Genomic DNA, 288,358 nt, shown 5'->3' with positions numbered 1-288,358 from the left:
TATGTATCTGTATTGGTGTATACCTCTGTAAAGGACTCCGTTATGTATCTGTATTGGTGTACGCCTCTGTAAAGCACTCTGTTATGTATCTGTATTGGTGTATACCTTTGTAAAGCGCTCTGTTATGTATCTGTATTGGTGTAAAGCACTCTGTTATGTATCTGTATTGGTCTATGCCTCTGTAAAGGACTCCGTTATGTATCTGTATTGGTGTATACCTCTGTAAAGCACTCCATTATGCATCTGCAATCCTGTACACCTCTGTAAAGCACTACGTTATGTATATGTATTGGTGTAAAGCACTCTGTTATGTATCTGTATTGGTGTATACCTCTGTAAAGCACTCTGTTATGTATCTGTAATGGTGTAAAGCACTCTGATATGTATCTGTATTGGTGTATACCTCTGTAAAGCACTCCGTTATGTATCTGTATTGGTGTAAAGCACTCTGTTATGTATCTACATTGGTGTATACCTCTGTAAAGCAGTCTGTTATGTATCTGTATTGATGTAAAGCACTCTGTTATGTATCTGTATTGGTGTATACCTCTGTAAAGGACTCCGTTATGTATCTGTATTGGTGTAAAGCACTCTGTTATGTATCTGCATTGGTGTATACCTCTGTAAAGCAGTCTGTTATGTATCTGTATTGATGTAAAGCACTCTGATATGTATCTCTATTGGTGTATACCTCTGTAAAGCACTCCGTTATGTATCTGTATTGGTGTAAAGCACTCTGTTATGTATCTGCATTGGTGTATACCTCTGTAAAGCAGTCTGTTATGTTTCTGTATTGATGTAAAGCACTCTGTTATGTATCTGTATTGGTGTATACCTCTGTAAAGCACTCTGCTATGTATCTGTATTGGTGTATACCTCTGTAAAGCGCTCCGTTATGTATCTGTATTGGTGTAAAGCACTCTGTTATGTATCTGTATTGGTGTATACCTCTGTAAAGGACTCCGTTATGTATCTGTATTGGTGTACACCTCTGTAAAGCACTCTGTTATGTATCTGTATTGGTGTATACCTCTGTAAAGCGCTCCGTTATGTATCTGTATTGGTGTAAAGCACTGTGTTATGTATCTGTATTGGTGTATACCTCTGTAAAGCGCTCCATTATGCATCTGTATTGGTGTAAAGCACTTTGTTATATTTCTGTATTGGTGTATACCTCTGTAAAGTGCTATGTTATGTACCTGTAGTGGTGTACACCTCTGTAAAGCGCTCGTTATGTATCTGTATTGGTATATACCTCTGTAAAAGGACTCTGTTATGTATCCGTATTGGTGTACGCCTCTGTAAAGCACTCTGTTATGTATCTGTATTGGTGTATACCTCTGTAAAGCGCTATGTTATGTACCTGTAGTGGTGTACACCTCTGTAAAGCGCTCGTTATGTATCTGTATTGGTATATACCTCTGTAAAAGGACTCTGTTATGTATCCGTATTGGTGTACGCCTCTGTAAAGCACTCTGTTATGTATCTGTATTGGTGTATACCTCTGTAAAGCGCTCCGTTATGTATCTGTATTGGTGTAAAGCACTCTGTTATGTATCTGTATTGGTGTATACCTCTGTAAAGCACTCCGTTATGTATCTGTATTGGTGTAAAGCACTCTGTTATGTATTTGTATTGGTGTATACTTCTGTAAAGGACTCCGTTATGTATCTGTATTGGTGTTTACCTCTGTAATGCACTCCATTATGCATCAGCAATCCTGTACACCTCTGTAAAGCACTACGTTATGTATCTGTATTGGTGTAAAGCACTCTGTTATGTATCTGTATTGGTGTATACCTCTGTAAAGCACTCTATTATCTATCTGTAATGGTGTAAAGCACTCTGTTATGTATCTGTATTGGTGTATACCTCTGTAAAGCACTCTGCTATGTATCTGTATTGGTGTATACCTCTGTAAAGCGCTCCGTTATGTATCTGTATTGGTGTAAAGCACTCTGTTATGTATCTGTATTGGTGTATACCTCTGTAAAGGACTCCGTTATGCATCTGTATTGGTGTACGCCTCTGTAAAGCACTCTATTATCTATCTGTAATGGTGTAAAGCACTTTGTTATGTATCTGTATTGGTGTATACCTCTGTAAAGCACTCTGCTATGTATCTGTATTGGTGTATACCTCTGTAAAGCGCTCCGTTATGTATCTGTATTGGTGTAAAGCACTCTGTTATGTATCTGTATTGGTGTATACCTCTGTAAAGGACTCCGTTATGCATCTGTATTGGTGTACGCCTCTGTAAAGCACTCTGTTATGTATCTGTATTGGTGTATACCTCTGTAAAGCGCTCCGTTATGTATCTGTATTGGTGTAAAGCACTCTGTTATGTACCTGTATTGGTGTATACCTCTGTAAAGGACTCCGTTATGTATCTGTATTGGTGTTTACCTCTGTAAAGCACTCCATTATGCATCTGCAATCCTGTACACCTCTGTAAAGCACTCTGTTATGTATCTGTATTGGTGTAAAGCACTCTGTTATGTATCTGTATTGGTGTATACCTCTGTAAAGCACTCTGTTATGTATCTGTAATGGTGTAAAGCACTCTGTTATGTATCTGTATTGGTGTAAAGCACTCTGTTATGTATCTGTATTGGTGTATACCTCTGTAAAGCACTCCGTTATGTATCTGTATTGGTGTAAAGCACTTTGTTATATATCTGTATTGGTGTATACCTCTGTAAAGCACTCTGTTATGTATCTGTATTGGTGTATACCTCTGTAAAGCACTCCATTATGCATCTGCAATCCTGTACACCTCTGTAAAGCACTCTGTTATGTATCTGTATTGGTGTAAAGCACTCTGTTATGTATCTGTGTTGGTGTATACCTCTGTAAAGCACTCTGTTATGTATCTGTAATGGTGTAAAGCACTCTGTTATGTATCTGTATTGGTGTAAAGCACTTTGTTATATATCTGTATTGGTGTATACCTCTGTAAAGCACTCTGTTATGTATCTGTATTGGTGTATACCTCTGTAAAGGACTCCGTTATGTATTTGTATTGGTGTACACCTCTGTAAAGCACTCTGTTATGTATCTGTATTGGTGTATACCTCTGTAAAGCGCTATGTTATGTATCTGTAGTGGTGTACACCTCTGTAAAGCGCTCAGTTATGTATCTGTATTGGTGTATACCTCTGTAAAGTGCTCCGTTATGTATCTGTATTGGTGTAAAGCACTCTGTTATGTATCTGTATTGGTGTATACCTCTGTAAAGGACTCCGTTATGTATCTGTATTGGTGTAAAGCACTTTGTTATGTGTCTGTAGTGGTGTACACCTCTGTAAAGCGCTCAGTTATGTATCTGTACTGGTGTATACCTCTGTAAAGTGCTACATTATGTATCTGTATTGGTGTATACCTCTGTAAAGTGCTCCGTTATGTATCTGTATTGGTGTACACCTCTGTAAAGCGCTCTGTTGTGTATCTGTATTGGTGTAAAGCGCTCCGTTATCTATCTGTATTGGTGTACACCTCTGTAAAGCGCTCTGTTGTGTATCTGTATTGGTGTAAAGCGCTCCGTTATGTATCTGTATTGGTGTACACCTCTGTAAAGTGCTCTGTTGTGTATCTGTATTGGTGTAAAGCGCTCCGTTATGTATCTGTATTGGTTTATACCCCTGTAAAGCGCTCTGCTGCTTCTCGAAGCTGGGTTCCCGCTCTATAAATACCATCAAAGTGATAATAATAATAAAAATAACAATGAAGTGTATTTCAGATTGGAAGCACTTCACAGATAGTGGGAAGATACTTGTGAATCGAGCTCCGTAGTAGGCGTTGGGTGGTAACTGATAGATACTTAATGCCAGCGGCTGAGCACCTTTTCCTGGTTTTCTTCAGCCGCATCCTCCACTTTGTGATGGGGGCCATTGAGAAATCAGAGTGAAAGTCCACCTGCCCTCAAACTCTGGTGGCTGAAGAGGACAGCACGTGCCTATGAATGGGGGCCGCCTCATTGGACAGCCCGGAAGAGAAGGCGGACATACCGCCAAGGAGCCTGCTTTGTTTGTCACAGGCCACTGATACTCTGCTTTTCAGGTTAAATTAATACTTTACTTTGTATCTTCATCTGGAAGTCGGCTGCAGTCAGGCAGTCAGAATCATGTGTCACCAGTTCCGGTTCCTTCACGGTGTCCTCCCTGAATCAGGAACAGCCGGGTCGAATTATAAAAACTCAGTCCGTGTGCAAACAAAGAATACATTCCTACCAAACAAATCATCCAGCACACAATAAGGTTTGAGATTAAAACCAACCCACACATCACTAAAAGGAAATATTTCACCATATGAGTAAAAAAGTACAAAAAGAAACGATCCAACAACGACATAACAGTAAAGACAGCAACAGTTATTTTTTATGATAAACTTGTTAATACAGGATAAGTTATGCAATATAAATTAAGAAATGCAAGACTTTGGAAACATTCACATTACAGAAGAAATCTAATAAATTAAAGAATGTAAACAGGAAGTGGTATACCCGTACCTTGCAGAAGATTACACCACTAGATCCTGTAAGGGAATCCGGAGAGGCAACGAGAACTAGAAAGAGGCCCACATTATCAGAGTCACCTGGATCAGGGACACCGGTCAAGAGCAGAACATACACCCAGAACTAGTCACTAAGCAAGAGGGAGGTAGTAATTCCACCGGTCAGCCATGCCATCTAAAGGACTGTGCTTGGCACTCGCTCAGACTATTACTGCCCGTTATATGGAGATGAAGCTCCGATTGAGGGTCTACCTCTCTGAACACCAATCTGTTCCTACACAGGAAGTTACCGGCTTGAGCAGTAAGTGCCCTTGCGTTCCCCCAGATGTAACTATGCCACAAGAAGTTATTGAGGAACTCGCTTACCTCTATTTAAAGGACACAGTAAATGAAGCCCAGGGTCAGAATGGGAAACAAGGCTGGATTATGCAGATTAACTCCCAGAAGAGTCCGGCCTTAGTACAAGAGGAATCCTGCCTCTCACACAATCATAGCTTTCCTCGTGAAGCTTCCAAATCTGCAGGAACCACAGTCTAGGGCTTTGTTTCCAGGGGGACCACAGTTCAAATCCCACCCTCATTTTAAAAGTGCCTGTACTTCCTCCAAGCTTTCCTGTCTATTTAGTACCTGGATGTTTGGGCCCTAGTGTCAAGAATCAAGAGGAGAGCTCCTGGGTGGGCTATACCTCCATCCCCAGGCATGAGTGAGAGAGCGAATACAGACTCCCCAACCAGTTATTGAGGTCACAGGTGAGAACTGGAACTGCAGCAGCTGATCCCCAAGCAACTAGAGAAAAACAAAAGGCCATGGTCAATCCCCACTCTAGAACAGGGTATTAAGTGACAGTGAGCTAGAGGAATGAACCTACCTAGAGAGAGTACCAGCTGTAGACAAGATGATGAAGTGCCCTCCTACGAAAGGAGGAGAAGCATTGAAGGCCAGAGTTCCATACATGCCAACATTCTGTGACAAAAAATCTGTAGGAATCTTAAAGTTTCAAAAATAGTAATTAGCATAAGGAGGACATCATAGGAAATTATGTCACATTAATGTGACCCAATGAAGTGGCAGGGCGTAACATCACAGAAAAAGTCACGTGAATTTTGACCTTATGACATCACAGGAAATTGCCTCAAGTGACATATGGCCTTGTAGAGATCATAGGAAAGTTCAACATAATGGTTATGAGGAGATGGCCAGCCAGCTGGGAGCTGAAACAGGAAACACCCACTGAAAATCTGTAAATCCTTCTATGTCAGAAAATGTCTGCTGTGGAGGAATGGGTGTGAAAAGCGAGGTGATAACACTTCTATACCCCAAGGGAAGTGACCGCTGCAAGGGCTCCTGCAAATTACGCTTCTAAGACAATCCCTAGAACAAACGTAATATAGAGACAAATATATTGCTGTACCCTTTAGTCCATAACCCAGATGGAGTACATACTGGATGATCCGATGTGAAGCAAAAAATAGATCATTGCCTTAACCTGCCGCAAAGTTGTTACACAGAAAATGTGAATGTTTCAAGTTGCTAAATGAGTGCTATAAATATAGGCGGGTCTCTAATGGGATGGCTCTGCCTTTCATATCACATGTAACTATTCAGAAAGCAGTTTCTCAGGCACATTTCCCCTTGGCCAGAGGAGCAGGAGCGAAGAACCTAGTGATTGAGTGTAGTGCCCCTCACCACAACCGGCCCTCATGTATAGCATGAGTGCCTGCACTTTGCAAGTTCGAATCTAACTCAGCCGTTCGTTAACAACACTTTATTGCTTTTGAAAACAGCTCTCACCCTCATCCCGAGAAGCAGCCTGTGACAGTACCAAACAATTGATCATCACAAGTAGCTTCCTCTACCACATGTCTCAAGGTATTTATTTGGCGTGATGATTGGCCTGTGAAAAGAAAGCCGTAAATGTCCCACAATTCAGAGAAGGGACCCCCAGATTACCATTTTCCAGAGCCTTTACCACCTCCTTATACAAAGGTGGAGCCTCTTGAATCCGTAAATTGTAATATTTTCCTTTACTTCACAGAGCACACAACACTCTTATTGCAGGGGAAAGGCAATTAGCAGAACGTATTCCGCACCAATAAAATCTCAATGGTTGCAAACGCTCAGCTAATTTTCCAAAGCGGGAGTGTCTGTCCACCACAAACATGTGTGTAAAATATCGAAGATAACCTCCAAAGGTGTGATGCGCGGTAGCATCGACGTGAATGTATTTCTTCAGGTTTCTTGTACGTGTCAAGCCAGGCATCTGCCTCCACTCCAGCTGTAAGCAGCAGCTCAGTAGCTCCCTCCATTTGCTGCCCCTCCCTTGCATAGACAGAGTATATAATGTGACCTGCACATGGGCCTCTAAAGAAAACGAAAGGTGATGGGTGGACGATTTCTAATCAACCAGAACCATGCGCATTGCTCTGGGTTTGATGCAGAACAATGCCCTGCAGCACACAGCAAGCATTGCCAGGTCGAAGTGGACAAGAGGTGGTTCTTCTCTCCTGCTAGGTGAATGGGGGATAGGGGTTCGAGGGAAGTGCACATATGATGACAGGGGAAGGGGACCCATGTTGGCTTGGTCCCAGGAGGTGGGCTCCCCTTTTCAAAGTGTTTATTGCAGAGCTTAATACTGCTGTGTCTGACTGAGGGCTGACTATTTTTTTCAGAGTGGTGATCCGTGGCCTCACAGTAGCCTTACGGGACAGACTTCGCCAGACACATGTCACAAGTGACAACAACCAAAGTTTAAAAGTATAATGATGTTACCTTTGAATTTGGACATGAACCGGCGTTACAGCAGAGGCAGAGCTCATCTGGCTGGCAGCTGAGAGGCGCAGGACTTCACAGGCAGCACCGTCACCACGCTCTGACACTAGGACTGTCTGCAATGCGCAGGGCAGAGCGTGTCTGTTTCACACCGGCATGGGCAGGCACGCACTCACTCTCTGTCTTCAATCAAAATGATGATATGATGGGCCATTAACACACCCCTTGGAGATGCTGCAGTGCTCTGCAGCTCTCTGGGCCTCAGACAGAGGCAGCCAGGCCTGTCAATCCATAGTTGTTACATGAAAATCGGTAGGCGGTAGGACTGCTTAAAAAGCGGTATCCTACCGCCTAAATCGGTAGGGTTGGCAAATATGGAGTTCCTTGGTGGAGTCAATCCCAGTGGTAGATAGCAACAGCAGAAGTTCAGAGTCAATGCCCCCAGGTAAGAACAGTTCCAAGAGCAATATCCAGGAAAACATCCAATACAAGTCTCAAAAATAAACCCAGTTCAATGTTTTCCAAATAGTTCCGGGAAAAAGTTCCAAAAAATGCCAAACAGAAGGGTAATCCAAGCCAAAATCCAGTGAAGCAGAAGCTGGGGGTCGAGAACCAAAAGAAGAAAAAGTCACTACATGAATTCTCCAAAAGCCAAGGGTAATCCAAAGGAACCCAGTAGAGCACAGCCAGAGGTCAAAGACACAGAGTAACAAGGCGAATGCCGGAACTAGCCACTCACAGAAACGTTCAGAAGCACACTACTGCAGTCTGGCAAGGCTTTTCTAGATTGCTTCCTGGTTGAGGTCATGTGACCGGAGCGGTGGAACGTCCTCACGCTCTGCGCCGAGGAAATGCCATGGCAACCTCCAAGCACGTAGAGAGTCCCGAGCAGGGAAGTGGAGGAAAAGCCTGTTGCCGTGGGTGAGTGGAGCAGGGGTTCCATGGCAACACTGCAATGACAGCGGGCATCGTGTGAGGGAAGCAGATGAACCCCTGGCCTAGAGGAGGCGTGAGAGAGAAGCACGGCCGGGGCGCCAAAGGTATGACACCTAGGGAGCAAGTAGAAGGGTTAGTGTTTCCCTGTTCCCCTCTGCATGGTTTCAACAGACCCAGGCTCTAATGAACACCATAGTATTTAGAGAAAGCTTCAAAGCCGACCACTCATGCAGTGCACTCATGCATATGCAAAGACATATTTGGCGCGGTATAAATGCCATATCACATCATATCATATCCAGCCTCCTGCGTCTTTCCTTCACTAGTCCCTGGGCCTCTCATCCAGCCTCCTATCCACTCCTTACCGCAGCCTCTTTTTTAAAAAAAAAATGTTTTTATTAGTTTAAAACGCAGTACATGGGATAAGAAAATAAATAAACACTAAGTAAAAGTACGCCCAGATGGTGGTAAGTGCAAGGGTAAGTGCCAACATCAGGTGTCATGTGCGGGTGGTGGGACTGTAGGGATACAGAAAAACAGTCCCCAAGTGTGGAGGTAGCCAGGAAGGCAGTGCAGGAGTGCGACTGGGGGAGGAGACCTAGGCCCGAGATCAGAGGGTGGCCAGGTAACCAGTGCAGTTTCAGTGTCAGCCAGGAAGCCAGCAAGGGAGAGGAGGAGGAAGAAAAGCAGAAGCAAGGAGAAAGGTTCTGAGGTGCTTCCGGAACCGAAGATGACTCTCCTCAAGTTTCAGGGAGGCGGGGAGGCTGTTCCAGAGGGAGGCCCCAGCCAAAGAAAGAGATCTACCACCAACTCGTTGCTTGGAGAAGCGACTGATCCTGAGGGAGTTTGAGGCAGATGAGCGAAGAGCTCGAGAAGGAAGGTATTTAGGAAGAGAGAGTTGAAGGTATTGAGGCCCCAGGCCCCGGAAGGCCTTGTGGACGATGCAGACGGTTTTGAACTTAATCCTCGCAGCCACTGGGAGCCACTGCATATATTTCAGTCTTGGAGGGATACGATCCCTGGGCTTGAGGCCAAGGACAAGTCTCGCAGTCCTGTTCTGGATAAGTTGCAGAGGGCGGAGAGTAGAAGCAGGCAGATTTAGAAAGAGGCTGTTGCAGTAGTCCAGCCTAGAGAGAACCAGAGCTCTGGAGACAGTGAGCTTCTGGGGGAAGGAGAGGAAAGGAAGAATACCTCCGAGGAGTTGTATCTGGTAGATGAGATGTGCAGAGACTGGAGAAGGAAAGACGCAGGAGGTTGGATGAGAGGCCCAGGGACTGGAGAAGGAAAGGCGCAGGAGGCTGGATGAGAAGTACAGGGACTGGAGAAGGAATGATGCAGGAGGTTGGATGAGAGGCCCAGAGACTGGAGAAGGAAAGATGCAGGAGGCTGGATGAGAGGCCCAGAGACTGGAGAAGGAAAGGCGCAGGGGGCTGGATGAGAGGCCCAGAGACTGGAGAAGGAAAGACGCAGGAGGCTGGATGAGAGGCCCAGAGACTGGAGAAGGAAAGATGCAGGAGGTTGGATGAGAGGCCCAGGGACTGGAGAAGGAAAGATGCAGGAGGCTGGATGAGAGGCCCAGAGACTGGAGAATGAAAGGTGCAGGAGGCTGGATGAGAGGCCCAGGTACTGGAGAAGGAAAGGCGCAGGAGGCTGGATGAGAAGTACAGGGACTGGAGAAGGAATGATGCAGGAGGTTGGATGAGAGGCCCAGAGACTGGAGAAGGAAAGATGCAGGAGGCTGGATGAGAGGCCCAGAGACTGGAGAAGGAAAGGCGCAGGAGGCTGGATGAGAGGCCCAGAGACTGGAGAAGGAAAGACGCAGGAGGCTGGATGAGAGGCCCAGGGACTGGAGAAGGAAAGGCGCAGGAGGCTGGATGAGAGGAGACTGGAGAAGGAAAGGCGCAAGAGGCTGGATGAGAGGAGACTGGAGAATGAAAGGCGCAGGAGGCTGGATGAGAGGCCCAGAGACTGGAGAATGAAAGGCGCAGGAGGTTGGATGAGAGGCCCAGAGACTGGAGAATGAAAGGCGCAGGAGGTTGGATGAGAGGCCCAGAGACTGGAGAATGAAAGGCGCAGGAGGCTGGATGAGAGGCCCAGGGACTGGAGAATGAAAGGCGCAGGAGGCTGGAGGAGAGGCCCAGAGACTGGAGAAGGAAAGATGCAGGAGGCTGGATGAGAGGCCCAGAGACTGGAGAAGGAAAGATTTAGGAGGCTGGATGAGAGGCCCAGGGACTGGAGAATGAAAGGCGCAGGAGGCTGGATGAGAGGCCCAGAGACTGGAGAAGGAAAGATGCAGGAGGCTGGATGAGAGGCCCAGAGACTGGAGAAGGAAAGGCGCAGGAGGCTGGATGAGAGGCCCAGGGACTGGAGAATGAAAGTCAGAGGAGGCTGGATGAGAGGCCCAGGGACTGGAGAAGGAAAGACGCAGGAGGCTGGATGAGAGGCCCAGGGACTGGAGAATGAAAGGCGCAGGAGGCTGGATGAGAGGCCCAGGGACTGGAGAATGAAAGGCGCAGGAGGCTGGATGAGAGGCCCAGAGACTGGAGAATGAAAGGCAGAGGAGGCTGGATGAGAGGCCCAGGGACTGGAGAAGGAAAGACGCAGGAGGCTGGATGAGAGGAGACTCGAGAAGGAAAGACGCAGGAGGCTGGATGAGAGGCCCAGAGACTGGAGAATGAAAGGCGCAGGAGGCTGGATGAGAGGCCCAGAGACTGGAGAAGGAAAGATGCAGGAGGCTGGATGAGAGGCCCAGGGACTGGAGAAGGAAAGATGCAGGAGGCTGGATGAGAGGCCCAGAGACTGGAGAAGGAAAGACGCAGGAGGCTGGATGAGAGGTACAGGGACTGGAGAAGGAAAGGCGCAGGAGGCTGGATGAGAGGCCCAGGTACTGGAGAAGGAAAGACGAAGGAGGCTGGATGAGAGGCCCAGAGACTGGAGAATGAAAGGCGCAGGAGGCTGGATGAGAGGCCCAGGTACTGGAGAATGAAAGGCGCAGGAGGCTGGATGAGAGGCCCAGGGATTGGAGAAGGAAAGATGCAGGAGGCTGGATGAGAGGAGACTGGAGAAGGAAAGGCGCAGGAGGCTGGATGAGAGGCCCAGAGACTGGAGAAGGAAAGGCGCAGGAGGCTGGATGAGAGGCCTAGAGACTGGAGAATGAAAGATGCAGGAGGCTGGATGAGAGGCCCAGGTACTGGAGAAGGAAAGACGAAGGAGGCTGGATGAGAGGCCCAGAGACTGGAGAATGAAAGGCGCAGGAGGCTGGATGAGAGGAGACTGGAGAAGGAAAGGCGCAGGAGGCTGGATGAGAGGCCCAGGTACTGGAGAAGGAAAGACGAAGGAGGCTGGATGAGAGGCCCAGAGACTGGAGAATGAAAGGCGCAGGAGGCTGGATGAGAGGCCCAGGTACTGGAGAAGGAAAGACGAAGGAGGCTGGATGAGAGGCCCAGAGACTGGAGAATGAAAAGCGCAGGAGGCTGGATGAGAGGCCCAGGTACTGGAGAATGAAAGGCGCAGGAGGCTGGATGAGAGGCCCAGGGACTGGAGAATGAAAGGCGCAGGAGGCTGGATGAGAGGCCCAGGGACTGGAGAAGGAAAGATGCAGGAGGCTGGATGAGAGGCCCAGAGACTGGAGAATGAAAGTCAGAGGAGGCTGGATGAGAGGCCCAGTGACTGGAGAAGGTAAGATGCAGGAGGCTGGATGAGAGGCCCAGGGACTGGAGAATGAAAGTCGCAGGAGGCTGGATGAGAGGCACAGGGACTGGAGAATGAAAGTCAGAGGAGGCTGGATGAGAGGCACAGGGACTGGAGAAGGAAAGACGAAGGAGGCTGGACCAACAGAGGCACCCACGAAGCCACGGAGTCAGAAGCGGAACTGTCAATATATTTTATTCAGAGTTATTTGTGTTTTGTTTGGGTCAGCTAGAATTCATTTATCACATCTGTTGCGTTGTAGGAAGCACCCGGAAGAGATCAGGACCAGCAGCCGGAAGAGATCAGGACCCGGGTTTATCAAGAACTGAAGAACCAACCCATTTGAAGCTAAGTGAGACAGCCTGAGTGTGGGGACTTCCGGTCACGAGATCTCTGCCAGGTAGATGCAGGCAGGAGGGCTGCCCCCGCTCCTCCTGAGCATTGGAGTCAGCAGGCTCACAGGCCTGCATACTCAGCACACTGACATCAGAGCGTAACACCATGGCGGGGGGCAGCCTCCTGGGGGCTCTGGTGTAATTGGTGTGCCTCACATGAAGGGACCTGATAGCACCAGAGAATCCACTACTGCAATAAAGACCACAGGACTGTGAGTACAGTTATACCCCTGCCCTTGGACACTTCAATCCCTAGTTGATCCCTTCACCTCAAGTGTTCAATAAATCCCACAGTTACCTCATCAGGTGTCCTGTCTTCATTAAGGCCACCACACTGAGCACACCCAGATGAATGACTATCCTGAGACTGATTAAGTTATTTTGTGTATATTCTCAGCACTGATGGAGATGATTTGCGTTTCGCCTGTAAGATACCCCTAACATAAAAGGGTGCAGGCAATTCATTTGGATCTGGTCTGTGGTTACTCGTGAGCATCACGTTTGAAGGAACCTGGGGTGAGGATGTCTGGCTATTTACTGGAGAAGGGAAAGCTAAAGGGTCTTGATGGGTCGCACACTGAAAGTGGGCACCGTCTCACACTGAAGCTTGTTTACGAGGGGTCTACTCTTTGAGAGTAAAACTCAAGAATGGAGCTCTCAAAGAATATTCCTCTTTACTATTTCTCGTGGGCAAGATGTGGTCGGCAAGTCCTACAGTGTGGCCCGGCCTCTCTCAGGCCCCCGTGAGCCCCCCCCCCTGTCAATAAGCACACACACAGAGTTGTGCGTACAGTCCGGGCTCAACGGTCGCCCCCTTTATTTAAAGCACACTCGGCAGAGTTGCGTCACTCTGCCACGTTTGCATGCCCTTAAAGGGGCCGCACCACACTCTTCATTTTTCATAACAAAACAGCTAAACAGGTAAACTACACACAGCTCACAACAATACATTGCACCAAAATGAACACCTTTTTAATCACATACCACCCCAGACCCATCAGTCACTTCCCAGTCCATGGGCTGGGCCCAACAGTTCAGGGGTCCAAAACATAGTCATTGAGATGGGCAGGCTTCCCCCTCCCGACCCTTTGGGGATACCTCCTGCCCTCCTCCCGGATCGGGCCCTCCTCACCTGTGTCCCCCCGACCTGGGGAAATCAGCGGATGGGCCTAGACTCTGCCCTCGTCTGGTACATCACCATAGTCCCTTCTTTGTACCGCCTCTGGCCTGGTCTCTCCAATCTTCTTGAAGAAGCTGGCATAGCGGGTGACGATGACTGCTTCAGACGGAACTGCCACTATCGAGCTGTGTACCGCCACCACGTCCATTGGACCAGGCTCGTATGTTAACGACAGCTTGCCTTGAGGATGTTGGTTCTTTACAAGCACTTCATCTCCAGGATCTAGCTGCTGGGGCTGTAGTCCTCTCCTGATGTTCTCGCCCTCCGGCCTGAGACTCCTCTCCCGTTCCACCTGAGCATTGTCGATGACTGCCGGTTCTTTTTCTCTCACTTTCAGAATCACCCCCCTCGGACATTGCCAAAACATGGCTTCTGCTAGGGCAAATCCCAGTGGACGTGTGCGGGGTGGCCGTATACTCACTTAAAAACGGATATAGAGCTTTCTGCAGGCAATGACCTTGGCCGTGGGCAATGCGTAACACCTTATTTAACGTCCTCATGAATCTTTCTGCTTCGTCATTCGCCCAAGGCCAGACAGGTGTGATCTTGCGATGTTGTATACCATATTACTTGATCAGCTGGGCAAAACTGTCCCCCTCTCCCCCTGGAACGGTGGTCCGTTGTCGGAACACAAGGTCTGAGGCAGGCCGCGGGTGGCAAAGATCTTCTCTAGGGCCATAGCCACCTTGTCAAATGATACTGAGTAAAGAAATTCGACCTCCGGATTTCGGGAACATTCGTCAATGTTCACCAGGAAATGAGTGTCAAGGCCTGTGGACCTGAAATCGGCATGGACGATTTCCCAGGGCCTTGCTCCTCTGGGCATGGTCTCGATCAGAGGCTCCTTCTGTGCTGGGACCCCACCTGGCACCGCACACAGACAGCAACCAACTCCTCCACCCGTCTCTCAAAGTCTGGGAACCATACCTTCTTTTGCAGGCAGGCCTTTGTCTTTGCAATGCCCTGGTGGCCCTGCTGTTCCAACTCAATGACTTGGGGAACCTTGCACCGTGGTATTACTATACGGTCCCCCCCCGGAGTAACAGTCCCAACTCCACAAAAGCCAGTTCGTCCTTGACCCTCCACAGCTGTTCCAACGCTGATCTTGCCTCTTGGGTCCACTGAGCCAGCGTGTCCACAACCGATCTCCATGAATCCTGTTGAAGGGGCCCCTTCAAGATGTTGAAGCACTCATCATCAGCTGCCGCCTGTTCCAGTCCATGGATGGGCACTGATTTGGGGTTGCCGCCTCCACCACCAGCCTCACATGTTCATCGGCTTCCTCTGCACTGATGTTTTCTTGTCCATTTGGCTTTCACCTGGGATGTCTGAACAAGTAGTTGGCTGTGTTAATTCTGCCGGGTCGGTACACCAAAGAGACCCCATATCCCAGTAGCACCACCATTGACCTCTCAATGCGGCGGGAGGCTTGGATGACGAACCGGCCATGAGCGGCAGCAGGGGCTTGAGGTCCGTTACCACGGTCACCAGCTGTTCCAGCACATACAGATGAAAATGGCGACATCCCCACAGGACTGTCAAGGCCTCTCTCTGAATTTGGGAATATCGCTGTACCATTTCCGATAGTGCCTTGCTCGCATATGCGATCGGCCGGTCCTCACAGTTTGTGTCCGTCTGGGTAAGGACTGCCCCCAGACCAAACGGGCTGGGATCCAGCACAATTTCTGAGGACAGGGCCGGGTCGAAGGCCATTGTATCATCTGCCGTCAGCACCCCCTTCATGTCCTCGAACACAGCCTGACCAAGGGGTCCCCACTGTCACATGGCGTCCTTCTTGGTTAAGGGCAGCAGAGGTTCTGACCGGGATGTAAGATTTCTGATGAACTGGCCACAGTATGTAACCATCCCCAGGAAGCTTTGGACCTTGGACACATTCTCTGGGGACCGTGTCTCCAAGCTGTCCTTGCGCTTACGAGGATCTGGTGACACACCCCCTTCTTTGAACACAAATCCGAAGAATTCAATGGTCTTCTTGAGGAACTCTAACTTGTCCTTATGCAGAGTTAAACCAAGTGCATGCAGCTGTTCCAAGGTCTTCACCAGTCTGTCCAGGTGCTCTTCCTCCGTTCTCACAAACACCAGATGTTGTTACTAATATTTAGGATGCCATCCAAGTCAGCCAGGGCCCCACTGATAATATTCTGAAACACCTCTGCCGCAGATGACGCACCATAACTCAGGCATTTGTACTTATAGAGGTCACGGTCTGTAGTGAAGGTAGTTATGTACTGAGAATCCAGATGTAACACCACTTGTTGATGCCCAGCCCGAAGAATCAGTTTTGAGAAAAGGCACGCCTCCTGCAGTTCTGTAATGATGTCATTAATCGTGGGGGTGATATGTCTTTCTCGCTTAATCGCTTTGTGTGGGAGCCTCATGTCCACACAAATCTGTGCAGTCAGGTTCTTTGGGTTTCCTTGCAATGACAATCAGTGATACTCAGGGGGTCAGGCCATCAACTTTCTCGATTATGTCTAGCTCCACCAGACTGTCCAGCTCTTTATCCACAAAATCCCGCAGATGAAATGGGACTCAGTAGTGTTTCAGCGCAATGGGTTGTATCGACCCGTCGATGTGCAGCCTCACCTTAGAATAGCTGGCTGTATTTTGCCTGGGGCCCCTGAACATCCTCCACATACACTGAGTACGCACAACTCAGTAGGGTGTTGCTGCCGGTGGTTGTTATGCAGAACCGGGCCTTGATGGATGACCCTCCGTGCTCTACGTTGGCTACAAACGCCCCAGCCAGCGGGATCGGGTGTTCGCTGCCAAAGGTGAAAATGCACGCCCTCGGCTTCTGTAGTTTGGGCGGCATCACCATGGCGTCGTTGTGCACCCTATCCATAACATTAACAGACGCCATTGTGTCCACCGGCAACGGCACCATTGATTCATTCACTCTCAACAGACACCATGGCTGTCTCCTGTTGGTGGTACGCAGCGCACTGACGCTCGAGATGAAAAAGATGTTTTCTTCCTCCTCTTTGTCATCCTCCTCATGAGGGGCACCGTCCTCTGATATGAATAGCATGCTGCTCCATCTTCACTAGTATTAGCCTCTGATATGAATGGAATGCTGCTCCATCTTCACTAGTGTTAGCCTCTGATATGAATGGAATGCTGCTCCATCTTCACTAGTGTTAGCCTCTGATATGAATGGAATGCTGCTCCATCTTCACTAGTGTTAGCCTCTGATATGAATGGAATGCTGCTCCATCTTCACTAGTGTTAGCCTCTGATATGAATGGAATGCTGTTCCCTATTCACTAGTGTCAGCCTCTGATATGAATAGCATGCTGCTCCATCTTCACTAGTGTCAGCCTCTGATATGAATGGAATGCTGCTCCATCTTCACTAGTGTTAGCCTCTGATATGAATAGCATGCTGCTCCATCTTCACTAGTGTCAGCCTCTGATATGAATGGAATCCTGTTCCCTCTTCACTAGTGTTAGCCTCTGATATGAATGGAATGCTGCTCCATCTTCACTAGTGTCAGCCTCTAATATGAATGGAATCCTGTTCCCTCTTCACTAATGTTAGCCTCTGATATGAATAGAATGCTGTTCCCTATTCACTAGTGTTAGCCTCTGATATGAATAGCATGCTGCTCCATCTTCACTAGTGTTAGCCTCTGATATGAATAGAATGCTCTTCCATCTTCACTAGTGTCAGCCTCTGATATGAATAGAATGCTGCTCCATCTTCACTAGTGTTAGCCTCTGATATCAATAGAATGCTGCTCGATCTTCACTAGTGTCAGACTCTGATATGAAAGGAATGCTGTTCCATCTTCACTAGTGTTAGTCTCTGATATGAATGGAATGCTGTTCCATCTTACTAGTGTTAGCCTCTGATATGAATAGAATGCTGTTCCCTATTCACTAGTGTCAGCCTCTGATATGAATGGAATAATGTTCCCTCTTCACTAGTGTTAGTTTCTGATATGAATGGAATGCTTTTCCATCCTCACTAGTGTTAGCCTCTGATATGAATGGAATGCTGTTCCATCTTACTAGTGTTAGCCTCTGATATGAATAGAATGCTGTTCCCTATTCACTAGTGTCAGCCTCTGATATGAATGGAATCATGTTCCCTCTTCACTAGTGTTAGTTTCTGATATTAATGGAATGCTTTTCCATCCTCACTAGTGTTAGCCTCTAATATGAATGGAATGCTGTTCCATCCTCACTAGTGTTAGCCTCTGATATGAATAGAATGAGGTTCCATCCTCATTAGTGTTAGCCTCTGATATGAATGGAATGCTGTTCCATCCTCACTAGTGTTAGCCTCTGATATGAATAGAATGCTCTTCCATCTTCACTAGTGTCAGCCTCTGATATGAATAGAATGCTGGTCCAGCTTCACTAGTGTTAGCCTCTGATATCAATAGAATGCTGCTCGATCTTCACTAGTGTCAGCCTCTGATATGAAAGGAATGCTGTTCCATCTTCACTAGTGTTAGCCTCTGATATGAATGGAATCATGTTCCCTCTTCACTAGTGTTAGCCTCTGATATGAATAGAATGATGTTCCCTATTCACTAGTGTCAGCCTCTGATATGAATGGAATCGTGTTCCCTCTTCACTAGTGTTAGTTTCTGATATGAATGGAATGCTTTTCCATCCTCACTAGTGTTAGCCTCTGATATGAATGGAATGCTGTTCCATCCTCACTAGTGTTAGCCTCTGATATGAATGGAATGCTGTTCCATCCTCACTAGCGTTAGCCTCTGATATGAATGGAATGCTGTTCCATCTTCACTAGTGTTAGCCTCTGATATGAATGGAATGCTGTTCCATCCTCACTAGCGTTAGCCTCTGATATGAATGGAATGCTGTTCCATCTTCACTAGTGTTAGCCTCTGATATGAATAGAATGTTGTTCCATCTTCATTAGTGTTAGCCTCTGATATGAATAGAATGCTGCTCCATCTTCACTAGAGTTTGCCTCTGATATGAATGGAATGCTGTTCCATCTTCACTAGTGTTAGCCTCTGATATGAATGGAATGCTGTTCCATCCTAACTAGTGTTAGCCTCTGATATGAATAGAATGCTGCTCCATCCTCACTAGTGTTAGCCTCTGATATGAATGGAATGCTGTTCCATCCTCACTAGTGTTAGTCTCTGATATGAATGGAATGATGTTCCATCTTCATTAGTGTTAGCCTCTGATATGAATGGAATGCTCTTCCATCTTCACTAGTGTTAGCCTCTGATATGAATGGAATGCTGTTCCATCCTCACTAGTGTTAGCCTCTGATATGAATGGAATGCTGTTCCATCTTCACTAGTGTTAGCCTCTGATATGAATAGAATGTTGTTCCATCTTCATTAGTGTTAGCCTCTGATATGAATAGAATGCTGCTCCATCTTCACTAGAGTTTGCCTCTGATATGAATGGAATGCTGTTCCATCTTCACTAGTGTTAGCCTCTGATATGAATAGAATGTTGTTCCATCTTCATTAGTGTTAGCCTCTGATATGAATAGAATGCTGCTCCATCTTCACTAGAGTTTGCCTCTGATATGAATGGAATGCTTTTCCATCCTCACTAGTGTTAGCCTCTGATATGAATGGAATGCTGTTCCATCCTCACTAGTGTTAGCCTCTGATATGAATAGAATGTTGTTCCATCTTCATTAGTGTTAGCCTCTGATATGAATAGAATGCTGCTCCATCTTCACTAGAGTTTGCCTCTGATATGAATGGAATGCTGTTCCATCTTCACTAGTGTTACCCTCTGATATGAATGGAATGCTTTTCCATCCTCACTAGTGTTAGCCTCTGATATGAATGGAATGCTGTTCCATCCTCACTAGTGTTAGCCTCTGATATGAATAGAATGTTGTTCCATCTTCATTAGTGTTAGCCTCTGATATGAATAGAATGCTGCTCCATCTTCACTAGAGTTTGCCTCTGATATGAATGGAATGCTGTTCCATCTTCACTAGTGTTACCCTCTGATATGAATGGAATGCTGTTCCATCCTCACTAGTGTTAGCCTCTGATATGAATAGAATGCTGCTCCATCCTCACTAGTGTTAGCCTCTGATATGAATGGAATGCTGTTCCATCCTCACTAGTGTTAGTCTCTGATATGAATGGAATGCTGTTCCATCCTCACTAGTGTTAGCCTCTGATATGAATGGAATGCTGTTCCATCTTCATTAGTGTTAGCCTCTGATATGAATGGAATGCTCTTCCATCTTCACTAGAGTTTGCCTGTGATATGAATGGAATGCTGTTCCATCTTCACTAGTGTTAGCCTCTGATATGAAGAGAATGTTGTTCCATCTTCATTAGTGTTAGCCTCTGATATGAATAGAATGCTGCTCCATCTTCACTAGAGTTTGCCTCTGATATGAATGGAATGCTCTTCCATCTTCATTAGTGTTAGCCTCTGATATGAATAGAATGTTGTTCCATCTTCATTAGTGTTAGCCTCTGATATGAATAGAATGCTGTTCCATCCTCACTAGTGTTAGCCTCTGATATGAATGGAATGCTGTTCCATCCTCACTAGTGTTAGCCTCTGATATGAATAGAATGTTGTTCCATCCTCACTAGTGTTAGCCTCTGATATGAATGGAATGCTTTTCCATCCTCAGTAGTGTTAGCCTCTGATATGAATGGCGCTCAGCACCTAACAGTGTTAAATCCCTGCTTCACACATGTCAGTTGCCATCATAAGCCCAAACGTTCTGCATGCCTCTTAGAATACATATTTATTTTTTCAACATTTGTGTAGTGATTTTATTAGTGAACATAGTATCCAATGGCCACTTTCTTTGCAACATGTTACACACACCAATTCAACATTTAATGACAAAAAGTACAAAGGGAAAAGAGAAAAGAAAGACATACCCACATGCAGTAAATGGAATTCATAGCAGGCAGTTGACACACAGAACACACTACCAGAAAAGAAAACGCACAACATATGGCTGCACCAAAAAGCTCTCACCATGTACAGAAAACAAACACCGCCCGGCCAACGAAAAGAGCAACCAATCCCACACCGGCGATAAGTCAGTGATTAAACCGGCATTCTTATCTCGCGGCGGCGGCAGAAGCTGCCGCTAAGTGTTTGCGGCTTCTTCTTCGTGGTTCTTGTTAATGCTGCTTAGATCTCTTCCTGCTCTTGCCCAACGTATCCTCCGGCTCTTCCACCATTCCTCCACCGACAACAAGGAGCCATTCTTCCCTTCTTGAGCAATATGGCGCGTCCACGTCACCATCTGGAGCATGACAAACTTAAATGCCAATGTTTTCTTTTTTATAAGGTGGCAGCCTGGAAAGTCACAATGCAAAAGAAGGTGGACAGCTGATCTATGCATCTAAGGTATCTATCATCTCAATCTATGCATCTCAGGTATCAATCATGTCGATCTCTGCATCCCAGGTATCAATCGTCTTGATCTCTGTATCTCAGGTATCGATCATGTCGATCTCTGCATCCCAGGTATCAATCGTCTCGATCTCTGCATCCCAGGTATCAATCGTCTTGATCTCTGTATCTCAGGTATCAATCATGTCGATCTCTGCATCCCAGGTATCAATCGTCTCGATCTCTGTATCTCAGGTATCAATTGTCTCGATCTGTGCATCTCAGGTATCAATCGTCTCGATCTCTGCATCCCAGGTATCAATCGTCTTGATCTCTGTATCTCAGGTATCAATCATGTCGATCTCTGAATCCCAGGTATCAATCGTCTACATTTCAATGGATTTTCTTGGGGAAATGGATCCACTTTAGGAATTTAATAGGTATCAATTTAAAGGGAATATTCCGAGATCTCTTGCTTGGTATAGCGCATGTTCTCTGACATTCGACATTGGCATCCCCTGGCATGCGTGCCAGTGATTGATTGGAGTTTCTTATGAGTAGTACTGCACTCCTGTTCTGTACCCAGTAAAATAATAGCAGTAATCTCACCTGGGAACAAGGGGCCGTTCTTTCTGCTTGGAAGTCAAACCCACTAATGTGCCTATTTGGGGGTCCACGCAAGCAGTACAGCTCTTCTTTTGCAATTCTACGACGTTGGTGGTTGGCGTGGCGACTATAAAGACACTGGGAAGACACGCGAGGTGCTGCTGTTGTTGCACTTGCGTCGGGTATAACATCGTGGCGCCTCGGTTACCCGACACGAGGCGCTACGGAACCACGTTCTAGACTTCTGTGTTTCCTACAAGGAAGGCACTGCATCCCTTAGACGCCGGGGCTTCTGATCAAAGCGAGTGCCCAGGGGTTTGTATGCTTCCTTGTACTCCTGCTGAGTTCTCCTGCGACCCTGGATTTGCCTCTTGATCACCTCTTTTGGGATTTTCGACTGCTCACACGGTAACAACCTTTTGCATCGGCTCCGGATTGAATTTGAAATTCCCCTTTGTTTGGCAGCTTGATTTGCTTTCTGGTTAAAGACCGTTGGACCTTGGGTTCCATAGAGTTTGTACCTAGGGATTAGAGGTGTGCTCTTGACTTTGGATGCTATGCAGTATTTGTGCACAGAAAATGATTGTTAGTTTTCTCCTCGTGCCACCCGGAGTACCGCCCTACTAACCAAACCAACTCCCCTTCCCTTTTTGCACCCAGGCCCTTTTTCTTTGGATTGTTTTCCTTTTCTTAACGTCCTTAGACACTTAAAGAGAGTTAAAAAGCGTTTTTTTTGTTGCCACCAGACAATACCCTGGAATTACAGCGTAGCGTCCACATTATCAGGTTAGTGTCGCCTTCCTTACACACATATATTAGTGTTTCTCCTGCTACTATTTGATACGCATACTGTCCCTTATTGTTTTACAGCCTGGCGCATACCTGGTGGTATTTGTTCTGTTCTTTCATTTAAATTGAAGCTCAGCCTGTGCTACTTCAAGGGAAAGATCACCCTAAAATAGGAGACCCCTTCTCATGGTTTGGGGTTCCGGCTATCATTGAGAAGACTGACCTTCCACTCTGCTGTCCTGTTCGTGAGTACCACCAACAGACCCAGAAGCCTACTTATTGGAGACCGAGGACACATTGGCTGCGCTGATTCAGGTAGTGGTCGAGCTCCGTAACGACACGACTACTGCCCATGGTGCCATCCATCACAGGATACAGGATACAGGATACGGCACAAGCTCGTCACAGGGATGATCAGGCAGGAGACGCGGCTGCCGGCCCGGACTTTCATACTCCGAGGCAAAGCCCTGAGCCAGTGTTAATGTCTACCCAATTTCCATTGGCACCGCCTGAGAGGTTCAACGTGATCCGAAGTCTTTTATGACCTTTATTCATCAATGTAAGTTGCATTCCTTGTGCCGACACGCACCGTTTCCTGACTCTACCACAAAGGCTGCTTTTATCCTCTCATATCTTGGGGGTACTGCTGCTGCTTGGGCTAAGCCTCTACATGAGACTAACAGCTATATGTTGTATGATTGTGATGCTCTGATCTTGGCCATGAATTGCATCTTTGATGGTAGATACAAGACGCAAGCTACTGATTTGGAATTCCTCAACCTTAAACAAGGCATTGCCCCGCTACTCTCCTACTTAGCCAGATGTAATCATTTTGTTGCTGAAACCGGATGGCTGGAAGACAAAAAGGCCTCTGTTTTTTTTGTAAGGGTCTTTCTGAGGATTTAAAGGATACTCTTCCCATGGTTCCAGTGGTGCCTGTAGGGTTTCCCGAATTATTAGATTTAGTGCCTCATTACGACCCTGGCGCTAAGGGGTTAACGGCGCCGTAAAAGGCTGCGGCACCGTTAACCCCTTAGTGCCTAATTAAGAGGTCCCTTTGTGGCTCCCGACCTTAACGGCTGGTCTGGACCAGCCGTTAAAGTAGGGACCCGCAAAGGGACATTGGAGGTAATTACGGTACCGCAATTTGTGGTACCGTAATTACCGCCTTCCCCATTCCCATTGAGCCCTATGGGGCAAAAATGGGAATGGGGAAGGGCCAATGGTGCATGGGGAATTACCGCCCCACCAACCTTGGAATGGGCTGGTAATTCCCCATTGCACCATGGCATACTTGTTACAATACCGGCAGCAACCATGGTGCTAATAGCGCCATTGGTTACCGCCGGTGTTGTAATGAGGGCCTTAGTCCTGCAAATAGATGCCCAACGGGCTGAAAGAAAGGGTGAACAAACAGCAGTGCCAGCAGTAACCATAAGGACCGAACCAGGAGTTGAAAACCTTACTGATGCTGAGCCTATGCAAATAGGGGCTGTTCATGGCCCTTTATCTACCGCAGAAAGAGAGCATGGATGCAAGGCTAATCTTTATCTGTTTTGCGGTTCTGCAGATCATTTTTTACGCAATTTCCCCAAACAACCTGTCCCGAAGCAGAGAAACTACAAAACTCGGCCGTAGAAGGAGTCCCTCAGTCGAGTGGTTGACCTCTGGACTCCCAGTCCCTACCTATCTTATATCTGGAGTATTTGTCTATAACATTTTCTTTACTCAACGTTCTTCCCTTACATACCTGTGCAGCCATAGACTCAGTTGCTAAGGGGAACTATATGGATATACAATATGCCCGACAAGCAGGAATTCTGATCATCCCTAAGAAAAACCCTGAAGTGGTCAGCGCCGTTGATGCCACGGCGCTCGTCTCTGTATTTATTTATTCATTGGTCATTTATATAGCACCTATACACTTAACAAGCTTTTCAAAGCGCTCCAACGCAGGGAGGGAGTGAAGTTAAGCAAACAGAAATAGGTAATTGACATTCTTAATAGGCATTGGAGCATTCAGAATGGACAAGTGCTATGCATTTAAAAGGTACAACATAATACAAAATGTTTACAACATAAAACAAAAAAACTATTGTACGTGCCTGATGGTGGTTTCAATAGTGCAAGAGCTATACATAAAGAAAGGAGAGGGGGGAAACGGAAGGTAGGTAAAGACGAACAGAACAATAAGACTATTGTACGTGCCTGACAGCGTTCCTGCTAGTGAAGTGCATGAGACATGGAGTAGGAAGCAGGGAGGGGGTAGCTTAGGAGGGAGAGGGAGAAGCAGATCGGTGAGGTGCATGATGGGAACACCCCATGAATTGCCTGATGGTGCGCAAACAGCACAGTGAAGTGGCCAGATGCAATATGCATGGATAACAAAAAGAATCAGTCAGAAGAAAGAGAGTGCACAGATGGTAGTGCAATTCTGCTTCAGGATCACGGCATAACAGTTAACATATGGTTCAGTATGTGGCAGCGTGACAGAGCCTGAGAGGGAAGAGTAGGAGGAAGAGGAGGCCAGCAGCACTCACTGGATTGTAGTTCTTACCGGGGCAGCGTGAGTTGAAGTAGCATGAGTAGGGTCTGAGTACGGCAGTGAAGAATATCAGAAGGGTGCCTTCCATTGCCAGACAGGGGCCTTTGAGCGGGCCTTTGGGTCGAGGGTGACATTGCTTGCCGGCTTTATATTGGCAGAGAAGAATGAATGGCAGGTCAATCAGATGGCGGGCAGGACTTTGAACGCAGCACTCCGATGCAGAGGAAAAAAAAATGCTGCCATGTTGTGGGTGCCGGTCTCAATGAACCGCGTGTGAGCCAGAGGCAAATGGTGGTGGCGGCATGAGGACTCTGTTATGGTAAGCAGACCCATGCTGCCTCGTGGAGTGGAGCAACCAGGTCGGCTGAAGATGAGCAGGAGAGTGAGGACAGAACAGACTGAACGCATACAGATGTCTACTGAATCCGGACATCACAAGTATATATCCTTTGATCTCATAGCTGCACCTAAGTATGGAGTCATACTGGGATTGCCTTGGCTACAGGCCACAACCCACAGATTAACTGGGAAAAACATGAAGTATCCTTCCCGTCAGATTACTGCAATGTTCATTGTATCGATCTTGATACCCCTCATCCTCGATCCCCCTGTATAGCCATACTTGAGCACATACCCTCAGTACAATCCTCAGTGGGAACTGTCACTAAACACTAACAGCGTGATTCCTGAAGTATATTGTTCTTATGCCGATGTCTTTGATAAGAAAGAACAATTGCTGCCTCATAGGCTGTATGACTCCCAATAGAATTGATACCAGGCTCCAAAATACCTAATGGTAGGGTGTATTCACTTAAGGTCAAGGAAGACAAAGGGGGTCATTACGACCCTGGTGCTAAGGGATTACCGGTACCAGTAAGGGTACTGCTACCGGTAATCCCTTAGCGCCCAATTCCCATAACGGCGGCTCGAACCAGCCGTTATTGCAGGGACCCGCAAAGGGACCCTGGCGATAATTACCTACCACAATTTGCGGTACCGTAATTATCGTCTTTCCCCATTCCCATTATGCCCTATGGGGCAAAAATTGGAATGGGGAAGGGCCATGTTGAAATGGGGAAGTACCGCCCCGCCAACCTTGGAATGGGGCGGTACTTCCCCATTTCACCATGGCGGACTCGTTACAATACCGGCAGCGACCATGGTGCTAATAGCGCCATGGTTTAGCGCTGGTGTTGTAATGAGGGCCAACATCTTAAAGGAATATCTGGATTATTCATTAGCAACCAGAATCATTCGCCCCTCCAAGTCACTAGCCACGTCACCATTGTTCTTTGTATCCAAAAAAGAAGGTGACTTAAGAGCCTGTATAGACGACAGGGCTCTCAACGCCATCACTGTAAGAAATCAATTCCCTCTACCAGTTATCTCAGTCCTCTTGGATCAGTTGGGTTCCTCTGTAATATTCACTAAACTTGATTTGAGGGGTGCATACAATCTGGTCCATATACGAGAGTGGGATGAATGGAAAAATGGCTTTTAAGACTTGTTACAGATTATATGAATACTTGGTAATGCCCTTCGGGCTTTGGAACGCCCCTGCCACTTTCCAATTTCTTTTTTTTAAAATAATTTTTATTTTTGTTCAGAGAGAGTTACATCAAGACTGAACTGGCTGGCAGTCGGCGTATCACATCAAAGTACAACAACATTAGCGGACATTTACATTATAGGTTATACATTTTCATATTGTTTGACAGTACTTAGGAGGGTGATGACATATTATCGTCTTCATCGGGTATCATATTGCATAGATATAGGGCCTCATCACGACCTTGGCGGTAACGCCGGCGGTAATAGCGCGGGGGCTATTAGTGCGACCGCCATAGCCCCTGGCGCTAATAGCGCGGGATCACGAGTTGGGCTGAGCCCATTCGGGAATGCCCCATTCCCCATTGGGCTCAATGGGGAAATTTCACGCTCATACCGCCGGCCGATTTCCCGCCGGCGGTATGAGCGCGAATTCTCGGTGGATTTCACACCAGCTCAGAGCTGGGTTGAAATCCGCCGAGGCCCTGATTCGGCAGACTCTTAAATCCGGCGGTAATAGCGCTACCGCCGGATTTAAGGGTTACCGCCGAGGTCGTGATGAGGCCCATAGTCTGAACAGTGCCCATATGTCCTTGCGGTGGCATCTCGATGGCAATGTTATAATAAATTGTTCCTCAAACTCATTTACCATTGATAGGTCTTTCAGAAAGTCCAGTCGCCTGGCAGGTTCTACGGATTTTCAGCATTTTAGTATATTTAATTTCACAACCACACATGCCAAATTGATCAATAGTCTAGTGGTAACTGCAGCCTTACCAATATCCCCAAATAGGTATTTACGTGGGGAAGGTGTAGCAGGTATTGCCGTAATGTCTTCTATCATCTCAGCCACTTCCTCCCAGAATCTAGTTACGGGTGGGCAAGCCCAATACATATGCAGTCTGCATTAGGGGCATCACATTTGGGGCATTTTCCTGTGTGGTTTTGTACAAACTTAGCTAGCTTGGCCGGGGTATAGTGTAGTTGGTTTCGAACTTTAAACTGAATAAGACGCAGCCCTGAGTTCATGGAAACGTGTTTGGTCAATTGGCAGTATCTCAACCATGTGGGCTCGCATAGCTCCAGACCCAAATCCCGTTCCCAGGCTTCTTTAATATTATTGCATGGCTTGGAGTGTGTTTGAACAAGGTTATATGACGCGGACAGACTTTTCCTCTGTCCTCCTGGGTCCGTCATGGCTGCAATACATTCATGTGTGGGCGGTTCTTCTGGGAACGAGGGCCATTTAGCGGCAAAGGCGGATTTAATCGTTTGAAATTGGAATCGCTTGAGGTGATCTCCGCCACCCTAAAGAAATCGTCTAGTTCACAGAACTTCCCTTCCAGGAACAAGTCCAGCATTCTAAACTGCTTCTGTGGATCCCATGTCCCCCTGGAGTGCTTTATCGAATGTGGGGCTTATACCCGGGAAGTTCCACAGTGGTACCTCCGGATCATATGCGGTTGTGAGTGCGATTATCTTATATAGCATAAACCATGCTCGTGTGGTGGTGCTCACGGGGTCATATTCGCATGTGTCTTTCCGACTGGGGTCGAACATTACTGCTCGTAGGTCTGAGGGGGATGCCGCATATCTTTCCAGGGGGATGGATATGTGCTGCTGTGTCTTTGTGGTGAAGTTTGCACTCTGGTCCCTTCCTCCCCTTCTAACACACTCTCCTCACCTGAGCTGCTGGAGTTGTCGGTCTCTTGTAGGCGTCGCCGTGCAAGGTAGTCTCTCCCCTTTTTTAGATGAACTTGCTTGTCACAGAGGGAAGCCACAGTGACCGCTGGAAAAACAGCTGTCCCGTGACTTCCCTTCCGGAATCAAGCCGGAATAAGGGAATAACCCAAATCGGGAAAAAACCCTTGGCGGAGTGTAGACTCTTTTTCAATCCTGATGACAAGGCGTACCGCTGGGTGGAGGGCTATGTTGAAGATGCAGGTAGCCAAGTAGAAAGTTCAACAGAGCGGATGCGAAGGAGTCACAGTACTGTAGGAAGTCGATACCACCTTGCAAGTGGAGACGAGGTCATTCAAAAGTGGATGCTGAATCCAAGGCGGGCCGAACAGGAGGAGGTAGAAGGTAAGTTGGGTGCATGGATCCGGACGAAACAGAAGGAAAAATAGGAGGAGGAAGATAAGAGAGAGAAAGAGAGACAAGCGGTGTCCGAAGGAACGAAGCCACCAAGAGAGTGGAAACTGAAGCGAACCGAAAATTAAGGAGAAGGTAGGCTTTGTATGAAATACTAACACAGGAGCACAAGGAACCTCTGACCGAACTGAAGAGGGAAGGCAGAAGTTGGGAGCGAGGAAACCCGGAACAGGAAACATCCAAGAGGGGGTTGCAACGCAACGTCCAGTCGGGGGGAGGAGGATTAAATACTCCCAGCGGCACTGCGCTACATCAATGGAGCCGCAAGCAATAACACAGAGAAGGGACTAAAACACCCTACCTCTGCGTCGCCAACTCCAACGCGGAAGTATCCGCCAATCTCGGCTACTGCCGTGGTGGCGGATGACAGTCTTCCGGGTGGAACCAGCGTCTCGCAAAATGTGCCTGCGATGCTAGGTAATAAAGTTCGAAGTCTGGTGCTGTGATCCCACCCTTTTCAAAAGGTTCTGTCATTTTGGAACATTTCATCCTGGCCGTCTTCCCTCCCCATACAAATGTAGTGGCTAGCGTGTTGAGTTTGGTAAAGAATGTTCTGCCTGGCCAAATCGGTATGTTGCAAAAGAGGTATAAGAGCTTGGGTAACACAACCATCTTAAGCAGCGATATTCGCCCATAGAGGGATAGAGGGAGCTTGTTCCAGAGTTGTAATTTAACTGTGAGGGATTGTAGTAATTCGCCATGGTTTTCTGTGTACAGTGTACTCTTGTCTCTCGATATCTTAATCCCCAAATAACGGATGTGTATAGGAAATCATTTGAATCCATGTGTGTCTGACATGTCTCTAGTTTTAGGAGTAAGCGGGAACAGCTCTGACTTAGAAATGTTGATCTTGTACCCTGAGTATTCAGAGAACTTCTCAATCTCTGCCATGATTGGTGCTAAATTTTCCTCAGGGTTCCTGATATATAGTAGGGTATCATCTGCATATAGGGAGACAATTTGTGGCTTTCCGGTCATACGAAGACCTCTGCGTGCATGATTTTCTCGGACGTATTCGGCCATGGGCTCTATTGTGAGTGCAAATAGAATTGGGGAGAAGGGGCAGCCCTGCTTTGTGCCTCTACCTAGGTGAAATAAGGATGACATAGTTTGATTAGATAGTATTTTTGCTCCCGGACATGTGTATAGTAGCTGAACACAATTCACAAAGTATCGTCCTAACCCGAATCTTTCGAGGACCAGGAATAGATAGTCCCAGGAGACCGAGTCGAAAGCTTTCTCTGCATCTAGGGATGCCACCACCGCGTCTGCTGCTGGATCTATTTGTGCCATCACTCCAAAGAGTCTGCGTAGATTAAGGGCAGTGGACCTTGTTGGTATAAAGCCAGCCTGGTCGGGGTGTACCAGTATGGGCATATAGGGCAGTAGCCTGGTCGACAGGATTTTTGTGAAAATCTTCGTGTCAGTGTTAATGAGTGAGAGGGGTCTATACGAACCCATGTCTTGAGGGGTCTTCGGGGGTTAAGGAGAACCGTTATTACTGCCTCTCGCATTGTGTCTGGCAGTACGCCACGTTCCATTGCCTCTTCCCAAACTTTCAGCAAGACAGGGCTAGTATGTCACAGAATTCTTTGTATATTTCGGCACCTAGACCGTCAGATCCGGGGGCTCTACCTGAGTTAATGCTTTAATTGCCTCTGTAATTTCCTCAAGTGATATGGGGGTATCTAGTAGCAGATGTTTTTCTGGGGTCAGAGTTGGGAGATCAAGTACTTGCAGATACTCCGTTATTTCTTCCTTGGTTTTGGTGTCCTGATTGGAATACAGCGATTTGTAAAACGCGGCAAACATGTAATTTATTTCTTGTTCACCGTTTACTATGTCGCCACCAGACGTCTGGATTGCCTTAATGGGGGAGGGTGGCCGTTCTCAGCCTTGAGCATCTGGGCTAGGAACCTCCCAGCTTTATTGCTTTCCCCGTATCTACGAGCTCGGACCGGGGCGGCCATGTATTGGACGACCTCCCTTACAGCAAGTTTATTAAATTCTACCAGTGTTGTGTGGATGTCTGAAAGGGCTTCTTTGCTAGGAGTGGAGGTATATTCAAACTCGAGGAGCTCAAGTTTGGCTTCCATGGTGTCCAATTCCTGTCTAACAGCTTTCAATAGTCCTGTAGTCTTGGCCATGATTGCACCTCGCACCCATACTTTAAATGTTTCCCATACTGTAGCGCACCAGTCTACCGAACCCCCATTTAGTTGAAAAAAGTATTCTATTTCAATGTGTAATGATTCGCAAACGTTTGGGTCTCTGAGTAGGGCAGGGGGCATTCTCCAGCGTCTGGCCCGCGGGGTAGCATCGCTGACACCCAGAGTGATTGATACTGGGGAGTGATCTGAGAGGGTGCAGGGGTACATTTCGCATTGCAGGACCATGTTTGTGAGTGTTGAACTAATAAGCCAGTAATCTATTCGGGATTCGTAGTCATGAACTGATGAATAGAAAGTAAAACGCTTTTCTTGGGGATGTAATTCTCGCCAGATGTCAACCATGGGCATTTGTTGCATTATCTGTCGTATGGCTAGTGTGGTTTTAGTTAAGGTTCTGTGTGAGGTTGTGGACCTCACACAGAAGGGCTGCGTCGAGTATCGTATTAAAATCTCCCCCCCAAATCACTGCTGTATCTTCAACTTCAGTTAACATGTTATGCATAGTGTTGTAGAATTCAGGGTCTTCTATGTTGGGGCCATATGTATTAACTATAACCATCTTCCGTCCCGCCAACTCTCCCCAGACCACAACATATCTTCCTTGCATATCAATTTAGCATCATGGAGACAGAAGCCCAATTTCGGATGTATTAGAGTAAGAACCCCCCTAGATTGGGAGGAGTATTCAGTGTAGTATCGTAGTGTGCCCCATCTTGGAAGGAAATTGGTACAGACCTGTTCCAGTGCATGCATCTCCTGCAATAGTATGATCTGGGGATTATGTCTGGTTATGTATGCTGCGGTTTTTCTGGCCTTAAACGGGTTATTTAGCCCCCGAATGTTCCATGAAAGGAGTCTACCGGTTATGCCCTTGTCACCCAGTACCATAGTGTCCCTTTAATGCCAATATGTGTATTGATTTGCGAGTGCCGCTGACCTTAACAACTGTCCTTGATGCAACCTGTCTTTCCATTTTTAAACTGTTGCCATTTGTGGCAAAACTTTGTGCCCTCCCTACACCCCCTCCCACACCATCAACCCCAACCCGATGATGTAACCCTTCCCCCATAACCTGTGCAACTTTCCTGAGGGTCGCTAGTTGCAGTCGCAGGCCTCCATCAGCAGAGGCTCTCAATCCCAGCCATTTCAATAGATATAAATTGGAGCCGTTGTTCTCGAATGGATAGGCTTCACGGCCCAAGTGAGGATATCTCCGTTAATCCATTTCAGTCAGCTGGGTGTGGGTCAATATTGCCCGGTTGCGGTGGCCTGTTCTGGTCTCGTACATGATCTTTGGGAGGAATGGGGATGGACACCTCTATGTACGATATGGCTTCAGCAGGGTTCTTGAAGAAATGCGACCTGCCTCTATGTTGGATTTGTAGCTTCGCCGGGAAGATAAGGCGTATGGGACATGGCGCAATCTTAATAGCTATTTGGCATAATTTTGCATATGGGGCCCTCACAGTGGCAGATATTATCGGGGCAGCACCATCAATCATCCACATCCGGGGATTCCAAGTGGGATATAGTTAACGGGCCACTCCGCGGGTAAATTGTGTCCTCCCACATTCTTTAATGTGTCTGGGTGCCGGCCGGTATATACGGGATATTGTCCCTTCTTCCCCCTATTTCGTGCCTTATGAGTCTCCCTGTGGTGCTGGGGCCGCACACCTTCCACTTCCCTCACCAGCTTTCGCAGCGCCGGCCAGCGGACCCGTTCGGCGGCAGGTCCTTAGCCAGAGCCAGCTGGGGCCCTGTGTGGGAGACGTTGAGTACTCCCAGCTGCTGGTCGGGGGCCTGGTAGGCGCCGCAGCTAATCTTCAATCCGGCCTGGGGTTTCTGTGTCGGCTCACACGGACTGCTTCCAAGCCTGCGTCGCGAGGCCGCAACGCGGGGATCAGCGCTCCTCCCCCACACGGCCTTGCGTTGTTGCTCAGCCGTGGTCTGGCGCGAGTTTCTCCTGGATCTCCGTAGCAGACCGCAGTCTGCTGGGCAGGCCATCAGTCTTGAAGGAGCTGCGAACTCTGCAGTGTTTCCGCGTTTCCAGGCCACATTTGCACAAAATGTGCTGTCTGTATTGAGGCATCAGCTGGATAAGGCGTTTCTTCTTGTCACAGCTCCAAATAGGATTCATTTGAATTCAGGATGTTCGTGGGATCAGAGCACTCCGATCAGGCGGTCATCTTAGTTGCGCGCAACAGTGCCACTCCCCACTTTCCAATTTCTTATGAACGATGTATTCCAGGAAATGTTAGATCAGTATGTCGTCATCTACTTGGACGATATTCTTATTTACTTTGACTCATATGATCACCATCTACAACATGTCCGCTCCATTCTACAGAGATTGGGGGACAAACATCTGTTTGCGAAAGCTGAAAAATGTGTTTTCAACATGGCTGAAGATGAGTTCTTTGGTTACGATCTTAGCGACAGGGGAGTTTAAATGAACCAAGCCAATATAAAGGCCGTATTGGACTGGCCCATTCCAATTACAGTAAAGTAATTACAATTCTTCCTTGGTTTTGCCAATTTTTATAGATTGGTGCATTTTTTTTCTTCTATCGCATCTCCCCTAACTAGTCTCACTAGTTCAAAATTGCCATTTGTATGGAACCTGGCTGCTCAGACAGCATTTTGTAACACGAAAAATTAGGGCAAAACACATCTGTGGTGTGATTTGGTTATAGCCTAATATGTCTGATTTCCCAAAAACACAGGAGAAAAAAACAAGATAAGGTCTTATGGGACATGGCGCAATTTTAATAGCCTTTTGGCATAAATTTGCATATGGGGCCCTCACAGTGGCAGATATTATCGGGGCAGCACCATCAATCATCCACATCCGGGGATTCCAAGTGGGATATAGTTAACGGGCCACTCCGCGGGTGAATTGTGTCCTCCCACATTCTTTAATGTGTCTGGGTGCCGGCCGGTATATACGGGATATTGTCCCTTCTTCCCCCTATTTCGTGCCTTATGAGTCTCCCTGTGGTGCTGGGGCCGCACACCTTCCACTTCCCTCACCAGCTTTCGCAGCGCCGGTCAGCGGGCCCGTTCGGCGGCAGGTCCTCAGCTAGAGCCAGCTGGGGCCCCGTGTGGGAGACGGTGCGTACTCCCAGCTGCTGGTCGGGGGGAAGGTAGGCGCCGCAGCTAATCTTCAATCCGGCCTGGGGTTTCTGTGTCGGCTCACACGGACTGCTTCCAAGCCTGCGTCGCGAGGCCGCAACGCGGGGATCAGCGTTCCTCCCCCACACGGCCTTGCGTTGTTGCTCAGCCGTGGTCTGGCGCGAGTTTCTCCTGGATCTCCGTAACAGACCGCAGTCTGCTGGGCAGGCCATCAGTCTTGAAGGAGCTGCAAACTCTGCAGTGTTTCCGCGTTTCCAGGCCACATTTGCACAAAATGTGCTGTATGTATTGAGGCATCAGCTGGATGCCTCAATACATATTCAATGTTGATGTTCTTTTTGTTAGTGTACAAACATTGCATTGGCCACATGCAGTATGCCCAGATGCCGGTGCCGAATTCCAAAGTGTGGTTTGTGTGTTGGCATCATGGAGTGGAATATAGGAGTGTATGAGGGTATCTCTCAAATTTTTCCTCTTCTTGATGGCAAACCATGGCATAGGGATGGTTACTGTACTTGTCTTGGGTACTAGCATGGGAACACAAACACGTGGGGTAAAGCCTGTGACACAAGCAGGGGCTAGATGGGTGGGGGCCTGGCAAGCAAAACATGCACTGAGAAACTGTTAGTAGGAACACATTCTTATGGGCTTGTTTTCCCATCCACTTCCTGTACCCTCAACATGGATGCTTAGGGACATCCAGGAAATGTGAGAAACTGTAAAGCACGCTCTAGTGTTTGGGTGTGGCTGCCTTTATAAGCCACACCCAAGAATTGGTCCATGCTTCGTGTGCCTTCTGTTGCCTTGTGCACCGTTCACCGACGCCTGGATTCCGGCCTGCTTCAGCCGCTCATCAATTTGGAACGAACTTACCTGTTTTCTTCCTTCATTGCTCGGATATCCTGGGATCACCGACAGCTGTTTTACCTACGCGATCAGGTGAACTGACTCTATCTACACTTCAGTACCCGATCTCCAGTTCTCCTGCTCTCCCGACCCGGTCTCCTGTTCTCCAGCGCTCCGGATCCGCTTATCAGTCCTTCCGTGCTCCTGGCGCGATCTGCAGAAGAAAGAAGAGAACTAGTCAAACAAGAACAAATAAGCGCGCGCATGCAAAATAAACCCTGATCTCCCGCGCGACCACCAAACTTACCTTTCGAGGCGAGGCTAGCCGAACTCTCCTCTCCAACGCCCGCAACCGGCTGGCAGCCCGCTCTGAAACCTGTAAAGACAATAAACATTACTACAGCGCTCAGTTTTTGCCCGATCAACCGCCCACCTAAATCCAGTGAAGTAACTGGTTGGACTTGCCACTCAAAGTTTGGACTTACCTGCTGGTTCTTCTTTCGCCTGAATTCACGGACATACCCAGTGCAGAAACTGAGCGAACTCCAGAAAGGGCACAAGCATCACTGCCTGAACACAGTGAGCTTTCTGCTCCAAATCCCACACTTCAGCACCCCTGCGGATGCAGGATGGAGGGCGCGCCATTCTAATACAAAAGGTGAGCCACACCTCCACTTAGAGAAGACACACCACAGGGACACAGGGAGGGCGGAGGGAGGTTTAGAAAGCTAATTCACAAAACCCCTCTAAACACCAAATCACTCTTGGCAGGTCTACTTCTCAACCTCGGGGTACGAGTGGAGGGATCCGGAGGACTCCATTGCTCCCGCAGAGACCCAGGTAAGCATGACAGAACACGAAGCCAACCGTAAACCACTCTGCCTGAGCAATGGTAACCTCGGAAGTGGATCAGTTGTCCCAGCTCTTGGGGGAGTTGCGAGCTGAAGTGCATGCAGCCCACGATGAGACAAATGCCTTGAGGCGCGAGTTGATAATCAACAGAGACAAGACTGATGAGATAGCTCGGCAACTGCTCAAACCCAGGCAGGGCAGTCACCATTACCCGGTGGAGCTGCTGCTTCCTCAATCCCACAGACTCAACCCGTAACCCCTGTACAGGTGGTACTTTCAGGTAATATTCCATTAGCACCACCAGAAAGATTTGCGGGAGAACCGAAGAAATTTGGAACCTTTATGAACCAGTGCTGTTTGCATTTCTTGTGCAAACCCGGGTTGTTCCCCAATGACCAGTCCAAGGTGGCCTTTGTGCTATCATATCTAGGGGGTCATGCAGAGGACTGGTCTGTCCCGTTAGTAAGTAGGGACGATCCCTTGTTACGAGATTACGCCGGTTTTCATCATGAAATGGAAAAGCTCTTTTTTTGTCGCACGCAAGGTCAGGCCCTAGACGACGAGCTGTTATCACTCCGACAGGGCAACCAAGATCTTCTAGCTTACGTGGCCACGTTCAATCGGCTGGTTGCTGAGAAAAATTGGCCGGAAGAAAAATGAGTTACTCTGTTTTACAGGGGCTTACGTGGGGGAATTAAAAGACGTACTTGCACAGGTGGTAAACCCCCCTGAAGGTTGCGCTGAGTACATAGATCTAGCTCTCCAGCTTGATCATCGGCTACAAAACCGGAAGACTGAACGTGCCCGTTCCGAGAGTAGAACATTCTATCTCCGACCTAAGGAGTCTGCCCGGCCCTCTGCAGAGATGCACCCTGAACCCATGCAACTAGGCGTAGTACGGGGCTCACTCACTAAGTCGGAACGGCACAGGAGGCGACAAGAACAGCTATGCCTATACTGTGGTCAATCAGGCCATTTTCTTCACAATTGCTCAGGAAAACCACCTCGGAAGACAGTAGGTGCCATGGATGGAAACAAAAACACAGAGGAGGTGGAAAACTCCAACGCCCGGCAAACATAGAGGTCTGTTTGTCGAGCATGGTAAAGACCCCTCAGACCTCCCACTTTGCCATTCCAGTCATCCTGAATCCACCACACTCGCCCAAGATGCATGCAATCGAGGCCTTCATCGACAGTGGGGCTGCAGGCAATTACATGGACCTGTAGACGGCCGACAGGATGGGGTTATCAGTTAGCCCAAAGACCATAGCTGACAACGTAACCGCGTTAGATGGTTCCCAATTGCTTTCTGGCCTGGTAACTCATCGCACCACAGATGTCACACTCCTCTTCCAAGATGGTCACAGGGAAATAATCTCCTTTGATTTCATTAAGGCCCTACAATTCCAAGTGATTCTCGGAATGCCTTGGTTGGAGACTCAAAACCCCCGTATAGACTGGCGAGCAAGAACGCTGACCTTCTCAGAGGAGTGCAGATGCTGTTATGGGACCTCCAAATGCCCAGAATACCCACTACTTGCGTCCCCTAAATCAGTGCCAGTGCTAGGGATAATTGGAGTCCTACCACCCGAATACTAGGAATTCCAAGACGTATTCGCCAAAGAACAAGCTAACACTCTTCCACCTCATCGTTCATATGACTGCCAAATTGATTTACTACCTGAAGTCCAAGTACCATGTAGTCGAATCTACGCCCTGACTGAAGAAGAGAACTCCCACCTAAGGAAGTATCTGGATCAATATCTAGCAAACGGATTCATCCGTCCTTCAAAGTCACCTGCAGCTTCACCACTATTCTTCGTCCCCAAGAACGAAGGTGACCTCTGCACATGTATTGACTACTGCGCATTGAATCAAGTCACCATAAAAAATAGGTACCCACTGCCATTAATACCAATCCTGTTAGACCAGGTACGACAAGCGCAAGTTTTTACGAAATTAGATCTACGAGGAGCCTATCACCTGGCGCGTGTTAAAAAACGTGATGAATGGATGACCGCGTTCCGCACCAGGTACGGCTTATATGAGTACCAAGTAATGCCGTTTGGGCTATTTAATGCTCCAGCGGCATTTCAACATTTCATGAATGATGTTTTGCGGGAGTTACTTGACGTGTGTGCGGTAGTGTATATCGACAATATTCTCATCTTTTTTTTTTTTGGTTTATTAACCCAATTTGGGTTTTTTACAAAATCGAAGTGCCATGGCGAACTGTATTTCATCTTATCGAGGCTACTCAGGACACCACTCAAAGGTCCGCAGGTCCGGTTTAACGTTCAGGTTCGGGCGTCAGCTTTGACGAAATGGAAGAAGCGGGGCCAAGAGCACTTGCTTTCGCAAGGGCGACTTCGAGAATTTTGGCTGCCGCTCTAGACCATCTCGTAGAATCGCCCGCAATCAGTCGAAACCATATTGTTTCTTCATCAAGTGTCGTAGGGCAGGTGACGAGTGGTGCCAGGTGAGCCCGCCTTTCTGCCGCGAGTCCTGCACAGGAGGTGAGGAGATGTCGGACTGACTCTATTTGGTCAGCTAGGCCACAAACCCGGCAGTTTGATGTTTCTGCAAGGTCTCTGGTGGCCAGGATTTCTCTAGTGTGAAGTAGGTGTAAGCGGGCCTGCATAAGTAATTTTCTCAGCTTTTTCTCAGGGAATTTTTCACAGTATCTCAGCGGGACCTTTGGCCGGTTGTGAGTTGGTGGCAGATCTTTTAGAGATTTATACTGGAGTATTTTTTCGTTGGTATGTATCCAGTCTTGTTGTGAAAGTTTTAAGTTAACTCGTCCAGGGTTTGAGATGAGGAGGTCTTCACTGCAGAGGACTTCATTTAGTTTTTCCTCAATTTCTTTTTCCCAATTCATTAGAGGTAAGCAGGTTCCTTTGTTCAATTCAGCTTCTACTATTCGAAAGATCGGGAGGGTGTCAGAAGTCCGTATTTTTCTGTAGAGTAGAATTGCACTTTGGAGTACTAACGAGGCTAGTGATTGGAGGCCAAGGTCACGACGAATGGCTGGCATGGGGGGCTGAAGCTGGAAGACCCAAAACCGATTTCCAAAGATAGCCTTCAAGTCTCGACCAGAATTCCTCAGGTAGGTTTAGATTGGCAGCCATGCCGTATGTTATTGCAGGGACTACCTTGGTTTTGTAGAATTGTAGTACAGGTGTCCATGAGAACTTGCAGAATTTTCTGTCTACCGCTCGAGATTGGGCTGTTAAGTTTCTCATTTTTGCCCATAGTGAGGCTTGAAGTGAGTTTTCATTCAGAGAGTTGTCTAATTGCACGCCCAGATATTTAAATTCATCGACCACTTCGATTTTTGTTTCCTCAAGGAACCAGCTGGGACTTATCTTGGCTTTTTTTGCGTTTTTTGAGAAGGACAAGATTTTAGTTTTGTTTTTGTTAATTTGGAGGCTGTTTTCTTCCATGTATTTGGACAGATTTGTTAGTTGTCTTTGGAGGCCAATCGCAGTCTGGTCCATCAAGATCAGGTCATCTGCGTACCAGAGTCTTGAGACTTTCGATGTGCCCACTTGAGGGAGAAAAGATCTTAGTGTTTTTTCCGAGTCTTGGAAGTCCCTAATGAAGGCAATAAACAGGGCTGGGGCCAGGGGGCAGCCCTGTTTTACACCGCGTTCTGTGAAGATCTGATCCGAAAGTACTCCTTGCTGGTTTAGGCGGACTCTGAGCGAAGTGGTTGCGTGAAGTGCCATTATCGGTGCAAGAATCGGAGCCGGACATTTCCAGGTAGATAGCTTTTTCCACAGTTTTCCCCGATCTACTAAGTCAAAGGCCTGGGAAAGGTCCACCATTGCCATGTGGACCTTCGGTGCTCCTCTCTTTGCTTTTGCTTTGATTATGTTCAAGATTAGCAGATTGATCGCCGTCCCAGCTCTCTTCTGGAAGCCTGTTTGGAAGATGTCGGCTGCCGGGGAGGAGCTTGCCCAGTCCTTAAAGCGGCGTAGTAGCAGCGACGCATAAATCTTCCCTATGATATCAAGTAAGACGTAGGCAGTGAGCCATGGCGCTATTAGCGGCATGGCTCATGCCGGTAAAATACCGGCACCGCCTTGGCGGAAAGGGGATTTACCGCCTCATTCCAAGGTTGGAGGGGCGGTAAATCCCCTTTCCGCCATTGCCCTTCCCCATTCCCATTTCTGCCCCATAGGGCTCTATGGGAATGGGGAAGGTGCTAATTACGCACCGCAATTTTGCGGTGTCGTAATTAGCTCTGAGGTCCCTTAGCGGTTTGGATTTTAACGCCTGCAAAAAGCAGGCGTTAAATCCCCCAACCCGCAAAGGGACCTCGTAGTAAGGCGGTAGGGATTTACCGGTACCGGTATTTTACCGGTACCGGTAAATCCCTACTGCCATCCGTGTAATGAGGCACTATGGATCTGTAGTTGGCCGGGGTACTTCTGTCGCCTTTTTTGTAGATGGGCACCAGTACTGCCTCTGTCCAGGTTTTGGGAATTTGTTTGATTTTTTTGGGCTTGATTGAATATTTCACCAATAGCTCGTGCCCACGCCAGTGGATGTTTCTTCAGGTCGGTATTCGTCAGGCCGTCTGGCCCCGGGGCCCTCGAAGATTTGAGATTCATGATCACTTCCCTAATGTCGTCGGTAGATGATAAGGGGATCCATGGAGAATCAGGGAGAGCTGCTTGCGACAGAGATGAGGTCGAGGGACTGCGGTATAGCTCCATGAAATGCTGGATCCACTTTTGCTCAGGGACGCAGCTAGAGAGTGAATTTGCCCTTTGTCCATTTATTGATTTTAATAGCGACCAAAAGTCACGAGTGTTTGTTGTAGCCCAAGTGTGTAGCATTGCTTCGGCATCGTTCTGGTACATTTGCAGTTGCTACTGTTTTAGCCACGATTTGTAGAGCCTACATTCTGATAGATATGCAGTCCAGGTTTCTGGGGAGTCTGTTTTTAGAGCCATTTTTTTTAGTTTGTTTACTCTCTGCCTTTTTGTCGCCACTTCTTTATTGAATGAGTGCATGGGCTGACCGGGATTTTTCCCCGCAAAGTTCACTTTGTGGGGGGCCAGGAGGGAGACGTACTCCGGTCTTTTGTCGCATTTCTCATCCCTTGCTTGAGCAAATTTCATGGAAATATTGGACGCAAAGGATCTTACATTGTCGGATGTTAGGCGAAGTCTGTTTTGTCGCAGGTTTGACTCAATGGCTGCTGGGTAAAGAGATCTTGTTACAGCTGTCCCGTTCCACGACATTTTGAGTAGATTGTGATCACTTTCCTTTGTTTTTATAACTGTGAAGTCGCTGAAATAAGGTATCAGCCCTTCTGTGATAAAAATATAATCCAGAGTGGTGGCCGAACTCAATCTTTCCCACGTTGGAATTCGGGACCCTTGGTCTCGAAGAGATGACACGTTATGGAACTTTCTCATTTTCATTAGGAGGCACCATGCCCGTCCTCTTTCATCCATCGTTGATTTGGGACTTTGTTCGTCTTTCATTTTTCCTTCGCATTTGGCGTTCAGGTCGCCACAGATTATGATATTTGGAACTTTTCGCTCCACCGTCAGGTCATCAATTTGGTTGGCAACCATGGTACAGAACTCAGTAGTACTAGTTTTAGCCGGGTTCCAGTACAAATTTATTATGCCTAGTTCCGGGTTTATCCAAACGTCTCTGGTTGGATCTTGGTGGAACCATGAAGTCAGCGTAGTTAGCATTCCGTAGGCCTCTGCTATTTTTCCCTTGGGTGTGATCCCTGAGCCTAGACGGATTGCTGTTAGTACGCCTCCAGAGGGGCGGCCTAGGATAGACTTGGATGCTGCAGAGGCTTCTATTACATAGCCGTCCATGGAGGGCTTATGAACCAACCATGTTTCTTGTAAGCATATCAGCTCGAAAGTGCTCAGGTTTACATCACTTGGCGTAGTTAGGTGCCGGTACCCTCTCGTATTCCAGGATGCCATGTGTGTCATACTTCCCCAATGGAAATTGTGGCATTCATGGAGACGCCATTGAATGGGTCGTTACGTTCTTGCAACGTTCCGCAGTGCGCGGTCTAGTGCTTTTTCAAGATGGCCGCCCACTCCTTATACTGGAGACAGTGCTGGCGTTCTTCGCGTTGCACCTTCGGTTCTTTCTCCGTGCTGCCAACGCTAGTGTATTTTCATTCTGTGAGCTAACGCTCCGCGTTATTTGCTTCTGACTTTCTCTCCCGCGACCGTCCCTTCGGTTGCTGCTCTGTCTTCATTACTTTCAACTACCTTGTTCTTACCTGTTTTTCTCCTGTTCCGCTCTCCTTCGTCCGTACACCCCGTGTATCGGAACTTCCTCTTCAGCTCCAGCTTCCTCGCTTCTTACCTTCTTGCCTCCCCTGACTATTCCGTTGGTTATATCCCCCGGCTGCTACCTCGTTGTCGGCAAAGGAGTGCGTCTGATTCCTCGAGGCTTCTCGTCCGGAACCCAGGCACTACACAAAGAGGGAAGTAGGTCTCCTTCCAAATCCCGCAAGCCAGCAATCCCGCAAACCAGCAAGCCAGCAATCCCGCAAACCAGCAAGCCGGCAATCCAGAAATCCAGCAATTCAGCACAGGGTTTTTGCCGGGAGGCTTTTTTCCCTGTTGGAGGACGGTCTCCCTGCGGAGCCTCGCTCTCTGGGGGATTCTCTCCCCAACAGCGTGGCTTCCAGTGGAGACCGACCTTATTTACACGAGAAAAAGAAAACTAAAGAGCCTAAGGAAACACGCAGGAGAAGAAGGGCTACTCTACAGGAAGACGCCCACGAAGGCAAAGGTGAGGAGGAAGGGAGGAAGGATTTGGGTAGTTTTGACAGCGTGCAACGCCCGGAAGTATCAATGGCTTCGCTTGAACAATATCAAGAGCTAGTAGGGGCTATACAAAGTTTGACTGCAGAAGTACAGACACTTAAGAACGAAAACCAGATCTTACGTCAGCAAGTTAATACTCGTGATGATCATAGGAGAGATCTGCCTCCTCTCCCTCTACCTTTTGGTAATTACGATGGAAATCCAAGATCCCTAAGGGAATTTCTAGACTCTTGCATGATCTATTTTGCCTTCCGCCCAAGAGCTTTTGACTCCGACAGAGCAAAAGTGGGATTTCTTGTTTCAAATCTAGCTGGGAATGCCTTAGCTTGGGCAACCCCTCTTATAACCCAGTCTGACCCTGCTATTAATGACTACGCAGCATTTACACAATTGTTCAAGACACGATTTGAACGACCTGAGGTTCAGTTCTCATCCTATGAACAAATAATAGATCTCAAACAGGGTAGTCTGGATGTGCAAACATACGTCTCGTCCTTCACGAGACTCGCCGTAAACTCTGATTGGCCTGATTCTGCCAAACAAACCTTGTTTCGCCGAGGTTTAAATGACGAGATCAAGGACGAAATAGCCAGAACCGGAAGACCACCTTCTTTTCAGGATCTAGTGACTCTGGCTCTCCAAATCGAATTCCGGATAGGCGAAAGGAGGCAAGAACGCAGAAGAAATCCAGCAACACGGATGCCTATATTCCATCCACCTTCCCAGGATAGACATGCAGGTTCCCCTCAGGGAGAGGAACCTATGCAAATAGGGACCACACGAGGTCCGTTAACCTCGGATGAAAGAAGGAGGAGAAGAGACCTAGGTCTCTGTATGTATTGCGGTTCTCAAAGACATCTCTTACGCAACTGTCCAGAAGTACCTCCTCGACGACAGGGAAACGCTCCCCCCCGAACCTGAACAGGGGAAGGTCCGGGGAAAGAAGATCGACTCCCTGCGTAAATCACTTACCGGCGCCTTCCAATGACGATACTCGTCTGATGGTTTTTCCCGTTCAACTCACAAGCAGACATTCAGAACCATGGGAAGTAATTGCAATGTTGGATTGCGGTGCCGCTGGAAATTTTGTTGATATACAATGGGCAGAGAAGAACGGGCTACCCCTTCGCAAAAAATTACAGCCAGTACCCGTGGAAGGTGTAGATGGCCTTCCCTTATCCTCCGGACCCATCCAGTTTGAAACAGAGCCAGTCAGCATCAAGATATTTCAACACCAGGAGATGATGGTGTTTGACCTCATTCGTGCAGCTCATTTCCCCATCATTCTGGGGATCCCTTGGTTACGCCGCCATAATCCTACCATCAACTGGACAGCCAATACCATTCATTTCAAGTCCTCTTTCTGTGCCGAGAGCTGTTTTCAAGGACTTATTTCTCCGCCTCGATTAGATTCTGCACAGTCCTTGTCAGCAGCCTCTATTCACCCGATTCCGTCTCATTACCTGGAGTTCAGGGAAGTGTTTCTAGATCATCAGCCACATCTCCTTCCTCCTCACAGAAATGGAGATTGTGCCATTGAGACTGTACCAGGAGCACAAATCCCTTTTGGGCGGATGTTTCCTCTATCTTTGCCGGAACGTCAGGCTCTCAAAGAATACTTAGACAGTAACCTTCATAATGGACTCATTCAGGAATCGAAATCCCCAGCTGGAGCTTCATTGTTTTTCATCTCCAAAAAAGGAACCTCCGAACTTAGACCGTGCATTGACTATCGTGGTCTTAACCACGTAACAATCAAAGACCGGTATCCGATGCCTCTTATTAAGGAGGTCTTACAGGCAGTACAAGGAGCCACCATTTTTACAAAGCTGGACCTGAGGGGAGCGTACCATTTACTCAGGATCCGGGCTGGTGACGAGTGGAAGACCGCTTTTCGGACACCCTTAGGTCATTTTGAGTATAAGGTAATGCCTTTTGGGTTAGTAAACGCTCCTGCCATTTTTCAGCGTTTTATTGACAAGTTATTTTCGGATCTTCTCTTCTCCACTGTAGTGGTGTACTTGGATGACATATTGGTGTATTCGAACTCGCCCAAAGAACATCACCATCATGTAAGGGAGGTGCTTCAAAGACTCCTGCAGAACCAATTATTTGTGAAACCAGAGAAGTGTATTTTTGACTCCTCTTCAGTGTCCTATCTTGGCTTTATCTTGACTAAGGAAGGAATACGTATGGATCCCGGGAAGATAAAAGCCATCTTACAATGGCCTACACCCAAGAACGTCAAGGACATTCAGCGGTTCTTGGGGTTAGCCAACTTTTACAGGCAATTCATTTCGAGATTTTCCAACATGGTACTTCCTATCACAGCCCTACTGAAGAAGGGAGTGGCATTCAACTGGTCTCCCGGAGCTGATCAGGCATTCTTGTCATTGAAACAAGCCTTTACGTCTGCTCCCATATTAATACAACCGAACCAAGCACATCCTTTCATAATAGAGGCTGACGCTTCTGACGGAGCGATAGGTGCAGTACTGCTACAAAGGCATACAGACGACAAAGAACATCCAGTGGCTTATCTATCACGCACTCTTACCCCCAGTGAACGGAACTACTCAGTGATAGAACGGGAACTGTTGGCTATCAAATTAGCCTGTGAAGAGTGGCGGCACCTGTTACAAGGAGCTGTTCATCAATTTACTGTTCGTACAGACCACAGAAACCTGAAGATACTCCAACAAATGGAATGCAGAAATGCTAGGCATGCCAGATGGGCATATTTTTTCTCCCAATTCGATTTCACTATTTCTTACATCCCGGGAAAAGAAAACGTTCTGGCTGATGCTTTATCCCGAAGCCAAGGTATGGAGGTTGAATCAACGAGGAGATCTGAAAGAATACTGTCGAACAAATCTTTTCGGATCATTGCCAATACCTTTCTCAATGCTACCAGAGACAGTCTCGCCCACAATAAACCTTCCCAGGCATTAGGAGCGCAGTTACAAGAAAGATCTGGATTATACTTCAGAAAACAAGCTTTATATCTTCCCGACAAGGAACTGCAGACTCTTGTTTTGTCCTGGTGTCATGACACTCCATTGGCAGGGCACAAGGGCCAGAAAGCTACCCAGGATCTGGTTTCGCGATATTTCTGGTGGCCCAATTGCAATAGCGATGTCAAGACGTATGTCGCTACTTGCCCTATTTGCGCCATCAGTAAACACCAAACGTCTCGCCCGCTTGGTCTACTTCAACAAGAACCAATACCATCTCAACCGTGGACTCATATTTCGATCGATTTTGTGGTCGATCTTCCGTCCTCCCAAGGGAAGACTGCCATCATGGTTACGGTGGATTCTCTCAGCAAATTGGCTCATTTCACATCCTTAAAAGGAATACCTTCGGCTCCGGAAACAGCCAGAGTCTTTTTTAGAGACATTGTAAAACTTCATGGCCTTCCTCAGACAGTGGTGTCCGACAGGGGCTCCCAGTTTACCTCGCTTTTCTGGACCTCGTTATGTAAACAGTTGGGTATTCAGAGGGCCCTTTCATCCGGCTTTCACCCCCAGAGCAATGGACAGACTGAGCGATTGAATCAAACTATGGAACAGTACCTACGTTGTTTCTGTAGCCAGCGACAGGAAGATTGGAATCTCTATCTCCCATCTGCAGAATTTGCATACAATAATACCCGCCACGCGGCCATCAGAATGAGTCCGTTTTTTTGTACATATGGATATCACCCTCGCCATATGTCGGTAGGACTACCTGAACCTTCAAGATTGCCCTCTATTGAATTTTTAGTTCAATCACTTAAGGAAACCCATCAGCTCGCCGGTAATACATTATCGGCTAGCCGCAAGGAGTACAAGAGATGGGCTGACAAGAAAAGACTTCCTAATCCACCCTGGAGAGAAGGGTCCAAGGTATGGTTGGCTACAAAGTTTCTACCCCGGTGGGTTCACTCTGGGAAATTCGCGCCAAAATATATCGGACCCTACAAGATCAAGAAAAGGATCAACCCAGTGGCTTTCCAGTTAGAACTTCCCACTCAACTACGTCGAGTTCATCCGGTGTTCCATTCCTCATTGCTCAAGGAATACCGTCCAGATCCTTACCGAAGAAGAACCACCCGACTCACATATAACAAGCCCAGTGAACCTGAGGAGTATGAGGTCTCTTATCTAGTGGATTCCCGTTACTTCAAGGGAGAGCTCCAATACTTGGTCCATTGGAAGGGTTACTCTATTGAAGAACGCACTTGGGAACCCCACCATCATATACATGCTCCCTTGCTAGTTCGGAAGTTTCATCGTCTCCACCCAGGGAAACCGGGAGGCCCCCCGGTGAGAAGGAGGCATACTGTCATACTTCCCCAATGGAAATTGTGGCATTCATGGAGACGCCATTGAATGGGTCGTTACGTTCTTGCAACGTTCCGCAGTGCGCGGTCTAGTGCTTTTTCAAGATGGCCGCCCACTCCTTATACTGGAGACAGTGCTGGCGTTCTTCGCGTTGCACCTTCGGTTCTTTCTCCGTGCTGCCAACGCTAGTGTATTTTCATTCTGTGAGCTCCGCGTTATTTGCTTCTGACTTTCTCTCCCGCGACCGTCCCTTCGGTTGCTGCTCTGTCTTCATTACTTTCAACTACCTTGTTCTTACCTGTTTTTCTCCTGTTCCGCTCTCCTTCGTCCGTACACCCCGTGTATCGGAACTTCCTCTTCAGCTCCAGCTTCCTCGCTTCTTACCTTCTTGCCTCCCCTGACTATTCCGTTGGTTATATCCCCCGGCTGCTACCTCGTTGTCGGCAAAGGAGTGCGTCTGATTCCTCGAGGCTTCTCGTCCGGAACCCAGGCACTACACAAAGAGGGAAGTAGGTCTCCTTCCAAATCCCGCAATCCAGCAATCCCGCAAACCAGCAAGCCAGCAATCCCGCAAACCAGCAAGCCAGCAATCCCGCAAACCAGCAAGCCGGCAATCCAGAAATCCAGCAATTCAGCACAGGGTTTTTGCCGGGAGGCTTTTTTCCCTGTTGGAGGACGGTCTCCCTGCGGAGCCTCGCTCTCTGGGGGATTCTCTCCCCAACAGCGTGGCTTCCAGTGGAGACCGACCTTATTTACACGAGAAAAAGAAAACTAAAGAGCCTAAGGAAACACGCAGGAGAAGAAGGGCTACTCTACAGGAAGACGCCCACGAAGGCAAAGGTGAGGAGGAAGGGAGGAAGGATTTGGGTAGTTTTGACAATGTGTAGGGTGCTCTTTGTTCGAAGATTTGAGGGACCGGTATTGAGCTTCTTTGTGGAATTTGGTCCCTGTGTTTGTTGCTATTTCTTTTGGTTTCGAGAGAAGGTGTCCGTGATCCATCTCCATGGTTTGGATGCAGATGGCGCAATCAGTTCTTTTCTTGATCTAATCTCTCTTGTATTTTCAGTTCTAGACTCTCTTTGATCTCTTTTCTCCTGATTTTCTTGGGTTTTTAATGTAACATGGTTTTTGCCTGGACTGGTAATGGGTGGAGTAGTTCGGTTATATCGTCATCGCCGTTCGGTGCCATATGTCAGGTTTTCACTTCTCAGGGTCTTCTGTGCGTATCTTTCCCTCCGTCGTTCCATGCCCTGGTTTGAGCATTCCCTTTTGTCTCTCGTTCTGTCAGGATTGTCCTTTGGTGGCTTCTGGAGGAGATGTAGTTTGAGGCCCAGTTTGTGAAGGTCTTTTTGGACTTCCGTTGTGAGCTCCATCACTACTTTACTTCTTACGTGGAGGTAAGCTTTCGCTCTATGTTCACAATGGTAAAGTTCGACCAATATTAAGTCGTCCGATCTTAGGTGAAGGAGCTTGTCTATTTTTCCCAGTCTATTTAAGACTGTTCTGCGATTTAGAACCAGGTAGCTGTCCTTGGCCGAAATTTGTTCCAGTTTGAAGAGTAGTGCCCCTTCGAGTTTTCTGTCTTTATTTGCGACAGCCTCCTGGAAACGTCTCAGCTCCTTCCTAGAATGAAGTCGCGGTCTATCGGCGTGATGTGATCTGTTGTATTTTTGGTCTTGATCTTTTCGTGACTCGTGTTTAAAATTTTCATTTGTATTCTTTAGATTTCTTAAAGCTTCTAGTGCAGTAGACGGGAGTTTGAGCGTAATCGTTGGTCAGTGTAGTCGCTAGACAACTTGTCATGCTTTTTTTCCCCCCTTCCTGGGTAGGGTCAAGATCTTGTGGGTGGATTTCTTGGGACTGTTTTGGTAGGTCACCTCGCTTCGTCGGAGATGGTGAATCTAGTTCCCTAGCATTTGAATACTGTGATATGTTTTGCAGGTCTGAGGATGAGTTTGAGTCCACACTTATTCTAGGTGTGTCTGCCATATCCGTCTGCTCCAAGTTTATAGACGTTGAATTTTTAGCAGCTTCCCCTTGGTTTAGTGACATCTCCGTTCCCCTAATAGAGCTCCGTGTAGGCGAAGTTTCTGGCGGTGATTCCTCCGCACATAGGAGCACGGACGCTTTAGTGCAGTTTTTTCTCTTTTCTTTCGCCTTCCCCCTGGGTAAAGACTTAGGCGGGGAGAGTAGCACTGCTGTGACCGAATGCAGTCTGGTCTTTGGGGGCATTTTTGCGAAGATAGGGGCTACTTCTACGTCCTTCTCAGTCTGGGAGGTCTGTGTGGCTTTCGTCAAGAGTTCTATGCTTTTGTTTGAAAGACCACCTCTCTTTTGCAGTTCTGTGGTCAGATTGTCAATTTTTTCCTCTAATTTTGCATATATGTAGTTTGAATTTCTTTCAGTGGCTGTTAGATAGCCTTCAACAAAAATCAGCTTGTCCTTTAGTTCACTGATCATTGACGTATTGTCTTTCAAGGCCTCATGTATCGATTCATACAGCTTTCCAAAGGGATTTAAGGCGATTGAGAATGCCGACATCACCGACATAAGGTCTTTTTTCTTTTTCGAGGGAGAGTCACTTTCCGACGTGATTGATGCATTAGTAGGGCATCTGTTTTTAAGCGGGGTATTTGATTCTTTGGAACCCTGGAGTACCGTGAATCTTTCCGAGAGCCTTCTTTCTGAAGTTAATGTATTGGGATGTATTGCCTGCGGCAGATTTTCTAACATTTGATTCGGGTTTCCTTGAATATGTGGCCGGGTCCACGCGAAGTTATCTGTCTGCTGGTTGAAGCGGAATTTTTGGGTCGGCTTAGATAAGCTTGGGGTGGTCGAAAGGTTTGGAAGAGTTGCATTTGATGTCTTTGATGGACTTGGGGGGTCTTCGACTAACTTATTGGCAAGATCTGCTTCCTTTTCAGGCGAGTCCTGTTGGCTTATTTCTTGATGTAAGACTTTTGATGGTGTTGGTCTCATTGAATCTAAGCCCCGCGATGGTGCGGTGCCGAGTTTTTCGCGTGGTGGTGCCGTCTGTATTCGACCTTGGAGAGTTGAGTCGGTTTTTCTGGCTTTGCTCGATGGTGAGTTATCTTGGATAGCCTCCAAGATTTCCGCGTCTGACAGTTCAGGTTCTTGGCCTAATTTTCTTTTATGTTGCTTCAGAAAATATTCCTTGAGAGTTTTCAGGTTCGTCAAACTCAAACTGCCTTTGTGCTCCCCTTGGGACTTTGCGATGAATCTTTTCTGTTTCTTTGACCTAGTTTTCCCCATTGTTTGGTTCTGATTTGAGCTCCCATTATTGAACAGAGTCTTTGGGACCTGAAGTGATTTCTTAGGGGCTTGTCCCCGCTGCTCAGTGTCACTCAGCTGTGCTTCGATCACAACTGGAGGCGTGCCTACAGCTGGGTTTGGTGTACGAGTTCTCATAACTGAGTCCCGATCCTGGACTGGAGGTTCACTCGCCACTTTTGACCTTGAGGTCTCGGTGTTGACTTGGGGGTCTTTGGCCGACTCGGGGTCCGTGGTGCTAGCCGCTTTTGGTTCGGCATCCACCTCTGACACCTCCGACACCTCCGACACCTCCGGCTGTGTGTTAGGTGCAAAGACCTCGTCCTCCGATTCCGTGTCCCACGAGTCAATCGGACTAATTTTTCGGGTGGTAGGTTTCGGCCTGTAATGATGCGACCCCCTTGAGAGGCCTGTGTGATGTACTTGGATCTGAACTGTAGTAGCTATGGGACGGGTGTCCATTTGCCCAGTCTCGGCTGCTGCTGGTACGCTGGCCAAGGGGTCCTTTAGATTTCTCTCGGTCTTCTGGTCTGGGCTGTTTAGCTGGCGCGGTGAAGCGTACGAGCCCGCCGAAGGGTCGTGATGATCGGGGTGATTGTTCTTGTCAAGGCTTTTGTGCGGCTGATTTGGAGTCGTCGAGCCCGGCCGATCAGATCCCAGCCGCGACCGTCCTCCGACGGCCTCCGGCGAGGAATCACTCGTCGAGACGGTGATCGGACCGGGCATAGAGGACCTTCTTGTAACCGGGCTAGATGGGCTGTTCGTACTAGCCACCGATGGTGAGGAGTTTTTGGATGAAACAGCGTCTTCCGGCGCCCCTGCCCGCCCAGTTTTCTTCGTCCGACGGGATCCCGAGGGAGGAAATTTTATGCAGGGCTCTTTCCCTACTGGCGGGGGTAGCTGCTGTTGAAAGCCCTTTCTCGCATTTCCGGGCCCTATCAGGCACTTTTGTAAGGTCTTGATAGTCTGGATGTAGGTCTTGGCCTGTTTTGCTACTACGTAGACGTCGGCTGATGTCGTCCTCCGTGGGTGATAGTGGAGCCATCTATGATGGGTGAGTGGCAGCGGGGTTGAGGGAGGCGGACCGGGTAGTATCTTACCTCCAATCCAACCCAACTCCCGACACCAGACACAAGACACACTGCTCCGCACACCACGCCGCGCTCCGCGCCTGCGCGGTGCTTTTGTAGCACGTAGCAGGTAGAATCACTGGTAAGCGAAGGCGGACTGGAAAGAAAATCAGAGTGTAACCAGCAGAGTCCTTCTCATCTATTCGTCCAACATGCAAGAACACATCATGCACATGTGAGCTGTACTCCGTAAACTGCGTGAGAACCATCTTTACGCCAAGCTTGAGAAATGCTTGTTCCATGTCACGGAGGTGGAATTCTTGGGGTTTGTGTTGTCTCCGCAAGGCATCCGTATGGACAAAAGAAAGGGTGAGGCCATACTTACTTGGCCTTCACCCACATCTCTAAAAGGGGTACAAAGCTTCTTAGGCTTTTCAAATTTCTATCGACGCTTCATACCCAGTTTTTCACACCTGGTGCATCCGATTACCTCACTTCTCCGTAAACACCGAAAGTTAGAGTGGACGCCAGCTGCCAAAGAAGCCTTCCGTGCATTGAAAGACAGGTTCACCTCAGCCCCTGTGTTACAGCACCCTCAACCAGATCTCCCTTACATCGTAGAAACCAACGCATCCAGTGTAGCCATGGGGGCCGTCCTCTCTCAGCGGAATCCAACAACTGGCCACTTATATCCGGTGGCATTTTGGTCAAGGAAATTTTCTCCAGCGGAGCTAAACTATGCCATAACAGACAAAGAGCTCTTAGCAATGAAGGACGCTCTCAAGGAGTGGAGGCACTATTTACTCGGCGCTAAGCATACATCACAATCATAACCGATCATCGGAATCTACAATACCTGTGCTCAGCTAAAGCCCAGTCATCACGACAACTTCGTTGGACATTGTTTTTAACTGACTATGACTTCGTAATCACTTACCGACCTGGAGTCAAGAACGGCAAGGCAAACGAGTTATCGCACATCAGCAAAGGAGAAGAGGCCTACAATAATCCAGACCCAGTGGACATAATTCCCAGTGAAAAGATCCTAGGCCTTGGCGATTGTATTCTCTTACCACTGGATGCGCTCAAGAAAGAAGTGAAGGATAGCATTCCCACTGAAGAACTAAGAATTTGGGACCAGAAGGGGGCTCACTTTTCCATACAGGATGAACTCCCCTATTTCCCAGGGCGCCTATACCTACCTACACATGCTCTTCAAGATGAGATTCTCACTAGTTGCCAAAGTTCGCCCCTGGAAGGTCACCCAGGAGGGGCCAAGACATTGGCCAAAGTAAAGAGACACTACCGGTGGCCGACCAGGCGGAATGACACACTGAATTTCGTGAACTCATGCGGGATATGCGCTCAAAATAAGGCATCAAGGCAAAGACCAGCCGGTCTGCTACAACCCTTGACTATACCTCCTGCTCCTTGGCACACAGTGTCAATGGATTTTTTCACGGATCTACCTTCCTGTTCTGGGTACACCACCATCCTGGTGGCGGTTGACCTTTTTTTCTAAAATGGCCCACTTTATACCCTTGAAAGGAATACCTTCGGCTCAAGTATTAGCCCAGAACTTCCTAGACCACATGGTGAAATTACATGGGTTTCCATCCATGGTAATATCTGACAGAGGAAGCCAGTTTATTTCCCAATTCTGGAGGAAATGCTGTGCGTTAGCAGGAGTGGAAATTCGCTTATCCACCAGTCACCATCCACAAACCGACGGGCAGACGGAACACACAAACCAAACTCTGGAGCAATTCCTTTGTTGTCTGCTACACCAAACAAACCATGCTTGGTTGGAGATCTTATGGATGGCAGAATATGCATACAACAATTCAACACATGCCTCTACTCAACTGACTCCTTTTTATACTTTATACGGACGGAACCCACGAACATCGAAATACGATCCACCGGAAGCTGTTGAAAAGCCTGCGGTCAAGACCTTGCATGAACATATCACCCAGGCCGCCAAGGAAGCAGTGAGACATTTACAGATTGCTAAAGAAATGCAAAAAAGGTATTCAGATCAACACCAAGAAAAGGCCCCAAACTATCAGATCGGAGATTCTGTGTGGCTAGCATCAAAATATATAGCACTAAGAGGTCCAAGGATATTCCAACCTAGGTTTTTAGGCCCATTTCTAATCAAAGCAGTAATCTCCCCAGTTGCTGTGAATCTAACCTTACCACCCCGCATTCGTATACATCCGGTGTTCCATGTTTCACTGCTAAAACCAGTGCACCCGGATACACGATTAGCAACACCCCCTGCTCCAATAGAAGCTGTAGTAGTAGTAAAAGGTGACGAACCAGAATATGAAGTCAAAAGGATTCTGGACTCTAAGATAACCAAGTGATCCCTATACTATCTAATAGACTTGAAAGGGTATGGGCCACAAGATAGGTCATGGGAGCCAAGTGAGAACATTCATGCACCCCGGCTACTGCGTAAATTCCATTGGGATAACCCCACCAAACCTGGACCAGGGAGAACACCCTTGGGTGGGGCCTTGAGGGGGAGGACTGTCATGGGTACTAGCATGGGAACACAAACACATGGGGTAAGGCCTGTGACACGAGCAGGGGCTAGATGGGTGAGGGCCTGGCAAGCAAAAAATGCACTGAGAAACTGTTAGTAGGAACACATTCTTATGGGCTTGTTTTCCCATCCACTTCCTGTACCCTCAACATGGATGCTTAGGGACATCCAGGAAATGTGAGAAACTGTAAAGCACGCTCTAGTGTTTGTGTGTGGCTGCCTATATAAGCCAAACTCAAGAATTGGTCCATGCTTCGTGTGCCTTCTGTTGTCTTGTGCACCCGTTCACCGCCCCCTGGATTCTGGCCTGCTTCAGCCGCTCATCACTTTGGAACAAACTTACCTGTTTTCTTCCTTCATTGCTCGGATATCCTGGGATCACCGTCAGTTGTATTACCTACGCGATCAGGTGAACTGCCTCTATCTACACTTCAGTACCCGATCTCCAGTTCTCCAGCTCTCCGGATCCGGTCTCCTGTTCTCCAGCGCTCCGGACCCGCTTATCACTGCTTCCGTGCTCCGGGCGCGATCTGCGGAAGAAAGAAGAGAACTAGTCAGAACAAGAACAAGTAAGCGCACGCATGCAAAATAAACCCTGATCTCCCGTGCGACCACCAAACTTACCTTTCGAGGCGAGGCTAGCCAAACTCTCCTCAATCAACTGCCCACCTAAAAAAGGCACCCGCAATCCAGTGAAGTAACTGGTTGGACTTGCCACTCAAAGGTTGGACTTACCTGCAGGTTCTTCTTTCGCCTGAATTCACAGACATACCCATTGCAGAAACTGGGTGAACTCCAGAAAGGGCACAAGCATCACCGCCTGAACACAGTGAGCTTTCTGCTTCAAATCCCAGACTTCAGCACCCCTGCAGATGCAGGATGGAGGGCGCGCCATTCTAATGCAAAAGGTGAGCCACATCTCCATTTAGGGAAGACACATCACAGGGACACAGGGAGGGTGGAGGGAGGTTTAGAAAGCTAATTCACAAAACCCCTCTAAACACCAAATCTCTCTTGGCAGTTCTGCTTCTCAACCTCAGGGTACGAGTGGAGGGATCCGGAGGACTCCATTGCTCCCGCAGAGACCCAGGTGAGAGTGACAGTACCCATGTTCAAAATGGGCCAAAGTTTGATAATTTCTCTCTTTATTTGGTTCACGTTGTTGGAGTAACTAAACGCTGCAGTGATAGTTTTTTCTCCTGTTGGACATTCTTTCTGCTGTCTCTCGGGATGTTTCTGGCCCTTTTTCTCACCATTTTAATTGTTTTTTTGGGGTACCCACGTTCGCCAGGATACTTGCCTGGGTGTCATATTCTTCTAGGCTAGAACAATTTCGCCTATAGTGCAAGAATTGTCCAAATGTCAGGTTTTTGCATAGGCTCCTCGGGTGGAAACTTGTATAGTCTAGTAGAGCATTGCGGTCTATGGGTTTTCTAAAGACCGTCATGGATAGTTGTCCCGCATTTGGTTTAATTTCTACATCTAAGAAGTGTATGACATCTTTGGAAATGCAATGGGTGAATTTCAAGAAGGTGTTGCAGGAATTTAGCCAGCTCAAGAATTATTTGAAGGAGGTTTCCGTCCCTGTGTAAATAGCCAAGATATCATCGATATATTTTGTCCACAACGAGACCTGTGATCTGAAAGGATTGGTTGGTGTGTAGATATGTGACTCTTCAAATTCCGCCACATAAAGGTTTACCAGGGATGGGGCAAAAGTAGCTCCCATTGCCATACCCGAGCATTGTTGGTAAAAGGTCTCTCTGTGTAGAAAGAAATTCTGAGTTTAGGCCAGTTCTGCCATTTGCATTATCACTTCTATTGGAACTGCCGGTGGGATCTTCAACTCTCGTAGGACTTTTTCCACAATTTGGAGGGTAGCTGTTTGTGGGATGTTGGTATAAAGGGCTTCAATGTCCAGTGTCACCAAGAATTGTTTAGCCGGGTCAAAGATAACTTTGCAGAGCATGTTCAGGATGCTCATTGTGTCTTTCAAGTAGGAGCGCATTTTAGGGATCTCAGGTCTGAGAAAAAAATCCACAAATTGTGACAAGGGTTCCAATATGGATTCAATCCCTGCTATAATGGGTCTTCCTGGCGGAGGCTGTATGCCCTTATGTACTTTAGGTAGTGCGTAAAACACTTGTAACTTAGGGAATCTAGGAGTGAGAAATGACGCGTCTTTGGCACTTATATAGCCACCGCAGGCTGCTTCTTCAACGATGTTGGCAATGGTCTGTCGGAGGGAGTGAGTTGGATCACCCGTTAGGACTTTGTAGTGATTGCAGTTGTCAAGGAGTGCAGTGACCATTAGGTCACTCGAGAAGCTCCATAGGGCGGGCGTGTTCCATTTTTTGTAATTATTTAATTGCGGTTGCCACCCCCGCCTGTTTGCATTGGATGGTTGTTGTATCATCCTTGCTGGGGGTTCCTCGTAGTAGCTGTCGGTAGTGTATGGATATGTTTTTTCATGTGTGAAGGCTGTTATGTTCTTTTTAAGTTTGTTTATTTTCTTATTTAAATTCAAATCTTTGAATTCTTTAATCAGGGAATTCAGTTCGTCTAGTTTCCTCTTGAAATTTTCCAGAACTTCCGTCGATTTTAGTTGGTCAATTTTGAGTTCAATTTCTGTCATCAATTTCATTGAGACAGTTTTGGCCGTGTTGATTATTAATATGAGCCAGTCTCTTGTGCACTTATGAGCGAGAAAACTCCAGTCTTTTCTGAATTGAATCTGATATAGAAAAATTCTGGGTTCTATCTGGATAATTAATCTGTCTGGTGCAGTTGTGCGCGCAGGTATTCTGTGTTGATGAGTCTGTGAAGTTCTGTTCTGATTCGTTTTTTCTTTAGCCCTTCAAGTTCGTTCCATACGTCACTGTTTGTGGTAACCGGTGGTGCTGTTTTTTGACTTTTACATACAGGTCCACCCGTCTGCTCCTGCCCCATGGCACACAAAGAAGGTGGTAAAGTATAACCCCGCCCTCTCTTAGGTTTTGACACACGGTAGGCAATGATTAGACCTACTCTGTTGTAAAACACCAAAAGACTGTCCTGAAGAAAGTGGCCATAATAAACACTTTTTATTATGTCGCCACTGAAACCGGAAGACAGTGATTGCTACACCATATAGACACTAATCTAAATCTACTGTATGTGAGCAATCTTTTACTTCACCCCACACAATGCTTAAACACAAATATCTTGATATTTCCAGCTGAGTGGAGTGTGTATTGTCTTTATGTTGGTTTGTTATACAAACTCAACTTTGTTTGTATTCTGTGTCTTTTTTTAAAATAACTTCGGTGCACGTGGTTTACAGACAATCCCTCGGTCATTAAAGTTATGAATAACCCAGTGGATCCCTGTACACAAAACCAATGATGCACTGAGTCGCTGTCTGGCTATTTCTCTCTTCCAACATATACACATAGTGGAAGAGAGTGGTTGATGGGCACTATTTTACAATGAATAGAAGTAAGTTGTTTATCTTCTTATCCTGGCCCCTTTTTGTAGGCGGCACACCAGCACACTAAAGTGTGAGACGTGGATGGCAGGAAGGGATCGTCAGAACTTCATTGTATCCTTGCTGTCTTCATCCACGGCCTTGTTGTTGTCGTCGGTTTTGACATCTCTTTCTCTTTAAAAGCAATTTTTGCCCTCAACCACAGTAATTTGTTTCCAAAAACCAAGTTGTTTTTTTTGTCCTGTGTTTTTGGGAAATCAGACATATTAGGCTATAACCAAATCACACCACAGATGTGTTTTGCCCTAATTTTTCGTGTTACAAAGTATATAAAGTAAGGGCATCTCCCTGTTAAATCTTCCGCCCCCTTACACTTTGCGCCCCAATTTTTGGTTAATTGCTCAGACAGCATTTCAGTCTCTAAAGCATGCGTTCATTACAGCACCAGTGCTACAACACCCGGATCCCCAACAACATTTTATCGTAGAGGCTGATGCCTCTGGTGTAGCAGTTGGAGGAGTGTTGTCGCAGAGATGCCCCGTTATGGGCAAACTCGCAAATTGACACCCTTAGAGAGGAATTATACTGTCACGGAGCGCAAGCTGTTGGCTGTCAAGGATGCCTTCACTGATTAGAGACATCATCTGCTGGGGGCACGCCATACCATCACTGTATATACTGACCATTGTAATCTCCTGTCATTCTTATTTTTCCGTTTGATTTCATTATCACCTACCGACAGGTTTTGTTGCATTCCAAAGCCGATGTGCTGTCCCGGTTGGATGATATCGCTCCTTTCCAGAAGGAGGATCTGTGTCTCTTGTTACCTCAACAAGTAGCCCGTGGTTGTACTGTTAGACCAGAAAAGTAACCCTATAGTCGAATGATATGTATAGTATGTTGGCCTGAAATCAATCGCATCATGGTTCGCGCCTTGGAACACTTGTGTATAGGCGCGTTACAAATGCCATATCATATCATATCATGTGACAAACATTGCGACCTAAGAATCGTCAGTGTAACCAAAGGGCGTCTTTTTTGTGTGAATGTCGGCCATTTGCTTCTTTTCTTTCTGTCAAAACGGTTTGCAAATATATTCTATGCTTCGAACTCACACACAGTGCGAGGCCATGGCCTGAATGCTGAAATACTAGCACAGACAGGAATGTCAAACTGTGCAGAAATACATTGTTTTTCTCTCTCACTAAGTCCTTGAAGTCGAGCAGAAGCCACATCTAATCAGTAGGCCCGGTGCCGGGTTGTCTTGCAAACGCTGTAGTAAAAGGCAGTTAAAACATGAATTATATTCTTCTAGCGGTGCTCCTTCGCGGAGAATGGTATTTTCTGCTTCGGAACTGTCTGACCCTTAGCTCATGAACCAAGACACACAGAAAACCTAGTAAGGAATGTTTCCCTGCTAAGAACACGATATCCTTGCTGGGCCAGAGCTCGATGTACCCCATAACAGAAAGCTGTCTCTGCTGCTTTTGCTAGAATAACTTTGTTTAGGCCTAATGAAGACGTAACGTGTCATAATTGTCAATCACTGAACCCTACCCTGTATGACATGTATGTGGGCGGATCGAATTGCCTTCACAAAGATTATGTCTAATTTATATATTTATATATATTGCTGCTTGAGCACTGCTCGCTCTCTCGCATCTCACGGGGTCTGGGAACACACGTCGTGAGGCGGTGAGACCCAGTCGGCTGACTGAGAATACTTGGAAATAAACCAGACTTGTTTGGAAAACAAACCTCGTGTCTGACATGTCACTTTAGTATATGGTTATTGTGCTTTAGTTTCCATATGCGGTCTTTATGGCCTAGCAAATATGGTGCCCGAATAGGGACCCTCCCACTATTGCTCCATCGTATATGTTGAAGTTGAAGAAGGCAAAAACGAGTCGAAGACGAAGCTGTCGAGCCGGGATCGGAAGGTGTTCGGGGCACCCCTGTAGAAGTGATGAGAGACTCCTCCATAGATCTGTACACAGCCGATCCCTGATTGACGAGCAGCGCCAAGAGAGCATCAAGGCGAGGGTCTTGGAATGAGGCAGATTGAGCCAAACACGCAGTCACGACGATTCTTGGTTGCGTCTGTATATGGGCGAATTGGGTCCTGAGTGATGAATTGGCTTATCAGGTGAGTGGTGCCCCGATTCTTAAACGTCCTGATATTGGTTGAGTGTTGCTCTTGCAAGATCAAACACCAACAGTAAGAAAAGGTTAAGGGTTAACCATGCCTGGGAAATTGTCTTCCTGTTTAGTGAGTTTTTTTCACTGCAGTAGACAATCTTTGGAAACTGGCCAGGTCACGCCGCCCGAAGGGTCGCCGGCACATGAAATGTACATAAAGTACGGTATAGGGGGCAATAGTGTTTAATACGGTTTTGCATAGGCAGACCAGACGTGTGTCAGACCTTAAGTGGCCTAATAATGGGAGCTTCAAATTAGCACATATAGAACACTTAGGGCCTCATTACACGGTAGGCGGTGAGCCATGGCGCTATTAGCGCCATGGCTCATGCCGGTAAAATACTGGCACCGCCTTGGTGGAAAGGGGATTTACCGCCCCATTCCAAGGTTGGAGGGGCGGTAAATCCCCCTTCCACCATTGCCCTTCCCCATTCCCATTTCTGCCCCATAGGGCTCTATGGGAATGGGGAAGGCGCTAATTACGGCACCGCAATTTTGCGGTGCCCGTAATTAGCTCCGAGGTCCCTTTGCGGGTTGGATTTTAACGCCTGCAAAAAGCAGGCGTTAAATCCCCCAACCCGCAAAGGGACCTCGTAGTAAGGCGGTAAGGATTCACCGGTACCAGTATTTTACCGGTACCGGTAAATCCTTACCGCCATCCGTGCAATGAGGCCCCTACAATCAGTATTGCTATGAAAGAAGGCCCGATCAGCAGCGTTCGACGTTGTAAGAGATTGGAGGAAGGAAGCTAATCTCCCATTGAGAAGTAGGGAGAAACACGCGCGCAGACATAAAGCGAATGTAGAGAAAGCACTAGAGCATGACCAACATCAGCTGACAGAAGCCATTAGGAACATGGACAGGGCTTTCCAATTAGATGTACAGAAAATATATCCTCAGCAAGATTTGCATACATCAGATGAACTAATAAACAAAATATTAAATGAGCGAAGAAATGAACATCAAAGTACTGACCCAGTTGCACCTCCTCCTTATGTACCTCCCATTGCCATCATTCCATCTGCACCTGCAGTAAACAGTTCCTCTCCCCTGTGCCTGTGACATCATTTCCTCCACCGCCGCCAGTGCATGAGTTAGCCGCTTTAGCAGGCAGATCTACAGATATGGGGCCTGCGCAAGGAAGTATTAGACAGACTCGTAGCACGGTTAGCAAAGAAAGGAAAGAAGAACTGAAAGAATAGGCCAAAATGTATATTGATGATGACAATGAAGTGGCTGTGCAGAGTTCCATATCTGATCATAGAGGCCTTGGTGAACAGCAGGTATTGTTAGAATGCATGGGGAATTATCTTGTGAAAATGTGGAGTGATTTGACCGATACAGTGGTACTGCAAGAGTTACGTGATTTGGGTGTTCTTTCGAATTTGCGAGATAATGCGACAATAGTATGAGAACACGTAGGTCGAATATTTGTGTTTAAGCGTGAACTTGATCGATTGCATAAAGAATTATTGAAAAAAGATAAACCACATATGTCGTATGTCCAGCAAAGTTTTTTTCCACCGTTGAAACCTGTTAGTGAAGAGATGCGAATTTGTACGCGAGATGCGCTTAGATGATTACAGATGCTGCCATTTCCCCAATTGAAGTGCACGATACATTTAGTCATTATACACCAGAAATGCAGAGGAAGGTATTGCAGGTTATGGTAGAGTATTTACAGGATGAATGTATGAAGAACAAGATATGTTGTCCCGCTGATTTAATGACAATTTATAAAAGAGCATTTTCGCCTGAAACTGGAACGACTGTTTTTTCGCTTGATTTAGCTTTGTTGCTTAATAGACGAACACATGTAGAATCGCCTAGGCAATTACCCATGAGGGAGGTGCCTCCCACGTTTGTCACGAAAGTAGAAGTTGCTGCCTCTGGAGGAACTCCAGCGCAAACGATAGAAGCTCCTTATATCGCACAGTTTTTACATGTCCCTTTTTCGAGGCAGTGTCACGCCACATTGGAGACCGGGGTCCGCCGCGCCCGCTCTTCCCTTCACCTCCTGGCAAGTCTACCTGCGCTTCCGCGCCTGGGGACTCGCCAGAGGGAGAGCGTTGGGTGTCGGGGCCGGAGGGCTACGGCGCATGCGCGGGAGACCTCTGTCTCGGTTCCGCACATGCGCCGTGGACTGGGCTCGAGTCCTAGGAAGGGCTTGCCTTCCAGGACTCGCTTTGGGTACACCAGCGCCCAGAGGTGAAGCAGCTTGCGTTCCAAGCCTCACGGGCGCCGGCGACCCATAAAAGGAGCCGCAGATTGAGGCAAGCCGCGTCTCAACGCGGTTTGCTTCGTTTTGCGAGCTTTACAACCTGGGCTGCCTGCCACTTACCTGAGCCCGCTCTGGGCTGCCTGCTACCTCCTGAGTTTCTCCCTGGGCCTGCCAGCATTCCTTATCTGAGTTCCTCCCTGGACCTGCCAGCTTACCTTACCCTAGTTCCTCCCTGGGCCTGCAGCATACCTTACCTGAGTTCCTCCCTGGGCCTGCCAGCTTACCTTACCTGGGTTCCCCCTGGGCCTGCAGCATACCTTACCTGGGTTCTCCCTGGGCCTGCCAGCTTACCTTACCTGGGTTCTCCCTGGGCCTGCCAGCATTCCTTATCTGAGTTCCTCCCTGGGCCTGCCAGCTTACCTTACCTGGGTTCTCCCTGGGCCTGCAGCATAGCTTACCTGGGTTCTCCCTGGACCTGCCAGCTTACCTTACCTGGGTTCTCCCTGGGCCTGCCAGCGTTCCTTACCTGGGTTCTCCCTGGCTCTGCCAGCAACTTACCAGACTAAACTCAGGACCTGCCGGCATACTTTTACCTGGATCTCCCTGGGTCTGCCAGCATACACGTACCGAGGTCCCCAGCGATTGCTGCCCTAGAGTAACCTTTCGGGCTCCTTCAGTTTGGTTACCTGCTCAGCCTTGGTTCCTTCCATTCCTGTTCGGCCTTACCCTCTACATCCGTTCCTGTGGACTAAGAATATATCTGCCACGCCAGAATCTTTGACCTTCGCTTCAGTTCACGTGCTTTGGACTTTATTCCATCGGACTCCATCCTTGCCCGTGATCTGCAACAATACTGTAGCCTCTCCTGCCTGTGCTTGCACAGTCCCTTCGTCATGTTAATCAGGAGAGTGCTTTCCGTGACATCGGGAATCGGCCCATCCTCCACCCAGTATCAGTTTTGGGTGGCGGAGAGGCTGGTCTCTCGTGCCACAAGCTCGTCTTTCGACTGGATACAGACTGGCGACCTCGGCAAGATCAAAGACCAAGAAACCAGGTATGCAGCCCTCTCGTGCTTCCCAACTTGACAGATTGAGACGCCTGCCTTCAGACGTGGAGATGGAGGATTCGCAAGACCTGCGGAACGAGTTACAAGCACTCAGGGCTGAGATGGCCGCCTTGCGTCAGGAGAATCAGACGTTACGTCAAATGATAACCCAAGGAGCAATGAGTACTTCACAGGTGGAGGGTTCTTTGGCTCATACAACACCAATCAAGTTTGATGGAGACCCTAGACGGGTGGCAGAGTTTTGTAACCACTGCCGAAACCATTTTCTTTTCAGATCGACTAATTTCAACAATGATAAGGCCAAGATCGGGTACATCTTGGGGAACCTAACTGGGAATGCTTTAGCCTGGGCAACTCCTTTTGTGGTTTCAAGCAGTCCTATTTTGAATGACTTTGCAGCCTTTGAAAAAGCATTCCTGGAGGTGTTCCAAACGCCAAATCTGGCCTCTGCTGCACAGAATCAACTGATGGATATCAAACAGGGAAGCGCCGACATCATAACCTATATCAGCCGCTTCCGACTATTAGCAACTGATTCTCAGTGGCCGGAAATCACGCAGAAGACCCTGTTTCGTCGAGGCTTGAGAGAGGAGTACAAGGACGAGTTACTCCATATCCCCGAACCAGAGAGTCTCCAACATATGATTGATCAGGTGCTCCGCATTGACCAGAGGCTAGCCGAGCGGAAAGCAGAAAGACGCCGGCTGGAAAGAAACAATCCCAGAATGACCAGTTTACCCGCCGGATCGTTCGGTCCTACTGAATCAGGATCAGAGCCAATGCAGTTGGGAGCCATGAGATGTCCATTGTTTGAGGAAGAAAAGAAACGGAGAAGAACATTACGCCTATGTCTTTATTGTGGAGTCGCCAGGCATTATCTGGGTACGTGTCCTTTACGGCCACAGAAGAAGAAGGCGGGAAACTAAAAGACCTGTCGTGTATTGGAAGGGCAGCGACAGGTCCTATTCCATCTTCAGACCTTTCCACATTTTGTTCTATACTTCTTCCAATGCAACCTGCGGTATTACAGACCTTGAAGATCCGAATCAAGTTGCCTGATAAGAATCTGGAAGTGTTTGGGCTGTTGGACAGCGGAGCTTCCGGCAATTACATTGACAAGGCTTTTGCCTCCAATCACAAGATTCCGCTCTTGTCTAGACTCACCGCCCTACCAGTAGAGGTCATTGACGGGACTCCTTTGTCCTCCGGGCCGTCCGACAGTTTACAGTGGGTCTAATTCTCCAGATTGCTGGTCATTCTGAGGAACTCGCCTTGGATGTTATCAAGTCTCCTACCTACAAGGTGGTCCTGGGGTTACCTTGGCTACAACACCATAACCCGGTTATAGATTGGAGAACACAGACCTTGACCTTTTCCTCCGCAGTTTGCACCCAGAAGTGCAAATTATCAGCTCCTACCCAGGTTTTCTCAACCGCTCTGGAAACATATGGCAGTGGGGTCCGTCTTTGTTCCACTTCTCTTATCCCGCAGGAGTACGCCGACTTTGAACAGGTATTCTCTGAACCAGGCGACATACCTCTTCCGCCACATCGTTCATTCGACTGCTCCATCGAGTTGTTGCCGGACTGTGTCATTCCCCATGGGAAACTGTATGCTTTAACCCGGGACGAAAGACAAGTACTTCAGGATTACTTGTCAGATTGATTGCAGAAAGGATACATCGTTCCGTCCAAGTCGCCCGCAGGATTTCCCATGTTTTTTGTGAAGAAGAAGGAAGGCACCTTGAGACCCTGTGTGGATTACCGGCCACTAAATGACATAACTGCAAAGGACCGTTATCCATTACCATTGATTCGCAGTATCCTAGAAACTTTTCACACAGCTCGGATGTTCACCAAACTGGACTTACGCGGGGCCTACCACTTGGTCCGCATTAAGAGTGGAGATGAATGGAAAACGGCTTCCAAGACACTTTTTGGGCATTATGAATATAGAGTTATGCCATTCGGTCTATGCAATGCCCCCGCTATCTTCCAAGGGTTTATGGATAACATCTTTGGTGATCTAATTGGTTTGTCAGTCTGGTTGTATTTGGATGATATCCTGTTTTTTTACAAATCCTTTGAAGAGCATGTGGAACACGTTCGGGAGGTCCTTCGCCGGTTGTCCTGTAATCATCTATTCGCAAAGGCGGAGAAATGCTGCTTTCATCAGCCTAGTATCGAGTTTCTGGGATTTGTTATTAACCAAGATGGGATAGAGATGGATCCTAAGAAGGTGCAAGCCATACAAGAGTGGAAACCACCCCACGACATGAAATCTCTTCAATGCTTTCTGGGATTGGCCCATTTCTACAGGCGCTTTATTCCACAGTTTTCTCAGATCTCAGCGTCCCTCACCAGGCTGACCAGTAGTAAAGTAGTTTTCAAGTGGGATTCCTTTGCTTCTCAGGCTTTTGACACCTTGAAGTCAGCTTTTATGGCCGCCCCGATTCTGCGCCATCCACAGGATGATCTACCCTACATTGTGGAGGCCGACGCTTCCAACTTCGCTGTCGGAGCTGTTCTCCTACAGAAAGATCCAGCGACGTCAGTAGAACATCCAGTAGCCTATTTCTCTCGCAAATTGAATCCCAGCGAGAGAAATTACGCGGTTATTGAAAAGGAACTGTTGGCTATTAAGACCGCTTTTGAGGAATGGAGACATCATCTACTCGGAGCTCGCTTTTCTGTGGAAGTTCGGACTGATCATCGCAACTTGCAGTACCTACGCTCCTTGCAATGTCGAACGTCTCGTCAAGCCAGGTGGGCCTTCTTTTTCTCTCTGTTTGTGTTTCATGTCACTTACGTTCCGGGAACCTCCAACCTGAAAGCAGATGCTCTCTCCCGATCCCTGGAGAAAGAGGTAGAGACGGCCTGTCCGGATCAGCCACTGATTTCCCCTCAGCATTTCTTACTGACTTTGTCACCTCACCTTGAGTCAATCGCTGACACCACTCGGACGGATCCTGAAAGGTCGGCCCTTCTTAGACGTCGGTCAGTGTACGAACATGATGGGCTCTTGTTTTTCCGGAAACGGCTGTACATTCCTAAGGGAACAATCCGAGATAGCATATTGCATGGAATTCACGATTCACCTATCGGAGGTCATTGAGGAATGAGAGCTACACGAGAATTGATATCCCGACAGTTTTGGTGGCCTGGATGGGCTACCGAAGTTCAGAAGTACGTCGAAAGCTGTCCTGTTTGTGCCCAGTGCAAGATTCCGAGAAGACGGCCATTGGGATTGCTGGTACCTACCAAAGTGGCACCTTACCCGTGGCATACCATCGCCACGGACTTCATTGTGGATCTGCCCCCTTCCGAAGGATTTACCTGCATAATGGTTGTTGTGGATGGTTTCACCAAACCAGCTCATTTCATTCCATTTAACAAGATTCCTACGGCGACCCAAATGGCTTCAGCGTTTCTGCATGAAATCTATCGGTTACATGGCCTTCCGGAAAAGATAATTTCAGATTGCGGTTCCCAGTTCATCTCTTCTTTTTGGAGCAAGGTGTGTGGCCATCTAGGAATTCATAGAGCTCTAAGCTCGGGTTATCACCCACAGACCAATGGGCTCACCGAAAGGACTAATCAGATGTTGGAGGAGTACCTCCGCTGTTTTGCTAACGCTACTCAGTCCAACTGGAAGGCTGGGTTAGACCTTGCTGAGGTATCCTATAACAATACTGTTCATGCCTCCATTGGGGTCAGTCCGTTCTTCTGCTCAACTGGCCAACATCCCAAAGTGATGCCCTTCCATCCCGTACCCGCCAGTACTGTTCCATCCGCTGATGCCGTGGTCTCAGATGGAGAACTGTTTTGTGACGCTTCTTGTTTTAAATTATCAGATGGCACATCAACTGCTGCTTATGCCATCACTACACTGAAAACTATTATAGAGAGCAAATTAATCCCATATAACTCAGCACAAGCTGCTGAAATAATAGCGTTAACCAGAGCATGTGAAATTTCTGCAAACCTCAATCTAAACATATATACTGACAGTCAGTATGCCTTTGGGGTGGTACACAATTTTGGTCGATTATGGGCTGAAAGAGGTTTTCTGACATCACACGGGACCAAAATCCAACATGGCACTTTGATAGTGAAACTGTTGTCAGCACTTGTGCTTCCCAAGTGATTAGCGATAATGAAATGTGAAGCACATAAAAAAATGACATGTAATTTTGGAAAAGGAAACGCATTTGCAGACAAAATTGCGAAGCAAACTGCCACTGATTTACACACAAAAATGTATGTCGAAAAAATAGAAGAAGTAGCCTGCATGATAGAGAATGGAATTGCAACAGTTAAGGAAATGCAAGCAGAAGCTACTGTAGATGAAATAAAAAAAACTGGTCTGAGGGTCCAGCAGTATTAGATTCTGAAGGTTGTTGGGTGGACAAGAAAATAAACGATGGATGCTACCAAATACCTCTGGGCCTCATTCCCAGATTGGAGGTAGTCATTGCGCTATTTGCAACCTGACTGCCTCCAATAACGGTACCGGTCTCGTTCAATGGGGACTTACCGGTGTAGTCCGACCTTTGCGGGACCGGTAAGTCCCCACTGAAAAAGCCATTCCCCATTCCCATTGAGCCCCTATAGGGCTCAATGGGAATGGGGAAGTAGCTAATAACGGTACCGCAATTTGAGGTACCTTTATTAGCTCTGAAGTCCCTTAACGGGTCCTGTCCATAACGCCTGGTCAGACCAGGCATTAAAGGAGGGACCCGCTAAGGGACCTTGTAGTAGGGCGGTAAGGAATTACCGGCACCAGTCTCCTTAACCGTGCCCGGTATCCCTTACCACCCTACTCGGAATAAGGCCCTATGTGATGGCTATGGTTACCATGGCCCACAGTCCAACACACATATGTGCTAGAAAAATGATTCAACATCTGGATTCTGTGTGGAAAAACTGCTGAAAGATTGGTTCAGAATTGTATGACTTGTTTACAACATACCATTGGAAAGGGAACAATGACGCCAGTAGGAAGTTTTGGCCCAACGTCCATGCCATTTGAAGTCATCCATTTTGATTTCATAGAAATGGAGAATTGCCAAAACTATAAGTATGTCGTCATGGTGGGCTGCGCATTCAGTAAATGGGTTGAGGCCTATCCCCTGAAAGATTGTTCAGCTATGTCCACAGCTAAAGCCATGCTAAAAGAATACTTTTCCTGTTTCGGGCAACCCTGTGTCATATGGTCAGATAACGGCCTGCACTTTATTGAGGCCGTGATATTGCAAATTTGTGCAGGTCTCCAGATTGATAAACGATTCCATTCGGCCAGACACCCGATGAGTGCCGGTTTAGTAGAACGCCAGAACGATATCCTGAAAAACTTAGCAAAATATGTGCAGGAAGCAATTTGAAATGGCCCGATGCATTACCACTAGCTTTACTTTGCATGTGACCAACAGTACAGACGAGGACTGGTCTCTCCCCTTACGAAATCGTGATGGGGAGACCAGCGAATGTTTGAATGCCCCTCGGACGAAACGGTTGAGGGATATAGAGTACCCATTACTTATTGACTGCTGTAAACAGTTGACTCAAAACTTGTGTTTGATTCATCAGCAGTTGCAGGAGGCTCTTCCTGTCAGATATACCGGCCCAGGACATTGTCTGCAGCCTGGAGAGTGGACGTTTGTGAACATTTTTGAAAGAAAGTCTTCACTTGCACTGCGCTGGACGGGACCCTTCCAGGTGCTACTGGCTACACAGACTGCAGTCCGAGTGAATGGACGAAAGCATTGGATCTACGCAACACACACGAAAAAAGTTCAGTTTCCGCTGCCACATGAGAAAGAGCTTGATGATCCTGAAATCGAAAGATAAAACAGCTGCACTTGATCACAAAGATATCATCGTCAGTTCTCTGTCAGAAGTGCTTCCTAAGCCTGAGCAAGGGCCTGGGGAGATTGCAACAAAGATCGAAATGCCAAAGGTGCCTCAACTTTGTCCGACTGCTGCCTTATCATCAACACGCAGTGCATCTCACGCTGGCACTGATCCTGCATCTGGAAATGAGAGTGCATTGTTCATCAACCATACTGTACCTGGAGCTGTGAGGTAAAATCTACATTCACTAAATCGGAAATGATCATCTTATGTTTCACATTTGTTCCTAGCTCATGGATTAAGCTGGGAACCGAGGCCAAGGGAAAAGGAGTGTATGAGCAGTATCATGCAGTATCAAATTGAAAGCTCTGATACGCGGTTTCTCGGTGCTACCATCGAAAAGTAACAGCTCAGTGCAAAATCACATCAGCTTGCTATCATCAATAGACAGGCTAGCCTGGACTGGCCTGAACGATTTGTTGCTAACGTGTGTTGCTGTGGAGAACTTTCCTCAACGGACACTGAAAAACTTTTCCTGAGATAAACATTACAGACAATGCCTATATTCGCTCCTGCTCCCTCCTGCACAGATGCTGTTAATGATATAGAGATAGAGATTAAGCCTACTGCAAGAAAGACTTTGTTCGGAAAGAATAATATGCTAATGATTATGATACAGCTTTGCATTTTGATTACACTGGTCCCAATATTTTGGCATCTAGAAACTGTGCATCCCTTACACTCTCTCTTGACTACTACCAATGCTCCTACTAAGAGCAGCACAGTGCATGTGCTCTCTTATACTCTCCCCTCACAAGAAGTGAAACATAGAAAAGGGTAGGACAATAATACATTGCTACTGATTATGAATATGACCCATGCTATCTTGAATAGGTCCAATTGTTGGGTATGTTCCCATTAACCCCAACACGGGGATAGAGGAACGGGTTGGTAAGCACATCCTTTGCCACTTAATACCGCCTGTTAAGCATCATTAAGAGTGCATATAAATGGAATGATAGTGTCACTGGTGAGTTTGATGGAACAAACATAAATTAATTTGTAAGATTGGTATTGGAACCGTTGGGTTGTTCCGTATTTACAAGCAGAAGCAAAGTAAACCCAGTAACAACGAGTCCAGTAGATAGGCTGTCTAGGCCTTACAAGTCCCTAATCACTTTTAAAATGGCACCAGTAGGAAATAAAGATGCTGTGCCTCCCTCTTATACTATTATATGATATGATATGATATGATATGGCATTTGTAACGCGCCTATACACAAGTATTTCAAGGCGCGACGAGGCAGGGAGGGGGGAACAAGGGGAAGACAGACAACGATCCTACTAGGCCAGGTGTCATTTAGATCGCGCAAGTGCAGGGGTAGAGGGAAGGGAAAAATTGCAAGAGGAAGGGGAGGGGGGGAAGTGCAGTACAGGGTAAGTAGAATAAAAAATAAATAAATAGGGCAAGCTGGTGGCAAGTGCAAGGTAAGTGCAGACAAGTGCTGGGAAGGGGGGGCTGTAGGGATACAGAGACAGTCCCGCAGTGCAGGGGTTACCAGGGAGGCAGTGCAAGTGGAGAGTGGCTGGGCCAAGGACCGAGGTCGGTGAGAGTGGCCCAGGTGCAGGTTCAGTGCAGTTTCAGTGAAGAATTTAGCAGGGGAGAGGGAGAGAGAAAGCAGAAGCAAAGAGGAAGGTTTTGAGGTGCTTCCGGAACCGGAGATGGTTCTCCTCAAGTTTCAGGGAGGCAGGAAGGCTGTTCCAGAGGGAGGCCCCTGCTGCAGAGAGAGATCTACCCCCAGCTCGTTGCTTCGAGAAGCGGCTGACCTTGAGGGAGTTGGAGACAGATGAGCGAAGGGCTCGGGAAGGAAGATATTTAGGAAGAGAGAGTTTGTAGGTATTTAGGCCCCAGGCTCCAGAAGGCCTTGTGGACAATGCAGAGGGTTTTGAACTTAATCCTCGCAGCCACTGGGAGCCAGTGTAGATATTTCAGTCCTGAGAGATACGGTCCCTGGGCTTGAGGCCAAGGACAAGTCTCGCAGTCCTGTTCTGGATGAGTTGCAGAGGGCGGAGAGTGGAGGCAGGCAGATTAAGATAGAGGCTGTTACAGTAGTCCAGCTTCGAGAGCACCAGGGCTCGGGAGACAGTGAGCTTCTGGGGGAAGGAGAGGAAGGGAAGAATACCTCTGAGGAGGTGCAGCTGGTAGTGTGACTTCTTAGAGACGTCAGATATATGAGGAGAGAAGGAGAGTGTGGAGTCAAAGATGATCCTGAGGTTTTTTGCCTTGCAGGTAGGAGCAGGAAGCGGGCCAAGAGAGGCTGGCCAGAGAGCTGCAGGGAAGGAGGGAGTGGGTGTGCCGATGAGTAGAATCTCAGTCTTACTGGCATTAAGGCAGAGGTCATTGGCGGCACACCATTCCTGGATAGCAGACAGACAGTCAGAGATGAGGGAAGGAGAGGAGGAGGCCGAGGGTAGCCTGAAGATGAGCTGGGTATCGTCCGCATAGCACTGAAAGTTGGGGCAGAGAGCGGCGTTGCGGTGGGCAAGGAGTTCCAGATACTGGTTGAACAGCCAGGGAGAGAGATTAAATCCCTCGGGGACACCACAGGTAGAGAAAAAGATGTCAGAGAGGAAGGACTCCAGTTGGACCTGGGAGGGTCGATTTGAAAGGAAAGAGGTCAGCCACGCCAGAGACTGACCAGTGATACCCAGGTTATCACGGAGACGGTTGAGCAGGATGGCATGGTTGACAGTGTCAAAGGCAGAAGAGAGATCGAGCAGAATGAGAACACACGGAGTGTTGGAGTCGAGGTTCGAGAGCAGGTCCTCACGGATGTTCAGGAGAGCAGTTTCCGTGCTTCTGGCAGCTCTGAAGCCAGATTGATGGTCATGAAGACTACCAACAGATTCAGCATGGAGGTTAAGCTGGGAGATGGCCAGTTTCTCCAGGAGCTTGCCCAGGAAGGGAGTGATGGAGATTGGGCGATAGTTAGCCGGGCAGGAGGGGTCAGAAGAGGGTTTCTTAAGACGAGGGTGCACAAGGGAGTGCTTAAGGGGGGATGGGAAGACTCCAGAGGCGAAGGAGTGGTTGCAAAAGTCCGCCAGGGCAGGAGCCAGGGAGTCGATGTGGTCCTTGATAGTTTTGGAGGAACAGGGGTGAACCTGTTTAGACGAGACTTTCATAGATCGGACTTGTCTGGAAACCTCGTCAGGACAAAAAAGGGGAAAGGCAGAGAAGGAGGGAGGAGGGGTGGCTGCAGAAGGGCCAGAGGAAGAGCCGGGAAGAGAGGGAGGGAGGTGATAGGAGGAGAGTGAGGACAGGATGTCCTGAGTTTTAGAGATGAAGTGAGAGGCCAGAGTGCAGTGCAGAGGGCCTGGGAGGGGACAGGAGAGGTAGAGACTGCAGCAGGGTTGGCAAGCTCCTTGCAGATTTTAAAGAGTTCGGCCGAGTTGTTTGATGCCTCAGAGATGCGGGCTTGGATAAGGGCTCTCTTCTTGGTGAGAACGGAGAGCCGGTATTGCCTTTGGAGCAGGCGGCAGGCCAGTTTGTCAGAGGATGAACATGAAGCACGCCATTTCCTCTCTGCCACCCTGCACTTGCGTTTTAGGGTGACGGGATCCGAGTCATACCTGGAGTTACATTTGGCTTTGGGCTTCAGGCGGATTCTCATGACAGGGGCAAGGATATCAAGAGTATCAGATATAGCAGAGTGGAGCGGGCTGTGTCAGGGTGGGAGTCAGCCGAAGGGGGGGGGCGAGAAGGTGGCAGCGAAAGCCTCAACTGACACGCGCTTCATGGGTCGGATGACCGAGAAGGTGGGTGGCAGTGATGAGGGTGGCTTTACCTGTGGGGTAGAGAGGGTGAGGTGGGAGGAAAGGAGAAAGTGATCACTCCAGGAGAGAGGAGTGGAGAGAGGGACGGAGAGGGGAAGGTCAGAAGAGATCAGAGCATCAAGAGTGTGCCCTGCAGAATTGTTAGGCCCAGGCGGGAGAATAGAGAGTGAGAGAGAGTTGCAGAGGTCACGAAAGAGTCCAGAGGGGGGACTGGAGGCATCCAGGTGGATGTTGAAGTCATCAAGAAAGAGGAGTTGAGTGGTTGAGGCCAGGAGTGAGGAGGAGAGGTCAGACCACTCAGAGAGGAAGGAGGAAATTTGACCAGGTGGCCGATAGATAGTAGCCACTGTAAGGGAATGGCTAGGAGAGAGAGAGAGTCGGCAGACAAGACACTCAAAAGAGGAGTAGGTCTGCGTAGGAGTGACAGTGGCAGGAATCCACTCAGGGAAGATAAGGGCCACACCCCCCCTGCACGGTTGGGCCTGGGCACGGAGAGGATCTTGTAACCGTCAGGTAGGAGTGTGTCAAAGCTGGTGATAGAGCTGGCTGTGAACCATGTCTCAGTGAAACCGAGGACGTCCATGTCCAGTTCGTCAAGAAGGCGACAGATATTAGATGAATTTTTGATGGCAGAGCGAGAGTTAAGAGTGGCAATGTGGAGAAGGTTGCCATCCTTGAAGGACTTCCGGGGAGGGGTACAGATCAGAGATACGCCCTGCGGAGGTGTAGAAGAAGGAGGTGAAAAAGGAGCACGAGAGGGGGCCGGGAGGGAGGGTAGAGGCAAGGTAGCCGAGGACAGAGGAGGGGGGACAGCAGGAGAGGAAAGGAAGTTGATGAGGCGTAGGAAGCGTCTATCAAAGAGGTGAATGTTGGCCTGAGGGCCTTGGACCAAGACCGTCCCATTAGCGTAGACATTAATGATGGCCTTAGAGGAGCGGAAGGGAGCCAAGAGGACATCCCAACGGGTGCCACCATTAATGGGAGAAGAGGAGAAAGGAGAGAGCACAGAGACCCTATGAAGTGTCCATAGGTCAGGTGAAGGCACGAAAAAGAGGATGTCAATGAGAGTTTCCTTGGAGCAGGCACTAGTGTAGGTGTCAGCGATAGGGAGGCCACGGTTGGAGACCAGGATGTCTTTTTAAACTTTTTCCTACCAGATTTAGTGAGTAGAGCAGGATAGTCAATAGAGAAGCAGTTAGAGAAGATAGGCGAGATAGAGAGCACCATGGAGTAGGAGGGAGTGGGAGGGAAGACAAACGAGACGAGAGCATGCAGACAGGAAGTGAGCGGCAAGGCCAAGTTTACCACATTTCAGAAAACAACAGTAATGCATATTAGGTACCCAGTGGAGAGGCTACCTAAGTTTGAGAAACCTGCGAGGGGAGGAAAAAAACCCTAGTTTAGCACATTTTAGAAAAACAACAGTAATGCGTATTAGGTACCCACTGGAGAGGCCACCTAAGTTTGAGAAACCTGCGAGCGGAGAAAAACCCTAGTTTACCACATTTTAGAGAACAACAGTAAATGCGTATTAGGTACCCAGTGGAGACGCCACCTAAGTTTGAGAAACCTGCGAGGGGAGAAAAACCCTAGTTTACCACATTTTAGAGAACAACAGTAAATGCGTATTAGGTACCCAGTGGAGAGGCCACCTAAGTTTGAGAAACCTGCGAGGGGAGAAAAAACCTTAGTTTACCACAACTGTGGAACAAAGTGAGGTGAAGACACCATGCGCATGAGGTGAACAGGTGTAGGTGGGGTGTGCCGGGAGAAGGTGGAGAAAGCAAGGTGAAAACTGGCGCCTGGCGTCCCCTGCGGACACCTGCAGACACAGAGGGAGCCTCAACCAAGGAGCCGCCCTTTGCCTAAGGGGCCCTTAGCCGAGGGGGGATGCCGGGCAGGGGGGCTGCCCAGGGGGAATCAGTTATAAGGCAGAAGGAGGGGAGGAGGGGGTGTGGGTGGGCAGGGAGGCGGGAAGGGAGAGGAGGACCAGGAAGTGGCTGAAGGGGGAGGGGGGAGCAGGCACAACAACACGCTCGAAGCGCCGCAGTAAAATTAAAAGTAAGTAAAAGTAAAATTAAAAGTAACTATTAATCATAGTCTGTGTTCTGTCCCATTTTGCTTACGGATAAAGGGTTCCCACCCAGTGGGAACATTTACTAGATGCATGAACATTGCTGTGCTTGAACAAGAAAAACCATTATTTATAGGAGGTCTGGCTATTTTATATGTGGAGATCAGGCCTACCCATAGTTACCTAGAAACTGGGAAGGGACCTGTTATTTAGGTATACTTTTATCTGGTGTATTTCTTTCCAAAACTTCTGAAATATCAAAACGATCTAGATCTCGGCCACGTCGAGATGCTACCGCAGGACGTATCGTAGGGGATATTGCGAAATCATTTATACCATTTTGGGGTCAAGCAATACATTCATGGAATATAATGAAACTGTCTCCGGTGTTAGAAAAAACGATAAATGGAACTACAGATATACTCTATAATATGACATTGGAACAAAAAGCAATCAGATTAATTGCACTTCAGAATAGAATGGTGCTTGATATAATTTTGGCAGATCGTGGAGGAGTAAGCAAATTGGTGGGGTCAGCGTGCTGTGTATTCGTGACTCCTCCCCAACGATATTTGAAGCAATAAAATATTGCAATGGCCTAAGCTCTGAAATTCATGTTCCCACAGGTGGTTGGAATCTGAATATAAGTTCATGGTTTTGGGAACTGCTACGATCATGGGGATGGAAAATAATTGCAATTATGGTTATGATATTTGGAATCCTCATGTTCGGCTGTTTTTGCATACAATGGCCGCCAGTCCTTTGCTCCGAAATTACAAATGAGTGTGTACATGCGATCAAAACAAAGACTCCTCGCATGCTAAGTGAAGGTTCACAACACGAGAATTAAAAAATGTAAGAATTTATGGCAATCAATATTTCTGATGACGATTACAGCTATATGGGTAGCTCGGAATCGGTCACGTGGTCCGATGAAGATGCAATGTATGGATGATGCTATTGGCTTACGGCCAAAAGGAGGGTTTGTTAGACCAGAAAAGTAACCCTATAGTCGAATGATATGTATAGTATGTTGGCCTGAAACCAATCGCATCATGTGACAGACTTCGCGGCCTAATCGTCAATGTAACTAATGGGCGTCCATTTTGTGTAAATGTCGGCCATTCGCTTCTTTTCTTTCTGTCAAAACGCTTTGAAAATATATTCTATGCTTCGAACTCACACACAGTGCGAGGCCACAGCCTGAATGCTGAAATACTAACACAGACAGGAATGTCAAACTGTGCAGAAATACATTGTTTTTCTCTCTCACTAAGTCCTTGAAGTCGAGCAGAAGCCGCATCTAATCAGGAGTCCAGGTGCCGGGTTGTCTTGTAAACGCTGTAGTAAAAAGCAATTAAAACATGAATTATATTCTTCTAGCGGTGCTCCTTCGCGGAGAATGGTATTTTCTGCTTCAGAACTTCCTGACACTTAGCTCATCAACCAATACACACAGATAACATAGTAAAGAATGTTTCCCTGCTAAGAACACGATATCCTTGCTGAGCCAGAGCTCCATGTTCCCCATAACAGAAAGCTGTCTCTGATGCCTTTTAGAATAACTATGTTTAAGCTGAATAAAGACTTGTCATAATGTGTCATAATTGTCATAATTGTCAATCACTGAACCCTAGCCTGTATGACATGTATGTGGGCGGATCGAATTGCCTTCACAAAGATTATGTCTAATGTATATATATTGCTGCTTCAATGCTGCTCGCTCTCTCTCGCATCTCACAGTGTTTGGGAACACACGTCGTGAGGTGGTGAGACCCAGTCGGCCGACTGAGAATACTTTGAAATAAACCAGAATTGTTTGGAAAACGAACCTTGTGCCTGACGTGTCACTTTAGTATATGGTTATTGTGCCTTAGTTTCTCTATGCAGTCTTTATGGCCTAGCAGTACTCCGCAAACGACTGTTAGGGAAAGAATTCAGGCGTGGGTTCTGCAATCACCCAAGGACCTGCTGGAGTTAAATGCCAATGTCGTTAATGGCCGCCCTGCGTCCAGGAGAAGATATATATTCCCACCAAGGAAACACTCCTAAATGCCCTACATTGGTGTCACGACTCGCTTATTGCAATACATCCCGGGAGAAAGAAAACACTGGAACTGTAACGAAGATAGTGTTGGTGTCCGTCCATGTTATGAGATGTAACCGAGTATATAGCAACTTGCTCTGTTTGTGCTCGATGTAAAAGCCAGAACATAAAACCTATGGGCCTGTTGCTTCCTCTCCCAATCCCTCATAAACCTTGGTATATGATATCCATGGATTTTATCGTGGAGCTCCCTCCAGTACAACAGTATGATAACATATGGGTTGTTATCGACTAATTCACCAAAATGGCCATATTTGTTCCTTGTCAAGGGATTAGGTCTACCCCAGTATTGGGCGATTTATTTCTCAACCATATTTTCAATTTCTTTGGGTTGCTCATAGTTTCTGATAGGAGCTCTCAATTTACATCCCATTTTTGGACAGCCCTGACCGCTTCGTTTGGTATTGAATATCGATATTCCAGTGCCTACCACCCATAGACAGATGGGCAAACCGAAAGGCTAAATGCAACCATAGAACACTACCTTTGTTGCGCATGTCCACAACACCAGGTCAACTGGCCGTCAGTACTGTTTACTGACGCGTACAATAATCCATACATTATCTTCTCCCTTCTATTCTTTGTATGGACAGCATACCAGATCAATAGCCTTAAACCCTTCTCTTCCAGCAGAGAACCTGGCAGCCCATAGTTGTATCTGAAATCTAACAGCACTACACACAGAGGTAAAAGAACATCTGGTCCAAGCACAGTGTCATTCAAAGAAATACACGGATGCGCACTGCAGCGCCTATATATCAGGTCGGAATGAAAGAATGGCTTTCAACAAAAAACCTTAGAATACCCGGCAAGCGTAAATTATTACCTGGATATGTGGATCCAAACACTATTGCATGTGTCTTAAATCCAGTGGAGAAACTTTGCTGAAAATGTTGAGGGGGACATGACCTCTGAAGAAAAGGTGCCCCATTCAAATGAATGGGGACAAATAGTGTGCCATGAATGTTGGGGGGGACAAACACCCCTGTCCCCCCTTAAAATTACGCCCATGCTTGAATCTGACCACTGTTTTCCTGGAATTGCCTTCAACCTGTTGTTTCCATCCAGTGTTTCATGTCTCCTTGTTGAAGCAGTACTCCCCTGCTACCAGAGCCCAGGTACCTCCAATTCCCCTTATGATATGATGTCAGTGCCACACTGGATACAAAACTGTTGAATGGCAAGCATTTTTATTACATTGACTGGAAAGGTTATGGCCCTGAGGATAGAACATGGGAACCAGTTAAGAACATTCCTTTGTTATTGGTTCAATTCCATGCTTCAAGTGGGATGTCCCGTCCCTTGGGGAGGATACTGTCATGATCCATAGAAAACATGGTCTACACAAGCAGCGTAGTTCTTTTTCAATTCTACATAGACGCTGGGAACAAACACGACGTACTGCCGTGGTTGCATTTGTGTCGGTAAAAGATCAGGTCGCCTTGGTTACCCGACACAAGGAACCACGGAAACACGTTGCTAGACTTCTGTGTTTCCTATAAAGCACTGCATCCTTTAGACGCCCGGGCTTCTGATCAAAGCTAGTGCCGCAGTGTTTTGTATTCTTCCTTGTACTCCTGCTGAGTTCTCCTGCGACCCTGGATTTGCCTCTTGACCACCTCTTTTTGGATTTCGATTTTGTACTTAAGCTCTCTGCTCATGCTGTAACAACCTTTTGCATCGTCTTCAGATTGAATTTGAAATTCCCTTTTGTTTGGTAGCTTGATTTGCTTTCTGGTTAAAGACTGTTGGACCTTGGGTACCATAGAGTTTATACCTTGGGATTTGAATTGTGCACCAGACTTTGGACACTATATATCATTCAGTGCATCCTCGTGCTGCCTGGGATAGTTCCCTGCTAACCAAACTAACTCCCTTTCCTTTTCGCGCCCAGGTCCTTCTTTGGATTATTTTCCTTTTCTTTGAACCGCCTTCGACAATTTCAGAACGTTACAGGGTTTATTTTTTGCTACCAGACTACCAGACTATACCCAGATTAACGTCCACATTATCAGGTTAGTCGCCTTCCTTACACACATATTAGGTGTTTATCCTGCTACTATTTGGTACTCAAACTGTCCCTTATTGTTTTACTGCCTGGCGCATACCTGGTGGTATTTGTTCTGTTCTCTCATTTGAATTGCAGCTCAGCCTGTGATTATTTAAACAGGCAGAGTGCTACTTCAAGGGAAAGGTCACCCTAAAATAGAAGACCCCATCTCATGGTTTGGGGTTCCGTCTAACATTGAGAAGGCTGACCTTCCACTCTCCTATCCTCTTCGTGAGTAGCACTAACAAGAGCATGTTAAATCCATAAATTCGCCTCAGCCACATACGTGTTCCCAGTTGCTAACATTTCCACCACACCATCACAGTTTGGGAGGCTTCTGAGCGCAGTTAGTATTAGCCCAAATAAAAAATGCTAGGAATGTACATGAACTTGTGGCCATTATTCCAAACCTTACTGATTGCCTGCAAATGGATGAGAATCTGTACGTTAATCAATAGTGGTATATTCAGCAATTTATTTGGCCTGATAACCACTTCTAGATGTTTAATAACTATCTCTCTATTATTATCATTAATGCACAGAACCGCCCTCCTCCACAATACTGCAGTAAAGAAGTGGCATAGGAAGCCTCAAAAGTCTGGGGTGTCAACTCCTCCCCCAGCTCCATTGTATTTCATTTCATCGTAGGAGCTTTATTGTCACACCCCTGGAGTATCACACAACTCCTTCCTAGCCACGGAAGCCAAATGTAGTGACCCCTTCCAACTTGGTTGGCACAGGCTCCACCACGAGGCAGCCAATTGGGGAAAGAGGGTTAGGGAGAGGGTGTGGATAGGGAGGGGGTGTTTAGGCTCACCGGGAAAAGGTGTTGGGATAACAACCTGAACAAGACTCACACATATCCTGCCTAGCACTTCTAGTCAGCATCCCTTCTTAGAGTACTGAATTGACCACCTGACATAGAGCAACAAACATAAGCGCATATAGCATGAGTGAAATGGAACCATGGTACTGTAACAAACATACATAGAAAACAGATATACATGTGCAGTGCAACTAGTTAGTACTGCCTCAATCTTGTGCCTTGCTCCTTCCTCTGAGGCACCTGATAGCCCAACATAGGCCTAGAAACATAATACATCGTACAAAAACATGAAGAATGGACAATGATCTGCCACACACAACATAGCGTTACTTCACGTTTGCTTGATTCACAGTTCGCCCACAAGCTCTGAGCCCTGTGAGCATTTGGAGGACTCAGCAGTCTGGTCAACATTAGTTCGTAATGCATTTAACAATGACCACATGCGGTCTAAATAACCAAGACTGCGCTTGCCAGTGAAAGTTCAGCTAACGTTCTCACAAATGAAAGCAGCCCATGGTTAGCCAGAGAAATTACACACTTGTATCATGATTCATACTGTGAGGCACTTAACTGATGCCTGGGGGAAGCGCACCGGCTCCTCCCCAGGCAGTAAACAATCCAGCGTTGAATCGGTCTTCCGCGTGAGCGGTAAGCTGCACAAAAGGCAGTCTTTCACCGCCAGGCCCGGGTTGAAAGTAACTCCTCGTCCGACCTGGGTCCTGCATGTGAAGTATTCCCCACGCTCTGCACCATATGCCTATGATGTCCTCTGGCCCGTGCCTGCCACGCCAACAATCACCAACAGGCAGCACGGGCCAAGGACTTCCTTAAATAGCAAGTGGCTGCACCTGCCTCATTCAGACCAACTGTCACACCAAGGATCATGGGAAATGTAGTCTCTTCCCTGTTTTTGCACAAAACACCTTCTGAACACGATTTTTCCATGCCTTTAGTCCCCTTTTCCTTACATTTATTGCTTCACTCGGAGAAAAAAAAACGGTTGCATACCCAGAATATATAAAAATGAGCCGGGGAAGTATAATCACTTTAGCTAAGAAGACTCTGCCCATTAGTGACTTCCAGAAGGACACAGATTCATCCTGCTCGGTAACCATCAGAGTAGGTTGTTGTCGTACATGACGACGTGAAGGCATCAAGAAGCAGACACAGACAAATGACTGAAGGTTGGGATACACATTTTTATTTTTAAATAAGAAGAAGGTTGTAAGAAGGCCTAACCTGCCCTATACAGGTGGGATTTCCCTACCTAGCTGAAACTAAGGATAGCCTGTGCCAGGGAGTCCAAAGTAACTATGTGTCTGTGTCCAGAACCTATGCTTGCCCTCACATCTAATGGGGTGTGCGGTCAAAGGATCGAAAACAAAAGGATCAAATGCAATAGGGTTGAGTCAATAGGACCGGAAGAAAAAAGGTTGAATGCCTTTTTTTGAATATATATATTTTTTTGGGTTTTCGTATAGGAATAAAAAGTGTTTTTTACACCAAAAACAGGGATTTGGGGGCACCGCCCAAAAAATCAACCTTATGGTTTTCGGTCCTTTTGATCGACCCTTTTGCATTTCGATCTGTTTGATTTCGATCCTTTGACCTACAACCATCTAATGGTTTCCAATGTGTAGGGACGTCCGTGTCAACTGAAAAGCATTCAAAACAAAGGGTCAGAGCTTCTTCCAGCTCCCCAAGATTCAAACTGTTCAGCTTCCAAAAGAGGGGTTCCCTTCCCCACGCCTTCAAGTCTTTCAAAAGTTCACAAAAACCCATTCCTTGAGATCTTCAATGTTCCAAAACATAAAGTTCAGATCCTCAACTGCAGTTCACACAGATTTCCTTCCTTATAGCTATTCAGTCACAACAATCACAACGTGGCTTTTCCATAGGTGGTGTCACGACCCTCGCCCAAAACCCCCTCTGGCAAACCCATTGGCCAGGTGGAGTCAGGACTCGGGCCTCTAGAGCCTGGCATTCTCTTCAAAAGCCCTCATGGGGCCAGTCCTGGCGCCTATGGCGCCAGAGGCTCATACACCATGAACAACAATGTGCTTGCAAACTACTTTATTGTATTGTCAGCCAACATGGAGGCATCCACATAGCTTGGTTCCTAAGAACCAAGCTATGCGGTCTAGTGTTTTGGGTGTGGCAGGCCTGGAACTACTTTCCCTGGTACTACTTTACCTGGGTTATATAAACTACACCCTGACTGCAGAACATGCTTCGTGTTACTTTGCAGCTTGCAATGTGACACTCACCGTGTCCAGCTATTCCCTCGAACCTCAGAAAAGCAGAACCTGCAAGGAGACAAAAGGAACATCATTAGCAGCAGCATCTTACCTGCAGTCTTCATCTTTAAACACTCGCAGCTACTGAGAACAGCTTCCTCGAATCTGCACGCCTCCCGGACAGAACGACCTGAAAGAGGAAGATATAGGCAACATTAAAGAAAGCAGTAAAGAGATTTACAAATTACGAACTGCTCAAAAGGCTTACCTGGCTGGTCGCCTCTCGGCTGGCACCACTCCGGACATTCCACTCGCGCTGAAGAACACTGCGACCGACAAGGAAGGAAAACACAGGGTAGCAAAGGCAAGACTTTGCAGCGCTGCGCATAGCGCTTACTTACCACATCATAGCGCTCTTAATGCGCCATCATTTACCAGCGGGGCTCAACCAAGCCAGTTTGCCGCGCTGAAGCTCTGCATACCTAAGGGAGACAAAAGAGACATTTTTAACAAAGAAAGGCATGCAGGAAAGCAACAAAACTAAAGTCAGTGAAGTAACTGGACCGCACTCGCACATGAAAGACAACGCACCACTGCAAATAAGGCAGGACGGAGACCACGCCTAATTCTACCACAAGGTGAGGAGAGGGCGCCATAGGGACTGAAAGCATACGTGGTGGAGGGAGGATACTTACCCCAGTCGGTCAGTATTGAACACAGTCCTCCTGTATTTTCAGGCAGAACCTTCCCTGCAGACCACATCAGGGCAAAGCTGAGAAGCATACCAGCGAGTAACCCAGCTGGGTGGCGTCCCTGTGGATACCAGGTGAGCGTAACAGGTGGATGTGTTTGGTCTAGGCGCAGTTGTTGGACCACACGGTCCACCCATTAAAGGTCCCGCAATTGACACACTGTGTAATTATAATTGGTTATTTATATTGAGCCTAAGACCCAGAGGTTTCTAAGCGTGGACCCAGGGATCGAACCTGTGTTGCTCAGCATCGTCTTTCTTCCAAGGCGAGCGTGTAGCCCGTGAGCTATAGTCCCGAGACAGTTTCGCTTCACCATAACACGTGACTTGATTTCCTTTCAAGTACTCTTGAAGCTTGATTCACAACCTATTTGCTCAGCAGCCATTTATTCAACAACTTACAAATGTAAACCAACATAGGTTTTCCAGTACACTCTTCTGCTAGGAAAGCTATTTACTGTGATTGTTCTTAATTATTGTGTGGAAAACCAGAGGAGATTTCGCAACCTAGTGCCCGTGGATCCCTTACTCAGGTGGCCAGGGAAAGGCCATCACTTTTGGATCCCGACCTTGGTAGCGGACAAGCGAGGGAGGATCACCTGGGTAGGCAGTCCTCTGGGAGTGGGGGAGAGGCAGCAACCGTGAGATATGGTATCCCCCTTTTTCCACAACCTATCTTACCCCTATCCTTGTTTTTTTTATGGAAAACTACAACGCCCATCATTCCTCCCCGCCTTGTCTTGACAAAAGTACTGCATCAAATAAAAAGAGGAAGTTGAGGAATGAGGACAGACGGATTACCTCCTGTAAGGAACTCATGGTGGCAACAGTAAAGACAGACACAAATGAGAACAGCTCAAGGGTATTTATTGAAGCTTATAATGGGTGAGATGAACGGCTAATCTAAACCTAAATCTAGGATGGGAGCAAGCTATGACCATCAAATAATAATAAGGCAGTCCTAATGTCGTCTTGTCAAATAAAAACGTCCTAAACTAAAAAAATCTATTGACAATCCTTACTACTGGTTACAAAAAAGAGTGTGGGAAAATATTCACCAGAATAGAAAGAAGTGTTCACAAAATGATAGGTCATGATGGTATGGCGGGGTCTCCCTTCTCCACATTTGAGGCACGAGACAAGGCGGGACTCTCAAGTACAGCACACTCCTGGACCTCGACAGCACAAGGTTCACAGTTCAGTTCCACAATATCAAAACTTTTACGGCAAAAGTCTCTTATCTTAGAAGGTTCACTGATTCAAAGTGGCAAACAAACAAAAGTTCTCTCAGTGATCTTGCAGCTTGGGCAATTGTTCTTCGCCTGAATTTCACAATGACAAACAAACAAAAGTACTTTGGGCAATTGCTGTTTGCGCCTGGGATCTCCCTCTGCCTTGATCGGATCCTCCTTACAAAATGTGTGCCTCCCCCGTCGGGTTCACTACGGCCTCTCAGATACCGCTCATAAGGAATGTCCGGTTAGACAAACAACAGGGGGCGCTCTCGTTGATACACTGTTCTCGGGTGCATTATTTTTCACCCCTTTTCCGTATAATGAAAAAACAATAAACAAACAAAACTTCTTTGGGCGATTGTTCTTCACCCCTGCGATCTCCCTCTGCTGGGCTGATACTTTTTGTACAAACTTGCTCTTGGGATCTCCCTCAGTCGGGATCAGATCCTTCTTGTGCAAACGAGCCTCCCTCCATTGAGGTCCCTTCGACGCTTTGTCACAGTTCATGTATTGCTAATACAGTTCATGTAGTGCTCAGTTTTATCAGAAAGCAGGGTTTCTTTTTCTTTAGCTTTCCTTTGGCCTCCCTCGTCGGGTTCACACTTGTCAATTATCACAGTTCACAGTAGTAGTGGAAAGCGGGGTTACCTTCTTCTAGCTTTTCTCTGGCAACGGGTCAGAGACTTTCGATTGTATAAGGAATTTGACGTGACTCTTGTAGGACCACTCTGATGCCTCACGCCACCCTTTCCGAGGGCCTTCTGGTTGTTGTAGTTTCACAAACAGGTCCCAGTCAGAGCCTTTCAAATTAGCGCCCACGTGGTGCCAGAACCCTCTGCACCTGGACCACAACGGTGCTTTCTTTAAAGTTCAAACATCCTGCTGCATAGGTGGCAGGGGTAATGCCATGGGCACCGAAGGAGACGCAGGAGGTGCCTGCTGCCCATCTTCTGACCACATTCAGGCCACAGTTTCTGTTGCGAGAAGGTTGTGGATGGGTTGCATGTCATGCGTGTTGTCAGCTCAGGGTTTTAGCAGGATCTCACAGTGTCCAATAGTAACATGAGCAACATGTGTTTCTAGTGTCCAGTGGTTCCTATGACATCAAGTCTGTGGAAACCAGGTCATCCCCATTGAGAACTGAAAGCTGTAGGGTTAATACGATGGGTAGGAGACACTCAGTTTCCCTAATAACCTCTGAGTGATTCCCATAGTGGCAAACACATCAGTAGAAGAGACACAGGATTTGTAGGTGAAACAATCAGGTGAGGTGGAGGGCATGGCCCATTCAGTGGGGCCGCAGCCCCCAAATCAAAGGAGACAATTCCTGTTGAAAGTAGATTCCCATCTCCTGTTGCATCAACAGATGAAGAGGCCCCACAGAAGATGGGGGTCCTGGCAGGACAAGACTAGGTGGCACCCTTGTATGGTGGCTCTGCTCTGTACCTTGCGTGATAAACAAGGTACCACTTTGTTCTGCTGGCAGTTTTTTAGGTAAAATGTTTTCTGAAAAAATTCCATCAAAAAAGTCATCGAAATATATAGGGGGAGGGGTTAAAGAGGTGGAAAGGGGGTTGAGGATCCATCAAAATAAAAAATACAAATTCAATGATTTTGTTTGATAGAATTTCTTCAGCAAAAAACTCTTGTCAGCAAAAGAACAGAGCCAATAAACAGTGGGCCTCATTACGACCCAGGCGGTAAGTTACCGCCTGGGTCGTACCTTTACCACCATGGCGTAAACTATGTTTACGCCATGGTGGTTGGCGGACTTACTGCCCCATTCCGAGGTGAGTGGGGCGGTAAGTCCCCATTAACCCATTTACCCTTCCCCATTCCCATTTTTGCCCCATAGGGCATAATGGGAGTGGGGAAGGCGTTAATTACGCCACCGTAAATTACGGTGGCGTAATTAACAACAAGGTCCCTTAGCGCCATGGATTTTAACACCTGCTAGAAGCAGGTGTTAAAACCTCCATGGCGCTAAGGGACCTCGGAATCAGGCAGTATGGGTCGGCGCTGTTTACGCCGCCGTAAACCCCTTACCGCCTGGGTCCTAATGAGGCCCAGTGTCTTTTGCCACCATCATTGACTTTTTGGGGGGCTGCAAACCAAGGGAAAATAATCCCTAGTAAATCGTCATCGACCCCCCCATGTGGGTGACCTGCCTCTCCCCTGCATCCAAAGGACGCAGGCAAGCGGGATGAACTTTCCAATGGACAGGGAGATGACAAGATGAGAACTCCTGGGTGCCCAGTGACAGGATTTAAAGGTGTGCAGGGGATGGGAGGGTTCCGTTTTGGATCCTCTTTTCTCTGTGTTTATGTGTTATGGTGGCTCTGTGCCAGGGCCTCCTTTCCTCCCCCGCACCCAGAAGATTTCCTTCTTTGAATCCATAACTTGTTTGAATTCCCTTCTTGAACTCTTGTGTGCACCCTCAATCAAACTGTCCTATGTTCATTGTTCACTGGTCTAAACCACTAGTGTGGCACACATCGAGGGTAGCACCTTTTCATATACTGAATATATTTTGAAGATTATGGGCCTCATTACGAGTTTGGAGGTAGCCATGCCATTTTTAGCGGCCATTCCGACCTTTGCGTGCCCGGTAATTCCCATTCGCGGGACCCAGACCCGGTACGTACCCATTCCCATTTGAGCCCCCATAGGCCTCAAATGGGCTCAATGGGAATGGGGAGGATGCTAACAACGGACCTGTTAATGACGGGTCCGTTGTTAGCATCCTGTCCTGCTAGTGGGTGCCGCTCGGCACGTCTGGTCTGGCCAGGCGTACAGAGCGGGACCCGCTACAGAACTCGTAATGTAGCGGCCCGGTATGAACGGTGCTGGTCCCTTACTGGAACCGTTCATACCATGGTCGCCACGGTCGTAATGAGGCCCTATGTCTTTCTCACGTATCAATGAGCTCACAGATAAACGCACCACGACATTAGCTTTTGGCGCTGACAAAGCCAAACGCATATTGTCCTTAATTAAGGACACAGAGTAGTCTCTACAAAGTAGAGCGAATCCAGATAAATTAATATTCCGGCTTGAAAAACTCATTAGGAGAGAGATTGCTCAAAAGCTACACGCCACCACACTGGTGGGATATTATCAATCTTGCAAAATACCTAGAGGCCTAAGGGTATATTTGTGTCCAACTCTATGTAGTGAAAATAAACAATTTGTGTAAAAATGGGACCAAATTCTGAACAAGTGTTCTTTGGACTTGATCTTATTGACAATTGAAGAACTCTCAAAGTCTCTGACAACAATCTACACAGAAATAACCGCCCTCAAGACCCAATTAAGTGAATTTAAAACATCTGATGAACTCTCTGAACTGCTAGTAGATATTAACTCAAAACTGACTGGCTACAAGCAAGAAATTGAACAAAGGAAACTCCTGAAATTTAAAAGCGACACCTTCGACTACCTAAACGAAATCGTATACACGTGGCAAGAATATTATCACCATCGTAACCAACAACGTAAACCTAACCATCCTAACGCAGCTAACTTTGGTAGTGACAGTAGCAGCAGTAGCATTGGTGACCCTATACAGCCAGAAGAAAGACATTGACCCACAGATAAGAAAAGTGACAACGTAGAACCGCAGGATCCTATCCCCATTAGCCCAGTGGCATCATCAGCCTCCACTAGCCCTGGCACCAGAGGTGTTTTTTGTAGTAATACGGGACAAACCAAGAGAAAAACGAGGAGAGGGAAAGGGAGCAACAAAAAGAAAAAACAAATGAGTGAAAATTTGGTAGTCAATATATCTAGTAAAATCCTGAATAGTGTCCAGCTGGACATGTTAAATCGAGGACTATCTTTTGTACCAACAAGCAATACGACACTATTCGAGGAGAAGGTTTGTTTCCACAGACTCTTGAGGACACTAAGACTCAAAATCTTTTTTAATACAGAATTGGATATGGAATCAACAACCTCAGATACTGGGTCATTGGAATTTCACCCCAAAAGCAACTACGATCCCAATACTCAGAACTCAATGCTCAACCTGTTTGAAAAAATTGTCATCTCTGACCTCGAAAGAATCAACTTTCACAAGACTACCCCACTTAATGTCAAGAAATGCCAACTAGACCATATTGAAATGCTATCTAAGGACGAGGAACTTACCATCAAGCCCGCGGACAAGGGAGGAGCAATTGTAGTTATGGACCCGAAAGACTACACACAAAAATGCCTTCCTCTTCTCAATGATGAAAACACTTACACCAAACTAGATAGCGATCCAATACACAAAATCAAGGCATTCATTGGGAAAACTATCGAGAAAGCTCTGAATCACAATTGAATCAACGACAAAACAGGCGTATTCTTGACCAATCACCATCCAATCACGCCAGTCTTCTATGTACTTCCCAAAATCCACAAAAACTCTACTTACCCTCCATTAAGGCCCATAGTGGCTGGATCGGACAGCATATTTTATGTGGACAAATCACTGCAACCACTAGTTCACGATATTCTAACATATCTACGAGATACGATTGAGTTTTTGAATTGCAATAAAGATATCACAGCTTTGAGTATGGACATAATCTTCAAAATATATTCAGTATATGAAAAGGTGCTACCCTCGATGTGCGCCACACTAGTGGTTTAGACCAGTGAACAATGAACATAGGAGAGTTTGATTGAGGGTGCACAAAAGAGTTCAACAGCATTCTTTTCTCTGTGCTCAGTGATCTTACCTTCATGGAAAGAGCACTTCTCGCAAAGTCTTATTCATTCCTTTCACCCTTTAGGGTGTTACCCAGAGTAGTGAAAGGACTAGAAACATGCACCCTTACCCAGGGTTAACCCAAAGGAGCATTTGGTGCCAACTTGATGTCCTTTAGGAGATTTGCCGTCCTAAGGCCAGTCTGGTGCATTTAAGAACACCTTTCTCAAAAGGGATGCAGTCCTTCCACTCAAATCACTTACAAGCATCAGTCATTAATGAACCGAATTCAAAAACCCTATACATTCAAAGGGATATTCTAGCGCAGTATTAGACCACTCTATGAGTGAGTATGTTATGTCACGAACGACTCTTCTAAAAAGGGCATCCAACTTATTCACAGATGTGCTCCTCCACGCAATTCAGCGCTCTCTTTTTTAGGAAGCCGTTCTCTGCATGGTTTTGAAATATTCATTTTGCTGCTTTCCCTCCATAGACATCTATAGAACCCTCAACGTATGCTGCTGTGTTGTACCTGTTTCAAAGAAGGTAGCAGGCGCTCCTCTCCAGAAAGAACATGGCATGATAACCTGTTCTGAGATGAGAGTTTGCAGCACACGCTTTTTGCTCACTGTACCTTTCACAGATGGGAAAAATCCATTTGCATATCAGTCTTTGTCCTGCCCACATGGGCAGTCCAGCACCGAAATGCTATGGCAATTCCTCTCTGAACAAGAGTACCAACAGAAACCACAGACACGTGTTTCAGGCTTGTTGGGCCTCATCAGTGAGGTGGAGCTTTGTCACTCTGAGCACAGTGAGCAGGGAGTCTACGTCCGGTTGCCCCCAGGTAACTCCGGATGACCAACCCCAAGTTCCTTGCAAACATTTCAAAGAAGGTAGCAGGTGCTCCTCTCCAGAAAGAACATAGCATGATAACCTGTTCTGAGATGAGAGTTTGCAGCACACACTTTTTGCTCACTGTACCTTTCACAGATGGGGAATATCCATTTGCATATCAGTCTTTGTCCTGCCCACATGGGCAGTCCAGCACCAAAATGCTATGGCAATTCCTCTCTGAACAAGAGTACCGACAGCAACCCCATACACGTGTTTCAGCCTTGTTGGGCCTCATCAGTGAGGTGAAGCTTTGTCACTCTGAGCACAGTGAGCAGGGAGTCCACGTCTGGTTGCCCCCAGGTAACTCCGGGTGACCAACCCCAAGTTCCTTGCAAACATTTCAAAGAAGGTAGCAGGTGCTCCTCTCCAGAAAGAACATAGCATGATAACCTGTTCTGAGATGAGAGTTTGCAGCACACACTTTTTGCTCACTGTACCTTTCACAAATGGGGAATATCCATTTGCGTATCAGTCTTTGTCCTGCCCACATAGCCAGTCCAGTACCGAAATGCTATGGCAATTCCTCTCTGAGCAAGAGTACCAAAAGCAAACCCACACACGTGTTTCAGGCTTGTTGGGCCTCATCAGTGAGGTGAAGCTTTGTCTCTGGGCACAGTGAGCAGGGAATCCACGTCTGGTTGACCCCACGTAACTCAGGGTGACCAACCCCAAGTTCCTTGAAAACATTTCAAAGAAGGTAGCAGGCGCTCCTCTCCAGAAAGAACATAGCATGATAACCTGTTCTGAGAGGAGAGTTTGCAGCACACGCTTTTTGCTCACTGTACCTTTCACAGATGGGGAATATCCATTTGCATATCAGTCTTTGTCCTGCCCACATGGGCAGTCCAGCACCGAAATTTTATGGCAATTCCTCTCTGAGCAAGAGTACCAAAAGCAACCCCGTATACGTGTTTCAGCCTTGTTGGGCCTCATCAGTGAGGTGAAACTTTGTCTCTTTGAGCACAGTGAGCAGGAAGTCCACGTCTGGTTGCCCCCAGGTAACTCAGGGTGACCAACCCCAAGTTCCTTGCAAACATTTCAAAGAAGGTAGCAGGCGCTCCTCTCCAGAAAGAACATAGCATGATAACCTGTTCCAAGATGAGAGTTTGCAGCACACGCTTTTTGCTCACTGTACCTTTCACAGATGGGGAATAACCATTTGCATATCAGTCTTTGTCCCGCCCACATGGGCAGTCCAGCACCAAAATGCTATGGCAATTCCTCTCTGAACAAGACTACCAACAGCAACCCCAGACACGTGTTTCAGGCTTATTGGGCCTCATCAGTGAGGTAAAGCTTTGTCTCTTTGAGCACAGTGAGCAGGGAGTCCACGTCTGGTTGCCCCCAGGTAGCTCAGGGTGACCAACCCCAAGTTCCTTGCAAACATTTCAAAGAAGGTAGCAGGCGCTCCTCTCCAGAAAGAACATGGCATGAAAACCTGTTCTCAGATGAGAGTTTGCAGCACATGCTTTTTGCTCACTGTACCTTTCACAGATGGGGAATATCCATTTGCATATCAGTCTTTGTCCCGCCCACATGGGCAGTCCAGCACCGAAATGCTATGGCAATTCCTCTCTGAACAAGAGTACCAACAGCAACCCCACACACGTGTTTCAGGCTTGTTGGGCCTCATCAGTGAGGTAAAGCTTTGTCTCTTTGAGCACAGTGAGCAGGGAGTCCACATCTGGTTGCCCCCAGTTAGCTCAGGGTGACCAACCCCAAGTTCCTTGCAAACATTTCAAAGAAGGTAGCAGGCGCTCCTCTCCAGAAAGAACATGGCATGATAACCTGTTCTCAGATGAGAGTTTGCAGCACATGCTTTTTGCTCACTGTACCTTTCACAGATGGGGAATATCCATTTGCATATCAGTCTTTGTCCCGCCCACATGGGCAGTCCAGCACCGAAATGCTATGGCAATTCCTCTCTGAACAAGAGTACCAACAGCAACCCCATACACGTGTTTCAGGCTTGTTGGGCCTCATCAGTGAGGTGAAGCTTTGTCTCTTTGAGCACAGTGAGCAGGGAGTCCACGTCTGGTTGCCCCCAGGTAGCTCAGGGTGACCAACCCCAAGTTCCTTGCAAACATTTCAAAGAAGGTAGCAGGCGCTCGTCTCCAGAAAGAACATGGCATGATAACCTGTTCTCAGATGGGAGTTTGCAACACACGCTTTTTGCTTACTGTACCTTTCACAGATGGGAAATATCCATTTGCATATCAGTCTTTGTCCCGCCCACATGAGCAGTCCAGCACCGAAATGCTATGGCAATTCCTCTCTGAACAAGAGTACCAACAGCAACCCCACACACGTGTTTCAGGCTTGTTGGGCCTCATCAGTGAGGTAAAGCTTTGTCTCTTTGAGCACAGTGAGCAGGGAGTCCACATCTGGTTGCCCCCAGTTAGCTCAGGGTGACCAACCCCAAGTTCCTTGCAAACATTTCAAAGAAGGTAGCAGGCGCTCCTCTCCAGAAAGAACATGGCATGATAACCTGTTCTCAGATGAGAGTTTGCAGCACATGCTTTTTGCTCACTGTACCTTTCACAGATGGGGAATATCCATTTGCATATCAGTCTTTGTCCCGCCCACATGGGCAGTCCAGCACCGAAATGCTATGGCAATTCCTCTCTGAACAAGAGTACCAACAGCAACCCCATACACGTGTTTCAGGCTTGTTGGGCCTCATCAGTGAGGTGAAGCTTTGTCTCTGGGCACAGTGAGCAGGGAGTCCACGTTTGGTTGCCCCCAGGTAACTCAGGGTGACCAACCCCAAGTTCCTTGCAAAAATTTCAAAGAAGGTAGCAGGCGCTCCTCTCCAGAAAGAACATAGCATGATAACCTGTTCTGAGAGGAGAGTTTGCAGCACACGCTTTTTGCTCACTGTACCTTTCACAGATGGGGAATATCCATTTGCATATCAGTCTTTGTCCTGCCCACATGGGCAGTCCAGCACCAAAATGCTACGGCAATTCCTCTCTGAGCAAGAGTACCAAAAGCAACCCCATACACGTGTTTCAGCCTTGTTGGGCCTCATCAGTGAGGTGAAGCTTTGTCTCTTTGAGCACAGTGAGCAGGAAGTCCACGTCTGGTTGCCCCCAGGTAACTCAGGGTGACCAACCCCAAGTTCCTTGCAAACATTTCAAAGAAGGTAGCAGGCGCTCCTCTCCAGAAAGAACATGGCATGATAACCTGGTCTCAGATGAGAGTTTGCAGCACATGCTTTTTGCTCACTGTACCTTTCACAGATGGGGAATAACCATTTGCATATCAGTCTTTGTCCCGCCCACATGGGCAGTCCAGCACCAAAATGCTATGGCAATTCCTCTCTGAACAAGAGTACCAACAGAAACCACAGACACGTGTTTCAGGCTTGTTGGGCCTCATCAGTGAGGTGAAGCTTTGTCTCTTTGAGCACAGTGAGCAGGGAGTCCACGTCTGGTTGCCCCCAGGTAGCTCAGGGTGACCAACCCCAAGTTCCTTGCAAACATTTCAAAGAAGGTAGCAGGCGCTCCTCTCCAGAAAGAACATGGCATGATAACCTGTTCTCAGATGAGAGTTTGCAGCACATGCTTTTTGCTCACTGTACCTTTCACAGATGGGGAATATCCATTTGCATATCAGTCTTTGTCCCGCCCACATGGGCAGTCCAGCACCGAAATGCTATGGCAATTCCTCTCTGAACAAGAGTACCAACAGCAACCCCATACACGTGTTTCAGGCTTGTTGGGCCTCATCAGTGAGGTGAAGCTTTGTCTCTTTGAGCACAGTGAGCAGGTAGTCCATGTCTGGTTGCCCCCAGGTAGCTCAGGGTGACCAACCCCAAGTTCCTTGCAAACATTTCAAAGAAGGTAGCAGGCGCTCCTCTCCAGAAAGAACATGGCCTGATAACTTGTTCTCAGATGAGAGTTTGCAGCACATGCTTTTTGCTCACTGTACCTTTCACAGATGGGGAATATCCATTTGCATATCAGTCTTTGTCCCGCCCACATGGGCAGTCCAGCACCGAAATGCTATGGCAATTCCTCTCTGAACAAGAGTACCAACAGCAACCCCACACACGTGTTTCAGCCTTGTTGGGCCTCATCAGTGAAGTGAAGCTTTGTCTCTTTGAGCACAGTGAGCAGGGAGTCCACGTCTGGTTGCCCCCAGGTAACTCAGGGTGACCAACCCCAAGTTCCTTGCAAACATTTCAAAGAAGGTAGCAGGCGCTCCTCTCCAGAAAGAACATAGCATGATAACCTGTTCTGAGAGGAGAGTTTGCAGCACACGCTTTTTGCTCACTGTACCTTTCACAGATGGTGAATATCCATTTGCATATCAGTCTTTGTCCCGCCCACATGGGCAGTCCAGCACCGAAATGCTATGGCAATTCTTCTCTGAGCAAGAGTACTAAAAGCAACCCCATACACGTGTTTCAGCCTTGTTGGGCCTCATCAGTGAGGTGAAACTTTGTCTCTTTGAGCACAGTGAGCAGGGAGTCCACGTCTGGTTGCCCCCAGGTAACTCAGGGTGACCAACCCCAAGTTCCTTGCAAGCATTTCAAAGGTAGCAGGCGCTCCTCTCCAGAAAGAACATAGCATGATGACCTGTTCTGAGATGAGAGTTTGCAGCACACGCTTTTTGCTCACTGTACCTTTCACAGATGGGAAATATCCATTTGCATATCAGTCTTTGTCCCGCCCACATGGGCAGTCCAGCACCGAAATGCTATGGCAATTCTTCTCTGAGCAAGAGTACTAAAAGCAACCCCATACACGTGTTTCAGCCTTGTTGGGCCTCATCAGTGAGGTGAAACTTTGTCTCTTTGAGCACAGTGAGCAGGGAGTCCACGTCTGGTTGCCCCCAGGTAACTCCGGGTGACCACCCCAAGTTCCTTGCAAACATTTCAAAGAAGGTAGCAGGCGCTCCTCTCCAGAAGGAACATAGAATGATAACCTATTCTGAGATGAGAGTTTGCAGCACATGCTTTTTGCTCACTGTACCTTTCACAGATGGGGAATATCCATTTGCATATCAGTCTTTGTGGCGCCAACATGGGCAGTCCAGCACCGAAATGCTATGGCAATTCCTCTCTGAGCAAGAGTACCAACAGCAACACATACATGTGTTTCAGCCTTGTTGGGCCTCATCAGGGAGGTGAAGGTGTGCCTCTCTGAGCACAGTGAGCAGGGAGTCCATGTCTGGTTGCCCCCATACCGACTTCTGGAGGCAAATTAAGCCATTCATTTCACTTGCCTTGCTAAACTCATCTGTTTTGGGCCACTGATCAGTCCCTACGGATGTCAGTGCAGGAGATCTCTGTTCTCTGTAGTATATTTCTGTATTATACTATATCCTGCAACTTACTGTGAGGTCTGGTACCGATACTTTGTGTCCCTATAGCATTGTTTTTGGTAACTTTGTCATTACTTGCCTGTTTTTCCAAGAAGGCCTGGAAAAAGTGGATATTTTTCAACTGCGTTTTTTATTTTCATGCATACACTTGTGATTTTTATCGCTTAAACCTTCTAGCATACCATATACTAGAAAATGGCCATGCCACAAGACCATTTGCCAGTCCTTTGGTCATCTTGTATTGTGGCCTTCTTCCTACCCTCTCTGGGCCAGTTGTGCCATAGACGGTAAGCCCTTTCCTGGGCAAAGCAGTGGTGTGTGTCTGTGGCCAGATGTGGGGGCTGGGAGTGGCTGATCTTAATACTCATCCATGCCAAAGTGTGGCTGTATATGATTAGGCAGCCCCTACCTGTCTGAAGGGTCCACGACCATACCATTGGTGGGCTGGGGGAAGGCTCCAGCTCTAATCATGGATAAAACGAGGACTTCTGTAGCCAATCATCAGATCGTCATTGGAGCAAAGACCCATAGGACGAGGAACCTCCTGCTGAAGACCCAGAACTAGTCATTGCAGACGACCAGCATTATCTTCCACTCTCCCGGCAAAGCCCTACCCCTTTGCTGATCTTACAAAGCCTTCATTGGTGCTCGACCCGTGGACAGGTGAGAACAACCAGCCTCATCCCTTGCTTGAGGATCCTGCTCTTGGAAGACTTCAGAGGTGTCCCAGAACCATCCAGTGATCTAACCAGCTTCCTTGTTGATTACCAGGCTGCATTGGTCGCCATGCCGGGTTCAGAACTGGGACTCTGCAGACCCTTGATTTGTGAATCAAGAGTCCTTTCCCTGAAGCCTGAGCTGTATGCCACACACATAGAGGCTTTGCAGTACCTGCTTCCCGGTTTCCAACATGATGGTCGACTGCTGCCGCCATTTTCTCACACTGGCCATTGCTCTTCTGACTGAATCAGCTCTTGGGGGGGTCATCAACAACATGGTGGTCTTTTCTTGTCCATGCCAGGGTCATCCAGCTGTCGAGTGACAGAAAGCGGGGAACTTCTGACTAGCTAGAACAAACCACAATGCCAAAAGTGACCCCTGAACCAGCAACCCATAGACCCTCTTCAATGAAACCAAAACACGGAGTGCGGGGGCCCAGCGAATTCAGGAGACTCGCCGGCCCTGGGTAAAACTCCATAAAGGGAGGGGAGAGTAACCATACCTATTCCTCCCCCCCCACCTCTGTAGGGCTTAGGAAGCATAATGTCCTTTGCCCTCCTCACCCGTGCCACACTATGATCTATGGAGTCCGATCAAGGGTCCACCCCATGGCTCCCCCCTAAGGTGAGGGGGATTGGGAGAGGTTCTTCCAAGAAAGTACATTCATTGTTCATCAACTTTGAGACACTTACAACTGCCTGATGGCTTTGCCAATACTTGTTTAAACTCCTTTAAAGTCTCCTAGTCTTCTGACTGTATTGGGGCTTGTGACACTAAGGGCAATGGACCCCATATTTTCAGACTAGGGAATGACTTTTAAGTGTAGTGCCTTATTTTTATAAGGCTGTGTTTGGTGTTTCAAACTCTATAGAGTTTGGCTAGAGAGTGTTGTCTCTGTTAACCAGAATAGTGGGGCCTCTAAGAGTCAATGGTCAATTGCGAAAATCCATTTTAACACAGATGATGAAAGGGACATCGACACTTGCGACCCCTGAACCTCCCCCAAACGAAAACAAGATACAAGAGCCCATCAATTTCAGGAACTTCAGAAGTTCTCCCAGAATGGATCAGAGTATATGGGTCGAGATAAAATAACTGTTCCTAGCCCACCCCTCCCACCTCCATAGGGTTTAACCATTGCCTGATGGGATTGGTGAAGTTCTGGTCCAGGATCCTGCCAGAAATTGGTGGGATTGGGAGACGGCATGCTAAGAACGTTCCTGAATTTGTTCCACAACTTTGAAACACTTACAGCTGTCTGCTGGCTTTGACAACACTTGTTCAGACTCCTAGCTTCTTAAAAGGAGTAGTATTGGCACTTGTAACTTTACGGGCCGCATTGCCCATCTTTTCTAACTTAGGAGGGACATTTAAGGTGTGGAGCCTCATTTCCAGAAGGCTGGGTTTTGAGCTTAAACTCCTTTTTCTCTTATTGCGTCTTACCTGCCTTCTTCTTCACTTGCTTTGGGACATTGCAGTGTTCTGACACTGATCTAACTTGGTTAACAGTAAAGTGTCTGTAGTCTGTAGTGAGAGCACCCCAAAAGTGAATGCGACCCCAATGTCCTCCTTACCAGTGGTTTCCAAAGCTCAAGTACATCATTGCATTGTTATACATTCTGCCCAAATGGTGTTATTAGGGGTACTCTATGTGTTCTTAACTGAACCTTTCACCTTCCTAACTCTAATCTTTGCTGATCAGTCACACTATATAGAGTTTGGCCAGCTATAGTGTCTCTTCCCGTAATCTAATCCTTGCTGATCAGTCACACTATATAGAGTTTGGCCAGCTATAGTGTCTTTTCCCGTAATCTAATCCTTGCTGATCAGTCACACTATATAGAGTTTGGCCAGCTATAGTGTCTCTTCATGTAATCGAATCCTTGCTGATCAGTCACACTATATAGATACAGTTTGACCAGCTATAGTGTCTCTTCCTGTAATTTAATCCTTGCTGATCAGTCACACTATATAGAGTTTGGCCAGCTATAGTGTCTCTTCCTGTAATCTAATCCTTGCTGATCAGTCACATAATATCGATAGAGTTTGGCCAGCTATAGTGGCTCTTCCTATAATCTAATCCTTGCTGATCAGTCACACTATTTAGAGTTTGGCCAGCTATAGTGTCTCTTCCTGTAATCTAATCCTTGCTGATCAGTCACACTATATAGAGTTTGGCCAGCTATAGTGTCTCTTCCCGTAATGTAACCCTTGCTGATCAGTCACATAATATTGATAGAGTTTGGCCAGCTATAGTGGCTCTTCCTGTAATCGAATTAATCATTGCTGATCAGTCACACTATATAGAGTTTGGCCAGCTATGGTGTCTCTTCCTAAATCTAACCCTTGCTGATCAGTCACACTATATAGATAGTTTGGCCAGCTATAGTGTCTCTTGCTGTAATCTAATCCTTGCTGATCAGTCACATAATATCGATAGAGTTTGGCCAGCTATAGTGGCTCTTCCTGTAATCGAATTAATCATTGCTGATTAGTCACACTATTTAGAGTTTGGCCAGCTATAGTGTCTCTTCCTGTAATCTAATCCTTGCTGATCAGTCACACTATATAGAGTTTGGCCAGCTATAGTGTCTCTTCCCGTAATGTAACCCTTGCTGATCAGTCACACTATATAGAGTTTGGCCAGCTATAGTGGCTCTTCCTGTAATCGAATTAATCATTGCTGATCAGTCACACTATATAGAGTTTGACCAGCTATGGTGTCTCTTCCTAAATCTAACCCTTGCTGATCAGTCACACTATATAGATAGTTTGGCCAGCTATAGTGTCTCTTGCTGTAATCTAATCCTTGCTGATCAGTCATATAATATCGATAGAGTTTGGCCAGCTATAGTGGCTCTTCCTGTAATCAAATTAATCATTGCTGATCAGTCACACTATATAGAGTTTGGCCAGCTATAGTGTCTCTTCCTGTAATCTAATCCTTTCTGATCAGTCACATAATATTGATAGAGTTTGGCCAGCTATAGTGGCTCTTCCTGTAATCGAATTAACCCTTGCTGATCAGTCACACTATATAGAGTTTGTCCAGCTATAGTGTCTCTTCCTGTAATCTAATCCGTGCTGATCAGTTACACTATATAGAGTGTGGCCAGCTATAGTGTCTCTTCCTATAATCTAATCCTTGCTGATCAGTCACACGATAGAGAGTTTGGCCAGCTATAATGGGCCTCATTCCGAGTATGGCGGTAAGGGATAGCGGCCACCGCTAACGAGAGCGGTGGCGGTAATCCCTTACCGCCATACTCCGAGTTCCCTTAGCGCCATGGTGCTTTTAACACCTGCTTTTAGCAGGCGTTAAATACCATGGCGCTAAGGGACCTTGATGTTAATTACGCCACCGTAATTTACGGTGGCGTAATTGACGCCTTCCCCACTCCCATTATGCCCTATGGGGCAAGAATGGGAATGGGGAAGGGTAAATGGGGATTGGGGAATTACCGCCCCGCCAACCTTGGAATGGGGCGGTAATTCCGCCAACCACCAAGGCGCTGCCGGTCCGGGTACGGCGTCAACCAAGGCGTTAATAGCGCCATTGGTTAGCGCCGTACTCGGAATGAGGCCCAATGTATCTTCCTGTAATCTAATCCTTTCTGATCAGTCACAATATATAGAGTTTGGACAGCTACAGTGTATCTTCCTGTAATCTAATCCTTGCTGATCAGTTACACTATATAGAGTTTGGACAGCTACAGTGTATCTTCCTGTAATCTAATCCTTGCTGATCAGTCACACTATATAGAGTTTGGCCAGCTATATGGCCTCATTACAACCCAGGCGTTAAGGGTTTACCGGCGCCGTTAACCCTTAACGCCTGATTATCATTTTAACGCCTGCTTTTAGCAGGCGTTAAAATGCAAGGCGCTAACCCGCCTTGGTGCTAATTACGGCACCGTAATTTACGGTGCCGTAATTAGCGCCTTCCCCACTCCCTTTATGCCCTATGGGGCAAAAATGGGAATGGGGAAGGGTAAATGGGGAATGGGGATTTACCGCCCCACTCACCTTGGAATGGGGCGGTAAATCCGCCATCCACCATGGTGTAAACGGAGTTTACACCATGGTGGTAAAGTAGGGAACTTACTGCCTGGGTTGTAATGAGGCCCATATTGTCTCTTCCTGTAATCTAATCCTTGCTGATCAGTCACACTATATAGAGTTTGGCCAGCTATAGTGTCTCTTCCTGTAATCTAATCCTTGCTGATCAGTCACACTATATAGAGTTTGGCCAGCTATAGGGCCTCATTACGACCCAGGCGGTAAGTTACCGCCTGGGCCGTGACTTTACCACCATGGCGTAAACTACGTTTACGCCATGGTGGTAGGCAGACTTACCGCCCCATTCCGAGGTCGGCGGGACGGTAAGTCCCCAATCCCCATTTACCCTTCCCCATTCCCATTTTTGCCCCATAGGGCATAATGGGAGTGGGGAAGGCGTTAATTACGCCACCGTAAATTACGGTGGCGTAATTAACAACATGGTCCCTTAGCGCCATGGATTTTAACACCTGCTAAAAGCAGGTGTTAAATCCGCCATGGCGCTAAGGGAACTCGTACTCAGGCGGTAAGGGTCGACGCTGTTTACGGCGCCGTAAACCCCTTACCGCCTGAGTTGTAATGAGGGCCATAGTGTCTCTTCCTGTAATCTAATCCTTGCTGATCAGTCACACTATATAGAGTTTGGCCAGCTATAGTGTCTCTTCCTGTAATCTAATCCTTGCTGATCAGTCACACTATATATAGTTTGGCCAGCTATAGTGTCTCTTCCTGTAATCTAATCCTTGCTGATCAGTCACACTATATATAGTTTGGCCAGCTATAGCGTTTCTTCCTCTAATCTAATCCTTGCTGATCAGTCACACTATATATAGTTTGGCCAGCTATAGCGTTTCTTCCTCTAATCTAATCCTTGCTGATCAGTCACAATATATAGAGTTTGGCCAGCTATAGTTTCTCTTCCCGTAATGTAACCCTTGCTGATCAGTCACACTATATAGAGTTTGTCCAGCTATAGTGTCTCTTCCTGTAATCTAATCCTTGCTGATCAGTCACACTATAGAGATAGTTGGCCATCTATAATGTCTCTTCCTGTAATCTAATCCGTGCTGATCAGTTACACTATATAGAGTGTGGCAGCTATATTGTCTCTTCCTATAATCTAATCCTTGCTGATCAGTCACACTATATAGAGTTTGGCCAGCTATAGTGTATCTTCCTGTAATCTAATCCTTGCTGATCAGTCACACTATATAGATACAGTTTAGACAGCTATAGTGTATCTTCCTGTAATCTAATCCTTGCTGATCAGTCACATTATATAGAGTTTGGACAGCTATAGTGTCTCTTCCTGTAATCTAATCCTTGCTGCTCAGTCACACTATATAGAGTTTGGCCAGCTATAGTGTCTCTTCCTGTAATCTAATCCTTTCTGATCAGTCACACTATGGGCCTCATTACACGGAAGGCGGTAATGGTTAACGGCCACCGTTAATGGTAACGGTGACCGTTAACCATTACCGCCTTACTACGAGGTCCCTTAGCGGGTTGGTGCTTTAACGCCTGCTTTTTGCAGGCGTTAAAAACCAACCCGCTAAGGGACCTTGGTGCTAATTACGGCACCGCAAAATTGCGGTGCCGTAATTAGCTCCTTCCCCATTCCCATTATGCCCTATGGGGCAAAAATGGGAATGGGGAAGGGCAATGGTGGAAGGGGGAATTACCGCCCCGCCAACCTTGGAATAGGGCGGTAATTCCCCTTTCCAACAAGGCGGTGGTCCAGGGTGCTAATAGCACCCTGGATTACCGCCTTCCGTGTAATGAGGCCCTATATATAGTTTGGCCAGCTATAGCGTTTCTTCCTGTAATCTAATCCTTGCTGATCAGTCACACTATATAGAGTTTGGCCAGCTATAGTGTCTCTTCCTGTAATCTAATCCTTGCTGATCAGTCACACTATATAGAGTTTGGCCAGCTATAGGGCCTCATTACAACCCAGGCGGTAAGTTCCCTACTTTACCACCATGGTGTAAACTCTGTTTACACCATGATGGTTGGCGGATTTACCGCCCCATTCCAAGGTGAGTGGGGCGGTAAATCCCCATTCCCCATTTACCCTTCCCCATTCCCATTTTCGCCCCATAGGGCATAATGGGAGTGGGGAAGGCGCTAATTACAGCACCGTAAATTACGGTGCCGTAATTTGCGCCAAGGCGGGTTAGCCCCTTGCATTTTACCGCCTGCTAAAAGCAGGCGTTAAAATGGTAATCAGGCGTTAAGGGTTAACAGCGCCGACAAACCCTTAACGCCTGGGTTGTAATGAGGCCCATAGTGTCTCTTCCTGTAATCTAATCCTTGCTGCTCAGTCACACTATATATAGTCTGGCCAGCTGTAGTGTCTCTTCCTGTAATCTAATCCTTGCTGATCAGTCACACTATATATAGTTTGGCCAGCAATAGCGTTTCTTCCTCTAATCTAATCCTTGCTGCTCAGTCACACTATATAGAGTTTGCCCAGCTATAGTGTCTTTCCCTGTAATCTAATCCTTGCTGATCAGTCACACTATATAGAGTTTGGCCAGCTATAGTGTCTCTTCCTGTAATCTAATCCTTGCTGCTCAGTCACACTATATATAGTTTGGCCAGCTATAGTGTCTCTTCCTGTAATCTAATCCTTGCTGATCAGTCACACTATATAGATAGTTTGGCCATCTATAATGTCTCTTCCTGTAATCTAATCCGTGCTGATCAGTTACACTATATAGAGTGTGGCCAGCTATAGTGTCCCTTCCTGTAATCTAATCATTGCTGCTCAGTCACACTATATAGAGTTTGGCCAGCTATAGTGTCTCTTCCTGTAATCTAATCATTGCTGCTCAGTCACACTATATAGAGTTTGGCCAGCTATAGTGTCTCTTCCTGTAATCTAATCCTTGCTGATCAGTCACACTATATAGAGTTTGGCCAGCTATAGTGTCTCTTCCTGTAATCTAATCCTTGCTGCTCAGTCACACTATATAGAGTTTGGCCAGCTATAGTGTCTCTTCCTGTAATCTAATCCTTGCTGCTCAGTCACACTATATAGAGTTTGGCCAGCTATAGTGTCTCTTCCTGTAATGCAACCCTTGCTGATCAGTCACACTATATAGAGTTTGGCCAGCTATAGTGTCCCTTCCTGTAATCTAACCCTTGCTGATCAGTCACACTATATAGATAGAGTTTGGCCAGCTACAGTGTCTCTTCCTGTAATCTAATCCTTGCTGATCAGTCACACTATATAGAGTTTGGCCAGCTATAGTGTCTCTTCCTGTAATCTAGTCTTTGCTGATCAGTCACACTATATAGAATTTGCCCAGCTATAGTGTCTCTTCCTGTAATGTAGCCCTTGCTGATCAGTCACACTATATAGAGTTTGGCCAGCTATAGTGTCCCTTCCTGTAATCTAATCATTGCTGCTCAGTCACACTATATAGAGTTTGGCCAGCTATAGTGTCTCTTCCTGTAATCTAATCATTGCTGCTCAGTCACACTATATAGAGTTTGGCCAGCTATAGTGTCTCTTCCTGTAATCTAATCCTTGCTGCTCAGTCACACTATATAGAGTTTGGCCAGCTATAGTGTCTCTTCCTGTAATGCAACCCTTGCTGATCAGTCACACTATATAGAGTTTGGCCAGCTATAGTGTCCCTTCCTGTAATCTAACCCTTGCTGATCAGTCACACTATATAGATAGAGTTTGGCCAGCTACAGTGTCTCTTCCTGTAATCTAATCCTTGCTGATCAGTCACACTATATAGAGTTTGGCCAGCTATAGTGTCTCTTCCTGTAATCTAGTCTTTGCTGATCAGTCACACTATATAGAATTTGCCCAGCTATAGTGTCTCTTCCTGTAATGTAGCCCTTGCTGATCAGTCACACTATATAGAGTTTGGCCAGCTATAGTGTCCCTTCCTGTAATCTAGTCCTTGCTGACCAGTCACACTATTATAGATAAAGTTTGGCCAGCTATAGTGTCTCTTCCTGTAATCTAGTCCTTGCTGATCAGTCACACTATATAGAATTTACCCAGCTATAATGTCTCTTCCTGTAATGTAACCCTTGCTAATCAGTCACACTATATAGAGTTTGGCCAGCTATAGTGTCCCTTCCTGTAATCTAGTCCTTGCTGACCAGTCACACTATTATAGATAAAGTTTGGCCAGCTATAGTGTCTCTTCCCGTAATCTAATCCTTGCTGCTCAGTCACACTATATAGAAAGAATTGGGCCAGCTATAGTGTCTCTTCCTGTAATCTAATCCTTGCTGATCAGTCACACTATATAGAGTTTGGCCAGCTATAGTGTCTCTTCCTGTAATCTAGTCCTTGCTGATCAGTCACACTATATAGAATTTGGCCAGCTATAGTGTCTCTTCCTGTAATGTAACCCTTGCTGATCAGTCACACTATATAGAGTTTGGCCAGCTATAGTGACCCTTCCTGTAATCTAGTCCTTGCTGACCAGTCACACTATTATAGATAAAGTTTGGCCAGCTATAGTGTCTCTTCCTGTAATCTAACCCTTGCTGATCAGTCACACTATATAGAAAGAATTGGGCCAGCTATAGTGTCTCTTCCTGTAATGTAACCCTTGCTGATCAGTCACACTATATAGAGTTTGGCCAGCTATAGTGTCCCTTCCTGTAATCTAGTCCTTGCTGACCAGTCACACTATTATAGATAAAGTTTGGCCAGCTATAGTGTCTCTTCCTGTAATCTAACCCTTGCTGATCAGTCACACTATATAGAAAGAATTGGGCCAGCTATAGTGTCTCTTCCTGTAATCTAATCCTTGCTGATCAGTCACACTATATAGAGTTTGGCCAGCTATAGTGTCTCTTCCTGTACTCTAATCCTTGCTGATCAGTCACACTATATAGAGTTTGGCCAGCTATAGTGTCTCTTCCTGTAATCTAGTCCTTGCTGATCAGTCACACTATATAGAGTTTGGCCAGCTATAGTGTCTCTTCCTGTAATGTAACCCTTGCTGATCTGTCACACTATATAGAGTTTGGCCAGCTATAGTGTCCCTTCCTGTAATCTAACCCTTAATGATCTGTCACATTAAATAGATAGAGTTTGGACAGCTATAGTGCCTATTCCTGTAATCTAGTCCTTGCTGATCAGTCACACTATATAGTGTTTGGCCAGTTATAGTGTCTCTCCCTGTAATCTAATCTTTGCTGATCAGTAACACTATATAAATAGAGTTTGGCCAGCTATAGTGTCTTTCCCTGTAATCTAATCCTTGCTGATCAGTCACATTATAAAGAGTTTGGACAGCTATAGTGTCTCTTCCCGTAATCTAGTCCTTGCTGATCAGTCACACTATATAGAATTTGGCCAGCTATAATGTCTCTTCCTGTAATGTAACCCTTGCTGATCAGTCACACTATATAGAGTTTGGCCAGCTATAGTGTCTCTTCCCGTAATCTAGTCCTTGCTGATCAGTCACACTATATAGAGTTTGGTCAGCTATAGTGTCTCTTCCCGTGATCTAGTCCTTGCTGATCAGTCACAGTATATAGAGTTTGGCCAGCTATAGTGTCTCTTCCCGTAATCTAATCCTTGCTGATCAGTCACACTATATAGAGTTTGGCTAGCTATAGTTTATCTTCCTGTAATGTAACCCTTGCTGATCAGTCACACTATATAGAGTTTGGACAGCTATAGTGTCTCTTCCTGTAATGTAACCCTTGCTGATCAGTCACACTATATAGAGTTTGGACAGCTATAGTGTCTCTTCCTGTAATCTAGTCCCTGCTGATCAGTCACACTATATAGAGTTTGGCCAGCTATAGTGTCTCTTCCTGTAATCTAATCCTTGCTGATCAGTCACACTATATATAGTTTGGGCAGCTATAGTGTCTCTTCCCGTGATCTAGTCCTTGCTGATCAGTCACAGTATATAGAGTTTGGCCAGCTATAGTGTCTCTTCCCGTAATCTAATCCTTGCTGATCAGTCACACTATATAGAGTTTGTACAGCTATAGTGTCTCTTCCTGTAATGTAACCCTTGCTGATCAGTCACACTATATAGAGTTTGGACAGCTATAGTGTCTCTTCCTGTAATCTAATCCTTGCTGATCAGTCACACTATATAGAGTTTGGCCAGCTATAGTGTCTCTTCCTGTAATGTAACCCTTGCTGATCAGTCACACTATACAGAGTTTGGCCAGCTACAGTGGCCCTCATTACGACCCAGGCGGTAAGTTACCACCTGGGCCGTGACTTTACCACCATGGCGTAAACTACGTTTACGCCATGGTGGTTGGCGGACTTACCGCCCCATTCCGACCTTGGCGGGGCGGTAAGTCCCCAATCCCCATTTACCCTTCCCCATTCCCATTTTTGCCCCATAGGGCATAATGGGAGTGGGGAAGGCGTTAATTACGCCACCGTAAATTACGGTGGCGTAATTAACTCCATGGTCCCTTAGCGCCATGGATTTTAACACCTGCTAAAAGCAGGTGTTAAATCCGCCATGGCGCTAAGGGACCTCGTACTCAGGCGGTAAGGGTCGGCGCTGTTTACGGCGCCGTAAACCCCTTACCGCCTGAGTTGTAATGAGGGCCAGTGTCTCTTCCTGTAATGTAACCCTTGCTGATCAGTCACACTATATAGAGTTTGGACAGCTATAGTGTCTCTTCCCGTAATCTAATCCTTGCTGATCAGTCACACTATATAGAGTTTGGCCAGCTATAGTGTCTCTTCCTGTAATGTAACCCTTGCTGATCAGTCACACTATATAGAGTTTGGACAGCTATAGTGTCTCTTCCTGTAATGTAACCCTTGCTGATCAGTCACACTACATAGAGTTTGGACAGCTATAGTGTCTCTTCCTGTAATGTAACCCTTGCTGATCAGTCACACTATATAGAGTTTGGCCAGCTATAGTGTCTCTTCCCATGATCTAATCCTTGCTGATCAGTCACACTATATAGAGTTTGGCCAGCTATAGTGTCTCTTTCTGTAATGTAACCCTTGCTGATCAGTCACACTATATAGAGTTTGGACAGCTATAGTGTCTCTTCCCGTAATCTAATCCTTGCTGATCAGTCACATTATATAGAGTTTGGCCAGTTATAGTGTCTTTCCCTGTAATCTAATCCTTGCTGATCAGTAACACTATATAAATAGAGTTTGGTCAGCTATAGTGTCTCTTCCTGTAATCTAATCCTTGCTGATCAGTCACACTATATAGAGTTTGGCCAGCTATAGTGTCTCTTCCTGTAATGTAACCCTTGCTGATCAGTCACATTATATAGAGTTTGGCCAGTTATAGTGTCTTTCCCTGTAATCTAATCCTTGCTGATCAGTAACACTATATAAATAGAGTTTGGTCAGCTATAGTGTCTCTTCCTGTAATCTAATCCTTGCTGATCAGTCACACTATATAGAGTTTGGACAGCTATGGTGTCTCTTCCCGTAATCTAATCCTTGCTGATCAATCACACTATATAGTGTTTGGCCACCTATAGTGTCTCTTCCCGTAATCTAATCCTTGCTGATCAGTCACATTATATAGAGTTTGGCCAGTTATAGTGTCTTTCCCTGTAATCTAATCCTTGCTGATCCGTAACACTATGGCCCTCATTACGACCCAGGCGGTAAATTACCGCCTGGGTCGTACCCTTACCACCATGGCGTAAACTGCGTTTAGGCTATGGTGGTTGGCGGATTTACCGCCCCATTCCAAGGTGAGTGGGGCGGTAAATCCCCATTTCCCATTTTACCCTTCCCCATTCCCATTTTCGCCCCATAGGGCATAATGGGAATGGGGAAAGGCGATAATTACGGCACCGTAAATTACGGTGCCGTAATTATCGCCAAGGTCCCTTTGCGGCATGGATTTTAACGGCTGCAAAAAAGCAGCCGTTAAAAGCCATCCCGCAAAGGGAACCTTGTAATCAGGCGTTAGGGGCCGGTGCCGTTTACGGCGCCGTAAACCCCTTAACGCCTCAGTCAGAATGAGGGCCTATATAAATAGAGTTTGGCCAGCTATAGTGTCTCTTCCTGTAATCTAATCCTTTCTGATCAGTCACACTATACAGAGTTTGGCCAGCTACAGTGTCTCTTCCTGTAATGTAACCCTTGCTGATCAGTCACACTATATAGAGTTTGGACAGCTATAGTGTCTCTTCCCGTAATCTAATCCTTGCTGATCAGTCACACTATATAGAGTTTGGCCAGCTATAGTGTCTCTTCCTGTAATGTAACCCTTGCTGATCAGTCACACTATATAGAGTTTGGACAGCTATAGTGTCTCTTCCTGTAATCTAGTCCTTGCTGATCAGTCACACTATATAGAGTTTGGCCAGCTATAGTGTCTCTTCCCGTAATCTAATCCTTGCTGATCAGTCACATTATATAGAGTTTGGCCAGCTATAGTGTCTCTTCCCGTAATCTAATCCTTGCTGATCAGTCCCACTATATAGAGTTTGGCCAGCTATAGTGTCTCTTGCCGTAATCTAATCCTTGCTGATCAGTCACATTGGGCCTCATTCCGAGTCGGGCGGTAAGGGTTAACGGTCACCGGTAACGAGACCGGTGCCGTTAAACCCTTACCGCCCTATTCCGAGTTCCCTTTGCGGGTTGGAACTTAACACCTGCTTTTTGCAGGCGTTAAAAAACCAACCCGCAAAGGGACCTTGGAGCTAATTACGGCACCGTAATTTACGGTGCCGTAATTAGCACCTTCCCCATTCCCATTGAGCCCTATGGGACAAAAATGGGAATGGGGAAGGACCCATGGTGAATGGGGAATTACTGACCCCGCCAACCTTGGAATGGGGCGGTAATTCCGCCATTCACCATGGCGGAGTCGGAGAGATAACGGCGTCAACCAAGGCGCTAATAGCGCCTTGGTTAACGCCAGGGTCGGAATGAGGCCCATTATATAGAGTTTGGCCAGCTATAGTGTCTCTTCCCGTAATCTAATCCTTGCTTATCAGTCATACTATATAGAGTTTGGCCAGCTATAGTGTCTCTTCCCGTAATCTAATCCTTGCTGATCAGTCATACTATATAGAGTTTGGCCAGCTATAGTGTCTCTTCCTGTAATCTAATCCTTGCTGATCAGTCACACTATATAGAGTTTGGCCAGCTATAGTGTATCTTCCCGTAATCTAATCCTTGCTGATCAGTCACATTATATAGAGTTTGGCCAGCTATAGTGTCTCTTCCCGTAATCTAATCCTTGCTGATCAGTCATACTATATAGAGTTTGGCCAGCTATAGTGTCTGTTCCCGTAATCTAATCCTTGCTGATCAGTCATGCTATATAGAGTTTGGCCAGCTATAGTGTCTCTTCCTATTCACCAGAATAAGGGGCCCCCACAGAATCTGTACACACATCGTTTCTGAAAATCCATCTTAACAGTTTTGCATGGATAGAATTAACAACTAGGGTCTGTACAGTTTTTATTTAAGTGAGTGTTAATTTGGATAAAATTAATTAGATACGCCTCCCTGCCCCATTTCCTCAAACATAATTACAAAGGGAGTGGGTGTGTATACTTTGCAGGTCCCTCATGAGAGGGTTTCTGAATGCAGCCGGGGCAGGATTGGCCAAACATCCCCTGATGCAAGAATTTTGGCTCCCCTGAATCCCAAGCGTGGGCAGCAGCTGCCATCACTCTCCTCAGGGAGGCGGTGAGAGAGAAGGCACATCTAAGACCCTAAGGCACTTTGGCTCCCCAGAGGTTCTGGACAACAACTCCCATGAGCCATCACCATTGACTATGCTGGCCAGGGCTCATGGGCATTGTAGTCCAATCCATATAGGAAGCCAAAGATTGCAGACGCCTGCAGTAAAGGTTGTGGTATAGTTCCATCCTGGACTGCAAAGCACATCAGATCGGCTGCCTATTTTTCAAGTGATGCCATAACATGGGTTCAGTCCTTCCTAGCCAACTGTACAATGAGAGTCTTCTCCCCATCAGCAGCTGCGGATCACATACAAGTCTCCTGTGGAGTACCCCAGGGATCATGCGTTTCTCCTACTATGTATAACATCTCTACTAAGCCCTTGTTTGACAAGTTGGATAGACTGGGTGTCACCTACACTAATTATGCAGATGACATCCAGATCCTCATTCCCCTTTCGGGCAACTTCCTAGAGGACTCAGCCATAGTAAACAAGATATACCTCCTCATTCACGCATGGATGGCATCCCATGGCCAATGCCTGAATGACGACAAAACGGAGTTACTGATCCTAGGCTCAGAGACGGCCATAAAAAAAACATAATCCCAGCTACGACTCCTTTAATATTGACAATAACATCATGAAAGTGATGCCTTCAGTTAAAACATTAGGCTTCTACCTGGATTCTGCCCTTACCCTTAAGAAGCAAGTCAACTCCTTAGCATCATCTCCAGCATACACATGCAAACTGATCCGAGCCTGGAGACCTTTCCTCACTGAAACTAGCTGCATTACCCTGGCCATTACCTTCATAATATCCAGATTTGATTACTGCAATGCCCTGTATGCGGGAGCCAATAAGTATATCATTGACAAATTGCAAAGACTTCAAAATAATGCCCCAGAGCAGCTCTAAATGTCCCTTACAGAGACCACATCTCTACATTTAGAAGAGACGTCCACTGGCTTAAGATTAACGACAGGATCCTCCTTAAAACACTCTCTCTCACGTCCAAAAGTCTGAACAACATAGCTCCACCTTATCTTGTAGAAAGAATAAACAACAGATTCACAACCCGCCCCATGAGATCCGCCAACACCCACACTCTAGAGATCCCTAGATTTAAACGCACTACAGATGGCGGCTCCAGATTCCCGGTCATAGCCGTGCAATCCTGGAATGCTCTGCCCCTTGATCTCAGAACCGACCAACCTTATTCCAGATTTAGACAGAAAGTCCTCACCTGGATATGAACAAACGACTCCTAAACCCATCCCTTCTGAACTTACACCATGACTGCACTTGCTACCTTATGTTTGTCAGGCCTTACCTCTCACAATGGGCTTCATTACAACCCGGGCGGTAAGGGATTACCGGTAAGGGCACCGGTACCGGTAATCCCTTACCGCCCAATTCCGAGGTCCCTTTGCAGGTCCTCCCTTAACGGCTGGTTTTACCAGCCGTTAAGGACGGGACCTGCAAAGGGACTTTGGAGGTAATAACGTTACCGCAATTTGCAGTACCGTAATTACCGCCTTCCCCATACCCATTGAGCCCTATGGGGGCTCAAATGGGAATGGGGAAGGGCCATGGTGAATGGGGAATTACCTCCCCCGCAAACCTTGGAATGGGGCGGTAATTCCGCCATTCACCATGGCAGAATCGGTAGTTTACCGGTGGCAACCATGGCGCAAATAGCACCACGGTTACCGCCTGGGTCGTAATGAGGCCCAATGTATCTGCCACTTTTTGCACATGTCGACTCGTATCTTGTAATACCTTTATGTGACGACTAGTCTCTTTGTAACTATGTGGCAGTAACTATGTGCATTTCCTGTATGTATGTACCATATTAACTGTGTGCCCAAGCTTTAAGTATACTTATAACGTTGCGTCCAGCTACCTGAGGGTTTGGTGCGCTTTATCAAATAAATAAACAAACAAACATCAGTAGGATCATGGAGCACATGAAGACATGGGCTTTCAGCACCGGAGTCCCGGCAACATCAGCATTTGCTTTTTGTAACCAATGTGTCACCCTCTCTTGAAGACCAGAAGCGTCACTGAGCGTGAACTGCTTTCTGGGCCCATGCATAGCTATGGAGGCAGAAGCATTCATGTTCTAGTAAATATCATTACATCAATAGGTTTTTTCGATGGTCCATAGGGACACCATTTCATCTTCCATAGTGCTAGTCCTGCGTTCTGATGATGCCCTCAGTCATGCATTTCCCAGTTTATTGACAGTTACCAAAATGGAGCCGATTTATCGATATTCTGTTAATGCAGCTAATAGAGCTCAGCCAGTGAGCAAGAAGGCATTACATGCTTAGAAATGCCTTTCGTTTAGCAGCATATGCAAGGAACTGCAGGAGATGCTTCATCAGGCACTGGTAACACATTCGTATGCTTGGACTCCAGTGATAAACTATCTTTGCCGGGTGGAGCCTGACCTGGCATTTTAGGTGTGGTGATCTTGATAGTCCAATAGGGAGGGGTTGTCTGAGCTGTCCAGAACAGACAAAGGGCTTTTGCCAGACACAACCCGGTGGAAAACAGAAGATGATTTCTGGTCTTTACTGGGAGTCAATGGAGGCCTCCAGCAGCTGCTGTGAAGAGAGGTCATATATTAGGTGAGCCATCACTTTTCAAATCAACTGGAGGTGATTAGTGCTACGCTTGGCAATGCCCAGGTATGCCACATTGCAGAAGTCCAGTCTCGCTTAGAAATACCACCACGTCCTGTTGGGTAAAAAGATTTTGTATCTCAAGCTACTTAACTGAAAAAAGTAGTTTCTGGCAACAGATTTTACATGGGAAGTAATTGAAATATTTTCATCAAATACGAGGTAAAAATGACCTACTTCAGTTAATGGTTAAACTGCAAACTCCCAGAACACCATGCCAACCACTGCTGTTCCATTTATCCTTTTGCCAACCACTCAGAAGGATTACTGCCTTTAGAAGACTGGAGTCTGCTGCTGCACCTCTCTCCCTCCATGCCTCCCAGTGCCCACATTGAGCACAGAGCTTTTGATATTGGCAACCATGTCTTCCAAGCTTCCCTCAAACTCAGAGAGAACCTGGGCGTCATGAGCAGATGTGTAAAATGTCATGCGCCTGGGGTTGGAGCAACCAGAAGCGAGACCTGGTAGGCTGTGATTCAAAAGCAGAAGAGCCCACGAACTGTTGGCGATCTTTACAAAACAGATGCTATTAAGGGATCTTAGCTAGTTTAATGCAGTGGTTGGCATGACCAGTTTACATAAGCGACCCCGTAGATTACGATGAAGCGACCCCGTAGATTACGATGCCAGCAAACACAATAAGCACAGGGCTCTGGCAGCCGTCGTCTTGAAGCCTACAGATTTCTCTCCTGGAGATATTACTGCTGGCCCCACACATTGGGAATCGGCAGAACAGGGAGGCTGGTTCTTCCACATATTCCTACACCTGCCGGGTCACAGCCGACTCCAGAGTCTTGATGTAGCAGGGAAACTGTCTACATTTCTCCAGAATATTAAATGGCGAGGGCTCCCCAACATACTCTTCAGTTCAGGGGGCCACAAAGAGCCATTAGCCCACTTGGCAATAAGTGGTTTTTGAGGGATACCTGAGGGACAAGCCTCATCTACTAGATGCATAAAATGTTTTAGGCCGAGAAGATGAAAAACCTACAAAAGAGGGTTGTGTGAAAAACCAGAGTGTCTGACCCACTAGTCCCCGGGGATCTCTCTCTCAGGTGGCCAGGGCATGGCTATCTCCTTTGGATCTCCTCCCAGACCTTAGGGGTGGACCAGTGCGGGAGGATCACCTAGGTAAGGGGTCTTCAGGGAGTGGGGGATGACAGCACCGATGGTGAGACACAGTATTCCCCCTTATTTTGTGTGTTAGGGAGAATTCTCAAAAATGTGCTAATTCCCCCAGCAACTTTGCTGGATTTTGAGGACTTGATTTTTTTTACCTGGAGAGAGTGGAAGCCTTTTTCCCACTCTCTCATGGGTTTTACTCTTGTGTTTTCTTTGGTTATGGAGTTTTAGACAACTCCATAGGCATCATCTTTTCATGTGTGTCACACAGCCCCCTCAGTGCAGTGGCACAGGGAAGCCTTTCAGGCTTTCCCAAGGTTTAATACCTTCTCGGGGATAAACTACTGTTTCCCAGAGAAAGTAAAGTGAAAATGACGTTACTAGTCTTTTTAAAGTCCTAGACCCAGCACACCCTATCTTACAATAGAGTGCTGGAGGGGTTACCTAGTATCCCGTGTCTAGATACTCATGTAGCAGTGAAATGCTACCCTTTCCTCGTGAAATGGCTGGTGGCAGTGGTTTTACAACAAGCTACCATGATTTTTCCCGACCGCAAACACCGGTAGCGTTAAATCGTGGGAGCCATATTTTTCAAGATGCTGTCTGAGCCCCATTTGTTTAAACAGGTCCCGGTCTTCTTTTTTGGCCATTTCTTTTTGGAAAGGTCCTTCTAGAGTTTGGGCCTCATTACACAGATGGCAGTAACCATGGCGCTAGTAGCGCCATGGTTGCCGCCGGAGTCCGGCATGGTGAATGGCAGAATTACCGCCCCATTCCAAGGTTGGCGGGGGGCGGTAATTCCCCATTCACCATGGCCCTTCCCCATTCCCATTTGAGCCCCCATAGGGCTCAATGGGAATGGGTAAGGAGCAAATAACGGTACCGCAATAGCAGTACCGTTATTTGCTCTGAAGTTCCTCAGCGGGTCCCGTCCTTAACGTGTGGTCTGACTACACGTTAAGGACGGGACCCACTGAGGGACCTCATAGTAGGGCGGTAAGGGATTACCGGCACCGGTACCCTTACCGGTGCCGGTAATCCCTTATCGCCATCCGTGTAATGAGGCTCTTTGTCTCTGCGCCCAAAACCAGGATTGGTGCCTTTGGTCCATCACCTTTGGCGGGCTTATGGACTGAAAATAGCCTCTGGCGCACAAGTGTCTTGGGTGGGCAGGAAGTGAGGGAGGTGCCTGAAACTCCCTGTGCTTAGTCTCCTTGGAGACCCAAATGCACTCTGGTGTGATTGGCTGGCTGACTGTCTGGCAAGGACAGCCACCCTACTGGGTCAGTGGCAGCTAGGCTAGAATGAATGGGAGGAAACTGGATAAAGTCTCTTGGCTTGGAAGGCAGAGTCGACCACTGGAACGAAAGAAACGAAGACGAGCTTGAAGAGGACGGCTGCTGCAACTCCTGGACCGTTGGTTTGCCCGGTGAAGACCTGCTGCAGGTCCGAATCACTAAGTTCATCTTGACAGAGAAGCCCTGCAAGACGACTTCTCCCTTTGAGTTGGTGGGACCAATCAACTCGACACTAAGCCACCTGGATACCATCCTCAAAACTGGTTGTATTTTCCTCAGAGTGTTGCAGGAAACCGAATAACCAGGGAGAGGGACACCAGTTTGTGTGCATTACTAACAGCCACTGAAATTGAAGATTTGCCAGTGCCAGCTTTTTGACCAGTGCAGTGCAGGAGTCCCCTGACATCCTCCCTCTTGTCCCAACGACTGAGGCCCAGGAACAGCGAGATCTGCAGGAACAGAAGTCTTCAGCTGCATCTTTTTCTTCATTTGTAAGGTACTATGAAACGAGACTGAAAGTACTTACCTCTCGCGGTGAAAGTGCTTGAAACTTTTGCAACTAGCAGGCCTAATCAGCTTGTGACCCAACATATAATTCTTCTTACAAACAATTTCTGAGAACTTCTACAGAGACTTTACCGTTTACTTACAGAACCGTTTTTACCTATCCAAGACTTTAGCTCATTGACTTTGGCCTAGCCTATTGAATTGAATTGACTCTTCTGGTGAACTCAAAGTATATGCACTGTCTAAGAATATTGGAAGCCATTGGAAAAGTTCACCGAAATAAAAAGTTAAAAAGATAAACAATAAGCAGTTTCGGACGAAACGAAAATGGACTAGCGATTTTCAGTGTATAATTTTAAGCAAAGTGTGAATTTTACAGTTTCTTTTCTAAAATTTGTAATAAACTAAATGAAAATAAAAAATAAAAAAAATATTGTAATTCTTTTATGTTCTGAACCTATTCCTTTTTGCTCCTCCTTCAAAGTAGTTTGAATGCCTCAGAAACTTAACAAGTTTAGTACTGAAGTGTATTTGTGTATGATATTTAACTGTCTCCTTCTAGTGAATGTTTTATAACTGACTGATGAATACATTAATAAGTGTTTAACCATGAAATCTTGAGTGTAAGAGTTTATTTGAACACCTGTGATTGTAGACCTCTGTGTAACATCATTACAGCTCACATTCCCTCTTGAGATAAGCCTGGCTGCTCAGCTCTGCTACCGAAAACTGTGTAGTACAGACTTATACCAAAGGTTGGTTTTGTTTACACCTCTAGTCATAGTTGTGTGTAGTGGTCCCAAAGGGTACTGCATACAAACTCTGCCTAACAATTTATCCAACCCATCCGTTATTTTAGGATGCACCGAGGTCCCAACCCCCGGTACACCACCAGCTTACAAAAACACTGGGCCGAGGAAGAGGATGACAGAGTAACAACATGAACTTTCACACCTCATACTGGCCATGTCCCGCTAATCAGGTCAGGCAATGTCAGGCCCTTGACTCTAAGTGCATGCACCTGATACTAATTAGCTCTCCTCATACGAATAAAAGGCAGAACCCAAAGACACACTCTGAGCAAGGCAGAACATGAGAAGGGCTTCCGGGACGAAGGCAAAACTACTGGAGCAGAACAACGGACCAAGGGGTGGGACGGAAACCCCAAGAGTTCCTTAGTGGAGGTCGTTGCCTGAGACGGGCCGCGAGGGACCCGTGGAGAAGGCCAGACCCCATAAGTGAAAACTGCATTGTGTTTCAAGGACACCAGCGACCCTCTCGGTTGAACAGCAGAGTTGAGGAGGCGAGCCCAAGCCTGTGGTACTAACATTGACTCGTGAATTGGAAATCGCAAAGCAAAGAAGAGAAGAGATGCACACAGCCAGTGAGTTGTCAAGCGACCTGAAAGCCTGTGTGTGTTACAAGTTTGAAATAGCAACATTTGATCAGACGTGAAGGATAAACGTGTGTGAATGAGACACGAAGAAAGGAAGAACTGTTAATGAACTTTGAAGTAAAAGAAAGCTGAGAGTTCAGCAATACTAAGTACCAGAGTGGCCCGGCGAAAGGAAGTACCCACTCAAAAGTCCCAGTGAAAGGTGAATTATTCACAGCAAGAAAGCGAATATACAGCAAAAGTGACATAAAGAAGTGAAACTACTAGAGAAGGGGAAATTAAAGTTGAACTGTACATTTTGAATCAAAGTGGTCCTGCAGTCGTCTGAAAAGTAGGCCACGCACATTCAAAAACCTTCGACAGACAAAAGTGGTCCGAGCCCAACAGAGGGAGACCGAAGTGGAATAAGCTTGGGGAAGGGAGGACCCCCCTCACCTTTGCAAGTTTGTGGTGAACTTTAGCGTGAGAGGTCTGACCGTAGCAGAGTGGGAACCTATGAGAACTGTGTGGTGATAGGTCTGAGCCCGGCAGAGGAGTACCAGCGTTGAACGTTTGGTTTTAAAGGTGTCTGAGCCCGACAGATGGGGACCTTTGTGAACTTTTTAGTGGAAACATTTATTTTTGGAAGTCAAGAAAAGAGACACACGTGGAAGGCCAGACGGGCCTCGATCCACGTTCTGGAACTGTTCATTGTGTTGGAAGCCAAGCCAGAGTGTGACTTCCTGCCTAAAGGGACAGCCGTACACCATGAGGTCTAACATGGATAGGAGAGCTGGTTGAACCACAATTATTCATTTGAACACTGATCTTTCCTTTTGCATAGGTTTCTCCTTTTTACACTTTTTTGTACAAGAGATAGGGCAGGCATTAGATTTTGTTAGCATAGGCCATTTTGATTTGAAAGACTGCACAAGGAGTGCATTATTTATTATTCGATGGTCGAGACAACTCTCCTTATAGGGCAGACAAGGAGTTCTCCAACCCCAACCATTTCAATAAAGGTTGTACCCATTGTGTCAGGGTGATACTTGTGATACCATGCCTTCCCTACAGTAGGCACACATGTGGGGTCACATGATAACATTCGGCAGAGCTTCCAGTCTACGCTGGTGAAGCAGGAAGTATAATCCAGATAGGGTTTCCTTCGACTCTTAATCCTCATCTTCCCTGATGGTCATCTTGATGGTATACCCAATTCACAATTATTTTGCCACAATATATGATATCTAAAGCCGTCCCATTCACCTCAACACTTTACCATCCAGCCTCTGGGGACACCTCTTGCACACCCAGCTCTGTTCAGCAGTTCGAGTCTCCAAAATGGGCTTCCTGTACAGAAATGTTACCACTTGTGAGGCATGACCTGTGTGCAAGATGATGCGGTTTGTCACCATTCCCTAAAATCAATTCTGGTTCTTCCTAGTAAATGGATTGTATGTCAGCAGTTTCCTTCTTGACATTGGCTTATTCATCTGCATAAGACCCCAGCCCCCAAAGGAAATAGAAACTCTTCTGTGGTTTCCCCTTCACGCATGGATCAGCTCAGAGTTCTTTGGTGTTACTTGGCAACCTATTTATGACTGGGACCCAGTGCTTCTATAGTCTTAGTGATGTGTGTGCAATTGTATTTGAATTAGTTTAGCGGCAACTGTTCCATTGGTCGGTCTTAATTGCCTGTCCCACAGCATTGTCGTGTTCTGTGGTCCTGTTTCACCTGGGACCCCAGTATATAACTGGCAGACATCGGTCCACAATTTCCAAAAACAAGAGTCTAGATATTATAGGGTGTCTTTGTATGTCTTTTTTGATGTCCTAAAAGATGGTCCTTTCGATTGAAGCTTTTCCCGCATAGATTGCAGACGTAAGGCCTTGCGCCCGTGTGCATGTTCTGGTGCCGTAGAAGAACTTCCTTCTGGTTAAAGCTCTTTCCACAGATAGTGCAGTGATACGGCCGCTCCCCTGTATGTATTCTTTCATGCCTTGTAAGATTTGGCATTGCAGAAAAGCCTTTCCCACACTCAGTACATGTGTATTTTCCCTTTACTTTGGGGGGTGTTTGATGTCCAGTACGGCTGTCCTTCTGGCAAGGTTGTTCACTTTCAGGACAAGTATATGGTTGGAAAGTGTGCACTGGATTTGATTCACTGGGAAGAACGTTGTCATATCTTACTGTACTCGGACATGGAATATATGCTTCTGACCTCTGGACACTGGTCGTCATCTGATGTAAACCAGAATATGTGAGATTGTTTCCTCCTTGCCACTGTGCGTTGTTTGCTCCTGTAAGTTCATACTCAGTTCCTGGCCACATCTGGCTTACGGCAGGACTTCTCTCATAAGCACTGTTCACCACGTTTGCCTTCAGCTTTTTCACAGTTGATTTGCAGAGTCTCCATTTCTCATTCAATTTGAAAGAATGAACCTGGCTTCTCTTTCTGTTTATTCTTCCATTATCTGTTGGAATATAAAAGACATAATGAGGTTAGTACACGTGAAAGTACTAACCGTGTCAGGAGAGAATTAGAGCACTGTATCTGCAAACAGACTGTGTACAGGGCATGGAGAGAAGAGTAGATCATGAATATTAGATACAAATACCGACACCTGAAATGACTGCTTTACCAAATAGACACAGTTGTTTGTACTACTTCGTCTCCCTTTCTTCAATGTTTTTTGTTTGTTGTCGTTATGCGAGTGCCCTGAGACCCTTGGGTTAGTGTTGCGCTACACGAGAATTTATTTAGTTAGTTAGAAACCAGACACACACTCTCGGGCCACATCTCTTTGGAACTCACACACTTGAGTAATAAATAGGTCAGTGCGTGCTGTAGGTTAATCAATGAAAGCACTGGTAAACATGTGGGCCTCATTACGAGGTTGCTGGTGAAAAACTAGCCCGTAGGGGCCTGAACTACCGGCAGGTCAGGCCAACCAGCCTGGTCGGAGTGACCCAGTCCAGAAATAAAGGTGCCTGTGTTGTCATCATCAGCACCTTTATTTCCAGACCGGGTCACTCGTAATGAGGCTCATAGGGCCTTATTACGGCTTTGGCGGCATGGCTGCCTCCAAAACTGGGTCCGGGTTCCCTAAATGGGTAATTACTGGGCCATTCCGAGTTTGGAGGGCCAGAGAGCCTCATACCTCTCACTGGAAACTAGGATACGGACGTGGCCCTAGTGAATAAAATGTATCTAATCATCCAGGCATGGATGGCCTCCCATGACCTCTGTCTGAACGTTGATAAAACGGAGCTGCTGATACTAGGATCTTCAGCTAAACTCAACAACAACTATGCATCCTTCAACATTGACGGAAATAACATTAAAAGTGGTAAATGAGGTAAAAACGCTAGGCTTCTACCTAGACTCCGCTCTTAACCTACGTAAACAAGTCAAGGCCACAGCCTCGGCAACAGCATATACCTGCAGGTTGATACAGGCCAGCAAACCCTTTCTCTCCAAAGAAAGTTGTCTCATCTTAGCCAGAGCCCTCATCCTGTCAAAATTGGATTATTGTAATGCACTTTACTCAGGTGCAAGTAAGTACATTGTCAATAAACTTCAAATTCTTCAAAATAACGCTCTTAGAACTGCTCTGAGTATTTCAAGGAGAGAACACATCTCGGAGACGAGAAGGCAGAATAAATAGCTCTCCATCAAAGACAAAATTTAGCTTAAAATAGCTTCATTAATCAACAAATGTCTTAATCATGCGACCTCACTATACCTCACAGAGACAATTGTCATAAAATCCTCATCACGCCTCACCAGTTCGGCGAACTGTTCCTGCCTGGTAGTGCCGAGGTATAAACTAAAAAAAGCAGGGGGGGGGGGAGGGGAGGGCAGCTTCCCGGTTATGGTGGCCCAGCTTTGGAAGCCATTCCCACCCTCTCCAAGATCGGGCCATTCCTTCCTTAACTTTAGGAGAAATACCATAAATTGGCTTTCAGAGAAGGACAAATGATGCGACTAGGATAGTTCCCAATAACTGTCAACTGTTGCACTATGTTCTTTGCATCCGACTAAAGTCAATCATTTCCCAATGTGATATTCTGCTTCTTACCGGATTAGCTTTTGTTCTGTATTAGCCTCTGCTTTGTACATACTGTATGCATTGCCTATACTGTGTACTAGCTTTTGCTTGGTACATACTGTATGCATTGCCTATACTGTGTACTATCTTTTGCTTGGTACATACTGTATGCATTGCCTATACTGTGTACTAGCTTTTGCTTGGTACATACTGTTTGTATTGCCTCCAACCTCATGTATACTAATTTGTAACCTTCTGAGATGCGCCCAGATACCCCCGGGTTCGGTGCGCCATATAAATCAATAAAAAAACAAACAGCCGGAGAGCCACCTGGAGATGGAAGCCTTGGACAAGGCCTTCCCATTGTTCACAGGACCAAAGTACACAAATAGTTGAAACATCTTCCAGCAACTCTTCGTGCGGGCCCCATAGAACTTGAGAGCAAGAGCCACGTCCAGCAAGTGCAAAGTCCTTTCAGCCGACGACAAAGGCTTCGGAAAGAACACAGGCAACTACAAAGGCTTGTTGAGGTGGAATTCTGACGGAACCTTTAACATGAAGGAGGGGTGCATCCGCAGCACCACAATCGTGTTGTGAAGTCAGATAAGGCTGTTTGCAGGATAGAGACTGGATCTCACCCATCCTCCTGGCAGAGGTGATGACCTGAGGAAAGCAGTTTTCCACGACAGGAACTTCAGAGAGGCCTGATGCCTCTCTGAAGATGCCCCCCCCCATGATCCTAGTCAGTACCACGTTCAGTTCCTACACCGGGGCAGGAGCCTTCACCGGTGGGAACGATCGAAACAGTCCTTTGAGACGGTGGGTACAAAGAGAAGACCATCCTGGAGACCTGGTGGAGCAGGAGATAGCGGCCTGATGCACCTTGATAGAGGCGTGAGCCAGCCCCGCTTTGGCCAAGTACAGAAGAATCTGCAGGGCCGTGACCCTCAGAGGGTTGATCTTCTGGACCGGCACCACATAGCGAAACGCTTCCACTTGTGCCTGTAGCACTTAAGAGTCAATGACGCTCTGGCTCTGGCAAGGACCTCCCTGCAGTCCGCCGGAAACTCGTACCCTCCGAACTCTAAGGCTGCAGGAGCCACGCCTTCAGGTTCAGCGATCCTGGTTCATGGTGCAGGATTGCGACTCCTTCTCTGGTGAGCAGATCCGGTCCGGTCTAGCTGCCAGTGGTCGCGGAGGTGACGTGGACAGGCTGAGAAGGTCTGGGTACCAAATCTCCCTCAGCCACGCTGGGGCGACGAAGATCATCCTTCACTGGGACCGTTTGAGTTGATTGATGACTCACAGCAGGAGAGGAAACGGAAGGAATGCGTACAGGAATAGGCCTTTCCGACGGAAAGGACAACGCGTCACCTATGCTCTTCAGCTGGTGGAACTTGCTGGCACATTTCTGGCATTTGGAATTTGTCGCTGTCGCAAACAGATCGATCTGGGGTTTGCCCCATTTGAGGAAGAGGCTGCCCTCTTGATCCTGTCGAAGGTCTCACTAGTGGCAAGAGTGCAGCTCCCTGCTGAGGGCGTCAGCGATGGTGTTCTTGGCTCCCGTCAGGAAGAAAGGAATGAGGAGCATTTCCTGGCCGACGGCCCAGTGCCACAAGTCCTGCGCCTCTCTGGAGAGCGCTGGCGATCTGGTTCTCCCCTGCTTCCTGATGTAGAGCATCGTGGTGGTATTGTCCATGAAGACCCTCACCACCTTGCCCTTGAGGGACGGAAGGAACAACTTGATGGCCCAGAACACTGCCCACAGCACCAGGACATTGATGTAGAGATCCCTCTCCTTGGTCAGCCACAGGCCTATGGTGTGGAGACGTCCAGTGTGGGCTCCCCAGCCCTCCAGGGAAGCGTCCGTGGTGACCGTCTCCAGGTACGGGGGCCTTGGAAATCCATGCCCCCGGAGATGTTCAAGCGCACGCCCCACCACCTTATTGCTCGACGGAACACCTAGTTGGGAGTAATCTTGTCTGCAAAGCTTCTCGATACCTGAATCCACTGAGCGTCCAGGAATTCATGAAGGGTTCGCATCAGCAACCTGCAGAGTCGGATCAGGTAAATGCACAGCAACATCATGCTGAGTAGAGACTTGATGGTCGGCACCATGGCGGTCTTCGGTGTCAACAGCCGTTGCACCTTGCCTAGCAGGGCCTCCAACCGTTCGTCCGAGGGAGCCGCCAGGCAGGAGACGTGTTGAGTCTGGTCCCCAGGAACAGTGCGTTCTGTGAATGTATTAAGCAGGACTTTGGATAGTTGACGGAGAACCCCAGATCCGTCAGCAGCCGGATGCTCCTCTCCGTATGTTTGACAGCCAGTTCCCTTGACCTTGCCCAGATGAGCCAGTCATCGAGGTACGGGTACACGTGTATCCCCTGTAGACGCAGGTGAGCCGCCACCAGGGCCAGGCACTTCATAAACACCCTGGGCGCCGACTTCAGTCCAAAGGGGAAGGCCTTGAATTGATAGTGCTTTCCCTGCACTACGAAGCACAGGAATTTCCAATGTTTTCTGTGAATGGGGTCATGGAAGTAAGCGTCCCCCAGATCCAGCAATGTCAGGAAGTGTCCTTCCTCCAGTTGGCCGAGCACCTGCTGCAATGTGACCATCCTGAATTTTTGGGACTTGAGGTATTTATTGAGGTGCCGCAGGTCTAGAATGGGCCTCCAGCCCCCAGTCTTCTTCTTAACCAACAAGTATCTGGAGTAGACTCTGGAGCCTGCAGTCCGCTTTGGAACCATTGCCTGTACTTCCTGCAAGACCTGAGGGATGTGCTGCTCCAGCCGGGCCACCAGCAGTATCCACAGACACGGTCGTTGGAATTCCAGAGGGTGTCCGTGGGCGAGCAGAGAGTCCAGCACCCATTGGTCGGAGGAGATCTTTTCCCACTCGCTGATGAAGCCTGCCAGCCAGCCTCCCACTGGGGTGCAAGGGTGGGGGCCCAACCTCCTGGCCAGTTCAATCTTTGTTTGGGGACCGTGTGCCACCCTGGGAGCGACAACATTGGCCAACTCCTCTGAGAACCTTGGAACGGCCCCTGTAGGTCTCCTGGTTCATGGATCAGGAGGGCTGGCGCTACGAAGAGGAACCCGCGCCAAAGACCTGCCAGATTTACCTTCCGAGGTACAAAAGGAAGGATGATGTTGCTGTAGCATGCCCAGGGCCGTCTCTGTGTCCGTCTTAATGGCCTGCAAACGATTCGTCGACAGCCTTCCCTAAGAGGTTATCACCATCAAAAGGCATGCCCAGCACCTTCGACTGGACCCCCCGACGGAAGTTGGTGGCTTTTAACCAGACACAACGACAGAGGCAGACACTGTTCCCGGTCTGTCAGAATCCTGTGTCTGTGATGTCCAGGTCCATAGTGATGGCATGGTCCAATGCCACCTAGCCCTCCTGGAGGATCTCCAGAGTCTCCACCCGCTTGTCCTCAGGCAGAAACTCCAGCAGCGGTGCCATCTTATACCACAGCCCCCTGTCGTGTCTGGCCAGGATTGCAAGCACGTTAGCTGCCTCGACCGTCGTCGCAGAATAGATCACTTTCCAACCCATGGCATCTAACTTCTTCCCTTCGCTGTCCAGAGGCTGAAGACGAGGGGTTAGATTACTTCTTTCTTGCTGCCGCCGAGACCACGGAGTCCGGAGAAGGCTGCGAACGTAGGCACTTGGGTGCGGACTCTGGCACCCAGTACTTTTTCTCCAGTTCATCCCTCTTCCTCTGAGCTGAGGCAGGGTTACTCATCAATGCCAGGCCCTCGTCCCAAACATCATCCAGGAGAGGCACCGCCAGAATGGTCTTCCTCTTAGCTTCACGCCATTGGTAAAGGAAACCTTCCTTTTTGGTCTTTTCTGGCATCAGCTGGAAGAGCTCCGATGCTCTGGGTACCATGGCATGGAACAACCCCACTTCATCCGGGGGGAGAAGCCCTCTGCGGCGGTGAAACACTGCCATCATCGTCCGTGTTCATAGTCGCTGTGTCCGTCCCTGTATCCCTAAGGGTTGGGGGGAGCGCATGTTCGGAAGTTGATGCAGCGGTGTAGGGTGCCATCTCTTCTTCTTTGTCGGGGGGTGCCCCGGTGTCGTCAGGGCCAGAGGCGTCGTCGGCATCCTCTTCTGGATTTCTGACACCAGGGTGTGGAGGGTCGAGAGGATATCCAGTGATACGTCCCTTGGAGGTGTCAGGGGAGTAGGTTTGCTGGGCCCAGCACCGTCATTCCCCACATCCTCCAGGACCGTGTGAATGGACACCAGGTACTCCTTATACGAGGATGAAATATACCTGCCCTGGAGCACGGTTGAGGCCTTCTATTCCACCCCCCCCCCACCCGTCCCTCTCCCCCACACACCATTTTTTTTTTGCATCTTGAGGGGTCAGTCTCGGGCTTAGGGATGGCATCCTCTTCTCTGGTGTCTTCACCACCGGCTTGGCCGAGGCCTCCCGCCATGGGGGAAGGGATTCTCTGGGCCCCACTGGGGTCCCCTAGACCGGGTCAGCCCCTTTTGCCTTTGAGAGGGTAGTCGCCACCAGCTTGATCATCGGAGGATGATGATTATTTCACCTGGGCGTTCAGGGGCAGGTCGGACACCTTTCCCTGCACCTTGGTCTTCTCCGGCTTCTCCCGTAACTTCCCTAGGTTAGCTGACTTCCTCTTCTAGGAGGAGCTGGAGCGATGACTGGAGATGGAGGCAGACGGTGAAAATGAGCGCGCCCTGCCCATCTCGAGACCCGCTTGCGTGGCAACCCTGATGGAAACGTGCATGCGGTGCTTGGCCTTTTCTTGGGCCTCCACGGATGGAGCACCCTCAAAGGACTTAGAAGCCCGCTCCTTGGATCGGGCGGTCCTGGGTGAGGCATGCCCTTGCTTGCCGCACTGGGTAGAGGCCTTGGCATTGAGCCACGCCGCCAACTTACTGCGACAATCTTGACGGTTCGCTTGGAAAAACCAAGGCAGATTTCACAATCCACTTATCTGTGGTCCAGATGGAGATAGTAGAGGCACTGGAGGCGTTTGTCTTCTCCAAACACGTTCCTCAATCCACAGCTGGAGCAGAGCTTGAAGAGGGAGCCTCCCCCCTTCTCCTACGACATGGTCCAGCGTATGGTGTAGGCCCAAAGGTATTGTACAAAATTACATACTCCCAAAAGTTCTACCCCTAAAAGTCCAACCCCCAATTTTCTGCATATATATATATGTGGGGGGATAAAGTAAATTAAAGAAATGTATAGGGGTAAGGTGGGGGGTTCTGGGCGGGGGGTCTCCCCCCACATATATATTTGCGGAAAATTGAAGAACAAAAACAGAGTTTTGGGGGTCAAACTTGGGGGCCTGATGACAGGGAATATTTATGAGCATGTGAATCCATGCTAGACCCCATGCTGGAGAACCTCCATAACAGCTGGCATTTTCACGCCACTTATGATTCAGGCGGAAACTGTGCAGTAGAAGGTGGAATTCTAGAGGAACACGCATGGGCAGGTGACCTACACATTTCCTGGTGACTAAGGAGGTCCATAGATCTGGTTTAATAAAGGTTAGCTGCTATTGCAACTTGTTTTCGGTGTCCCTTCATTTTAATTATACAGTGCCATTCGTAAAGAGCTCATTAGCAGAGTACAGCAGGCAGCCTGTTCATAGCCGGAACATGGCACCAGAATGCTCAGCTGTTCCCACTATTAACCTACCACATGTTGTGAGCTTTTGCCAGAAGCTGCTGGTTTTAACGTGTGCCTCGCAGTTCACCTCTCGAGTATCAACAGCGTTGTCATTGTTGACAGTGGTTACAGTATTGAGAAAGGAGTGAAATGTGAACAGAAGTCGGTCATTTCAGGAATCTGGCCCATGGGGTTGTAGAAGTAAAAATCAACCAGGAATGTATTAAAATCAAGCTGTGAGAAACATCTTCTGGGGGCTCCTGCCCACAACAGGTAACACACAGATCCATCCTGAGGGGTGAGGGCAGGAGCCCCCCCAGCACCCCAGCCCAGCAGAGGTTCCCGAGGAGAAAGAGGAAGCGAGCGCGCCGAGGGACAGGGCCTGCCTGACCCCGTCCCAACAAGTGCCTGACTTGCCCATGCCGGGCGCATCGTGGCACGAAAGCGAGGCTAAACCTCGTTTTCACTACAGGAACCGCCGGCAGGCGGATCGCCGGCCAACCCAAAGGCCATCCTAAGGCCTGTTGTGTGCCACACACCCCCCCACTCCTAACATCCATCCTGAGGGGTGAGGGCAGGAGCCCCCCCAGCACCCCAGCCCAGCAGAGGTTCCCGAGGAGAAAGAGGAAGCGAGCGCGCCGAGGGACAGGGCCTGCCTGACCCCGTCCCAACAAGTGCCTGACTTGCCCATGCCGGGCGCATCGCGGCACGAAAGCGAGGCTAAACCTCGTTTTCACTACAGGAACCGCCGGCAGGCGGATCGCCGGCCAACCCAAAGGCCATCCTAAGGCCTGTTGTGTGCCTGTTTGGAGCTTCAGGAGCCAGGGGCCACAAACTCTGCCCGTGCTGCTCCAGGTAAGCCACCTGCTGCATAGAAAGTCTAATTTTACAGAATAGTACTTACGCTCTTGCCTAACCTTACTTGTTGCCACCTCACACGTTCGCATATATCTCTGCTGCCCCTGCCTATGAACGTGCTACACTTTACACTGTGCCCAGCAAATTGCGTTGCACTGCTGCTGATCGCCCATCTGTGCCTCTTCGCATCTAGATGTCTCTGAACTGTACCTACCCCCTTGTTAACTTAATCCAGGTACCCATGATCCTATGCAGTTGAGCCCTTTGGTCGCTAACGGACCACTTGAACTGTGTTGTGCCTTATGGTCACTAACGGACCACTTGAACTGTGTTGTGCCTTATGGTCGCTAACGGATTACTTGAACTGTGTTGTGCCTTATGGTCGCTAACGGACCACTTGAACTGTGTTGTGCCTTATGGTCGCTAACGGACCACTTGAACAGTGTTGTGCCTTATGGTCGCTAACGGACCACTTGAACTGTGTTGTGCCTTATGGTGGCTAACGGACCACTTGAACTGTGTTGTGCCTTATGGTCGCTAACGGATTACTTGAACTGTGTTGTGCCTTATGGTCACTAACGGACCACTTGAACTGTGTTGTGCCTTATGGTCGCTAACGGATTACTTGAACTGTGTTGTGCCTTATGGTCGCTAACGGACCACTTGAACTGTGTTGTGCCTTATGGTCGCTAACGGACCACTTGAACAGTGTTGTGCCTTATGGTCGCTAACGGACCACTTGAACAGTGTTGTGCCTTATGGTCGCTAACGGACCACTTGAACTATGTTGTGCCTTATGGTCGCTAACGGACCACTTGCTTGCGCATGCCATTTTTCAACCTAAATGTGATTACTGTTCTTAGGTGAACCCCTTGCCTACTTGCATCTACTTGCACATGCCATTCTCAGCCTGAGTTGCGAATTCAGGTAAACCCCCTGCCTAACTACACATGCCAAACCATACAATGTACCTCAGCAAGAGCCAAACAACCACCCTACTGTATCTCCTCATACATATATTACACCTTACCACCTTCATTGCCACCATAACTATGTACCCTGCAGAAAATGCACCCTGTCCAACCCTAGAAAGAAACACTAGACTACGAGCCAGACTACCCCGTCTCTACGAGCCCATCTACCACAACAAGAGACCCACCCTGCAACACACCAAAATCCACCCGAGCCACATCACACCCTGCTACAACTCCACCCTACCCAAACCTATCCCTATAACAATCCAGGATACACCTAACACTACCACTATATCCGGAGCGTTGATCAACGCCAGATCAATAATGGCCCACGCCACAGAAATAGCAGACACCTTATCCTCAAACAACCTCGACCTCCTAGCTATCACTGAATCATGGCTGCATGAAGCAGCAGGCCCAGCACTCTCAATAGCCATTCCAGAAAATTACCAAATAATCAGAATGGACAGGCCCAACAACAGAGGAGGCGGCCTAGCCATCATAGCTAAAACAAACCTCGAGCTAAGACCACTGCCTCAAGCACCTCTCAAATCCTGCGAACTCCTAGCAGCCAAACTACCCATCTCCAACTGTCGCACCTTAACCATCCTTCTAATATATAGGCCACCCGGCCCCATTGGCTCATTCGAAGCAGACCTATCCAGCCTCCTAGCCAACAACATAAAAGACACCACCCAAATATTATTGCTAGGCGACTTGAATCTAGGACTAAACGACCCTGACGACAAATCAGCACAAGCCATAGCCAACATGCTAGATGAACACGGCCTAATCCAAAGAGTGCTCACCCCCACCCATAATAAAGGTAGGACCTTGGACTGGATCGCCACTCTAAACTGCGACACCGTCATTACCAAAACCACTCCCCAGCACTGGACAGACCATTACCTCATTGACTTCACCTTATCTCTCAATAAAGAAGTCATCAAAGGAAAAATCATGGCACCACCACTACCCACTAGAGCAAAAAAAAACATAACCCCCGACAACCTCCTACCACTACTACTGCCAACCCTCAATGCTCTCCCCGATAATCTAAAACCAGAACTCCTAGTAGAAAACTATAACAATACCATAAAAAAAGGACTAGACATCATTGCCCCTCTAAAACTGCAAAAAAGCAAACAGCAAGCCCACCTGAACACCTGGTTCACCCCACATCTGAAAGAACTTAGACTGCACAAAAGGAAACTTGAAAGCCAATGGCGCAACTCCCCCACAGAAGAGAACAAATCACAACTCAAACTTTGTGCAAACAACTACAAAAAAGAAATCCTACTCACCAAAAAGAAACTATTCAATGAAAGAATCGAAAAATCGAGCTCCAACACCAGAGAACTATTTGCTATATTAAGGGAACTAGAATCCCCGATACCCCCACCAGACAATATAATTAAGGATAAAGTATGGTGCACCAGCGTCCAAAACGCACTAACTAATAAAATCAAAAGTCTCCAAACCAAAATCGCTCTGAAAAAAGACTCTCTCACCACCAATGAAACATCTCCCAGCAACCACGATAAAACAGCCAACCGCCCAGGCCATAATCTCTTCAGATTTACCAAAATATCTATCCCAGAAACAGAAAAAATTATAGCCTCACTTAAACCATCCAACTGCAAAGGCGACAACTGCCCTCCCCAGATAATCAAGGATGCTGCTAGGGATCTAGCCCCCTTTATAACCAAGCTGATCAACGCATCTTTCTCCTCCAACACCATACCAAGCAACCTCAAAGAATCTTGGGTCCTGCCTCTCCTCAAGAAGCAAACCCTAGACCCCGCTATCCCCACCAATTACAGGCCCATCACCACGGTGCCATTCCTGTTAAAGATAATAGATAGAGTAGCATACCTGCAGATTCAGCAATATCTTGAAACTCACAAACTACTAGGCACCCACCAATCAGGCTTCAGACCGAAGCACGGCACCGAGACAGCCTTAATCGATCTTAAAACCCAGATCAATGAGATTAACGACAAAGGGAACACTGCCATGTTACTACTCCTCGATCTGTCGGCAGCTTTTGACCTGGTGGATCACGCAGTCCTGTGCGAACACCTGGCCTCAGCAGCCCACTTCTCGAAAGAGGCTATAGCCTGGATCCAATCATTCCTGGACAACCGAACTATGAGGGTCTTCTCCACCCTAGCCTCAGCAGACCCCATTAAAATAACCTGTGGGGTGCCCCAAGGCTCCTGCGTCTCTCCCACCCTCTACAACATCTTTACCAAGCCCCTATTTGACAAGCTGGACAGACTGGGTGTCTCATATACCAATTATGCAGATGACACCCAGATCCTCATACCCCTTTCAGGCAACTACGCTTCAGATACGGCCTTGGTAAACAAAATATATCTCATCATTCAGGCATGGATGGCCACACACGGTCTATGTCTAAATGATGAGAAAACCGAAATCCTGCTCCTCGGATCCAATACCAATCTCAAAAAACTCAGTTCTAACTACAAGGCCTTCAACATTGATGGCAATACCATCACAGTGGCCAAAACAGTGAAAACACTAGGCTTTCACCTTGATGCAACCATGTCACTAAAAAAACAAGTCAACTCACTAGCATCCTCCACCGCCTACACATGCAAGCTAATTAGGGCAAGTAGAGCCTTCCTCACCCAAGCTAGCTGCATCATCATAGCCAACGCCCTAATACTATCCAGACTGGACTATTGCAACGCCATGTACCTAGGAGCCAACAAATGCATAACCAACAAACTACAGACACTACAAAACAACGCTCTCAGAACAGCCCTCAACCTACCCTCTAAGGAACACATCTCCAACAAAAGAAGAGAACACAAATGGCTTAAAATCCATGACCGCATCTCCCTCAAAACGGCATCACTCACCCACAAATGCTTAAACAACACAGCCCCCCCCTATCTCGCATCCAGAATAAAGAAAAAAACGTCCTCCCGCCCCACCAGATCGATCAATTCCTACTGCCTGCAAGTACCCAATTTCAGACAAAAGAAAACCGGCGGCAGCAGCTTCCCTGTCCTGGCAGCCCAACACTGGAACGCCCTCCCACTCCACATTAGGACTGACCAATCCTACTTTAGCTTCAGGCGAAACACCCTCACTTGGCTGCGGGCCAATGATCCTCACGACTAACCCTGCCATCTAATCTGATCATGCCAGTGCTATAACCTGACTACCATGTACAGCCTTAATTTGTAAATATGTAAATGCAACCGAACTGCCCCTATGCACAGTATTAATATGTAAACCTGTAAGCTTTCGCTCAATTATATGTATATATGCACATCCCACACAATGTAACTGTAAATGCAATGCTCTTTTTCTCATGCCTATCTTATTCTGTAACCAAGTTTTTATGCAATCCTATCTTCCTGACCTCTGTTGCGCCCTGTTACCCCTGGGTTTTGCGCGCTATACTAAATAAATAAACAAAACAAAGTGAGATCATTGAAAAGTAATATGTGCCTTTTTAAAAGGTGCACTTGTAGCAGGTGTTACTAACTCCCCTCATCATTAGCCACATTTGTGACACTTCTTTTAACATCCTTAGAATGATGAAGGAAGGAAGGAATTGGCACACATGAGTTTCCAATCCTTGTTTGAGTGGCAGTTACTTCTCATCGAATGTGTGGAGCCTTCTGCTCCAGCAAAGCATCTGCAGACATAGTAAACACAGTTAAAGGTACTTTATATTATGTAGTATGTATCCCCCTCCCCAATCTACTGCATTCATCTCCCTCTGAAGGAAGATAATTGCATGGTGAAACAAAGCATTCCCATTTCTCAATCTGAAAAGTATTTCCAGCTAGCCATCTCCCTTACTCGTCCAGCAACGCCCCCACATGAAGAGATCCTTTGCAGTCTACAAACTGCTCTGTCCTCCTAGGGGCTGTGGCCTTCCAAAGATAATTTTCATAATCTCGTGCCAAACTCTTCCCGTCATAACTGATGGAGGGTGAAGGGAAAGCTGCGTGTGCATGGCTTCCTTTCCAGCAAAATGCTCCCTACAGTAGAGTTTCTTAAAATATGCTCATGAGGGCTGGGCAATCACTGCCAGGACTGAGAAGTACTTTGTGTATCCCTATCAATCTCACTGGATTCGTCGCCAGAATCTAGGAAAACCACTTCTTCCTCACCTGAACTGCTAGAGCTCAGCTGAGATGGCTTCCTTCTTCCTCTGATCCGATAATCCTTTTTCTGGAGAAAGAGTCTGCCTCGAAAGGAAGCCACAGTGACTGTCTAGTGATTTAGCAAGCCCGTGGCCTCGCTTCCTAGACAGCCACAAGAGGGGAAAAAGCCTTAGAAGGCATAAAATAAAAAACCTAGTACACCAGTAATGGAATTCATCCATGGAGACTTAGGTAGACGTATTGCAGAGTCCTTGCCTGCTGTTGACCATAGGAGTAATGTAGGTTCCAGGTCTGGTGTAAACAGGGAAAGGACTATCCAGTGAAGCGAGAAGTATGGATGTCAGGGCAGTGAGGAGAGGACTGTGAATATCAAAAGCCAAAAGGTCACTGAAGACCCAGGAGACAACCACTGCAAGGCAGCACAAGTGCTCATGTCAAGAGACGCTGCCCAGGAAGGAGGAGCGGTCTGTGGCAAAGGACAATGGGCCTCATTACACGGTAGGCGGTGAGCCATGGCGCTATTAGCGCCATGGCTCATGCCGGTAAAATACCGGCACCGCCTTGGCGGAAAGGGGATTTACCGCCCCATTCCAAGGTTGGAGGGGCGGTAAATCCCCTTTCCGCCATTGCCCTTCCCCATTCCCATTTCTGCCCCATAGGGCTCTATGGAAATGGGGAAGGCGCTAATTACGGCACCGCAATTTTGCGGTGCCGTAATTAGCTCCGAGGTCCCTTAGCGGGTTGGATTTTAACGCCTGCAAGAAGCAGGCGTTAAATCCTCCAACCCGCAAAGGGACCTCGTAGTACGGCGGTAAGGGTTAACGGTCACCGTTGCCATTAACGGTGACCGTTAACCCTTACCGCCGTCCGTGTAATGAGGCCCAATGACCAAGAGGGAGAGAGGAGCAGAGAAAAGTAAGACCAGTGGCCGGGGAGGCCACCAGAGCGAAGGGCAAAGTAGAAAGAGAGGGACGAGACAGTTAAGCAGACACCAGGGGACACGTCTGCACCGCAGGAGGTGGAGCCGACCGCCCGAAGAAAGCGGAGAGCTGCAGGGAAAGGCTATCAAAAAGCAAGCAAGCGCTAGAATGAGAGCAGAGCCGAAAACAGCATCTAGCCCAAAGAGGCGCGAACTGGGGTGCAAAGCACCGACCGCCAAGAGTGTAAAGCCTAAGTACCTCCCATGTTGGAACACACTAGACCGCGCAATGCTGTGTGGAAGAGAACGTGATGTGCTCTTCAATTGAGGCGAGTCCTCCATGATTCCACAAGTGCCATCTACCAGGGATCGTGACAATCCCACACACAAAGCTAGGATTCAGAAGCATTGTGTGTAGCCCACCCACAGCCAGAATTCAGAAGGGTTGTGCATAGCCCACCCACAGCCAGGATTCAGAAGGGTTGTGCAGAGGCCACCTACAGCCAGGATTCAGAAGCATTGTGCAGAGGCCACCCACATCCAGGATTCAGAAGCATTGTGGGTATCCCACCCAAAGCCTGTGTTCAGAAGCATTGTGTGTATCCCACCCACAATCAGGATTCAAAAGAGTTGTGCGTAGCCCATTGTGAGAAACCAGAAAGTGACTCACCCACTAGTCCCCAGAGATCTGTCATCTAGGACACGACCATCGCTTTTGGATCCAGTTCCTGGGGGTGGACCAGTACAGGAGAATCACCTGGGTGAGGGGTCTTTGGGGAGCGGGTCCCTGTAATATATTTACCCCATCCTACCAGGTAGTATATGTGGGAACTCAAACCCCCACCCTTCCCTACACAAACATGTTCATACCGACAGCGCGCTCTGGTAGAAAACAGACTAACACATGAGCAGTATACCTGACATGTCCCACTACAATGTGGGACATGTCAGAGGCAAGCTACGACTATCAAATCATAACGCAGCCCTAGTCGAGTCTGTCAAAATGAAAGGGCCTATACTAATAGAACTATTGACAATCCTTAATTCTAAATACAAAATGGTGTGGGACAATAATGTGTGCAATAAAGAAAAGTGTTCAAGAAATAATATGTCAGGACGGTTGAGCACTTGGCTTCCCTTCCCCATGTTTTCAGCACGGGGCACGGCGGCACACTCGTGCTTCGCACACACTCTGGCTTCTCTGGCACAAGGATACAGTTCAAAGCACAGGCAACGGGCCTTCTGCCAAAGCTTCTTTTCTAATAACAGTCTCTTACTGCAGAGGGTCTGCCGTATCAAACAAGTCTCAAAGTTCCTTTCTTATCAGGATTTTTACATGTACAAGTTCTCTCTCAATTTTCATCAAGGGTCTCACTCTTCAGGCTGAGACCCCCTTTTATCACAATGGTCACACTTGGTCTCCCTCGTTCGGGCTTGAACCATGGATCTCCCTTGCTCGGGCTCGGATTCTATCAAAATCGAAGACTTTCGAATGTGCGATGAGGTTTGCTTCAACTGTTGCAGGACTACATTGATGCAATTCACACAATTGTTTCTCAATCTTCCACTTTCATTTCTCATGGCAGGATACCTTACAGAGACCTTCGATTGAGCACATTCACGGTGCTGGACAACTATATCGAAGGTATTGTATCTTGCTTTTGCAAGTTCAAAAATTAATCAGCAATTTAGCATCTTTCATCATGCACATTTAACAATGTTCCATCCAGCGCTCGTTATACAATGTTACGGCTTGCAACCTTGACTTCAACACAGACCAGTCTTGCATCAGTCTCCCCAACTCACCGGATGTGTTGATCTCTCTTGCGCTTCTTTGTTCTTGGAGCCAAGGACGATATATCAGCAGCAGCAGCAGCAGCTGCTGCTGCTGCTGCTGCTGCTGCTCCTCCTCCTCCTCCTCCTCCCCGTGTTGGTCGGTTCCACGGGAGGGCCCTCGGTATCTTCGACACACAATGCAGAATTCTTTAGGCTGGTTTCCTGGCCTTACACTTTCTGTCTTGAAGGTTTCTTGAAAGTAACAGCGTCTTGCCGAAAAGATCAAGGGTATTTCCCTCATTACAAATCCTTCTGGGTTGACCGTCTTTCTGCCGTCGTTCAGATGCCGACTCAAAATTAATGTTCCTTTGTGTGCTTTGCCATGCTGGGAGTGTGCTCTCGTGCTCTGCCTTTTTTCCATGGGGGGGAAGTGAAAAGGCAGTCAGGTGTCAGTAATTGCCAGTAATTGCCTGACCACTGTAGTGGGACTTGTGAGGCATATTTCTCGGGTGTTAGTCTGTTTTCTCCCAGAGCATGCTGTCGGTGTGAACGTGTTCAAGTTGGCAACGGGTTGGGGGAGGGGAGTGGGTTACATGGGGGGTTGAGGTTTCACGTATCCTACCTAGTAGGATAGGGTCAAGATATTACAGGCGGGAGATGTTGGCAGGTGGGGGAGGGAATACTTCGTCTTGCCATCCGGCAGTATTCCTCTCCCAAGGACCCCTCACCCAGGTGATCCTCCGGCACTGGTCCACCCCCCCAGGAACTGGATCCAAAAGCGATGGCAGTGTCATGGCCACCTGGATGACAGATCCCCGGGGATTAGCCAGTGAGACACCTTCTGGTTTCTCACACCCACCCACAACCAGGATTCAGAAACGGTGTATGCATCCCACCCACAGCCAGCATTCAGAAGCAGTGTGCGTATCCAACCCACCGGCAGATTCAGAAGCATTGCGCATATTCCAGTGTGAGGGATTCAACCATCCGCACAGGGAGTGTGCACTCGCCTGGGCTTTTTTAGGAAATGGAATGATGGGAGATCAACCACCGAAACTGTGCGCAGCTAATTCCGCACATTTTCTAATGCTCGCCGCACACCAGACACAGGGCCTCATCACGACTTCGGCGGTAACCCTTAAATCCGGCGGTAGTGCTATTACCGCCGGATTTAAGGCTCCGCCGAATCAGGGCTTTGGCAGATTTTGCCCCAGGTCTGAGCTGGGGGGAAATCCGCCGAAAATTTGCGCTATTACCGCCGGCGGGAAATTCGCTGGCGGTATTAGCGGGAAGATTCCCCATTGAGCCCAATGGGGAATGGGGCATTCCCCAATGGGCTCAGTGGGGAATGGGGACTTACATTACCGCCGAACTCGTGATCCGGCGCTATTAGCGCCGGGGAGTTCGGCGGTAGGGCTAATACTGCCTGCGCTAATAGCATTACCGTTACCGCCCAAGTCGTGATGAGGCCCACATAGTCCAGTGTACACTGGGGGGACACAGCCTCAAGTGCAGTCCTCCTTGTCACATTTGACAGGTGACAGCAAGGGGTGCACGAAAAACATCCAGAGGAGAAGGGCAACACCTTCCTCCTCCCATGGCCAGCCTAATTAAATATCAAAGGCACCATGGATCTGCCCTGTTCTATTGTCTATGTTTTGTGTGGTGGCAGTGCATACTTATGAAAGTACATTGAAGCAGGCCTGCAAATAGGCCTGGTCACAGAACTTAACAATGGGCAGGAAAATGAACATATCTTTGATATACTTTGTGTCACCTTGCACCTAGTTCCCACCCCTCTGTACGAAGTGCAGTGAAGGTTATGTCTGGGACAACTGCTTACAGTAGGTAAACTCCCTTTCAGATGGACGAAGTGTGATTTGAGGGGGACAGAAGTCTGTTCTCACCACAAACAACAAGGGAGACCTGCGCTTTGATCAGGATGAGGGCTTAGTTAACCAGAGAGACACTTGATCTATAGCAGACAGGGGGATAGGTGGGACTTAGGAGTACATGCCACCTCTTACTTTTCCTGTTGCAAAGCACTCTGGTCCTGACCTCACGCATAACAGATGATTGTTGGTGGGGACCCCCAATTTGTTCCTTAAGGTAGGCTTAGCCTGCAATCAATCACTGGGGCCCATTTTGCTTTAAAAGAGGGCTGGGACCCTCACTTAGAAGATTATCTGAAGGCTTCACCATATGCAGGAAAGAAGAACTCAGCATTGGACCCTGGCTGAAGATACAGTCTACCTTACAGCTTCTGCCAGTGAAGGAAGGCCAGGATTTCCAAGAGGGAAGCAAGATCCCTCCCTTAAACATCTCGCAGGGAACAGAGGGAAATACCGGACTCAGTGGACACATCCAGCAGCTACAGAACCAGTACCCAGCCAGCACACAGCATGCCCCACTAGGTTCTGCCAGCAAGCTTCCTAGATGGGAAGTGCCAGAGAGTCTCTGGACAAAGGACAAGCCCGTTGCCTGCACCCACTCTCCTCAGCTTTTAGCCGACCACCTTGAAATGACGCCACAAGCCCTGCGAAGAAGCTAGGAGGAGTGCCATATAAGCATCAACCAGCATCCATCTTTTAAAGACATTTTCGAGGCAGTCGAGCCCTTACACCGCGACTGGCTGCACCACAGACTGTTGTCATGCTGCAGTCACTCAAGCCGTCCGAGACGCTTCGACCAGTGTTCCAGATCCGCCAACCATCCCATAGAGAACGATTCTTGACCATGAGCCACCGTATAGGCCAGGCTGCAGCAGTCTGTCCAGCCTAGCTTGCCGAACTGCCTTCTGCCTGATACCTGTAGCTGTCTCCCGCCTTGAACTCTGTTAGGCAAGATTGTATGCAGTAACCTTAGGGTGCACTACAATAACCTAGACCTCATGGCAATAGGAACCCAACTTTTGGTATAAGGCTGTACTACACAGGTTGGTAGCATTTTGAGCAGACACAGAGATTCACAGTGACAAGTCTTCCAATAAACACTTACACACAAGGTTTCTTGAATAAACAATTATGAATGTATCAGTCAGTTAGAGTAAGCCTTCTTCAGAAGGGAGCAATATAAAAGCAACACACAAATACACTCCAAAACTACACACTCTTAGTTTCTAAATCAGTAAAGACCCTTTTGGAATGGTCCACAGACACAACCTACACCCTCAGGTGACTTCAATAGCTATGGTGCTGGGGACATACATATCTTACTGTTGCATTTAGAATACTCTTAGAAATTGGTTAAAGGAAAAGGTTATTAGAACAAACAAGAGACCACAAATATTCTCAAGCAGGCAAATACTTTTGGATCCCCTAAGCAAAGTCAATCAGTATAATAGGCTAAGCCAAGGTCAATGGGCAACAAGTCTTATATGGCCTGAAGCACTTCTGGTGGGTAAGTAGAAACGTCTTTGCACAATGTTTTCGAAGTCTTTGAAGAAAAGAATGAATCACTGAAGGGCCACAAGCTGTTAGACTTGTGGTTAGTAGAAGATGCAAGCAACTCTACAATGTGAGGCAAGTTCTCGCAGACTTTACAGTACCTTTGTATTGAAGAAAAAGTGCAGCAGATGACTCCTGTTACTGAGCAGCTCTGCAGATCTCGCTGTCCCTGGGCCTCAGTCATGGGGTCAAGAGGGAGGACTTCTGGGGGCTCCTGCACTGCTCACTACTCGCAACGGGCAATCTGTCCAACAAGTGGCACTTCAGTGTTTCAGCTCCTCGCGGCTACCCCAAATAGCAACACTGCAGTTTCTGGCTGTCGAGATGGACTTTCCTTGCTTCTGGGGTCCAGCACTCTGTTGATGGGGCTCAGGCTCGGTCAGTCCTGCTTCCTGGGAGTCCGGATGATCTTCCTGGAGCTCTTAGCCAACTTCAAAGCAACGCACACAATCTGGTGTTCCTCTCCCTGGCTATTCAGTTTCCAGCAGCAATTCTGTGGAAATACAACCAGCTTTGAGAGAATGTCCAGGTGGCTCACTTTGGAGTTGATTGGACCCACCAACTCAAGGGGAGCAGTGGTCCTTGCAGGGGCTTCTCTGTCGATACGAATTTCAGAACAGCAGCAGGGCTTCACCGGGCAAACCAATGGTCCAGGAGTTGCAGCAGGAGTTCTCTTCAAGTTCTTCTTCGGTTCCTTCGTCCAGTGGTCGACTCTGCCCTCCAAGCCAAAAGCCTTGCCTTTTATTCAGTTCTCTCCCATTCATTCCAGCCTAGCTGTCAGTCACCCAGCAGGGTGGCTGTCCTTGCCAGACAGTCAGCCGGCCAATCACTACAGAGTGTTTGGGTCTCCTAGGAGACGAAGCACAGGGAGTTGTGGTCACCTCCCTCACTTCCTGCCCACCCCAGACACCCTGGAGCTAGAGGTGGGCTTCACTCATGAATCCCGCCAAAGGCAAAGCGAACAGCGGGACCAAACCTGCTTTGGGGCGTAGAGTAAAATCTCAAGAAGGACCTTTCACAAAGAAATGGCGAAAAAAGAAGACCGGGCCATTTTGACAAAAATGGCACCCTTGGGTGTTTTACTGTAGCTGAGAACGCAGCCCGCGCGCGCTAAATGCGCACCACGGTAGTTAAAAGTATACTACTGCCACCAGCCATTCATCGAGGAAAGGGTAACATAAAAATGTTACATGAGAAGCTAGACAAAGGGAATACTAGGTAACCCCTCCAGCACCCTATTGTAAGATAGTGTGTTCTGGGTCAAGTTACAAATGTAAGTTAAGTCAATTTCACTTTACTGCTCTGGGAAACCGTAGTTTATCCCAGAGAAGGTATTTAAACCTTTGGGAAATCTGAAAGACTTCCCGGTGCCACTGCACTAAAGGTGCTGTGAGACACAATGTAAAAGATGATGCCTATGGAGTTTGTGTTTCTTTTGGTTGTGGAATCTGACAGAGTTCAAAATCAAATTAAAATACATGAGAGAGTGGGGAAAAAAGGGTCTCACTCCCTCCAGGTTAAAAAATGAAGTCCTCAAAATCCAGCAAAGTTGCTGGGGGTCTCTAAGGTGGAGGGAATTAGCACATTTCTGAGAATTCTCCCAAACATTCATCAGTAATTTAGCTTTACTTGCGTATTTCCTCACGCGCCCTTCACAATGTTTGTTCCAGCGCTCGTTATAAAATCTTGCTGCTTGACACCATGGGCCTCATTACGCGGTAGGTGGTAAGGGATTACCGGCACTGGTAAGGGCACCGGTGCCGGTAATCCCATACCACCCTATTCCGAGGTCCCTTAGCGGGTCCCTTCCTCAACGCCTGGTTTTACCAGGCGTTATGGAAGGGACCCGTTAAGGGACTCCAGAGCTAACAGCGGGCCCATTATTAGCTCCATCCCCATTCCCATTGAGCCCTATGGGGGCTTGAATGGGAATGGGGAATGGTTCCCGGAATGGGGACTTACCGGGTCCTCCAAGGTCAGAATGACCCGGTAAGTCCCTATTCCGGGAACACAGAACCGGAATGCGGTAAGGGGGTAGCCATGGCGCTAATAGCACCATGGCTACCTCCTAGCGCATAATGAAGCCCCTTGACTTCAACACAAACTGGTCTTGCATCAGTTTCCTCAACTCACCGGCTGTGTTGATGTCTCTTGCGCTTTGTTCTTGGAGCCACGGACGATATTCCTCCTCCTCCTCCTCTTGGTCAGTTCCGTGGGAGGGCCCTCGGTATCTTTGACACACAATGCAGGATTCTTTAGGCTGGTTTCCTGGCCTTACACCTTCTGTTTTGAAGGTTTCTTGAAAGTAACAGCGTCTTGCTGAAAAGCTCAAGGGTATTTCCCTCATTACGAATCCTTCTGGTTTGACAGTCTTTCTCCCCTTGTTCAGCTACCGACTCAAAACTGATGTTCCTTTGTGTTCTTTGCTTTGCTGAGTGTGCTGTCATGCTCTGTCTTTTTTCCCGTGTGGGGAAGTGTAATTGTAGTCAGGTGTGAGTAATTGCCAGACCACTGTAGTGGTGTCAGGCTGAGAGGTCCTGTGTCCGCGGAAGCTGCTGAACCCCCGACAATCCCCCTGAGATGTAATTCCCAGAACTAGATTTCAATTCAGCTCTGTAAACTACACCCCAAAGGGAAAGGGGGAAGTGGATAACAAAACAACACCAGGCAGACTGCGTCAAGGCTAACCAGAGCTGCACCTGCAGAGGGTATAAGAATAGCAGATACAATTCCTTAATTTACTTACTTAACCGTATGAATGAGAAGACATTAATCCTTAACTAATAATGAAAAAATCATACCTGGGTCTTCTCTTGAAATTTCTTAGAGAAGCTGATAAAGAAGCTGAAAATCTCTCTTACTTGAGACACTTGAAATTCACAGCAACTTCTTACTTTAGGCAAATCTGGAAATCTTAGTTCATTGTCTTTTTTCCAAAATGCCCTGGATGTCCAGTTAGAAACTTTTCAAACTATTTATAATTATATTGAGTTTTTGAATCCTTGAAGAAAAAACACGTGTTAAACGCACACGCAGGTTATCTCCATTCAGATGAACGATGAACTTCACTTAGAAATCTTCCTGGTTGAAGAACACGCGCAAAGAGTTCACTTACGAACGAATACACGCGATCAAAAGAATCCACACGCGCAAAAATCCACACGCGACGTATTGATTCTCACGCGAAGGAACACTCGCGCTGGGAAACACATGCGCTCTTTAGTCCACACGCGACGTATAGATTCTCGCGCTCGGAGCACCCGCGCTAGAAATCACACGCGCTCTTTAGTTCACACGCGACGTATAGCTTCTCGCGCTAAGGTGCACCCGCGCTCTGAAACACACGCGCATTTAAAATCGCACGTGATAAACAGCATCTCGCGCTCGGAACACCCGCGCTAGAAAACACACGCGCACTTGAATTCGCACGCGACAAACAGATTCTCGCGCTAAGGAACACCGCGCTGGAAAACACACGCGCACTCCGGGAGTTCAAAAGTTCTAGTACAAACACAACTTTTCACGAATTTTCAAGGAGAATGTCATTATGATGAACAGAGTTACAGTACAAATAAAGTCACTTATCTCCTGAGCGAATTCATAAGGATCTTCTGCTTTTCCTGTCTTCAAAAACGAATTCCTGCCAACTGATAGCTTCTCCTGTAACCCCCAAGAAAGTAGCCGCTCAACTGCTGACGCCTGAAGGATAAAATCCACCAGGCCTAAGACTAAAGCAGGAGCAGCCACTAAACACGTCCTCTCAGATGGGGTTTTGATGATGAAAGGCACAGAGTGACAGTTTAGAATGTTCATTGTTGTTCTGCATTGTCTTCTAACCAATCAGAGCTGTCACTGGGAGGCTCTATTTTGCCTTGGGTCAGAACTGTCACTGGGAGGCTCCATTTTGCCTTGGGTCAGAACCAGGATTCTGAATCAGCAAGTTAAGGCCTAACCAACAATAATAGAAAACTTCCCACCCACACAAAGCTAATCTGAAAAGGATAATTAAAGAGAAATAATGAGAAGGAAACTTGAATAAGGGAAGGAAACCTGACAAGTGGGACTTGTCAGGTATATTTCTCGGGTGTTAGTCTGTTTTCTCCCAGAGCAAGCTGTTGGTGTGAACGTGTTCATGTAGGGAACGGGTGGGGGGTAGAATTTACACGTATCCTACCTGGTATGATGGGGTAAAGATATTACAGGCGGGAGTGGGGAGGGTTACCACATCTTGACATCCGGCAGTGTCCCACTCCCAAGGACCTCTCACCCAAGTGATCCTCCCGCACTGGTCCACCCCCAGGAACTGGAACCAAAAGCAATGGCCGTGCCCTGGCCATCTGGATGACAGATCCCCAGGGATTAGCGAGTGAGACACCTTCTGGTTTCTCACACCAACCCACAGCCAGGATTCAGAAGCAGTGTGCGTATCCAAACCACAGCCAGGATTCAGAAGCAGTGTGCATATCCAAACCACAGCCAGGATTCAGAAGCAGTGTGCGTATCCCACCCAGCGGCAGGATTCAGAAGCAGTGTGCGCATCCCACCCAGCGGCAGGATTCAGAAGCAGTGTGCGCATCCCACTGTGAGGGATTCGACCATCCGCACTGGGAGTGTGTACTCGCCTGGGCTTTTTTAAAATTATTTTTTAGGGGATGGGAGATCAACCTCCAAAAATGTGTGGGGCTAATCCGCACACATTTTCTAATACTCGATGCACAACAGACACATGGGGCCAAGATTCAAAAGCACTGCGTGTGTCCCACCCACATCCAGGATTCAGAAGCATTGTTTGTGTCCTGCCTACAGCCAGGATTCAGAAGCATTGCGTGTATCGCACCCACAGCCAGGATTCAGAAACGCTGCGTGTGTCCCGCCTACAGCCAGGATTCAGAAGCATTGTGCGTGTCCTGCCTACAGCCAGGATTCAGAAGCATTGTGCTTTCCATGGTGCCAGCATGCAGGCAGTCGAAGAGGATTACTTTAGAACCAAGCTATAGTTTATTTCAGAAGATCATACACACTTTTCCAGATGTTCCATCTGTCTCTAGAAAATATTGTATTGATGGCATTGTAATCATTAAGTCTTTGTTTACACACCTGCGGGTGGATTAAAGCGCTCCTGTCCCGGATATTCCTGGCTGTCAATGGGATAGGTCTCTCCGTCTTCATTTATGCCGATGGATGCATCAGGTGTGGGAACATCAAGTCCTGTTATGAAAACACATTGAGGATTTTACACACACACACAATGTGCACTGTGTGTTTGCAGCGGTTAAAAACGTAGGGTAGAGGGAAATAAAAAGGGCTCAAAGCAATATACACAACTTATACGTACACCAAACAAAAAACTAGGGATGTCTATTAGTGTCGAAAGTTTGCAATATGGTGAATAGAACAAGCGTTCACGTACAATACAGAAGACAGTCTTTGCAATTGCAAGAGCAGTGACACACATTCTTTCATCTGTATCCTGCAACATGTATTCTGCAAACACGGATTCGATCTGGGTAGTTACTGAAAAGGACGCCCACCCTTTGCACTGCATGCAATATATGCAGTACATTGCTATACTCCCACTACGTCAAACCTACACAGAAGGCATCTTTTCACTTTAGGAGCCATCTGGCATTACATTTCGAATACTGAATCATCTGATTCAGCTTGCGATTCACGACTACTATCCAGCCTTGAGAAAGACCTAGGGCCTCATTACACGGTAGGTGGTAAGGATTTACCGGTACCGGTAAACCCTTACCGCCTTACCACGAGGTCCCTTTGCGGGACCCGACCTTAACGGCTGGTGTAGACCAGCCGTTAAAGTTGGGACCCGCAAAGTGACCTTGATGCTAATTACGGTACCGCAATTAGCACCTTCCCCATTCCCATTGAGCCCTATGGGGCAAAAATGGGAATGGGGAAGGGCCATGGTCGAAGGGGGAATTACCGCCCCGCCAACCTTGGAATGGGTTGGTAATTTCCCTTTTCTCCATGGTGGTACCGGTATGGTACCGGCGGCAACCATGGTGCTAATAGCACCATGGTTTACCGCAAACGTGTAATGAGGCCCCTAGTGTCGAAACACGTGTTGGCTGCAAATTCTGTGCTTGCGAGACTGACTGAGCCATCAATCAGTCTTTTCGGGAATAAACCATTTGGAATTGTATTGCCTCAAGCCTTCCCCATTCGTGCACATTTGTGTTATTTGAATCTAGAGTATTATCATTTTGAATACATTTGGAGTATGTGCAACAGCTAAACTACATCCCTTTTCCGCATTTTGCGTGCATTATATTTTCTTTTTGCATGCGGTCACTTCATTTACATTGAGTTTAGCACATTCTGACAAGCACATGTAAATTACTCTCTCTCGGCCCCTCTCCACCCCGCCCCCCATTTGTATCTTACCCAAGCCGACGAAGACGCTGCTTTTTGCTCTTTCTGTGCCAGGATAATCCCTTGTGTTTTCATCTAGGTTAGTATTAGGAAATGGAAATCCTGTTGGACAAATTAATTTCTTTTATTGCAAAACATTATTTCAGATGTAGTCAAAGAGCATGGGCGTGGTGCCTGGCGGGCATGGGAGGTGTACATGATTGGCGCACACACACATTCTCAACAGCAATTTCAGAAAGAACCATATAAAGTGGAAAACAGGCAGGAGGCTGCAGCTACAGGGGTCACCATGCTAATTAGGGAGCAGGGGAGCTCCTCTACCTTTGACTGGCCAGCCATGACACCTACCTTTCCCATGGAGATGATGTGAGAGTGGGGATTGGACTCCGAGCTATCCCCATCACGCATGCACAGTTCAGGCCACCTGGAGGAGTGGGGAGCTCACCAGACAGGACCTAATTGGCAACCTATGGGTGGTAGAAATAAAGTGCCCCAGAGGTATAGAGGGTCTGTAAACCCCCCCACCGTTCCCCCCAACCTTATCCTGTCATTAGAACTTGCTTGCAGACCCCAGCCTGGAATCAGGATAAAGCAGGATCCCACAATGACATCTCTGCTCTCTACTTCTGAAGGGATCCTTCAGTCTAAGAGTGAAGAATGTAGGAATCCAAACAGAAAATAAATGGAGAACTGAGGGAGCATGGAATCAAGTCGTTGCGTGTAAGACGCAAAGAGATTAAGGATGAGAATTAGGAACTGTGAGAAAAGGTTTCAAAGTAAAACAGCAAATAAATATGAAACACATTATATTACAAGGCTCCTGTGTGGCACCCACCTTTACAACATATTCACAAAGCCACTCTTTGACTGCATGGACAACCTACGCAGATGACGCACAGGTCCTCATACCCATCTCAGGAGACCATGACACTGACACTGCCACCCTCAATGCCATCTTCCGAGCCATACAAAATTTGATGGCGCAACACAGTCTTTGCTTGAACGATAAGACCGACCTGCTCATCATCAGTGCCCCACTCAGAATCACCAAACTCCATCCCCTCTTCAAATCATTCATCATAGATAGACACCCAATCAAAGGGCCTCATTACGAGGTTGGTGCTAGTCATGGCGCTGTTAGCGCCATGACAAGCAAAAATAACGGGACCGTGGCCATCCTCAATGGGGACTTACTGGTCCAGTCCGAACTTGGCAGGACCGGTAGGTCTCCATTGTAAAAGCCATTCCCCATTCCCATTTGAGCCCCCATAGGGCTCAAACGGGACGGGGGAAAGCGTCAATAACGGTACCACAAATTGCAGTACCGTTATTGACCCCCCGGTATCCCTTAACGGGTCCCATCCATAAAGCCTGGTAAAACCAGGCGTTAGGGGAGGGACCCGCTAAGGGACCTCAGAATAGGGTGCAAAGGGATTACCGGCACCGGTGTCATTACCGGTGCCCAGTATCCCTTTGCGCCCACCTCAGAATGAAGCCCAAAGTCTCTACTGAGGTAAAAACGCTTGCTTCCACCTAGACTCCTCACTTAACCTCAACAAATGAATAAATGCCACCACTTCAGCTACCGCATACACATGCAAACTCATCAGAGCTTGTAGAAAATTCCTCTCCCCGGATAGCTGCCTCACCCTGGCCACAGCACTAGTCCTCACGCACCTTGACTATTGCAACGCTCGCAATGCAGGGACAACGAGACAGAATATCAGGAAGCAGCAGGTCCTACAAAACAACGCCCTCAGGGCTGGGCTCAACGTGCCCAGAGCGGCACACATCTCAACCACTAGACACCAGCAACACTGGCTACCAGTACAGGAACGCATCATGTTCAAGGCATTCACACTCAGCCACAAATGTCTCCACCAGATGGCACCCGCCTACCTGGCCAACAGCTTCACGCTGACACAACGATCCAGACCCACCCGAGCAACCTATCAGCACCGCCCGCCACTCCCAGATTCAAGCTTAAAAAGTCTGGGTGTAGAAGCTTCCCCACGTTTGCCAGCAAACAATGAAACTCTCTGCCCCTTACACTCAGAGCCCAAGACTCCTTCTGGATCTTCAGGAAACAACTCAAAACGCACCTCTTCACTAATAGTTCAGCCCTCCACAACACTTCTCGTCTAGCTAGACACCACCTGTGCCCACATGTGTTTGGAAGTTCCTTTTGTTAATTGTCAGTCTCTGTCCAACTGTAAAGCCTCTCACTTACTGTCACTGGCCCTTATTACAACACCGGCGCTAAACCATGGCGCTATTAGCACCATGGTTGAAGCCGGTGTTGTAACGAGTCCGCCATGGTGAAATGGGGAAATACCGCCCCATTCTTCCCATTTTTGCCCCATAGGGCTCAATGGGAATGGGGAAGGCGGCAATTACGGTATCGTAATTGCCTGTGAGGTCCCTTTGCGGGTCCCTACTTTACCGGCTGGTCCAGACCAGCCGTTAAGGACGGGTCCCGCAAAGGGACCTCGTAGTAAGGCGCTAAGTGGTTAACGGCGCCACAGCCTTTTATGGCGCCGTTAACCACTTAGCGCCAGGGTCCTAATTAGGCCCACTGTCTTGTATTTCTTGTGGAACAACTGTAACCCGTTTTCTCACTTAAGAAAGCGCCCAGATGCCTCCGTGATCGGTGTGCTATATAAGCTTCAAAATAAATAAATGTATTATGTATACCATGGTGTCAACCAAGAAGAATCATTTAGTTTCAGTCCCATAGAAAGAGAACTTTGAGAAGAATACAACTGACAAATTGGCATAAAACTTTATAGAAATATAGACCAGACTGAACTGTTTTGTTAGAAAGTTGCATTCGCTTTCATCAGAAGAAGTGGACACTTTTTAGATGGAGTCCCAAAACCTTTGAAAAGCCCTTGGCTTGCAATATACGAAATTCTGCCACACTTACTCTGTGAACCACTTGACAGGTTTGTGCAAACTATTCACGAGGAGGGGGAGTAGACAGGGGGGGGTGGAGGGGGGCATGCTCCCCGAAAGCATGTTTTTGCAAATCTGATGTTAATCCATTCAACAGCTTGTTTAAAAAAATGCCAAAAAGTAAGTTCAAATAATGGGATATCTCAAAGTACATTCATATGATTAGGGATTCTGATAAAGTACCTTCAAATGATTAGGGATTCTTATAATGTACGTTCAAATGATTAGGGATATCTCAGTTTGGTCCGTGTAAATGCTTCCAGGGTGGTTGGTCTGAAAAGGCATTGTGACCTGAACCGAGGGGCCAATTGCACCCACAGAAAGGACATCATGAAAGAAGCTGAACGGTGAAACATCAAAATGTTGAAAAGGATGCCATGTTTGTTTGGAAACTTACCGGGAAGACCGTGGATAAAGCACGGACAGCATTTTAAAAGAGAACTGGAGTGTAGTTTTACACATAAGACCACCTAGGCGAGGGTGAGGATTGGCCAGAACGGGGTGGAATTTGTATTTAAAAGAGCAAAACACATCGGGCAGTTTTCCAAGGTGTTTGCCTACAAACCCATGATGGCGCCACGGACAGCACACCAAAATGTTTTATTAAAGAGAACATGTGTATTGTAGTTAGGCATTTTATATATTGAGAAGCCTAGCTAGGAAGCAAGAAAGCGTTGCACATCTCAGTGAGGACATGAGGTGCTTTCATCAGGATACTGTACAAAGAAAATGATGATCAAACTCAAGTTGGTTCTCGTCAAACCTGGACCGATGGAAGGCTGAGCTGCCCTTGCCGGCAGTGAAACCTGCAAATCACACACTGAATTCCGAAGCGGTCACTTAACCTGTCGAGCTATGTTACCGGATTATATCAGAATAGTATTACACAAAAGCACCCTCGGAAAGTGTGAGGGGTGATCAGAACGGGGTGGATTAGGGTTTGGTAATTGCACAAAAGCTCGCTTTTTTACGCTATCTCCGAAGCACTTACACCAGCTCATGGACTGTCACCAGTGTCCACGAACATTTTCTGTTTAAAATAATATCTTCTAGTAGAGGTTGTTGGGTGGCCAGGGTATGGTTGCAGTCCTATGAAGAGGTTACTGGCTCTGGTCGCCCTCAGTGTCAGGGCAAGGCCTCATGGCCACTTTACTGAGACTTGTTTGGGGTACTGGAGGCTAGTGGGTCAAGCTACAGGTCAGGCCCCTTTATCCTGGCTCAGAGGATGCTGTGGGCGTGGCCGATAGGACCCACTGCCACTTTACCTTATTTATTTAAAAGAATCTGAGTGTCAATGTAGACACCTACTCCACAGGCGCAGTGCAGCCTTCCCCTCTTTATTTCAAGCTATAAGGGGTAGCAAGGAGAGCGTTACACCTCCCCACTGGGGGAATACTACATAATCGCAGATAAAATTTACTTAAGAATTGTGAGGTGAATGCAGTGCCCGGGGTACCTCTCCCGTTTTACATTTTTATTGTCTCATGTTCTACCACGAAAGTCTAAAGTCTTTGTGCTGGGAACACGGTCACCGAGGTGAAGACAGGACGGTGCGCGCCTGTGAGGTCAGTCTCATGTACATTGGTCCCATGAGCTGGACTGGCTCTCTGCTGAGGGAGGGCAGGGACATAGAAGAGATACTCATTTAGGGGTGCTGCGCTCACATGACTCCATGAAAGCATTGCTCCAATTCACTCACCTGAGGGATGGTCGATGCGCTCTCTTCTCTCAGAGTCAAATCGGTCAATGGAATACAGCTCGCCTTCTCTTTTAATATTGAATTTTACAGCTGGTGCAATATCTTCCTGGCCTGTTAGATAAACATTCAAAGCAAATATAAGTGTCTGCACGGCAAACAAAAATCCGGTTTTATTTATCCATGAAAATAAAAAATAAAAGTTAAAATGAAGAACAATCTTTCTTCTATAATGAATTAACAGTTAATTTTGGCATTTTATGGCATGTCCACATCTGGGAAGGAAAGGAAGAGAAGGAACACAAGCATACAGGGCACCGAAGTGGTGAATAGATGCGGGGGGGGGAGGAGTGGTAATGACGATAAATTTCCAACTTCCTGTAGTGACTCATCCTTGTGGCATTTGGAAAATAAAAGATATGTAGGAATAATAACATTTTATTACAGGATTCCTCTCGCTTCTAATCGGGGTAATAATGGAGCATTAGAGCCTGGACCAGAGGGCTCAATTGTGCAGTAGGAAACTGTTAGCCAGGGGCCACGGTCACCGGTCACGATCCTGATGGTAAGGGCCACGATCCTGATGGTAAGGGCTCCAACAGAGGGGCTTCCTGTGACAGAGTGTGTCCTCATCCAGCTTGTGGAATCCAGGAGTTCCCCAGTGGTTAGAGCCTTCATTTCAAACTTTTATTGGCTCGAGAGTTGGAAACAGAGAGAAACACCAAAGAGAAGCATGGAATTAGAGCCTGCACTCCACACGGTTTCATTGTGTAAAAGGAGTAAGAGAGATAGGGGGTCATTATGAGTTGGGCGGCAAGGGATCCTGGGCACCGGTAAGGAGACCGGTGCCGGTAATCCCTTACTGCCCAATTCCGAGGTCCCTTAGCGGGAACCGCAAAGAGCGTGGTCTGACCACAAGTTCTTTACGGGTCCCGCTTAGGGACCAGGGCGCCAATAACAGCCTTGCCATTCGCGAGCCCATTCTTAGCGCATTCCCATTGAGCCCTATGGGGGCTCAAATGGGACTGGTCGGGTGAATGGGGACTTACCGTGACCACACAAGTGGGAATGTCCCGGTAAGTCCTCATTCACCCAGACCGGACCCGGGTTTGGAGGCAGCCATGGCGCAAATAGCGCCATGGCTACCTCCAAAGACGGAATGAGGGCCAAAGTCATGATTTATGCTCCAACAGCAGTTACGGGCCACACGTATGTTCTGAGAGCCTCGCTCTCCACTGTGGATTGATAATGGGAGTATTATCCCTGGAATCATGAAGGGCGCTCGACACTATATCCTAGACACTGTTCAAGAAACATGCTCGGCGCGACAGCCCTGAGACAGTACATTAAACTAAACTCCCGAAGGAGACCAGTGTTCCTATTCAATGTGTCGCTGAATGCGCTAGCGTGTCTTCCCGCCCCAGCACCTTTCTTGCTTCGCTGGCTGTAGGCCAGGTGCGCCCTCTCACTTGTACATAAAAACCTAGCACCCATGAAAAACCTAGGCCCAGGTACCGGGAATACTACATCTGTGTCCTGCATGTCAAACGACTAGGACCCGCCTTCTTTTCTAACATCCAATTTAAGAAACTGGCGCACTATCTTCATGAACCCCTAAAAAAACATATGCAACGAAACATATAAACAACAAATTGGGTTATGGCCATTTCCATAAATACATTGCTGCAGAATGAAGGAGCGTGTTCTGTGGTGGTCCACCACTACACCCAGCAGCTCTAGTACTGGAGACGCCGCCCACCATGGGCTGACGAATACATGAAGGAGCGCGTTCTGTTGGTGGTCACCACTACCACTACACCCAGCAGCTCTAGTACTGGAGACGCCGCCCACCATGGGCTGATGAATACATGAAGGAGCGCGTTCTGTTGGTGGTCCACCACTACACCCAGCAGCTCTAGTACTGGAGACGCCGCCCACCATGGGCTGATGAATACATGAAGGAGCGCGTTCTGTTGGTGGTCCACCACTACACCCAGCAGCTCTAGTACTGGAGACGCCGCCTCCCATGGGCTGAGGTATGCATGAAGGAGCGCGTTCTGTTGGTGATCCACCACTACACCCAGCAGCTCTAGTACTGGAGACGTCACCCACCATGGGCTGATGAATACATGAAGGAGCGCGTTCTGTTGGTGGTCCACCACTACACCCAGCAGCTCTAGTACTGGAGACGTCGCCCACCATGGGCTGAGGTATGCATGAAGGAGCGCGTTCTGTTGGTGGTCCACCACTACACCCAGCAGCTCTAGTACTGGAGACGTCGCCCACCATGGGCTGAGGTATGCATGAAGGAGCGCGTTCTGTTGGTGGTCCACCACTACCACTACACCCAGCAGCTCTAGTACTGGAGACGCCGCCCACCATGGGCTCATGTATACAGGAAGGAGCGCGTTCTGTTGGTGGTCCACCACTACCACTACACCCAGCAGCTCTAGTACTGGAGACACCACCCACCATGGACTGATGAATACATGAAGGAGCGCGTTCTGTTGGTGGTCCACCACTACACCCAGCAGCTCTAGTACTGGAGACGCCGCCTCCCATGGGCTGAGGTATGCATGAAGGAGCGCGTTCTGTTGGTGGTCCACCACTACACCCAGCAGCTCTAGTACTGGAGACGCCGCCTCCCATGGGCTGAGGTATGCATGAAGGAGCGCGTTCTGTTGGTGGTCCACCACTACACCCAGCAGCTCTAGTACTGGAGACGCCGCCTCCCATGGGCTGAGGTATGCATGAAGGAGCGCGTTCTGTTGGTGGTCCACCACTACACCCAGCAGCTCTAGTACTGGAGACGCCGCCTCCCATGGGCTGAGGTATGCATGAAGGAGTGTGTTCTGTTGGTGGTCCACCACTACACCCAGCAGCTCTAGTACTGGAGACGCTGCCCACCATGGGCTGAGGTATGCATGAAGGAGCGCGTTCTGTTGGTGGTCCACCACTACACCCAGCAGCTCTAGTACTGGAGACGCCGCCCACCATGGGCTGATGAATACATGAAGGAGCGCGTTCTGTTGGTGGTCCACCACTACACCCAGCAGCTCTAGTACTGGAGACGCCGCCTCCCATGGGCTGAGGTATGCATGAAGGAGCGCGTTCTGTTGGTGGTCCACCACTACACCCAGCAGCTCTAGTACTGGAGACGCTGCCCACCATGGGCTGAGGTATGCATGAAGGAGCGCGTTCTGTTGGTGGTCCACCACTACACCCAGCAGCTCTAGTACTGGAGACGCCGCCCACCATGGGCTGATGAATACATGAAGGAGCGCGTTCTGTTGGTGGTCCACCACTACACCCAGCAGCTCTAGTACTGGAGACGCCGCCTCCCATGGGCTGAGGTATGCATGAAGGAGCGCGTTCTGTTGGTGGTCCACCACTACACCCAGCAGCTCTAGTACTGGAGACGCCGCCTCCCATGGGCTGAGGTATGCATGAAGGAGCGCGTTCTGTTGGTGGTCCACCACTACACCCAGCAGCTCTAGTACTGGAGACGCCGCCTCCCATGGGCTGAGGTATGCATGAAGGAGCGCGTTCTGTTGGTGGTCCACCACTACACCCAGCAGCTCTAGTACTGGAGACGCCGCCTCCCATGGGCTGAGGTATGCATGAAGGAGTGTGTTCTGTTGGTGGTCCACCACTACACCCAGCAGCTCTAGTACTGGAGACGCTGCCCACCATGGGCTGAGGTATGCATGAAGGAGCGCGTTCTGTTGGTGGTCCACCACTACACCCAGCAGCTCTAGTACTGGAGACGCCGCCCACCATGGGCTGATGAATACATGAAGGAGCGCGTTCTGTTGGTGGTCCACCACTACACCCAGCAGCTCTAGTACTGGAGACGCCGCCTCCCATGGGCTGAGGTATGCATGAAGGAGCGCGTTCTGTTGGTGGTCCACCACTACACCCAGCAGCTCTAGTACTGGAGACGCTGCCCACCATGGGCTGAGGTATGCATGAAGGAGCGCGTTCTGTTGGTGGTCCACCACTACACCCAGCAGCTCTAGTACTGGAGACGCCGCCCACCATGGGCTGATGAATACATGAAGGAGTGCGTTCTGTTGGTGGTCCACCACTACACCCAGCAGCTCTAGTACTGGAGACGCCGCCTCCCATGGGCTGAGGTATGCATGAAGGAGCGCGTTCTGTTGGTGGTCCACCACTACACCCAGCAGCTCTAGTACTGGAGACGCTGCCCACCATGGGCTGAGGTATGCATGAAGGAGCGCGTTCTGTTGGTGGTCCACCACTACACCCAGCAGCTCTAGTACTGGAGACGCCGCCCACCATGGGCTGATGAATACATGAAGGAGCGCGTTCTGTTGGTGGTCCACCACTACACCCAGCAGCTCTAGTACTGGAGACGTCGCCCACCATGGGCTGAGGTATGCATGAAGGAGCGCGTTCTGTTGGTGGTCCACCACTTCACCCAGCAGCTCTAGTACTGGAGAGGCCGCCCACCATGGGCTGAGGTATGCATGAAGGAGCGCGTTCTGTTGGTGGTCCACCACTACACCCAGCAGCTCTAGTACTGGAGACGCCGCCCACCATGGGCTGATGAATACATGAAGGAGCGCGTTCTGTTGGTGGTCCACCACTACACCCAGCAGCTCTAGTACTGGAGACGCCGCCCACCATGGGCTCATGTATACATGAAGGAGCGTGCTCTGTTGGTGGTCCACCACTACACCCAGCAGCTCTAGTACTGGAGACGCCGCCCACCATGGGCTGATGAATACATGAAGGAGCGCGTTCTGTTGGTGGTCCACCACTACACCCAGCAGCTCTAGTACTGGAGACGCCGCCTCCCATGGGCTGAGGTATGCATGAAGGAGCGCGTTCTGTTGGTGGTCCACCACTACACCCAGCAGCTCTAGTACTGGAGACGCTGCCCACCATGGGCTGAGGTATGCATGAAGGAGCGCGTTCTGTTGGTGGTCCACCACTACACCCAGCAGCTCTAGTACTGGAGACGCCGCCCACCATGGGCTGATGAATACATGAAGGAGCGCGTTCTGTTGGTGGTCCACCACTACACCCAGCAGCTCTAGTACTGGAGACGCCGCCTCCCATGGGCTGAGGTATGCATGAAGGAGCGCGTTCTGTTGGTGGTCCACCACTACACCCAGCAGCTCTAGTACTGGAGACGCTGCCCACCATGGGCTGAGGTATGCATGAAGGAGCGCGTTCTGTTGGTGGTCCACCACTACACCCAGCAGCTCTAGTACTGGAGACGCCGCCCACCATGGGCTGATGAATACATGAAGGAGTGCGTTCTGTTGGTGGTCCACCACTACACCCAGCAGCTCTAGTACTGGAGACGCCGCCTCCCATGGGCTGAGGTATGCATGAAGGAGCGCGTTCTGTTGGTGGTCCACCACTACACCCAGCAGCTCTAGTACTGGAGACGCTGCCCACCATGGGCTGAGGTATGCATGAAGGAGCGCGTTCTGTTGGTGGTCCACCACTACACCCAGCAGCTCTAGTACTGGAGACGCCGCCCACCATGGGCTGATGAATACATGAAGGAGCGCGTTCTGTTGGTGGTCCACCACTACACCCAGCAGCTCTAGTACTGGAGACGTCGCCCACCATGGGCTGAGGTATGCATGAAGGAGCGCGTTCTGTTGGTGGTCCACCACTTCACCCAGCAGCTCTAGTACTGGAGAGGCCGCCCACCATGGGCTGAGGTATGCATGAAGGAGCGCGTTCTGTTGGTGGTCCACCACTACACCCAGCAGCTCTAGTACTGGAGACGCCGCCCACCATGGGCTGATGAATACATGAAGGAGCGCGTTCTGTTGGTGGTCCACCACTACACCCAGCAGCTCTAGTACTGGAGACGCCGCCCACCATGGGCTCATGTATACATGAAGGAGCGTGCTCTGTTGGTGGTCCACCACTACACCCAGCAGCTCTAGTACTGGAGACGCCGCCCACCATGGGCTGATGAATACATGAAGGAGCGCGTTCTGTTGGTGGTCCACCACTACACCCAGCAGCTCTAGTACTGGAGACGCCGCCTCCCATGGGCTGAGGTATGCATGAAGGAGCGCGTTCTGTTGGTGGTCCACCACTACACCCAGCAGCTCTAGTACTGGAGACGCTGCCCACCATGGGCTGAGGTATGCATGAAGGAGCGCGTTCTGTTGGTGGTCCACCACTACACCCAGCAGCTCTAGTACTGGAGACGCCGCCCACCATGGGCTGATGAATACATGAAGGAGCGCGTTCTGTTGGTGGTCCACCACTACACCCAGCAGCTCTAGTACTGGAGACGTCGCCCACCATGGGCTGAGGTATGCATGAAGGAGCGCGTTCTGTTGGTGGTCCACCACTACACCCAGCAGCTCTAGTACTGGAGACGCTGCCCACCATGGGCTGAGGTATGCATGAAGGAGCGCGTTCTGTTGGTGGTCCACCACTACACCCAGCAGCTCTAGTACTGGAGACGCCGCCCACCATGGGCTGATGAATACATGAAGGAGCGCGTTCTGTTGGTGGTCCACCACTACACCCAGCAGCTCTAGTACTGGAGACGTCGCCCACCATGGGCTGAGGTATGCATGAAGGAGCGCGTTCTGTTGGTGGTCCACCACTTCACCCAGCAGCTCTAGTACTGGAGAGGCCACCCACCATGGGCTCATGTATACATGAAGGAGCGTGCTCTGTTGGTGGTCCACCACTATACCCCGCAGCTCTTCTAATACCAGGGACGCGCCCACCATGGGCTGAGGTATGCATGAAGGAGCGCGTTCTGTTGGTGGTCCACCACTACACCCAGCAGCTCTAGTACTGGAGAGGCCGCCCACCATGGGCTCATGTATACAGGAAGTTGTGTGTTCTGTTGGTGGTCCACCACTACACCCAGCAGCTCTAGTACTGGAGACGCCGCCCACCATGGGCTGAGGTATGCATGAAGGAGCACGTTCTGTTGGTGGTCCACCACTACACCCAGCAGCTCTAGTACTGGAGACGCTGCCCACCATGGGCTCATGTATACAGGAAGGAGTGTGTTCTGTTGGTGGTCCACCACTACACCCAGCAGCTCTAGTACTGGAGACACCACCCACCATGGACTGATGTATGCATGAAGGAGCGCGTTCTGTTGGTGGTCCACCACTACCACTACACCCAGCAGCTCTAGTACTGGAGAGGCCACCCACCATGGACTGATGTATGCATGAAGGAGCGCGTTCTGTTGGTGGTCACCACTACCACTACACCCAGCAGCTCTAGTACTGGAGACGCCGCCCACCATGGGCTGATGAATACATGAAGGAGCGCGTTCTGTTGGTGGTCCACCACTACACCCAGCAGCTCTAGTACTGGAGACGCCGCCTCCCATGGGCTGAGGTATGCATGAAGGAGCGCGTTCTGTTGGTGGTCCACCACTACACCCAGCAGCTCTAGTACTGGAGACGCTGCCCACCATGGGCTGAGGTATGCATGAAGGAGCGCGTTCTGTTGGTGGTCCACCACTACACCCAGCAGCTCTAGTACTGGAGACGCCGCCCACCATGGGCTGATGAATACATGAAGGAGCGCGTTCTGTTGGTGGTCCACCACTACACCCAGCAGCTCTAGTACTGGAGACGTCGCCCACCATGGGCTGAGGTATGCATGAAGGAGCGTGTTCTGTTGGTGGTCCACCACTACACCCAGCAGCTCTAGTACTGGAGACGCTGCCCACCATGGGCTGAGGTATGCGTGAAGGAGCGCGTTCTGTTGGTGGTCCACCACTACACCCAGCAGCTCTAGTACTGGAGACGCCGCCCACCATGGGCTGATGAATACATGAAGGAGCGCGTTCTGTTGGTGGTCCACCACTACACCCAGCAGCTCTAGTACTGGAGACGTCGCCCACCATGGGCTGAGGTATGCATGAAGGAGCGCGTTCTGTTGGTGGTCCACCACTACACCCAGCAGCTCTAGTACTGGAGACGTCGCCCACCATGGGCTGAGGTATGCATGAAGGAGCGCGTTCTGTTGGTGGTCCACCACTTCACCCAGCAGCTCTAGTACTGGAGAGGCCACCCACCATGGGCTCATGTATACATGAAGGAGCGTGCTCTGTTGGTGGTCCACCACTACACCCAGCAGCTCTAGTACTGGAGACGCCGCCCACCATGGGCTGATGAATACATGAAGGAGCGCGTTCTGTTGGTGGTCCACCACTACACCCAGCAGCTCTAGTACTGGAGACGCCGCCTCCCATGGGCTGAGGTATGCATGAAGGAGCGCGTTCTGTTGGTGGTCCACCACTACACCCAGCAGCTCTAGTACTGGAGACGCTGCCCACCATGGGCTGAGGTATGCATGAAGGAGCGCGTTCTGTTGGTGGTCCACCACTACACCCAGCAGCTCTAGTACTGGAGACGCCGCCCACCATGGGCTGATGAATACATGAAGGAGCGCGTTCTGTTGGTGGTCCACCACTACACCCAGCAGCTCTAGTACTGGAGACGTCGCCCACCATGGGCTGAGGTATGCATGAAGGAGCGCGTTCTGTTGGTGGTCCACCACTTCACCCAGCAGCTCTAGTACTGGAGAGGCCACCCACCATGGGCTCATGTATACATGAAGGAGCGTGCTCTGTTGGTGGTCCACCACTATACCCCGCAGCTCTTCTAATACCAGGGACGCGCCCACCATGGGCTGAGGTATGCATGAAGGAGCGCGTTCTGTTGGTGGTCCACCACTACACCCAGCAGCTCTAGTACTGGAGAGGCCGCCCACCATGGGCTCATGTATACAGGAAGGAGTGTGTTCTGTTGGTGGTCCACCACTACACCCAGCAGCTCTAGTACTGGAGACGCCGCCCACCATGGGCTGAGGTATGCATGAAGGAGCGCGTTCTGTTGGTGGTCCACCACTACACCCAGCAGCTCTAGTACTGGAGACGCTGCCCACCATGGGCTCATGTATACAGGAAGGAGTGTGTTCTGTTGGTGGTCCACCACTACACCCAGCAGCTCTAGTACTGGAGACACCACCCACCATGGACTGATGTATGCATGAAGGAGCGCGTTCTGTTGGTGGTCCACCACTACCACTACACCCAGCAGCTCTAGTACTGGAGAGGCCACCCACCATGGACTGATGTATGCATGAAGGAGCGCGTTCTGTTGGTGGTCACCACTACCACTACACCCAGCAGCTCTAGTACTGGAGACGCCGCCCACCATGGGCTCATGTATGCATGAAGGAGCGCGTTCTGTTGGTGGTCCACCACTACACCCAGCAGCTCTAGTACTGGAGACGCCGCCTCCCATGGGCTGAGTTATGCATGAAGGAGCGCGTTCTGTTGGTGGTCCACCACTACACCCAGCAGCTCTAGTACTGGAGACGCTGCCCACCATGGGCTGAGGTATGCATGAAGGAGCGCGTTCTGTTGGTGGTCCACCACTACACCCAGCAGCTCTAGTACTGGAGACGCCGCCCACCATGGGCTGATGAATACATGAAGGAGCGCGTTCTGTTGGTGGTCCACCACTACACCCAGCAGCTCTAGTACTGGAGACGTCGCCCACCATGGGCTGAGGTATGCATGAAGGAGCGCGTTCTGTTGGTGGTCCACCACTTCACCCAGCAGCTCTAGTACTGGAGAGGCCACCCACCATGGGCTCATGTATACATGAAGGAGCGTGCTCTGTTGGTGGTCCACCACTATACCCCGCAGCTCTTCTAATACCAGGGACGCGCCCACCATGGGCTGAGGTATGCATGAAGGAGCGCGTTCTGTTGGTGGTCCACCACTACACCCAGCAGCTCTAGTACTGGAGACACCACCCACCATGGACTGATGTATGCATGAAGGAGCGCGTTCTGTTGGTGGTCCACCACTACCACTACACCCAGCAGCTCTAGTACTGGAGAGGCCACCCACCATGGACTGATGTATGCATGAAGGAGCGCGTTCTGTTGGTGGTCACCACTACCACTACACCCAGCAGCTCTAGTACTGGAGACGCCGCCCACCATGGGCTCATGTATGCATGAAGGAGCGCGTTCTGTTGGTGGTCCAGGAAGTGAGGGAGGTGCCCAAAACACCCTGTGCTTAGTCTCCAACGAGACAGAAAGGCACTCTTAGGCGATTGGTCAGCTGGCTGTGCAGCAAGGACAGCCACCCTGCTGGGTGACTGACAGCTGGGCTGGAATGAATGTGAGAGACCTGCATAAAATGCAAGGCTTTTTGGCTTGGAAGGCAGAGTCGACCACTGGACGAAGGAATCCAAAGAAGTACTTGAAGAAGACGTCTGCTGCAACTCCTGGACCATTGGTTTGCCCAGTGATGCTCTGCTGCTGTGCTGAAGCTCTGAATTTATTTCGAATAGAGAAGCCCTGTAAGGTCAACTACTCCCCTTGAGTTGGTGGGACCAATCAACTCCAAAGTCAGCCACCTGGACATCTTCTCGGAGCTGGTTGAAATTCCACTGCAGTTACTGCTGCAACCGAATAGCCAGGGAGAGGAACACCAGATTGTGCGCTTTGCTTTTAAGTTGACCAAGAGCTCCAGGAAGATCCTCCAGACTCCAAGGAAGCAGGACTGACTGAGCCTGAGCCACCGCAACAGAGTGTTGCAAACCAGATGCAAGGAAAGCCCATCTCAATAATCAATAGTCAGTTGTGTGGTTATTTGCTTAGACGCCAGGAGTTGAAACCGCGAAGTCCAATTGAATAGAAGTTGATCCTTTTTTGTCGCCGACCATCCTGTTGCAGTGCAGGAGTCCTCCAGAAGTCCTCCCTCTTGTCCCCACGACTGAGGCCCAAGAACACGATCTGCAGAGCTGCACAGGAACAGAAGCCAGCCAAAGCCCTTTTCTTCCAACCAAAGTACTGTACAGTCTAAGAGAACTTACCTATTGTCGTGTAACCTCCCTTGTTCTCTGCTGAGACCAGTCTTGATTGCTCTGTAGAGTAGCAAATAACTTCTTTACTGATCAAGCCTTAACAGCTTGTGGCCCTACTTTGATTTGTTCTTTTCTACAAATACTTCTAAAACATTGTGCAAGGCTTTTAACCTACCTCTGAGAAGTACTTCAGCTCACCTAGACTTTTGCCCAATTGACGTTGGCCTAGCTTGGCTCCCTGAATGACTTCTTCCCTCTGACATTGTGTTTGGTCTTCCTTCAAGGAAGGGGCTAACTAACTTTGCATTGGGGGTTCAAAAGTACTAACCTGCTTCAGAATAATTGTGCGATCTCTATAACACTTTTCTTTGACACCTTAAGAGTGTGTATTTTGGAGTGTATTTGTGTGTTACTGATATATTGCCCCTTCTGAAGAAGACTTATTCAAACTGACTGTTAAATTAATAATTGTTTAATCAAGAAACCGTGAGTATAAGTGTTTGTTTGGATACTTGTCACTGTGAATCTCTGTGTAACTCCCCTTCTACTCACATTGACCCCTCTTGAGATAAGCCCGGGTCCCTATTGCCAGGAGGACAAGGTTGTTGTAGTGCACCCAAAGGGTACTGCTCCAAATCTTGCCTAACACAGTCTTTCACGAGCTAGCCATACAGAGTCTTTCACGAGCTAGCCGCACAGAGTCCATCACGAGCTAGCCGCACAGCGTCCATCACGAGCTAGCCGCACAGCGTCCATCACGAGCTAGCCGCACAGCGTCCATCACGAGCTAGCCGTACAGCGTCCATCACGAGCTAGCCGTACAGCGTCCATCACGAGCTAGCCGTACAGCGTCCATCACGAGCTAGCCGTACAGCGTCCATCACGAGCTAGCCGTACAGCGTCCATCACGAGCTAGCCGTACAGCGTCCATCACGAGCTATCCACACAGTTCTTTCATGAGCATACAGTGCTTTCATTAACCAGCCATACTTATCACAGAGCAAGGATAGCTCAGGGGCAACATGTTTGTCCTGGAAGCAAGACAACACAGCGCAACACATGTTTGAATCCCGTTTGCGCGCTTAGATACCACTTGCTGGTATTAAGCACGTTATAAAAGAACAATTATAATCTAAAGTCTCAAGGGTCACTTGATTTTCAAGCAAAAATATATACGGCAACCAGAGGATGGGACCTTTACCTGGGTCTGGGCCGGTGCTCTCTTCTCCACCCTGAGCAACACAAGGAATGATTAACGCCGACTTTAAGTCTTCCTCCTTCCTGAGGACATCCCCAGGACTGGGAAATTGACCTACTAGGAAGCAAACACAAGCAGGTGCATTAGGATACGAAGTGATAGTTCCATGAACTGCAAAGTTAATCCATCGTTCTCTGGGGACTTGGTTATTAGGTCTCATGGACCTTAAGACGGGACAGACAGTGATCTCTTCAAGGGTAAATGGTCTGAACAGTAGAATGGAGTGAAAGGGACCTCTTAAATTGCCTGTTCTTAGCAGTGTGTCCTCACAAATAACAGGTTATTGGCCATGCAGGATATCCAGATCTGTTTAACGCACCATATACTTTCTTGGTTTAGCTTCAATTCATTTGCAATATTTGGTGCAATAAACTAAGTGTCAACTTGTGTTTAATTACCGTTTTTATTGCGCAAATGATGATGTGCCAATTACATTTAAAAGTGATTAAACTGCGGCTATTGCAATTCTCCAATTCAGACTTAAAGGCCATGAACACTATTCTGAAGAGCACATTTTGCCTACATTTGTGATCACCCAATAGTGGGACGTGTTACATTTTCTGTCTCACTTAAGTTGCAGTGAGTAATGTTTTACGAGGCAGAAAAAGCAAAAATCTATTTGGTCTTTAAAAAAATAATAAGGCCCCTCCCTAATAAGGAAGTGAGGCATATATGCTTTTGTGGGAGAATTAGGAGTGAAGCCATAGCCGGTGGGAGGGTAATAACATCCAAGTGATGGACTGGTGGTGCAATGGGCACAATTAAAACGCCACAGATTCATTCAGAGGTCATGAGTGAGGCAGCGGTGGAAGTTGTGACTTTGTGGAGTGGGACACGTGGTGGGCCCAGCCTTTTAAATATTGCTACTGCACCCCATCTTCCTTTACAGCTGGAGTCCCTCTTGCTGTGAATGTCTTAGTTCCTCCGGTTTTGACAGGTGTAGTAACTGCACACCTTGTATCCAGTAATTCCCCCCTCCCGTGCGAAGGCACATGCAGTGAGGGGCAGTTACAGTGCCAATTGTCCGTTGGGCTTTGCTAGGAGTGGTTGCTGTGCTGCCAAATGGGCACAGGCATGGTGTGGGAATACATGAACAGTTGCTGCACTTTGCTGGCATGCTTCCTTGCCTTGGTTCTAATGCTCGAAGCTCTTTTACGAGATGGCGACATATTTTCCATATACAGTATAGCCAATACAAGAGTTTCATCATATGTAACATTTGGTCTACAGTTGCCCATAGACGCCCAGAACAAACTCCACACCTGGTTGGCAATGTCTCTCGGAGAACTAAAACCTCTAGAATAGGGAGATACGTTCACCTCTGCTTGCACAGGAAGGTAATCAGGAACAGGGGAGTCCCTCCAAACCGCACAGACACTCACACATACCAATATGGTAATTATCTCCTTGTCACCAACACACAATAGAATGCAGCTTTACCCCTAGATCAATTTGGCCTAGCTGCACACATACGTATACACCCCCTTGAACACCTCAGTCTTAAGAACGCAACCAGCCCCCCACTCAAAAAAACTAAAATTGGCCTAACTGCGCACATTCTACTGATCACACACAACCACTGCACCGCATTTAACATTAGAATGCAGATGCACGCCAATTATACCGTCCTGGCTGCACACATAATGAGGTCACCCAAGCACTATTTGCTACCCTTCTCTCTCTCAACTGACCTGGACTATGGTTCCCAAGGCTGTTTATCCCACAGCGCTTTGAGATCATACCAATGGTAAAAGGCGCTAAACAAATGTCCAATAATGTAATATATACAAACAGAGCCATGTAAACACACGTTCCAATCTGTTTTCCATATCCTTACATGTAGGCAATGTAACCGGAAATTAAAGCTCTTAATAGGTCGGTCTTTCCCTCCCTCTCGCGACTTTGTAACAGTTGCTGCAGTGTAGCACAGATTAATTCATGTTCATGTGGTACAGCTCACCAAATTAGCAACCTAAGGGCACATTTTGGGAAGATCTTATATATGTTTGTTCCCACTTGTGAGGTTGGCATCATGGAAGGAGGCACAGACAAATGATTCAAGGTATAACAAAATGTTTTCAAAAAGGTCAGGCTGGAGTAAGGCCTAACTTGCTCTATACTAAGGTGGGATTTCCCCACCTAAAGAAACTAAGGTAAAGAAACTGAGCCAGAAAGTTCAACTGAAAAGTCTGTCTTTGTCCAAAACCTATGCTCGCCCGCACAACTGAAACAAAACAATGTTGGGATGTCAAACACAAACTAAACCGGGTTTCCAACAAAGTTATGAGCTACTTCCAGCTCAGGATTACTCTTCAGCTGCATTTCCCCAAATATCAATAAGGTCCATCTTTTATACAGGTCAGGATTCCCTTCCCCATGCTCAGTGCAGTTCCAGGGTGGCACGTCTCAGGATTCCCTTCCCCAAGTTCAGTGCAGTTCCAGGGTGGCACGTCTCAGGATTCCCTCCCCCAAGTTCAGTGCAGTTCCAGGGTGGCACGTCTCAGGATTCCCTCCCCCAAGTTCAGTGCAGTTCCAGGGTGGCACGTCTCAGGATTCCGTTCCCCAAGTTCAGTGCAGTTCCAGGGCGGCGCGTCTCAGGATTCCCTTCACCAAGTTCAGTGCAGTTCCAGGGCGGTGTGTCTCAGGATTCCCTTCCCCAAGTTCAGTGCAGTTCCAGGGCGGCACGTCTCAGGATTCCCTTCCCCAAGTTCAGTGCAGTTCCAGGGCGGCACGTCTCAGGATTCCCTTCCCCAAGTTCAGTGCAGCGCATCTCAGGATTCCCTTCCCCAAGTTCAGTGTAGTTCCAGGGCGGCACGTCTCAGGATTCCCCTTCCCCAAGTTCAGTGCAGTTCCAGGGCGGCGCGTCCCAGGATTCCTTTCCCCAAGTTCAGTGCAGTTCCAGGGCGGCGCGTCTCAGGATTCCCTTCCCCAAGTTCAGAGCAGTTCCAGGGCGGCACGTCTCAGGATTCCCTTCCCCAAGTTCAGTGCAGTTCCAGGGCGGCTCGTCTCAGGAATCCCTCCCCCAAGTTCAATGAAGTTCCAGGGCGGCGCGTCTCAGGATTCCCTTCACCAAGTTCAGTGCAGTTCCAGGGCGGCACGTCTCAGGATTCCCTTCCCCAAGTTCAGTGCAGTTCCAGGGCGGCTCGTCTCAGGAATCCCTCCCCCAAGTTCAGTGAAGTTCCAGGGCGGTTCGTCTCAGGATTCCCTTCCCCAAGTTCAGAGCAGTTCCAGGGCGGCACGTCTCAGGATTCCCTCCCCCAAGTTCAGTGAAGTTCCAGGGCGGTTTGTCTCAGGATTCCCTTCCCCAAGTTCAGAGCAGTTCCAGGGCGGTTCGTCTCAGGATTCCCTTCCCCAAGTTCAGAGCAGTTCCAGGGCGGCACGTCTCAGGATTCCCTCCCCCAAGTTCAGTGCAGTTCCAGGGTGGCACGTCTCAGGATTCCGTTCCCCAAGTTCAGTGCAGTTCCAGGGCGGCTCGTCTCAGGAATCCCTCCCCCCAAGTTCAGTGAAGTTCCAGGGCGGCGCGTCTCAGGATTCCCTTCACCAAGTTCAGTGCAGTTCCAGGGCGGTGTGTCTCAGGATTCCCTTCCCCAAGTTCAGTGCAGTTCCAGGGTGGCACGTCTCAGGATTCCCTTCCCCAAGTTCAGTGCAGCGCATCTTAGGATTCCCTTCCCAAGTTCAGTGTAGTTCCAGGGCGGCACGTCTCAGGATTCCCTTCCCCAAGTTCAGTGCAGTTCCAGGGCGGCGCGTCCCAGGATTCCTTTCCCCAAGTTCAGTGCAGTTCCAGGGCGGCGCGTCTCAGGATTCCCTTCCCCAAGTTCAGAGCAGTTCCAGGGCGGCACGTCTCAGGATTCCCTTCCCCAAGTTCAGTGCAGTTCCAGGGCGGCTCGTCTCAGGAATCCCTTCCCCAAGTTCAGTGAAGTTCCAGGGCGGCGCGTCTCAGGATTCCCTTCACCAAGTTCAGTGCAGTTCCGGGGCGGTGTGTCTCAGGATTCCCTTCCGCAAGTTCAGTGCAGTTCCAGGGCGGCACATCTCAGGATTCCCTTCCCCAAGTTCAGTGCAGTTCCAGGGCGGCACGTCTCAGGATTCCCTTCCCCAAGTTCAGTGCAGTTCCAGGGCGGCTCGTCTCAGGAATCCCTCCCCCAAGTTCAGTGAAGTTCCAGGGCGGTTCGTCTCAGGATTCCCTTCCCCAAGTTCAGAGCAGTTCCAGGGCGGCACGTCTCAGGATTCCCTCCCCCAAGTTCAGTGAAGTTCCAGGGCGGTTCGTCTCAGGATTCCCTTCCCCAAGTTCAGAGCAGTTCCAGGGCGGTTCGTCTCAGGATTCCCTTCCCCAAGTTCAGAGCAGTTCCAGGGCGGCACGTCTCAGGATTCCCTCCCCCAAGTTCAGTGCAGTTCCAGGGTGGCACGTCTCAGGATTCCGTTCCCCAAGTTCAGTGCAGTTCCAGGGCGGCTCGTCTCAGGAATCCCTCCCCCCAAGTTCAGTGAAGTTCCAGGGCGGCGCGTCTCAGGATTCCCTTCACCAAGTTCAGTGCAGTTCCAGGGCGGTGTGTCTCAGGATTCCCTTCCCCAAGTTCAGTGCAGTTCCAGGGTGGCACGTCTCAGGATTCCCTTCCCCAAGTTCAGTGCAGCGCATCTTAGGATTCCCTTCCCAAGTTCAGTGTAGTTCCAGGGCGGCACGTCTCAGGATTCCCTTCCCCAAGTTCAGTGCAGTTCCAGGGCGGCGCGTCCCAGGATTCCTTTCCCCAAGTTCAGTGCAGTTCCAGGGCGGCGCGTCTCAGGATTCCCTTCCCCAAGTTCAGAGCAGTTCCAGGGCGGCACGTCTCAGGATTCCCTTCCCCAAGTTCAGTGCAGTTCCAGGGCGGCTCGTCTCAGGAATCCCTTCCCCAAGTTCAGTGAAGTTCCAGGGCGGCGCGTCTCAGGATTCCCTTCACCAAGTTCAGTGCAGTTCCGGGGCGGTGTGTCTCAGGATTCCCTTCCGCAAGTTCAGTGCAGTTCCAGGGCGGCACATCTCAGGATTCCCTTCCACAAGTTCAGTGCAGTTCCAGGGCGGCACGTCTCAGGATTCCCTTCCCCAAGTTCAGTGCAGTTCCAGGGCGGTGTGTCTCAGGATTCCCTTCCCCAAGTTCAGTGCAGTTCCAGGGTGGCACGTCTCAGGATTCCCTTCCCCAAGTTCAGTGCAGCGCATCTTAGGATTCCCTTCCCAAGTTCAGTGTAGTTCCAGGGCGGCACGTCTCAGGATTCCCTTCCCCAAGTTCAGTGCAGTTCCACGGCGGCGCGTCCCAGGATTCCTTTCCCCAAGTTCAGTGCAGTTCCAGGGCGGCGCGTCTCAGGATTCCCTTCCCCAAGTTCAGAGCAGTTCCAGGGCGGCACGTCTCAGGATTCCCTTCCCCAAGTTCAGTGCAGTTCCAGGGCGGCTCGTCTCAGGAATCCCTTCCCCAAGTTCAGTGAAGTTCCAGGGCGGCGCGTCTCAGGATTCCCTTCACCAAGTTCAGTGCAGTTCCGGGGCGGTGTGTCTCAGGATTCCCTTCCGCAAGTTCAGTGCAGTTCCAGGGCGGCACATCTCAGGATTCCCTTCCCCAAGTTCAGTGCAGTTCCAGGGCGGCACGTCTCAGGATTCCCTTCCCCAAGTTCAGTGCAGTTCCAGGGTGGCACGTCTCAGGATTCCCTTCCCCAAGTTCAGTGCAGCGCATCTCAGGATTCCCTTCCCCAAGTTCAGTGCAGTTCCAGGGCGGCACGTCTCAGGATTCCCTTCTCCAAGTTCAGTGCAGCGCATCTCAGGATTCCCTTCCCCAAGTTCAGTGCAGTTCCAGGGTGGCACGTCTCAGGATTCCCTTCCTCAAGTTCAGAGCAGTTCCAGGGCGGCACGTCTCAGGATTCCCTTCCCCAAGTTCAGTGCAGTTCCAGGGCGGCACGTCTCAGGATTCCCTTCCCCAAGTTCAGTACAGTTCCAGGGAGGTGTGTCTCAGGATTCCCTTCCCCAAGTTCAGTGCAGTTCCGGGGCGGCGCGTCTCAGGATTCCCTTCACCAAGTTCAGTGCAGTTCCAGGGAGGTGTGTCTCAGGATTCCCTCCCCCAAGTTCAGTGAAGTTCCAGGGCGGCGCGTCTCAGGATTCCCTTCACCAAGTTCAGTGCAGTTCCAGGGAGGTGTGTCTCAGGATTCCCTTCCCCAAGTTCAGTGCAGTTCCGGGGCGGTACGTCTCAGGATTCCCTTCACCAAGTTAAATATATTTAGGGTGTCCGGTTTTCAGGGATTACCGAAAAACACGGATATGTGCCCACTGTTTTATATTTCTCTGGGGTCTCCGATAAACCCCAATATTTCATAATCCCAAAGAGCGGAGCGGGATTTGAAACCATAACGGTTTGCGGTGTAGACAGAAACATTACTGGTGAGCTATCTTTTCAGTTCTAATGTTCAGTTGCTATTGGGACTGACATTGGGCCTCATTACGACCCAGGCGGTAAGTTACCGCCTGGGCCGTGACTTTACCACTACGTTTACGCCATGGTGGTTGGCGGACCTACCGCCCCATTCCGAGTTTGGCGGGGCGGTAAGTCCCCAATCCCCATTTACCCTTCCCCATTCCCATTTTTGCCCCATAGGGCATAATGGGAGTGGGGAAGGCGTTAATTACGTAATGGCGTAATTAACTCCATGGTCCCTTAGCGCCATGGATTTTAACACCTGCTAAAAGCAGGTGTTAAATCCGCCATGGCGCTAAGGGACCTCGTACTCAGGCGGTAAGGGTCGGCGCTGTTTACAGCGCCGTAAACCCCTTACCGCCTGAGTTGTAATGAGGCCCATTGCATTTATTATCCACTCTCCCTGTGGCAGAAGGTTGAATGGACTGCCGTAACTAGATATATTGCATGCATGTAGAAAAACCTACTTTTCCATAGCATCTGTATTACCACTTCCAGTATGTGTACTTTCCTGTTCATGATTTTCTTTGCATTGTTGATAATTGGTCAAAACCTGAGAACACAAATTAAATTGCTTCTTCCAGGTCCATTGCAGATCATCAAGGCGTCGTTTCTTGTGAAATCCTTGCAGCATTTGTTGTGCTCCTGATCAGTTAATTCAAGTGCCAGTCCAGTCATCGAGGTATCTTGTAAGGACATTCAAGTGCACTTTTTAATATCATGAATTATTGGTGTGGAGGATGAACGCAAAAGATCCTGCAGCTGCTTTATTCGCATGTGAAGGTTGCACCTCTGGTCCATCCAAGTGTGCCTCTCACAAATGTTACAGTCATCAGTTCTCCCACTCTCACCTAGAAACGAGTGCTGCCCTATATGACAACATCTGGAGCAAAGAAACATGCTTTTGGACTAATGTGCAATGTCCAGGGGCACTGTACTGGAGGTGAACGTCCATGGATGGCAACTGGGTGAGGCTTACCCGAATATGCCTCGCGTGCGTCCATGGAGGGTAGACACGAAGGCGGGGGCAGGGGGATGAGAGGGAATGGAAGGGGGATGGAGAGAAATAGAGTACAAGAAGGAGAAAGACATATATATATATATATATATCGAGAGAGACACTCAGTGAGGTAGAGGTATAGAGAGAGACTGCATGTTCAACACTGCACTGTTAAAAAGATAATAAGGTCTGTAGAAAACCGTTGACATTTTAAGCAAACAAAGTTGAAGATGCCTCTTGCATTATTTTAAGTTGCCCATTAGTCCCTTCATTTAGCGCATGTTGATGTAATGAGATTGGGAAAATCCTAAACGAAAACCGAAACAAACAGGGCGCATGAGCAGGCAAAAGAAAGGGAAAGGGCTAAGTTACAGCACATTAACTTGAGGAATTGCAGAGCTTCCTTTGACGGATGGAACAGTAAATGAAGCAAGCAGTGTGCAGTTTATATCCCGAGGGAGGCAGGCATGAAAGCAGAGCGAGGGGAAAGATGGGTGCTAGATTTCCGAATGCAGGCTACACAGAAATCACTGGGCTGTGTATGCGCCATGCATGCTGGGGGTCGTAGTTTCAGTTGGGGGAGTGGCACGCTGGCCCTTTGTTGGAGAAATGTAGGTTGGGGCGGCTTGGATGGCGAGGTTGGGGATGTTGGGTTGGTAAGGATTACCATGAAAGTGATTAGAACATCTGCCACTGAAAGATTACCCTACATATGCACGCAATTAAACAATAAAAGACCACTTCTGTGTTTACACTGGAAAAAACAGGTATACGCAATTTTTTGCAAGGGGCAAACGGAAAAACACAGATTCTCAATTTTTTGGAAAACACTGCAAAAACACCACCGGAAGTAAAAAAAATAAACCCCAAAAACGGGAAACCCTAAATATATTAAAAAATGACAGAAAAAGATGTGTCTTCAAGCTTAGTCTTTAGATGATGTTTCAACAACGCTTTACAATTCACGGTTCTCCTCACCAAACTAATGATAGCTTTCCTTTTCAACACAACAGCAAACCTTGTTGGCATATATGGTTCTCTGGTCTTGGCGTTGTTAGACCATACTGTTCACCCATTACAGGTCACGCAACTCGGACCCTTACATTCACTTACAGCAGGTCTCAATTCAACAGGTAATAGTTCTCTGGTCCAGGCACAGCTATTGCATCAAACGATCCACCCATTGCAGATCATGCGGCCAGGAAGTTCCAGGTTGCCTTGAGTAATTCAAAATTCAGCCACACAAGTGGTTTCTTGACTTAGGGCCTCATTACACGGAAGGCGATAAGGGTTAACGGTCACCGGTAATGCTACCGGTGACCGTTAACCCTTACCGCTTTACTACGAGGTCCCTTTGCGGGACCCGACCTTAACGGCTGGTGTAGACCAGCCGTTATAGTAGGGACCCGCAAAGGGACCTTGGTGCTAATTACGGTACCACAATTTGCGGTACCGTAATTGGTGCCTTCCCCATTCCCATTATGCCCTATGGGGCAAAAATGGGAATGGGGAAGGGCCATGGCGGCATGGGCAATTACCGCCCCGCCAAGCTCGGAATGGGGCAGTAATTCCCCATTCCGCCATGACGGAGTCGGTAAATTACCGGCATGAACCATGGTGCTAATAGCACCATGGTTTAGCACATACCGTGTAATGAGGCCCTTAGACTCCCACTTTGCACTCAGCCTTTTATTCAGTGTACTTTCCCGTTTGTTTAATAGTAGTTGTGTTTCATATCATTCAATATTCAAATTGGATAGTCTTTAGCCTTTCATTTCACTTGTATATTCAATAGGTGCAAGTCTTACATATTTTATTCAGTTAAGTATTCAATAAATGTATCTTTATGATAAGATATGGCATTTATGACGTGGCTATACACAAGTGTTTCAAGGCGCGATGAGGCAAGGAAGGGGGAACAGAGAGAAGACGAGACAACAATCTTACTAGGCCAGGTGACAATGATATCGCGCAAGTACAGGGGAGGGGAAAAGTGCCAGGAGAAAGGAGAGGGAGCAGTGCTGTACATGGAATCAAAACAATAAGAGGTGCGGCCAGCAGATGGCAGGTGCAAGGGTAAGTGCAGACAGCAGGTGTAGAAAAGTGTAGGTAGGGGGACTGTAGGGTTACAGATACAGACCCAAATACAAGAGTTGACGGGAGGCAGTGCGGATGTGCAACAGGGCGGGCAGGGACCTGGGCCCAAAATCAGAGGGTAGCCAGGTGACCAGTGCAGTATCAGACAACAAAATCAGCAGGGGAGAGGAAGAGAGAAGGCAGAAGCAATGAGGAAGGTCTTGAGGTGCATCCAGAATCAGAGATGGTTCTCCTCAAGAGAGGCAGGGAGGCTGCTCCAGAGGGAAGCCCCAACCAAAGAAAGATCTACCACCAACTCGTTGCTTGGAGAAGCGACCGACTCTAAGGGAGTTGGAGGCAGAGGAGTGAAGAGCGCGAGAAGGAAGATATTTAGGAAGACAGAGCTGTAGGTATTGAGGCCCCAGGCCCCAAAAGGCTGTGAGGGGTCGAAGATGACCCAGAGGTTCTTAGCCTCACAGATGGGAGCAGGAAGAGGGCCAAGGGAGGCCGAGCAGAGAGTGACAGAAAAGGAGGGTGCAGGTGTGCAGATGAAGAGAATCTCTGTCTTATTGGCATTAAGGCAGAGATTGTTGGCGGCACACCAATCCAGGATAGCAGACAGAGATGAGAGAAGGAGAAGAGGTGGTAGAGGGGAGCCTGAAAAAGAGCTGGGTTCAATCTGCATAGCACTGAAAGTTGGAACAGAGAGCAGCAATGCGGTGGGCGTGAGGGGTCAGGTATTGGTTGAACAGCCAGTGAGAGAGATTAGCCCCTAGCAAACACTACAGGCAGCAAGTGAGATAGAGGAAAGAAAGGACCAAGTTGGACCTGGGAGGGTCGATCAGAGAGGAACGAGGGCCAGGGCCTGATCGGTGATACCAATGTTACCACGGAGATGATTTTATTTATTTATTTTGAAATTTATATAGCACACCGAACTCTGAGGCGCTTCCATCTAGGTGCTTGCAACTTAAGAAAGTGGATACAACAAAAACATAGTGCAGTACTGTCCAGTACACACAATGGATAAGCCTGACCTCATGTTGCAAGGTGGCTACATCAGAGCAGGCAGATACACAGGGTAAAGTCCAGGTGCATGAATGGTTGACCGTGTCAAAGGCAGAAGAGAGCTCGAGTAAGATGAGGACAGAGGGGAGATTAGAATCAAGGATGGAGAGCAGGTCTTCACGGATGTTCAGGAGTTTCTTTCATTTTAATATTCAATAAGGGTGACGTTGCTGATTTCATTCAATTTAGTAGTCAATGGGCCTCATTACAACTCAGGCGGTAAGGGGTTTACGGCGGCGTAAACAGCGCCGACCCTTACCGCCTGATTCCGAGGTCCCTTAGCGACATGGAGGTTTTAACACCTGCTTTTAGCTTTTAGCAGGTGTTAAAATCCATGGCGCTACGGGACCTTGATGTTAATTACGCCACCGTAATTTACGGTGGCGTAATTAACGCCTTCCCCACTCCCATTATGCCCTATGGGGCAAAAATGGGAATGGGGAAGGGTAAATGGGGATTGGGGACTTACCGCCCCGCCAACCTCGAAATGGGGCGGTAAGTCCGCCAACCACCATGGCGTAAACGTAGTTTACGCCATGGTGGTAAAGGTACGACCCAGGCGGTAACTTACCGCCTGGGTCGTAATGAGGCCCAATGAGTGCAAAGTGACTTATTTCATCCAGTTCAGCAATTGATAAGTGTAGCTTTACTTGTTTCATTCAATAAAGATAACACAGCCATTTTATTCAGTTCAGTATTCAATAAACAGGCTTGTTTGTTCAATTAAGTTCGCATTCAATTCAGTGTTCGAAAAAAAAAATGATACTTTGCTGGTTTCAGTTAATTTCCATTTCATTCAGAGCAGCTTTGCCAATCTCATGTAGTTTCATATTCAATAGTATCGACTGACAGTGTTCCCGGGACAGTTAACTTATGAGTTTTCCCTTGGAGCACTCTGGTGCTTCTTGTGTCTGCAGCTCCTTCCTGTGCGGATTTCCCCCAGTCGGGAACGCATGTTTTCCCCGGGGGTCAGTTTTTCCACCTCCTCCTGCTCTCGTGCCCTGCTTTGCCTCCGCTTCCGACAGCTTCTGCTGTCTGCCTTCTCTTTCGAGGCACCTTCTCCCCGCAGCGTCCCAAATGCAGGACTCCTGGGCTCTGGAGTGGCATTTCAGCATCTTGGCTGCTCGCACAGCTCCTCCTGCTGTGCCGTCTGGCTCCCTTGGTTCTCCTCTTTCCTTCATGCCTCGGCAGTCCACTTCCTATACACCTGCAGACCTGTAATGGGCGGCAGGGTTCCTTCATTAATTAAGGGTGCCTGTTCTGATTATAGGGGCATACCTGACCTTACGTCATCCTCTTCGTCACAGTACCAGAGGTGAGAGTACATGGTGTCTATTACTCTCAGTTGCTTCTGCCTTGTCTCAGTAATAAAGTGGAGAATTTGTGTAATGTTCCCAACTCTCAAGGGTTTCTTCCTCGTATGAGTACTGGAATGTCAATAGTGTGTAACGTTTCCAACTCTGTTTTCTTTCCGCCTCTCAATACCAAAAGATACCCCAAGAGGAGAATAAAGGGGAACTGCTTTACGAGGACCCAAACAGGTTGGGGAAATGTTAGGCGGGTTGTTATGAGAGGAAGGGGGAATACTGGGGTCTATCCCATGATACCTCATTCCCAATTCCTCTTTCCCTCTTTCTCACATGTCGGGGTGAATAATATCTCCAGTTCCTCTGCTGGACAAGGGAGCATGGGGAACAATATCCCATACCTGCCTCCGAGATAGGGGTTTCTTCCTTAAAGGAAAATGTGGAATACTGTGTCTCACCTAAGTGCATCCCACAACCAATCCCTAAGGACCCTCCGCCCAGGTACTCCTCTGTCGACTGTCCACACCCAGGGTCGGGATCCAAAAGCAATGGCTCTTCCCTGGCCACTGTCAGACGATCCAAATGGAATAAATGTGAGAACATCTTCGGGTTTCTCACACCCTCGAGGTGTCACTTAGGATTGCTTCAATGTTTTAAAAGGAAAATGATGCATAGTCCCACCTGTGTATGTTTCCTCCTGCCCCCTCCCCATGTATTGCTGAATCACGCTGTATGAACGAGGAAGCAGCATTTTGAGATCTTGCTGCAAGGCTGAAGGACACAGACACACACAGAGACACCTTTTCACGGTCTCGTCTCCGGTGTAGCACCGTTGCTGCCGTTTGTCTTTCATTACCAACAGGTTGAGATACTATTGGTGGGTGCAAGCCTCTTCTTTCTGGTTCTCTTACTACGAGCATCAGCCCATGTCTCCACATGGTCTAGGCTTGCTTTCAGGCATTTACTGTCAGGTTCGAGGTTCGCTTTCTGTCCTGAATGCATTAAAGCTAGTCTTTCAAGCTGCCGACATTGGTGTTGTAAGGAAGGCATGGTATCTTGCAGTAGACACAAACACAACGGATACAAGTTTCGAAAACCTTTATGTTAGGGAGAATTCTCTTATAAGGCTAATTTCCCAAACCTAGTGAGTCCCCCAGCAGCTTTGCTGGATTTTTGGGGTTTGTTTTTTTTCTCCAGCTAAGAGGGAGACTCTTTTCCTCCCACTCTTAGCGATGATTTGAGGTATGTCTTTGACCTATTGTGTGCTTATGGGCCATGGGGTCTTTTACTCCATAGGGTATCATCTGTTTTAGTGTATGTGTTACACAGCACCCTCAGTGCAGTAACACAGGGGTGTCATAGTGACCCCCAAACATAGGGCCTCATTACGACCCAGGCGGTAAGGGGTTAACGGCAGCGTTAACAGCGCCGACCCTTACCGCCTGAGTACGAGGTCCCTTAGCGCCATGGCGCTTTTAACACCTGCTTTTAGCAGGTGTTAAAATCCATGGCGCTAAGGGACCTTGATGTTAATTACGCCACCGTAATTTACGGTGGCGTAATTAACGCCTTCCCCACTCCCATTATGCCCTATGGGGCAAAAATGGGAATGGGGAAGGGTAAATGGGGATTGGGGACTTACCGCCCCGCCAAGGTCGGAATGGGGCGGTAAGTCCGCCAACCACCATGGCGTAAACATAGTTTACGCCATGGTGGTAAAGTCACGGCCCAGGCGGTAACTTACCGCCTGGGTCGTAATGAGGCCCATAGACTCCATACCCTGGGACTGACTACTGTCTCCCAGGGCATGTAAAGTCACCATTGGCTTTACTAGTCCAAAATTGTGAACAGAACCAGTACAAACCATCATATTGTCGAAGTACTGGAAGGGGTTAATTAGATTGCCCCTGGGTCTGTTTCCAAGGGGGCACTGTCCAGTCCCCCTCCCTTGTCGAGTTTCTGGCTGGTGGCAGTGGTTACCACGCGAAATATTCCACCTGAATATTTCCTATGGGATTTTCCCAGTGATTTTAAACGCACCACTTTTTTGGTGCTATGTTAAAGATACTGCTGGTTTATTTATTTAATATAAAATCACCGGTTGGGTCTTTTTGCCAGAACTCTTTTCCAAATTGGCGTTTGTGTCCGTCTCTGTAACTCCAACCAAGGTCGAGCCCTTTGTTCCATATTTTGGCGGGCTTCTCCACAGAAGCCCTCCAACTGGTGCCACTCTGTCTGGGTTCCACAGGATGTGTGGGTGGGGGAATTGGCACCCTGGACTGCGTTGCCTTAGCAACCCAAGTCCCACTCTGTTCTGATTGGGCCAGTGGTGAGCCACCCGGCTCACCACTTAGCATGTATGAGTGACAGCTAGGCTGTTGAATGGGGGTTTTTCCTGCATAAAAGCAGGGCTTTGGGGACTGGAACTTCAGAAGACCTAAGAACCTAAGGACCTAAGAAATCTGAAGAGGGGAGAAGCTGAGCCATCTGCAACGATGACACAACCGGTGGAGCCATGCTGCAACAACCTCACCACTTCCCCGACGACAGAGGAGATCGTCTGCTCTAAGAGTCTTCTCCCTTTGAGCTGGTGGGGACAACCAGTTCACCATTCGCCTTCCAGGACGTCCCTTGGTCGAATCGCCAGTGCCAAGCACCTCGGCGGCCGGATAGCCAAGCTTCACCACTGTGACCGCGAATAAAAGGAATGCACCTTTTACCGACGAACTCTGCGGCTGGTCTCTTCCCTGCGCAGTGCAACGACTACAAGTTTCCTCCTCGACGAGATCTTCTCTTCCCCTGGTCGAAACCACGAACTGCACCCGCTGCCAGGAACAACTGCCACCGCTGGAGCTTCCTCACTCTTTAAGGTACTGTGTTCCGCCTGGCCTCCCTTTCTGCGGATCGCTAAAGGTGACCCTTAAACCCTTGGCTTTCCAACTGGGTTGGCCCCAGACCTTCTAACTTTATCTTTCGCATCAAACCAACCTCCTTTGAACATTTCTGCAATGACTTGAGTGCTTTTTAAACTGTGATCTTGGGCACATTTCGCCTTGCTCCATTTAAAGTGGGCCTGGCCTATGAACTTTGGCTCTACAGTAGACTCTGCCTTCACTAACTTGCTATGGTCTTAGAAAAGTGTTGGGAACTGTTTTATTTTCATGAACTGCCTTTTTCTCTCCCTTTAACTTAATTATTGGAGTGCCATCTAAGTTACGCGCTCACATCTGTTTTAAAAAATCGTGGTGTTTTGACCTAGACTGGTCTAATAATTATTAAAGGGAGTGGTGTATACTTTTTCTGATTGTGTTTGAACTTGCTTTGATTTATAGTGCTTAGTGCATTTCCTAAAGTGTGTTTTAAATAAATATTTATATACTTTTGATACCAAGCTCCGGTCAGTGTTTGCTTGCGCTACTGTATTTCGGTACCTATCTTGTATACTCTATATACTGCCTAACTCTTCTTGAGAGAGGTCTGACTGCTCAGCCACAGCTACCAGGTAAATCTGGCTGGTGCAGACTGCTACCAATTGGGTTTACTGCTTACTCCTGTAGTCTTAATCTTCTTGCAGTGTTCCCCAAGGGAACTGCACAGGATTCTGCCTAACACTTTATTAAATATTTTAGTTGGGTTGGTAGAATTCCCAACTGGCCCCAATTCTAGAATGGGAGTAGTCTCGACCATTAAGCAAATGACAAACACGCCCAAGACAGTCTGGTCAAAATAAAAAAAGGCCTATACTAAGAAAACCTAACCTTGCCCTCCTTCTCAAAATAACAAATGCGTTCAGGGAATACAAAAGGAAAATAGTGTCTCAAAGGAAATGTCAGAATGGCTTCAGCCCCATGGGGTCTAGAGAGTTTCTTAAAAAAGAAAAGGATAGGTGGGTGGGACATTTCTATCAGTCTTCCACACTTTTGCTTAATGGCACAATTCAACAGTTCAGTCTGGGGCTTCAAGTTTCTGGAAATTCAATCACTTCCTTAGGCTTTGTCAGTCTTGCCATCAATACTTTGTTCACATTCACTTTATCACACAGTCTGCACAGGCTCCCCTCTGCTGGGCTCGAGCCAGTCTCTTCTTTGTGAGGTTCCCTTCCCCACATTCATATCTTATCTTAGTTAAACTGCAAGGAATTTACATAGACCTCTGCATGACCACTTCAACCTCTTTTTCCCATTCACCAATCAACTGTTACGCTCACCTGGTCTCTGCAGAGGCGTTGAGGCACGGTTGCAGCCCTTCCAGGGGTGAGGTTGTTCGGGTCCAACTTCGCCCTCTGCGCTTATGTGTGGACTGGTGGTAATAGGTGATGCTGCTCAGGACTGCTCCTGTTGATTAGTTTTGGCGAGCACTCCGTCTTGCTGCTTCTGGCAGGGGCGCTTGTATGATCTGGACCAAGTTCCTCCACTGGTCCCTTGCACGTGGTAATCCAGTCCTGCTGTGACTAAGCCACTATTCTTCAGGTAAGTGTTCCCGTTTGCCTTTCCTCGTCTGTTTCTGTTGCATTGTAAAGTTCATCGTCTTGTATTGCTGTCCATTCCACTTTTGAGTTTCACTCTTTTGTCTTCTTCCCTTGCAGGTGATGTTGCTGGCCCGGCACAAGCTGCGGAGCTCAAGGCGGCAGCTGGAGGGAACGAGGAATGAAGCTGCAGTGGTACAGCTGCTGGTAAATTGTTAACTAGGGGGGGGGGGGTGCAGGGTTCAAATGCGGGCAGCCCTAGGACGGATGTTCTAACCTTGTCTTTCTTCTTCTTCACAGGGTCAGAGTTCATGGATGCAGAGCGCGGTGCTGCGGCATCGGGGATCAAGATCACTGGATGTCAGGAGATCAGTCTGCAGATGAAGAGATGAAGCACCGGTTTCCTGGAGGTGAGTATGCAGGAGAACGCCTGGTTTCAAAGGTAAGTAAACTGGTCCAAGCGACGGTGAGGGTCACGTTGCACACAAGTGCACAGTAATGCAAATCACCGGCCTTAAGGATGGAGCAGCTTATATAGCTGAGCTTCTGAAGCCATGCCCAGCAGGTTCAACCTGCCTGCCACACCCAATGAGTCAGCACATGAAGACCAGGCCTAGGGAGCCACACCAATGAGTCAGCACATGAGGATGTTCTCTGGAATAAAGGCTTTCAGCTACTGGAAAGTTCTTGTAAAATAAAAGCACTCCTGCACTGAAATGAAGTGTTCCTGCTCACATCTCTATATGGGCATGGTGCCAAAGGCGCCAGGACTGAGTCCAGCCAGGGCCCCTGTGTTTATGGGTCCCAAAGGGACATAAGTGAGTCAAGTGACCCATTGCCCCATCACTCGATGGTGTGGTTTTTGTGTTGTGGGGCCTGGGGCCATGACATCAACAATCTTCCTCATCTCGCAACACCAATGCCTTTTGGTACTAGATATGATGTTGCATTTATAACACGCCTGTACACAAGTGTTTCTAGGCGCATCAAGAAAGGGTGGCGGAAACAGAGGATGGACAGAACAACTATCTTACTAGGCCTTGTATCATTCAGATAGCGCAAAGGCAGAGGAAGGGTAGAAGTGCCAAGAGGGGGGTGGAGGGGAGAAGTGCAGGTAATCATAAGTGCAGAGATAAGGGACTGTTGGGTTACAGATACAGACCACAAGTGCTGGGGGAGCAAAAAGGCAGTGCAAGGTCAAAGTGGACAAGCAGGGACATGGCCCTGAGTTCAGAGCGTGGCCAGGTGACCAGTGCGTGGAGCAGACAGGTCATCAGCAGGGGAGATGAGAGAAAGTGGAAGCAAAGAGGAAGGTATTTGGTTGCTTCCGGAACCAGGGATAGTTCAGCTCAAGTTAGAGAGAGGCAGGGAGGCTGTTCCAGAGGGAGGCCCTAACCCAAGAAAGACATGACCCCAACTGTCTGCTTGGAAAAGCGACTGACCCTCAGAGTTGGAGGTGGAGTGAGAGCTTGAGAAGGGAGATGTTTAGGAAGAGAGAGTTGGAGGTGGTGCGGTCCCAGGCCCCAGTAAGCATTATGGACAATACAGAGGTTCTTGAACTTGATCCTTGCAGCCACTGGGAGAAAATGAAGAGATTTCAGAGCTGGAGATGCCTGGTCCTGTTCTGCATAAATTGTAGAGGAGGGACGGAGACTAAAGGCAGGTAGATTTAGAAAGTGGCTGTTGCAGTAGTCCAGCCTAGAGAGCACCAGTGAGCTTTTAGGGGAAAGTGAGGAAAGGACGAATACCTCTGAGGAGGTGCAGCTGATAGTGTGACTTCTTAGAGACGTTAGATATGTGAGGAGAGAAGGAGAGGATGGAGTTGAAGATGACCCCAAAGTTCTTAGCCTCACAGATAGCAGCAGGAAGAGGGCCCAGAGTGGGCGGCCAGAGAGGGAGAGGAAAGAAGGGAGCTGGTGTTCCTATGTCGATTTGTAGTTCTTATTCTCTTTAGTCTGCGCTCTTCTCCCTTTCAAAGTTCATATGCAACACCAATACTTCTTGGTATCTCTTTTCCACCAATGCCTCTTGGTACTGTAAGGAAAGCATGGTATCAAACAGTGAAACAGACACAAGTGATCATAGTACAAGGGTGTTTACTGAACTTCAAATGCGTTGAACGCCTATCTAAACCTAAAAACATATGGATGGGAGCAAGCTACCACCATCAAATAATAATAATGCAGTCCTAGTGGAGTCTTGTAAAAAAAAAAAAACAAAAAAAAAAAACAACTATCACCAATCCTTACTTTGAAATACAAAATGGTGTGGGACAACAATGGGCCTTATCACGAGTTGGGTGGTAACAAATTAATAGCATTACCGCCAACCGGTCCGATCAAGGGTTGGGCTAATTTATTCCCCATTGGGGGAATTTTCAGCGCAATTAGCGCGTGCTAATAGCGTAACACTAATTGCGCCAGAAAATGGGAATTTTTCCAGCGCATTTACCTCCAGCTTGGAGCTGGGGGTAAATGCTGCCAGACTCGCGATTGGGCGGAACCTTAAATGCAGCGGTAATAGCATTACCGCCGCATTTAAGGGTCACCGCCCAACTCGTGATGAGGCTGAATGTATGCAAAAGAAAAGGGTTCAAGAAATGATATGTCAGGATAGTTGAGTAGTTGGCTTCCCTTCCCCAGGTTATCAGCAAGGGGCAAGGCAGCACAATTGAGCTTCGCACACACTATGAGTTTCCAGCCACAAGGATATAGTTCAAAGCACAGACATCAGGGCCTTCTGCCAAAGCCTCTTTTTCAATACCAGTGTCTTACTGCAGAGGGTCTGTCATAACAAACAAAGTCTCAAAGTTCCATTCCTATCAGGATTTTTACAGGCACAAGTTCTCGCTTCTAACGTTCACCAGGGTCTCCTTCCTTCGGGCGCGGCCCCACTTTTATCACAATGTTCACACTTGGTTTCCGTTGTTTGGGCTCGGACCATGGAGATCTCTCATTCGGGCTCAGATCCTCCTTTTACCAAAAAAAAAAAAAAAAAATAGACTTTCGAGTGTGCAATGGTTTTGCTTAAACCGTCACAGGACCACTTCGATTCACTTTACACAATCTTCTCCTTTCGTTTCTCTTGGCAGGATACCTTACAGAGACCTATGATTGAGCACATTCACAGTGCCGGACCACTGTCAACGGTATCGTATCTTGCCTTCTCAAGTTCAAACAATCATCAGCAGTTTAGCTTTACTTGCTTCGTTCATCACACGTGTTTAACAATGTTTGTTCCAGCGCTCATTACACAATGTTACCGCTTGCAACCTGTACTTCAACACAACAGGTCTTCCATCGGTCTCCCCAACTCACCGGCTGTGTTGATCTCTCTGATACTTCTTTGTTCTTGCAGCCAAGGACGATACCACAGCGGCGGCTGCTGCTGCTGCTGCTGCTGTTGTTCCTCCCCGCCTTCATCAGTTGCGCAGCAGGGCCATTCGGAACCTCTGACACACTGTGCAGGATTCCTCAGTCTGGTTTCCTGGCCTTATGTTTTCTGCCTCGAAGGTTTTGTGAAAGTAATGGTTCATTGCCGAAAAGGTCAAGGGTATTTCCTTCCTTGCAAACCCTTCTTGGTTTCCTGTCTTTCACCCCTCGTTCAGCTGCCAACTTGAAACTGCTGTTCCTTCATGTGTTTTGCTTTGCTCAGAGTGTGCTCTTGTGCTCCGCCTTTTATCCGGGTGGGGAGGTTTAATGGAAGTCACGTGTGAGCGTTTGTCAGTAATTGCCTGACTTCGCCTGGCCATAGTAGCAGAACATTTTAGATACACTGCGCGGGTGTGAGTGTTTTCTGCTAGAGCGGCCTGTCCTTGTGAAAGTGTTGGAGAAGGAAAAGGGGGGGAGGGGTAAGATTCCCATGTATCCTACCTGGTAGGAGGGGCTAAAGGTGTAACGTGGAAGGGGATACCACGTCTCACCATCCAGTGTCCCACTCCGACTCCCCGGAGACCCTTCCCCCAGGTGACCCTCCCACACTGGTCCACCCCCAGGAACTGGATCCAGAAGCGATGGCTGTGTCCCGACCACCTGGATGACAGATGGCCGGGACTAGCGGGTGAGACACCTTCTGGTTTCTCACAGTACTTGTAGTTCTTACTCTTTAGTTCGCCCCCTTTGCGTTTTCCCAAAGTTCATATTATTTGCCCTCGTGGCTTATTCCGAGTTCCCATACGTTGCTTTCTTTTAAAATGTCTTTCCTTATCGTGGTTACTTTCTTTCCTTTTATTCCCACTGTAATATCTTTCAAACACTCATAACATTGCACAGAGACATTTGAATATGTGACTTCTCCTCGCAGGACCACTGTTACTTTGTATCCTTTCCTTTCAACAATAGTCCATTTGTGTTTTATAAGCACACCAACAACTTTCAAATGACTGTCACCTTCATTTTAACACAAACCGGACGTTTGTTGCCTTCAATAAATCACTGGTCGTGTTAATTGGTTTCCATTCATCTCATTCATGAGGCTCAAGGCCGTTGCCAACGTCTCCTCTGCTCTCCCCAACTCCGCCGTTCACACGGGAGATTCGAGGCCGCTTTCTGGCACCTTGAAGGTGTCTTTTCTCCGCTCACTCAGTTTCGCTCTCCGAACTCTTACGGCTTTCCCAAAGTGTGGAATTCTTGCCGGGCTTTCTCTTGATCCCTTCAACCACTGATCAGCCCGTTGGCCTTCCAACTTCCATGGCCTGGTTCACATCAGCCCCGAAAGAGTTGTTCCTTCTCGTACCCAGCCTCACTCAAGTGTGCATGTGAGCGCCACCTTTTATCCTCACAGGGAGAGTTAACAAGTGGCAGGTGTGCATTGTTAGAATTACGTGCCCGACTCTGCCTGACCTCATTACAGGAACAGAGCCAATGCAAGGCAGTGGAGGTAATCCTTCGGACCTCATTCCTCATCTTCCTCGGCGCAGTACTGTTGTCAAGATAAAGTGGGAAGGAATTATGAGAATTGTAGTTTCCCATAAAATAAGCAGGGATAGGGGTTAGATGGATTGTGGAAAAAGGGGATACCATGTCTCACCATTGGGTCCTTCTCCCCCACTCCCCAAGGACCCCCTGCCCAGGTGATCCTCCCTCGCTTGTCCACCCCCAGGGTCGGGATTCAAAAGCAATGGCCTTTCCCTAGCCACCTAAGTACGGGATCCCCAGGGACCAGGTTGTGAAACGCCCTCTGGTTTTTCACACTGTATATGCTTTTCAGTGAATGGGTGCAGCAAGGCTTGCTGCTGAACACTACAGCACAATGCACACAGCCCACACCTTGGTTGTGTGTGCAGGTGGTGTGGCTGGCCATTAAATGCTGGGCAAGGGTCGTTATCGCAAGCGAGAATGACACCTCGTATGGTCTACAAGGCTATTAACAGAGTGGTATAACAATATATGTTTTGGAGTTATGGTGGTGTAGTAAAAAACATTATTTTAATAATGAGTGAATTAATAAAATATGTTAATACATTAAATGTGATTTATTTAGTAATATTTAATATGGGAGAAGGTGGGGCATGTGGGGGAAGGTGCTTAATAACGTGTCCTCTTTGGAGTCTTATGTTGGATTGGCAAAGAAAAGCCAGAAACGAACATAAAGTAATTGAGCAACACCCGTTTGTTTATGAAGTCAGAAAGTTTAAAACGCAGTCAATATCAGTAGTTATTGACTTCATGTCGATTGGCTCAACGAAGGTAAAAAGTGATACACGCGAGTTAATGGATATTATTTTCTGCATTTCTCTGGGGTTTTTGTAAAGGCGTCTTGTGTTTCGCTGTAGATCTATATATGAGGTATCATGAATACGTTTGTGCAGGTGTTAATTATACCTCAATTAGGCATAATGGGCCTCATAACGACCCAGGCGGTAAGTTACCGCCTGGGTCGTACCTTTACCACCATGGCGTAAACTACGTTTACGCCATGGTGGTTGGCGGACTTACCGCCCCATTCCGAGGTTGGCGGGGCGGTAAGTCCCCATTAACCCATTTACCCTTCCCCATTCTTGCCCCATAGGGCATAATGGGAGTGGGGAAGGCGTTAATTACGCCACCGTAAATTACGGTGGCGTAATTAACTCCATGGTCCCTTAGCGCCATGGATTTTAACACCTGCTAAAAGCAGGTGTTAAATCCTCCATGGCGCTAAGGGACCTCGGAATCAGGCGGTAAGGGTCGGCACTGTTTACGCCGCCGTAAACCCCTTACCGCCTGGGTCCTAATGAGGCCCAATGTGTCTTATTAGCAAACAAAGTACAAAATATTAAAATAATTTAAATTCATGTGAGTAGATTCTCGGTTTGGAGATCCAGCTCCACGGCAAAAGCTAATCTGCTACTGAGCTTGTTCTCTGGGCCGAGGAGGGATGTGGAGCGGATCCTCTAGTGTGATGGCGCAGAGGCTGGGGTGCTACTTCTCATTGGAGCGGACCCTCTAGTGTGATGGCGCACAGAGGCTGGGGTGCTACTTCTTATTGGAGCGGACGCTCTAGTGTGATGGCGCACAGAGGCTGGGGCGCTACTTCTTATTGGAGCGGACCCTCTAGTGTGATGGCGCACAGAGGCTGGGGTGCTACTTCTTATTGGAGCGCACCCTCTAGTGTGATGGCACACAGAGGCTGGGGTGCTACTTCTTATTGGAGCGGACCCTCTAGTGTGATGGAGCACAGATGCTGGGGTGCTACTTCTTATTGGAGCGGACCCTCGAGTGTGATGGCGCACAGAGGCTGGGGTGCTACTTCTTATTGGAGCGGACCCTCTAGTGTGATGGCGCACAGAGGCTGGGGTGCTACTTCTTATTGGAGCGGACCCTCTAGTGTGATGGCGCACAGATGCTGGGGTGCTACTTCTTATTGGAGCGGACCCTCTAGTGTGATGGCGCACAGAGGCTGGGGTGCTACTTCTTATTGAAGTGAAGCATTGGTATTTCTGGCATTGAGGTTGCGCTGTGCAATTCTTTGCCCTGTATTCACAACTCTTTCCTGCATTGCTTCCCTTGGAATGGCTGCTGTTCACCTTTGCTCTTAGTGGCGCTGGCACACAAATTCCCCCTCTTTATTCACTAAAAACTGCAAGCTGCTCCTAGAAGTCACTCAATTCCTGCCCATTATTTCAAGCACTACCATCCCACACAGATGAAGTTTCATTAGTTTCTAGTCATCTAATGGCATTACATCTTTCAACATGTGCTTCCATAAATCTGAACCAGAAACAGCAATCTTCTGACCCAGATAGAAGTACAAAAGTGCCCTTTCATTGGAATACAGATTTTCACTCTTATTTCTTTTTTTTTTTAAATCTGAATCCATATGTGCTGACCTGTGTTGGGCTCATACTGCGTTTGCTTTTCATCTGTGTTCGGGGTGTTTGCATATTGGTTTCCCTGGAATAGCACAGCCGACTCTGCCGTCACATCGCCTGTTAATGGAAAAAGATCCACAATTTCACACTTCCAGGCGGGAGCCTTGAAATTCACAAATAGCACCTAGCCAGGATATCTCAACAGTGCAAATAGCACCTAGCCAGGATATCTCAACAGTACAAATAGCACCTAGCCAGGATATCTCAACACTACAAATAGCACCTAGCCAGGATATCTCAACAGTACAAATAGCACCTAGCCAGGATATCTCAACAGTACAAATAGCACCTAGCCAGGATATCTCAACAGTACAAATAGCACCTAGCCAGGATATCTCAACAGTACAAATAGCACCTAGCCAGGATATCTCAACAGTACAAATAGCACCTAGCCAGGATATCTCAACAGTACAAATAGCACCTAGCCAGGATATCTCAACAGTACAAATAGCACCTAGCCAGGATATCTCAACAGTACAAATAGCACCTAGCCAGGATATCTCAACAGTACAAATAGCACCTAGCCAGGATATCTCAACAGTACAAATAGCACCTAGCCAGGATATCTCAACAGTACAAATAGCACCTAGCCAGGATATCTCAACAGTACAAATAGCACCTAGCCAGGATATCTCAACAGTACAAATAGCACCTAGCCAGGATATCTCAACAGTACAAATAGCACCTAGCCAGGATATCGCAACAGTACAAATAGCACCTAGCCAGGATATCTCAACAGTACAAATAGCACCTAGCCAGGATATCTCAACAGTACAAATAGCACCTAGCCAGGATATCTCAACAGTACAAATAGCACCTAGCCAGGATATCTCAACAGTACAAATAGCACCTAGCCAGGATATCTCAACAGTACAAATAGCACCTAGCCAGGATATCGCAACAGTACAAATAGCACCTAGCCAGGATATCTCAACAGTACAAATAGCACCTAGTCAGTACAAGGATCAACTGATAACACTGATGAATGTGCAGGATTGTTCCTACTTACTTGAGGAAGGAGTAATACTGGCTTTTATCCCAACGTCCTGAAGATCTTTGAAGCACAAATCATCCTTTTCTTTGGGTTTTAACGAAAAGACTGAGGTTGCAATCATAGGGCCTGCAAGGAAAACAAAACACACTGGTACTGTTGATAGATAGGGGCTGTGAATCAGGAAGTGAACGTTACTAAAGCAGCAGTACTTTGGCAAGAAACACCAATAGAAATATTAAAGGGTGTGGGCAGGTACAGGATGGGTGGGAGAAGTGCAAACTAATCCAGTGTTTGTGATTGGGTCCATGCCACAAATAACGCAGACCATTGACATGTTTTATATTCAGGTTAATGGGCCTCGCAGCAATGCACATGGTAGTCAGTGGTTAAAGGTTTTCAACCCTGCTAGACATGTGACATGCATGCCTCAGACCTCAGAATGTGCACTTACCACTAGCCAGTGGAAAGTTAATCACTCACCACTACATGCTGGCTACTGATAACGGGGTCTTGGCGAGTAAGACAGGGTGTGCTCTGTGTAGAATTGTGGCAGCAAGTGACATTGTATTGCTGGCTAGTACCTTGCAACTTGACATTTTTATTCTTGTAAATAGAAATATAAAAACAATGCACTCACTCTTATTTAGCATTTATGTTCTTGTGCAGATAATACAACATCGTTAATAATAGCATATGCGCGCACCTCGAAGCACATCAAAGGACTGTTGACTGTGGCGAAAGTCAGATCTCTGCTGCGCCGTTCTTTTCCTGCACCCGACCTCGCTGATGTTAGACGAGCTCTCCTAAAGGAGGACGTCTTTACGTGTAACACAGAAGTTGCCTGGAAGCTGCTTGGAGGTGATTTGCTGGCAATGTTAATGGACCGCCTGGCTACATGCTACTACTTGATACTGTAACTAAGTTAAATGTACCCCACTAAAAAAGCTTTCCTTTTGCTCTCCTAGGGAGACTTTCATTGGTCTGCTGCCGCATGACACACCCCCTCCAACACCACCAACACACGATATTTACCCACGGTGCAGCGCACCTGCGCGCGCACCTCGAAGCACATCAAAGGACTGTTGACTGTTCACTGCTCCCAATTCGCAGTAGCATGGCCGCAGATTGATAGAGGATACACAAATACAGGGTGTGGCTTTTGTTTAATACTTTAGAAGTGTTCATTTTTAGATACTCCAGATTGAAAGTCTGCGGTTCGCCGACCTGTTTGAAAGACGGTTGTCGCTGAAGGCGAGACAATGAAGGGTAAAACAATCAAACTCCCTAACATAATTTAAGACCCGCGAGCGGACTTTTTTGCTGCAGTTTCTACAAGCAGAGCTAGTCTGGCGCGGGCCGCTGCTCTTCCTCTTCCTCCCCAATTGGAAGACAAAGAGGAGGAACTACTAGCATGCGCGATAAGCTGCTCCAGTATCCTGAAAACAAATGAGGACGCTGGTAATGTAGGGTCGCAAATTAATGGCAGCTCACAATCCCTGTTTGCCGAAGATGTGACGGATCTGCCACAAAAAGAGGTTTTGAAAACCATATTGTAACGCTCACCTGATTCCCGTAGAGGCGCCGGTCTTGACTGGGCGTACCGTATCTGCAAAGGTGATGTGTAACACACGGCTGGCTCTTTGGGCTGGACCTCTGTGCACTGTATGTCTGACTTGAAGGGTAAGATGTCTGCAGATAGAAAATATGGGATTAAGGAACTGGGTTATTGAATGTCTCTCTCTTCTTCCCTTTCTCTTCTCCTGTAGAACCCCAAAGGTTAACGCTCTCACCTTAGGTAAGTGAACGCCGTGCTCTCCATCTGCCTCGGGGCAGGGTGCTGTAACCAGTTTCTTCACTGGATAAGGGGAGCAGGCCTCTTGACTTCAGAGGACTGCTGTCCGTCGTTTACTGCACGAACTGTAAGTTTCGAGTAATTCTAATGTCTTTAAAGTCTTTAGTAATGATGTTTCTTGTTTTGCAGGGTTCTGGCGATGGCGGATGACGGGCTGAAGTGAGTTGAAGATGGAGCCCGTGTGATGAATAGAAGCGCCTGGAAGCACGTAAGTAAGCGCTTGTTGCCTGCTTCACGATGCGCTCTAACTGTCTTTTTATTTTGCAGGTACAAGTTCGAAGCGGCTGCAGGGTGCCGGAATAACTGTTATGCAATACTAGAACCTTAGGCTAGTTACAATAACTCCCGATTGAATAGGTTTGGAGGTCTTACCTGAGCAGACTGATATGTTCAACGGGAAAGCAAATGCTGAGCTCAAGAATCTCCCCGACCAATGCGTCAACCTCTCAACCGGTAGGGAAACTCAGCGTGAGAGGTACGCACCAGTCAGGGAAACCCTCTGGGGAAGAAAACCCTGGTCGAGCGCAGGATCCGAAGATTGGAGTGTGGTTTGAGTGTGGTTCGCAGGCTGATGACTCCTATTCGATCATGGCGTTGAGTATCGGAAGACTGCTTCTGGAGAGGGGAGAGATGAGAAGCGAAGAGATGAATAGTAGCAGTACAGGAAGGGAAATGGGTAAAAACAGGCAGGAGACTGATTTCCCTGACCTCTTAACCAGCCGGATTAGAAATACCAGGAGAGAAGCCGAGAATACGGGACACAGAGAGTGGTAACTGGAACACTAGTCTGTAAGAAGAAAGTAAAGGTAAGTAGAATCAGATCCTAAAATACTCGAAGAAGGAAGGGACTTGGACGAGAGTTTTTGTTAATACCCAGAATGCAGTAACTCGAGAACTCTGAGGCAGCGTATCAGAATGAGACGCTAGATGAATCCGGGGAATATGTATCTGCCAAGAATGCTGGATAGAGGATCTGGAAGGTCAAGAGAAGAGGGGTTAGTAACGGTAGAGGTAGAGGCTTTACGAAGGATTGAGATTGCCTAGTTGCGAACTCACGGAGCATCCGCTAGCACAGTAGCGACGCGAAGAGCTGGAAGTCTCCATGGCCTATGAAGAGTCACGTGAGCGGTACGCCGTACCTCTGGCGAACGTGATAGGACTGGAACGGCAATAGCGGAACCGTTCGTACTGCGATCCACCATCTTGGTGGTACCATTCCGAACGGAACCGCAGAGCCGGCTTCTAGACCAAAGGGACCAGCGCTTCGTGAGTGTAACAATACCCACTGGGTTAGATGTGGAAAGGAGTAATGGCACGTGAGTATTAAAGTTCCCCAATGTCTTTAAACGCACCTTGTTTTGTCTTTCAGATGCGGGATGCAGCGCCGAAGGCCTCCGGAGCGTGCGAAGAGTTGGTAAGCTTTTGTCTTTCAGATGCCGGAATGCAGTGTGAAGACCTCCGGAGCGCACGAAGAGTAGGTAAGCCTTTGTCTTTCAGATGCCGGAATGCAGCGCGAGGCGTTGGTGACAGCCGATGGACCAGGTAAGTGAAGAGCTGTCACTGAAGACCGTAATGCTAACCTGTTCTTTCTTGTCTTTATAGGTGTTGCTGAAGACTGGATTCAGGATGGTAAGCCTTTTTCCTTAGGCCCAGGATCAGATGCAGAAGACACGATGAGCGTTCTGCTGCAGAGGATGCAGAATAACGCAAAGCAAGATTCATCCATCGGGTGTGGTTTAAATAGCCTACTGTAGTGCTTAGGTGTCTCCTTCCACAGCCACGCCTAGGTAAGAAAAGAGTTCCTGCTTTCCAGAAGAGTTCCAGTGTTCTGAACCTAGGGAGTGGCTCCTGCCCCACCCAACAGGAAAAGTAGTTCCAAACAGAAGAGGATCAGAGGCTCAACTGGCAGGCAAGTAAGCAGCATGGTCTGCTGCAGGTAAGTCCACCCAAGCATTATGAGCCCGGCGCTTCCAGCGCTGGGACTGGGCATATTTATGAGCCTGGTGCCACTGGCGCCAGGACTGGGTCCAAAAGGTCCCAATTGGGACTGGTTGGCACTCGGAACCTGGGTTATGGATCTGCTTCCAAGGGAGTTGGGAAAACCCTGACCTTTTGGAAGCAGAGATCATGACACATATGGAATGAAATGGCGAAGACCCAGGGTATACTACTGTGACGGTCCAGCAGCTGCTTGATGCCACACCTAGTGTGGTTAGAACTGCTGATATGGACGCCTTCCAACCCAATAACATATCTGACTCACCTGACATAGGTAGCATAGACCTCAATAATGAACTGTTACCAGACAAGTCAGATAATACAGATATCTGTACATTGATGGGGATTTTTAACCGCTTAATTTTGAGCGAATTAAGAAGGCAAACAAACTTATTATTACAAATTAATACATCCATCCAACAGGTGCCTGTTAAGCTTAATGAGATGTTGGCTAATTTGGCTTCTAAATCACCAATCCACAAAGAGTCTGACGACACACTTGTGATTGCTGTAAAGACAACAATTTTAGAAGCAATTGTGATTGAGGATTCACAGAAGCAAACAAATGCTAATAAAATTAATTCGACTGTGAATAAGATTCCAGTCGTGGTTATTGAACATTGCTCTCCACCTGGTATTGACAAATTTGGACATGAAGCGAATCAAATGTAATCTAAAAAAGAAAAAAAAAGGCAAACACAGCTTCAAAATAAAAACCAAAGAAAAAATGTATCTAAGAGTTCGCGTAAATACTTAAGAGATGTTAACTTCAAAAATATGATCGAAGATGAACTACAAGGGCTGACTGGTCCTGAATTGGTGAAACACATAGATACTGCTGAGGTAATACACGGCGACAGCACGACATCCAATGATATTAGGCTCATCGAGCAACAGTTACTTGAAGGTTAACATGAGGCTGAAAACTATTTCTGATTCCATGAAAAAGAAAGCTGCTTCCCCAGACATTGCATCACAGCTGACATCTCTAAAATCTGGTATGACCGAGATTTTTGCAATCTTTAAAGCCAACTCCATGATTCAAGCAGAGAGGACTAAAGCCAAGAACTCCACAGGTAGGGTTGATGTTGATTTGATAAGTGAAACAGTAGGTGCAATGAGGCATTTTGAGGCTAGTAATATCAAACAGCTCTCCCAATTGAATCCTAGCCCTATGATTAAACTAGCAGTATCGAAGGCAGCTGCTCCCCTACGGCCTAATCAGCTTGGTAGCCACACCAATTGTATAAACCACGGAACTAGTGACAAACAAACCCAAGACATCGAATCTCCTAGTCTACGACTTGAAGGCATTGTCAGTAATCCTGGTCTGGGTACCCTCAAGTCCCCTGATGTAACCGAAGGTGACAACAGTGAAGATGATGACGGTTTAGATTCTGAAATTATATCCAGTGAAAATGACATTGCTAATATAGTAAGAAAAATCCTAGAGGAACAAACTAATAAGGAAAAACAAAAAAACAAAAAAAAACAAAAATAAATGATGACACGTTCAAACAAAACCTTTTCAGGAAGAGAAGTGCACTCTACAATATTATGACAATATTGAGAGTGAAAATGACTTACTAGATTTGAAGAAACCTGCTATGGGGGACCTGCCGAGTTTGATACTAACCACTTTATTTACAGAGGGTAGACAAATAATGTTGAATCGTCCTTATGTTATGTCTTTATTGGCGACCATCCCTGCGCTTGAGCCGATATCCTCTGCAGATATTGTTTTGGTAGATTTTATTCACAAAAGATTAGACTATGTCCGCTTGGTAATTCCTTCTGCGTTGGTTAGAACGCTGTTGATAAAAAGAAGCGGAGGCTTTACAATGCAAAGGATTTGACATCTACCAATACACTAGCACTGATTGCTTCCTTGAAGCAATTGGTTAAACCACTTTAGCGATCTGGGTAAAGCTTCAATAGGATCTTGGAATTCTAGGGGACACTCACTTGCTGAATAACACAGATGTTAGAGACTGTTCAAATTTGATTTGGTTCCGATTCAAGAAACATGGTCTACATCGCAACTGACTTGGGAGAATTATGATACTTGGCAAATACCTGCCACTAAAGGTGAAAAAGGGAGACCGATGGGTGGCTTGTTTACTGTGTGCAAATTCACAATGGATGCGGTAAACATAGATGTTTGGGTAGAGCTGGAATTTTTCTTGGCATTAACTTGCAACATCAAATTAGGAGACACCCGAGTCAACGTATGTATCATTAATGTATATTGGAACCCCCTTAAACACACAGAACTGCAATTGCGGAAAGAATTAAAAAAGGTAGCAACCAAACTTGACGCATGGGGCAAAATAATGTCAAATAATATTGTGTTAATAGCTGGTGACCTAAATGCTGATTGTAATCTTACCAGTTCTGAGATTGATGTGTTGTTATGTGACATAGATACTACTGATAACAAACTCAGACCTGTTACGGGTAACAGCAGATTGAGAGGGGCGATATGGATGGATTTTATGGAGATTATGGGGCTGACTAAAATACCCAACGTTAACCACACATGGAATGCTAGAGGGCCTGGCTCGATATTAGATTATATGTTTGTGACAAATGGTTTGGAACAATACATGTCGCAATTAGTTGTGCTGAAAATGCCTACAAGCGATCATAACTTGCTGTCGATAAATATTCGACATACTGAAAACATAGATTGCTATACAAGTTACGATGAAGAGATACTTACTAATATTACTGGTACTCGTATACGCTGGTCATACGCTAACACAAAAGAATTTACATCTGTGTTACACAAAGATTTGAGCTGCTTATCTGCTGAGGAGAACGCTAGAAATCTGTTGGCCGCCGGCTTTAATGATGACATAAATGTGATTACACGGAATGTATGTCAAAATAAGGTAACAAAGGTTAAGAATAAACCCCACACTCATGTCTTTGATAACCTGACTTTACTTAAGAAAAAAGAGCTAAGACAAGAAATCCGTAAGCTAAAAAATGGCACAGATGCGCTTTCTGAAAAGAAAAAGATAAAAGGCTTAAAAACATACATACAAAAAATTGGTTAATCTCTCAAAAAGTGGCTAGAGATCAAGCTGATGGGGAGAAAATACTCGCTGTGATTAAGGGCAAAGATATCTCTAACTTTTGGTTGATATTAAACGATACCCTGGTTAAGCAAAAAGAGATTTTACTTACTCAAATCAGTGAGAACACGTGGAAGCAACACTTTACTGAATTATATGAAGTACCCTGTTCTGGAAAACCTTTGAAGGGAACTATACGCAAAAATATGAAATTCTTAATGAAGTGTATAAGAAACTCTTCCAAAAATGTAACTGGGACTTGGATATCTCCCCTAGCAATATATCCAGTTTGATTGTGAAATCTAAAAAAGTCTGCAGCTCCAGGTCCTAGCACTTATCAAACTTAACCCTGAAAACTGATGCTATTCTGTGGGGAAATATTTTACACATGCTGTTTGCCGACATACTTGTGAACAAATTGATACCAGATTCTTGGAGGTTAGCCATCGTGATTCCGATATACAAAAAAGGCCCTAGGTCTGCAGCAGAAAGCTACAGCCCTTTGCAATATCTGACCCCGATTATAAAATGCTCACGTCTATTATTCTTAAAGAACTGGACAACTGGATCAGTAGTTGTGATGCCCTCGATCTTAAACAAATCGGATTTAGAAAAAGTTGTGTACTGAATGCGGAGGTCTTGTTCTGAAAAGCTTGCAATCCAAGGTCATCCTGAAACAAGGTTCTGCAATTTTTGTGGCAGTGATGGACCTTTCCAAAGCCTTTGATCTGGTCGATCGTCACACTTTATGGGGTATTTTAAGAGACGTATCGATCCCTAGCCATCTTCTTGAAATGATTATCGATCTATATTCTAATACTAAAATCAAAATCAGACTTAATACCGAAGGACGTCTTACATCGGAACAGTTAGTTCCAAATGGTCTGGGACAAGGATGCAAGTTAGCTGCTACGTTATTTAATTTGTATGTTTGTAATGCAGACAAGGAGATTAAAGGTAAAGGTTTGGTCGCACCGAAATTGGGGGGAATTCCGATAGAATGGCTAGCATACGCTGACGACTTTTTACTTTTAGACTGCACCAAGGTGGGGCTGCAGAGACTAATAAATGCTTTTGTAGTTTTTATATCTATCAAACATTTAAAAATCAACCCAGACAAAACCATTATAATACGTCTAGGGAAGACCATGAGAAATCAATCTCGACTAACTTGGGTTTGTCAAGAGAAAAGAATTATCTGCCAAGAAACTTTTAAATATCTAGGATACCACTTTTCAGGTAATGGTTCTGTTGCGATTGTGAAAAGACAGCTAGGGGTTAAAGCTGACATGTTACGGAGACAGATGTGCAAAATTGACAGCAAACTTGGTAGATTCCGCTCAATTTTACACAATGTCATGTATCCCTAAATTGGTATACGGCTTGGAATTTTATGAGCTTGACAATATTGGTTTTATGAAAAAACTGGAAAGTGTAATATGGAAAGGTGTCTTGTATTTCATTCCGAAGAATACACCGATAGAAGTTATCCGATACGAATTTGGTCTACAATCGTTGAGATCTATTATTATCTGGAAAAAAAATGTTGTGGAGTAAATGTTTGGTCAACGATTCTAAATCATTATACACAATGGCTGGGAAAGACCCATCCAATGATGTTTGTATGAAACTAAAAGTGTACATTGATGGGATTTTGGGGAAAGCAGGCATTTCGCCAGAGATGTTATCAACCAATCCTTTAAAAGTGAAACACATACTGAAATGTAATGACTGGCAACAAACTCTTAACGCAGTTGCACAATCCAAAACTGAGTCAAGCTTATTCGCGCTGGAAATTTAAACCTCTGTTGGAATTCTATACCCTTCACGAAAATTTAGAAACTCTTATGAGATTCCGCTTTAAGATCCTTAAAACAAATCATGGGCCTCATCACGACCCAGGCGGTAAGTTACCGCCTGGGTCGTACCCTTACCACCATGGTGTAAACTACGTTTACACCATGGTGGATGGCGGATTTACCGCCCCATTCCAAGGTGAGTGGGGCGGTAAATCCCCATTTCCCATTTTACCCTTCCCCATTCCCATTTTTGCCCCATAGGGCATAAATGGGAGTGGGGAAGGCGCTAATTACGCCACCGTAAATTACGGTGGCGTAATTAGCACCATGGTCCCTTAGCGCCATGGATTTTAACGCCTGCAAAAAGCAGGGGTTAAAATCACCATGGCGCTAAGGGACCTTGTAATCAGGCGTTAAACCCCTTAACGCCTGACTCGTAATGAGGCCCCATGTCTTGAAAAGATGGAATATGCTAAAAGATGCTTGGGGCTGGTGTAGGTTTTGCAAGAAAGAAGGGGTGGAAGAAACCCTAATGCACCTTATCTTGCTGTGCCCAGCTTTACTGAAAGAACGTATTTTATACTTCGAGCAATTTATTGTACATCTACACTCTTAATACGGAAATGTTGTGGTTTCAGATACGACACAACAGCTCCACGGTCTTGAAAATAAGAATAATTGCCTTTTTAAAGAAATTTTGTTTTTTTGGAATGAAATGTTTAGTACAAGATCTTAAAACCTTAGTTATCTGCATATACGATTTTAGATGAATTGTGATAATGAAATGTTTTTGATTTTAAAATGCTTTTTATGTTGTATATTGTGTTTTTTTTATCTTGTGATTCTACTTTTGTAAAGGTTTATACAAACCATATACAAATAAATAAATAAAAGCACAGTGTAACAAAATGCAATCTTTACTCATGTAATTGAATATAGTCCTAGCATCCTACTCTTCTATAAAACTAAATCCTACAACCAATCAACAATTTGCATAGCCATTCAATAGATGGCACGGTAAAATTAAACATATACTTACAATAGTGATACCAGCATTGGCGAGCCACTAATGTAAACTCAAAAATGGAAGGGCAAAAATACTCTATAAAAACCAATTGGTTTCAAAGGAAGTTCTCTAAAAACAAATCTAAAGCTAAGGATTAGAAATTGCAGGTTAACGCTCTGAATCCATCCACTAGTGGATGTGTGGGACTAGGAGCAGACAGCTTTATATGCATTTATCCCTAGACTTCAGACACAGACACACCAAACTCAGTGCTTTGCAAGGCTACACAGGATAGTCAGAAATACAGCATAACCCCTCTCGTCTTTCGAAAACCATGCAAAGAAAAACACTTAGAGAAAAAATAATAATAATTTAAATGGTAAAATGGGTTAAGTCAGCTGCCAAAATATATAAGAATGAAAACAATTTGAATTTGGACAAATGGGCAAACTTCCAATTTTAGGCCCAGAAGCAGATTTACTCTGTTCTCTGTGACGAATCACAGGATCTTGTCTCTTCCATTTGGGGCTAGGGAGGCGAGTGCACTACGCATTATTCCCCCTAGGGGCGGCGGCAAGCTGCACCTTAAAGGGAGAGACTCTGCTACTGGGGGTCGGGACGCCCGTTCCGTGTTTTCCTGAACCAACGTTAACATCAGTGCTTCAAGTTGTTAACGTAAATAGCCTATAATGTTCAGTGTTTGGAAAACACTGACTGAGAACAACTGAGCGACAGCGATTGCTGGAAGACACCGAGCCGTGCAGGGGATGTCAGTGCCAAGAAAAGGAAGGAAGGCAAAGTGGTGGCGTGACCCAAAGAGGGTGGACTATGCAGTCCTTGAACAACGGCAATACCATTACAGCGTGTACAACGCAGAGCTACGAGTCCGCAGAAGAAAGGAACAATCAAGTGAAAACCAAGGACTTCCAGGCTTCCAGTGTCGGTCCCATCAGGTACACGGACCCGGTAAGGCCCATCCTTTCATAGCAAGGTAAAAGGAAGGACGGGAGACCTGGGAGGGAACACAGGAGTAGTAAAGAGTACGCAGGGACTGTATATACTCACTCGCCCCAGTACATTGTCAAGGTTACAGAAGAGTGAAGAGTATACCGGGACTTTGCACACTTGTTCCAGTCCATCACTGTCCATGACTGTGGCAAACCATGCGCATACCTGAAGAGAATGAGTGGGAGACTAAGATCCGCGGCATTTATGACATGGAGTACCTTAACAATCTTTTGGCGGAATATAACGTTAATATCAAGGTAGTCCGGCTCCCCTTTTTTGAGAAATACAGGCGTCCGGACCAGAGGTGCTGAGTAACAGGAGGAAGGTTGGAAATGGAAGGGAGAGATCTCATAATGGGGGGGGACTATGCCGGATGAGGGGCAATCCCAGAGGTTGATACAGAAATGGGGATATATGACCCTTGTGTTCAGGTGTGCCTTGGAACAGAACCCGGACTCAGGATTGGAGTATCACTGAAATGTCCAAACTCAGGAGCGAACCTACGATTGGAAATGCATGGCATGGGTGGGGGGGGGGTTTCAAAGGGTGTGTTATGGAATATTTCAATGATGTTTAGTTTTGCATGACTAAAATGCTAATAAAATTGATTTTCAAAAAAGAAATTCAACCTTTTGCACTAAACATAAGAAAAGAAATTGACATTCGGATACATTTGCATGAATTTCGTCACATATAGAAATCTACGTCATGATATTGGGCCTCATTACAAGGAAGGAGGTAACCGTGCCGCTTTGTGCCCTGGAGGGCCCGGTATTTCCCCATTCAGGGAACCCGGATCCAGTACATCCCCATTCCCATTTCATCCCCCATAGGGATCAATGGGAATGGGGATGATGCTAACAACGGGCCCGTTAATGACGGACCCGTTGTTAGCGTCCTAGTCTACCAGCTAAGGACGCCTGATGAAACCAGGCGTCCTTAGCGGGTCCCGCGAGCACCCCTTGTAATGACACAGTAGGGGGTTAACGGGGCCGGCAGCTCTACCAGCCCCATTAACCCCCCAACCGCCTTCCTCGTAATGAGGCCCACAGTCTGCTAACAAAGCTGTGGTTACACAGGGAATATTTAAACAAGCTGTGTTTTTACTGCTGACCTAGCATTTAGTACCATTTAATGACTCAATATTTTTACTATCCAACTGTATTGTACCCAGTTCCAAGGCCATGGTTTACGAATCACCATTGATGTAGACACAAGTAACAGAAGACAGTTATTTTCTAGACTTAGACATGCTTGGCTTCACTGCCCAGAGAAAGGTGCAATAAAATAGAAGGATCTATTATTCTCTGCAAACCTACCAGAGTTGAGTGCCCCTGCACATTCTGCTGGCGACCTCGGGCATTCCATAACCAGTCTAAATACGAGTTCCGAGGGGTGTATCGGCTTAACGAACACAAAGACCTCTCAGCAAGACAATCAGGACAGACTTATTCAACATTGCCCACGCCCAGATACTCAGGGCTACCAAGCCCTACAAACGAAAACGACCAAACAATTGCCACAAAATACCAAAGAAGAGGGATGCAAGAGATAAAATGTACAATATCTAAAGTTCAAAATGAATGTCTTATACAGCGATCCTGGATCAATCACAAACATGTCTGCACTCAAGTAGGGTAAGTTGCAGAAAACCCAATATATGAACCTGCTAAATCCAAGCCAACGCTGAAGCAAATCGCCCCGAGAAAGCAAAGAAGAAGATCACGCTTGCAGTGCATTGTTTCCACTGAAGCAAATCACCCCTGAGAAAGCAAAGAAGAAGATCACGCTTGCAGTGCATTGCTTCCACTGAAGAAAATCACCCCTGAGAAAGCAAAGAAGAAGATCACGCTTGAAGTGCATTGCTTCCACTGAAGCAAATCACCCCTGAGAAAGCAAAGAAGAAGATCACGCTTGCAGTGCATTGCTTCCACTGAAGCAAATCACCCCTGAGAAAGCAAAGAAGATCACGCTTGCAGTGCATTGCTTCCACTGAAGCAAATCACCCCTGAGAAAGCAAAGAAGATCACGCTTGCAGTGCATTGCTTCCACTGAAGCAAATCACCCGAGAAAGCAAAGAAGATCACGCTTGCAGTGCATTGCTTCCACTGAAGCAAATCACCCCTGAGAAAGCAAAGAAGAAGATCACGCTTGCAGTGCATTGCTTCCACTGAAGCAAATCACCCGAGAAAGCAAAGAAGAAGATCACGCTTGCAGTGCATTGCTTCCACTGAAGCAAATCACCCCGAGAAAGCAAAGAAGAAGATCACGCTTGCAGTGCATTGCTTCCACTGAAGCAAATCACCCCGAGAAAGCAAAGAAGAAGATCACGCTTGCAGTGCATTGCTTCCACTGAAGCAAATCGCCCCTGAGAAAGCAAAGAAGAAGATCACGCTTGCAGTGCATTGCTTCCACTGAAGCAAATCACCCGAGAAAGCAAAGAAGATCACGCTTGCAGTGCATTGTTTCCACTGAAGCAAATCACCCGAGAAAGCAAAGAAGAAGATCACGCTTGCAGTGCATTGCTTCCACTGAAGCAAATCACCCCGAGAAAGCAAAGAAGAAGATCACGCTTGCAGTGCATTGCTTCCACTGAAGCAAATCACCCGAGAAAGCAAAGAAGAAGATCACGCTTGCAGTGCATTGTTTCCACTGAAGCAAATCACCCGAGAAAGCAAAGAAGAAGATCACGCTTGCAGTGCATTGTTTCCACTGAAGCAAATCACCCGAGAAAGCAAAGAAGAAGATCACGCTTGCAGTGCATTGCTTCCACTGAAGCAAATCACCCCTGAGAAAGCAAAGAAGAAGATCACGCTTGCAGTGCATTGCTTCCACTGAAGCAAATCACCCCGAGAAAGCAAAGAAGAAGATCACGCTTGCAGTGCATTGCTTCCACTGAAGCAAATCGCCCCCGAGAAAGCAAAGAAGAAGATCACGCTTGCAGTGCATTGTTTCCACTGAAGCAAATCACCCCTGAGAAAGCAAAGAAGAAGATCACGCTTGCAGTGCATTGCTTCCACTGAAGCAAATCACCCCTGAGAAAGCAAAGAAGAAGATCACGCTTGCAGTGCATTGCTTCCACTGAAGCAAATCACCCCGAGAAAGCAAAGAAGAAGATCACGCTTGCAGTGCATTGCTTCCACTGAAGCAAATCACCCCGAGAAAGCAAAGAAGAAGATCACGCTTGCAGTGCATTGTTTCCACTGAAGCAAATCACCCCGAGAAAGCAAAGAAGAAGATCACACTTGCAGTGCATTGCTTCCACTGAAGCAAATCTTGACTATCAAACATCAAACTGGCTTTTACAGTTCAGGTAGATGCTCTTCCAGAAATGTCTCCTCCCCAACACCTTGGTCCACACACCATCCGCCCTACCTGAGACTGGGTGATCATCTTCCCAGAGTGTCTTCCACTGGTTGTTTGTAGATCTGTTGCTGAGAAATTGGCCACCTTCCCCTGCCCCCGTTAGCTGCCTACTGCCTTGTTTTTCTGCCCCTCTCATGTTCTTTCCCCTATGATTGTTAAGCACTCCATTGCTTCCCAGAGTTAGGTCTACGCTCAATTAACACCCATTAATAACAAGACTCCATGTTAAAGTAGACCCTTCAGGTTATATCTATGTGCGCCTTACAAAATACCTTTGGTTATTAAATATCCTGCAGCTTTTAAACAATGATGCTTAGAATGTGCAGACTACTGAATTCTACCCGCCTCAGCCCAATTTTAAAAGTTCTGAAGGAGAAACAGAAACAGAGGGTATATTGGCAGAATCCTCATGGCGCACTCTGTATTTATATGGAGCAACTCAACGGCTAAGGAGCTATTTTCAATCAGCCGAGGATTTGAAAAAATGATAGATATTCAGTTCAACTAAATACTGGTGCTGTAAAGTGTGGAAAAGTATTTTTCTTGTCCAGCACCACCATGCTCTGGGTTGAAACCGGAGCTATGTTTGTGCCGACCCCTCCCCCAGACTCATCTATTGGATTGGGCTATTCTGGACCTGCATTTCCACTGCCAGGCACATCGGCTCCACACTCCCACCATTCAGGCAGGGGAAGGACCAAGAATCGCAAGTGCCACCTTTATAGTTCTTTGAATTGTAAAACGCTTGCTGAAATTAAAAGGCATCGGATGAGGTTATTGCTTGTCTCACAACAGCACATAGCTGCGTTACTTTGGAAAACAGTCACAGGCCTCATCGTGCAATTGCCTTCAGAAGACTTATATAAGTGGTAAACTTGTAATCTGAGTCACAGGGTGGTAAACAAATCCTGATCTTAGTTGGACAAGCATCAGTGCTGAGAGGTCAAAAACGACAATTTACCTACATTTGCTCAGCAACATTCCTACATTTTAATTCGAATTCTAAAAGAAAAAGTTCAACTACATGTTCTATGAATGTGATGCATACATTTTCTATCATGAAGCAAAGACAGGCTGTGAGATCTCACCCAAAGAGCTGAAGGCCTGCTGGATCTCCTTCATCACGTTCTTGTACAGCTCCTTCTGCCAGAGCTGCAGCAGCTTCCACTCCTCTTCGGAGAAGCAGGCGGCCACATCATAGAACGTAAGTGGTGCCTGAAACAAAAAGGTTTAGATCCTGGATTTACCCACTTCAGATTGTTCAGTATTGCCCCCTTTAGCTGGCTGCAACAGCCTTTAATAAGGTCTTCAGGCCTTTAACAGCCGGTATAGCCCGACAGTAAGAACTGTGGCCAAGCGCCAAGGTTCTACGACTTCCCCCAGGATTTCAGGTTTATGCTCAGAATGCAGTGTGCCAGGGGCACCGACAGCTTTCCCACAGTGAAAAACCAGCAGCAATGGAAAGCAGAAGGGGTCTTGGTTTAAACACGAAGGCTCTTGTCTAGTTTCTTGGAAAAACCCAGCATGGACAGAGGAGGAAGCTGCTAACCTGCTGCTGAAGGTGAGAGTAGCGGGGGTGGGCAGGAGGGATAAAGGGGAACGAGAAGGAGGAGTGGGCAGGAGGGATAAAGGGGAACGAGAAGGAGGAGTGGGCAGGAGGGATAAAGGGGAACGAGAAGGAGGAGTGGGCAGAAGGGATAGAGGGGAATGAGTAGCAGGGGTGGCAGGAGGGATAAAGGGGAACGATTGGCAGGGGTGTGCAGGAGGGATAAAGGGGAACGAGAAGGAGGAGTGGGCAGAAGGGATAAAGGGGAACGAGAAGGAGGAGTGGGCAGAAGGGATAGAGGGGAATGAGTAGCGGGGTGGGCAGGAGGGATAAAGGGGAACGAGAAGGTGGAGTGGGCAGGAGGGATAAAGGGGAATGAGTAGCGGGAGTGGGCAGGAGGGATAGAGGGGAACGAGAAGGAGGAGTGGGCAGGAGGGATACAGGGGAACAAGAAGGAGGAATGGGCAGGAGGGATAAAGGGGAATGAGTAGCAGGGGTGGGCAGGAGGGATAAAGGGGAACGAGAAGGAGGAGTGGGCAGGAGGGATAAAGGGGAACGAGAAGGAGGGTTGAACAGTAGTGTTTTTAGTTGTTTCCTGAACGGCATGTAGGATGTTTCAGCATGCAGGTGGAACGGCAGAGAGTTCCAGAGATGGGAGGCGGTGGCTAGGAAGCTGCAGCCCTCCACTCTTGTGTGCTTGAAGTGTGGTGGGGTCAGTCGGTGGATCTTGTAAGTCTGGTAAAAGTAGTCTTGGTTACTCTCTGTGAGAGGTAGGATAGAGCAGTGTTTGAGAGACATCTGTGGGTAATGGAGAGAATTTTGAATTCGATCTGCTCTTGCACAGGTAGCCAGCGTGCAGATAGTCTGTGGGCTGGTTCATGGTCCTGTTTGGCAAGGTCCATGCTGGCGCAGATGGCATCGTTATCAATTGGAGATTGTTAAGGTTGCGCTTGAATGTGCCAGCAAAGACAGAGTTACAATAGTCCAATCAGGAAATGAGGACTGCTCTAGTTATAGTTAGGCAGTCTTTCGTGGAGAGGAATGGTTAGCTGGCACTTGGAGTTTTGCAATGTGGGCATCTGACAAGGTTATTGCGTCGACTGGTTGGGTCATGTTGAGGTTGGAATCAAGGTATGTGCCCAGTCTTAACGGAGGAGGAGACTGGGATGATGAAGGCATCTATAGTGAAGGTGCGAAAGCGGGGTCCAGCTTGGATAGGCGTGTGGGAGTGCATACAACAACGATTTCTGTCTTAGCATTGTTGAGGCAGAGTTGGTGTGCAGCCAGCCATACTTGGATTGTGTCATAGATTTTGTTGGTGGCACCAATGTCGTGATCATAGTTGCCGGAGAGGGGGAGGAGGATCTGGGTGGCATCAGCATAATTTGTGTAGGAAACGATGAGGTGGTCGAAGACAGGTTTAGCATACACGTTAAAGAGGGTGGGGGAGACACAGGATACTTGTGAGGCACCCTAGGATGCAGAGCTCGGGTGGGCAGATGCCTTCTCTGCAATGACGCGGTGGTCCTGCCAGCTAGGAAAGATACAACCTTTGGGGGAGAAAGTAGCTGGTGAGGTGGTAGCAGACTTTTAGGTGGTTCACAAGATTAAATGCAGCCGATATGTCAAGTAGTAGTAGGAAGGCTAGGTTTCCAGAGTCGCAAATATCGTCCATTTGATTTTTTAGGTCAGGTAGTGCCGATTCTGTGCCATGACCAGATGATTAGGGCGGAAGCTTGATTAGCACAGGCGGAGGATCTCTGTTTTCAAGGTAGGTTTGTATTTGGACATAGGTGGTCCAGGATTTTAAGTAGGAATGGGAGAGTGGTGATGGGGCAGTAATTGGTAGGGATAGTGGGATTGAGGGATGCCTTCTAAATGAGGGGCAAGATCCAAGCTTCCTTGCGGTTGGTCGGGATTGAGCTGGTGGGGAAGGAGGAGTTAATAATCGATGTGATTATTAATGTGAGGGCTTCATAGCACTCCTTGATAAGGGGAGTGGGGCATGTGTCTCCTTGGCATCGAGAGAGTTTAAGACCAGCGATGATCTTGGAAGATCCACTAAACATCGCTCAGCATTCCATACACAGCCAAGCTGCTCGAAACGTACATATACAAAACAACCCAAGAATTCATAGACGAGCACTGCCTGGTAGACCAGGCACAAGTTGGCTTGAGACCAATGAGAGGAACGGAATCAGCTCTCCTCTCAATATGGAACGACCTAAAAATGAACGCAGACTCGGACAACAGCACTGCCTTGATACTTCTAGACCTATCCGCAGAATTCGACACAGTTAATTATGCTCATAAAGAGATTAGAATCGGAATAACAGACACTGCCCTACTGTGGATCAAATCTTTCCTAACAAACAGAACGGAAACCATATGGATGAAACCCTTCAAATCCAGCCTGAGAGCTTAGCAGAGAGAAGGTCGCAGGAGGGAGGGGCGCTCGTGGAGAGTGGTCTTATGGTAAGTGCTCTCCTGTGGATGACGGCTACTCCGCAACCCTTGTTTAATGTATGGTTGCAATGGAGGATTGTGTAGCCAGTGGAAATGGCAATGGATAGGGCGGCCCCTGCAGCAGGATGAAGCCATGTTTCATTAATGGCAAGGAGGTCAAGGTTGTTATGAGCGACGAGGTCCCCAACACCAGCTGCATGCGCAATTCTAGACTGAGCATTGATGAGTGCACAGGAGAGGTGAGGGGGCAATGGTTGCGGGAGGCCTGCTAAGGCTGGGTTAGTAAGTGTGGCAAGGGGAGGGGGTGGTATTGCGTGAACAGAGGCGCTCGTTCCCGGTGCCAGAATGAGGTGGGAGCGGGCATGGAGTCAGGGGCACAGAAGAGGGGTACAGCTGTAGCGGGTGGTAGGGAGGCGAGGGATAACATGCTGGCCTAGGTGTTGAGGAGGAGAGACTCCTTGAAGAGCTGGGTCTGGAGTTCTTTTCTGAATTGTAGAAGCGTGGGGGTGAGTCTGATGCCGATGGAACCTCCTCCTGTGGACATCAGACTGCCCCCCCCCCCCCATGTTCCTCGGGCGTGGCCGAGTGATCTGGAGGCGAGGTAGCAGTGGCTCTCATTCCTTGGGCCTTTGGATATCCAGAAGCGTGGTCACCTCGCTGCCTTCTAACGCGGTGTCCGCCACGTTAGCCACTTGCGGACAAAGAAGGCTGTATAGCTCTTCAGTGGGCATGTGGTGTTGAAGCTCCCGGCTGGCTGGCCGCCTAGCCTCATCTTCGTCGCCATGGTAATGTGTGTAACCCAGGGGCGCCCCAGCTGCTCGCATCTGAGAAAGCACTGCTAGCCCCCGTGCGGGGCTGGGCAGGACTCACCCCCTCGGAGCCCTGCAGCGGCGCGCCTCTCCTGGGCTTCATGGCGAGTGGAGGACCCCCTCCTCAGCGAGCAGCCGGCGGGGAGGGCAGGGGAAGGCAGGGCAGGCCCAGGCGACCTTCGGCACCGCAGCGGTGAACCCTAGAGACAGAGCATTTATGCCCGGGGCGCTCGGCTTCCCTGTGTACATCTGCTGGCGGATGAACGCGCATGCGCAGAGCCAACACACTATTCCAGAAGACATGCGCAGTGAGACAGGAGTCCGCGGCTCAGACACTGTGCGGGGAGCGCATGCGCCTTCGTGACTGCAGCCCCGTGAGTAGCCTCATTGTAGAGACACCGCTCTTTCTGACACATGCGCGGCTGGGCACTCCTTCAGTGCGCGCGCTCACTGAGGTTGACACGGTTCGATTGGACACGCCCTCCAGCGCATGCGCAGTCGGTCGCTCATCAGTGTGCATGCCCAGGGACAGGATGACGCATGCTCAATCAGCCTCTCATCAGTGCGCATGCCCAGTGACAGGATGACGTATGCTCAATCAGCCTCTCATCAGCGCGCATGCCCAGTGACAGGATGACACATGCTCAATCAGCCTCTCATCAGTGCGCATGCCCAGTGACAGGATGACGCATGCGCCATCGGTCGCTCATCAGCGCGCATGCCCAGTGACAGGATGACGCATGCTCAATCAGCCTCTCATCAGTGCGCATGCCCAGTGACAGGATGACGTATGCTCAATCAGCCTCTTATCAGTGCGCATGCCCAGTGACAGGATGACGCATGCGCCATCAGCCTCTCATCAGTGCGCATGCCCAGTGACAGGATGACGCATGCGCCATCAGCCTCTCATCAGTGCGCATGCCCAGTGACGGTTGTTGGTGCACATCTCACGGGCCGGTGCGGTGCAGAGAGTGCAGGGGGGTGTCCGGGCTCCTTGCCTCCATAATCTGCCTTGGCAGTCGCGTGCTGAGGGCGTACTTCTATACGCGGTTGTGTTTGTGCAGGAATACTCTACTAGACGTGAGTGTCACAGGGTGATGGTGCAGCGCCTAGCGTGGCAGTCTAGGCGCTATGCTGGAGCTGGCGTGGGCGCTGGCTTCTGTTTTTATGCTGCTGTGCGCATGCTGACTCCCGGGCCCTAGCGCTTTGGGTGTGTCTGAAGGGGCATGAGGCGCTCTGTGTCCCTGCACAGTGGCCAGTGGCCGAGGTGCCCCCGCCCCCCCCCATCACCCCTCTACCCCCCCATTCTCCCCCCCCCCCCGCTCACATTGCACAGGCTGCAGCGCAGAGCTACATACATTATCATGGTGCATATTCCTTAGGGGGAAAGACCACTAAGGCACCCAGCCATGCCCCTAGTGTCTCCACCCTCCACAGTAAATATGGACTTCCAGGCCTAGTCCAAGCTGATCCCCAGCCCCGCATAGATCTCTGCCTGTGCGTCACTGGTGCGGCCCTGTCGGGAATGCCTTTCTTAGTATCAATATGCCCACTGCCCCCTGCCCCCCCAAACACACGTGTAATGACCACGTGGGATCAACCCACAGGTACATGCTTTCACGTTGGCAATGAGAGAGAATATGCATCCCACCCGAGACCCTTCCCCAGGTGGTGACATTAACAATAACAAAAACTGGGGTGGGCGGCAACAAGGTGATTTGCGACTGCAAAGGCACATGGCAGAGTGCTGTGTCAGTGGCTATATGACAGCCGCACCACAGGCTTTTGTGGGACTCTGCTTTATTCTATGGGTTGCAGCGCAAGGGAGGGTGAGGATAAAGTAAGAAGTTTGTTAATCCCCAAAGCAACTGTCAACAGTGGAGGGCTCTGCTGTGCGTTTTATGCAGGGCACCTCCCTCACTGAATAACATGCACATCACATGCAGCTATGTAAGATAAGACACACATGCCACCAGTGTACTTCCTCTTGTATGTACTATCTTTTGCTGAGTTGGCTTCCAGCGTGGTGGTGATAATGCAGAATCACCTAAGGAAAGTGGAGTACTCGGTCCTTTAGAGAGAAAACTCACGCTAATCCATCCCCCCACCTCCCGATCATCCATCTACCTCATTCCCATGTGTGTCTGATTCCTGCATGTGAGGTTTCTGACTGCCTAGTTTATATTGCTTGCTGTGTGGGAACCTGATAGAGAGGCAAGAGTACCTACAGGTGTAAGCTAGGGAGTGACACAACGCGGAAGGCTTCAAAGTCTGGACGGTCCATCGAAGGGAAGGAGAAGCTTATGTTTAGGAGAGCCTACTTTACATAATAAGGAAATAAGGTCTCCATGGCCTTCTAGGACAGCTTGAGTTAAGAGATCCTAGAGTGGTTTATATTCAGCTAACAGGTTGGAGGGGCTAGAGAGAGTTATGTTGGGAGAGCCAGATTCCTTCAGTCTCGTTTGCTGGCTCTTGCGAATCGGACATGTCTGAAGTGAGTAGATAAGAAGGCAGATGAATGGGTTATGTGTGAGGGAGGAGATGGGTGGGGTGCAGAAAATGTGTACGGTGGATGGGCCGAAGATGGAGTTGTGCTGGGCACGTGGCAATGATTATGTTAGCAAAGGTACAAATAGGAAGGCTGATGCATATGGTTGTGTGTGCTATGAGAAAGTGGGAAGATTTGGGCAATGAGAATTAGTGGGGTCGGTGAGGCCAGTCATGGGGTTGATTGTGCAAGAGGCCGATATTATGTATACCAGGGTGAAGAGGAGAAGAACAAGGTTTTGAGCACTTTCCTAAAGACGAGGCTGTCCTCTTTGCAGTGGATGTTTACCGGGAGAGAGTGACAGATTGTGGGTGCTTGTACTGAGAAGGTAGTGCTCTCCATATGGGTTCATTTGGTCACTAGAATTCAGAGTACAAGTGCTGAACCCGATTTGAGATTTCTGTTCCACCTGCCGCAAGTACATTTTTGGTACAGGTATTCAGGTCCTTTGTTGTAGAAGGCTTGATGAGTGATGCACATAGCCTTGAAGGAAGCTTGTCAACCGATCGGAGAGCAGGGGAGATGTATTCTCTAGGACCTAAAGCTAAGCTAGGAGGAGTCTTAAAGCGGTGTATGAGAATTCTAAATCTCACCAAAGCTAACAATGCAGGAAGACCTCTGCCCGCTCACCTCTCCTAAAGCCACTACTTTATTAGGCTAACCATGCATCAGGCAAACCACTGCCTGCTCACCTCCACTAACAATGCAGCCAACCAGTGCCCACTCACCTCTCCTGAAGTCACTACTTTATTAGGCCAACAATGCAGGCAGACCACCACCTGCCTGCTCACCTCCCCTGCAGGCAAACCACTGCCGGCTCACCTCCCCTAAAGCCACTACTTTATTAGGCTAACAATGCAGGCAGACCACTAACCGCTCACCTCCTCTAAAGTCAGTACTTTATTAGGCTAACAATGCAGGCAGACCAGTGCCCGCTCACCTCCTCTAAAGCCACTACTTTATTAGGCTAACAATGCAGGCAGAGCAGTGCCCGCTCACCTCCTCTAAAGCCACTACTTTATTAGGCTAACAATGCAGGCAGACCACTGCCCGCTCACCTCCCCTAAAGCCACTACTTAATTAGGCTAACAATGCAGGCAGACCACTGCCCGCTCACCTCCCCTAAAGTCACTACTTTATTAGGCTAACAATGCAGGCAGAGCAGTGCCCGCTCACCTCCCCTAAAGCCACTACTTTATTAGGCTAACAATGCAGGCAGAGCAGTGCCCGCTCACCTCCTCTAAAGCCACTACTTTATTAGGCTAACAATGCAGGCAGAGCAGTGCCCGCTCACCTCCCCTAAAGCCACTACTTCATTAGGCTAACAATGCAGGCAGAGCAGTGCCCGCTCACCTCCCCTAAAGCCACTACTTAATTAGGCTAACAATGCAGGCAGACCACTGCCCGCTCACCTCCCCTAAAGTCACTACTTTATTAGGCTAACAATGCAGGCAGAGCAGTGCCCGCTCACCTCCTCTAAAGCCACTACTTTATTAGGCTAACAATGCAGGCAGACCACTGCCCGCTCACCTCCCCTGCAGTCAAAACACTGCCCTCTCACCTCCCCTGCAGGCAAACCACTGCCTGTTGACCTCCTCTAAAGTGACTACTTTATTAGTATTCTTATTTTTTTAAACATGTTCAGAAAAATACAGTGACACTTGGTGATTGTTTATTTTTATTGGAGGGGCGTAACATTTTTCCATTAAAATGCAGGAGAATTTCTTTTCTTCACATGAAGGAATAAAATGGTGTATTTTACAGCACACTTTCTGTGACACATAGGTACAAAAACGAAGTTTACAACCAGCCTTTGTATGCAGGGTATCTTTTATAAAAGAAACTCTGTAGATGCGAAGTCACCAACAGTACACCGGACCATCTAGATGATACCTTTGCCTTTGACTATACACGTCAGTGGAAACAAACTTTTAAATGCTTGCTGTGCCCATATATTTCCAAGCTGGCTGCTGAAATAAATGGTAGTATTCTCACTTAATGGAAGGGTATACTTTATGATACTGTAAGAAAACATTTCCATGCTGGCACTCCACATAAGGACATATTTCTAGTTGGCATGCTCATAATGCCAGAAATAATGGCATGCCACTGTAGGAAACATTTCCATACGGGCAGCACTATTGTAGGCCAGAATGGCCGTGTAAGAACACTTGGCGTGTTGGCTTTGCACATGATTGCAATTGATATTGATATTTTATTTGTATTGCGCTCATACACAAATGTTTCAGAGCGCGACGAGGCCCAGTGACATTGAGAATGCGCAAGTACAGGGGAGAGGGAAGTGGGAGAGTGCAAGGGGGGGGGGGGAGCAGTGGAAAGTGCTAAGCAAGGGGAAAATAATAAAAGTTGGTAGTGCAGCCAGCAGGGTCGCAACTGCAGATTTAATGCGCAGACATGGGGTGTCTGATAAGTGTAGGTAAGGGGACTGTAGAGTTGCATATACAGACCCAAGTACAGTGGTTGCCAGGAGGCAATGTGGATGAGTCGGCAGGGACCTGGGCCCGAAGACGGAGGGTAACCAGGTGCAGGGTACCGAAACAAAAAGATCAGCACGGGAGAGGAAGAGCGAAGGCAGAAGCAAAGAGGAAGGTCTTGAGGTGCTTCTGGAACCGGAGGTGGTTCTGCTCAAGTTTTAGAGTGGCTGGGAGGCTGTTCCAGAGGGAGGCCCCAGCCGAAAAGAGATCTACCCACAACTCGTCGCTTGGAGTAGTGACCAACCCTGAGGGAGTTGGAGGTGGAGGAGCTGAGAGTCTCGAGTGGGAAGGTATTTACGGAGGGAGAGTTGAAGGTATTTTGGAACCAGGCATAAAAAAGCCTTGTGGACAATGCAAAGGGTCTTAAGTTTAATCCTTGCAGCCACTGGGAGCCAATGAAGAGATTTCAGGGCTGGAGAGATACGATCCCAGGGCTTGAGGCCAAGGACAAGTCGCGCAGTCCTGTTCTAGATGAGTTGCAGAGGGCGGAGAGTAGAAGCAGGCAGATTTAGAAAGAGGCTGCTGCAATAGTCCAGCGTAGAGAGAACCAGAGCTCTGGAGACAGTGAGCTTCTGGGGGAAGGAGAGGAAAGGAAGAATACCTCTGCGGAGGTGCAGTTGGTAGTTTGACTTCTTGGAGATGTGAGAAGAAAAGGAGTGTGGAGTCTAAAATGACCCAGAGGTTCCTAGCCTCACAGGTGGGAGGAGGAAGAGGACCAAGGGAGGCTGGCCAGAGAGTGACACGAAAGGAGGGTGCAGGTGTGCCGATGAGGAGAATTTTAGTCTTGCTGGCGTTAAGGCAGAAATCATTGGTGACACACCACTCCTGGATAGTGGATAGGCAGAGATGAGAGAAGGTGGGGGAGGGAAGCCTGACAACGAGCTGAGTCATCCGCATAATACTGAAAGTTGGTGCAGAGAGCAGCAATGTGGTGGGCAAGGGGTGCCAGGTATTGGTGAACAACCAGGCAGAGAGATGAGACCCCTGGAGAACACCAAAGGTAGAGAGTGAGATAGAGGAAAGGAAGGACCCAAGTTGGACCTGGGAGGATTGATCGAAGAGGAAAGAGGCCAGCCAGGCCAGGGCCTGATCAGTGATACCCAGGTTATCACTGAGACGGTTGAGCAGGATGGCATGGTTGACCATGTCAAAGGCAGAAGAGAGATGGAGAGTAGGTCTTCACAGATGTTCAGGAGAGTAGTTTCTGTGCTTCTGGCACAGACTGATGGTCATGGAGACAACCAACCGAATCGGTGTGGAGATTAAGCTGGGAGATGGCCAGGTTTTCCAGGAGTTTTCCCAGGAAAAGAGTGATGGAGATCTTAGCTGGGCAGGAAGGTGTCGGCTGTGGGTTTCTTGAGGAGGGATTGCACAAGAGGGCTTCAGAAGGGCAGGTAAGGCTCTAGAGGTGAAGGAGGGGTTACGGAAATCAGCCAGAGCAGGAGCAAGGGTGTCAGTGTTGTCCTTCATGGTTTTGGATGAACAGGGAAGAACCTGTTTTTTCACAAGACCTTCAGAGATCGGACTTGTCTGGAAACCTTGTCAGGGGAGAAAAGAGGAAAGGAAGAGAAAGTGGGAGGGGGGCAGCTGTAGGAGGGCCAGAGGTAGAGGCGAGAGAAGGGGGAAGAGGAGGAGAGGATGGGAGGGTGGACAGGTTGTCCTGTTTTTTTTTGGATGAAATGAGAGCAAAGGGCCGTTCAAAGGGCCTGGGAGGTGACAGGGGAGGTAGAGACTGCAGCAGGGTTGGCCAGCTCCTTGCAGATTTGAAAGAGTTTGGCCAAGTTTTTAGAGGCCGCAGATATGGAGGCTTGAATGTGGGCTCTCCTCTTAGTTCGGACAAGGAGTCGGTAATGCCTTTGGAGCAGGCGGCAGGCCCGTTTGTCAGAGGATGTACAAGAATCCCTCCATTTCCTCTCAGCCACCCTACACTCGTGTTTAAGGGTAGCTAGGTCGGAGTCGTACCAGGAGTTGAACTTGGCTTTGGGCTTCAAGCGGATCCTTATGACAGGGGCAAGAACATCCAGAGTATCAGAGATAGAAGAGTAGAGCATGGATAGGGCTGTGCCAGGATGTGAGGGAGAAGGAGGATGAGGGAGAGGAGGAGGAAAGTGGCGGCGAAAGCCTCAGCTCTGGGAGTGATCACTCCCCTTGCCTCTCCTGGAGTGGTCTGAGGCATGGAGATGGGCAGGTCGGAGGAGATTAGAGCATCAATCGTGTGCCCTGCAGAGTGAGTCGGGCCAGAGGGGAGAATGGCAAGAGAGATAATTGCAGAGGTCATGAAAGGGTACAGAGGAGGAGCAGGGAGCATCCAGATGGATTTTGAAGTCACCAAGAAGGAGGAGTTGAGTGGTTAAGGCCAGGAGGGAGGAGGAGAGGTCCGCCCATTCTGTTAGGAAGGGGGTGATCTGACCAGGTGTCCGATAGATGGTAGCAACAGTAAGAGAGTGGCCAGGGGGGAGAGAGCCTGCAGACAAGGCATTCAAAAGAGGAGTAGGTCTGGATAGGAATGACGGAGGCAGGAATCCACTCTGGGAAGATCCGGGCTACACCCCCTCTGGACTGGGTGGATCTGGGTGCAGAGAGGATCTTGTAGCTGTCAGGGAGGAGAGTGTCAAAACTCGTGACAGAGCTGGCCGTGAACCATGTCTTAGGGAGACAGAGGACATCGAGGTCCAGTTGTTCCAGGAGGCGACAGATGTTGGAGGAGTGTTTGACGGCTGATCGAGAGTTGAGTGGCAATATGGAGAAGGTTGCCGTTCTTGAAGGACCTGGGGGGAGGGGTACAGATCAGAGGTAAGCCCGGCAGAAGTGTAGAGGGAGGTGTAGACAGCCTGAGGGGGTGGGGGGAGGGACAGGAGAGGAAGGAGAGGGCAAGGTAGCCAACTGGGAAGCAGAAGGGGGAGGCAAGGAAGCAGAGGGAAGGAGAGAGGTGACAGCAGGAGATGAAAGGAAATTGATGAGGCATGGGAACCATCTATCAAAGAGAAGGTTGGCCTGAGGGCCTTTGACCAAGACGGTGCCATTCAGTTAGACATTAATGATGACCTTAGGGGAATCGAAGGGGGCTAGAAGGGCCTCCCAGCGGGTGCCACCATTAATGGGAGAAGAGTAGAAAGGAGAGAGCACAGAGACCATAAGACGAGTCCATAGATCTGGCAAAGGAACAACAGAGGGTGTTGTGAGGGTCTGTCTGGAGGAAGCGCTAGTGATGGGTAGGCCTGGGTTAGAGCCCAAGATATCCCTTTTGAACACCTTCCTGACAGACCTAGTAAGAAAGGGAGGAAAGTCAATGGAGAAACAGTTGGAGTAGATGGGAGAAACAGACAGTGCCATTGATGATGTAGAGAGAGGGGGGCAGCAGAGGGTGAGGGTCAGGATAGGACCCACGTGGCAAAGTAGCACAATGCAGTCGCTGGGCCGAATACAACTAAATTCAAATTGGAACAGTGGGTGGATAAGGAGGGACAAGACAAAGGGGGTAAGAATATGTCCAGTTGGAGGGAACTACCCCATAGTTATGGAGGTGAAAGACGTTTTGGTAGCCCGGGTACAAATGAGGTACAACTGAGGAGTGTGGGAGCAGCATCATGAATGCTGCAAGTGAGGGGGGGGTGCAAGCAGTCCCTAGACAGTGGACAAGAGGCACACAGGGGCCCTCGTTGTGGGCCTTGGATGTACGGCCCGGCTACTGCCTCCCGGTTGCTGCAGTTGGCTTAAAGGGCCAACGCAACCAAAGGGAGGAGGGGCTGGCCCAAATGGGTGCGTGGTGCAGCCATCTTGGAGGGCCCAGAGACAATGGGGCACCGATAGAGTGCCGGCAGCAGCTGTAAACCCTGAATTGGGTAATGCGTGGAGCGCAACAATGATGGCCTCAGATTTAAATAAATATGCTTTGCCCTCTGTAAGAAAATAGGTCCATACAAATTGTCCCTATACCCCTCAGCACCCTCACGTAATCCAATGTAAGAACTCTCATCATGTTTGCTTCGCTTTACACATAATACCAGCAAATATGTATGCCACTGCATTAATACAGCATACCCGCTGACTGCCCTCTCATTCACACGTGCTTACTGTGAAGCCACCATGAAGTATGACGCAGACAACAGACTTCAAGTTCAAACGCAATGCTTTTATTTTCTTTGCAAAACAAGGGGGCTTCTGGGAGTCCCTCTACCAGCACGAACACAGCCCATTGACCTGTTCTTGGGTGGTTGGACCCTGGGAGAATCTCAACCAAGTCTTTAGCTCTGTCTCTTTCACAGAGGAGAAATATCCCTGCATATCAGTCTTTGCCCTGCACAGGAGCAGTCCAGCACCGAAACGCTGGGCAATTCTCCTCTGAACAAGAGTACCAACAGCAACCACATACATGTGTTTCGGCCTAGTGTACTCTTGTTCAGAGGATATTTGTCTAGCATTTCGGTGCTGGACTACCTTCGGGTGGGACAAAGACTGATAGGCTTATGGAAATGTCTTCTCTGTGAAAAGCACAGTGAGCTAAAGTGTAGTTGAGACTCCCGGGGGCCATCCACCCAAGAACAGGTCAATGGGCTGTGTTCATACCGGTAGAGGGACTCCCAGACCTCTTTATGCAAACTTTTATTTTTCTTGTATGTCAGGATGGATGAATGAAGGCCTAACTTGCCCTATGTAAAGGTGGGACTCCCCTACCTAAATAAAACGAATGCAAGTCTGAGTCAAAGAGTTCAATTTAGGAATCTGTCTGTGTCCAAAGCCTATGCTTGTCCTCGCAACTATTTCTGTACATTGTGTAGGGATGTCAGCAACCAAAAGAAAACGGTGTTCAATACAAAGGTCGGAGCTTCTTCCAGCTCGCAGCTTCCTTTCGTTTCCTTCCCCAAGTATAAAACTGTTCCACAAAAAGTCTGAAAGTTACCTTCTTGGGATTCAATACTCATGTTCCCTTCCCCAAGTTCCAAGTCATAAAATGCAACGGAACCTTGAGACTCTGTCCTCATTTCATTCAACAAATTTCTCCGATCTCAAGGATTCCCTTCCCCAAGATATAGTTTGGTTAAACAACACAGTTCAATGGAAAATATGCTTGCCTCCTTTATTTTAAGTTTCACAGTTCTGATGTTCCCACTTTCAAGTATTTATTCTAGTGGCTAGTACATCTTATATAAGTTGGGAATTCTTTTTCTGCTGTTTAAATTTAAAGTTCCAGACTTCAAGTTTTGGTTGATGATTCTTCAGTTCTTTCCAATTTTAAACACAACATGTAGTAGTTTGCTTGTTCTTTAAAATTGTATCCACTTTGGAACTCAGCATATACTGATTTACTTGTATTTAAGATTCCATTCCCTCTTTAGTCACAAAAAGGTCTCTTAGGCTGTTGGATCACAAAAGCTTTAATTCAGTTTGGTATTCAATAATTTGGGGATCTCACATACACAGCTCGTTTCCATATTGTAAGGTGTATAAGAGGTATTCTGCTGTTTAGTAGTTTGTTTGGCTTTAGATGTTCAATTGTCTGTTTGTTCCTTTTTTAAAGCTTAAATATTTATTTGTTCTGCTTTAACTGTGTAATGTTGGTTCAGTCTCCTTTAAAGTTTCAATGTTGGATTATGGGAGTCATTACGAGTTTGGAGGTAGCGCCATGGCTGCCTCCAAACCCGGGTCCGGTCCCACTGAATGGGGACTTAACGGGTCATTCCGACCTTGGAGGACCCGGTAATTCCCCATTCAGTAAACCATTTCCCATTCCCATTTGAGCCCCCATAGGGCTCAATGGGGAAGGCGCTAATAACGGGCCCGCAAATTGCGGGCCTGTTATTAGCTCCAAGGTCCCTTAACGAGTCCCGCTAAGAACGGCTGGTCAGACCAGCCGTTCCTGCTGGGACCCGCTAAGTGACCTCGGAATAGGGCAGTAGGAGCATAATGGCACCGCCATCCTTAACGGTGCCGTTAAGCCCCTACCGCCCAACTCGGAATGACTCCCTATGTGTAATATTTGTTAATTTTGCTTTAAATGGATAGACCTTTGACAACGTGTTTCATGTCACATGCGACCACTGCGATATAAAGTATTCTTGGCGATGAAGTAATTGAAAAGGTGAAACGTGCTCGTTTGAGCCACGCGACCACTCCACTCCAATGTATTCTTTGTTAACATAGTTCACACACTCGCGTACTGGGTTTCCCGCTAGAAACTCACTGGTCGCTCTGACAGTTCTCGCTGTAGCTGGGAGCACACAGTCCCTGACCTCCATGGCTAGTCTTCCACCTTCTGACCCTTAAATACCTCCTGTGTGGGCTTCTACACACGGGAATGAGCACCACCCATTGACAGGCTGCAGGCACAAGCTTTCAGTTAACTCTGCCTGACCACAATTAATGGGACATACCTGACCCTTATACCTCTTAGCAGGCATCTTCTTCATCCCAGTACCAGAGTAGTAAAAGAGAATGGTCTTTATTGCTCTTAGTTGCTTCTTCGTCCCAGTACTGTCAAGTGTCAAATAGGGAGGAATGAGTATAACACGCTTATAATAGCCAATGAAGATGGGTGAAGGGTTTAGTTGGTCATCACTAGGAAAAGTGGGATGCCATGTCTTGCCCAAGGGCTCCCCAGTCCCCAAGAACCCTCCACCTAGGTGATCCTTCCCCACTTCTCCACTCCCAGGGTCAGGATCCAAGAGTGATGGCCTTTCCCTGGCCACCTTACTAGAGGACCCAAGGGGTTTGGGAGTGAGAATACCTTCAGGATTCTCAAATTACACAGACACAAACCCTTGCGTACTTGCGTAAGTACAGGAAAATATTGTCAACAGGGCAGGACTCCTTGTTTGAAGATCTAAAAAGCATCCTGGAAAGGAGGACCAGCACTTGGGTTAATGAGATACACGACCACTGTGCTATTGGGAAATGTGACTAGTTTGCTGAGGGATTTGTGCGAGAATCCAGAGCTTGTTAAGAAACGTTTATTTGAACTAGACTGGACTCGCACTTTGGAAAAATTGCACGCATACCCTTCTCTCTCTCACCTAAAGTATGATCACAAGAAACTGTGAATTTTTGCCCCATTTTTGCAGTATAGTCTGCAAAGTCGGCACGTCGTTCATTTTGAAGTTTTAGATGGAACCTGTGTCCGACTAAGCGAATCCTGTTCAGAAGGGGTCATACAAGTGTTGATCAGTTGGGGTGTTTCTGTAAAAACTAAATTATGTCTGAAACCCTGAAACATGTATTTGTCGCTTGTACAGCATTGGGCCCTCAAAGAATTAAATGTTTACAAAAGTTTGTGTTCTCCTTGTCTGTAGGGGACAGTGAGGAGATGTGGTCATCCTGTTTATCAGGTCACACATCCTCCACTGTAGCTGTGGTTACCTATTTAAAAGCCCTTGAGTTGGAGGAAAATGGAGAGGGCCTGAGTTACTTAAAGAGTCGTCTTTATTCTTTTTTTCTTTTTTGTGCCTATGATCATTCTTTTAATATTGTGTTGTTTTAAATTGTATTTTATGTAGTGTGTAATTTAATGTACTGGCCCTCATTAGGACCCTGGCGTTAACCAATGGCACTATTAGCGCCATGGTTAACACTGGTAATTTACCGACTCCGCCATGGTTAAATGGGGAATTACCACCCCATTCCAAGGTTGGCGGGTTGGTAATTCCCCATTTACCATTGGCCCTTCCCCATTCCCATTTTTGCCCCATAGGGCTCAATGGGAATGGGGAAGGCGGTAATTACGGTATCGCAAATTGCAGTACCATAATTACCTTCGAAGTCCCTTTGCGGGTCCCTGCTTTAACGGCTGGTCCAGACCAGCCGTTAAGGTCAGGAGCCGCAAAAGGACCTCGTAGTAAGGCGTTAAGGGGTTAACGGTGCCGCAACCTTTTACGGTGCCGTTAACCCCTAAACGCCAGGGTCCGAATGAGGGCCACTGTCTAATTTTCTGCATTATTTTCTTTTTTTGTTTCTAACCTGGTTTGTTTGTTAAACCTTTTTTAGCCATAAAAACAATAAAAAAGAAAAAATGAAATCCGGCCTAGACTCCAGCCAGGCTGGGGAAGCGAAACACCCCAGGCTTTGCATGGCCCATTGATAATGCAAGGCGTGGATATTATATTGACCGTCAAAGGGAAGTCCCATTTCCCTTAGTGGTGAAAACCAGCCCACAGCACATCCTCAGCATGCACTCGGTGTTTACGCTGGGCCGCTTGGCTTCTCCATAATGGGTGGTGGGCCAGTGCCACATCCAGCCCACGACACACCCTCAGCCTGCGCTCAGTGTTTACGCTAGGCCGCTTGGCTTCTCCATAATTGATGGTGGGCCAGTGCCACATCCAGCCCACGACACACCCCCAGCATGCACTGGGTGTTTACGCTAGGTCGCTTGGCTTCTCCATAATTGGTGGTGGGCCAGTGCCACACCCAGCCCACGACACACCCTCAGCATGCACTCAGTGTTTACGCTGGGCCGCTTGGCTTCTCCATAATGGGTGGTGGGCCAGTGCCGCATGGCCCATTAGGGTAGAGCCACCCCATGAACAAAAACCTAGAGCCATTTTCTGTAAAGTAAGGCATTTGTAGTGCATGTCATTTTGTATTTCTTTATACATTGTAAATGCCTCACTACAAGTGCCATACAGCATCACATCAGCCTAAGTAAGCCATGAATAGTTGATTATGTTACACCTGACATTGGACAACTGGAGCGCTTTAGGAACTGTCCAATGTGTCGTACTAAGGCCAGGACTTAGACACCCCTCTCCAGAAGAGCCTTCATGATAAACTGCCCTGCTGGTAGTCACCTTTTGATGAAGGCGATCATGTGTTGTATGTGTGCAATCTTGACACATCAAACAATCTACATTAATAGAAAAGAAAAGCTAAGATTTTCAGAGGGAGGGCTCACTGTGTCTTCTGCAGCTGTTAATTGAACTGCTGCCCGTTAGTGACACATTTGTAGAAACAAAAACTGTTTGAATGATAAAGGATTTGCTCCACAGCAGGCCTGCAGCAAGAGTGAACACTTTTTAACTCTTACAGGTCCTTCCTGATGAAGTTTGCTCATATTGTAGCTTGGAAAAAGTCCCACGCGTGATTGTAAAACTGCACTCTGTAGCCTGTGTGGGATTCCTTGTCCAGACATTCAGGCAAGGCCAGCCTTAGTATTTGTTGGACTTGGGCTGACATAAATTGTGTGGGTACCCCCAATTTACATATGTTATGATGTCACAGAATTAATCTTTATTACTCGAAGGGATCATCGGAAGTTACATTTAAGGAGGTTTCCAGAAGAACCTATTTTTTTGTTTTTGTTTTTTGGGAAGAGGGTGGGATCATGCCCTTGTAGTAATCAAATGAAATATCAAAAAAAGGATCCCAACTCCTCTTAACTGTATCCACTTCTTTTTCCCAGTCAAAAGGGGGGAACCACCAATTGTTGTTTAAGATTCGCTAAATACATCAAACAACTTTTCACGCAATTTGTACATCATAACTTATGAATGGTGTAAACAGTCAATACATTATATCGTGACCCTTTAGCTAATAATCACCAATTCAAAATGTAAAATTCGAAATTTATTTTTCAAAAAAAGGGTAGAAAAGGACATAAAATTCCATCATATCATACACATCTTAATGTAATCACTAAAGTGGCATGTGCAAAAATAGGGATTCTATTCACGCTAACGAACATCTAGACATGGGTAGACTTCCCCTCTAAAATGACACTATTATCTGCTAGCATTCAATAAATTGAAAATTATCAATATCTAGCACCTACACATTTGAGTTATTTGCTGGTACCAACATAAGGTCCTAACAATAGCCCATTAATGTCTTATTTTAGCACTCTGTCAAGCTTTGGCAGAGAAAACACTCCCAACACGTTTCGTTCTTGCTTTAGTCAAAAACAAATGACAGCACTTCTTCAGGGGAAATTCTAATGTCATACTTATGTATATTAGAGATGTTTATATGTTTTCGTTGAGCGTTGAAAAAATCCCAAGTGGTGGTGGTTCTTTAGTTTACTGAATAAACCAAAACCCAAGGGAACAGTCCAAAACAGCTTTATTAGTGCTGTTACCTATAATTTAACACATTGTTGCCTATATATCATTAGTCTATTAATTGATAAGGAACTTACCGCTGACTTATCTATGAAGCACGTACATGCAGTGTATGAGGGGCACCTTCTTAAAAGGTAGCGATCTACAAATAAAACGGGCAAATGGTAGTGATAGCCATACACCAACCCGACCAAGACCGAGGCCTCAACATTAACAAAATCCACTTCTGCCTTAGGTTGCACCCAACTCATCCTCCAACCCACACACACCTAAGATTGCATTCTCAACTGAGTACTGGATCATGGATGCTGCATATATCCATTCTACCCAACACCCCATGCCCATGGTCCGATCACCAAATCACCACCTACATTATTCCTATTCCTGGAAGCAAAGCCAACTAAACTGCTAGCATTGCCTGTTTACCTATCCACTTGGCAGGCTGCACACAGAACCTCACCAGTGCCCTTGACCGTCCGCTGCTCAGTCAACCCTCTGCCCACTGCCCAGGATACAGCTACATTGGTAGACCACTGCATAACCTTCCTAAATAACGCCATTGACTCCTTGGCTCCCCTTAAATAAAGCCATACCTGCCAAACACCAGAAGTCCTCGTGCACCACAGATCTCTGTGCCTACACACACAAAAAAGAGCAGCCGAAGCTGCTTGGATGAAAAAGCCTACCACAACAAACAAATCCCTGTTTACTGAGGCTGCGATGAGATACAAATGAAGCATCCACGCAGCCAAAGCCACTAGCTACAACAATAGGATAACTAATGCCACATCCATCTCCCGGGATCTAATCGTCATCCTTCGGGAACTAGAAACTTCCATCCTCCCACCATCCCTGATAACTAAAGACAACGTCAGTTGTGACATGGGCCTCATTACACGGTAGGAGGTAACCATGCCGCTATTAGCGGCATGGCTACTCCCTTACTGCATACCGGGTATGGGTAGGCGGTATGGGGACTTACCGGGTCATTCCGACCCTGGAGGACCTGGTAAGTCCCCATTCCAAATACGATTCCCCATTTCCATTAAGCCCCCATAGGGCTCAATGAGAATGGCGAAGGAGCTAATAACGGTACCGCAATTTTTGTACCTCGTAGTAGGGTGCTATGTGATTACCGACACCGGTGACCTTACCGGTGCCGGTAATCCCTTAGCGCCTACCGTGTAATGAGGCCCAATGTCCAGGCTGCACCCACAGGGATCGGCCAACTTCAAGACAAAATCAAATATCAAGCGTTCACTTGTAACAGCGCCCTTACCCCCGCAAAGGGCCTGGACATCCCATGCTTCCAATTCCAGCCCCTTTCAGTCGCCAACCTTGAAATCAATATCAAGCGTTCACTTGTAACAGCGCCCTTACCCCCGCAAAGGGCCTGGACATCCCATGCTTCCAATTCCAGCCCCTTTCAGTCGCCAACCTTGAAATCAATATCAAGCGTTCACTTGTAACAGCGCCCTTACCCCCGCAAAGGGCCTGGATATCCCATGCTTCCAATTCTGCCCTTTTCAGCCTCCAACCTTGGAATCAATATCAAGCGTTCACTTGTAACAGTGCCCTTGCCCCCGTTCGGAGCCTGGACATCCCATGCTTCCAATTCCAGCCCCTTTCAGTCGCCAACCTTGAAATCAATATCAAGCGTTCACTTGTAACAGCGCCCGTATCCCCGCAAAGGGCCTGGACATCCCATGCTTCCAATTCAGCCCTTTTCAGATGCCAACCTTGGAATCAATATCAAGCGTTCACTTGTAACAGCGCCCTTACCCCCGCAAAGGGCCTGGACATCCCATGCTTCCAATTCAGCCCATTTCAGTCGCCAACCTTGAAATCAATATCAAGCATTCACTTGTAACAGCGCCCTTGCCCCCGCACAGAGCCTGGACATCCCATGCTTCCAATTCCAGCCCCTTTCAGCCGCCAACCTTGGAACCATCATCCATATCACTTGTTCACGTCTAACAGTTAAAAATCCCACCCATAATCAAGCCAATGCTCTCAATTGGATATCGCGTTCTAATGTCTTTTTTTTCTCCAGCCAGGAAATTGCCCCATGCCCCTGGTCAGATGATTGCTTCATTCAATTTAAAATTAGCTGTGCAAAAGTGGCCATAAGTAGAGTTATCTACAATTACAGTTCCTGCTAGAAATTTTAAGAATCTTCCACCTGACACAATGAGCCCTTGCCTCCTAGCCTTGGAGCAGGAGACAAAAGATTTGGAGGCAGTAGATGACATTGCTGAAAGATATGAAAATACCCTCCGGGATGCCAATGATCAACTGGCACACCTTAAAAATAACAAAATAAATTATTCAAAGGCAGGCTAATCTATGGTTCTATTCTGAGCTTCAAATGCTTGAGAGTGGCAAGATTAAATGCCTCTATTCATTGAAAGCCCCTATTGCTGAGACTGATGAGAACTATAAGCCGGCGGCTAACAGTTATAAGAAAGCTGTCATATTAGCAAACAAGTCCTCACTTGACAGCAGAATTAACTTGCCACAATCTCAGCCCAGAGATCTGTTTACAATCATCTTGAAAGAATTAGAACATCCAGCTCAAAAGGCCACAGAAATTATTACTAGAGACACATAATGGTGTTCCTCCATTCAGGATGCTATTCTGGGCAAACTTAATATGATTAAACTTAACATCGATCAGGCCAAAAAGTCTGCAACACTTTACGAAAATGTGACTCCTAGTTTGACACAGAAAGCTTGGGGCCAGACTGAACAATTTCATTACAAACCTGTATCTCTGGAGGACCTGGGCCTATTAATAAAACATTTTAAAACCAACCTCCTGCAAGGGGATGCATGTCCTGCGCTGTTTATAAAAACCTGCTCCCCTCTTCTCATTGGTACACTTTGTAAATTTGTGAATACTTCTTTTAGTGAATGTCATGTCCCTGTGTCGATTAAGAACACATGGATCTCGCCCCTACTTAAAAAAATCAGGTCTCTGTCCGTCTAATCCTTTGAATTATAGGCCAATTTCAAACTCTCCTTTTCTGCCGAAAATAATCGATCGAGTAGCCTACACGCAAGTCTTGACACACTTGGGTAACAATAACATTCTCAACAAGTGGCAATCGGGATTTAGTGAGAATCATGGTACAGAAACTGCCCTTCTGGACTATTATGGATAATGGACAAACAGCCCTCCCAATGCTGCTTGATCCCTCTGCCGCCTTTAACCTGGTTGATCATACTCTATTGCTTGATCGGCTAGGAAAGTTGGCGGGGTTTTCTGACCCAGCGACACGTTGGTCCAATCATTCTTGTCCAATCGCTAGTTTAGAGTCCGCAGTACTTTGGCTGATGCAATTCCAACTTTGCTTTCCAACTCTGCTCACACATGGGGTGCGAGAAGGGGCCTGCTTGTCCCCCACTTTTTCTAATACTTTTATTGTTCCATTTCTTGAGCTCCTTGAAGAAAATAAAATTTGCTTCATAAAATGCACTGATGACACATAGGGCCTCATTACGATCCTGGCACTAATGGGTTAACGGTGCCGTAAAATGCTGCGGTGCCGTTAACCCATTAGCGCCTGATTACGATTGATTGATATTTTATTTCTATCACGCTCGTACACAAGTGATTCAGAGCGCGACAAGGTAAGGGAGGGGAACAGGGGAGAACAAAACGGCGATCTTACTAGGCCCAGTGACATTGAGAACGCACAAGTGCATGGGAGAGGGGGAGGGGAAAAGTGCATGGAAGGGGGGAGAGGTGGAAAGTGCGAAGCAGAGGAGAAACAGATAAATAACAATAAATAAATAATAAAGGCAACAAACAGTGGTAATGCAGCCAGTAATTTAAAAGTGCTAGGTTTAAGGCAGCAGACAGGGTAGGTCTGATAAGTGCAGGAAGAAAAAGGTGGGGGCTGTATGGGTACAGATACAGACCCCAGTGCGCAAGGGGTGGCCCGGAGGCAGTGCGGGAGGGTGGCAGAATGAGCAGGTACCTGGGCCCAAGAGACAGAGGGTGGCCAGGTGCACGGTGCCAAGAGAGAACAGATCAGCAGGGGAGAGGGGGAGCGAAGTCAGAAGAAAAGAGGAAGGTCTTGAGGTGCTTCCGGAACCGGAGATGGTTCTCCTCAAGTTTTAGAGTGGCAGGGAGGCTGTTCCAGAGGGAGGCCCCAGCCGAAGACAGAGATCTACCCCCAGCTCGTTTCTTAGAAAAATGACTGACCCTGTGTGAGTTGGAGGTAGAGGAGCGAAGAGCTCGAGAGGGGAGGTATTTACTGAGGGATAGCTGAAGGTATTTTGGAACCAGGCCCCAGAAAGCCTTGTGGGCAATGCAGAGGGTTTTGAATTTAATCCTTGCATCCACTGGGAGCCAGTGGAGAGATTTCAGAGCTGGAGAGATACGATCCCAGAGCTTGAGGCCAAGGACAAGTCTCACAGTCCTGTTCTGGATTAGTTGCAGAGGGTGAGAGTAGAGACAGGTAGATTTAGAAAGAGGCTGTTACAATAGTCCAAGCTAGAGAGAACCAGAGCTTGAGATACCATGAGCTTCTGGGGGAAGGAGAGGAAAGGCAGAGTACCTCTGAGGAGGTGCAGTCGGAAATTTGACCGTTTTAGAGACCTCAGAGATGTGGGCAGAGAAGGAAAGGGTGGAGTCAAAGATGACCCCTGAGGTTCTTAGCCTCGCAGGTGGGGGTAGGAGGAGGGCCAAGGATGGTGAAGGTGTGCCGATGAGGAGGATCTCCGTCTTGCTGGCATTCAGACAAATATCATTGGCAGCACACCAATCTTGAATGGCAGTTAGGCAATCAGAGATGAGAGAGGGAGAGGAGGTGGCAGAGGGCAGCTTGAAAATGAGTTGAGTGTCGTCAGCGTAGCACTGGAAATTTGAGCAGAAAATGGCAATGCAGTGGGCGAGAGTTGCCAGGTATTGGTTGAAAAGCCAGGGCAAGAGTTTAGACCCCTGGGGAACACCACAGGTAGAGAGGAAGATAGATGAAAGGAAGGACCCAAGTTGGACCTGGGAGGGTCGATCGAGAGGAAAGAGGTCAGCCAGGCCAGAGCCTGATCAGTGATACCCAGGTTTTCACTGAGACGGTTGAGCAGGATGGTATGGTTGACCATGTCGAAGGTAGAAGAGAGATCGAGGAGGATGAGGACAGAGGGAATGTTAGAGTCAAGGTTGGTGAGCAGATCTTCACAGATGTTTAGGAGAGCAGTTTCCGTGCTTCTGGCAGCTCTGAAGCCAGACTGGTGGTCATGGAGACAGCCAACAGAATTGGAATGAAGGTTAAGCTGAGAGATGGCCAACTTTTCCAGGAGTTTGACAAGAAAGGGAGTAATGGAAATTGGGCGATAGTGCTTCAGAGGGGAGGGGAGGGGAAGGATCCAGAGGCAAAGGAGTGGTTGCAAAAATCCACAAGGGCCGGAGCGAGGGTGTCAATGTGGTCCTTGATGGTTTTAGAGGAACAGGGATGAACCTGTTTCAAGGATGCCTTCATAGATCGGACTTGTCTAGCAACCTTGTCAGGGGTGAAAAGAGGAAAGGACGAGAATGATGGTTGGAGGGTGGCTAAAGGAGGGTCAGCAAGCACAGATGGAGAGGGAAGAGGAGGAGTGTGGGTGGAGAGGGTGGACAGGATGTCCTGTGTTTTTGAAATTAAGTGAGAGGCACGGGCATTGCAAAGAGCCTGGGAGGCAACAGGAGGGGTAGAGACTGCAGCATGGTTGGCCTTGCAGATTTTAAAGACTTTGGCCGAGTTGTCAGATGCCGCAGAGACACAAGCTTGAATATGGACTCTCTTCTTGGTGAGGACAGAGAGTCGGCATTGCCTTTGTAGCAGGCGGCAGACTAGTTTGTCAGAGGATGAACAGGAAGTCCTCCATTTCCTCTCAGCTGCCCTACACTTGCGTTTAAGTGTAGCTAGGTCAGAGTCATACCAGGAATTGCACTTAGCTTTGGACTTCAAACGGATCCTCATGACAGGGGCAAGAGCATCAAGCGTATCAGAAATTGAAGAGTAGAGCAGAGACAGGGCTGTATCAGGATGAGAGACAGCCAAAGGTGGAGGGGGGGGGGAGAAAGTGGCGGCAAGAGCCTCAACTGACACACGTTTCATGGGCCGGATGTCCGAGAAGGTAGGTGGCAGTGTTGGGGTAGGCTTGGCTTGGGGGGGGGGGAAGAGAGGGAGAGATGAGATGAGAGGAGGGAGTGATCGCTCCAGGAGAGAGGAGTGGTCAGAGGGGTGGAGAGGGGGAGGTCAGAGGAGATCAAGACATCGAGTGTGTGCCCTGCAGAGTGAGTCGGGCTAGAGGGGAGGATGGACAGGGAGAGGGAGTCGCAGAGGTCACGGAAGAGTACAGAGGAGGAGCAAGGAGAGTTAAATGTATATTTAGGTCACCGAGGAGGAGGAGATGAGTGGTAGAGGCCAGGAGGGAGGAGGAGAGGTTTGCCCACTCAGAGAGAAATGAGGTGATTTGACCAGGAGGATGGTAGATGGTAACCACAGTAAGAGAATGGGTAGGCGAGAGGGAGCCTACAGACAAGGCATTCAAAAGAGAAGTAGGTCTGAGTGGGAATGATAGAGGCAGGAATCCACTCAGGAAAGATCAGGGCTACCCCCCACCGGACCGGGAGGATCTGGGTGCTGAGAGGATCCTGTAGCCATTAGGGAGGAGAGTGTCAAAGCTCGTGACTGAGCTGACCGTGAACCATGTCTCAGTAAGACCAAGGACATCAAGGTCTAGTTCTTCAAGGAGATGGCAGATGTCAGAGGAGTGTTTGGCGGCAGAGCAAGAGTTGAGAGTGGCAATATGAAGAAGGTTGCCAGCCTTAAAGACCTTCCGGGGAGGAGTACAGATCAGAGGTACGCCCTGTGGAGAAGAAAGAGCCCTTGGAGGGGCAGAGGAGGAGGAGGAGGAGGAGAGAGAGGGCAAGGTAGCCAAGGGGGGAGAAGAGGGGACAATAGGCGATGAAAGGAAATTGAAGCGCCTATCAAAGAGGAGGAGATTGGCCTGAGGGCCTTGGACCATGACAGTGCCATTTAGGTAGACATTAATGATGACTTTAGAGGAGTCGAAGGAAGCCATGAGAACTTCCCAGCGAGTGCCACCATTAATGGGAGAGGAGGAGATGGGGCAGAGCATAGAGACCATATGAGGTCCCTTTGCGGGACCCGACCTTAACGGCTGGTCTACACCAGCCGTTAAAGTAGGGACCCGCAAAGGGACCTTGGTGCTAAGTACGGTACCGCAATTTGCGGTACCGTACTTGGCGCCTTCCCCATTCCCATTGAGCCCTATGGGGCAAAAATGGGAATGGGGAAGGGCCATGGAGGAAGGGGGAATTACCACCCTACCAACCTTGTAATGGGGTGGTAATTCCCCCTTTCTCCATGGCGGAGTCGGTAAGTTACCGGCATGGACCATGGTGCTATTAGCTCCATGGTTTTCCGCCTGGGTCGTAATGAGGCTCATAATGTGTCATCCCTCTTTCAGGTAACCATACTGAGGATCAAAAAGCCATCAATCAGGTTTATGGAGTGATCCAACGCTGGATGTGCGACAATGGTCTGGCACTGAGTATTGGTAAAACCAAACATATGGTGGTAAGCACCCTGGTCAAAACTAGGAAAATGGGCTTGGAATATGCCCAGTTCCGTATTGATGGCGGTGTCATACACACTAAGAATTGAGTAAAAACGCTAGGTGTCTATTTTGACCGCAATCTTAATATGAAGGTTCAGGTCGGGAGCATGGGATCATCAGCCTCATATCATATTAAACTCCTGACGCAAGCCCGCCCTTTCATATCTAGAGCAAACTGTGAGATACTCACCAGAGCCTTAATTGGCGCATGGCTGGATTATTGTGGCAGCCTGCTTATTGGTCTGGCTAAAACCGAGCTAGGTCGGCTTCAGGTAACAAACCTTGGAACCATCATCAAGGGTTTTAAACCCTCCCGCTGGAACGGGGACTCCTGCCCCGCCTCCATTGTTAAAGACTGTGTAGAACCGTTACTCCCACTTTTCGCAGCCATCACTAACTCATCCTTTGCCACTTGCTCTGTGCACACTGCCTCCAAAGAATCCTGCATCTCCCCCCTGCAAAGAAATTACATCCTTAGACCCCACTATCCCCACCAAAATCCGGCCCATTGCAACTGTCCCCTTCCTTCTGAAAATAATTAATTGGGTTGTCTACCTCCAGATCCGGGACTTCCTTTAATCCCATAACATCCTAGGTACCCGGCAATCATGCTTCCACCCCAGACGCAACACTGACTTAAAAAACAACTAGACGATGCTATTGACTCGGGCAAGCTCACACACCTCCTGCTCGACTTTTTAGCAGCTTTTGACTTGGTGGACCACATTACTTACTCTATGCCACCACCTCTGCACACTTCTCCCCTGAAGCTCTAAATGGACTGCATCCTTCCTGTCCAATAGGACATCAAGAGTCTTTGCTGGTGAAGCAGTAGCTACCATCACCTGGGCCTATTGCAAGGCTCTTGTCTCACCCACCAAGTGCAATATTTACACAAAGCCTCTCTTTGGCCTCCTCAACTCCCTCGCCATATCCTACTCAAACTGTGCCGATGGCACTCAAATCCTCACCCCCATCCCCACCCTATCTGGCAACCACTCCCAAGACACAGCCAAGGTTAATGCCATCTATGAGACGGTTAAAACTTGGATGGATATGCACAACCTCTGCTTGAACAATGAAAAGACAGAATTATTAATCATTGGCTCCACAGCACGCCCTGCCAATCTTGACGAGTCCTTAATCTTTCACTATTGATGGGGTCTACCTTGGTGCTACCCTCAGCATGTCTCGGCAGGTGAAACCCATTGCTTCTACATCTGCGTACGCCACTATGCTGATAAATGACAGCAAGCCGTTCCTGTCCTCAGAAAACAGAACCAACCTCTCATCAGCACTTATTGCATCCAAAATGGACTATTGTAAAGTTCTACTCCGCGGCACATCAGAAAACAACCCTGTGCAAGTGGTTCAAAATAACGCTTTCTGAGAGGCCCCTGACCTGGGCAAACATGACCACGCTTCTGAAATAAGGAGATCACTTCACTGGCTCCCAGTCAGGGAGAGAATACAATTTAAAACACTTTCTATCACTTGCCAATGTTTAGCCAGCCACGCACCAACATACCTCATCCAAGAAGTCAAAAGACCAGCCCTACAAGACTGCAATCACTGCCTGGAGACTCCCAGATAAACTGCAAAAGAGCTGGAGGGGCCAGTTTCCCAGTCCGGCCCGCCACCCTCTGGAACAATCCCCCCCCCTCCCAACCTCCACCTGCGGGCTGCACCATCGTACCCGCCGTTCTGAAAGAAAGTTCAAACCCACCTTTTCAATTGAGAGCTACCACGTTCTCATCCTTGTACCTGTACTGTAACGAGTGCGCTGCTATGACCGTGCTGTAACTAGTGCGCTGCTATAAATGTATAAAACTGTTACTATTACCTATGCAGCATGTTCCACACGGAAACTCTTCAAAATTGCCAAAGAACTCTCATCCCTCCCTCCAGTGAAAGATAATGGGCCTCATTACGACCCTGGCGCTAATGGGTTAACAGCGCTGTTAAAGGCTGCGGCGCCGTTAACGCATTAGCGCCTGATTACGAGGTCCCTTTGCGGGAGCCGACCTTAATGGCTGGTCTACACCAGCCGTTAAAGTAGGGACCCGCAAAGGGACCTTGGCGGTACCGTACTTGGCGCCTTCCCCATTCCCATTGAGCCCTATGGGGCAAAAATGGGAATGGGGAAGGGCCATGGAGGAAAGTGGAATTATCGCCCCGCCAACCTTGTAATGGGGTGGTAATTCCCCCTTTCTCCATGGCGAAGTCGCTGAGTTACCGGCATGGACCATGGTTTTCCGCCTGGGTCGTCATGAGGCCCATTATCTCTGACTCAGGTGAAATGTGATGCTACTAATGTTTTTTTCATGGAGAAGGTTAGCTTAATTCGCCAAACTATTGCTGATGAAGTCGGGCCTGTCCTGTGGCTGGTAAAATGACTGGGTTGCCTGTCGCTTTGGCGAACCTCCTCAACTGGGAGTGTTTAAATTTGAATCAGTAGATGATACAATTGTGGCTAATTCCCTCGGCCAACTTAAATCAACAACCCTGAATGGCCTTCTCCTTGACTGCCTGGAACATGCTGGGATTTCGGGTGTTCACAGGCATGATTTGCTTCTTTCCTTGCCATACGTTCACAAGTTGTTTCCTTCCAGGCCGGTTTTGTTTAATCTTCATGTGCGACCGCTGGCTGTCAGAGTTTGGAGTACACTTTTATACTTGTGCTGATGACACCCAACTAGTGTTTCGTCTTGACTCACTCTCAACTGAGCCCCCCGCAAGCTGAGAGATGGTTTGTCAGCTGTAGGAAGTTGGATAGCATCTAGCTGGTTGATGCACAATGGGGAAAAAACAGAAGTCATTGGCCCTCATTACAACTCAGGCGTTAAGGGTTTAACAGCGCCGTTGGCGCCGTTAACCCTTAACGCCTGATTACAAGTGTCCCTTTGCGGGTTGGTGTTTAACGCCTGCTTTTAGCAGGCATTAAAAATCCAACCCACAAAGGGACTTTGGAGCTAATTACGGCACCGTAATTTACGGTGCCGTAATTGGCGCCTTCCCCATTCCCATTATGCCCTATGGGGGGCAAAAATGGGAATGGGGAAGGGCAAATGGTGAATGGGGAATTACCGCCCCACTCACCTTGGAAAGGGGCGGTAATTCCGCCATCCACCATGGCGGAATCGTAACCATAGCGGCATGAACCATGGTGCTAATAGCACCATGGTCCTCAGCCAAGGTTGTAATGAGGGCCCTTGTGTTTGGTTCCCAGATGGCTTAAGCACTTGGAACTCTGAGTTCTGGCCAGATTCCCTAGGCCCCTATCCCATCCTTAGTGCCTCTGTGAAAAGCCTTGGTGTTAGGCTCCTGCCTACGGGCTCTCGAGAAGCTCAGATATCGGCAGTCTGCAACTCTGGCTTTGTTAAATTGAAAGTGCTACGAAAGATTCTCCCTTTCCTTCCCCCTGACAATCGTACTAAGGGCTCACCTGAGCAACTTTGGGATCATTAGACTACTGTAATGGGGCTTCCTTCGGACAGCCACTGTATCCGTTACAGCGGCTGCAAGTGCTTCAGAATTCTGCAGCAAGGCACGCTTAAGACACACCATGACTCGCCCCTCCTGCAAACATGTTGCAGGAGCGCCATTGGCTGCCTGTGGAGGCCAGAGTTACGTTTAAGACCCTGGCCCTCATTACGACCCTGGCGTTAAGTGTTTAACGGCACCATAAAAGGCTGCGGCGCCGTTAAACACTTAGCGCCTAATTACGAGGTCCCTTTGTGGGACCCAACCTTAACAACTGGTCTACACCAGCTGTTAAAGCAGGGACCCGCAAAGGGACCTTGATGACAATTACGGTACCGCAATTTGCGGTACTGTAATTGCTGCCTTCCCCATTCCCATTGAGCCCTATGGGGCAAAAATGGGAATGGGGGAAGGGCCATGGTTCAATGGGGGAATTACCGCCCGCCAACCTCGGAATGGGGTGGTAATTCCCCATTCCACCATGGTGGACTACGGCATCGACCATGGTGCTAATAGCACCATAGTTTAGCGCTGGAGTCCTAACGAGGGCCTCTATGTGCTAGTCACTGGGCTCTTCACATTACAGGGGCAGCCTATTTGAAAAATAAACTGGAATGCTACTAACCGACTAGATGCCCTCATTCATCCTCTCATGCTGTTAAAGGTTCCAGCTACCACAGAACTCGGTTGGGCGGCTGACCGTTTTCAGTTTTTTACCGCACACTGTGGAACAAGTTACTGGTTCTACTGCATGATATTGGAGATCATCTTCAGTTCTGCAAAACACTGAAAACCTATCTTTTTTAACACTCCTTCCAATGCTGTAGTACTCCTGGACTGTCCGTTCATCTTAGCGCCTAGACGCTTTTGGGCCTTAGTTTGCACTTTATAAATGTAGTACATTGCATTACATTTGTGGCAATATCATGTGTGAGACTATTATTGAAGGAGCGGCATGGGTTAGCTGAACCAGTTCTAGGGGCTTCTAATTTTGGTAGATAAACCTCACTGGAATAAAAATGGTTTGCCAGTGTGTGGGTGGACCTCTGATCTCTGTAACCCAAAATAGACCCACCTCTTAAGCGACTGCCCGTTTGTCCGAGAAGCAAGTTTATTTTGCAAATGGCCAGGAGGGACTAGATGACGCCGTACAGTCAAACTAACCAGAGTCTCCTCGAAACACTGAAATGTTTCACATTATATACATTTTGCAACGGTTAACGCACTCCCACATATTTCGTTACAAAGTCTTCCCCCCAAACATGATTGGTCAACCCTATACAAAGAAATCTAATCTCCTTTAGTTCCCACCCTTTCATTGGACACATTTAACCACCATAACCCTTTCAACATACATTTGCATCATCTCAGATTTACAGCACACCTCTTCTCGCAATCTTTCTATAGTAGGTCATGACATCACATGGTTACATATTCACAACAGTCCTGATTTACTACAAGTTCCAACTGGTCCTGGCCTCTAACCCTGGTTGTGATGCACATGGCTTTTCCAAGGAAACTTCAACAATACGAGGAGGGAGAGAAACAAACTAGTTTCCTTTTGAACTGACGATAATCATCCTATCCGCCCATACTTGCTGGCGTCCTCATTTCACACTAATCTCCAACGGCTACCATTTGAGCATACATGGCTTCTGCCCACATCCTGCTCCTTCCTGAGACCCTAATTGAAACCCTTAAACAATATTTCTGTACTGACCCTACCAGGTAACCAGGCTTCCATGTACTTAAAAAGATATCTCCTCTCAACAATAGTACCAAGTCATAAAAACCAAAGCCTGGCCTCGGCTGACTATTTGATGATATTGTAGCTGCCCAAAAGGAGCTAGCTGCCTTTCCCCAGCCTTCAACCTTGCTCAACCAGTTTTCCAGGTCACACAGGTTTTATCTCTGCACCGCCGGTTTTACGGCCTACAACACCCTAACTATGAAGGGACTTGCTGCATACAGTTTTGTGTATTTTGCCATGTACCCAGTGTTGCCCAACAGTCCCAAACATGTTTCTCTAAAGACCCATGTATGTCTGTACTTGTATGGTCAAGACTACCGCTGCCCCCTCACAGTGGTTTCTCCATCCACAAAATTCCTTTCTCGCATGTGCATATGAAGCTCCTCGCTTCCCATCTTTAGGCGCTGTGTGACACACCACGCGGCTACATTGTATCTGCAGAATTGTCATTACGTTGCTATGCGCTGTAGAAACCCGAGGGTATTCTCCCTCTAGTCCCCTCTACGCAGTTGGCCAATGAAAGGCCATTGCTCTTGGTTCCTGACACCGTGGTTAAGAAGCAAGTGAGGATCACCTGGGTGGAGGGTCTTTGAGGCCTGGTAGTAGGGTACATTTGGGCGAGACATGATATCCCCCTTTTCCTCTTGACGACCAGCCTAACCCTCCCCCAACCTTGATGGGCTATTTTAAGCCAGTGCCCCTCAATCTTACACATGTAACTCTTGACAGTACTGGGACAAAGAAGAGTCCACTAAGAGCAGGGAAGATTACACCTTTTCACCACTTTGGTACGGGGACAAAGACGATGCCTGCCAGGCGCAGTGGGGGTCAGGCCTGTCCCTTTAATTGAGGTCAGGCAGGCTTAAGTGGACATTCACGCCTGCAGCCTTTCAGAGGGCTGCATGTGTATAAGAGGAAATCAATCTGACGGGAAGAAAAGCAAAAGCTAAGCAGTAGGTGTCCTTATGAGGAAGCAGCCGTGGTGGGACCAGAGACAGAGCCAGGATGCTGGCAATCATCCCAAAGGACTTGTGGTACCCGATCGAGTGGGCTATACATGTCCCCCTGGTCTGGTAGCCTCCCTCTCCAAGTACGAGCAGCAGGAGCTGCTGAAGAGGAGCCTGGTGTTGCGAGGATGCTGCCCACGTTAAGGAAGCAGCCTTGGAGCCGGCGTGCAGAGAGAGAAGTACACGGCAGGCCAGCGGGTCTCACGCCAGCTGGTTTCCTGACTTCAGTAAGCCAGAGGAAGTCGTAGGAACCTCCGGGATGACTTGCGAAATGCTGCTGAATGTCGGTAGAGCGTTTAAGCACTGGGGAACTCCTGAAAGACCGCCAATGAATAGCGGTTCACATATTGAATACTGAACTAAATGAAAACTTCATTATGACGCAAAGAAGTGCATATAAAATACTGACCTGAATGATATCTTGCAAAGAAAGCAACACCAGTGTACATTGAATACTGAACTGAGAATAAACAACACTAAATGTATGTTGCACAAGGATTCAACCTAAAACCTGAAGTCAAATACATCCAGGCTTAAGGGAGCCACACAGTGAACTTTGATGAGTAATCACAGTGCGACAAGACCACAGCTTGCCAGGAGGTGTGTGACACATGGTGGCAGGATGAGGTGTAAGACCATACATACAGCCAAGAGGCCGAACTAAGGAACCAAGTGAAGGTATCTTGGTGCACAGGAGCAAGTGCCAAAGAACCTGTCAGTGTGCGGAGGAGTCCCAGGACCCAGTTGCGTGACCTGCGATTGGTGGACTGTGCAGTCTAATCACTGCACCTTGACCAGAGAGTCCAGAACAGTGAAATAGAAGGACACAGAGCAAAAGTCTACTGAAACACCTGCAGTTGAACAGACAAACCGAGCCAGGAGGAGGCTCAGGTTAACCCAGTGTTTTTGTTGGGACTTCTTTTTGGAAAAGACTGTAGCAAGTATAATTGGCGGAGTTGAAGCCTTTGGGAAGGAAACTCTGAGACTTAGAGGGGCTACACCTGGTGTCTTGGAAACAGAATCTCAAAACCCTTTTGTTTTGAACTCTTACTTTGAACAGTGTTGCATGAAGCTTGGGGAAGAGTATCCCAAGAAGTGATTTTGAACTACAACACCTTGAACTGGGCAAAGGTAAGCGTGAGCCTTTTTCATGGAACTTTCTTGTGCTTGGGGAAGGGGAGCTGAACGAAAGCTGTGAGCTAGAAGAAGCTCTGAACTTTGAGGTAAACACTATTTCTTTTGACTTTGATATCCCTAGATGTTTGTTAGTTGTAGTTCAGGGCAAGGATGGGTTTTGGACTTTTTCAAGTTTAACTCGTTGACTCAGACTTTCATTAGTTTCGTTCAGGTAGGGAAATCCCACCTTAGCATAGGGCAATTTGGCCTTTACCCAACCTGACATTTGTCAATAAATATCTTTGGATTGAACTATAAGTATGTTGTCTGTGTCTTACTTTGTGATGCCTTCACATTGCGTGCAAATCTAAAATGTATTAACTAAACACAAATTAACACTAAAAGTAACACTGGTCCCATTCTCATTAACTAAACTAGATACCTGCTAAATCGCAACATCACCATCACCCAAGTCACCAATATGGTGTGCGCAAGGCAAACCCCTCTTTCCCATTGAGGCCTTTATCTCCCACCCCAGCACCCGGAAGCATGCACTTTGGTTAAATGGTGAAGCCAGGATGTTGGGCAAGTTGGCAACTTGGGTACTTGAACATAATATCTTCCCAGTTGTAGTTGACCAGACTTTTAAAAACTTTAATAAAAATCAAATAATAATTTAGCATTTATATAGCGCTACGAACCCTCAGGGATCTGAGCGCTGCTTATTATTACCCACGGTGTGTGGTGCTCATTTATCGACCTTGGAAGGATGAAAGGCTGAGTTTGGCCCTGCTGGGATTCTGCGCTGATGTCAAAGCGAGCGCTCTACTCGCTGTGCTATCGGACCGGCTGGACATCAGACTTTGGTTTGACAACCTCTGGCTGTGGAATGCAGTGATTGTGGTTTGCTAACTTACGTCAAGAATTGCTTTTGCAGCAGTTTCAGGGTTGCTTTTATTTTATGGTGTCTATGGGCCTCATTACACGGATGGCGGAGAACCATGGCGCTATTAGCGCCATGGTTCATGCCGATAAAATACCAGCACCGCCTTGGCGGAAAGGGGAATTACCGCCCCATTCCAAGGTTGGCGGGGCGGTAATTCCCCCTTCACCCATTGCCCTTCCCCATTCCCATTTTTGCCCCATAGGGCTTAATGGGAATGGGGAAGGCGCTAATTACGGTACCGCAAAATGAGGTACCGTAATTAGCTCCCTGGGTCCCTTTGCGGGTTGGTTGGTAATATACCGGCACCGCCTTGGCGGAAAGGGGAATTACCGCCCCATTCCAAGGTTGGCGAGGCGGTAATTCCCCCTTCCCCCATTGCCCTTCCCCATTCCCATTTTTGCCCCATAGGCCATAATGGGAATGGGGAAGGCGCTAATTATGGAACCGCAAATTGCAGTACCGTAATTAGCTCCCTGGGTCCCTTTGCAGGTTGGTTTTTAACGCCTGCAAAAAGCAGGCGTTAAATCCCCCAACGCGCAAAGGGACCTCGTAGTAAGGCGGTAAGGATTTACCGGTATTTTACCGGTACCGGTAAATCCTTACCGCCATCCGTGTAATGAGGCCCTATATTTGGCCATTTTGTCCAAACTAGCAATATGCTTAAATACGGAAGCTGCAAATGAGGATTATTTGGCCTTGTCAGACGAAAGGTCTCCAAGAATTTTTTTCGGTCTATTTTCAAAGCATAACGTGAGCCATATATCTGTCTTGTGCTGTGACCACATGTTCTAAGGACATGAGGGAAGAGAAATGGCCCGAGACAGACAGGGTAAAGCTCCTCTACTGCAGGATTGCCTTATAGTGCGATTGTAGTAGAGCCTACGGGCCTCATCAGGAGTTGTCCGGAGTGGGAAAATGCAGCAGTAATGCTATCACCACTGCATTTACTGCTCTGCCCAATCCTGAGCATGGCCCTACCTAGACGCAGTCACCTCCATTTACTGCCTTACCACTACTCGTGATCCTGCGTAAATTGCTCCAAACCAAGTAGCGGTAACGCAACTTGCGTTGGGGTTTATCCCGGTGCAATTAGCGCTGGGATACCGCCCAACTCCTGATGAGGCCCTATATACCAGGGGGACTTAAGGCAGTTTGAGCAAACAATTTTGCAGGTCAAATGTTAACTAAATCAGCACAAGGCCCCAACCAGAGAAAAATACCTCTCCGGAACAGCAACAGCTCTTCCTACAACTCTCTTGACCTCGCCTCCTTTCCTCCCTTATAACGGTGACTCAAGGTAAAAAAATCCTAATAAAATACTCATATAAATATGGACAAAGGTAGCCTCCAAATACCAGAATGCAGATCAGCAGAATGACTTAAAAACGCACAACACATTGGGTGTCATAAGGCATATTCAGGGTTTTTCGTTGTTTAACAAAGGCTTGTTTCTTATTTGATGTGAGAACACATTTTGCTGTGAAATAAGAACACACAAAAATAAGAGAGATGGTTTAAAACCTTTTTGGATGACATATTTTAATTGCCTTGGACAGCAGGAATGGTGGCATTCCCTGAAACAGATTCAGTAGCAACCCCAGGGGCAGAGGCCTCAATGGTTGCATCCCCCCTTCATTAAGAACTTCACATTCAGTCTGGTAGTCCACCAGGGCAGCTATCAGCTCCGCCCTAGACTTCTCCTCAAAGTCTAACTCTCTGGCTTCACAAGCACTCTGGAGAGCCTCTAAGCTCATCCTAGTCAATTTACCATTTGCAATAGACTCCATTGCTTGTAATGTAGTTATCTAGTACACAACTAAACCTCAGTTCAACAAAATGTGGATATTTTGTAAGTGGCAAGGTTACACAATGATTCTTAAAACCATAAGCATCCCACCGCTGCCACCAGTGTAAAGACTAGAGGGGGGTACCTGTACTCCTGCTCTTTATATGGCAGAGTAAAAGCACAGAACTCCAGCCAAGATTCTCTATTTGGTAAACATGGACGAGCAATCAAGGCTTAAGCTCTCGGGAGGTGATGCATGCTAGTTCTCAAGTACACTGTAGTCCCCAAGCACCCACAAAGGAATGTCCACACACTGTTAGTCAAAACACAGTTCTTTATATAAATAGGGTCAAGTTATGTACATAATAACAATAAAACACTCTGTGCTCAAGTTAATCTAAAATGGAAAATATATACAGTTTTCTATGTGGTACCACAATTATGCTTTGATTCCATTAAAATGTATCAACTGTACTCGGTTCAATTGTCATACAAATCAGTTAATGAAGTGAACCAACAATAGAAATAGGAGGAAAGCAGGTTCGTTAAAACAATAGGCAGAATACTGGGCCCCTACCACTAGGCACAATTCTGTATGAGGATCTCCCCACCTGGGCAAACTGTAAATAAACATATAAAACAAGCCCAGTGCATATATTGTTTATATGAGTTTTATTTCCCTCTAAAATGTTCTACCACCACAATGTAACTGGAATAGCAGCGTTCGTCGACGTATCTTTCTTGAGCGGCTCCCTTTAAGGCAAGAGCCACGGATTGTCGAGATCCCTCGAAGAGATGATGAACAAAGACGTCGAGGTGGCACCTTCGGTCCTCGCGGTGCTCGGCTACGATCAGTCATGGACGTCCTACAAAGATGAGCCGTGCGGTGTACCTTGACAACGATGGTTTGTTACCGCAGGAGTTACTGAAGAACTTTGGGCCAGCAAGGGCATCGGGTCATCGACGTCTCTGCGGTCTTCGGGTGGCGGGAAACCCACCGGCGGGTGCTCCTCGGTGCGTCGGCAGCCTTGACTTTGCTGGCAAGAGTCCTTGAATTCAAAGTGTCTTAATCAATGGAGCGTTGCGGCTCCGGTCATCAGCGGCTCGGCGTCAAGCGGTTCCCGCTTCTGCCCAACAAGGCTTCGACGGGCCTACAGAGGTTATAGCAAACCTGCGAACCCTGGTCGACGATGGTGTACGGCTGTCCAGTGCTTCTCTTCGGTCTTCTCGGTGGCCCCTGTCTCCGGTTGACCGTCTTTCAAAGGCTGACTTCCAAGGCGCTTTGGCGAAGGTTAGCTGTGCACGATGGTCCCTCGTAGTTCGGTAAGAGGACTCCTAGCCTGGTCCTCTCTTGGATCAGTTTCGATGGCACGGCAGCTTTCGGATTGCGGTGAAGGTAACAGCAGTCAACCCTCTTCTTCGGGCTTGACTTCGCAATTAAGCATCAGTTTCAACGTCAGCTTCTGAACGAATTCTAGCAGTGAGTGTCCCCCAGATATACTATTCTGTCTCTCATTCACTCTGCTTGGTCACACTCGGGCAACCAATCACTCAGAAGGGCAGTCAGGCAGCCAATCAGGCTCACAGTGCAGTCAGGCCATTCCCCTCCCTCCAGAAACTCACAACAAGAAATGTGTATTGGGACAAGTACCCAGCCATTCAGCACTCCACACAGCATTCATACCAGTTTCGGGCAGGGCTGTCTCAGTCTTTGCGTCACATACCAGAAACCTGACACCCATAACAAGAAGTGCATATTGGACACACACTCCATTCACCCAGGTCCCACCCCAAGGGTGTACCCACAACATACAGTCACTGGGAAGGCTCCAGCCAGTCTGGCCTGGACTTCCCCACAATATCATATATAGAACTTCCACCCAACAGCCAGTCAGGGGAAGGGACAGAGTCAGGGCTTCCCGGGACTTCGAGAAAACAAGGTAACAGGCAATAGAAAGCAAGAGGCCACAGGGGCCATCTTGTTTCCTATCGGGAATCAACTTATTCCAATGGCAGGGCTTGGGTATCCTAAAATGGAGGATACTCAGGGCACCTGTCAAATTCAGCATGGAGCTGCCACCAGCCCATACCCTGCTCTGTGGGCTACACACAGGTGCCCAAAAGCATACACTAGGGGCGCAGGGTTTTACCCCCACCCATGGGTGCCATAGGGGTATCCCATGGGTCTGTACAACAAACCAAAAAGAGGAAGAGCTGCACTGCCAGGAGTCCCACATGGACTCCTGTGAAGAAAATAACACAGAACACACATGATAAAAGAACTACAGGACAAGGACAGGGAGGCCCTGTCGCTCCAATGCATTTCCAGTATCACAATACCCCTTTATAGTCCTTGAGCATATTAATGAAGACAGCAGTCTTATGGGAGCAACTTCTTAACCCAGTTTCTCTCCCATTAAAAGTGATGTCATCTCAGGGATTTCTTGTATTAAATATTGCCACATCCTAAATTTGGAATTTCCACATATATGACTACTTTCCTCATTTGCTCACTAGATTCCTCTCTGAAGTGAATCAAACAGCACAATTCTCATGATAGAGCCAATAGTTAATGACTTATGATTTTGGCTTATAACCTATTTTTCCATTGCAAAGTGACATTCTCATCCCTGCGGACGCTATAACATATGACACACTAGTGGGCACATTTCTTTGTAACAAAATGCAAATTTGCATACTGAAAATGACCTCATACAAATGTCTTGTTTCTAATGTGAGTATTTCTACCTGAACATCGCAAAACAAAAATGTACTTTATGAAAATTTGTTTAAGAATAATGGGCGACCTAGTGAATCCCACTGTAACAAAATGCATCTTTAAAATACAAAATATTAAATTACATCTGCATTGGGTTTGTCACCAACAGAGCATGTGGAGTCTTCAGTTTGTTAGCGGTTAGTACAGGGCTAACCTTTACGTCCCAGAGGTCTGGCGGTGCTTAGGTCTTTAAAGTTTGGTTCTTCAGCTCTTTGAGTTATGTCGCTGCCACCCTTGGACAGTCCCGGATCTGTAAAACCTTTCAGATTGAACTTTTGTTTTTACAGGTATTTTTTTTCTGCTTTCATGAGGTCCTGGGAGACCAGATTAGGCGATACAGATTGGCTGGTCACGCTGAACCCCATTAGTTCAGTATATTAAACCCATCATACACAGATGCAACCCTTAAATGCTGGCTAAGAATGTAAAGCCTGGTCCAGTTACTATCTTTATGGCCCTATCCTCCACAAGTTCCTCTCCGAGAGAAAAGCTTTGGGGGCGAGTGGCCTGGGCATGGTGGGACTGCTCTGGGCAGAACACAAACAACGTCTGGGTTTAGTGCTGGCTTCCTTGGAATGTGCTCCCATTCACACTTTAGGCTTTTAAAATGTTCCCCATTTTCCTGTTCCCCATCAACACAGCAGCATAAAATGCAAATTCCTTCTTCTTTCTTGAAGCTGCTGCTTTCTCCATTCTCACAAAATGTCCAGGTTATTTTCTGGTGCTTGAAATGTTCATATCAGGCCTTGTCAGTCATGGCTTTAATTGAGTGCCTGCAAAACATTGCACATGGGTTTTCCAACTGCAGCTTATGTGGTGTTTTTAAAATGGCACCTTGTTCAGCATATTTTCTTATGTGTTAGACTTCCCTACATCCCCTTTTGCTGTCTTCCCCCATGGAAACTAAATACATAACCATTATAGAGCCAACGTCTTTCAGATTGCTCTAGAAAGCCATTTGCTATCTGTCTCATGTGACCTACGGTGGCCTTGCCCCTGGGATCATGCTCTCTGTTCCCTTTTGTATATATTAATACATTACTAAGCGGCTATTGCGCCAGTGTGCCTACAGTAAGCCATTCCATTTGTTTTACATATAGTTCTTTTCTTGTTATCACTGCCCCTACACACATCCGGTCTACAGTGATTTTCCTTGGGCGGTGTTTGTGATTGATCTGTGGGCGGTCTTGATTAGAGGCATTGGGAAACTACTAAGAAGTGGAATTATGTAAACCTGGACGAAAGTGTTCCTTGTCATCCAGCTGCGTATCTAAGAAAATGCACACCACCAAAAATTGAGTTAAGCAGGGTTTACTGGGGTTTATATACAAGCTTGACTTAAAGAAACATGTAAAGGATGTTTCTTGCAGTTTCGTTGCTAGATTCCTAGGGTATCTCCCCGGACACACGGGGCCTCATCACGAGTCTGGCGGTAACCCTTAAATGTGGTGGTAGCACTATTACCGCCAGATTTAAGGGTCCGCCAGATCATGGTCTTCGTGGATTTGCCCCCAGCTCATAGCTCATAGCTGGGGGCAAATCCACTGCGATTTTGCCGATTTTCACGCTATTACTGCGGGCACAAATACCACCAGCGGTAATAGCGCGACTGTTCCCCATTGGGCCCAATGGGGAATGGGAAATTCCCGAATGGGCCCAATGGGGAATGGGGATTTACCATTCCTCCAAACCCGTGATCTGGCACCAATGTCGCCGGGGGGTTTGGCGGAAGGGCTAATAGCCCCGGCAGTAATACCGCCGGCGTTGGCTCCCAATTCGTGATGAGGCCCACAGTCTTTAGCAAAGTGTTGCTCCTGAGATTCCTACTTTGTGGCCTGTATCTTAGGTGGCTTGAGTACACTGAGGGGACCTCCTCCACGCTCTCATGTCTGGAGTAGTGCTTGCTTGCTGGATCTGTGTGTGAGAAACTCATGGTGACCATGTCGCTACCACCAGCCCAATTCCCCCGCATTTACACTCCTTTACAGTCCTACACACATCCTTATGGTATTGTTAGGCTGCCCAAAACCCATACTTGTGGCGCTATCAGGCTCAACCCGCAGAAGACCGGAGAAAGGTCAGCTGGGCCCAGTCTTGGAGCAACTCGCGCCAAGATCATTGTCTGGCCATGAGTAATGAAATGGGGGCTGGGAGCTTCCTGATTCCCCCAAAATGGCGAGTGCTGTGCCATCTACCTTCATATCCACATGCTGGCCTGCTTTTGGGTGTGGCTGGCTATAAAAGCCACACCCAGGCAGTCAACCTCTGCTTGGCGTTGTTCAGCCCATGAAGGCAGCGTTCTGACACCTGAAACCGAAGAACACAGATTAGCAAACGAAGTGGGGGCCTTTACCCCGACTGGCTTGCATGCCATGGTGTCCTCGGGACAGCTGATCTGGTCTCCCTCCCCGGTCCTGACCTCTGGACCCACTCAGCACGGCCCCGGTCACCGTCCAGCACCCAGGGAGGAGAAAACACGCTAGCAGGCAAGTCGCCCTCTGGGAACGCAGCGCAGACCATCCTTACGGCAAGAACTGCAACTAGCATTCAGCGCAACGCACGCTCTGCACACACAGTGACAGATGACACGTCCTCGAGTTGCCCATGTGGAGGTGCCCTTGAATACTGCAAATACCACTACCAGCACACACGTGGAGTCAGGGGACAGCAAACAGCAGGCAGATCCTTACGTACAGATATACTCACAGCTGAGGAAGCAAGTCAACTCCTTCACCAGCACTTAAAGTAGCACAAGAGTGGAAGGACATTGTGATGTACCTATAGCCGCAGCCGGCCTGGGCTCTTGGCAAGTGATCAGTGAAGTTACTGGTCACACATTACAGCAGCACGAACATAGCGCCCCTGCTACCAAGAAGCAGGACGGAGAGCCCACCAACACCTATCACAAGTTGAGCAGAACCCCAGAGGGCCACATGCCACAGGCAGGAGGGGAGGTGAAGGATGGCACATAACAGTTCTAACACACCTGTTCTCTCACGCTAGGAGCAGATTCTCAGGCAGAGTAATCACCCAGCACACGCCCTAGCTGAGATCCAGCACCGAGACTCCAGACACTCCCGCAAAGACAAGGTGAGTGTAACAGACCACAAGTAAGACAGACACAAGTGATCACAGTTCAAGGGTGTTTATTGAACAATGAATGCTGTAAGCAGGTTGGAAAAATGCCTAATCTAAACCTAAAACCAAGATGGGAGCAAGCATCAACCATCAAATGAAAAATAAGGCAGTCCTGGTGGCATTGTTTCAAAACAAAAGGGCCTATACTAAGAACCTATTGCCAAACCTCACAACTAATACAAAAAGGGGTGTGGGATAGTTCTCAAGAAAAGAAACAAGTGTTCTTAAATAAAATGTCTGGATGTAGTTGCCTGGGTTTCCCTTCCCCACATTTTGTGTACGGAGTAAAATGGGAGCTCGGAGCACAGTATAGCCTTGGGCTGCTTCAGCACGAGACGACAGTTCCAAGTCTTCTTTCCTTGGAAAGTCTCTTGCCTTGGGGGCCTGACATGTCCAACTAAAAAACGCACAAAAAGTTCCTTTAACAAATGAGTTTGTTCTCAATGTTCGCTGGGTGATGGGTTCACCCCTGGGTCCCCCTCCTCTGGGCGCTGACCCCTCTCAATTGTTTATCACAGTTTCACAGTTTGTTCCCAATATTCACTGGATGGTAGATCCATTCCTGGATCCCCCTCTTCTGGGCGCTGACCATTTACGTATTGTTTTCCACAAATATCTCAAAGTTCCTTTATCAATCAACTTTGGGAGATGGCTTCACCCCTGGATCTCCCTCAGTCGGGCTCGGACCCCTCTTGTCTTTCAATGTTTTTGGATTCACTTTCACAGTGATTGTAGATCAAAGTATTATGATTGTGCAGGGATTTTTCTTGACCCTCTGTATGACCACTTTAACCTAATTTGCTGGCCTGCCTATGGCCTTCTGGTATTTGTAGTTTCTCTCATATGGGGCTCGACCAGAGTCTCTTGAGTTAGCACCCACGTGATGCTGGTTTCCCTCTGCCGCTGGTACCCCCTTTCACACTTTTTACAGTTCATTCAAAGTTCATCAGCTTTGGTTCAAAATTTGCCACTTTGTGATTCTTGCTCAACACAGCCTGGTTCTTATTGGTGCTCCCCTCGACTCACCGGCTGTGATAAACCGCCTGGCTTTTTGGCTTCTCTGGAGTCAAGGCTGGTGCCACGGGCACGGAAGCTTCCCTTGCTCCTGCTTATCGGCATGGGCTTGCCCCATGTACCATTGACATCTGCTGCAGGACACTTGTGCTATTGTTTGCGGTTTTAGGCTCGCTTCCACAAAGGTTCTGCGGGTCTGGGATGAAAAAAGGGCAAGGTCACTTCTCTCCTCGCCACCCTCTCGCTTCCCGCCACCTTTCTCCTTCACTTGAACTGCTGCGCGGTAGCTGTCTCATTGTGCTGTCTGCGGTGTTCGCCTTCCTCGTACTGCACTCTCCTGCTCCACTTTTTATCCCTATGGGGAAAAGAAAGGGCCGTCAAGTGTGTGTGATTTCAGTCAATTGCCTGACTTTGCCTGACATGTCCGGTACAAAGGTTTAACATTAGTCTGTTGTTTTTTTCGTGAGGAAAGACAGTGTTCGTGTTTGAAACGAAAAGAGGTGAAGTGTCAGAGTATCCTATGGGACGGGACAGGGAAGGTTTGAGAAATGGACGAGAATGACCGGGATGAAGAACAGAACATAAGGGACGGTGGGATTTGTAATTGTCGGTCACTTTCGCCTGGGAGTTCAGAAAGTGACAATCAGAGGGACGGGATTGGTAGGGTTTGCAGGGTATAGGGGAATAACCTGAATTATGACATACACAAAGGGGATTGAGGGAATTGTAGTGTTGTATCTGGTCAGGTTGGGAAGGCGGAAAATAATAAGCAGAGGGACAGAAAGAAGAAGGATCGGGAGTATTTGAATGGATACCAATGAAACAAGGATTCTGGGAGTTATGCTTTTCTGGGAGCAATGGAGGTTGGGATCCTAGGGGATTGGTTATATACAGGAGGGTTGCCTGCTTTCAGAAGCAGAACTTTATTGGATTGAAGGGTGGTCGATTTGGTACAGCCTATAAAGGCTCCATAGACCTCATCTTCCTCATCCCTCTCACTTGTATAAAACTGTCTCACCTAGGGTATCCCTCCCCCCCTCCACGCCCCCAAGTATGACCCTGCGTTCCCCTACCCAGGCGATCCTCGCTCGTCCACCCCCAGGGTTGGGATCTGAGAGCACCAGCCCTTCCCAGGCCACCTGAATAAGGGATTCTCGAGGCCTTGCGGGTAGAATACCCTCAGGTTTCTCAGTGCCAAAATGCTGAAACAGGGCTGATCGTTCATAAAAATACAGAGCTAGATACAGACAGGAGGCCACTCCAGGGCTTCCACTAGAATTTCCCTAGGGCCCTCGCCACCTCCATTTCCCAGGGTCCTGCCTCTGGTCAAGCAACCTGCTCTCCATCTCCTTCTCGATCCCCCACCACATTCTCACACCTGGGCATATTCGCTTATCCCCCCCTTCTCCTCCATTTGCTTCACCTGCAGCTCCTCGATCGTTCACAACATGCTTGTGTCTCCACCCAGTCATGGCTCGCCATGGCCAGTCTTGGGGTTCACCACTCTCAACATTAACTCCTTGCATTGTGGCTTAACATGCCCTTCTATTTTCCTCTGTCTTCTCATCAATCTAGTTCTTGAATTTCCTCTTCATTACTTCTCTTCTCAGACTTTTCTCCTCTCTCATATTCCTGGTGATCCTTGACCAACTCCTCTCTCATCTCACACCCCTCCTCTGCTTTTCTCCAGCATCTGATAATCCTCTCCTCTCTTCTCAGCCTTCTTTCTTGAGCCACTGATGTCCTGCTCCCACTCTTTCCTCTTCTAACCTCCATGTTCTAGCAGGGGACTGAGATGGGTCAGAAATAAGAGGCAGACACAAAGTTGTAATATTCTTGTTGTCAGTCATTTTTATTGAACAGAAATGGGTGGGATAAACACCTCTCTGACCCTATACTAAGGAAGTCTAATCTGACCCTTACACTTGACTAGACAGGGTGCAAGGAAATCCCGGAGTTATGTTTAGTAAAAAGTGTTCATAACCAAAATATAAAGAGAAATCCAACAAAGTGTTTTCCAAGGAGAACTCCTTGGATCCAGAGGGCGGTTACCTTTCCCTAGATATTTAGATTGGGTGGCGAAGTGTCTCTTTTGAACAGCCATTTTTTGGTATCGCAAAGTTGTTGTCCAACAATTCCTTTAGTTCTTTATACTAAATTGAAGAAGTACTTGTTCAAGCAACATATTTAATGATATCCAACACGTCCTTGTTTCTTTGTACTGGATTCACACAGTTACTATATTCACAAAAGTTCTTATTCATACAATAAATTCCACAATAAGCTTTCTTTTACTTCTCCTGTACTTTAGCGGATTGCCTGGAGTTCTACTTTACCTGGAATCCTCTTGTGAGCTCTTCAGATCTCCTGGTATACTCCTTTGCCAGGCATCTTTGCCGCAGTGTTAAGTCTTTGTGTAACTCCAAGTGCCTGGTGTATCTACCTACCAGAACTTCTTTTATGTGCTTCTTAATTTCCCTGGTATACTCCCTTGATAGTTATTTTATAATACGGTTACACGTTCATCTACACCTTGGGTGGAACTCCTAGTATGCTCCCCTGACGTGTATTTTATAATATGGTTACACTTTCCTCTACACCTTTGGTGGAACTCCTGGTATGCTCCCCTGCCAGGTATCTTCTCACAGTTTTAGACTTTTCTTTACAACTTTGGTGGATTGCCTGGCACGCTCCTCTGCCAGGAATCCTCTTATGGGTTCTTCAGATAACCTGCTATACTCCTCTGCCAGGTATATTCTGACAGCTTTACAGTTCTTATACAATTTCAAAAATGCCTGGTATATCTGGTTGCCAGGACTACTTCTATGGGCTTACTAGATCCCCTGGTATGCCTCTCTGCCAGGTATCTCACCATAATGTTAGAAACGTTATGCAACTTTATGTGGATTGCCTGGTATACTCCCTTGCCAGAAATCCTTGTCAGGGGGCCTGTAGATCCCCTGGTATGCCTCTCTGCCGGGTATCTCACCATACTGTTAGAAACGTTATGCAACTTTATGTGGATTGCCTGGTATACTCCCCTGCCAGGAATCCTTCTCAGGGGGGCCTGTAGATCCCCTGGTATTCGTCTGTGCTGGGTATCTTGTCACAATGTTTGAAACGTTATGCAACTTTATGTGGATTGCCTGGTACGCTCCTCTGCCAGGAATCCTTGTCAGGGGGCCTGTAGATCCCCTGGTATTCTTCCCTGCTGGGTATCTTGTCACAATGTTAGAAACGTTATGCAACTTTATGTGGATTGCCTGGTATACTCCCCTGCCAGGAATCCTTCTCAGGGGGCCTGTAGATCCCCTGGTATGATTCCTTGCCAGGTATCTTCCCCCAAATGTCAGCTGCTTGGTGTATTCCTCTTATCAGGACTTCTTATTGGGTTCACTGTCTTTTTTCACTATGCCACAGTCCTATCAACTTTGTACTTCAGTATGTATACTTAGGCTAGGACGTGCTCCAGTTTTCCCCCACATTGACATTTCATGCATAGATTTTCGTTCTGGTTTTGCTGCTGCATTTTTGTTTGTATTAAAATATTTTTCCTTTTTTCAGCATTGTGTTAACTTTGGGTTTTGTCTGTATTTAAACAATCTTGGCTTTTGTACTTTGCCCTGTCTGCCTTCAAATCATTCACATATATTTTCTGCATGCATGCTGTTTTGGAGCTCCCCACCACCCCCCCGTGCTCCCTGGGTCTTTGTTGCGCCTCCGATGTGGTTCGCGTCTTGGTGAGATGATTCCTTCATCCGTTCTCCAGCTTCGAGGGTGCAAACATGCCTTTAGTTGGCCGTGTTACTCCACGGCTACAGGTCAGCGTGCCTCTTCGGTCTGGGTACGGAATTGCTATCTCCTTGAGCGGCCCACCACCTGGGAGCTTCTGCTTTGCTCGCAATGTCTCCAGGACCTTCAGTGCTAGTCCGTGCTGTCTTCTCCAGCACCGGCAGCCTTCTTGGATCCTGTGTTCCTAGCATCGGTAAGCCTCCAGCAGGGACCTGACGTGCACTCTCTCCTCCCATAGTGCGGCTTCTGATTTTTAAATGTCCCATGCACTTCAGAATTTGGAAAACAAGCAGTCTGCTTGTTGTTTGAACGCTTGTCGATATGCAACAACTCCTTCTCCTCTTCTTCTTCTCAGTACTTGAGGCGTTATTGGAGTAGAAGGCCATACATATTGGAATTCTAAAATGATGTTCAAAAGTTTTAGACAGAGAAACAACAAAAACAGGAGACGTTACGTGGGTGTTTTGTATGTTTGAGGCATAAATGGAATTTTGGCTACAGTGTCATACAGGAAGGGGTTTCTGGCTTTTAGCAAGGCGGGATTTGTGGGATTAACAACAAGCCATCAAGAATTTGGGTATTCTAAGGTCTTCAGGAGGAAGGTGAGAACACTGCCTCTCGTCTGATGGAGTCATTCCTCCCTTGTGATCCTCCTTTATATATCCACCCCCAGGGTCGGGATTAGATAGCGACTGTCTTCCCCTGGCTACTGCTGGGAAATCACTGAGGACTCGCATGACCGGACTTTGACACAGTGGGCCTCATTACAAGTTTGGCGGTAGCCCTGCCGGTAAAATCAGCAGGCTACTGCCAAACTTGAGAATTTTTCCAGCGCCTTGCAATGGGGAAATTACAACCTTGGCAGACCCTGTATTTCCCCATTGCCAGGTGCCGGAATGCATTACTCCCCCAGTCCCATGTGAGCCCCGTGGGAATAGGGAGGTCGGATGCACTGGCCCCCTTCGTGAAAGTTTCCAGTGCATCCGACATGCTCTGTTTGCGGGTGCCGATACTCCCGCCAGATCAGACCCGGCGGTTGGGAAGGCACTCGCAAGCAGAACTCGTAGTTTGCAGGTCCGGTAACTACGGTACCGGGCATTCTTACCGGTACCGTAGTTACCGGACCGGTAAACTGGTAATGAGGCCCAGTGTCTGTTCAAACTCCGCCCCCTCTTTCTGCGTCCCTTACATTGCCTTTCCCTATCTTATTATGTGATGGAGATAAGTGGTCATCATGATGGATAATGATATGTTTGAAAAAATACAACCTTTCAATATACAAAAATAAGCAATTAGAGAAGAAACCAAATGCAAAATCTGTTCATTAACAAAGGAAAAATATACATTTGTTACAAAAAAGGTTATCAAGGAAGCTTCAATTCAAGTCGTCGTAAATTTGTTAGTAAAACTTGCAGGCGATGAGCCTATTAAGAAAATGAACATGATTTAAAAGTTCAAAAATTCTTTAAAGATATTCATTACGTTTCTGAGAGAGCGTGCAAGTTTCAGGTTCTTGGGAGTTCCCACAGAAACAACATGATGGAGTCTCACCATTGATGGCTTTGTGGCAGTGCAGCACTTCTCGTGTCAATCAAAAGTTTAAACTAAAAATGTAACAGATTACTATGACCTCAACAAGGAAATGAGATGAGATGAGATAAGGTTCTGGTTCAGAGAAACCTTTAAGTCTATAATTGCCACGGGCAAAGTGCTGGTGTACCATGCACTCTTCTCGGGTGCAAATCCATTCATAGTGCCAAAGTTTGATTTTAGCAGAGTCTAGGTTTGATACCAGAAGCTCTATTGAAATATCTCCAGCTCCTAGGATCTCAATTTGATGGTGCTTCCATGAGAGCGTATAATGATTAATGATCTTTGCCAGCTTTAACATAGGACGCTTAACTAAACAGACATTTCGGTCATTAGCCAACAAGCATTTTCTCAATAAGGGTGGGTGAGCAACCTGCGGAATGTCCAGGAGTGCCGACCAAACAGTTCTCCACTCAGGTTCTGAGAGACGCTGACAGGAAGAAGAGACCCTGGCAAGCCCACGAGGAGGCTGCTGCCGATGGAAACCAGAGAGAGAGAGAGAGAGAGACACACCGAAAAGCTGCCATTGAAAACCAGAGGAAGAGAGACCAGTGAGACTCCAACCCTGAGAGGAGGCACAGTTGCCCTGGAATGGGGGCTGTCAGGATATATCCTAGGCATTTGGTAGGGAGTAAGAAAAGTGGCCTTTTTTCTTCATCAGGGAAACCTCTTTGGTTATAGAGAATTTAAGGGAAGCCAGATCATGGTGAAAGACTTGAGGAGTGAATCGTGTTTTCAAGAACTATCATGAAACGAAGTGACTTTTGTGCAAGAGACTGACTGTCAGAGGCCAAACACAGACAACTGTGATGAACACTTCCTTGCAAGAGCTGGTGAGTGAGGGGGGAGGGGGGCATCAGCTAAAAGATCCTAAGCCTATTACGCATTTTCTTTAGTTGTTATAATTTGGTTAGGGCCAGTTAGTTACGTTCGGTTTCAGACCCAGGCCAGACCTTTTTATGTTGACGAGACATCCTGATGAGCACCTTGGGGTTGTTAGTTGTGGACTGGGAGCTTCACGCTAACAGTAGGGCTAGTTTAGGCAGGTTCTCATTAAAGTTAATAAACCTCTTTTTGATGAATCATGTCCAGCAGTCGAACTCCCGTTTCTGGCACGCCACAGGCCTTGGTCTAGTAGACGACATGAAGAGGATTTGAAAGTGGGTAAAGCTGCTGCAAACGGGAAAAGATGGAGCAGGGTGTGATGGTTGTATGACGGCATGCGTGTGTGACCGTCCTGCGAAGTGGAGCAGGGTTATTGCAGAGGGAGGGGGCTGATCTGTCCAAAGTTTTGTGATCATTGGTTTGTGTTATTGCGAGTACACAATGTCGTGTTGGATGCATGAGGCGCTCAAGGCGGCGCAAGGGCAATCCTGGACGTTTGATGGCTCATTTACCCGGGCGTCTCCATACTTTGTATCACAGGTCACACTACAGAATGTTAATTCTGTGACTGCAAAGCACGAGCCAAGAGCGGCATCTCTGGGATAAACTGTGTGCAAAGGTGAGTTGCTTTGTCTTGCAATGTTGGAAGCTTGCAGCTCATCACATATGTAGGGCTTTAGCTGAGACTAGACCAGGATTTAAGATTCTCAATCTGTTTGCACATGCCCTCTTTTTACGGTTCTGCTGCTCAATCGTGCAAAGAAGGCTTTCTGTGCATCTCCTATTAAACTTGACAAACTCAATCATAATTGAGGAAAATAAATGTACCAGGCGGTAAAATCAAGTCTTGCATTTGCTAACGGTTATACTCAAAAGACAACCTTGCGGCTGGTTTTTCCAAGTGTCTGGTAGTTTTTAACACCACTGGACAGTGGTCGACCATAATCGAGAAAAATGTAGAAATAAGTGCAAAGTCTACACATGAGTATTGACAACACGAGTTGGAATAGGAGGCACATTCTCCTGGGCTGACGTTCTGGGCTAGCACCCCACAGCTGAAAGCCAGAGCATTATCTATTAATTTATTTTTCTATCGATACCCCTCAAAGATGCAAAGATGGAGTTGCTGCGCATAAGAATTGCCCATCCCAGCCTCTTGGCTGTAAAGTGAGTTCCTGCGGCCGTTATGAAATCAAGATGAAGACTTCCCTGTTCCTGCATTGCTTTTTTAATGGTCCATCTTGCCTTATAATAAACTTACTTGTGTCCAATACAAAGGGGTTTTTAGAAACTGGGATCGCAACTACCACACACACACACCTGGATGCCAACTACTATGATGCTGGCCCGCCTCCCGTTCAATCAGCATCTGCTTGAAGTTGCAAATGCGTTTCTTGGAGATCTAGCATTTAGGTGGTGTTCTAGCCCACTAGTCAAAGGTTCCTTCCCATTGCTGAATTGTCTACTTGCGTGCTACCCCAGAGTAGATACGTGTTGGGGACACATGCAGCTAAATGTCCTAGTCTATGACTCCATTGGTTCACACATGATTTGCAGTTTCCTCTTCATTTTTCTGAATGTCCCCTGAAGTGCACCCCTGTCCAACCCTCCCAATCACCCAGTAAAATGCTCATTTATGTGACCTGGGCAGAATTATACCTGCTTACCACTCCCCTTGAGCTCTTCCACTGGGGCATACTGAAAACCACACCCCAAATGCAGTTCTGATGCTACAGCAGTTACAACAACTTGATGTTTCAAAGACTCCTTCATCCAGTGCCTTTTTAGCATCAGTAATTGGTAGTAAAGGACTTGCAGCGTTCACCCCAAGTAACTGAATGGAAAGTGTTCTTGTGTAGAGCACGTCTGCTGCTTTGGGAGGCTTCGCTGTGCATGACTCTAAGAAAAGAGGGCAGAGATGTACGTGGGATCGAGAGAAAAGCAGATGCAAATTCAGTGATGGTGCTTGTAAGTCAGGGTCCTGACTGTCGGTGATTCCAGGTGGACAGTGGCAGCGACACGTGGGTGGGGGTGTGTGTGTGTGTGTCAGAGCTAGCGAAGTGAGCATCGTCTGTGCTCCATTCATGTGGCATATGTGTGGGCTTTCTGCGTGAGTAGAGTAGTGGCTACGATGTGAGTTGGTTAGTAGGAGAGCGCGGATTGTTCACGATCGATTGGTCCAGTGTGTGTGTCATCTCATTGATGAAGCCGGCTCTAGGGACCAGGGAGACTGACCCAATGACACTGATCTTCTATTGGCTTGGGGTCATGGGTCATGGGCTGCTTGTAGGCGCTTTTAGGTTTGGAAGAGTGTCGGTGTATTTCAATTCATAGCTCACAGGGAAAAAAAATCGAAATGATTTTGCTCTCTTGTAATCCTCAGCTGTCGTGTTATGAGCTGGTTTGTGACATGTTAACTTCCTGTGCTCGCCAGACATGGCAAGGTGAGGAGCATACAATTTCATGGATGAACTTTCCTCTTCAGTGCCCACCCATTGCAATCACTTGTTCTTGTATTTGCATTTCGTAGACCTTTTCATGCTGTCTGGATAATCACCTTATTTGCCTTGGAGACACCTTGATGAGACAAAGCTGATTTCAGAAGGACTTGGGTAGCCCAGTTGAGCGATTTAGAGGAAGAGTCCAATACAGTCCCTTCCTGTTGCGACAGAAGATCCCTCCTGCCCAGTTCATCCTTGAGCAGTTCCAACAGATCCAACGTCCTGCAGTGGTTGGGACGCCTCAGTGGGATCAGAATTCTGAATGTGTACAGAGCTTCCCCCCAAGCCTAAGAATGTTCTGGGGGGCGGGGGGTGGGGGGGCGGACGGGTAGGAAGAATAATAGCTCAGTGACGGGCCTAACACTGAAGAATCCCGACCCATTCATAAGGCAGGTATCGGACACCTGGCTTGCCCATAGAATAGGACCGATCTTGCACAGAGCCCCTCCATTCAGTAAAGGTGAACACATTGCTTCCCTGTGTAGAGACCACTAACATGGCTGAAGTGAAAGGTGTATCACTATGCTCACTTTCATGTTGAGCAATTCTGCCAGACAAGGTGGCGGGGCCACTCCCACAGATCAGCTGCAAGCAGGAACATCTGGAAACACCTGTCTTCTGCCCTCGTATCCTCCCCTCTCATAATCTGACTAGCATTTCTTTAGAGAAGGATGTGGCTTGTGTAAGGGACTCATGGTGGCAACAGTAAAGACAGACACAAGTGATCACAGTTCGAGGGTGTTTATTAAATTGTAAAATGGGTGACATAAATGCCTAATCTAAATCTAAGATGGGAGCAAGCTACAGCCATCAGATAATAATAATAAGGCAGTCCTAGTGGCGTCTTGTCAAATAAAAAGTGCCTACACTAAAATAAAATATTGCATATCCTTACTACTAAATTACAAAAAGAGTGTGGGATAATGTTCACCAGAAAAGGAAGACGTGTTCACAAAATGAAAAGTCAGGATGGTCTGGCGGGGTCTCCCTTCCCCACGTTTGAAGCACGGGACAAGGCGGGACTCTCAAGCACAGCAAACTCCTTGGCCTTGTGAGCACGAGGTTCACAGTTCAGTTCAATGATATCAAAAACCTTCAGGGGCTAAGTCTCCTTCTTGCAAAAGTCTCTTGCCTTAGAAGCCCTGTGGTGTTCCACAATGACAAATAAAAAGTTCTCTCTGTGATCTTGCACCTTGGGCGATAACTCTTCGCTCCTAGGATCTCCCTCCACCGGGCTCAGATCCTCCTTGCAAAAACACACCTCCCTCCATCAGGTTCACTATGGCCTTTCTTTAACACAGTCATGTATTCCTAATACAGTTTATGTATTGCTCAGTTTCGTCAGAAAGGAGGGTTTCTTTCTTCTAGCTTTCCTTCGGCCTCCCTCTGTCGGGTTTACACTTGCCTTGTTTCACAGTTCACAATCTTCTCGGAAAGCGGGGTTCCCTTCCGCTAGCTTTCCTCTGGCAACGGGTCAGAGACTTTCGATTGTACAAGGGATTTGACATAACCCTTGGAGGACCACTCTGATGCCGGGCCGTCTGGTTCTTGTAGTTTCAAAACAGGTCCCGGTCAGAGTCTTTCGAATGAGCGCCCACATGGCGCCGGACTCCTCTGCACCTGGACCTCAAATGGGCTTTCTTTAAAGTTCAAATATACATGCATGTTTTTTTTTCTCTTGTAAATTATTGTATCTTCACTTTTCCTTGTTTTCAAAATCTTGCTTCTTGCAGCTTTAGGCTGAACACAGTTCGGTTTTCTACCAGTTTTCTCTTATTCACCGGCTTTACTGAACCTGTTGGCTTCTTTGATCTCTGGAGTCAAGGATAGTACCCCGGTAGCCAACTTGCCTCGACGCCTGCGTTATCGATGCGGGAGGCCCCCGTATACCGTTGACTTCTGCTGCTCCGCACACCAGCTGTAACTCCCGGTCTTATCCTTTCCCTTTCCAAGGCTTCACGGACATGAGTTGAAAAGGGCAAGGGCAACTCCTCCTTCACCCTCCTTCCAGATCTCACTGACTTTCTTCTCCGTTTGAATTGCCGGTTTGGTGTAGTTGTCTCCTCGTGTGTTCGACCTTGCTACAAGTGTGCTTTCGTGCTCTACCTTTTATCCCTGTGGGGAAGGTAAAGGGCTGGCAGGTATGCATGGTTATTGTCAATTGCCTGACTCTGCCTGACCTGTGTGTTGGGACCTGTCGGGTAAACAGCTTTTTGTGTTAGTCTGTTGTCCATTACAGTGTAAGAAAGTGTTTGTGCAGGAAAAGGCGGTGGGGTAGAGCTTCTTAATATCGTACAGGGTAGGATGGGAAAAAGGTGTTACAGGGAAGTGGATACCGTGTCTCAACCCTCAGTGTCCCACTTCCACTCCCCAAAGACCCCTGCGGGGACTAGCGGGTGAGACACCTTCAGGTTTCTCACACTTGGAGGGAAAGGGAGTACCTCAAAAGGATGCTGGCACTGTCGGCTAATCCAGTTCCTGAAGAACCTCCAGCGAATTGGGATGAATGCACATAGGGATAGGCACGACAATGATGTCGGAACACCTGGATACAGGCCACTATCTGTCCCTTTATATTGAGGCAATATGTATGGAGCGGAAACAGTGAAAGACCTGGTGAAGAGACAGCTACTTTTCACTGAGATCACATACTACAGTGGTGAAAGATATCCTTACAGCGAAAGACCTATTGGAGATATTGACACACACAGGGTAATTCGTAGATTGAAGCGCAGAGTCAGCGCACGCGAGCAGCACTGAGAGGTTGCGTGTGCCAGCGCGCGCCAGCCGTGTGCGCTAAACAGCATTCTGGCGCACCGCGTATTCATGGAATATCAAAGCCATTTTGAGCGCTGGCACAGAGAACATCACGCAGCGCCAGTTACGCCCCCAAAAACACCCCTTGCGCATGGATAAGGCATTGAAATCCCCAATGCAGCGCAAAGGGCTGCGCTAACCCTGCACCAGTTCACAGGGCTGGTACAGTGCATTTGGCGGGTGCGCGGGAAGTTATACACGCGATAGGCCTTGGGCGAGCAGGTAGCCCATCCACCCTGGGCATGGCCCCCAGCCAGCCCCCATGTCACCATTCACCAGTGAGCACCCACTCATGTGCTCCTGCACCCCCACCGACCCGGCAGGGAGGGGCACCTGCCAGCAGGCCCCGACTCATGTCCCCCTGTGCCCACACCCACCCGGCAGTGAGGGGCACCTGCCAGCAGGCCCGGACTCATGTCCCTCTGCACCCCCACCCACCAGTGAGGGGCACCTGCCAGCAGGCCCCGACTCATGTCCCCAACACGTCATCATGATCCACAATCATGGCCTTCATGGCCACCCAAATCCCACCGCACGCCACCCCTGCCCAAAGAACCAACCAAGTATTACATCCACCCCACATTGAAATGCCCATTACATGATACAACCCAAATGGCAAGTATGTACATCAACACATGTCCGTCACGCACACAATGGGTGCCAGTGAATGTGAAAACCCACATCGTGACATGCATGAAACCAACGAGAGAATACCACACATTGAAGTACGGGAACAAAAATGTATTCAGCACAAAATGAAGGGAATCAAATGAAAACACACAATAATGGAAATGAGAAATAAGATGCAGCATGTCCCGAAATGAAAAGAAATATGAAATCAGAATCCAAATAAATCCAAATGAAAATGTGTCCAAAGTCTCCATCCAACAAAGCAAATCCAAGGGAAAAAAAATAAGTAAAATCCATTGCTCCATGGTGAAAAAAAAAATGATGATAAATCCACTGTTCAACTACATACAAATAACAAATCCATGAGCCCAACCATTGAAATCAAACCTACAAAAAAAACGACCTAATAAATATCTACAAAAAGGTGGGGCATAGTCCAAGCGCCCCAAATGAAAGAAAAACATAAATGAAACCCAACACTAACTAACTATATACAATGGCGGCGGGCAAGTCCTACAGCTCACTTTTGCTGATTTCCCGGGACAGGGCATCATCGAACTCCTGTTCTATGTCCTGGAGGCGGGCCTGTTCCATGGCCCCGAGGTTTCGCAGGGATAACGCCATGTCTAACTCCCTGCGAATTGCCTCGAGGCACTCGGCCCGCCTCAGCGCCCTGCGCATGGAGTTCTCTACCCTGACCATAGTGAGCCGTGCCTCTTCCGCCCGCCGCCGCTCCGCATCTGTGTGCTGGCCCAACCGCTGCCACACGGAAGACACTCCCAATCCAGGGTCCTCCTGCCCTCCGGCCAATGCCTGCCCCTCTTATGTTGATGGCCCCGAGGCATCATCGCTCCCACCTTGAGCCTGCTGCTGCTGTGTCTGTGCCCTGCCCGATGATGCCTGCATGTCCTCCTCCTGCTGGGGTGCAGTTGTTGGTGTGGCCCCCCCTGCTGGACCTCCGACTCCCGACTGTGGCAGGGATGTGTCCTCCACCAGCCTGGCCGCTGGGTCAGAGGCAGCTCCACAGGGTGCCCAGGTCATACATGGGCCGGAAGATGGCACAGAGGACGACTGGCGCCTAGGGGGTTCAGTTGAGGAGGGGGTCGGTACAAGGTCCAGCACACAGAGGAATCCAGCACTGGTGACCCGTCCTAGTAGGTTGACGCGGTCAATGAGGCATCCGAGATAACGTGCAGTGTCTTCACGAAAACACTACAGGTCATCCTGCATGCCCCATTGACGCAACGCCACCCCAGCCAGGACAGGTTCAAACCGGTCCCGGATTGCCACGTCCGCAGGGAGAGGAAGGCCAGTTGTTGTGCGCTCATCCCCTCCCTGAGAACGGGTCTGGACTCTGGACGTAGGCATCCCTGCTGGTGCGGGATGATGCAGTCACAGGATCGGGGACAGGATTACACACAGGCACCTCCGCGGCGGCCTGTGCTTCCACCTGTCCCTGCAGCTGGACTGCACCAGTGGAATTCCCCCCCCCACCCTCCAGGGACCCCGTGTGTCCCTTCCACGGCCTCCTCCTGTCATGAGCTTGGGTCATGCCCCCAGATTAGCCTCTAAGAATTTGTGGACCACAGCTTATCATGCTTGGTCTGTAACAAGGAAAGAACCATGTTTAGGCTGCAAGGCAAAAGACACTTCCTCATTACCTAAGATGGCGGCCTAGTGGTCCTATGGGAAGTGATAGTTAGGGTCTAGTGCTTCACACTCGCAGCATATATAAGCCCCTCCCCTCACCTGCTCCGCGCTTCGCGTCGTCTGCTTCGCAGTGTACGCTTACCGCGGCTCCAGTTCCAGTCACAGTTTTCCTCAGCCCATTCTTGTAATCTCCTGACCGTGGTTGCATAGTTTTCCTCTGAAGTTAGCCGTGTACATTCCAGTCATTTTCCACAGTATTCCATGGTGTTTGGTTTTAGTCGCCGTCACGTCTGCCTCAGCACTGTTGCCGCGCTCATTCCTGTCAGCGAAATATTTTCGTGAATCTCCCTCAGCGTTTTGAAGCCTGTTGTCTCGTTAACCAGCATTTATCGCAAGTATTGGCTGTTAATGTTGTTGCGCCCTTGATTTAGCGTGCATTTCCAGTCAGCTGAGTGACATTGTTTTTTGTGGCAGCTGTAATAAGTTGTTCCCCTGTCAGTCAGCCTGTTACACACGCTATGTAGTACTGCAATTCTGTGACAAGGTTTTGAGTTGTCATATCTTGGGTGTTACAATTCTTTCAGTCAGCAGAACTCACTAGGGTCATATTGTTAGCGGTTGGAAGTTTTCTCCACTAGTTAGCATACACCACAATATGCACAAAGCTAGAGTTTATGTAAAAAAGAACAATACCTTTTCTCAGCAGTTAACATTGTTCTGGCCATTTGTTCACACGCACATATAGTCGTTCCTCATTTGTTGGGTTTGGCATGACTAGGTGTTCATGCACGTCAATTGTTAATGGAACGGCTTAATTGTGCTATTCTTGCCAGGGATAGTTGCTAATTCCTACCCTGTCCCTATTACCTCTCCCTTGTAATACACACACACTAGCGACCCTTCCTTCCTCAGAAAATTACATTTCATCTCCATTCTCCAGAACAAGCGCCCCTGCGTAGAAGCAGGATGGAGAGCTCACCAACAAATAACAGGTAACGACCCCTTAAGTGTTAGAGAGCTAATTCCTGAATGGGTGCATTAGACTAGCATATTAAGGATTGCTGAATGTTTCTTCTTAGATAACCAGACTACATAGATTAACGACGCACACTAAGAATAGTACAAACAGATTTTCCAGAGAAGTGCTCCCGCAGAGTTTATGAGGTAAGCGTTATAGAACGCGAAGCCATGCTGAAAAATACTCTGTCTGAGGCATTCATAGAAAATACAGAGATGGATCAGTTGACTCAACTTTTGGGGGAATTACGAGCTGAAGTCCACGCAGCTCGGTCTGAGACCAATGCCCTTAGAAGAGAGCTGGTGGTGAACAAGGATCGAACAGAAGAATTGGCTCGTCAGCTGTTACAGGCTCAAGCAGGTCAGGTACCGCTACCATGAAATAATTCCCAGGCTTCTGCATCTACAGCGCCCCAGGCTCCAGTCCAAGTGGTCATTCCTGGAAACGTTCCGTTAGCTCCTCCTGAGCGCTTCACAGGAGATCCAAAGAAATTTGCTGTGTTCTTAAATCAATGCAGATTACATTGTTTGTGCAGACCTGGAGTGTTCTCCACAGACCAATCAAAGGTGGCTTTCGTGTTATCTTATTTGGGTGGCTATGCGGCAGATTGGTCCATACACCTTGTGAATAGGGATGATCCGGTGTTGCAAAACTTCCAGGATTTTCAGAAAGAATTGGAAAGACTTTTTGCTCGACACACTCAAGGGCACGCTTTGGATGGCGAGTTGTTGTCATTGAAGCAAGGCAATCAAGAATTGCTGGCCTATGTGGCCACCTTTAATAGGTTAGTGGCAGAAACCAATTGGCCTACGGAAAAAAGAACAACTTTATTTTATCGAGGTCTGCACAGTGAATTAAAGGACATTTTGGCACAAGTGGTGAACCCACCGGAGGATATCAATGACTTCATTGATTTGACTATTCAGTTAGACCACAGGTTACAAGATCGTAGAACTGATCGCGCTCGCCTAGACAATCGAGCGTATGTGGTTCGCCCAAGAGAATCAATTGCAAGATCAGGCCCAGAAACTCACTCTGAACCCATGCAGTTGGGGGGAATTCGAGGCCCGATTTCTCAGATGGAGAGAGAGAGAAGACGTGAACAAAAGTTATGTCTATATTGTGGTAAGGCGGGTCACTTTTTAAAGGACTGTCCAGTAAAACCGGCACGAAAACCTTTGGGAGGAGTGAGTCAAGATCAGAAGGACCAGAATTCGGAAAACTCCAGTGCCCGGCAAGTTTAGAGGTCAGCTTGTCGAGCGTGGATAAGGTTTCAATGACCTCCTACTTTTTGTTTCCGATCATCCTATTTAGTCATGAGTTTCCCACAATAAGACATGAGTTGACTGCTTATATTGATTGTGGGGCTATTGGCAATTATATGGATCTTCACCTGGCTAGCAAATTGGGATTTCCCTTAACGGATAAGTTAAAGGCAGAAAATGTATCCGGGGTCGACGGCACTCCATTAGTGTCTGGTCCGGTTACACAATGCATTAACAACCTTATTATGCTCTGCCAGGATGGACACAGAGAGAGGATTTCGTTTGACCTGATTCAAGCTCCCCAGTTCCAGATTATCTTGGGAATACTGTGGTAGGAAAAGCATAACCCATTGATCAATTGGCGAACTAGAACTTTGGCCTTTGCTCCTGACTGCCAAAACTCCTGCAATTCTATGGAAGGTTCAGTGGAGATAATGCCACAGGAGGGGTCTACGGAAAACACTTTAGGTCTTATAGGCTCTTTGCCCCATGAATACCGGAAATTCCAAGATGTATTCCAAGAGGAAAAACAAGCTGAAGTATTGGCCCCTCACAGACCTTACGATTGCCAAATTGATTTAATTCCTGGATCCCAGCTTCCGTGCAGTCGAATTTATACTTTGACAGAAAAGGAAAATGTCCATTTGAAAACTTATTTGGATCAATATCTGGCTAATGGATTTATCAGACCATCTAAATCCCCAGCAGCATCACCCCTATTTTTTGTCCCCCAAAAAAAGGAGAATTGAGAACGTGTATAGACTACCGAGCTCTAAATCAAATCACTGTTAAGAATCGCTACCCTCTTCCACTCATTTGTACATTGTTGGACCAAGTAAAAAAGGCGCAAATTTTCACTGAGTTAGACCTCAGAGGTACATATCATCTAATTCGCATAAAAGAGGGAGATGAGTGGAAAACCGCATTTCGAACCAGATACAGGCTATTTGAATACATGGTGATGCCTTTCGGGCTGTGCAATGCTCCAGCGGCCTTTCAATCCTTTATGAATGACATCTTCAGAGATATGTTGGATATTTGTGTGGTGGTCTATGTGGACGACATTCTAATCTTTTCTGATGACCCTTTGGAACATGTCAAGCATGTGACTGCTGTTCTCCAACGACTTAAGGAAAACTCTCTGTATGTTAAACTGGAAAAATGTCACTTCCACGTTCCAGAAGTTGAGTTCTTGGGGTTCATTTTGTCGGCACAAGGAGTCAAGATGGACAACCGAAAAGTTGATGCAATTCTCACCTGGCCTGCACCCATGTCTGTTAAAGGAATTCAAAGTTTTCTAGGGTTTGCAAACTTTTATCGACGGTTTGTGTCTGATTTCTCGCGATTAGTTCATCCCATTACGTCCTTACTCAAGAAGAACAAAACATTTGATTGGACTACAGAGGCAGATGAGGCTTTTAAAAAATTAAAGGAAAGATTTACCGCAGCCCCTGTCCTCCAGCATCCCCGGCCGGATCTTCCGTTTGTGGTGGAAACAGACGCTTCAAATGTGGCCATGGAAGCAGTGTTATCACAGCGCAATCCGGAATCCCACGAATTGCATCCAGTGGCCTTTTGGTCAAAAACATTCTCCTCTACAGAGCTCAACTATACAACTACTGATAAGGAATTGTTGGCCATCAAGTGTGCCCTTAAGGAATGGAGACATCACCTACTTGGGGCAAGACATACCGTTACCATTTTTACAGATCACCGCAACCTGCAGTATCTCTGCTCGGCTAAGGCACAATCCTCCCGTCAACTACGTTGGGCCCTCTTTTTTGCCGAATATGACTTCGTCATCACATTCAGGCTGGGGGTGCGAAATGTAAAGGCAGATGCCCTATCTCGTATTGGAAAAGGTGAAGAAGCTTATGTGCCTCCCATTCCTGTGGAAATTATTTCTGGGGAAAAGGTGCTTGGAGTTGTGGGTACAACAGATTCGTCTTGGGAGAAACTTAGAGAGGAAGTCAAAATCAGCATGAACACTGACGAACTGCAGAAATGGGAGGCAAGGGGTGAAAACTTCAGTATTCTGGATGGTTTGCCATTCTATCGGAATCGCCTGTATCTGCCCACGCCTAGGCTGCAAGTTCAAGTAATTTCCGACTATCATGGAGCCTTGCTGGAGGGTCATCCTGGAATTACCAAAACCATGGAGAAGGTGAAAAGATCTTATTGGTGGCCCACATGGCGAAGAGATGTAGATCAATTCTTGAACACTTGCGGAAATTGTGCTCAAAACAAGAATCAAAAGAGTAAACCTGCTGGCCTTCTTCAACCGCTGAGTGTGCCACCTGCTCCCTGGAATACTCTCTCTATGGACTTCATCACAGATCTACCCAAGTGCGATGGGTATGATACCATTTTGGTGGTGGTGGATCTTTTTTCAAAGATGGCGCACTTTGTAGCATTGAAGGGTTTACCTACAGCCTCGGCTATGGCTAAAACCTTTTTGGAGAATGTAGTAAGACTCCATGGTTTTCCGTCAATAGTAGTTTCTGATCGAGGAAGCCAGTTTGTTTCTAAATTCTGGAAAAAATGCTGCGAACTAGCCGAGGTGGAGGTTCGCTTGTCCACCAGTCATCATCCACAAACAGACGGACAAACCGAGAGAACTAATCAAACCTTGGAACAGTACCTCCGATGTATGTTGCATCAGTCTGAAGACACCTGGTTTAATGTCTTGTGGGTAGCTGAATACGCTTACAATAACTCTGTACACGCCTCCACAGGTTTGAGTCCATTTTTTACCTTACATGGCCAGCACCCTCAGAGGTCTGCCTATGATCCTCCCGAATCCTTAGAAATGCCAGCTGTGAAAACTCTGCACGAAAAAATTGCCACCGCCCTGGTCAAGGCACGAGAACATTTGTTTGTTGCCAAAGAGGCCCAGAAGAAATTTGCTGATCTAAAAAGAAAAAACACTCCCGATTACAAGGTTGGAGATTTAGTGTGGCTGTCTAACAAACACTTAACATTGAAGGGGTCACGAAAATTCCTTCCAAGATTTCTGTGACCATTTGCAATCGAAAAAGTAATTAATCCAGTGGCCATGAAATTGACACTTCCCAAGAACTTGAAAATCCATCCAGTGTTTCACGTTTCCTTGTTGAAACCAGTAAGCCCGAATACTAGAATTCACGAAGCACCAGCCCCAATGGAAGTTGAGACTGATCAGCCAGAGTATGAAGTCAAGGCTATTCTGGACTCCAAGGTGGTGCGCAAGAAGTTGTTCTATTTGGTGGATTGGAAGGGGTATGGTCCTCAGGATAGAACATGGGAACCCCAAGAGAACATTCATGCGCCTAGATTGCTGAGAGCCTTTCATAGAAATAACCCGTGCAAGCCTACAAAGGGGGATTCTGGTGTAGGAGGGGCTTTGGGGGGGAATACTGTCATGAGCTTGGGTCATGCCCCCAGATTAGCCTCTAAGAATTCGTGGACCACAGCTTATCATGCTTGGTCTGTAACAAGGAAAGAACCATGTTTAGGCTGCATGGCAAAAGACACTTCCTCTTTACCAAAGATGGCAGCCTAGTGGTCCTATGGGAAGTGATAGTTATGGTCTAGTGCTTCACACTCTCAGCATATATAAGCCCCTCCCCTCACCTGCTCCGCGCTTCGCATCGTCTGCTTCGCATTGTATTCTTACCGCGGCTCCAGTTCCAGTCAGTTTTCCTCAGCCCATTCTTGTAATCTCCTGACCGTGGTTGCATAGTTTTCCTCTGAAGTTATCCATGTACATTCCAGTCATTTTCCACAGTATTCCATGGTGTTTGGTTTTAGTCGCCGTCACGTCTGCCTCAGCACTGTTGCCGCGCTCATTCCTGTCAGCGAAATATTTTCTTGAATCTCCCTCAGCGTTTTGAAGCCTGTTGTCTCGTTAACCAGCATTTATCGCAAGTATTGGCTGTTAATGTTGTTGCGCCCTTGATTTAGCGTGCATTTCCAGTCAGCTGAGTGACATTGTTTTTTGTGGCAGCTGTAATAAGTTGTTCCCCTGTCAGTCAGCCTGTTACACACGCTATGTAGTACTGCAATTCTGTGACAAGGTTCTGAGTTGTCATATCTTGGGTGTTAAAATTCTTTCAGTCAGCAGAACTCACTAGGGTCATATTGTTAGCGGTTGGAAGTTTTCTACACTAGTTAGCATACACCACAATAGGCACAAAGCTAGAGTTTATGTAAAAAAGAACAATACTTTTTCTCAGCAGTTAACATTGTTCTGGGAATTTGTTCACACGCACATATAGTCGTTCCTCATTTGTTGGGTTTGGCATGACTAGGTGTTCATGCACGTCCATTGTTAATGGAACGGCTTAATTGTGCTATTCTTGCCAGGGATAGTTGCTAATTCCTACCCTGTCCCTATTTATTACCTCTCCCTTGTATATCACACACTCTAGCGACCCTTCCTTCCTCAGAAAATTACATTTCATCTCCATTCTCCAGAACAAGCGCCCCTGCGTAGAAGCAGGATGGAGAGCTCACCAACAAATAACAGGTAACAACCCCTGAAGTTTTAGAGAGCTAATTCCTGAATGGATGCATTAGACTAGCATATTAAGGATTGCTGAATGTTTCTTATTAGATAACCAGACTACATAGATTAACGACGCACACTAAGAATAGTACAAACAGATTTTCCAGAGAAGTGCTCCCGCAGAGTTTATGAGGTAAGCGTTATACCTCCTCAACCAAACCCCCCACCAACCTGGATGACTCAGTGCCATCTTCCTCCATCAGACCCTGTGGGGTCTCAGTTGCCCCTTCTGCTGCTGAGAAGTCCACCTCCAGCCTCCGCCTCTTGGACCTACCCTCGGCAGCTGCGGCCACGGACGTGGCACCAGACTCCTCACTCCCCGACGAGATGACAACATGGGAGGTGGGCCGTGCCTTGCGTCTCCGGCTGGCGGTGCGATCCCTGCCGCTTTGCTCCAAAGCACCGTCTCCGCCCTCTTCATCAGTTGACGCTGCAGACAGGGAGAAATAGAACACAGGAATCAGGGCACTGTAAAATAGTCTGATAAACACATGACGGTTGTACATGAGTGGCAGTGTCAAACTTCAGACATGGCATCACACTCCCCAACACACGTCATTTGAACTCACACACATGATCACATCAACGGGAATGTTGTACCAGGCAGCACCATCCATACACAAACAGCATGAGCAGCCGAAGGTGAGCCTCACCTCACATGCAACACGGGGAGTGCAGAACACATGCAGACATGCCACCAGACATACATGCATCTGTACATCTCCACCATCTGTCACAGTGAGATCGCCATCCATGTCACATCTGGCAATCAGCCTCCTACATGTCACTGTCACATGCATCCATGGTGTATCACAGTTGCACACTTGTCAGATAAACACACATGCACATGTACATAGTGCAGATGCATGCAGGTGGAACCACCATCCATGTGTGACACCACAACCATGCCACTGTACATACACAGAAATGTAAAAATGTGTGCACCCACACATTTTTTGGCCAGCATGCTTACCAACACATACACCATCAATGTGTCTCACACATGAGAGGACTCGCATGCGGCAGGCTCATTTCCCTGTGCATACACATGCATACATGGCCCTACACAGACATATGTACAACCTGCATACACCTGCCACACCTCAACATGCACATCCTCCAATCAGCACGCATGTACACTTACCGCTCGACTCCAGACGGGTCTGCCTCTCAAGGACCTGGAGGTGGAGTGCTGGGCGTATACGTTCAAGGACCCTCATCTGGTTGTTGGTTAGGTGGACCCGGCACACCTCGGCATCCGCTGCCTTCAAGAGGCGCCGGGCCTTGTTGAGGGTCCTGGACATGAAGTCCTCCCAGCGCTTCCAGACATGTTGAATGTCTCGGACTGCCACCCCCTCCACGTTGATGGCAGTCACGATGTCCATCCAGATCCTCTTCCGTCCTTCATTTTTGTCGCGCGAACTTCCAAAGAGGGCATCATTCTGCCCCAGGACTTGCTCCACCAGGATACCAACTTCACTGGCACTGAAGCTGGTAGCCCTCTGCCTCTCTGGCTGGGGGTGCCAGTGGTGCCAGATGGTGTTGTGTCCGACATGGCAACCCCAGAGGCAGGTGTGGGTGGGCAACTGGGTCCTGGGGCTGGGCTGTGGAGCGAAGGTATACCAGTTGGGAGTCTTCTGTTCCAGCAGGGGTGGTCACAGCAACTACACACCTGCAGATGGCTGACGTGCAGGCACCAAACAGCAGGACACGTGGGCAGGAGGCAGGCAGCAGCAGATGGCAGGTGGGAGCGTGCTCGGGGCTCTGGGGGGCCAGAAAATGGCCTTCTGGGCAGGAGCGTGGTCTTCCGTGTGTTGTTGCGTGGCTCGTGAAAAAACTGCACGTCTGCGTGTAATTCGAAGAAAGGCCCTAAGCGCGTCTGTGACGCGACACGCAAGGGCGTTTCCCTCAACACAGGTGCATGTTGTTTGTACACGTGCAAAAACTGCACATCTGGGTGTCACTGCGTGCAATTGGAGGAAAGGGCTTTCGCGTGTATGCGCATAAGTGACGTTGCACGTGTAGGCTGGCTTAAAAGGTACGTGTAGGACACCATTTTCTTGTACGTGCATTTTGTGGAGAGCGAGCGGGTGATTCTTGTACTTCTTGTCGGTTCACACGCGATAACTTCACAACGGTTCCAGTTCGTACTCCCTGTTTACTCAGACAGCGTTCAATTCTTCTTTTGGCGGGGGTGTTGCCAACGTGCACACGTGCGTCTTTTTCACGTTCTTTTTCCAGGCAGATGGTGAGTCGCGCACGTATTTTCCAACTGTGGTTGCCCCTTTGTGTCGCGTACCCATTCAGAGGTCATTGTAGGCTGCGTGTACCACACGTACGCTTATTTTTGTGTTTCTGGGTGCCACAGCGTAGTGCGGGTTAATTTTTCCATGCACGTGGTCTATTTAACTTTGCGTGCACGTTAAATATTGTTTTCAGGGTGCCTGTGCGTTGCATGACCCGTCATCTTCCCCCAGGGGACATAGGCAGCCTTGCTAGAGCACTAGGGTACGAATTCCATCTAGTACCCTACCCCTTTCACCCCAATTGCCCAGGACAATTGTTTACTGTAACGCCCATACACCCAACAACATCCGTGCCATGGTTGCGAGGCGACCAAGCAGTAAGGGAGGCAAAGGTGGCCGACCTCAAAGAGGTGGGCGCAGTAGGGGATGTGGCCAGGTGTGCAGGGTGGCCCAAGAGGCCAGGGCGTGGAGGACCAATCAGGGACACCTATGCCCCCCCCAATGGCTCGGGGAGATGTAGCTGACACCATCCCAGCTCAGCCCTTGTTCAACCGGCCCATATTGTCAACAGAACCGGCACAGGATGACTCCCAGGCTGACTTCCATGTCACCAAGTCTAAGCCACTTGTGGCGGTGAAAGTTGCTGTCACCATGTCACGTGGATCTGGGGCAGCAATGTCATCTGCTGCCCCAAGTAGCCTGGGTGAGGAGACTGCAGGGGCAGCTGCAGCTCAATCCACCCCAGCTCCGAGTGTCCCAGCCGGGACAGTGTCGGTCCAAGTCCATCACACCGAGGTTGGTCCTGCCAACATCACCCAGCAGCCAATGCCTGCAGTGAGACCTTTGGTCATCGTGCCTTTGGCAATTTCCAGGTATCAGGTAATATTTTCGCCAGCAAAAATATCGCCGTACATATGGTCGTCGGGAACGGCCATAGGCAATATTTTTGGTGGCGAAAATATTAGGTGCGGGGGTGTCCATGTGTTATTTTCGCCACAAAAATATGGCGATATTTTTGCATCGCGATATGTTTGTGGCAAAAATATCACATGGAACCAACTTCCAGTGCCCAGTCCACCTGCGCTTCTGCCCCTACCAACCAGAGCGGCGAAAGCCACTCAGGGTCCACACCACCTTCCAAGAGGAAGAAGGGTGCTCTTGCAGTACAGGCTTGGACCCCAGACACGGCTACCCACTCCGGCACGTCAAGGAAGCCTAGTTTCAATGATGCAGAACTAGATGCACTTGTGGCCTATGTGTCGGCCCATGGCCGCAAAATGGTGGTGACTGCAGGGTGCAAGACTACGACTGCTCCACGTAGGGCCCACTGGCAGACCATCGCGGACCACATTAGTTCCCTTGGATTTGTGAAGCGCACAGCTGATGATTGCTCTAAGCGCTGGAATGACCTGAAACGCAGAGCAAAGAACAAGCTGGCTTCAAATCATGCCTCTACTCTGGTGACTGGCGATGGATCTCCACCAGAGGAGGAACAACTCACTGAACATGAGTCTGTTTCTGGAGCATTCATCACAGAGGATCAGATCCAAGGCGTGGGAGACCTACCAGATCTTGAAGCAATGTCCAGTGAGTGACCATGCATGTGTGTGCAATCCATGTGTATGTTGCTTGGGTGATGTGTTCTGATTGAGTGGCAGGTGAGGCTGTCTAGTCATGACTGCTATGGGTCACCCATGTGGTCCCTCAAAAGCATTCCCCGGCCTTGTTTCAGTTTCACAGTATCCCTTCTCACCACAGTTCACTTTTTGCACATGATTAATCCACTTGGCCTTCAGCTGTCCTCTTGCCACAACATTGTTCATACTGTTTTCCTCTTCATTCAGCCTGATTGATGTTATGATTAGCATATTTACCAGACATTTCTGTGGCCTACTGTCCTAAATGTGACATACTTCTGTCATAGATTGCACCACACCATGGCCCACATTTCTTGACTTATTAGGGGAAAGATTTCTACAATCAGGCTGTTTGAGTAATGTGCACCTACACATGGCCTGCACACTATTATTTTGGGGCCCTGTTTGAATGTTGAACATGACAATTGTATCCTCTCATGTCGAAGTGACCAACCATTGATGTATCCATGGGCCTGCCATCACTGCATCAGTGAACACTGGCTTTGTTGCAGCATGTGGCACATGCAAGTTTTCTCACTCTTTTTTTACATGTTTTATTGCATGATGTCCATCTCACATGGATGGGTGACAGTACTGATTTGCTACCATCTGGGTGTCCTTATCAAATCTGCCATGGCTATGGTATTTGCCGCCTGTGTGCTGGCATGTGTCATGTATGTGGATTGTCCATGCCACTCACAGGCTAATGTTTGATGCCAGTGCTATCCAGCATGCAGCACATGTGTTGGCTTTCCATCTTGCAGTCATCAGTGTGTGCTTTTTGCCTCCCCTTCCAACTCATTGACAGTGCATGCATGCCAGAGTTATTGTCATGTGTGACATGTGTCATTTATGTACTGGATGTCTGCCTCATCATGCCTATGTGTGTGGGCTATGGTGCTCATGCCTGTTCATCACTCTTCTTTTTGCAGGTGATGGGGCACTTGATGCTGTTAAGGAGGAGAAGATGGCGCAGACCCAGGAGGACTCACAGCCACAACCAGGCACCAGTGGAGGACGTTGAGTGGTGGTGGGTGAAAACCCATTACTCCTACAGACCATACTGTCCACGGGTGTCTCTGGGTACACCTCCGGAGACCTCTATGAATCAGGTGCTGAATCGGACATTGAGACATATGTGCCGTCACAGGTGAGTGTTTCTGGCATGGATGCTGTTCTGTCCAACCCACCTGCACCGGGGGTAGACAATTCTATGGGGTATTCAGTGTTGGAAAGTCCGCCTGTGGCGGTTACGGATGCAGGGTCACACTCCACAATGTTTGCTCCTGTTCCTGGGCCAGCAGATCAAAGGAGGAATGCAGTCCTGCAGCCTCAGGCAGTGCCAGCACAGCAAGGTGCACATCACCTTGCCCCAAACAGGTATGGTGCCCGTCAACGCGGTGGCCGTGCGCCACCAGGCAATACTGTGTGGGAAAACTCCATCTACACTATAGCAGCACCACAGGGGGCATCGTGTGAAATGATGGCTCAGGCAATGGGTAGGGTGGCCACTTCCATTCTCCCCCCTGAATAGCAGATGGAGCTCCAGCAGCAGGCAACAGTCCATTTGCCACTCACACAGGGAGGACATGTTGGCGTCCGACAGGGAGCGATGGGCTGGACTGGAGACTCTGCGCACAGCCATATCTGTAGAGTCACAGGCCCACAGGTTAGAACACAGCTCCCTCAGAAATACTCTGGTTGAACTTGGTGTCGCACACTCTCAGCTGAGCTCCAGGCAACCCGTCAGGAGATCCGGGCATCACGCGAGGCCATGCAGGCAGAAATGCGTGCTACCCGTGAGGTGCTGCATGGGGATCTCCGTACCATCATCCTGTAGAACCAAACCTTTCAGACCTGCATGCTTGCTGCCATGGAGGAGCATGCCAGGGCTTTGCGTGGTCTGCCTCCCATATCACACCCACCTTCTAATGTACCAACAGAGGGTGATGACAGCGATGGCTGTTCTCCCACTGTAGCATAGCCGTGCAGGCCATGAGCCCAAGGAGGTATTTTTGTTTTTCTCAACATCCACGCATGTGGGTGTTGGGGTGCACCCTGTACCTCGTCCCTCCTGAGTGGCCCCCCCGGTCCACACATGGCCATTTTTGATATTTTTTCTTTTTTAAACAGTGTGGTGCTTTGTGTGGCTCCCATAGACATCCACTGTGTATTCCAGCTGGGCACATGCAGCCTTGTCCTGTCTTTGGGTTAGATGCTTGGGTTTCTGACACACACATCCCTCCTGCTTCCCCGTTCCATGGGCTTGCAAAGAGTGTGACCAAGTGACAGTAACTTACACAGTGACATTGGGCTCCCATAAGTTGTGTGGCCAGTCTGTAGTCAAAACTGTGTATACATCCCTAGTGGGTATTGTTGTAGAAATCTCCACTGCATTGTGGATTTATGTATGGTTCTACATCCATGACTTTTTCCTTATATACATGTACCTTCTTCATGTTTTAACAAGCCCGTCTACTTTGCAGATGCAGTTCATGTTGTATGCAGTACACTGAAACATTTGCCTACCAACAACACTCTGCAGTTGGAAGGGGTCGATGTGCTGCCTTAGTGAGGTTGTGACACTTGCACTATTTTGATTTTTAATTCTCATATATTGCCACTGTTTGAACATGTACTGATGTTTTCTCTTGCCGGTAAGCATTTGTTCATGTGTGCTGGTTTTTAATTCATTATTGAGAGCAAATTGTCTTTGGCCTGTTTCCATTTAGGACAGGGCACTTTGTGATACTTGTGTCATATGTTGTGCATTCATTTGATTACTTTCACATTGCATGCCATGCCATGCCATGCCATGGTGTGTTGGGGAGGTGTTGGGTGACATGCCACTATTTTGATGTGGTATTTTGCAAGGGGGTAGTCCTTCATGCTGCATGAATGTGTGCCTTTTTGTGACACAGCATTGGGTGTCTTTGAGTAGCTAGGGATGCACACAATGTAGCACTTCCAGGTGAACAATCTCAGGCTGGTATGGTTGTGACAGTTGACTGTCCCTTTTGTCATCATCATTGATTGTGAGCTGGTATGTCCAGGCCTGTGTGCACTCCGCAGGGGTGGGATTTTAGGTGAAGTAATTTGCCACAAGCTGGGTCCGGGCTGCCTCACCACGTGCCCTTTCACCTCCCATGCGCAGCGGCCGTGCATGTGGTTGGGGATGTGGGGGCACCACCATGTCCACTGGCACGCCGTGCCTGGTTGCAAGGTTGTGCAGGACACATGCTGCCACTATGATCCTGCACACTACTGGGGGCGCATATAGCAGCTGCCCACCAGAGCGGTCAAGGGAGCGAAAGTGTGACTTGAGCACTCCGAATGTGCGCTCCACTATGCCATGGGCTGCAATATGGGCTGTGTTGTATCTTACCTCGGGTGGTGTGGTGGGGTTCCGAATTGGCGTCGTCAAGTAGGTGCTCAGAGGGTAGGCACTGTCCCCTGGGGCGAGGATAATGGTTGTCATTAGTGGGGTTTTCCCATTTCTCAGTTTCTGACATGCATGCATGTATGTGCAGAGGCATTTATACTCACCAATTAGCCATGTGTCGCCATGCCGGCCAGCTTCCAGGTCCCGGTTTAGGGGTGACATTCTGAATATGAAACTATCATGGCTGGACCCTGGATAGTTGGCATATACTGAGGTGATGATTCCCTTGGCATCACATACAACCTGCACGTTGATGGAATGCCAGTGCTTGCAGTTCCGATAGATATGCTCAGTGGCCATGGGTGGACATAGAGCCACATGGGTGCACAATGGCACCTAGGAATTTGGGGAAGTGTGCCACCCTGTAAAATTGCTGGACAACAGCCTGCCTTTCTGCAGGTGTTCTGCGCATGTATATGTGCCTGCGGACTGAGGGGCATGCAGTCATGATGGCCAACACCTGGTGTAGGCAGTGTGACTGCGTGGCCTGTGACACACCGCCCACTATGGCACTTGTCCACTGAAATGAACCAGTAGCCAAGAAGTGCAGTACATTGAGCACCTTTTCCAAGGGGCTCAGTGCCTGCGAGCACAGGGTGGGTGATGTGAGGTCATCCTCCCACTCCCTCACCAGGTCTAGGATTATGTGTGGTGGCAACCTGTACCTCCCATACACCTGGTCATCAGGCATCCCAAAAAGGCTGGTCCTGGGTAAAAAAATGCGGGGCCTGGCTATCCTCCTCCTCCTGCGGTGTCCCACGACCACTGCTGCGAGGAACGGTATATTCATCGTAGCGTCTGAGCTTGTCTGTTGTTTGCGCGCACTTTTATGCTGCGCGGTGCCGCTTACGCCTGCTTCCTGCTGGCGTATGTGTTTCTGGATTAGCGTGTCTTTTTTGGCACATGCCTTTCCCCTGTTCGATTCCATGAATACGTGTTAGCGCACGTGTGGGCGTTGCGAGCATTTACCTCCTGTACTTCCCCCATAACGCCCACATTTTCACACGTTGTTCCCCATTCCGCATGTTACGCCCCGTGTTCCGCCCACTTTTCTTGTGTGCGCTACACTGTGTGCTTTCCCTGTCCGCCTAGCGCACGCCGTTTAGTGACGTGTGTGCCCGCGTGCGCCACCCACATATTTGGTGCACATCCCAGCTTTTACTAGCGCAGCGCATTCCATGAGTTCATCAACGGCTGCGTGCGCGGCTTTGGCACGTGTGCGCTGCTATTTTCACGCTTGCGCTCCCCTTTTCGGCGCACATTTATTCCATGAATTACCCCGTTAGATTTGAGATCCTGAAAAAAAAGCCTTCTCTGCCACCTTGTTCAAGCCCTGTTGATGTAGGTAGGCTGTAATTACAGACATAACCTTCATCACTACTCGAGACATGTTGCAGTTGCCAAAATGCATCACTGTGTCTTGGATGTCAGAGGTGCGAGCTGTGAACATCACAAATGTTTTCTGAGAAGTGAATACTAGGTCTGTAGCCGACAGCCTGTCTCTTTGCTGGAGACAGGTCACCGTTTGAGCAATGAAGTCTATCTTGGAATCGCTGCACATACGGCGGTCCGTGGATGAGTTAGAGCGTGACACTTTCAGAGGGGGGATATTGTTGGACCACTATGTAAAGGAACACCCTGGGGGTTCTCATGGAGTTAACCACATCACAAGTACAACCTAGGAGATTTCACAGATGAACTTGGGTGAGTGTTCGGAATGAGTGAATGGTAGTATCTCGATCACTATGGAGTAGGAATCGCAGATGCAAATGAGAAGAATTCTTGTTCTCTTTTTGAATTTTTCTTGTCCCAGATACAGGGAGAATCGGCAACAATGGAAGATAATTCTCTCTGATCGTGTGATGTTGAGGTTTCCTAAGTCTTTTTTTGGAAACGTAGCGGTTGCTGATGAAGATGACACCACTGCAACAAAGTTGCTGGAAACGCTCGACCCACTTTCAGATATCCATTACTTGGTTATGGATACCATTTCTAGATCTGCACAAGAATAACATGAATTGAAATTCGCTGAACTAGGCACTGAATTACTGTTGCTCAACACAACCTTGAGTTAAATACTCGAGGGACTGTGAAATGAAGTGTGACTGAAATACCTGCTCGAATGTACCTTGGTGGGTATCGGGACATCTAAAAGAATGTGGATAGGAAACTGCACACAGTTCCTAAAGGTTTTCGTAAAGCCTTTTTCCACTCTTGTGCGCTCTGCAGGGAGTAGAGGGTAACCCCTCCTTGGGATGAGTTATGATCATAATGTTTTGAGAACTATTCCTCACCTCATCCTTTGCAAGGAGTTTATCAAAATAGCTGAGTCATAGGGGCATTTCTTGCACTATCCCTTTTTAGATACAAGGCTCACCATCGTGTCCCAGGTCCCGCTTTCTGCCTACTCCTAGGGATAGAATAGTAGTAAGTATAGAGTAGACTACGAATCATTTGTTTACTGCTCACTTAGTGTGTTACCTATATGGCTTTGTTGGTGGACGGTGTCCACAATTTAGGATCAGACTAAGTGGATCCTTGTCTGTATCTGTCTATCTTGGAGGTGATCTTACTTATTGCACACTGTATACGGGAGAGTTGAAACCCTGGCCTACCTTTTTAGGGGAAACTCATTCCATGACACCTAGAAGCTGAATCTCCTCCATCGGCTTAAGTGTGTGTCAAGCAGCTAGTGGACTGGGTTGGTCCGGAAGGAGTGGGATCCTGCAGGGATTCCACTCCCATCAAGGCATGGTATTACACCCTCAAGGGTTTTGAAGAGCCCTCAATCAAAGACCCACATAAGTATTCCATTGGGGAGGGTATTAAAGATTGCTCACCCCCGGCCCCTCTTGAAGCCTCCCTGACACTCCCTGTTTATGGAGATAATATTTTACTATAAATGCTTCTGAATCGGACTTTGGTGGTCCGGGAATCCACAAGGTGCCATCAGACCTGCACCGTGTTTAACGATACAATTGTGAGCTCAGAGGAACAAGATGAAATAAGTTCCCGGACTCGCCAAATGAGGGAGATGAGCAACCATGATCCCTGTGGTTGGACGTCGATGCAGTGAGGTGCTGACTGTCACTTTCTCGCAGTCACGAAAGGGCACAAGCAAAGACTTGCCCAGGAGATTCCAAGATGGCGCGACATCACGAGCCATGTATAAAGACCCATAACTAACAAGTGAGATGAGTAACCTAATTACCAAATTTTAAAAGACTTGGACAGATTTGAAAATCCGTCAAGAGATACAGCGAGCAGAACCAATACAAAACCCCTAGACAAACTGACAGAATTTAGTTGGCATGTGGAAAAAATACTTTGGTAGAGTTATATCTTGACTACTTCCTATGAATCAATCCCAAGCTTGGACATGGCTATTTTCAAGCTCCAACCTATCTGTACAAATCGCCACTATTCATTTCCTTAATGAATTATTCAAAACTGAAAATGACTAAATAACCAACTCCACTAAGAAATACTAAGAGAATAACCTTGTTCTTTTCCTTCTCGTTCTTTTACCCTTAGCCCAATAGAAACTGAGTGAAATTATAATGTGTATATGCTGCTGTAACTGTTCATATCTGGTGCCGTTCTGTTTTATGGTATTGATAGATATTTATCTTGTGTAAAGATATATTTGTTTCAATTGATTTAACACATGTTGTCTTATGTGATGTATGCTTTATCGTTGTAAGTTTGAAAGGTTCAAGAATTTGAACTAACCAAATAAAAAATTAAAAAAAACAGACCTTTCGACGTTCCCTGGATGCACTGGGAATCCTCCACCTGGAATGAGGTAGTACATACTTTAGCATCAGTGTGCCAGAGACTGAACCACCGCAGCATGTGCTTACTGGAAGAATTGGCATACAGAGAAGTCACAGGGGCAAGTAGTGAGGCCAGGCTTTCTTCTGAAGAGAGGGTAGAGCGCCTGAAACCGCTGGTGGCAAGTTCAATTAACTTTTTTTTTTTTTTAACAGGCAGATGGTGTTGCACTGGGGCATGAAAAGATGTTCAGTAGAGAGGTAGATCTGTCTGTACAGCCTTCTGTGTCTACCTGGGCCAGGACTAGTCTCTTCTGGGCCTTGTAATATAATCCACATAAAGCTCTGCCTTTAACCCCCAGCGTGTCTTGGTAGAGCAGTGTTAGATACCTAGGAAAGCACTCGGTGCAAGGATCGCAGACTGACCCCAAAATGTCCCTTGGTGCCTACGCTTATGCTTTTATAGAAGCTTGGAAGACAACTCTGATTTAGGCCGCAAAGGTATTTAGTACAGGCACTATTATTGGATCAGTGTGACCACTTAGGCCACCACCGTAAACGATTGGAAGAAAATGGTCAGCCAGCTTGCATGGGGTTAATTGGTGCAAGCTCTGGAATACACACTCTGCTTTTTTTCCTCTGCAGTACTAAGTTGGGGGACCTCTCAAAAACACAGATTCGGAAGACATTCACTGTGGACGTGTATCTTCCTAATGATAGAACTGCATATCTGCAGAAAAACACAGCCACTCAGCATTCACTGAGGAAAAGGAGCAGGGAAGGACATCTATCCATCTAAGTTCTTATATCACGCCACTAACCCGCAGGCCTCGGGGCGCTCAATTGTAGAGTGCAACCCAGATGCCTGCTGAGCTCCGCAAAATCTCAGAGTAGCCTTCCCGCTATGGGTATTTCATGCTTTTCTGGAACATGTGCAAGTCTAGAGTTAAGATTCAGATTTCTTTAAAGTCTTGTTAAGGGGACTAAATATATAGGTACTTATACCTTCCGTAGTTCTTCCTCAATTTCTCTCTCGCATTGCAGGGTCTTTCCTCTTGATTTTGTCTAATGAGCACAGCTTGGCTTAGCTGTAGCTGTCGTCGCCGCTTTTCCTTACTATATTATGGCCTCCATCTTGTCCTGCTTCCCTGCCTTTTTTATGTGCAACCTGCAATCCCTCCATGTTCATTTTCACCACTTTGACTGCTCTGACACTTTACATATCAAATTATTTGATGTAAACTTTTGGGAAGTGCACTGCATGCCATTTTCACATTTAAGTTCCACAAGTGATGTATTTGACTTTCTTTTAAAAATGAGGAATTGTACTTTTTTAATATTGATACGACACAGAAGAAGAATTTGGTAAGTAAAATAAACATCCCCAGGTTTTCTGAAAAAGCTAATAGTATCTTTCCTTGAGATTCTGCAGTGACATTTAGTAGTTGTACATGGTATGCCATGACTTTTAGGGCCCAGCATGAAACTGTGATCAGACGGAATCCCAGCTCATGAGCTGTGTCGGCTCACTGGCATGGGAAAATAAAGGTTTAGATGTAGCTACACGTATTTATACTTTAATGTGATACAGTCAAAGACTTTACACATAAAGAGAAATAAAAGCATAGTAAAACAAATACAGAACACAAAAAATTAAAAAGAAGTACCATATAATACAGTACCATTCGAGATTAAAAATTCATGCTTCTTAAAATGCAGAATAAGATTCAGAATTTGAAATTCATACATAATGTATGTGGAATTTAAAGTCAAATTCCAGGCACGCAAACAAATGTTCAGACAGGCAGACAGACAGAATTGAAGTTTCGGGCAGCCAGACAGAAAATGGTCATCCTGGCAGAACAATCACACACATGAAGGCAGGATTTCCTTAATAGACCTTGTCAGCAAGAATGACTCTACCCATGTCAAGGCTCTACATGTGACACCGAAGCCAAATTCAGCTAAATACTGGGTGCTGCTTGGCATGTAAAGGGACGGTATATGACTCCACTTCTCCCCCACTAAGCCTTTGTAGGCCATCCAAGGACGGCCAGAAAGAAAGAAATCATATCAAGTCCACGTCTGTCAGTCATTAAATGTGTGATGACAGTGTGTACAGTCCTTGCATCAATACACCTACACATCCAGGCAATGAAACTAGGTTAGGGGGTCAACCCTCCAAGGTCTACTCCACATCCTTTTTTCTGGGTTCTCTGGGCTTTTCCCCCATTCCTTCATGGACTTTGGCTCAGACCTTCTGGGTTCTTCATGCTTCTTTTCTTCATTATGTCCATGCACATTAGATTGACTCTCCCTCCTCACTTTCCTCGATCAGCAACACAAATAACACATCCCATAATTATTTTATATAGTTCCTTGCTCCGCTGATGGTCTCCTAAATTCCATACCAACAGTTTACGCCCTTTCCAATCATCTCTCCCATAAGCAGGGGTTGCGTCACCCACTCAGTGCTCCCCTTGCTGCTTTCCTCCCTAAGCCAACCCCTGCAGTGTCCATTGCTCCGCTCCTGAGACCCAAGTGTGGTCCCAGTCTGCCTGACCCCACTGTCCAGTTAAGCTGGGTTCAGGCAGTGACGCCACTTTGTATGGAGCCCCCACACACCACGTCACAGACTGGCACTACCAACTCACTTTCTCCTGTCATTCCTGCCAGTATCATATTGTTTTAAACTAGAAACAGGATTGTCTTAGTCTCTAGGTTAAACTCATACATTTTAGCGGAAATCTCTGAATTGTATTTTGTTTTGGCCTTTCAGTAATTGAAATATCAAATGGGGCACAGAATTAAAATGTTTGTAACAGGTCATCTAATTTGCTAATTGGCCTGATGTACGATCTTGAGTCTATTGCCTGCTTCACTATATATGCTTAGGAAAGAAAGTGTGTCAGTGAAATGCCAATGGCAATATAGCACAAATCGCCAGCATTGAGCACTGCACCTCTGCTTCAGTATTTGTGTGTGCATATACATATGTCTGTCATGTTTTGCATGTGTGTAGTGTAAGTATGGAACCTAATGATCTATCTCGCTTTAAACCAACAGGTCGTTGATTGAAGCATAAACAGAAAAAGGAAAGAGATGCCATTGAAAACGCAAACAACTAATGGATGGTGCACTCATTCGCAATGGAGTGCACTTAAAGTATGAATAGTTGAGAACAGAGATTGACCTTTGAAAACAGCTGTCAAGTAAAGAGGGAGAAAATGGCCATCATGTTTAACTTATAAATAACTTTGGTGAAGCGACGCATTATCCACAAGAGAACACATATGGATGAGAAACCTTATCAATGCACGAAGTGTGGCAAACACTTCAATCAGAAAGGACAGCTTACTAGTCACGAGAGAACACACACAGGTGAGAAACCGTATGAATGCAACAAATGTAGGAAAAGGTTTTCTCATAAAGCCACGCTTACGAGCCACAAGAGAACACATACAGGTGAGAAACCGTATCAATGCCCTGAATGTGGAAAAGGCTTCATTCAGCAGGGGTTGCTTACTAGCCACAAGAGAATACACGCGGGTGACTACCCATATCAGTGCCCTGAATGTGGGAAAGGCTTTACTCTTCAAAGTATCCTTGATAATCACTGGAGAACACATACAGGCGAGAAACCGTATCATTGCCTAGAATGCGGGAAAAGATTTTCTCAGAAAGGACATCTAAGTAGCCATGAGAAAACGCATACAGGCGAGAAACCTTTTCAGTGCCCTGAATGTTTTAAGAATTTCAGTCGTAAATCCCATCTTGTAAACCATGAGAGAACACATACAGGTGAGAAAACGTATCGATGCTCTGCCTGTGAGAAGACATTTGGTAGAAAGGATGAGCTTCAGATGCACGAAAGATCACACACGGCTGAGAAACCTTTTTGGTGCACTCTATGTGGAAGACGCTTCAGTAATAGTGGGGCTCTTCTTAGCCACGAGATAAATCATACAGGTGAGAAACCATATCACTGCACTGAATGTGAAAGCTGCTTCACTCGGAAGGCAGATCTTACTGCGCACGGGATAATACATACAGGTGAGAAGCCTTTTCTGTGCACAGCATGTGGCAAATGTTTCAACCGCAAACACAATCTCATTTCCCATGAAAGGATTCATGGCAAGGAGAAATCCTACTGGAGGTCAGAATGTGGCAAACCTTGCTGCCAGAAAAGTGATTATCTTATTCATGGGGGAACTCGCATCAGTGATCCATCATCTCAGTGGACTGAATTTAGGCAAATGTTTCACTTGTAAGCACTGTCTTATCCATGAGAGAACGTGTGCGTGCTTGCCCCGTGTGGAAACAATACGCCCGTAACCGCATTCTCGATTCATTGAATGTGAGAGAACCGTGTCCTGTTCAGGAATGAAACTGCTTGTTTGCTCTTCTCCCTGAACTAGTTTTGTTATGCCCATAAGCGTGTATTCTGTAGAAGTAATCTGTACAAAGGTCGGTGCTTTTTGGTTTTTGAATTTTCATGACCTAGATCCTGTCAATTGTTCACCCCTTATATAAACTGAAATTAAATTCAGTTTTTTAATTTTTTTTTTATTCTCTTTTTCTATGTTTGTAAATGTGTAGTATTTCCTTCAAAAGAATTTGAAATGCATTATAATTGCATTGAGACGTTTCAACAATAACTAGAATACAAATATAATGTTATACTCTGCAGTCTCATATTTTGTATGCCATGCTAAGACACTCAAATCTATAAATAAATATTGTTGTAAACAACCCACTTGGTAGCATCTTTACACTTTTTGTTTATTTGTATACAATTCTGTCCATGTTGACTCGTATCTTACAACAACTAGATGGACACATAACAACATTCATTAGATGATAATCAATTAATCTTATTTATTTCTCAGTACACCAAAAATGACCTTGATGCATACATCCCCCTTCATATTTCTTTGAATGTACATTGTGTTATGAACCTTTTATAGATTGCTGCTATAGTTCACCAGATGCTAAGAGGGACCCACCCTGTCATTTTGCCAACAGGAATTCTTTCATAATAATTTTCTTGGCAGGAATTTCCCTGATAAACTCGAATGATATAGAGGGGTGGGGTTAAAAGGGGTGGGCAGGGATTTGGGTTAGTGGATTTAGATATAGAGAAAGGTGACCCTCTCGTCCCCCAAATTAAAAATAAACAAAATAATCAGGTTTTTTTGGCAGAATTCCTTTAAAGTACATTACTTCAAAGGAATTACTGTTCGTAAAACGACATGGAACCAAGAGGGACACACGGGGATGTAGCAAGGTTAAAAAGGTGTGTTTTTAGAGAAGTGCCTTGACACCAGTTCAAGATGGAACATGTGGGTCTTCAAGGCAGTGCTCTAGGATAAGCAGCTGGGTGGAACAGGTGGGGTCTTGGGAGCAGTGCTCTAGGATAAGCAGCTGGGTGGAACAGGTGGATCTTCAGGGCACTACTCTAGGATAAGCAGCTGGGTGGAACAGGTGGGTCTTCAGGTGCAGTGCTCTAGGATAAGCAGCTGGGTGGAACAGGTGGGTCTTCAGGGCAGTGCTCTAGGATAAGCAGCTGGGTGGAACAGGTGGATCTTCAGGGGCAGTGCTCTAGGATAAGCAGCTGGGTGGAACAGGTGGGTCTTCAGGGCACTGCTCTAGGATAAGCAGCTGGGTGGAACAGGTGGATCTTCAGGGGCAGTGCTCTAGGATAAGCAGCTGGGTGGTATAGGTGGATCTTCAGGGGCAGTGCTCTAGGATAAGCAGCTGGGTGGAACCGGTGGGTCTTCAGGTCACTGCTCTAGGATAAGCAGCTGGGTGGAACAGGTGGATCTTCAGGGGCAGTGCTCTAGAATAAGCAGCTGGTGGAACAGGTGGGTCTTCAGGGGCAGTGCTCTAGGATAAGCAGCTGGTGGAGCAGGTGGATCTTCAGGGGCAGTGCTCTAGGATAAGCAACTGGTGAAACAGGTGGGTCTTCAGGGGCAGTGCTCTAGGATTAGAAGCTGGATGGAACAGGTGGATCTTCAGGGCACTGCTCTAGGATAAGCAGCTGGGTGGAACAGGTGGATCTTCAGGGGCAGTGCTCTAGAATAAGCAGCTGGGTGGAACAGGTGGATCTTCAGAGCACTGCTCTAGGATAAGCAGCTGGGTGGAACAGGTGGGTCTTCAGGGCAGTGCTCTAGGATAAGCAACTGGGTGGAACAGGTGAGTCTTCAGGTGCAGTGCTCTAGGATAAGCAGCTGGGTGGAACAGGTGGGTCTTCAGGGCAGTGCTCTAGGATAAGCAGCTGGGTGGAACAGGTGGGTCTTCAGGTGCAGTGCTCTAGGATAAGCAGCTGGGTGGAACAGGTGGGTCTTCAGGGAAGTGCTCTAGGATAAGCAGCTGGGTGGAACAGGTGGGTCTTCAGGTGCAGTGCTCTAGGATAAGCTGCTGGGTGGAACAGGTGGGTCTTCAGGGCAGTGCTCTAGGATAAGCAGCTGGGTGGAACAGGTGGGTCTTCAGGGCAGTGCTCTAGGATAAGCAGCTGGGTGGAACAGGTGGGTCTTCAGGTGCAGTGCTCTAGGATAAGCAGCTGGTGGAGCAGGTGGATCTTCAGGGGCAGTGCTCTAGGATAAGCAGCTGGTGAAACAGGTGGGTCTTCAGGGGCAGTGCTCTAGGATTAGAAGCTGGATGGAACAGGTGGATCTTCAGGGCACTGCTCTAGGATAAGCAGCTGGGTGGAACAGGTGGATCTTCAGGGGCAGTGCTCTAGAATAAGCAGCTGGGTGGAACAGGTGGATCTTCAGAGCACTGCTCTAGGATAAGCAGCTGGGTGGAACAGGTGGGTCTTCAGGGCAGTGCTCTAGGATAAGCAACTGGGTGGAACAGGTGAGTCTTCAGGTGCAGTGCTCTAGGATAAGCAGCTGGGTGGAACAGGTGGGTCTTCAGGTGCAGTGCTCTAGGATAAGCAGCTGGGTGGAACAGGTGGGTCTTCAGGTGCAGTGCTCTAGGATAAGCAGCTGGGTGGAACAGGTGGGTCTTCAGGGAAGTGCTCTAGGATAAGCAGCTGGGTGGAACAGGTGGGTCTTCAGGTGCAGTGCTCTAGGATAAGCTGCTGGGTGGAACAGGTGGGTCTTCAGGGCAGTGCTCTAGGATAAGCAGCTGGGTGGAACAGGTGGGTCTTCAGGGCAGTGCTCTAGGATAAGCAGCTGGGTGGAACAGGTGGGTCTTCAGGTGCAGTGCTCTAGGATAAGCAGCTGGGTGGAACAGGTGGGTCTTCAGGTGCAGTGCTCTAGGATAAGCAGCTGGGTGGAACAGGTGGGTCTTCAGGGCAGTGCTCTAGGATAAGCAGCTGGGTGGAACAGGTGGGTCTTCAGGTGCAGTGCTCTAGTATACGCAGCTGGGTGGAACAGGTGGGTCTTCAGGGCACTGCTCTAGGATAAGCAGCTGTATGGAACAGGTGGATCTTCAGGGCACTGCTCTAGGATAAGCAGCTGGGTGGAACAGGTGGGTCTTCAGGGAAGTGCTCTAGGATAGGCAGCTGGGTGGAACAGGTGGGTCTTCAGGGCAGTGCTCTAGGATAAGCAGCTGGGTGGAACAGGTGGGTCTTCAGGTGCAGTGCTCTAGGATAAGCAGCTGGGTGGAACAGGTGGGTCTTCAGGGAAGTGCTCTAGGATAAGCAGCTGGGTGGAACAGGTGGATCTTCAGGGGCAGTGCTCTAGGATAAGCAGCTGGGTGGAACAGGTGGGTCTTCAGGTGCAGTGCTCTAGGATAAGCAGCTGGGTGGAACAGGTGGGTCTTCAGGGCAGTGCTCTAGGATAAGCAGCTGGGTGGAACAGGTGGATCTTCAGGGGCAGTGCTCTAGGATAAGCAGCTGGGTGGAACAGGTGGGTCTTCAGGGCACTGCTCTAGGATAAGCAGCTGGGTGGAACAGGTGGATCTTCAGGGGCAGTGCTCTAGGATAAGCAGCTGGGTGGTACAGGTGGATCTTCAGGGGCAGTGCTCTAGGATAAGCAGCTGGGTGGAACCGGTGGGTCTTCAGGTCACTGCTCTAGGATAAGCAGCTGGGTGGAACAGGTGGGTCTTCAGGTGCAGTGCTCTAGGATAAGCAGCTGGGTGGAACAGGTGGGTCTTCAGGGCAGTGCTCTAGGATAAGCAGCTGGGTGGAACAGGTGGATCTTCAGGGGCAGTGCTCTAGGATAAGCAGCTGGGTGGAACAGGTGGGTCTTCAGGGCACTGCTCTAGGATAAGCAGCTGGGTGGAACAGGTGGATCTTCAGGGGCAGTGCTCTAGGATAAGCAGCTGGGTGGTACAGGTGGATCTTCAGGGGCAGTGCTCTAGGATAAGCAGCTGGGTGGAACAGGTGGGTCTTCAGGGCAGTGCTCTAGGATAAGCAGCTGGGTGGAACAGGTGGATCTTCAGGGGCAGTGCTCTAGGATAAGCAGCTGGGTGGAACAGGTGGGTCTTCAGGGCACTGCTCTAGGATAAGCAGCTGGGTGGAACAGGTGGATCTTCAGGGGCAGTGCTCTAGGATAAGCAGCTGGGTGGTACAGGTGGATCTTCAGGGGCAGTGCTCTAGGATAAGCAGCTGGGTGGAACCGGTGGGTCTTCAGGTCACTGCTCTAGGATAAGCAGCTGGGTGGAACAGGTGGGTCTTCAGGGCAGTGCTCTAGGATAAGCAGCTGGGTGGAACAGGTGGATCTTCAGGGGCACTGCTTTAGGATAAGCAGCTGGGTGGAACAGGTGGGTCTTCTGGGCACTGCTCTAGGATAAGCAGCTGGTGGACCAGGTGGGTCTTCAGGGCAGTGCCCTAAAATAATTAGATGGATGAAAGAGGCAGTTCTTTAGGGCTTTTGTAAACTCTTTTTGGGTTCCAAGCATGGGTGCGGGGAGATCTGCAGAAGTGGGCATACCATGCCGAGGGATCTAAATGCGTAGGTATCGTCCACTAAATGTATATGCTGCATGGGAGCCCACAGTTTGTAGTTTGCCAAACGTCTGTGCCTGGTAAGGCTGTAACGCACAAGCACTGTGCAGCTACTGGATGGATAGACCACAAAGCATTCATTTTATGAGCCAGGCAGAGACTTCGACCATGGATGAGCCCAGCAGCATACAGAGTTGGTGCAGCGTTTTGGCCGGGGGGCTGGCTACGTTTCTGTTGCAGCTGTCAAGGTACACTGTATGGTTACTACTAAGATCAATGCAAGCCTGTGAAGGAATTGTAGCAGGAGAGGCGTGAGCATTGGATGGTGGAGGGCTTCCTCGGCAGTGACTTGTGCCAAGAAGAATAGGTCCACATGAAAAGTCGCACACAGGTGGGTTACTACACCCTGAGTTATAGACTCCGCGGCTTCATTCTGCTAGAGGGGGAATAGAGTATTGCCTTGGGCTCCAGTACTCGGCTTCATTTTGCTAGAGGAGGAATAGAGTATTGCCTTGGGCTCCAGTACTCGGCTTCATTCTGCTAGTGGAGGAATAGAGTATTGCCTTGGGCTCCAGTACTCGGCTTGATTCTGCTAGTGGAGGAATAGAGTATTGCCTTGGGCTCCAGTACTCGGCTTGATTCTGCTAGTGGAGGAATAGAGTATTGCCTTGGGCTCCAGTACTCGGCTTGATTCTGCTAGTGGAGGAATAGAGTATTGCCTTGGGGTCCAGTACTCGGCTTCATTCTGCTAGTGGAGGAATAGAGTATTGCCTTGGGCTCCAGTACTCGGCTTCATTCTGCTAGTGGAGGAATAGAGTATTGCCTTGGGCTCCAGTACTCGGCTTGATTCTGCTAGTGGAGGAATAGAGTATTGCCTTGGGCTCCAGTACTCGGCTTGATTCTGCTAGTGGAGGAATAGAGTATTGCCTTGGGCTCCAGTACTCGGCTTGATTCTGCTAGTGGAGGAATAGAGTATTGCCTTGGGGTCCAGTACTCGGCTTCATTCTGCTAGTGGAGGAATAGAGTATTGCCTTGGGCTCCAGTACTCGGCTTCATTCTGCTAATCCACTTTCTGGAATGTTTTCACATAGATAAATGCTCTGACATTCAAGAAATATGACACCGGACTTGTGTTCACTAAAATATGTTCTTGTACCCACACATAGTAACCCTAAGCCCTGCCCTAAAGGGCTCAGAGTTCTGTACAGGAGAACAATCATATACTGTAGTTGTCTATGAAAGAGAATAACTATGGAAACAAGGAATAATTAGAAATTCTTTTTGGAATAAATAATGCTGAAGACCTTAAGCATAGGTTAGAAATGTAGGAACCTGCTCTAAAAGGGAAGGGTGGGATATCCAGAGCCTAGGGCTAGCCACAGAGGAGGCCTGGCTGTGCGTTTGGCTTTTTTCTACCCTAGGAATCGCAGGAAATAACTGATCCTTGCCATGCGATGAGCGTCTACCCTCAAAGTTGCAATTTAGTGGCTAAGTAACCAAGTCAGCGTAGAATGAAAGCCTTGTAAATTAGGCAACCCGATTTGGACAGAATTCTGGAGTGACTTGGCAGCCAGTGCAAAGACACCCACTGAGGAGCTCTACGCTCAGGCTGCGCCCCGTTATCAGACGCGCAACTTCTCTGCAAACCTTACCCAGCGGAGCTTTGATAGTCCACATGGGAAAGTGCAAGCACTTGAACATTTGGGGAAAATGCTTGAACTTTCCTTCATAGTAAATATAACTGAAAATAAGCAAACTGAGCTTTGTAAGACACAAAAAGGAAACGTGTCTAATAAAAGCGACCATGCAGCTCCTGAGAATGTAGGGATGCTTTGTTACCAGAATTAGTAAAGCGCCACATTCCTCCAAGGGCATCTTGGCGCTAGCTAGCCAAGTGAGGAGGAAGACTAAAACAGGTAGGTTTTAAGTAACCACCAAAGCAATCATTCTCTGTTGCCCGTAAAGCACAGGGCATAGGGTTCCAGAGCTGGGCCGCAGCTATGGAGAAAGATCGTCCACCAATGAGCAAAGAGCCGGAGCAGGGATGTACGGAGAGAATTGAATCTGAAGATACTCTGCACCAGGGCCATAAAAGGCGCAATGAACCAGACAAACGGCCTTGAACTGAATAGGTTTATCCAGAGGGAGCCAATGGCCGCAGGGCTCTGCAGCACTCGCCGTAATAATACATAGGCATGTTGAGCCAAAAATGGAGACTTAGAGTAGTAGATAGCGGACACTATAGGAGCCCATAACTGAGGAAGGGGAAAAGGGAGGACCTTGCAAAAGACTTTCCGTTGAAAGGAATGATGGCTTGATGGGCTGAAATACCAGGATTGCATCAGATTAACGTTCCATTTTAGACTTGCTGGGACGATCCAGTCCTCTGTCGTAGAACGACACATCCTCAGTCATTGGAGATCTTCGCCTAATGACACCTAAAGACAGATCTGAACGTCATCCGATTACTGCTGAACAGATATCCAATACAACATCTACTGAGTGTGTCCGGGGTGCCTTCATGGCCATGCCATGCCATGCCATGGGATGGAGGGAGGGAGCCCAACCCCGAACACCCTGACCTGGTGATAGGCCAAACCCTTCACAGCACCTCCTTGCCTCGAATGGTGCTGGCTGCGGTACAGCAAGAGAACACAGAAGACCAATCAGCCGCTGCCAACAGGAGCCAGCAGAAGAGCCAGAGCCAGAAGGATGCCCCAGGAGGCCGAGGGAACGGCGCCAGGAGGATAGTGCAAGAGAACACAGGAGACCAATCAGCCGCTGCCAACAGGAGCCAGCAGAAGAGCCAGAGCCAGAAGGATGCCCCAGGAGGCCGAGGGAACGGCGCCAGGAGGATAGTGCAAGAGAACACAGAAGACCAATCAGCCGCTGCCAACAGGAGCCAGCAGAAGAGCCAGAGCCAGAAGGATGCCCCAAGAGGCCGAGGGAACGGCGCCAGGAGGATAGTGCAAGAGAACACAGGAGACCAATCAGCCGCTGCCAACAGGAGCCAGCAGAAGAGCCAGAGCCAGAAGGATGCCCCAGGAGGCCGAGGGAACGGCGCCAGGAGGATAGTGCAAGAGAACACAGGAGACCAATCAGCCGCTGCCAACAGGAGCCAGCAGAAGAGCCAGAGCCAGAAGGATGCCCCAGGAGGCCGAGGGAACGGCGCCAGGAGGATAGTGCAAGAGAACACAGAAGACCAATCAGCCGCTGCCAACAGGAGCCAGCAGAAGAGCCAGAGCCAGAAGGATGCCCCAAGAGGCCGAGGGAACGGCGCCAGGAGGATAGTGCAAGAGAACACAGAAGACCAATCAGCCGCTGCCAACAGGAGCCAGCAGAAGAGCCAGAGCCAGAAGGATGCCCCAGGAGGCCGAGGGAACGGCGCCAGGAGGATAGTGCAAGAGAACACAGAAGACCAATCAGCCGCTGCCAACAGGAGCCAGCAGAAGAGCCAGAGCCAGAAGGATGCCCCAGGAGGCCGAGGGAACGGCGCCAGGAGGATAGTGCAAGAGAACAC

At 48.0% G+C, this 288,358-nt stretch overlaps 2 protein-coding genes across 5 annotated transcripts; one reads left to right on the top strand and one right to left on the bottom strand.

Annotated features, from left to right (window-relative positions):
• Nucleotides 1–116,704: 116,704 nt before the first annotated feature.
• LOC138564481 (zinc finger protein 583-like) lies at nucleotides 116,705–204,650 on the bottom strand. 3 transcript variants are annotated; one of them, XM_069642912.1, is made up of 9 exons: nucleotides 204,472–204,650; nucleotides 200,678–200,804; nucleotides 185,496–185,606; nucleotides 184,445–184,543; nucleotides 160,744–160,857; nucleotides 148,681–148,791; nucleotides 144,039–144,128; nucleotides 142,731–142,841; nucleotides 116,705–118,268 (listed from the first exon to the last, which is right to left on the bottom strand). In XM_069642912.1, exons 1-9 carry the CDS (start codon nucleotides 204,511–204,513, stop codon nucleotides 117,586–117,588), a joined length of 1,488 nt encoding a protein of 495 aa, XP_069499013.1. In that variant the 5' UTR covers nucleotides 204,514–204,650; the 3' UTR covers nucleotides 116,705–117,585. The 3 variants fall into 3 exon arrangements, with proteins under 3 accessions (XP_069499013.1, XP_069499014.1, XP_069499016.1); XM_069642913.1 differs by having other exon boundaries at nucleotides 117,446–118,268; nucleotides 160,744–160,854; XM_069642915.1 differs by lacking the exon at nucleotides 160,744–160,857 and having other exon boundaries at nucleotides 117,446–118,268.
• A 671-nt stretch (nucleotides 204,651–205,321) lies between these two features.
• On the top strand, nucleotides 205,322–280,694 carry LOC138564455 (zinc finger protein ZFP2-like). 2 transcript variants are annotated; one of them, XM_069642910.1, is made up of 2 exons: nucleotides 205,322–205,490; nucleotides 279,009–280,694. In XM_069642910.1, the coding sequence occupies exon 2, from the start codon at nucleotides 279,236–279,238 to the stop codon at nucleotides 280,211–280,213; it is 978 nt and encodes a 325-aa protein (XP_069499011.1). In that variant the 5' UTR covers nucleotides 205,322–205,490; nucleotides 279,009–279,235; the 3' UTR covers nucleotides 280,214–280,694. The 2 variants fall into 2 exon arrangements, with proteins under 2 accessions (XP_069499011.1, XP_069499012.1); XM_069642911.1 differs by lacking the exon at nucleotides 205,322–205,490 and adding an exon at nucleotides 269,753–269,877.
• The last annotated feature ends 7,664 nt before the right edge of the window (nucleotides 280,695–288,358 follow it).

Source organism: Ambystoma mexicanum, chromosome 1p (genome assembly GCF_040938575.1).
Source record: "Ambystoma mexicanum isolate Mex_15411 chromosome 1p, UKY_AmexF1_1, whole genome shotgun sequence".
Classification (NCBI taxonomy): Eukaryota; Metazoa; Chordata; class Amphibia; order Caudata; family Ambystomatidae; genus Ambystoma; species Ambystoma mexicanum.
This window is presented reverse-complemented; position numbering and strand designations above follow the sequence as displayed.

Bases quoted from the DNA above. Each gene is read 5' to 3' on its own strand.
- LOC138564455 (XM_069642910.1), top strand. From the start codon at position 279,236: ATGGATGAGAAACCTTATCAATGCACGAAGTGTGGCAAACACTTCAAT.
- LOC138564481 (XM_069642912.1), bottom strand. From the start codon at position 204,513: ATGAAGCCCAGGAGAGGCGCGCCGCTGCAGGGCTCCGAGGGG. The intron at 184,544-185,495 runs GTAAGTAGGAAC...TTCCATTAACAG, and splicing joins CAGTATTACTCCTTCCTCAA to GCGATGTGACGGCAGAGTCG. The intron at 160,858-184,444 runs GTCAGCACATAT...TTTGCTTCCTAG, and splicing joins GCAGTATGAGCCCAACACAG to TAGGTCAATTTCCCAGTCCT.